The sequence below is a fragment of the Lathamus discolor genome, chromosome 1, assembly GCF_037157495.1.
Source record: "Lathamus discolor isolate bLatDis1 chromosome 1, bLatDis1.hap1, whole genome shotgun sequence".
Classification (NCBI taxonomy): domain Eukaryota; kingdom Metazoa; phylum Chordata; class Aves; order Psittaciformes; family Psittacidae; genus Lathamus; species Lathamus discolor.
In genome coordinates, this window is record NC_088884.1 from 92,015,188 (window position 1) to 92,250,342 (window position 235,155).

Consider the following 235,155-nt stretch of genomic DNA (forward strand, 5'->3'; position numbering starts at 1 on the left):
CTTTACAGCACATTAACTCAAACTCTTAAAATGCCAAAACAAAACAAGAAAACAAAACCCACCACAAAACTCCAAAACCTTAAGCTGAAGAAACCCTTTTAAATTTTTATATACTGAAATGACATTCCCTTTAAAGCATTCTCAATTCAATTTTACTCCTGCTATCCCCCCAACTTTTACAAGACTAAAAGAATGCGTATGGAAACCTAAACCTACAGATGGTAAAATGCAGATTGGGTTAGCAATGCTATTTTGCCTTTACCCCATCTCTTGCAAAATGGCAAACAAAATATGAAGTCCTTTTAACATAAACTAATAGCACCATGGACCCAGACAAATGGAAGAGCATCATACTAAATATCTAATCAAATGTATATATATTTTCCTGTAGTCAAATACAGTTTTCATTATTTATTTCAAAAATACCAACCACCAGCTACAACTGTATGCTCTACATAACCCATGCATTATGCTATCCACATATAGTTATCCATAACTAGCCATATATGATTCTACTTGTATAATCAGAATATTTCCAATATGTCCAAAATACTCAGAATGGTAGAAGGCTGGCTAAAGGGGTTCATTCCCTAATAGATGACCAATGGCAGTGAGCAGAGCTACAGAATCATCTAAATTTGGAGTTTGGAATTCAGATTATTTGAATGGTAGGAAAAAATATCCATCAGTAGGGAGGAAACATCAGAACAGAGCCTTCGATTTTCCCACTGCCCCATTAACCACAGTTAACCCTGGTAGTCACCACCCAACTGCAAATGAAAACATTGGAGAGCAATCTCTGTTAGACATCTATAAACTTGGCCTTCTGTCTTTGTGGGCCTGCCAAAATTTTCCTTTTCTTTTTCCTACTTTTGTAAAAACAGAAGTAAGCTTATGTCAGCAAAATATTCCTTTGACCTTCAAGTAAAGAGGCCTTGAAAGATAACATGCTATTAATATTCCACTTAAGAAAGTATTTGTAGACACTTGGGAGTTGCAAGTGAGATTTATACAGCCCATTCAGGATGCTCAGTCAAAGGCACAAAAGAGTTGTGAAAGCTGGAGGAAGTGTTTTTCCCTTAGGGGAAAAAAAAACGCAACCAAAAAATCCAAAACAGAACAGAACCTTCACAGATATTTAAATTTGAGTGCAGTAAATGCACTAATTTGAATATATGGTAGTTAAAATTGAATTTATTATACCATTAGAAAAGGACACACTTTTAGTACTTGTTATGCAGGCTCTGTGTGTACGAAGACCATCAAATAACCAAATTATACATGTGTGGAGAGGATAACTTTGGTTGAAGATAACTTTTGTTATCTTCAATCAAGGCAGGGGCTTTTCTGGTTGTTTCAGCTCAGGCTGACATGTAACCTTTCTGTTTCCAAGACACACCTATTTGACACATAAATACAAGCCCAAGAAGACAACAGCTTTATAAAGTTAGGCACAGTTGAAAACTGAAGGACACTGTTCCTTCAAAGCCCATCATGACAGAGAGCACAGGGTCAGTACTAGCAGGGGCAGCAAAGCACTACTCTGGGTGAAGGATCTTCTGTCTAAACCTGGGTTCTGAGGAGTAGGGCTGTTTCTGAGGCATGCTCTGCTCCTATGTCGTCCATGCTACCACTTCGCTAGCTGCTGGACTGTCAGGTTCAGGGAATCCAAAGGGTTTGTTGTGGGTTTTTTTGGGGTGGAGGGGAGGCAGGTTTAAACCGAGACACACCTTGGACAACGCAGATAAAAATGCTTTCTGAAAAGGATGGTAACACATGGTCTGTTTTCTTTTTCTGCTCTAACTAGTCCTTTCTTTCAGCTGCCTTGAAAAGAGACCCTCCTGGGATGCATGAGCAGGCTGGCGCACAGCTCCAGCCCCAGCAGTGTGTCCAGGCTGGAAGATGCATCTCACTCCTTGTGCCACTACACATCCCGAGAGGGAATCACGCTCAGATTACAAGAGCAGAGGGAATAATAACGGTAAATAAGGTCTTGGAGAGGGAGCTTGTAGCAAAAAATAGATTCAAGTGCTAAGACTTGCAAGGTAACAATCTGTTTTTCTAATGCTTAGTTCAGTCCTAGAGGTATTTCTTAGTAGTGGGGACTACATGTCTCTTCTTACTCTGGAGTCAAAGCTGTCTGTACAAGAAAGGGTGCCATGCAGGATGTGCATTCCAGTGCTCTTCCTGGTTATGCCTGAGGCCAGAAAACTTAGTCTGCTTAAGGAACAGCTTTTTGAACTGTTATTTTTAGCTTCATAGCTACAAGTATAGTAAGAGCAAAACAGTTGCTGGCCTGCACACACACTCAATATTCTTCATTTTTCCGTGTGCTAGAAATGTAGCTGGGCATTTCCTTTGACCCCAGTGAATCTTTGCATGCCCCTGTCCTCAGCATACCTTCCTACTGGAGAAGGGAAGAAGCAGGACTTCACTGCACTCTGCTTCCCAGGTGGATGCTGTGCTCTTGCCAGGCACTCATCACAGGAAACAGTATATTAGAAACAAGAATAAAATCCCAGTGAGGATTAAAATAATAAATAAAATAAATTAAATAATAATTTAATTATTAATTTTTTTATTTTTTTTATTATTTATTTAATTATAAAAAAAATAATAATTAAAATAAAATCTAAGTGAGGACTTAGATCATTCCCTTTGCTTTTACTGGGGGACGTTGCTAATTAATTTACGGATGTGCTGCTTGTGAATTATCAGATTCTACCCGTGGTTTACTCCCTGATTTATGATGATATAACCAGAACTAGTGGCTGTTAACTTATTCTATATTTAACACAGATTTTTCTCAATTCCCTGCTGTATTTCATAGGCAGAAGCCAGATTCTGATCTCAGCTGCCTGCAGTGACATAAATGTGCAGTCATTCAAGTGCTGGCAATAAAGTCGCTCTGGAAATTTTAGGACTTGACCTTAGAGATACCTCCCCCTTGTCAGTCCCTGCAATGACTGAAAGGACGCAGCTTTAGAGCCGGTGGTTACCTTTCAGAACGACCCTCCCATTTCTTCCCCATTAGGTAAGGTTCATGATCCCAAATGAAACAGAAAAAGTCTTTAAATGTGTATACACTGGTTCTGGAAAGAGCAACTGGATAATATGCTGCCTAATGCAAAAAAAAAAAAAATGCTTAACTATCTTAAAAACACGAAAAATGTCTGGCATTTAAGACCTTATCCAATAAAGGAGGCCTGTGTTTGTAAGTACTGCAGTGCAGCACTTGCGTTTTATGATTATCCTTCCCTTCTACCCTCCAAGAGTAATACCAAACTGAGAACCAAATATTTATCACATAACACACATCAACACAATTAGGTGCCTCAAAGGCATCCATTCCCACTTAAGGCAGCTACATAAAAATATTGAAGAAGGGAAACAGCAAAATTAAAATGGCCCTATTGGAGTAGAATAAGAATTGTCTGGCCAGCGTCCTGTCTCTGAACAGTGATTACAAATATATGCCCAGAGAAAAATAAGAATTACATGACACTTTTCCAGATATTCCACAGCCTCCAACAGTTTTAGCTGAAGAAATTTCGTCAGATGTATATGTGTTCTAATGATTATGAAGATAGGCTAAGAAAGTTGGGGCTGTTCAGCCTGGAGAAGAAAAGGCTGCATGGAGACCTCATAGCAGCCTTCCAGTATCTGAAGGGGGCCTGTAAGGATGCTGGTGATGGACTGTTCATTAGGGACTGTAGTGATAGGACAAGGGGTAATGGGTTCAAACTTAAACAGGGGAAGTTTAGATTGGATATAAGGAAGAAATACTTTACTGTAAGGGTGGTGAGGCACTGGAATGGGTTGCCCAAGGAAGTTGGGAATGCTCCATTCTTGGTAGTGTTCAAGGTCAGGTTGGACAGAACCGTGGGTGGCATGGTCTAGTGTGAGGCATCCCTGCCCATGGCAGGGAGGTGGAACTGGATGATCTTGAGGTCCTTTCCAACCCTAACTATTCTATGATTCTATGATAATGTGCTTCCTTAGGAAAAGTACACATTTTATTAGCAGATGCCAGGGAAAGTCCTTACTGAACAAAGGTTCAAACAGTTTTCAGTGACATTAGAGATGATATAACTCCTCTGAACATGAACTGGCTATGGCACTACATTGTAGTTAGATTTACCTATCATTTATGAAACAGAGGAGCTGCATTTGCTTCATTTATGCACTTAAACATCTTTTCAAAGCTAGGGCTTATCAGTTGTAATGGCAGAATAGAATTTACTGCTCCATGGATGAGAATGGAACAATTTCTTTTTCATGGGACTTAAAGTGAGGAAGCTTTACAGACCCCATTTGATGGTCTGTCACAGCCATGTCTGTGCTTGGCCATGGATCCACATCTTTTGACATTCTCCTCAACATGCATAAGTACACAGAAACCATACCTGGACAGAGACCCTTTGGCTTACCGTGAGCGTAAACACTACTGGTTGGCTTCTGTTGCAACAACACTAGTGCTCACAATTAAGGCCACCCTTAACCTTAGATACAAATGGAGACAAAATCTCCTTTGATTTATTTTCTTTTAAAATGCTACAGCCTGAATGTTTACAAATAAGGGGCATGGACATTTTTCTGGCATTACTCAGTTTCCAAAGAGCCAAATAATCTGAATAGGTTACAGTGCACATGCAGAGGCTGCTGTAGCCATTGGCATATTTCTGCTCTGAAGCTCTGGCATGCTATTGTTAAAATCGATTTCTCAGAAAACAGCCATAATCTCCAGCATGGTTTCCTTGCCACAAACACTACAGAGGAAACAGTCTCATTTTTTCCTAGATCACAGGGTTTTACAATTGTCTTAATATCAGTGCAGTTAAAACAGGACAGAGCAAGAGAACTGGGAAAGGCATGATCTTAGATTGCAATGTAAATCTAGAAAGTTTAAATGGGATGGACCTTTTCAGAACAACTTAAGTTTTACAGTGGAAGAGAAATCTTTCTTGTTGTAAAGAAGAAAACTTTTCTGGTTTATGAGGGATAATGCCACAGCCTGCTGAAGGAGTTTTCCCAACTGCCTGTCCAACACAAAACTACTTTTTTTGTTTTTTTTTGCAGACAACAGTAAAGATGAAAATGCAGATTGGTCAAAAAAGTACAGCTGTAGCAAAATATAATTCCAAGTATTGCTTTTGGCCTTCTAAAGTATTTGAATTCAAGGTTATGGGTGCACAGCTGCAAGAAAGCTGTCCCTTTCTAATGCGAGATTTAAGGGGGAGGATGGTTTTAACTTGGAATGGTGCATGATCTTCAGAACGAAGAATACTAAGTGAAGTGCTTGTAAGGCTCAGGATGTTTTAAATAGTTGTTAAATACTAGAAATAGCATTTGGATGACTCACTGCTATACCAAATACAAGCGCCAGGTCCTGCATAAGAACTTTATGGAATGTAATGTCAGGGATTACTTTGGTAATAACTTTTAATTGTACCTTACAATGATTGGCAGTTAAACCAAAATGAATTTTCAGAAGGTCCCATAGTTCAACCAGCTGGGCCTGACCAAAAGGGAAACTACAACATAATTATAACAAGCACACACATACATGTTTGTATGCACTTAAAGTGCTCCCTATAGTTGCTGTCCTGTATTCACCTCGGAGGCAATGGGAAAGATTTTTCGCAGATATGTCTATCATTGTCTTCATTCTTTGTTCCCATAGTTGAACATTGCACTTGTGCCAGTTGTCCTCATTAGTTCTTTTAGAAATACAGCAAATAATAGTTTCATCCTTTCAGATATTTTAAAAAATGGCAACAAATATTCTGGCACAACCTACATCCACCTTGATATTTACAGTTTTGTCCTGCCCCAGAATGTTTTAGCAGTTGCAAAATTTTGTAGATTCTTTGGTACCTTTGTAGATTCTTTGGTTGTGCAAGGGCTGGATCTCCTCTACATGGCTGTCAATATTATTTGACAGAATTGATGACATTCCTTCCCTCTTTGACAAGTCAGTCATTGAATTCAAAATGAGTGACTGGTCAAAAAGGTTCCAGGAGAGGCATGCACAAATGGAATGATAATGGTTCTTAGTACCTTTGCTTAAGAGAAGGAACATAGTGTAGCTGGTGTTGCTGCAGCCTGAGAAGGCAAATGATGGCCAGAATGTGACAAATCACTGGCTGCAATGTTTTAGCACAGCTAGAGCAGTTGTTGAACAGTATTTCACAGATACAGCTTTTAAAGTTTCACAAATGATGCAGTATGGCAGGATTGCTCAGCTGAATTCTGATATTCAAGCTTATAAACAAATTTATAAATAGAAAACTCTTGGACATCTGTAACAGACTGCCTATTGGACAAGTAGACTTAGAGATAAATATGAACATGTTTAAGATCTGTTTCTCTTATGCCTTTACAACTCCTGCTATCCCTACATCCTTATCTTCTTGGTGCCCAACTGCCCCCCCCAAAGAGCATTTCTAGTCAAGATTTCATTGATTATAATCATGCTGCATCACACAAACGCTCAAGTGCCTCACTTTGTAGTATACAGACTGTTTAAAACATAGGAGTTGAGTTTATTTGCATTTTATTCCTTGATTCTAAGCTGGTACTGAAAAACACATGGACTAACAGAAAATAGTAAACAGCAGACAAAAGCATAACCACTTCCCTATGTTTACATTTACTTTGTGCTAAGAGAATATACAGCCAACAAGTAATACCTGCATGGACTTTAAAGTATGCCATTTTCAACAGCTTAAAGCAATAACTCTTTTTTTCTTAGACTTGTAGTCTTACAATCATCATTCTTCATACCAGTCTGAAATCACCTATTCCATAATAATGATGGAAGTGTTCACAAACAGTGTAGATGAGGCACTCAGTGACATGGTTTAGTGGTAGCCTTGTCAGTGCTGGGGTAATGGTTGGACTTGATGATCTTACAGGTGTTTTCCAGCCCAGGTGGTTCCATGATTCTAAGATTAATTTTTATTTTATCTAAATGGAAGATAAATCAAGAAATTCTCAGGAAGTATGCTAAAAAGGCATGACAGAAGTTACTGGCCTTTTGCTCCCAGGATATATTACTCACATGAACTGTATTTGACCAAGTGCTTCTTTTCATCCACTTCCAATTCTTTCAATAGAGTCAGAGCAAGAAGAGGAAATAAAATGCCAAACACCTTTTTTGCTCTTGGCAGCAGTGTTCCAGAGTGGGATTCACGTGGATTAGTGTCGTGGTTTAAACCCAACCACAAAAGCTCGTTCACTCACTTCCCCCCCCCCTTTTCTTTTTCTCCCTTTCTTTCCTTCCTCCCCCGTCCCCGACCCTCCCTGCTCCCGGAGGGATGGGGAGGAGAATCGAGAGAATGTAATTCCCACGGGTTGAGATAAGAACAGCCCAGTAACTAAGGCATAACACAAACCACTACTGCTACCACCAATGATAATAATGATAAGAGAAAATAATAAGAGAAGAGAATACGATACCACCGCCGAACGAGTTCGACCCCCCCACAGAGAGAGAGACCGTGCCCTTCCGGGTAACTCCCAGTTACCTCCCTGGGCATGACGTGCTGTGGTATGGAATACCTCTTTGGCTAGTTTGGGTCAGGTGTCCTGTCTCTGCTTCCTCCCGGCCTCCCCTCGGCCCCAGCAGAGCATGAGTCCTTGGCCAGAATAAACATTACATAACAACAATTAAAAACAATCAGTGTTATCAGCTCTCTTCCCTGGCTGGAAGTCAAAACACAGAGATTGCACCAGTTACTAAGAAGGAGCAAAACGGCTACTGGTAAACCCAGGACAATTAGCATGACAGTATTATTCAAGATCATTAAAATCTTGCAGGCCTTCATGCTATTATCCTTTGAATACACAAGATTGATGGTGGGCCACAGTGGTTTTTGCAACAAGAACACCTATTCCACGTTTTGACCATCAGTTAAGCGCAAAAAGGTAGGAGGTTAAAAACAATAGGAAGTTACTCACTGAGACTTTTCTGACTTTTCTCCAAGCTGAGAGTGAATGATGCAGTGGAGTTGCATGAAAAGCTTAAATTTCTTGCTACTTACCCCTTTTCTTCAAGAGTAGGTGGGACAATCACCTCACCACACTCTTGAAAAAGAGGTGGGGGGAACTACATTAAGCCACTGAATGAAATTAAGATAGATGGAATGAACAGAACAATTGCTGTTGGTTTCTGAGATTTTGTTTGCTTATTTCAGCATCAAACTGCTGACATCACTAACTATAAATTTAGAGAGGGAAGACAGTAAAGAAGACACAAAGAGATTGTAGGCTTGACAGGAAAATGGTCTTTGCTTCAGTCAGGAAAAAGAGAAGAAAACCCAACCACAGACCCCTCAAACACCCAGTCTTTTCCTCCTTGCCCTGCAGAAAACCCAGACCCACCCCAACAGCTTACTCCTTCAACGCTGACTAGGCTACTTAGTTCAGCTGGTTTCTAGTTCTGAATTATTAACTGCTAGAATGTCATTAATGTACAAAAGCCTTGGTAATAGATGATACTAAATATAATAAATAGATGATAAATACAATAAATAGATTATAATAAATATAATAAATGATAGGTGTCACCTATGTATTTCAGTAATTGGAGCTATTCACCAGCCAAACAACAGGACTAAACTCAAAAGCAGAACTGACTAATCACATCAGATCAATGCTGTGTTCCCTCTGTATGTGTTGGGGAAAGCAATAAAGCTCCATCTGTCATACTCTTTATCTACCTAGAGTTGGAAACTATCGCCTCTTGTCTAAGAAATGGGTTCCTTCCAGCCACCAGCACTTTGGGAATTTCCTGGGTTAGAAGTTGTGTCACAATCATTAATTGAAATGGAAATTATATAGTTTTATATTAAACCTGTTCAGATTTTTGATCTTACAGCCACCATTGGTGTAAGTGTTACAATTTGGCTAATACACTGTGAGAAACAGTGCCTTCTATTTATTTTAAACCCACTACCTGCTGGATTGCTCTGTGTCCTTTTTTTTTTGTACTGCTTGACAGTATGAATGACAGTTCAGTATACATCTTCCCCATAAGATTCAGGACTTTATGAATAACCAGGATATTCTTACAGTTCTTAAGAGAAGACAACTGAAAAGACCAAGTCTAGTCTCTCCTCACTCGGAAATTGTTCCATATTCTAATTAAGTGGTAAAAAAACGTATTAAAAAAAAATCATTTCAGAAAACATATCCCCTTGTTACATTGCTAATACGTATACATATTATTATTGACAGCACAGGAGAACTAGTACATTCTAGCAACGCTGTTCTGCTTTGTGCAACCACTTACCTATAAGAACTTCCATTTGTTTGGGGTTTTTTTTTTGGGTTTTCTTACTCTAAGTGAGTTTAATAGTGAGGTCATCAAAGCTGCCCTTAGTGCAGACAGTAAGAATTACATTTATTTATAGGTTCTAAAGCTGGAAGAGCCCACTGTGATCACCTATGCAGCTCATGCAATATAGACTACAGAACTTCCCTGAATTTATGCTCTTATGAACAACTGAGCAAATATTTTAGAAATAAATCCAGACCTCATTTAAAAGTTATAATTACAGAGTGTCCATCACAGGCTTGATGCCCTATTCCAGCTGTTAATCAGTATCACTCAAACTTCTGTATTTTACGTCTAGTCTGAACATGATATTGTCCAGCTCATGAGGCAACTACTTGTATTATTCCTCACTCATCCATAAACTCTCTGCTTACACACACAACCACAACACATATTAAGAGATAGGACATGATAGAAGAGAAAAAAATCCGTAAGGCTTTTTAGGATAAATAAATATCTTTGATATTTAAATAAAACAGCACTTCATGAAAGTTTAGTAAATTATCTTAGCATGTGTGAACACAGTATATTTCAAAATAAGTGTTATTAATATGAAAATGTGTGTTGCTCTGTGGAGAGAATTTCCTCCATATTCCCATTTTTATGAATTGAGCTCTATCATTCTCTAGAAAGCTCTTTAGTAGAAACACACCTTCATCGATCCACAGCAATGCTGTAGCTGGGATAGTAGCAAGGCCACTAGAAGACTTTCCTGTAAAACTGTTGGAACACTGTGTTCCAGACCGAAACTGGAGGGAATGCCTTCAAGATAACAGACTGCACCAAACCTGTAACTGTCTCTTTTAATCTTCTTCCTGTCACACTTGCCTGACTTGTTCACCACTTGTAGCATTTGAACTGTCACTCTGAGTGACATTTAACCATTTTTACATTTATTGAGAGCCAAGTCTGGAAACCTTCTTAAAAAAACCCGTGCAACACTAAGATCACTTACAGTATTCAGGAGAGCTGCCCTATTTTTTGTGTCATAGAGCATCAGGTAAAGGGATAACTAATTTGGCAGAAAATAAGTGTTGCTTAGTAACCCAAAGGTAGTGAAGAAAAAGAATGCATTTATCAAAATCATACTACAAAAGTTAGCCAAAATGAAATTCAGTGTAACACTGTATCATGCAGAAATTTAAAATCTGTAGATAGCAGCGTGTTGTGAATACCAGGACAAGAAAAAAAAAATAATAAGCTCAATTAGTAATTAAAATCATAAAATGAGACCTCTTGGATTCTACAGAGGGCAATAAGTTCCAGCTGAAATGCTGTGTAAGAGCATGTCCTGCAAATGAAAGTCTCAAGGCACTATGAGACTAAATTTTGCAGGTGGGGGTTTCTATCACTTCTCGGAATTTGTGAGCATTCAGAAAGTTAGCAATATGTTAAACAGGATTTCAGCTGGGCATGGAGGATTGCCAGGATTTCTGCAGACATACCATCCACTACTTTCCCCAGCTGAAAATGTAATAAATTAAGCATTTTCTTAAACTCCTTTATAATGTTCTGCTTTGGTAATATCACACATATTGGTGCTTAGATTAATTAATGACAATGCCAGTATTGTCCCAGGCTTATGGATGAAGCCCCACTGACTCTCTCTTCCAAACAGTGCCACTACCTCCCTCTCCAAATTCCTTCCAGGCGTGTTTAATGACTCGCGTATTTTCAGTTATACACAAGCCTTCTGAAATATCTTCACAAGTAACCAAGTACTGAGGGGAAAGAGGAAACTGAAATCCTCTTTCAGGATGATCACAGAAAGTAAGCTTTCCTTCACTATATAAACAAACTTGAGATTCATCAACATGGTCTGTTATCTTGCCCTCTAACCTCAGCACAGATCAGTTTTTACGTATTCTCATCAATTGCTCATTCCTCCATCCTCTTTCCAAGCAAGCAGCATTGTACAGGACTCATTTATACACTGGCCAGCTCCTGTGAGAGGACTTTGGACAGACAAAGCCCTGCAATAAAATCAAGTTGCTCTCCCAGATGGGTTAGCATTTCCTTCACCACAGAAAGGGAGTAATTGAAATGAAAATCTCATGGCTCTAGCTTTCTCATTTGGGATGAATTACCCATGCAGATACTTCACTGCCAGTTCTGCAGTACTGCCAGTATCATTAAGCTTAGCTCCACCAGGGACAAATTTTTTTAATACACTGAACAGTAATACTTTTATGCTACCTAATGAGTTTTGTGGTGTTGCATGTTATGTAGGGAAGCAAATACCTATTCCTGTGCAGAAAAAGTAATGGGCAGAGCATTCAGAGCATACACTGTTAAAAGCCAGTATGTGTTTCTATAGAACAACCATTTCCTTTTCTTTTAGAAGGTCTCACAACAGGCACCTCCTATTTCTCTGCAGCTTACATAGAGTTCACAATAAGTACCTGGGTGTATGCCTGTCCTGGTTTAAACCCAACCACAAACCTCGTTTGCTCACTTCCCCCCCTTCTTGCCCTCCCCCTGCTCCTGAAGGGACGGAGAGGAGAATCGAAAAGAATGCAACTCCCACGGGTTGAGATAAGAACAGTTTAGTAACTAGGGTATAACACAAATCACCACTGCTACCACCAGTAATAATAATGCTAAAGGAAATAACAAGAGGAAAGAATACAACACCTCAACAGCAGCCGACCAATAACTCTCCCCACTCCCCCCAGCCAAGCACCGACCGATACCTCCGGGTATCTCTCTGTTACCTCCTGGGCATGACGTGCTGTGGTATGGAATACCTCTTTGGCTAGTTTGGGTCAGGTGTCCTGTCTCTGATTCCTCCCGGCCTCCCCTCCTCCCTGGCAGAGCATGAGGCTCAGAAAGTCCTTGGCCAGACCAAATATTTGAGCAGCAACTGAAAACATCGGTGTTATCAGCACTGTTCCCAGGCCAAAAGATCAACGCACAGCACTGCACTAGCTCCTAAGAAGGAGAAAAATGACTGCTACTGCTGACCCCGGACATTATCCACCCCTTATTCCATACCATTCACGTCATGCTCAGATCCCACATCTTCAATATGCCATCACTCTTACATATATATATATATATATATATATATATATATATATACGTCTACATACACACAGGTATGTAGTCCATGCACCCACTGAAGCCGGCTCATGTTCGTTTTCTCATCGACGAACACCCCCAAGTCCTTCTCTGCAGGGCTGATCTGAATCTCTTCTCTGCCCAGCCTGTAGCTGTGCCTGGGATTGCTCTGACCCAGGTGTAGGACCTCGCGCTTGTCATGATTAAACTTCATCAGGTTGGCATCAGCCCACCTCACAAGCGTGTCCAGGTATGTGAATTGGGTCTTCATCTTTCTTCACTGTGTGGCTTGCTCTTTGTGGCTCTCATTTGCTCTTCCCTTTTTTTGTAGGGGCAACCAATATTGGCAGAGATTGGTCCTTTGGTTTAGCTGAAGTGGCTATAACTGTGGTTGAAGTGGCTTCAGTGGCTGCCACTAGCGTTGGAAGAGCTGCAGTGTCTTTCACTGTAGTTGGAGTGGCTGCAGTGTCTGTCACTGGGGTTGGAGAGGTGGCAGTGTCTGTTGTCAGGGTTGGTGCAGCTGGTGTGCTTAGGGGTTGAGTAGCTGCATTGTTTGTTGCTTTGCCATTGGATTCAGAGACATCTTGTTTTTCCTTCTTGTGGGGTCAACCAATGAAAGGAGACATTCTCCAATGTTCTCACTTGGAAGACGACTGAAATCTTTTCCTCCAAGGCAGCAATACCAAAAGCCCATCAGTACCCTTTAGGGTCTTTGAAGTACCCTCTTCTGAGGTAGTCTATGCCGAGAATAGTCCTACCTGGAGCCTCTGGCAGAAAGCTCCAGGGGAGACTCGAGGTCGACCCCTCCATTTTTCAGTCGGTGATACAGAGGAAATTAAGCAGCTGTCCACCTTACCTGGCCTCTCAGACGATCCTTCTGTTGTGGGGTTGCTGAAGGTCAAAGACCAACAAGTGCCAATCGTGACCAGAAATGAGACTGAAAAGTCCTTGATCAGAGTAAGCATTACTTAGCAACAACTAAAAACATCGGTGTTATCAACATTTTTCTAAGGCTAAAGTCAAAAACACAGCACTGCACCAGCTACTAAGAGGGAGAAAAATGACTGCTACAGCTGAACACAGGACAATCCTCAAACTCATCTGTAAAAATCATGGTCCGTACACAAGCAAACCACACGAATTGCTTACTGAAAAGCAGAGTCCAGTGTTTGCTTAATACACCAGTTGCCACTGATTTAAGATTGACTTGGCAACCATAGAAATGTGTCCTGAAAACACAATTGCCTGTTATTTCAGAAACTTGGAGCCAAAATCCTAAGAGGTCTCTTCCAGAATGGCCTTGCTTGTAACCAACTCTTGTTCCTCTCTTGTCTATTTTTAATCATACTGATGAAGACCTTAATTTCAATTTCTTGGTTTACAGTAAACAAGACTAACCTCTTGGTTAGAGCAGATCTCTCATAATATTAACAATAAATATCAAATTCTCAGTTCTGTTCTTAGATGTTCTGTTCTCATTTCACATGCACCATGCCAATATGCCATGGTTGCAGGCCCTAATTCCAAGGATACAGTAACTTCAATATGCTTGGAAGCATGAAATAGGAAACTTGGTTACTTTCCATATTTTCTGACTAATCCTGTGGACGTATGAAGTCTCAAATGGAAGATGTCATGCTGATCAGGCTTTGATCTGGAGATTTGATCCAAGTTTGCTGTTTCCAATGTACAGCATAATAAAAAAAAAAAAAAAAAAGAGCCCCATGGAGAAAATCTTGGGGGTAAAAAGGTTTAAGTGTGCAAGATTGGAACTGATTCATAGTAACAAGTAATATGCTGTCAGTGGAGACTCTTATATCACTTAACATGTAGTTGCTGAAGGTTTGCATGTGTAACTGCTATGATTTACAAATTTCCTCTTCACCTGTTGGCTGCCACAGAGTGTTGAACCACAAAATTCCAATGTATCACACACAGAGAGCTGCCTGCCTAAGGATCCAGAAGAAAATTCAGTCTGAATTAGCTGCTGCTAGGAATGTAAAAATAGATTAAACTTCCCATGAGGTCACCTGCAGTCAAAGTTTAAATCACCTTAATTCGATTTAGATTGTTTAGATGCATACTGACATCTGAAAACTGCCAAGATAGCCCAGTGTAACTCACTTGTAATTGTTTGCACTAGAGAGCTTGTCTCTGCTTTTTCTCTGATGTAGGCAGTCAACATCATTCAAATAGATTATGCTGACTTGGCAAGATTTACTAGTTTAGCAAGAAAACAATTATAGGTAAGTTTTAATTAGAAGTGACAGGATGCCAAACATTTTCTGCCACAAATTCTTGAGTCCTTTCTCTATGTCATAAAGAGCCATTAGTCACCAGTTAAGCTCCCAGAATCCTGTAGTTTTCCCAACACAATTAAGAAATGCAAATCCAAAAAAGCTGTGATCCGGAAAGCTGCACACTGGGTACATGGAGTTCTTGCTTTGACAAAGGGCTTGAGTTGGAAGGGACCCTTGAAGGTTTTCTCTGGCAATACCATAAAATTGAGTTTCCAAAATGTTTTCTTACACATGTTTTTTCTGGGTAACAGCCTTTTACATCTTCTGAATAGTTCTGGACCAATGCACAGGAAAAGCAGTAAGAATGCCTATTTCTGGGGACACCACCCAACCCAATTTATTATTGGCTCTACAATAGTATCAGCTCAAAAGATGACTTTCCCAGTGGGATTTCACCAAAACAGAGGTTATTCCACTGACTTTCATAACAGGGTAGCTACAAAGATCCAGCTTATTTTGCATTTTGGACAACCCAGTAAGGTCATTACCGTAGATGTAAGAAAACCAAGCGTGTTTTATATTTATGATCTTTCTTCCACATTTTGCACTTTAAGTATTGCTATTTGATGAACTTTTTGGGCAGCTGTTCACTTATAAGCAGGGTAAACTATAAAACCAGTTTCAAACTGTAGATGGTTTTGTAATCATACCAAGTTAAGGGCAGCAGCTAGGGACAGCGGCACTCCATAAAACTTAACTGGTTAAAATAAAACTGGCACCAGTATTTTCTCTGTTAATATGATTAGCCCTTTGGAAATTACTGCATGACACATTGTGTTTCAAGCAATCTGTCTCCTTTTTTTTGCTATGGGGCTGTCAGAGGGATTTACTTAAAGACCTATTTATTTGTTTTAGAAGCTCTACAGGAGGAAAATGTAACTCAACACTGATGCAAATTTCTGTAATATCATGAACTGAACTGATTTTAGTCTGTGTATGAATATTGGTGTTTCTATGGTAATTTGAGCACCAGTTTCTGGATACGAAAACTAAGTTCACATGAGCAAAACCCAGGCACAAACACATACACACACACTTGCTGAATGGTTTTGGAATCAATCCATCATGACTTATTTTCCAACAGTAAATGTTCTACACATGTAACATTCACTAAACACTGTAAACACTATCTGCAACACTTTGCAGGCTGAACTACACCCTGGGAAATGTTTTATACCAGGCTAGGAAAATGCCAGCCAAAAGGTAAAATTGGGGGAAAAACCCCAGTCACATTCCTGCTTTTAAGCATTGATATTCCTCTTTGTAAGGGGGGTGGGGGGAGGGGAAGGGGAGGAATAAAACTATCACATATAGGAACAACTGCTTCTTAGTAATAGATAAGCATTTTGAAGTGAAAAAATCCAGGAAATCCACTTCAGCAAGGTCTAAGAGAAATCTGCTTGCAGAACAAGATACCTAACAACAGTCATGTACTTCCTGATGCTTTCTCTAGAGTGACAAAACCTGCACAATAAGTACAATTACGTAGAGAAGAGGTGTGATATTGCTAATACATGTTTTGATGGAACTGTGCAATGTCAAACGGGGATGCACTGGAGGGGCTTCTTTTAGCACACCCAGTGGAAGTTTTAAGGGAAGAACTAGATTTTCCTCGCACTAGAAATGGAAAACAAGTTCCACAAGAACATAAGAAAACAAATGAGTTTGAAGCTGACTCCTCATTGGACTTACACAATTCAGTTTCTGGTTCTGTGTTTGTCAAGCAGCAGGAGTGTTTCAAGTCTATGCCACACATTATGTGGTTTATGATTAAGAAAGAGCATGGATCTATTACCTAATATGAGAAATTAATTATTTGGGAATTACTGTAGCGAGTAACATGAGCAGAATTTGCTTTATTGCCTCAGCATACCTGAGCTGGCAAATCTATTATGGATTATTCCATGAAGACAGACAACTTCATAGTGATCATTAACATAGGTTGTAAATGCTATATATATAATCCTGTAGAAGTTCTTACAGGTATGGAAGAAACCCATTGCACAAATAATAATACACAAATAATACACAAATGCAACCTCTTTATTGTACTGTCTACAAAGAGGGAAGCAGAAGCATTGATGGAATCAGAAAACCCATTCCAGATTTGCAGAAATGCAGCAAGTTCATGTAATTCAGTACATATGTAACCCTAGGGTAAGTCTGTCTGGATAATAAGGATTTTCACAACATATGAGTGCTGCCTCAAGGCATTTGGAAACGCCTTCTCCCTGCTGGCTCCTAACAGTACCTGGGGATGCAATGAAATGGAAGCTGTGTTCTGCATGATCTTCTTTGCCATACACTGACAGTGACCCTGATCCTGCAAATGCTTACATACATGTTCAAAATTTCTATCATAAACAGTTCTGCTGCTTGTGTGAGGCAAGTAAAACGTCACACAAGTTTTGGCAGAAGTGGAAATCATACCTCTTTAGGTACTGTTACTGTTACTGATGGCTTAAATGGGTCAGGTCCTTTGGCATTTTACAATACAGAAGAATATGAGGTGAAAACAAATTGGAGAATCTATATTTGAATCAAAAAATTAAGACCAGCCACAATGCCCTCACTAAGCAATAAAGATTTCTCAGAAAAAGGTTTTATTAAAAGGAAAGCAATTAATAGGAGAGAAGAAAATCCAACTGGCACTACCTAATTAGAACAGATCAGGTCACACTTTTGTCTGCTTCTTTATGGGTGCAAAGCTGTATAACACAGACAGAAGTAAATGCTGGATAATCATTGGCCTTATTTTCAATTCTCTTCTCTGGTAGACCCAAATCATTTCAGCATGATCTATTTCTGCTTTTTGCAACACAGTCTTGGGCTTGGAGATGATATTTGGCAAAGGTGAGAAAGAAAGGAATGTAAAAAAGTACAAAGGGAGTGATTTACTTTATAAAGCAGTCATGTTTGTCCCCTTCCTTTTTTCCTTTTACAGTCTCTCCAGCCCATGTTATTGACAGAAAATTATGTGGCTGAAAAACTGGGGTGGATTTTAGGGGTTCACTTTTGAGCTCTGGAACAGATTTCCTGTATGATGGCAAGTCATTACATATTACAACAGGACAAGCTAGTAAAAATCACAATATGAATAATTTTGTTCACACAGATACCATTAAAAAACCTCCAAACACGTGGAAGAAATCTTTGGTATTTCCTACTTGCAAAATATTTTAAGAATTAAATCATGATCAGAAGTAATTAATAGCATCATGTAAGAAGAAAGCAAATCTGGCACACATTCTGATGCTCAGACGTGATACAAGGCAAACAGGTGTGCAAACCAAAAAGCAAGAAAAAAATGGCAGAGTTTCTCAAGTAATTCTTTTAGTCCACAAATATAACTTCTTTCTAGAGAACCAGACAAAATTAATGGAAAATATGTGGCTAATGAGAGAAAAAAGCAACAAGAATGTTCAGATCCTAAGAAAGTATTATTGCAATTATTAAAAAAAAAAAACCAGGCTTAATGACTACATAAGGAGAAAAAGCAGATGAAATAAAGGCAAGGAAGATTTTAGTTGATGCAATTAGATTTCTGGAAACAGTGAGGGCTTTTTAGTTTGCCAAATGAATTAGTAAATGGATATAGGATCACTGATTTTTCCAGGCCTCTGGAGAAAAATTAGTGGGACTGTCTGGTACTGCCATTTGTTAAAAACTGTTCGGGGATTCTGATAGAAACACAAATAATTGCTCTCCATTTTCAAGGGTAAACAACAGAGTTGGAATAGACAGAACTCATAGAGAAGAGAAGGCTGCGTGGGGACCTAATAGCAGCCTTCCAGTACCTGAAGGGGGCCTATAGGGATGCTGGGGATGGACTCTTTGTCAGGGACTGTAGTGACAGGACAAGGGGAAACGGGTTAAAACTTAAACAGGGGAAGTTTAAATTGGATATAAGGAGGAAATTCTTTCCTGTTAAGGTGGTGAGACACTGGAATCGGTTGCCCAGGGAGGTTGTGAGTGCTCCATCCCTGTCGGTGTTCAAGGCCAGGTTGGATGAAGCCTTGGGTGGGATGGTTTAGTGTGAGATGTCCCTGTCCATGGCAGGGGGGTTGGAACTAGATGATCTTGAGGTCCTTTCCAACCCTAACTATTCTATGATTCTATGATTCTATGTCAAACCTTACCTCCGCTGTGTCACAGGTTTAATGTCTATTTAATAGGCTGTGAGAGACCCAGGGAGTTTCAATGAATCTTACAAACTTGCAATTTGTCATGGATGGGCTACAGCATGGGGATCACTGACAGGGAAGAGGTGTTTTGGAGCAGGATCATTTTTATTTTTTTTTTTCGACTTGCCACAGTGCTCTGGAACAATCCTAGAGTCATGGCATCATTCTGAATCCACAAGATACTTCCCGAGCGGTGCTTTCTGAACCCTCTTCCATTTGGGAAAAGGGGTCTCGAGCAATTGGGACCCAACTGCCTTTCCTTTTAACAAAGTTATTGGTGATCACATCTTTTTTTTGAGGGGAGAGGTAGGGAAATAAAAAGTAAAAAAATAAAAATAAAAATTAGGTTGTTCTGCTATTTGCATTTTGTACTTTTGAAACTACAACTGGGCTCAAATTAAAGTTACAAAACACATGTAAAGGAAGGAGACCGAGGTAACTACCGAAAAGGGAGTCTCAGTTAGAACAGGAAAGAAGAGCTCTCCAGAAATAAGCAGAGAAAGAAACTGGAAGGTTCCTTTAGTGCTGTCCAGAAATTCTCCTTTCAACTGCAATAATTCCCACGTAGTCTGTGGGGCTAGTCCTCTTGACATAATTTCTTTCCATAGACTTCAAATTTCCTTCTTACTTACTTCACTGTGCACAGGCCCGCGTATGTAGCAACTCCATCACCAAGCTGTCAAAAACCTCTCTGCCTCTCTGTAACATCAGCAACCCATATTTCTCTTTAGGAGATATCACAAATCTCCCTTTGCTCCTGAGAGCTCCTTGCTTGCTGAGATAACTATTATCAGTTTCACATTTCCCTGAAAGTTAGGCTGAGTAAAAAAAGGGTCTTCTCTTTTCCTGGTGATAAATTTTGTGAACAGAAAACCACAAGAACTTTGTCTTTTATGCTTGTTCTTTTTACAGCAGTCACTTAATATCAGCACATTGAATTTCCACATGAACAATAAGGAAGTTTGGGCTTATACCTGTTGATATATGAACAAATGAAAATATGAAAGGAAAAGAAACTAAACAGATGACACTCACAAAGTACAGCAATGAATGCCACATGTATTCTGTTATGCAAAACCTTGTAAGGCTGAATACGTGAAGGGTCTCACTTTGCCAAGCAGTATTTGAGGAGTTCCTCCCTGGATTTCTTTCATTCCAGGCAGCCTGGCTAAACATGGGCAAGACAGCGCAGGAGTGAAAATATATATGCAGATACTACATTACTATACTGCTTTAACATGATCTGCAGTTAATGTGAATTGCAATTGCTAAGGAAACATGGTGGTGTTTTTTTACTAGGGACTGATAAAAGAATTGAAAGAATGAAGAAAATCCAAAAGGCAGATCTTGTTGCTTGTCCAAACTGTATGGTGGTTTTGAGGAATATTTATATAACAAATACAATAAGTGACAAGAATTTTGAATAGCTTTTATTCTCTGAGAAGAAAATGAATGAATATAGAAATTACATAAGAAAACAAAGATGCTATTATTTTTAAAATTAATAATTAGGTTGTCTTCGCATCTTCCTATTCCAGAGCAATTTTCAAAACAAGATGCAGAAAACTCCTTATATTATGAATTAATATTTTCAATGAAATACCACAACTGTTAAAAAAAAAGACGACCCACAACTTCCCCAAACAAGAATACAAGACATTAACACAGAGTGGGTAGGGAGAAGAATAAAATAAAGGGTAAAGAAGGTTTAATCTCAAGTACTGTTACCTAGCTTTGCAGCTCCAAGACCTTATTTAAGCTCAAGTCACTGAGATGCTCACAATTCTTTTGCAAAGCAGACACTCAATCTCACAGAAAGGATCTGGAGAAAATGATTGAGACTCTTCCCTCCTGTGCTCTCTTCCCTTTAAATTGCACCACAGGCTGACTACTCATGGAGAAGATGCAATGCAGGTAGCCGATGTCTTGTTCCAGCTCGGAGCTCCTGGATCATGTTAGAATAAATGTACCTCTTCTTCCAGGCGCAACTGAAAAGAAACCGTTTCAGCTGTCATACTGTAAGAAAGGCCATTAGGCCTAACCTACTGGGTTTACTTTACAGCATTATCATGACAACTTATGCCAAGACAACCACAACAGAAGTGTGTATGTTCTTTTTTTCCACCAGTCCTTTACAGTCCACATAACAAATAGACTGACATTTCTTTCACTTCATAGGACAGCCTTTTAATAACTTCCAAAAACCCTGTGTAATCCCTTTTTAAAATTATCACCGTGGACATGAAGAGATAATTTGTCCTCATACTGCCCTGTTCTACCCCAAAAGCTGTATAATATGAAAATATGATTTAAGAACAGTCTCTGAAGCTCCCAGATCTAGGATGACATAAACCTTGTAGAACAGAATTACCATCTCTCCTTCTTGCCTTTCATGTCATAAGACAGTAGCTCATTGCAGCTTTATAAGCCCACAATCCCTGGCTATAGGAGCATCTTGCAAAGGCTATTTCAATCAAGAGGAATTCTGCTAGGATCTGATACTGCTTTAAATTTTGCGGGGGTCCAAACTAGTTTCAGTGCAGAAGTTGTGGTATTAGGTGACATTGCCCAACATCACCTGCCCAGAAGTCTAAACTGGACAGATTTGTGGATTTTGTGAGTTACATTTGACCACAAGTTTGAAAATCTTGAATGATTTCATCTGAATTTACAAATGGCCCAACCTAAAATTGTTGGGTAAAAGCACTATTTTGTCATCAATCACTAGTATCTACCAACAAGAAGCAATGGAAATGAAGCAGTAGATTCAAAGAAAATATTCAGTTACTACACTGAATCAGTACTTTAGTTACTACAAGACAAGCCTTGACACATCTACGATAGAGAATGGTGTTTTTATTGTGGGCTGGTTCTAATATTTTTAAAGGTACAATAACAGCTGAGTTCAATGACAGAACATAGTGTAAAAAATCCTCTGATGAACTTGAAGCAGGCAGCTTAGAGCACAATCCCATTTACAGAGCAAACCAACATGTGTAGCCCTGGGCTGCATTTTCATGTTACAAAGGGTTTAGTGACAAATCCCAGCTTTCCTCCTGGCACTTGCTTTTGACTTTAGGTTCCAGTGCACCTTTCCTGTGACTGTTCAAAAGGTTGTGCTGTGAAGTGTTTTAGAGAAGTTTTTGAGGAACAAAAATGCGGGTTTTAAGCCACATCAGCCCATCTATCAGCCTATCACAAAAAGAGCCTGCAGACAAATTAGATATGTTGGCAAAAGTTCAGAGTAGTGAGCTACAGTGCTGAGGGCACAGTGCCATGGAGTCAGGACTGCTGCCAAACTCTGGGCATTGTGAAACCAGGGCCTCAGCTAATAGAAATCAATGTGTGTAAATTCAGCTGTCAGCCACTGAAATTGCTGCACCTCTTCTCTCACACAGAACCGTAATTTAATTAAGTGTTGATGTGTTTTGGGTGGAAGCCCCTCAGCAGCACTGCTTCTGAATAAGCCATTTCGTTTATAAAGGGTATAGGAACAGAGGCCTCTCCCGTATTAGAGACATGTTTTGGAACTGAATTTGCATTCCACTTATCATTGTTTTCATAGTAGTTGGACTTACTTAAACTCAAAGGAAAAAAAAAAAGATGACATCACAAATTATATTCCTATAACTCATTAAGGTTGATCACAAAATGAGTGCACAAACTATTACTAAATCTCCTAGTACTGTGGGATCACTAATTCTTTTTCCCTCTGCTTTCCAGGTTTATAGAAGGTCAAATGTGCCTCAGTCTTTGCTTTCTATGTATAAGATGGTCTCTGGTTGGCAGAAGGAGAACAGTAAACTGTTGCTATCTGATCTGTCCTTTTTTTTTTTTTTTTTTCCCCTGCTTAAAATTGTTGTATTTTATATCTCAGCAAGCCTCTGGAGCAGATTAAAGCATCACATGTACAAATCAAGATGCAGATTTATAGCTACTTCATTATACGATTCTTCCTCTAAAAAAAAGAAGCCAACCCCTCTTCTCCTTGTATGTGTATTAGAATCTTTATGGTGTCAAACACAGACCAAACGAACATGGCAGTCAGATTTCTTCTGGATAAGGTCATTCTGAAGTGAGGTATTTTTTCTCCCTCTACAGGCATATACATGCTGTCCTCAGAATCTGGCCATGACATTCTAGATAAAATTATCCCTTTACCAGTCTTTAGTGTCTTCTCCATTTTAATTTTTAAGTCAGTGCTGGGATGACAGCCACATCACTGCAGAAGGCCTAACAGATTTCTTGGATTCTAACCAAAATGCTATTTTGTAAGTTTTTTTGCTACGGTTTGGATTTGTTTTACCCCTTCAACTGCCAACATAGTTGGAGTTCTCGTGGTGTTTTCAGGAGTCATTTTTATAAGAGTATAAAATTACTTCTATAGTACAGTTATTCCTAGTTTTGAGAAAATCCAGGCAGCTCTTTCTGGAAAGAAGGATTAAGGTAGCATTTCAGGAATTTGGTTTAAAAAATAAAGGTACTCCCCAACAGTAATAAGAGATAGCATCAACACAGGTTTCTCAGCCTTGCTCAGGCTGGTCTCAAGTAAGAAGATAGGTTGGTCTATATGATCTACAGCAACTGGTGATTAAGTTGCATATTAACATTACTGGCATATGCTTAATGCATATAATACCAAGCATGGCAGACAGGGAACAAAGAATCATAAGAAGCAGGTTTTCAGCAAGCACTAATTGTATAGACTGGATTAGAACTTGAACGGGAAAGCAAAAAGAGATTATCAACAATGATGAAGTTAATCTGATTAAAAAAAGGGTAAAAGAAGAGTAGACCAAACCACTAACAACATACCTTGAAAGATTTCTCTCATTAGAAGACATTGTCTGTACATTTCTATAAACAGAAGTGAACAGTCAATATAAAGAACCTCAAATATTTAACTTAGTTATCATTACTAAATCAATCAATCAAGTAATCATCAATAAAAGACATTATTACTCAAATCCAGCTTAGATTTTTAGACATTTTCTACTGAATTGCACAGTAGCTCACATTCACATGGAAAAAGTTCTCCTCAAGGGCAGAAGGGCTGAAGCCAAGAATGAGTGACTGAGCTCTAAGGGGTGTGGTGGGTGTGAATTTAGATGTCATTTAGCTCTCACTATCACATCAGTCCCACTTCTGGAGCACTAGCCTGCCCCACAGGTGCTGTGAGGCTCCCTCAGTGTTTGGTAGAAATACTGCCATTTTCAGCTGAAAGGCACTACTAAAAATATTTTTGTTTCCATAGCAACAGATTGTGAAATACAATAGTATGGCTCTTTGCAGGATATTGCCAAAAGATCAGAGATGAGAATACTCGTACCTCAACTGCTACAGCTGCAATAGAGCAACAGAACCACAAAAGCCATTGCTATTTATATAATCATATCTTCCTATGTTTTGTACCTTTGTGCAAACGTCCTTATTCTTTCAGTGCAAAATTGCAAACTTTCCATGACCGAAGAATAACAGTAGCAACAGTACCTGCTACAGTATGTAAAAGTCTTCCATAGGTTTCAGACTAGTTACCAAAATGCGAATTCATTCATTTTAATATGACTCCAAGCACCTTTAGAGCCATATCAATATTTAAACTTGAACTATATCAATATCTTAAACTACAGAGAGGCTGCCCTGACTTCAATAACAGTATCGTTGTAATTGCTTGGGGTAAAACATTTCATAAATATGCACCCACAGAAATTCATAACCACCCTCCAAAATAAAAGCTGAATGTTTTAGAACTGAACACTCTGTAGCCCTTAGGGCTGTAGAGTGGGGTTTAGTGGGATTTTCTAGGAGAAAAGCCATTAGTGGAATCTGAGCATTATAATTTGACAGCCTGAATGGAAGTTAGGGCTAACTTTCAATACCATTATTGAAACTCTGCATAAAATCTAGAAATAAACTAGGAAATCTTCTTGGCCTTCATGAAATTTGAGCAAATGTAGATTTTGATATGTCTGAGTGAATAGCCTAGCTAGAAGATAATTTAAGGAAGCTTGCTCTAAGTCATCCAATTTTAATCTTGAAAATGGGTCAATCTGCCAAGGCTTCATGTAAAAACAAAGGCAGAATACTGCTAAATGACGACATTTCATGGGATTAAAAGGATTAAGGATTAAAACAAGAGGTCATTTGAATTCAAGCACATCCACTGTTTATTCTTTGTGTTGAGTAGCTACATGCAGAAAGAGATTCAGTTTACATTATTGCTAGTCTGGGTGGAATTAAACAGCTGTGAACAAGGCCAGTGTGCCTTGTTCAGCTATTCAAGAAATAACATTCAGCAAAATCTTTCTTCAAATTTCTAATTGGTACCTCATGCTAACGTAATTAAATCAACTTCAAATGCTCAGTTGCCAATTTGTTTGAAGTACAGTAGAACACAGAGGTATTGCCAGGGAGAAGATGCAGAGATCATGATCATCAGTGGAGAATAAAGTAATGAGAAAAGCCAACAGCAGCAAAACTGTCCTCAGGTCACCACTGACTGACCCTGACTTCCCTCCGATCATCACCCCAACAAAGAATGAACTTTGATGAAACCAGACAAGCTCAGCAGTGACAAGTTCAGTGGTGTCGCCAGCAGACAAGAATCCAGCACTGCACACCGTCTCTCCTGCCCTGAAGGACTGTTAGAAGAGATGGAGCCCAACATCATGGACTGGATGAACTCAGCAGCTTTATAGGGATTGGTCCATGCACTAAGGAATGATCTCTCTTTATGTGTGTATGTGTGTGTATATAAATATATATGAGACAAAGAGTGATGGTATATTGAAAAATATGGGATCTGAGCATGACATGAATGGCATGAAGTAAGGGGTGGATACTGTTCTGAGTTCAGCTGTAATAGTTATTTTTCTCAGTAGCTGGTGCAGTGCTCTGTTTTGGACTTTAGTCTGAGAACAATGCTGATAACACACCAATGTTTTTAGTTGATGTTAAGTAATGCTTACCCTGACCAAGGACTTTCCAGTCTCATGCTCTGCTGAGACAGGACACCTGACCCAAACTAGCCAAAGGGGTATTCCATACCACAGCATGTAATTCCCAGGATATAAACTGGGGGCAGATCACTGCTTGGGTCAGGCTGGGTATTAGCTGGCAGGTGGTGAGCAATTGTATTGTGCATCACTTGTGTTTATTGTTTTCCTTTCCTTTTCCCCTTTTAGTTTTATATCCTCTCCCCTTGTTATTTCCCTTATCATTATTATTATTGGTGGTAGTAGTAGTGGTTTTGTGTTATACCTTAGTGTCGTGGTTTAAACCCAACCACAAACCTCTTTTGCTCACTCCCCCCCTTCTTGCCCTCCCCCTGCTTCTGGAGGGACGGAGAGGAGAATCAAAAAGAATGCAACTCCCACGGGTTGAGATAAGAACAGCCCAGTAACTAAGGTATAACACAAATCACTACTGCTACCACCAATAATAATAGTGCTAAAGGAAATAACAAGAGGAAAGAATACAACACCTCAACACCAGCCGACCAATAACTCACCCCACTCCCCCCAGCCAAGCACCGACTGATACCTCCTCCAACCCTGCAGTCCCAACCCTTCTGGGTAACTCCCAGTTACATCCTGGTCATGACGTGCTGTGGTATGGAATACCTCTTTGGCTAGTTTGGGTCAGGTGTCCTGTCTCTGCTTCCTCCCAGCCTCCCCTCCTCCCTGGCAGAGCATGAGGCTCAGAAAGTCCTTGGCCAGACCAAACATTCGAGCAGCAACTGAAAACATCGGCGTTATCAGCACTGTTCCCAGGCCAAAAGATCAAAACACAGCACTGTACTAGCTCCTAAGAAGGAGAAAAATGACTGCTGCTGCTCAACCCAGGACACTTAGTTACTAAATTGTTCTTATCTCAACCCATGGGATTTGCATTCTTTTGATTCTCCTCCCTATCCCTCCAGGAGCTGGGGGACGAGGGAAGAAAAAGGGGAGTGAGTAAGTGGCTGCATGGTTCTAAGTTACTGGGTGGGCTTAAACTATGACACTTTATCACTTAACAGCTGATGTTTATAATAACATTAAAACTCTGTCTGTACTGGCATACAGAGAGGTTAATGGTAGTTGGTCCCTGTGAAGAATCCAAGTCCAATTCAATTATTTTGGCTCTTTTGTCAAGTCAAAAGTTCTGGAATTCAGTATCCAAAGCTCAGAGCCAAAGTCCACAGCTGAGTTCTCAAATAAAAATGTGTATCTTCTCAAAATTATGCAATAATTCTGTGATTTCATGGAAAGTTTTCTTTAAAAAACAATTAACAAACAGTACATCCAGCTTTCAAACAGCAAAGCAGATGAGGAAGGAACTGAAATGGATGGGTGCAGGAAGAAGGTAAGATTTTTGTCACTGAAAGCCAGTTACAATATACATGTGTAGATACAAAAGAGGAACTCTATAGGGCCAGTAAATACGTATCTGTAATCTACCATTAGTATACATTTTCTGGTCTTGCAAAACTCTCTCTGTTAGTGTCCCACTATAGCTTTGAGTAATTCACATTTACCAAAGCACTTAATCACATGATTTCAATGGTATGTAAGAACATACTTAGAGTTAAGCCCATATAAGTCCTTTGGTGGAAAGGGATAAACCTACGCACATGCTTAAATGCTTATGGAATTGCAACCTACACTCTTTTGGCTCTTGCCCATTCTGCAGGGTTAATGTCACAGTCTGTTTTCTTCTACAAGTGATTCAGTATACGTGGATATACCAACATCAGGTATACAAAAAAAAAAAAAAAGAGTAAAATATTGAAGTACATGTTTTAAGAATTGTTTTTTCAACTTGGCATCACCTAACGAAGGCAGAAGTCCAATACAGAAGAATATATTGCTTTCCCCTGTAAACAGAGAGCATCAATGACCACATTCTGCTGTGAAGTACACCTTCACCTTTTCTTCTATTTCCTTCCGTGTTAATCACCAGTTATTTTTCTATCTGAGAACAGGGAAGACCTACCTCACCATATGACCTAAACTGATTTCTGACCTCAGAACAAGGCCAACACCTTGAGGAACATTCCTCCTGTCCTTCACATCTTACTGACTGGTGGAGGAATTACTGGGTAACATCAGAGGTAGACCTTGACTGTAAAAACAAAGCAGTCAAATTATTTTTGTCTCACTTGACACAATTACCTGTCATAGCTAGAACTGCATGAGTTATGAATCAACAGAAAGAATCTTGTACTATTTATTTAGACACAGCATAGGAATAGAAGTGACTAAGAAATTAATGTACATTCTGAATGTAAATATGCTACCAAAAAGAAAGAATTTTTTTTTTTTTTAAATTGCTGTAGGAGGATCAATGCAGTAAAAATAATACCCAGAAAAAGAAAATATTTTACAAAAACAATTAAAATCTAAATTTGAGCAATTGCAGCAAATGGAGACCTAAAAGACACTCAGCTTGTCTGAAAATCTATTTTGCAAGCATATAAAGAGCTTTCTAAGTGCACCTTGACAGGTCTTTCAAGGACTTAAAAAACACAAAGGCAACAAAATGCATTTTTTGTGTATTTTTATTAAAAGAAACGCATCCCATGCAAGGACTGATTTTGCCAGTTTCCAACTTGGACTAAATTTTTATAGCTGAATTTGATACTCTTTGAAATAAGGGTTTATATCATGGAAAGGCTGACACAACCTTGACTTCAGTGATGAGAACCATGCCATCATATTTTCCTCTCTTGCTGGAGAAATTAGGAATAGTTTTGTGTAAAATTGTGGCAAAGAAAAGACAAAAATGATCAGTAGCTCTTTAGAGGCATCTTGAAGGAAAAGCCTTTGAGTGGCAAATAAGATCAGATTATAAAACAGGATGCAGAATAGCACATAAAATAGATGTTTGCCAGCATCATGGGAAATAGCAGGAAAGACTTGTGCTTTTCCCTGAGGCAGACTTCTTTGGACATGCACTGTGAAGGAAATTTAACTCAAAACCAGTAAAGCCACCCTGAAGAAAATTAGTAATAGGTGATGGTCATGCCAGAGAAAGAGGAAATGACCTCTTTCAATCATCTTTTGTGCAAGATGCTCCATGATTATCAATCAGAAATCAGTTCCCTGGAAATACTGTAACCTGGCCATCACTCCCAGGATCTCAGCAAACATCTCCAGGTGTCCCTGCAAATGCTTGCAAAAAATAGGAACACTGCAAAACTTCAGCACCTGTTTGTCTGCAATATCATAGGAAATTGGGTATTATGTCTGAGCTTTAATTTTTTACTCTGTGCTTACAAAACCTTAATTTCGTTATGAAATGCACTGTGACAAACATTTTGGAGTGGTTCTCAAAAAACCGCAACAGAACTAACAACCAACGAAACAACACACAAATGTTATGGTTTTGGTTGGTTTGTTTTGTTTTTTTTTTTGTTGTTTTTTTGTTGTGTGTGTGTTTTGTTTTGTTTTTTTTAAACTGTCCCTTTCTGTTCACAATTGTCTTATGTTCCTTGAAGAGACAGGTCATTATAATGTGAGTGAGAAACCTGCTTATTCAAGTGGGCTACCTGAGCATGCTTGGGATGAAAAGGTTCAAGAAGCCACAAGGTAAATGAGGAAGCAAACTGGAAGCAAAGAAGTGATAGAAAAGCTCCTAAAGGACTTGATACTGTGTTAACAGTCAGAAAGTTTCTGAGTCCACTGAAATCAAGGTTACAAGCCGCTCTAGTAAGGCATGGTGGGCAGAGAGAAACTTTAGTATAAAATATTAGTTTCTGTTGAGCTTATATTATCTATTTAAAATCACTTCTATTTTTGTTTCTAATAAATCTTTTTGGTTTTAGACTGCAAATTCATCTTTTCTCTCTTTTTAGGGACTTCACTACAGCAGAGTCTAGGCTGTTCCACTTCAAAATTCTGGGTGATTTTGGATACTCATAGTCTCAGTCTCTGAGATTTACTTGTCACACTGACTTAAGGTGACAATAAGAATAAAAATAAATCCATGCAAACACAGACATTTTCATTGATACCATATTCCCTGAATCCACAATGGTGTTGATTTTCAGAAAAGCAGCTGACTGAGTGGAAATTGAGGGTTTCTTTTGAAAATTTAGGGTATGAGTTAAACAAATAAATAAATACTGTAGACTAGAACATTTAAACTGGTGCCAAAATAAACCCAGACAAATTCTGAAGTCATTCAGGTTCTGGAATTGTATATACAAGAGTGTTCGCAAATGTTTTTACTCTTAAAACAACAGCAACAGAAAGCTACCACAAATATTGCATAACTTATCTTAGAGTCTATTCTTAGTAAGAGTATAAACCATGTCTGTGTTCTGTTAATGAGATAATATGACACACTGACAGCAAATTCTGTAAGTGAATCAGTCACACAGCTAAATGGAAGCTTTCTAAAAAGCCAGCTAGGCACACTTTTGCTTCAAAGACTGGAACTCTGCTTGTTCCATTGTTTAATCTCTTTGGTAACTACAAAGTAATTTAAGAACAAACCCCAACAGTTTAAAACGTGTGTTTCTAAGATTACATAGGACAGTTCTTATAAATGCACTCTAATTTTTAAGTTCTCAAACATAGTACTTTAAAGAAGGCTTCTGTGCAAGCTGCCCAGAAAGGAACAGGTTGCTGAGGGGACTGGCCAGGACAAGAGGTGAACTATTCTGAACTGAAATAAAATGGGTTGGACAAATTTGAAAATTAAAGCTCATGCTGCTATAAGTCTATGTACCTTCACTGAAGTCACTGGACGTGCACCTGGGTTTGCCATCATACAACTGACACTCTTACAAGCCCTCTGTCCTGGGTTCAGCAGTAGCAGTTATTTTTCTCCTTCTTAGTGGCTGGTGCAGTGCTGTGTTTTGACTTTTGGCCTGGGAACAGTGTTGATAACACCGATGTTTTCAGTTCCTGCTCAAATGTTTGGTCTGGCCAATGACTTTCTGAGCCTCATGCTCTGCCAGGGACGAGGGGAAGCCGGGAGGAAGCAGGGACAGGACACCTGACCCAAACTAGCCAAAGAGGTATTCCATACCACAGCACGTCATGCCCAGGATGTAAGGGAGAGTTACCCGGAAGGGCTGGGGACTGCAGGGTTGGACGAGGTATGGGTCGGTGCTTGGCTGAGGCGAGTGGGATGAGTTATTGGTCAGCTGGTGTTGAGGTGTTGTATTCTTTCCCCTTGTTATTTCCTTTATCATTATTGGTGGTAGCAGTAGTGATTTGTGTTATACCTTAGTTACTGGACTGTTCTTATCTCAACTGGTGGGAGTTGCATTCTTTTCGATTCTCCTCTCCATCCCTCCGGGTGTAGGGGGAGGGCAAGAAGAGGGAGAGTGAGAGAGCGACTGCGTGATTTATGGATGACTTTTGTTTAAACCACGACACCCTCCCAGTGAGGGAACTTTTTGTTCTCTTTTCTTTTTGGACGTCAGGCTAGATGTCTATTTCATATTACACCTTGTCTGCTAGTTTGTAGTTAAGTGTGAAGGAGTAGGGTGCGTGGGAATGACATGAGTAAACACACAAGTTGTTGTAGTCTCATACTTTATTCCCAATAAAAAATTACTCAAACTGGCACAAGGTGAAATATAAACCAATCTGAACAATCATGAAAAGCAACAGCATTTTTTAATCTCATTCAAAACCTGTATTGCCCTCTTCCCCCCCCCCCCCCCCCCCTTTTTTTTTCTGCACTTCCGCGTTTTTTTTGGTCTGGAAGTAAAATACTGACTTTTACCAAAAAAACAGGATTTCTAGCACATTTTGGCATAGTTCACTGTATGTCAGTATCTGTCTCTTTATCCAGCTAAAGTGGAAACTCTAAGCCTTTAGAGATTCCTCCACTTCAAGTCAAGAATATGAGCCTGAAGCAATTTCCTACCTTTTATGGAAGAGTCAGGGTCACCTTCAAGTTAAGTAGGATCCAGATGGATTTTCAGTATAGGTTCAGTTCTTGTAATTTCTATTTCCTTACTTCCCTTTCTGTAATTTAAAAATTACAAAAGTAGCTGTAGTTTACCACAGCATAAAAATGCATTAAAACACAGGAACCTACATTAATAATGCTAATAATCCAAATGATCTGATCTTGCTTTTTATTTGAGGTTCCTGAAAGAATCAGTTTTACATACTCTGGTGTTCATTAATCATACTAATGCTTATTTTTCTAAAAACTATACAGCTCATCCTGCTTTTGGATATATGTACTGTTTCCTCAGTTGTTAAGAACAGCACACTGCACTCAATTTTCTGTTCTGTGTTGTTGCTACAGGCTGGATCAGCACCTGCATACAGAAATACTCTTGAAAAAATGCCAAGCTGATTGCAGAAAATAAAGCAGTATACAAAATACATAATTTTCTGGGAAAACCACCAAGCCTACAGATTTCACTTCACTTTAAATCATTTATGAAGGGGATTATCCAGGCCATTATTTACTTTAGGGTTTAGGGCTTTTTAAAATTTTATTTCCAGTGGCAAGGAAATTCTTCAAAAATATGGTGTAAAGCTATGGCAGGTAGTTGTCTTCCTGAAAAAAATGTACATGAAAGATACATTTTTTCAAGTTTCAGGATATCTCTCCTACTTCAAAATGTGCTTCAGCAACCTTTTAAAATGCTCACCAAAGTAATAAATTTGCCGAAATGATCTTATGCTGAAAAACAAATGACTCAATGTTGTTCTTGTTTTCAGTTGCTAAGAAGCTGGATTTTAGATATAAATTGTGGTTACAGGTTTAGTGCTTCACTGACTGCTTAACTCAGAATATATTATTAAGAGAAGAGGTGAAGTGCAAGAAAATTATACATGGTCTATTTGGTTATTAAATAGGGCCTCACCCACCCCCAGGAATATCACAATATTTTTATTATTAGAACTATAGGTATGTTTTTTGTAAAGTCCGTCCACATATGTAGGATGGGTGTATAAAACATTAAGGGAAACAGATTAGTATATTTAAGACTTCGTAAGCAGCAAGTATGTTCGTGCTTACAGTAGCAGAAAATGTTGTTCCACTTCTACTAATACTATGATATAAAAATGACATATATTTTGTGTTTTCACATTACTTCCTTATGTTTAATTCACAACCTGTCCTAGACAGTGCTTATACTAAATGCCAGTTTTCTTGTGAAGTACAATTTCTGCGCACAATAGATTATTTTTCATTTCTGAAAGCAAGTAATAATAAAATGCATTCAAATGAATTTGAAATGTTTTTACTGGCCTTTTTGGGTGGCACCCAGTTACAGCTGTTGACTATATCACGTAGCACTATTTCAAGTACTACTTCCAGTATATGTAAAATCATTAGATAGATGTAAATGCAATTCCTGGAGGGTGCATGACAAAATGTGAGATTATTCTTGTCACTCCAAGCACAGAGGTTATATAAGGAATGAAACTGGGAGCAATAGTAGGCTCTCCCTTTGAATCACAGCTGTAGAAAAGCGAGTAAACCTGAAGAACCATGCTGGTTATTACACTGATTCTGTTCTCTCGATCAAAAAAGCTTTTTAGTCTTCAGGGATGGCAGCTACTGCAGTGCCCAGGAAGTACAGGTTGCTTGGGATAATTTACATGGACTTATATCGCAGGGCAAACAGAATCATTTCACAACATTGAGCAGAGCAAGAAATTAATAGCTTATATGCACCATAACTGTGTAAAAAGCAATGGGAGCTACAGAGCTGAGTGGACATTTCAGAGCAGTCCTGAAAGTGACACACACTTTGCAAGCGTCAAAAATCTCTTGGTGTTCTACAGCATGACATTTTTGTGCATTTCCATCAGGTCATCAGTAATATGCATCTATGCATCCCCCTCAGTGGCAGAAGCACATCTCTTCAAAAAAAAGGCAAGCAAAATGTGTCTTGTAAATTATTAGGGAAGTTTTTAATTGTTCTGAAAGATTCCAGAAGTACCCTGGTAATTAGATGACTGGGATAATGACCTAACAAAAATAACAGGAACCAATATTTGCAATATGATTCTTATTAAAGGCAACAAGAAATTGCTCAGTAAAAGAGCCTCTCATTCTGAGATGCAAGTTCCTAAAAAAACCTGGGTACCAAAATCCAAGTGACAGTAATGTCAGTTAGGTAGCTCTTCCCCTGAAGTTGATTTTCCAGTGAAACATTACATAAAATGCTGGCAGTATTTATTGGCTGTGAGCTGAAACAGATTGTCAGCCCTGCGTCATCATCTGAAAATTACAGCAAACCTGCAAGTAAGTCTAAAACCAGACAGCCCTTGTGGCATCGACTGGTGGGGGCTTTTCTAGTCAGACTTGAGCTTTTCCACTGGGCACCCAGCAGAGCTTTTGTTAAAAGACAAAAAGAAAGGAAGAAAACAAAATGATTGTTACTTTTTTGGGATTTACAATTTGTCTGGTTGGTAAAAAGCTGAGGGCAAAGCTTGAACAGTTGTGAAACAAACAGAAGGCTCAGCCAAGCTGTTCCTCTGCTTAAAGCAGAAGAGGAAACAAAAGAGACAAGTTGATGCTATTGATACAAAGCCAAAGTGCTTGAGGTGTTTTAGGTGTTCTGCTTCAAGCACTTTAGGAAAGGTCTCTGAAATGGCTGAGGTAGCTGGCCACCACAAATAGTGGCTTTCACACTGCTGCAGGGTCTCACCTTTTCCAAGGCCAATGGGACAGTGAAGGTAAAGAGGAAGGGTGTACAGTTGTAATGGTAGGGACTGAGGGGAAATTTCCTTCTCAGCAGCAGTGAATGGTGAGGTGAGTTCACCATCCACCTACAGAATTTTTGACTTAGTTGAAATTATTCAGAGAAATGCCTCCATGCCTCTGAGAATCCAGACTTAGGACCTTTCCTGTTTCCTGAAGAGCCATTTCAAGAACGCATTAAGCACAGCTGAAATCAGAAGAAAATCAGCTTCAGAAACACATCAGACTCTGATCCACATTCAGTCATGGAAACCACCCATAAAAAAGTGAATTGACTTGCAACCCAGTTTAATAAAACATCTCTGGCTCCAGTGTCCAACTTATTTACAATAGCTGCCTGTTTTGTGAGAGAGAGCTACCTAGCCCTACACCTCTTTACTGGTATCCTTCTCTACTATAGGAGGTTCAGAACATCTGTACCTATTGAAAGGAATCTATTTTATTTTAGTAGGACGATGCACAGTTATTCTGGGTAGGAAACTAATGTTAGGCATTCACTTTTGGCCAGGAAACATCAATGCAGTGAGAGGAATTTGCAGTAAGAATGAACAGTGATGTTTAATCTACCTCTTTCTACGTTCTCTTATTCACAAGTTTGAATTTTGCCTTTTGCCTGACTTACACAAAATGGTAAGTTATGGTTGGTGTTATATTTTTGCCAAGTGCAAAGCCTTTAATACTTCCAATGGTAATTAGATTACTGTGAAATTTTGGTAAGTCTAATAGACCAGATACAGACCAGACACTTCGCTAGTCAAAATAACTATTGACTTCAGTAAATAAATTGCAATACCAGAACTAAAAAACCCCAAAGGCTGTTTCTTCAGCAGAGATGTCACATGTTGGTTTAGCTCATATTTGAACAACTGTTTTGAAATTCTCCTTCCCTCAAGAATCTAGGTTATCCTCATTTCCTGGGAGCCCAAGGACTGTTACTCAGCATAAAGTGGTCCTAGCCAGAACAAACTACATGGCTTGTGAGTAAAGCCTTCATGTGGCATGTTTGGAGGAAGTCAGCTTCTAAAATATGTAATGATAAACCACAAGGCATCCTACTTTTGGAGATTTCTACAGCAATTTTTTCACTTTGTAATAATATTCTGGTTCTGGTGTGCCAAAAAAGAAATTGTCCCACGTTTTTATTGAGTAATTTGAGCACAAGACATATTGTCAGGTCTGTAGAGCAAAATACGTAGCAAGACTGTCGAGGGTAAAACTGAGGCTAAAATGTCCAATTTCCATTTTAACAGAATGGCTTGCTGCTACGTGAAATGCAAAAACTTTAATTGTTTCTATATTCAAAAAGAAACACTTAAAATTTAATTAATGTATAGCATTTTCACCACACAGAAAATCCACAGGCATTTAAATACTTGCAGTGGCAAGAATGGGATGTGCTTTGAATAAAGGTTTGAAAAATAGAGAGAGAGAGCACTTGATGGCAGGAATATTTCTTGTATGTTCACAGTGGCAAGACAGTCAAGAACAAACAAACCACACTTTTCACAAGTTATTAAATTTTTGACTTTGTTATAGTAAATTGGATTTGCCTGGATTTGGAGAAACTGGGCCTAACCACTGGGTGATTTTCAAAAGAATAAACAATATGTTTGGTTCAAAATTAACAGCAGGAGCAGGGGGAAGTGATTTTGGCTCAAATACTCGATTCAAAAGGCAGAAGCACTTTGCTGCGACCTCATGAGGGCATTGTTTGCATTAGAAAATATGACAAGCTTCATGTTTCTCTGCTCTGATAAGCAAGTAAGTTCAAGTACAAAAATGTCAGATCCATATATCCAGATTTGTTTTACCAACTACGCATTCATGAGCACAGTATAGTCCTACGTGGAAATATGTCAGAAGATGAGCAAAAGATGTCATTTGCTTGAACCATCTCTGCCAAATAGTGTTGTTACTGTTACTGTGTTACTCAGACCAAGAAACTCTTCTGCAACTTTTGGGAAGATTTTGAATCTCAAACATATTAACAGATTTAAAATATATTTTTCAATAAAAGTATCATTTTTTTCCCTTTCAAATCATCCCTGTTATGTACCCATTCTTAAGTATTTCATCAAACAAAACCAACCTGTTTATGCCTACCTGTTGCCCATGAATGTCTAACTTATCTAATTTATCCCAACTGAAAGTTAAGAATCTTGAGAAAGGCATTGCTAGAAGCAATGAACAATGCAAGAAAAATTTCTGGGTTTACTATGGTGAATATTAATGAAATATTTCTCAAAGGATTTGCACCTTTTTTTACAGTATATCTTTGCTCATATTTTTAAATATGATGGCTTTTGCTGAGATGTTTTTGTTGTTAATATCATGGAACTTGGATGAAATCACATTTCTTACAGCCCTAGCTGTTTTCCAGTTCATGAATCAAGCAGCTGAACTGCTTTTAAAAGACAGACGTTTGAAACATAATCCAGCTTGGGTATTTCTGTAGAGGGAACATTTCACTGGAAAGTTTTTACTTTCCTTTCTGAGACAGCATTCAGTTGACAACATCACTAAAGTTCTGATATTAACCAACCTTTTGTTTATTATCACTAGCAAGAAGCAGCGGCATCTTACATAGATCTGAATACACTGTGAGGAAGCAGGAAGAAAAACTACCATTTGAGTTTTGAACAGTGGCAGGGAAAGAAAAACAAAGAATGGGGCAAACACATAGCAGGAAAAAAAAACATAAGGGGGATTAGAAAGCTTTGTGAGACCTTATAATGCCAGTGACTTTAGAAGAGAATAGCCTTAGATTATAATCCTTTAATTTTAGGTGACTGAATATGTGATAGCAGGATAAATATTCAGTGCTAGAAAACGGTCTCAAAACCTCTTCCATCTGACTCCAATATAGCCTAAAATATGTCATCCTGCAGGGGAAACAGTACAGAGAAAAACAACCAGGAAATGAGCAAGTTCTGGGAATTTCTACATCAGAAATGCAGGTAAGAACACTACGAAGAAATCTAACATGTCTACATGTCTGCTAGAACCAAATGAATATCTACCTTTTTATTTATTTTTTTAGTGAAAATATGCAGCTTGTGGAAACTGAGTCAGAATTAGAATAGGGAATCACACGCTAGTTTGGGTTGTAAGGGACCTTAAAAATCATCTTGTTCCAACCCCCTGCCATGAGCAGGGACACCTTCCACTAGAGCAGGTTGCTCTAAGCCCCATCCAACCTGGCCTTGAGCACTGCCAGTGATGGGCCAGCTGCCAGTGCTCTGGGCAACCTGTACCAGGGCCTCACCACTCCCACAGAGAAGAAACGGATGTTAAGGACGTAAGGGAACTGTGGAGAGCAATGCTAGCTTCTCACAGATTCAAATATGTGTTTATTGTGTGGCAAAATGCCAAACCCTGGGAAACAGTAAGACATTGGAAGTATTCTATAACAAAATTGTACAGGGAAAAAGAATTATAAACTAAAACTTCAGCTCTGACCAGCAATACTCAATAGGTCCTCTCAGAATCAATTTAGCACAGAATTTAGCACAGATGCATGTTTCACCTCATCTCCTGAGTTGGGAGACTTACATATATAATTTTTAGCTAGATGAAAATGGTCATGATTACGATGCTGGACTGTGCACGCAGTGGACTGGCAAGCAGAAGAACAGACCTTGGTTAAGACTGCTGGGGAAGTTGGTCTCCCCACATCAGAATTAAGGAAATTGGCAAACCACTGACAGGAAGCTAATAGTTGTGGCTGCCCACACTTGGCTGAAATGCTGTGGAGCTTTTGGGTTTACTTCCTTAGTCTTTTCATGTCTTTGCTAAACTGTGCCAGGTCTGTGACCACTGAGGAGAGTTAGTGAATTCATGTATTCCTAATTCCAGAGGCAGAGCACAAAAAGTCAATGTAAAGTCAATTCACCTAGTACTGATTAGCACTCTCAACTCTCTAACTTCCAATCCGCTATACACAGGGAAGACAAAGTTTTGACAATGTAAGCTTTCAGGATCGTATCACATATTCACCATCAAATATCATTAGGATAGAAAGATTACCTGACAGTGAGGAAGAAGATAAATCTGCACATCATTCAGATTGTATGCATTTTTTTTTAATTTCTTATCTTTTATGAAGAATCTTCAAAATACAGTGTTTTTCCATTTTTAGAGTTCGAGAACCTAAAGCACAGGTTGGGTCCAGGTAGCACAGCAAACTTCCAGAGAAGTCCAGTCCTTATACTCCTTTTTTTTTAAATGGCATCATCACTGAAACATGGTATCTGCTATATGAAGTTGCTGTATTTGGCCTTTTGATAGTAGGGATGCCACATATAATCAGACATTTTATACTATGGGCTATTTAGCTGATTTCTGAAAGCTACAGCAAATGCTTTTGTACTTTGTGACTTCATTTGATTAAGATAAAAGCACACAGAAAATTGATTTCAAATTTACAATCTCATTACTAAACGCTAAACCACTTAATACCAGACAAAGAATACATTATTTTTACTGAGTTAAGTCTAAGTATATATGCATGGCTTACTGTTATCTGCTAATTAATTAGGATTGTGTCTTATACCACCCACTGATACTGCCTGACATACAATATTAAGTCATTAAATTTTTTTAACTCAAGTCCTATAAATGACTCAACAGTAGGTCTGTTCTGGGTTCAGCTGTAACAGTTATTTTTCTCCTTCTTAGTAGCTGGTGCAGTGCTGTGTTTCAGGTTTAGTCCAACAACAATGCTGATAATACACCAGTGTTTTAGTTATTGCTCAGTAGCGCTTACCCTGATCAAGGACTTCTCAGTTTCATGCTCTGCCAATGAGGAGGGGTACAAGAAGCTGGGAGGAAGCAGAGACAGGACACCTGACCCAAACTAACCAAAGGGGTATTCCATACCACAGCACGTAGTGCCCAGAATAGAAACTGGGGGGAATTACCTGGAATGCCCTGGTTGCTGCTCAGGTAGGTCTGGGTATCGGTTGGCAGGTGGTGAGCAATTGTATTGTGCATCACTTGTGTTTACTGTTTGTTTCTTTTTCCCCTTTTAGCTTTAGATTCTGTTCCCTTGGTATTTCCCTTATTATTATTACTGGTGGTAGCAGTAGTGGTTTTGTGTTATACCTTAATTACTATACTGTTCTTATCTCAACCCATGGGATTTACATTCTTTTGATTCTCCTCCCCATCCCTCTGGGAGTGGTGTGGAGAAGAAGAAAGGAAGTGAGCGAGTGGCTGCGTGGTTCTGAGTTATCAGCTGGGCTTAAACTATGACAAAAGATCTTAAACAACTTGCAATTTATTTAGTGTGTTCCATGTGTACCTGCATAAGCAGTATGCATAAATAATTTGCATATTGTGTCCCTATGTGTGAAAGCTGTAAAAAGCAGGTTTTGTTTCAACACCAGACTACTGTAAGGACCCAAGCTTACAGACTCAGGCATTACAGCTAAAAAATTTGGACATGACCATTTTAAGTATACTGTGGCTGAGGCATATTAGGAACTCAAAAATACAGATCAGGACACATGTACCTCCTCACAGAGTATATGTACAATCATGGAATACATGGTACAACATGTTCAACAAATTGAAATAAAGGTAAATGAGAACTGTGGCAACAGCTAGGAGGTAAAGTTACTTCTAAACTTATATCTACTACTTTTAGAAAAAAAATAGGATAATCCCTTATTCTTTCAAAATTAAAATGACTGATTTTTTTCTTTTTTTGTTGCTAAATGAGTAGCCTTGTATCTGTCTGCATTTAATCATCTTTTACATACGCAGATCCAGCTTCCCAAAGTTCTGTGTTACACCATATGACTGTCCTGTCCCTATTGTTCTTTTCCATTCCACAAGTCTTCCTATCACCGGCCTCTTATATCAGCAATGACACAATATTTGCTTCAAATCATTGCTGAGAACGTCACTTTTTCATAATCCAAACTTTGCATCTTGCACTTACACAAAGAATTGCTTTTCTTGAGTAGTTGAGCTGGGAGCTCTTTCTTGTCATTGTATTTGTTTAGTGGAATCAGGTTTCATTAGAATTTCTGTTAGCAAACTGTATCGACATATTTAAAGGCTGCTAAAAATACAAAGTCCAGTGAAGAAAGTAACCCTAAGGGATAAAATGATTCAGTGCCTATAAAAGTACCAAGTTATGTTACCTACCTGGATTTCTTTTATAGAATGCTGTTCTATAAAGCCACATATAGCGTAATAATGGAGCTAATGGGTGAGACCTCATTATCTAGGATATAACTGGACTGTTTTACAAGGAGAGGGAGAGATTGGGGGCCACTGGATATGTTAGAGTGTTTCATTTGAGAACTGTCAGGTCAAATTGCTTCTACTTCTTATGTTATCCAACTGAAAAGAGCTAGGAAGAGCAACAGACTCAATTAATAATAATATTAAGTTATTTTTCAAGCTTAGGGGTTTTATCTAGTATGTGTGCTTAGCAGTTAGACAAGATACTTACTAGGAGAACCTTTCTCTTTAAAAGCTAATACTGAAAGCAAAGCTTGACCGCAGGGAGTAAACAATATGCATAACTGTTGCCAGCCACTCTATGCAATACAATGTGTTTGCAAGGTATTGACACAGAAGGGAAAAGAAAGGGAGTATTAATAGTATTCTAAATATTGATGTTACATCAAAGTATCCTCAGCAGCTTAGGCAGAGCTTCCTAAAAGATGAAGATCAGAAAGTCCTACCTTCTGCCAGATCAGTTTGGCAGAACATGACCAAGTGATTTACAGATTATATAAAGAGATTACCTCACTCATCCTTGAAATACAATCTCTGGACTGAATAGAGGCAGCCCTTCATACTATGAAGTTTGTTAGGAAGGAAAGAAAGATTCACTCAGGGGGAAAAATCACTGTTTAGCTACTCTGCTCTTCTGTACAAAATTTGTTTTGAGCTCTATTATTTCAGTAGACCTCTGCAGATCACAGAGGAGGAAGATTCCAGGTAAATATAGAATCATAGACTCATAGAATAGTTAGGGTTGGAAAGGACCTCAAGATCATCTAGTTCCAACCCCCCTGCCATGGGCAGGGACACCACACACTAAACCATCCCACATAAGGCTTCATCCAACCTGGCCTTGAACATCACCAGGGATGGAGCACTCACAACCTCCCTGGGCAACCGATTCCAGTGCCTCACCACCCTAATAGGAAAGAATTTCCTCCTTATATCCAATCTAAACTTCCCCTGTTTAAGTTTGAACCCATTACCGCTTGTCCTGTCACTACAGTCCCTACTGAAGGTCTCCACACAGCCTTCTCTTTTCCAGGCTGAACAGCCCCAACTTTCTCAGGCTATTATAACTATATTATTATAACTGAAATAGTTCCACATACCTATTTTATGTGTGCTGCACAGTGTCTAGGGTACATATTAAAAATGAAAGGCTTAGCAAGAGATCAGAGATGGAAAGTAGCTACAGAATAAGGGGGCACATATCCTCTACTACTCTCCACACGTATGTTATCTCTGCTTGGGTAAGTGTGAAGACGTAAGGAAAGTATGTGCAAAAATATTACTGATCCATGTGGAAAACTGTATTAGGGTCTTGCTGAGTGCATATATTTTCACACTGAAATATGGTGAACTGGTAGAAATCCTGAACTACTGAAAGCAGGCCTTGGCCAGATAAGGCTTTTCATCTTGTAGCTCAGGACTGTTGGATCTCCCTCTCCCTAATTCCCTCTATCAAGTGAGAATTAGTTGTCACTGTTCAGTATATTTTGCCATTCTTAAAGGTCAACATGTAATGATGATAACTGTAGTGTCTAGATTGTGTATCTTGCTTGCAAGGATGCCTTATGTAAGACCATATCACCCAAGGCTCTGTCCAACCTGGCCTCGAACACTTCCAGGGATGGAGCATTTACCACTTCTCTGGGCAACCTATGCCAGTGCCTCACCACCCTCACAGTAAAGAACTTCTTGTATCTAACCTGAACTTCCCCTGTTTCTGTTGAAACCTGTCACCCTTTGTCCTATCACTACAGTCCCTAATGAGTAGCCCCTCTCTGGCACCCCTGTAGACCCCCTTTCAGACATTAGAAGGCTGCTCTGAAGTCTCCACACAGCTTCTCTTCATCAGGCTGAACAGCCTGAATTTACTCAGCCTGTCTTCTTATGGGAGTTGCTCCAGGCCCTGATCATCTTCTGGACTTGCTCCAACAGCTCCATGTCCTTCTTAAATTGAGGACATCAACGTAACAGTGAGTGATGGGAAGAGAGCGTTAGCTCAAGCATCACACTGCACTAATGTAGCCATAGATTTATTCACAGTCAGCCAGGTTACAGCATGCCCTGAGTTTTAAAGCCTGTTTGCACATGCTTACATAGGAAAAAGCACAGGAACTGACCTGAACCAAGTCAGCCAAAACAGAGACAGAATCAAGAGTGGGGGCTCACTCCAGGGCAGGGGCTGAGCGTGGTGGAAGGAGAGTTCAGTCTGACAGCCTTGTTTCAGTTTGAACCCATTACCCCTTGTCCTGTCACTACAGTCCCTAATGAAGAGTCCCTCCCCAGCATCCCTATAGGCCCCCTTCAGGTACTGGAAGGCTGCTATGAGGTTTCCATGCAGCCTTCTCTTCTCCAGGCTGAACAGCCCCAACTTTCTCAGCCTGTCTTCATACGGGAGGTGCTCCAGCCCCCTGATCAGGCACATGGCCTGATCTGAACAACTGTTCACATTCTCTTTTCGGATTGAAGTCACTGAGACATTATTCAGAATATTTAAACTTATGTATCTTGTACCTGCATGTTAAATATTTCAAAAAGTTCTGATTTCTCATTATTTTTATCTCCTGGGTGGGTTTTAAGTCCTTATTTTTTCCTTTGGCACAACTGTGGGAGATTGCCAAAATGATAAATTTTGACAGGTTTTGACTCTTTTTATTTCTATGTATGAAAGCTCACTATGCAAAACAGGAATCTTTTTCATTTTGTAAATTATAATGAATATCTAGGAATACCAATGAGCATGTGGGTAATGTACCACTGGAGCAGAATGAACAAAATGTTCTTTCATTTAGAATTGAGAAGAAATTGCCTACCTGGCAATAGGAATAGGCACATAAACAAGTAGCAGTTTCCTGTGTGATTACGGAGGCCATAAAATAAGCAAATTCTGAATCTTTATAATTTCAAAACTAAGCTCATGGCGCAGGCACAACACAACATCTCACTGAAAAGCTATTTGATTTTGTGTTTCTCTTTTATACTTCAGGAAGCAATACTCTAATAACATGCCTTGTTATCCTTATAAACCAACTGGTATATTTGAGGAATATCTTCAGATCTTTTTATGAGCATAACACATCGAACTGCACAGATTTGAGAGATATGATAACACACATTTCAATATCTCATTTCCATAAAAGAAAAACCCACATTGTTTTATTGCCTGAAGTTGGATCAGCCATCAGCAGCATGTCTGCAACAGCAAAATCATGCTCAAGGGAATCATGATACCAACAACAGTTCTGCCAGGCACAAAGACCACAGAACAAAAAGCAATAAAAATAAGTAAAGCCAATGTAACATAAGAAGGAAAATAACAGTATTTAGCTGGTTGTGCTAGCAAATAAGAACGCTCTGTTAAAGGGCTGTTAGATCTCAGCTGTACCATCTCTGATATGTACATGAATGTGGAGGTTATCCTTCAGAAACTGGAAATGTGAGGAAAAATCCTATTCAGGCTTGATATGCTTGTCATGTGCCTGCAAGGCTCTACCTTGTACATGAGATTCCAGCCTTCTTTAAATTCTGTAGTGTGCCACTGGACAGAAGATGCATTTTCTCCTTTAAAAATCCTTAAATTCTACATCATATCAGACTCCAGTCTTAATTCTGTTACTCCTTCTTTTACATTTAAAAGCCTTGGATGGCCACCTAGCACTTTTGTCAGAGTACATAAAGAGATCTACATTTTCTTTTTCCTCTACACTGATTCAAAGAAAAAGCGGTGCTATTTAGGACAGGCATCAATAAGAGGAGAAACAAACAGGACTTTCAAATAAAAATGAATTCTATGCTTTATTAGGAATCACCACTGGCTCTGGTGCTATTCATGACTGTGAGACGACATCAAACTGGGGTGACTGAAGTATGCTGAGAAGACAGAATCAGAATACAAGTGAAAGGGCCTAACCTCCTCTGTACTGTGATTCCGTACTGACTGTACTGACTTGACTTGTTTAGCAATTTTTAGCCTAAAAATATAGGATGGAGAAATTAAAAAGATCTGGCATCATGAAGAGGACACAAGTTATGCTTTAATTTCAAGATGGTGTCAGAGTATTTATGAGAAATATCAAAAATCTCTTTGAACCTAACACTGATTAGACCTCCACTAGAGCACTGTAGTCAGCTTGGATTCTGCATTTTTAGTAAAAACATGTAATGACTGGAAAAAGTTCAGAAGAAACCAGCAGAAACTGTAAAGGGTCTGGAAGACATGCCCCACAAGGAAAGAATAAGTTCTGTATTAGTTTATGCAAGTGCTACTGGATTCCTGTACTCCTCATACAAAAAAGTGCTGTAATCACAGAATCACAGAATCCCAAGGGTTGGAAGGGACCTCAAAAGATCATCTAGTCCAACCCCCCTGCAAGAGCAGGGTAACCTACAGTACATCACACAGGAACTTGTCTGGAAGAGAGTGATTCTCTTTCTTCACATATATGTTGGATAAGGCAAAGAAAAGAAAAAAAGATTGAATTGGATCAAGGAAGATTTATTAAGATCATATTATAAAAAGCATTGCAATGACAAGATGGGTTCAGAAGGTTTTGGAATATCTCCATCAGAAAACTAAGAAAGCGTTAGATAGCTATGCTAGGAATGACAAATACATTTGGTACATCCTTGGTGGGGAAAGGGAATGGACTAAATCATCTGTTGAAGTTGCTTCCAGCCTTTTGATTCTCTGATTTCATGGCACATTCCTTTATACCATAATGCTACCTACATGTTTAACTTTTTATGGTTTAGAGCAGTTATCTCACGAATTATATGTTTCTTTATTTACTCTTATTATAGTCCATTCACTTCATATTTGGTAAAATATTGTAATATTGCACTCTCCTACTTGAGATTTTTGCTTTTATTTAAACTTTTCCCTGTTCAAAATACCCTTTTCAATACAGCATGGCAGCAATAATAAATGACCCACAGAAAGAGGCAAACGGGAATGGGAATCATGTAACAGGAGGAATTCTCCTATTTCACAGACATTCAATTAATTTATTTCCAACAGGAGAAATCCATTTCCCTCTCACTAGCGCAAACCCTGGGCCTGTCCCTACAGCTGTGGCTCAGGAAACATTCTTTATAGCACAGACTCAAATAAATACTTCACAATTTCCCAATGACACTTCCTCTATAGTTAAAGTGTTTGCTCTGCCAAATGGATAAAGTCACAGAGTTAAGATTAAATTCCACTATATCCATCAGCAACCAAAAGTGGAGTTTCAGTATTGTGGGGCATTTATGGAAACCAGAAAAAACCCTTACAGAAACATAGTGGCTGCAAGCCTAAGAGGTGACACCACTTTTCTAAATCTGAGGCACCACCCACTGCTGATTCACCCACAGCCACAGCTATTACTATTTCTTTATAGCCTGTGTATGATTCATAACACAAAATCCATCTCTTCCAAATGTTCTTGGCATTTAGCTCTGCACCTCAGTTCTGAGGTGCTTCCTGTTCCCTCTTTTCCCCATGCAACTCCACGGCCCAACCCAAAATCTCTTGGTTAGCATTCTCTCAAAACTTACATCACATAAGGACTGATTTTTGAAACATTTGTACACGGCATAATTTTTGCCACATCTTAAATACGTTGAATTATGTTAAATACTTTGAATCATTCTTTTAACAGTGGAACACTGCACACTAAAAAAGAGAAAGTCCTCTAATCTTCGTCTTTTTAATTATAACATCTTTAGTTCAGGAAATGGAAAGTGCTTTACTAGTATTTCTGAATGAAGATTCATAAAGGTTTTGCATTTTCCCCATGCACAGATCACTGACAAGGGAAAAATAAAAAACAACAAGAGGGAAGTGATTTCTCAGAGTTACAGAATGAACTTGTGGGAACACTCAATTTTAACTGCTCTTTGCCCAGACTCTCTTATTGCTGCTGCAGCCCTCACTAAACATATCCCTGGGATTCTCAAAGTATCTTTTGCATATAAATCCTTTTACATTTACCACTTTTTATGTGGGGGTCATTCACTTTCACTGTAATATCACATATACTGGGTCACTTTACATACCTTTAAACTTTAACAGTCCTCATGGGAAAGTACCTCTTCCTAAGGAGCAGAAATACTGGTTTTCCACTGTCTTTCTAAACAAGTTTTTTACTTCCAAATTCAATTTGGCTTCTTGCTTCTTAAAAAAAAGAAACAACAGAAAAAAATACCACTTTTATTCCAGTGATGCCAACAGTTGCAAACAAACTTGTAATTTTATTTTTTTCTGTTGTAAGAGGGCTTAGAGGGAAGAATGGGTTTTCTTATGGTCTCAGATAGGAGATCCACCTGTAATCATCTACCCTTTTGGTCTGTTTTGATTCCTTAACATAAAGGAATGTTAGGGGTTTAGGTAATTTGAGTCCCATTGCTACAACACCTGAATTTTAGAAAAGCTCAGAACTCAGTTCAGAGTCCTTAACTTCTATTGGCAATACATAGAGGTATGGGCTACCACCACATCAGCTAACAAAATAAAAAAGGTAGTAACTAAAGGGCTTTTACCTTGGGAAAAAAAAAAATAGGAGTCTCATGACAGGAGGAGAAGTGATTGGTTTTATCTTTTATAACAGTTGTCAGAGTGTTTTGTCAGATGCTGGAAAGATAACTTGCATTTTATGATAAACCCTTTATCACATAACTAGGCTAAGAACTCATCAGTAGGTTCCTGTTGAAGTCCCCTTTTGAGACCATAGGATTTCACTTGGGAGTGGCAAGACTTGATGTCAGTCCTTCCAGGGCATATGTAATGTCCAGCAGGCAATCTAACATGAAGTATGGAGGCAGCCTTATGCAGCCTAAATCTACTGGATTGAACCAGTCATTTAAACATGCAGATCACATAGAGGTTCGGGTAATTTACTGTCAAGATAGAGCCATTTACAGACCTGTTTTGAAATGCAATGTTAATGTACAAAATATCCATTAAGGATTCAGGTGCTTTTAGAGCACTGTAGCAGAAAAGCAGAAGTATTTTAGTGTATTTTAGGACTAGATGCCTTATGTGGGGATTGGACACATCTCAGGTGCACAGGTCCTTTTTAGATCTTTTTTCTCTAAATCTTCTCCTTACAGGAATGAGTCCTTCTGCATTTTCAAACAAAGATCCTCTCAATTCCAAAATTGGATGATCTCAAAACCAGATGAAATAAGCATATGAAAAGTGATAAATAAGTGTCTATTCTGGAGAATGAACTCAGACAGACAAGTACTGAGGAGGTTTGTCTGTTTCCTCTGTAAGGGGAGGTCTGTGAGCCTGTCATTTCGCCATCCACAGGGAGAAAGACCAAGATCTCTGGGTAAGCTTAAATCTTGTGATTTTCATCAAATAAATCTATGGTGCTTCTCTGATGCATTAATAGAGAATGTCAGCTTTGGTATATTTTTAAAAATCAGTGAAGTGGTAAGTTCAAAGAAGCTTCCGACCACACTGTGCTTTGGAGCATTTAAGAAAACCTAATAGTCCGTTGAGTCATTATTCTGATATTTATAACATTAAGAGTAATAACATCCTGTGGGATGAGAGGCTATAGAGAGCATGTACAGTCATCCTCTAACCAACACAGCTTCAGCAGAAGAAGATGCTGTTAAAATAATCTTCATGATTACATTCAAGAAAGGACATCTATCACAGAACACATCATGTACTTCACTCAGCCTTTTGGGAAACTGCTGATAAATTTCATGACAAAAAAAGAATCCACAATAAGAGAAAGAGTTCAAATGAAAATCCCAATTAGGCACAAACATGTATTCAGTGCTGAAATCTCAGAATGATCATGTTCACAAAGAACTAAGGAGAAAGCAAGAGCAGGAAGTGGAAAACCTGTGTAGGTTTATTTAGATAGCCTGTGGTAATGGAGTTTCTAATGTATTTGTGACAAACTGTTTTCCAGGGCAGTCAGTATTGTCTTACCAGCTCTTCATACTCAACTTCATATTTAAGTATTTCCTAACTGGATCGTAAAACTTTTTGTAAAGGTCTTTCTCTCTGAAGTCTCCACACTGTGTAACATAACTGGTCCTGATCTGTAACTAGAGCTCCTAGGAGGTAGTAACACAAATTTCTATTACCAGAAAACTGTCTCAATCAGATATAGGAAATGCCTATTATTTCAATATTCAGTAGCTTCCATCACTAGAGCTCATAATAGCTCTCATAATAATCCTGCGTGTTCTTTTCTTTTTAATTATATCCAGTCACTTACCTAGTACCTCATTAGCCCCATACCTGCCACATCTTTGCTCAGAGACTGCAGTTCAGTTCCTGACCCTTTTTCTTAAAAGATGTGGCAGGAAAGGACTTTTCACTGCAGTTTCCCAGGCATTGTGTGAGGCACTGAAGTAGAAGCCCCAGGAATTCCTGCCACGCAGCTCTGTTCTTGTGCTGTGTCTGTGCAGATCCTCCTGCCAGTATCAAATACAAAGACTCATTAAGTACCCCGACTTGGAAAGAGGAGCTCAGCCAAAACTTCTTGAAAATCCTCTGCTCCAAGCGTTTTACTTCATATTCCATTTCCAAAATATTGAACTTAATGTCACTTTGTAAATACCTTTGTATATTGTTATTAATTAGAGGCAAGGAATCCGTTCTAGTCTTTGTTGGTAAACAAATGGAAAAATGTATTCAGGGCTGACTGGTTGTATGACAACATAGGCTGCACAAACCAGATGCCTTTCTGAAGGCAGCCTGCATGCAATCTTCAGAGCAGTGAGGTAGCAAAGCTGATGGCGATGCTTAAGTTCTCAGCATGGGGAAGGATTGGAGCTAGAATGGGTCATTAGATCTTTAATTCACTTTATTATTTTATTTTTTAATAACATTAGAGTTGAAGAAAGAAGGAGAAGAACAGGAATTCTGTTTTTAAAAGCTAAATTTCCATTGCAGGTAGAGGAAGTGTTAACACGACTGAGCTAGAGTACTCTTTTTTTTTTTTTTTTTGCTGTTTGTTCTACACAATAGGAGACAGTTTCACTTTTACTGTCAGCTCTGTTTGAAAGCTATCCTCTGAACCAGGAGCCCGGGCAAAAAGCACATCCAGCCTCCAACCAGCCTCCAAACAACAAGAGCCCTCCAGTGGCCAGAAACTGCTTTAAACCATGACACAGTTAATGTTCACTTGGTTTATCAGCCATGTACAGAGCTTTGGAAAGATGCACTGATTTTATCTGTTTTAACTCTGTTTGTGGATGGAGTCCCTGGCAGGAGTCAAAGGCTGCTATTTTACTGGGACTTCTCCTTGGCTTTGAAAGTCTCATCCTGCCTTCAAATAACCAAAATCTTTTTACTAACTGTGCATGCTGGAATGTATTGCTTTAGGTGGGTTTTTGCCAAATGAGAAAAGTGAATTATTCTCTGATATTTTTTTATTAAAAAAAAAGTAAATTACACTGGCAGAAAGCTTGAGTATGCTTAGTAGAATTTTACGTTTGCAAGCTAAGTATTGCATGAGGTTAACATGTACCATCATAGTCACCAAACTACTCCCTGGTGACTCAGAATTTACTGTGTACTCTCTTTTTCATGATACAAATTCAATTCTGTTTTCACTGGAATGTGAAGAATACTTTTATTCTATATGTTAAGGGAATGGGCCTATAAAGAAAACTGAATACTTCAGTGTAATCAGGAGTCACCATCCCACTGACCTTTAGTAACACATAGCCATTATCTCAAGGAGGATTAATGATGTCTTTCAACATTCTTTTGCACATTGAATTGTGCTTTCCTCTGCAATACCCTCACTTACTTCACCCGGTTACTTATGAAGCAAGGCCCTACACTTTACAAGATTATACTCGCGGAGACAACACACCCATAGCATGGAGATGAAAAGAACCAGACTTCATCAGGTCTTATCAAGACACAACATAATCTTAGGCACGATGAAATGAAGGGGAAGCTGTCACTTGTCTCTATAGAACTGAAACTGGTTCCCCTTTCTAGAGCTTCAAGGAAGGAAAAAAAAAAAAGCTGTATTAAGAGAAAGCAAATTTTACTCCTGCCAATCAGCCCTTTATTTAATGTTATTTTTGGCAACTGTATGCCTAATAGGGAGGGACATAATTGCTGCCCAGGGTTTTGGTATGCCAGTAATGGAACTCTGAAGTTGCTGCATTGCTTTGTAGAAGACATGAAGATCAAAGGTAAGGCATTGTATTTCAGAAAACCTTCAACTGGCAATGATTTACTTTATTTTGTTGTAGACTTACGGAAAAGCAGAAGGCAATGTTACGTTCTTTACCAACATTTCACTGCTGTATTACTTAAACCACCCCACAAATAGTTTACAGGTAATATAGGCAATAATATCTCTGTTCTTACCAGAACTGTATCTAAATGACTGACTTAGACCACTTTATATGTGACTAAAAGGATGCAATTATACCTTTCGGCCTAACTACACATTACAACTACAGTATCCCAGCTGTCTGTGCTACCCTTAGATCTCTTCAGCAGACTTTGGGCCATATTCTCAGCTGATACTGATTTTTCCCTGCTTTACAAATTTGTAGACCAAAATCGATGTCTTCCATTTCATAGAATCATAGAATCATAGAACAGTTAGGGTTGGAAAGGACCTCAGAATCATCTAGTTCCAACCCCCCTGCCATGGGCAGGGACACCTCACACTAAACCATCCCACCCAAGGCTTCATCCAACCTGGCCTTGAATACTGCCAGGGATGGAGCACTCACAACCTCCCTGGGCAACCGATTCCAGTGCCTCACCACCCTAACAGGAAAGAATTTCCTCCTTATATCCAATCTAAACTTCCCCTGTTTAAGTTTTAAACCATTACCCCTTGTCCTCTCACTACAGTCCCTGACGAAGAGTCCCTCCCCAGCATCCCTATAGGCCCCCTTCAGGTACTGGAAGGCTGCTATGAGGTCTCCACGCAGCCTTCTCTTCTCCAGGCTGAAAAGCCCCAACTTCCTCAGCCTATCTTCATACGGGAGGTGCTCCAGTCCCCTGATCATCCTCGTGGCCCTCCTCTGGACTTGTTCCAACAGTTCCATGTCCTTTTTATGTTGAGGACCCCAGAACTGCACACAATACTCCAGGTGAGGTCTCACAAGAGCAGAGTAGAGGGGCAGGATCACCTCTTTTGCCCTGCTGGTCACACTCCTTTTGATGCAGCCCAGGATACGGTTGGCTTTCTGGGCTGCGAGCGCACACTGAAGCAGGCTCATGTTCATTTTCTCATCGACCAGCACCCGAAGGCCTCCACAGGGCTGCTCTGAATCTCTTCTTTGCCCAACCTGTAGCTGTGCCTGGGATTGCTCCGACCCAGCTGTAGGACCTTGCACTTGTCATGGTTGAACTTCATAAGGTTGGCATCAGCCCACCTCACAAGTGTGTCGAGGTCCCTCTGGATGGCATCCCTTCCCTCCAGCATATCAACCGGACCACACAGCTTGGTGTCATCGGCAAACTTGCTGAGGGCACACTCAATCCCACTGTCCATGTCAGCGATGAAGATGGTAAACAAGACTGGTCCCACCCCCGATCCCTGAGGGACTCCACTTGTTACTGGTCTCCAGCCAGATATTGAGCCATTGACCACAACTCTTTGTGTGCGGCCATCCAGCCAGTTCTTTATCCACTGAGTGGTCCATCCATCAAATTGATACCTCTTCAATGTAGAGACAAGGATGTTGTGTGGGTGTCCTGGGTTGAGCAGCAGCAGTCATTTTTCTCCTTCTTAGGAGCTAGTACAGTGCTGTGTTTGATCTTTTGGCCTTGGAACAGTGTTGATAACGCCGATGTTTTCAGTTGCTGCTCGAATGTTTGGTCTGGCCAAGGACTTTCTGAGCCTCATGCTCTGCCAGGGAGGAGGGGAGGCTGGGAGGAAACAGAGACAGGACACCTGACCCAAACTAGCCAAAGAGGTATTCCATACCACAGCACGTCATGCCCAGGATGTAACTTGGAGTGACCCGGAAGGGGTAGAGGGACTGCAGGGTTGGAGGAGGTATCGGTCAGTGCTTGGCTGGGGGGAGTGGGGCGAGTTATCGGTCGGCTGGTGTTGAGGTGTTGTATTCTTTCCTCTTGTTATTTCCTTTAGCACTATTATTATTAGTGGTAGCAGCAGTGATTTGTGTTATACCTTAGTTACTGGGCTGTTCTTATCTCAACCCGTGGGAGTTGCATTTTTTTTGATTCTCCTCTTCGTCCCTCCAGAAGCAGGGGGAGGGCAAGAAGGGGGGGAGTGAGCAAACGAGGTTTGTGGTTGGGTTTAAACCACGACAGTGGGACAGTGTTGAATGCTTTGCACAAGTCCAGGTAGATGACATCAACTGCTTTACCCTTGTCCCTCAGCTCTGTAGCCCCATCATAGAAGGCCACCAAATCAGGAGATAAATAATAACATACTGTTCCCTAGATTAACATCAGACCACATCAAATTCTATTCCTGGTTATGGTCCTCTGATGTCACCAAGCTCAGATGGGGTTTATGGAGCTTCACCATGTACACTTAGTGTCAAATTCCACCCACAGCTAGGAGCTGCCCTGACAATCCAATGGAATTTGCAATCTGTAACATCTGTGTGAGCCTTATCTGGCTGTTTTCTGTTACCCAACTAGCTCGGTAATTGTTACACAGGGCAAGAGTACATCATTCAAATGATAGATATTCACCTACATACAGTCACCCATAGGAGTTCATGTCAGTATTTTTGAAGAGTTTTAGTAATTACAGTGCTAAGTAAATACATTTTAAACACTGACAATTATTTCTGTACTTTTGGTACATCATTTATCAGTTTATTTTAGTGGACAAAGACTAACATATCATTTTCATTCTCCTGAGTTCAAATCTTAATTCAGCCTTATGAAAATCACTGATTTTACACTAAGGATGAATTTGCTCTTTCATAATTTGAGGCTGCAGAAGAAGGCCAGAAAGACATAAAAGGTATTCTTGCTCACAACAGTCCAGACATTCTGATCTCTTTTTCTTGTTAATTATTATTTTATGAGATACTAATTTGTTATTCTTGGTCCAAAGTACATGTTGATATAACTGCAAAGACTGGGAAGAACTGACCTTGCTATAAAAGGACTGATTTAAATAATTTTAATCTTTGAAGTAATTTTCAAGTCCTTATTTCACAAAACCAAGGAAATTCTATTCCTATTTCAATAATATATCATTTAGCTCTGCAGAAGAGTAAGACTTTATAAATAAATGTTAGAAATAAGCTATGGCTCTTTTCTATTTTAGAGGTCTCAAGGATCACCTTTTTCCAGAGGTTACTTGCTATGAAATAAATATCCTGGTGCCCTGCTGATAAATGCATTATTTCTTTATTACTGCAAATAAAGCATATTCCCCCCTCTGTAGATACCTTTGACAAGCTCTTGAAAATATGCTTCACACAGACACTGCCACTGAGTCACTTAATATTGCCCTAACTACATTTGTAATATCTCTACTTTTAAAAAGTATTCCCAGCATTTCAGATAATCTCTGTTCTTTGCAGCCTGTAGACTAGGAATAAAAATATGCTGGAGGGCTAATAACCTTGGCTAGCTGTTTCCCAACAAGGGGAATTGAGTTTCAAAGGTGTGTGGCCCTTTCCAAGAGAGCCTTTTCCAACAATCAAACTCTAAATAAAACATCTCTGTGGATCCGAGATATGACAGCAGTTCATGCTGCCTATCGCTGGTCTGTAACCCTGGGTAATGGCTGGTTCTTCTCCAGGGTTATGGACTATGACATGGACCTGAGGAATTTGATTCCATTGCTGTAGGTGGAATTCCATCTTCCCAGGTGGAAAGAGACAGACAAAGTCTGCCAGGAGACCACGAAATGGCAAGACAGCATGTACTGCGGGTGGCTCTTGACAGCAATTCAGAAGGGGCATCCTGTTTTATACAGGACCAGATCTGCTATATCCAGAATTTGTCAGTAGACAGCAGGTACACTGTGAAAGAAAAGCAGGATATATCTGTTTAAAGGTGCAATAATTTTCATTTCACTTAATCAAGTGCAGCAAAAGCATTAAGCTTACTGTTTCTACTAGAGCTGATGTAAGGCGTGTCCAGTCTTCAAGGACAGCTGTCTGTAGGTCTTAAATATTATCATTCATTAACTGCTATATTCTACATTACAAAATCCGAAATCATGCATTGAAAAGGCCAGGTGGAATACTGAAGGAGGGCTGCTACCTGCTGACACTGAGATTTCCAAGTGGTAAAAATCCCTCTGTAATCATTGCTGCTGCAGAATTAGGTCTGAAATATGGTCTGCGTCCTTCAGAATAACTAACTGGAGCTCATACATAGAGATGTGAGACTAAGGACGGCAGCAAAAGCAATAGGTCAGTGCTTCTGACAATGGTAAAGCACACACTTGGAGGTAAAGAGGCTGATCTTCTCTCAGTCTCCATTCCCTTATAACTACCTCTACCATATGGTGCCTAAAAGCACTGGGAAAAACCAAAGGGACTGCTGAAGTTACATGGCCCATGGACAGCTTGTGATCTGACTGACCATCTTGGACAAGCCTGTATCATTCTGCAAGAGAAAGGTTTGGCTATCAGGGCATGCTGTCCTGGATTCCTTCATTCAGATGTCTCTCAGGAGTATGAAACACACAGCTGAATGTGTTCTGATACCTGAAGATGTTAGCAGAGTCAACAGTTTAGCCATCCTAGATATGGGAGTCTTCATTTGAAAGGCAGCCATTAACTACATCTCCCAAACACATCAGCTCCCTCCCTCCACCCCAGATGTTCCTCAGTACCTCCAAAAATGGGATTTTTGGTTTCCAGGTCTTTGAGTAGTGTCCATATGCTGAGAGGGAGGGGGAGGGTGTAAGTAAATGCAGTGATTTTTCATTTTTTTAACATGGAAAGGCATTGCATGGCAAGAAATGTCCTCTTTGCATTTGTTCTGTCAAGTTGCTAATGTCTATATGGAAAGATTGAAGATATAGTCTTTATGTGTGCACATATTGGAAGGAAAAGGCCTAGCATGTAGATTTTGACTCTGTTGAAAGCACAGCCCTGTGGGAATAACTTCCTAACATGCTAAGCTGCAATGAGGAAGCACTGCTTGAGAGAAGAAACATGAGGATCTTTGTGAATGCTGCCTTTTCCCACTGTGCCTTTTGATATTTAGCAAGTACTTTCCCACATTCTTATTGGCCAAGTTGTAGTGATCTGCTCTCCAAAGGGGTGGGAGAGGACGACTCTTTATTTTAAACATATTGCGAAAAAGCTGAATACAACGTTGAGAATTTGCAGCTGGGAATTGGAGAGCAAAAGGGATATGAATTTTTAACACACCCCCAAAATTAAATCATGGCTCAAAAAGGGGTAAACAAAAGGGGAAATCTTTGCAGCTAGAACAGGCCAGAAAGAGAGAACGGATTTGCACATTCAGTTTATTTATTACTCCAAAAGAAACTGCAAACAAGGTTCAGAGGCGCAAATGCACTGCTGAGAAGTGGAAGGGTGGGCAGTGCTTGAACAGAACATTTTTTAAAGATTAGTCACTTTAATATGCCCATATATTAAAAAAATTGGACCAGATTCTAAGTGGGTGTAAAATATGGCAGCTCATAGAACTAAATGATTTACACTAGCGGAGAATCTAGCTAATGTTTCTACTCCCAGCAAACACCAAAACATAAAACTTCACAAATAGACACAGAGCAGCTAAGTGGGGAAGAGCAGACCTTGAAAAAAGGGCTTCTCTTACTGCTAAAAATGCATAGTATGTTTTCTTTTTAGTTTAAAAAGATTTTGCTCTAGAGGTCTGCTTTTCCCCAAGTTGTGTAACTAATTTTAGTGGCTCCCACGTGTCCCAACACTTAATACTTGCGCTAGTCTTCCCATTCTTAATAGGGGGTATTTTTTGCTTGTTTTCAAAGCAGTCTCCAACATGAAACTTACCCAGCAATATTTAGCAGTATAGAGAAAAGGAAACTAGCTCCAATACTGGGTATATATGCTCTGTTTGACTTTTGGAGACTAACCAACTTAGCCAGCTCCTATTAAGAATGTCTCTGTGAGTAGTTAATGTATATTTTCCACTGCAGAGTGGAGACACCCTCACAGCAACCCCAGCTACTAAACTTACCTGTCAGGCTGTCCTTCCTTCTGCAGTGGTTCTGGCCTTTTCTCTGTTATGTGACCTCCCCCTTCTCTAAATGCACTATTATAAATTATCATCATGTGAAAAAAGACCGAAGTCTAGGTTGCATTAAATGCAAAAAAAAAAAAAAAAAAAAAACAAAACCAAAACAAACAAACAAAAAACAACAAAAAAACCACCATGGACAGCAATCATCCCTTTCATTTTCTCTACCAGTAGGCACGTCAAATAATTCTGGGGAAGGGTTGACGTTCAAACTGACAATCATTAATGCAGAGGTGCACTGACGCCCTGTAGAAAGGGTAAGATATTCTTTTAAAACACTCTGGCATGCCAAGAAGTTTGTAGACATTTTATAAACCAGATGCTGTAACTTTAGCTTAGAACAGATTACTTTCTTAGCAACTGAAAGGAAGACAAAACAAAGGAGGCTAGTATTCTGGTACACAGGAGAAACGGTAGCAATTCACATCACAGGGTGTGGCGTTCAGGAGAGAAAGCTTGAAATACCTGAGGCCACAACTGCTGTGACAGTTGGCACTGCTGAGGTGTACAGACTGAATCCAGCCCCAGCTCTAATAATTCTGTGATCTCCTGTGGGCTCGGTCTGTGGCACACATACCAGACAACTTCAATTAGAATTAAAAGGCAGTGTCATATTTTGTTAAAAGGATTCAACTTCGAATGTTTTCCAGCAACCACTTTTTTCTTCTTCTTCTGGGAAACAGAACACTGAGAGGCATAACTGGTGGGTAATGTTTTGATGTATTCTTTGCCTTTTTGAAATTCACATTCCTACTTTTAACTTTCCTGTTTAAATATAGCTATATATGTGAAACTAAATATAATTAATTTGTCTAGGACTTTCACTGACTTATTTAGCAACAACCCCAGATGACAATTTGCTTTAAATACAATTAACTAATCTGTTCTGGCATGAGTTTTCTTAAAAGGTAAAATAGGCATGTTATGTTTGACACACAACCTGTGACTAGAGTCTGACCTCTTGTTCTTTTTTTGTGTCTTCTCAGAGGGACAGCAGCTAGGGAAACTTTTATCAGTAACTGAATCAAATGCAAAACCACTCACTTTTTCTTGTATATAGCAGACGAATACAAAACTGGACTCATACAAACATCCATTTCCCAGACTAGTCCATGCCATTACACACCTTGCCCTAAAGAGGCCTGAAACTACCAAGTTTTATGTCAATTAGCAGTGACTTTCAGAACTGAAATGTATTACATATAAATGGTACAAGAAAGGAAGGTAAAAGACAGGTAGAAGAGGGACCTCAGGGTCACGATCAGAGGACAGATCAGTAATGCTGATGTTACAGAGGAAGTTTGTTACAGACATCTAACCAGGGTGAGGACCTGGGCTTGAGGAAGTCTCAGTACTGCAGGCCATAGTTCTTATGGGGAAACATAACTTCCCTGAGATCTCCTGGAAGGGCAGAACCAGTTGACACTCCTGGAAGGTGTCAGGAATAACTTCCTGATACAGTTACAGTATGGTCTACCAAGAAGTGATGTACTCTTCACTGCTAAGGACAAACTGGAAATCGAGAAAGGCTGCCTGGAGCATGTAGGGTTGTTTTTCGGAAAGCCAAAACTCATCTGCATTTTGGACTTGCAAGGGACATCAAAGGCAGCAAACTGAGATTCTACTGTTACATTTCCTGTGCTGAAGAGAGCAGGGGATTTAGTGACAGTGGATACAGACAAGCATTACATGCCACGTAATGACCCAAATACGCTTTCTACTTACAGCCATGCAACAGCCAACCCAGCTCCTTCTCATATATAAAGAATTAAATATAATTTCAAAATAAATCCACTTTTAAATGAAGATGTGAGATTATGAAGCCGCTTGAAAATCTGCATTATAACCTGAGAGAAAGAATTCTTCTAAATAGCTGTTAAATGGTATTTGGACAGCTGCTTAATAACAACATAAAAATCTTGCTAGTTGAGTTCTGTTAGTTTCTACTTGTGCTTCCAGCTGGCTGATGCCTGGTCTAAGGGGAATGGAGACAAGAGCCAAAGATACACATTGCTTTGTGCAAGAATCAGAAAAAGGAAAGGCTGAGAGCCAAATCATCACCTCTGCTTCTAGGTGCCTTTGTGGAATTCTCACAAAGTAAGAATGACAGAATGGGCCTGGAATTCTATAAAGAAACGTAGACATAGATGCAAACTTCTATGTATGTGGTCAAGACCACTGCAATTTCTTTACGGTTCTTAGGTCTTACACACCAATGGATGGCCAACCTATCTCTGGGAATGAGGCCCTTCATCAGAGGGATTTTGACCTTTCTGTGGAAAATCCAGCTATGCAAACTTGCCATGCCTCCACAAGTGAAAACTGACTTCCTCATAGGCAATCTGGACCCTGAGTCTGTAATAGGAAAATGCTGTATTATATAAAAGTTCATTTATATTTTGATATGCATAAAGGAAAAATATGTAACATCACAAGGCTGGATTAAACCATCTGAAAAGGAAAGTTCAATTCTTGCAGCTTCTTGGAAAAAACAGCACTGGAAGCATATTTTATTTGAATATGCAGATCTAGTGAAGTCAAAACTTTATGACAACAAGTGGATTTCAACTTTTTATTTCAGAAGGATGCGTCAAAAAAGTTCAAAAGTCTGTCACTGAAAAAAAATTGTTTATAAGATTAAACATTTTTTTCTTAATGAAGAATTCTGAGATGCTAGCATTTTCCACCCTCAAATGAAGACATACTTCAAAACTTCTAAGTCATATTCTAAAAGAAACTATCTCCACAATTCCAAAATCGAGGTTGCCAGTTCCTTAAGTGTTTTATAGTCTATGTCCTACAACTTAAATGGAGGAGAAACTAGATAGATTATAAGAATGCCTCTTGCCTTATTTCTTGGTTCAGTCTTGTATCACTCAGTGGCTTTCATTTCTAATAATAGTGCTACCATGTGACAGAATTCAATATCAGTTCCATCCCTCAGCTTCCTTTACACATAATCCTTGCAGTATTGAGGATGCACAGAGACAGAGAACAGAATCAGCACAGGGAAAAACATTTATTTGACTCAACCAGACTATGAATATGTTTTAATGATGTGTTAACAGTAATGGTATATTAAACCTCAAAATTATTTTGTCCTAACTATGAATAAGGGTTTGTGTAGAGATTAAGGACGTCTGGCAGCTGATATCTCGATGGAGTGGCTCTGCACATTAAATTTTTCTTTCCCCTTCGCTCACCATACTTATTTATTTAGAACACTGTCTGAATGCATTTGCCTAATGTTGAATGATGTCTTCATCTTTAATGAATGTTCTAGGGAACCTGCTTTCCTGTCTTGTTATCTCCTAGAATACAGGATATGGTAGGAGACCATATGTTTTCTCATTGGTAAAATGTGAAAACATATCACATAAGCATTTAATGTAAATCAGGTATGATTTTTTTATGCTTCATACGGAAAGTTGCCCATTGATCTGAATATGCATCAGGTGTCTTGGTTTTGGCTGGGATAGAGTTAATTTTCTTCTTAGTAACTGATACAGTACTGTGTTCTGGCTTTAGTCTGAGAACAATGTTGATAACACACTAATCTTTTAGTTATCGCTAAGTAATGCTTACCCTGATTAAGAACTTTTCAGTCTCTCATGCTCTGCCAGAGAGGAGGGGCACACGAAGCCAGACGGGAGGAAGCAGAGACAGGACATCCAACCCAAACTAGCCAAAGAAGTATTCCATACCACAGCACGTCATGCCCAGTATAGAAACTGCTTGGAGTCACCCGGAATGCCCAGATTGCTGCTTGGGTCAGGCTGGGTACCAGTCAGTGAGTGGCGAGCAATTGTATTGTGCATCACTTGTGTTTATTGTTTTTTTCTTTTCCTTTCCCCTTTTAATTTTATATTCTCTCCCCTTGTTATTTCCCTTATTATTATTATTAATAGTAGTAGTAGTTTTGTATTATACTTCAGGTAGTGGACTGTTGTTATCTCAACACGTGGGGTTTACATTCCTTTTATTCTCCTCCCCATCCTGCCTGGGAGGAATGGGGTGTGTGAGTGGCTGCGTGGTGCTTGGTTGGGCTAAACACTGCAGTCAGGTCAGGCCTTTTGAATATTTTGCTTCAGAAGCCACATACCTGGCTATGAGTCACTTAATGTACTGCACAAACTGCAATGCATACTTGTCATAACTGCGTGCGCACTTTGCCAGTTTAGCATTCTGTCTAGAATTATCTGCTCGTTTGTAGACAACTTCTAACTAACATGTTACTGGAGCACTTACTAGATTCACCACAGTTTAGAAAAGAGTCATGTTTTCTTATCTAATATTTTGTTCCTTCAATTTTTATTTTTTTTAACTCAAGTGGTCCTACAGCAATTTTTACCTACATAAACAGCTTCTAAGTATTGACATTTCAAAGTCCTTTCTGCGTATTAGTTTCAAGGGAGTACAGACTAGTTTTATCTCCGAAAAGACTGAACAGAACTGAAAGTGCAAGGCACCCACAGGAATGGCACATTGATTTGAGGATATTAATACATGCTTAATTTTTACAATCTACATCATGCTCTGTAGAAAAGGCAGTAAGAAATACTCCAGGCTAGAATGCAGCCAATATGCAAATCCTTATCTAGCAATCAGTCCTGTCATTTATATATAGGCATGGGACAATTCAATTCACAATGGCTTCAAAGGTTACTCCTGAATTTACACTGATATGAAAGTCTCTGGAGAGTAGCTGTATGATTATTTACTATAATTCATCTTACCCTGTTAGCAAAACCAACAACAAAATCACTGAAATGCCACCTTGCCAAATAAAGAAACTAAAAATTTCTTTTCATTTCCTTCACAAAATCAAATTGTTCTCATAGTTTTTCCATGATGTAGGGTCTGTGAGTATCCATGGTTTGCACAGACCTCTATCACACTGCAGCATAGTTCCCTGCTGTTATGTAATTGGTGGTATATATATGAAGCCATATCTATAATTTTCTACATTTAGAACATCTACTTCCTACATTTATCAGCCCCTGAAGAAATACACTTCTTTCTCCTATGTATGCAAAAAAAAAAAAAAAAAAATAGAAGTTAGGTCATAGCTATAAGATGATACCATAAGTATTTAAAATGAGACTGTTGACAATTGCTAGCTTCCTTAACCAGCAGAAAGCATTACTTATGCCAGGAACCACTGGGCAAAATTCTATGCCTAGTTAAATAAGACAACACTTTAGAATAACAAAGTGACCTCTTCTACCTTTAAAATCTGCAACTCTATCTAAACCCCCCATTTTCTGCTCACGCTCTACACTTTGAGTAATGGTAGCTGAGGCAGCATGTCATGTGAGACCCAGTGGCTATAATGATGACTACAACAACTGTGGTAGTTTTGAAGTTTCACAGTATACAGGAAAAAACCCCCACAACAAAACAGTACAGGTCTACCTAGTAACTGGCTTTCAGAGCACTTTAATAAGATGAAGCTTGGTTTGTGTTTTCCTACGGATTAAGGTGGCATCTTTAAGAATGATCTTTCGATCCCCAGACATCTTGTGCAACTCAGTATGCTCCATTTCTGTTCAGAACAGCAGAAAGGAGTTGAGCATAAAACCAAAATAAAGTGCTTGAGCTTAGTCAGATCTGCAAGATCAGCTGAACCCTTCAGCTTGCCAAAAAGCATCTGCATATTTCATCAGTCTCTAAAGTCTATTTTTACACCATTTGAAACAACAGGGGAGTAAGTAATACAGTTGATGTTAAAATTTCAAAAGCAAGTCTGATTGCAAGCTTGGCGTTAATTGTCACACTATTTCTGGCTGCTGCTGCTGAAGGGAGCTACACCAGGCGTTGTATGTCCACAGTCTGCTACCAAATGACCAAATCACAGTAAATGAAACAGGAATGCAAAGATATGCATGGGACAGTGGCTGAGCTTTGCAATTCTAGCCTCCACTAGAGAGTGAATAAATGTATATTTTAAGGAGTGAGTTCTGTGTTCGAACTTTGGGATTTGAAGACACTGTACTATTGTACAAAAATCCCATGAGTCCAGTGAGGGTCAGTGTCTGGCTGCAGGAAGGAAAGACATAAGACAGGGCCCTACTCTTCAGTTCAGCAAAAGACTGATAAGCTTATTTTTTATTAACCAAAGTAATCTAAACTATTTTGCTTCCAAATTTATTTTGGAAGTATTTAAATTGAAGGTATTTAAATTGAAGGCCACTTTTTAAACAAGCAACTGAGTTTGTTTAATGAAATAGGAAAGTAAAGCATCGGCCTAAAATAACGGGACTTAGGTGTACTCTTGAACCCCTTGGCCCAAATTCACACATGGTCTGCATCCTAGTGCCATGCAGTTTCCTTCCCTTGCCAGTCTAAACACAATTTAGTTTCCATGGAAAGGAAATGTGACCCTCCAGGGCTGAAGCTAGCCATGATATGCCTTAGCTACATCCTTAGCATGAGAGGATAAAGCAAGCACAACCTTGGGTAAAAATACTGGAGTAGTCTTGGCCAACAGTTCAGACCTACCAGCTTATCACAGATGCCTAAGCTTTAAACACCTGAAAAGATAAAAAATTCCATAGATACAGTTGATGTGGAAAGGACAATTTTACATGTCTTCATTGGAGGAGCGTTCTGACATTGTGACAAAGTTGAGGTCTCCTACTTAAATAATGTCCTTTTTTTTCTGATGGAGTTTTATTGTTTTAGAGGAACTGAACTTTTGGTTGACATATGTAATAAATTTTGCTATTTCATAATGGTTCATTTTAATTCAAAGCACACTAGTACCCCAGTCACTTTTATTTAGCAAACATCCTCTATATGCTCTTGCAGAGACTTTACTGGCTCCATCCTTCTGTCAATGCTATTATTCTAAGCATGGCTTAAATGGATGCTTTATATTGTTTATCCTAACTTCTCTATTTATTAATTTAAAAATCTGAATATATTTGGTTTTATATTCTTTGAGTTGCATTCTGGCTTTGAAAAGTATCTGAAGATCTACTTCGAAGCTATTCTGCCTTCAACAGAGAGAATAAGTTTATGTGGAACAGAAAGTGCTTGAATGTGGGTGTATTTGACTACTATAGACATTGGCAGATAATAATGACTTTCATGAAAGATTTGTCAAATTCAAAGTAGTACTTGTTGAAGTTTGTTATTCCTGTGAACCTTCTAGAATAACAGAATACCTAGCTGTCAAAAAACCCCACACATCATATCTTTCCATCTACTTTGCCCTTCGTATTCAAGGGAAAAAGTATTCAACACATGTATCACTCTTGTGGTCAGAATTTTTTTCTTTCATACTTCTAACACATAAGTATTTTTCCTCTCTAAGTCAAGAAACCATAGGAGGTAATAATGAAGACTTCTAAGTTATTTATATGAAATAGTAACCCATTACTCTAATTCAAGGATAAAGTTTAACTTACCTTATTTCATTACAAGCTCCCAAAAAATCCTGCCTTACAATGCTAATATGATATCTAATATCTAATTCTCTTTATGTCAGTAGAGAAAATTTAACCCATGACTGTATTCCGATGAGGATTTCACTTAATGTTTTTTAATCAGTCCAAACAAGGAAAACAAAATTGTGCAAAGAAAAATTGATCCTGGCCAGGTCATATTCACTGTATTCTGGTGCTTATTTACACTGGATTTAAAGCTGAAGCATTGACTATATAGTATGAAAATAGCTATGCTGATGCAGTGGGGGAAAAAAAGTAATTTGTTATGTCTGTAGCTCTGGAAAGAACTGACAGCTGTCAGTATGAATATTTCTTGTAATTTATAAAACAATTAAAAGATTGGTTTCTCTGGTGGAAAGCAAAAGAAAGGTTTCAGTCTAGAAAAAGCTCTGATTCATATCTATCTGGGGAGAGAAGCAGAGGGGAAGCTCTTTTTTAACCCCTATGCCCTCAGGATTAGCAGTTTCTGGTCTATCCTTGTGTATGTAGTTACCTATCTTCAATTCTCCCCTTTCTTTCCTTATTCAAATTCTGAAGAGTTAGATGGTTTTCTGTTTGAAAGACAACCCCTGTGCATGTAAAGGAAAGCTTTTAGGGACAGAGCACTTGAAACAAGTACTCAGGTCTGTAACATGACTCAGAGAAGACGGTTTTGCCTTTTCTCTAGTGATGGTTTCATAGTCATAAGCCAGTCTCCTTAAGTCAGAAAGCAAGTGCCCCTACAGAACAGGGAAAAGCTTCTCTTTTAGCTCCTACAACAGAGTTCTGACCTCCAGTGAAAAAGACCAGAGGCCATGAAACCTAAAATGTTCCTATACAGATGTAACCCAGAGAGATCAAGGGCACTGCCCATGTACCATGGTTATTTTAAGGATTTAGCTGAATCGAAGTGGTAACTTGAGCTGAAAAACCTCGTAGCTAACATTTTCAACTAAATATACCCTAAGTAACTATAATAAAGAGGAACATTAGTGTTTAAGAATGAGTTAGCTTGTTGCTGTCAACCTCAAGCTTGACTAGATTAAATGCTCTCTGTTCATCTACATGTACCTTAGTGCCAGAGCCTGCTGGAACAACAAAACTTTTACTGAGTAAAGAGTTCCTTTAAGGAGCTGTTTGCACCAACTGTTAGCACAAGCCATCCTTATCTGCTCAATTTATGAGCCTGTTTGAAAAGCATCTGCAAAACCCTGTGCATTCTCCATGTTTGATTTGAAATGCTCATAACTCAGCCCAGGGAAAACCAATTTTCTCTGGAGAATTCAAGAGCCTTTCTTCTTGGTAAGAGCCATTTCCAAACTGTATTTCAAGTTTCAAATCCCAGTGGACTGGCTGCAAAAGTGTTTAAAAAGTCACTCTATCAATATAAATGCATATAAATTATATACATACATATTTTACTTTGGTATAGAGATTTTTTTCCCCGTTAGTTTTATCAGATTCAGGAACAGCTGAATTGCCTTCACTCAACAAGCAATTAAACCTGAGACACAGAAATGGAAATTCTGTCTAGATTTTTGCCCAAACTCACCTAACAAGCTTATGTATGAACTGAAGTAACAGTGCTGCCAAGTAACTGCAAGGTAGAATTAAAGACACTTCAGCAGATGAGGAATGATTTAAATAAGCCTAGGGAAAAGGATAATGGAAAGAATACAACAGTAAGAGGTACAAGAGTAAGAAGGAAAGAGAAACAATATGATATGAAAGAGATGACAAATGTAGAAAGAGTTGGAAAAATCTCAGAACTTCAAGAGTTAAATTTCCTTCAACAGGAAAGTAGGAACAAATGTTGTCCTTGCAAAGCCATTGCCTTCCCCAGATATAAGATCCCCTGTTTAGGACCTCTTTTTTTTACTTAATTTTTGCAAGCTGAATGCATATGTGAAGTTTGTTATCTATAATGCTCACCACTGAATGGCTTATTAATTACAATTCCTACATCATTCAGCACCTACAGAGGAACAGGACAGTGTGGTGTTACACATGCCTCTCCCTGCTAATAGGCAGAAAGTGAGGAGGAAGTGACAGAACTGCAGTGTGTTAGTGCAACACAGATATGCAGATCTGTAACAAAGCCTGTTACTTCCCACCCCATCTTCCTCTTAGGATTTAGAGAGACATTTTGATGGACAGAGAACAAGGCAAGGAATGAAGTTCAGCTCCTGAGAATCCCCACAGAACTAAACCTCTGGCCTGCTCCATATCCAAAAGTACCAAAGTGAAATACAGCAAATCTATGAAATTCTACCTATCCAGTTGTGTGCAGCCCATGTTTCTTCTTGGCAAATATGGGACTCTGTCTTCTGATTGCTACAACAGCATGTCGTGGCAAGAACCCCATGTGTTAATTTTACCTCACTCTTCTCTGGGAATAAACCAATAATTCCATTCATTTACTGACAGGAAAAAAAAAAAAAAAAAAGTCACACTGAGTTCAGGATTGTAAAAATTACTGTTAATAAATTATGTTAATAAATGTCCACCCAAAGTATCGCAATTTAACCCTGATAGTTTCCTAATTCTTAATAAACAGACAAACAGTCATCTACATATATATACTGAGAGTAATACAGCTTTGTCTTCTAGGCTCAAACCAGCCATTTGATCAACTGAAAAATGAATGAATACACTCGAAAGTGTGCACTCATAATCAGTTGCCAATGAGAGCCCCAGGTAATGGATGTGCAGATGGAACTAGAACTGTTATTTTCCCTGCCTTCAGGAGCAGATTGCTCAGCAGTTGAGAATGGCTGCTGGGTCACACTCACAAGCATCAACATAGAGCAGCTGATATGTAAAACCAGGGGTTTACTTACTATCATATGACAGGTTCCCTAAAAATCCTACACTGAGCTCCAGACTCAGTTGTACTAGTCACGCTGCAGGAAAACATGTATTAAGAAATAATTATTCCACATTGAAAGTCTAAATATACACAGCTAATGGTGAGAGAAGAAACAGAATCAGGATTGAAATACAAATAAATCATCAACCTCAATGTAATTCAACAGTTCAGCCACAAATACAATTCAAGCCTCCAGACTAATTTTCCTATATTCTAAAGCAGCATAATACTATTTCTCCCTTGTTATCTGTTTGCATACCAAACTTTCAGTTACTCCTTAGATGATGTACTTTTTGTGGACTGAATATCAAATGCTTTCATGTCTTACACTTCTGTTTTTTGCCTCCTTTCATTTCCAATGTCCACGTTTATTTGTCCACTATCTAGTAGTAATGGGTACAAACACAGCCAGCCAACTGATTTAAAAAAATATGTTGCTTCATTTTTGAAAGGTTAGAGAGCTCAATGCAGTTGAGTATTTTAAAGAATGTATTTTTCACATCCAGCCTGAATCCTCCCTCTTTTAGTTTAAAGTCATCATCCTTTGTTCTAACACAACAGGTCCTATGAAAAAGTCTCTCCCCATCTTTCTTATAAGCCTCTTTTGGGAACTGAAAGGCCATAATAAGGTCTTCCTGGAGTATTCTCTTCTCCAGGCTGAAATACATGTTTCATGTAAGAAATAAACAGAAATCACTACCGCATGTAGGGCTAAGTGTAACTTTATGTTAAAAAAAAATACACAGAAGCTGAACAAAGCAAAGGGTGTACTTCTGACCACTGAATATTCAGAAAGGGTTCTGAACTAGGAAATACTAATCAGTTTATGCATGGTCTTTCAATATGGCTAAATGCCTGCCTCCAGACCTTCATCTCTGCTGTACAGAGAACTCTGCATAGATGATAATATGCGTGGAAATAGCCCCAACATCTCTGGTGATGCTACAAGATCTGTTTGCCTCTGGCACTTACAGCCTTATTTTTGAAGTGGCCAGGAATTTTCTAGGTATTTTTTGATAACAAATATAAATGTGTTGAAACTAAAACCATGGGAAAGGAAGGGAAAAAAAAAAAAAAAAAAAAGGAAGGGAAAGAAAGGTTTTGTAATCAGAAGATTTTAAATTTGTCAGAACAAAGTGTTTGCAATCTCCAGTAAGAAAGACAATGTGGGGCAGTTTGTTTTGTTTTTTTTTTTTATATTTAATTTGCCTAAGTTCTTGCTTTGAATGTTAGGGTATTTTAACACAAACAATTTTCAAATTACTCAAAAGTGTATGAGAGCTTGTCTTGCAACAGCTTTTGAGCTTTTTTGAAAGTGGAAAGGACAGTATATCTCAAAAATGTTCAGTGACAATAACATCATTATTTTTCTTCCTACCCTAATGCAGTATCTAAATGTCAGGAATCATCTCTGTGGGGTCTGATCTCTCCATCAGGTGTTGTTTAATACAGTAGATAAGAAAGATGGGGAGAGACATTTTAGCTGGGCTCAATGCGATAGGACGAAGGATGATGGTTTTATACTAAAAGAGGGAAGATTCAGGCTGGATGTGAGGAAAAAATTCCTTACGGTGAGGGTGGTAAAATAGTGGCACAGGTTGCCCGGAGAGGTGGTCAATGCATCATCCCTGGAGACATTCAAGGCCAGGCTGGATGTGATTCTCAGCAACTGGATCATACTGAAGATGCCCCTGCTCATTGCAGGGGGGTTGGACTAGATGACTTCTTAAGGTTCCTTCCAACCCAAACAATTCTACAATTCTATGATTGTCAGACAAGACCCTGTATCCTATTTTAAAGAGTCTTCAGATGTTTTCTTACTAGTGGAAACCACTCTTCCAATAAAACCAGAGAAAAAAATAAAAGGCTAATAATGTTTTTTAATTAACATTGAGCCAGTGGTAACATATGAAAAAGTTGTTGATGAAGCCCTGAAATGAAACAATCAATTAAAATATATTCCAATCAAGGTGGAGCAACAATGGCAAAATGTCAATAGCAACCACATTAATCAAATACCTTATTACATTACTTGAAAGGTTCTGTTAGACAACCCAGTTTACTTGTTAAAAGGTGTCATGAAGGAGCCAATGCTGCACTCATTTTACTCAAAGCATAAATTGAAAAGCCAGTGATGTTGTAGTCCTAATAAAATTAAGCACATATATACAAGACAATTGGGCAATGCCATCCTCAAATCCAACAGTTGTGCCCCTATGTCAGTCACTTCATAGGGATTCTGTGACACTGGTGATCATCCTGCAGGTAGTTTTTGATGCATGGGCATGGAGTCCTCCTGTCGATCTGTCTCTGACAATTTAACAGATTCTTCACACTATTTCATTGTGTTTTGCATATAATAACAACTGCCACAGGCAAATACTAGGTTAATGACTAATTCATGATCTTACATCTGAAAATCAATGGCAAGCGCTCTGGAGCTAAGCCCCATAAAGTGTAATAAAGTATAAAAAAGGTTGGGACAATATCAGAACTAACAGCTTGGTTTACTTACTTATTCTTCTAACCTCCTACGGAGTCCATGATCACTTTGACAGTTTGTGAAATCTTACTCTAAGCAAAACACATCACCAGTCATGTATGTTTGAGAAAAGTAATTTATCTGACATGCAATAAGCCCCAGATGGGAATAAGAAGGATGTAATTCTCTCACAGGTCATTATAATTTGAAAGGTAAAATCTAGGTTTTTAGAACATGTAGAATTTACATTGGATAGAATTATTTTTGGTTTGAATAAACATGAATCACTTTGAATGGAATATAATCAATTTACATCAACAAATGATTTATGCCATTGGCACTTCAGCCCTCATAGGCTTCAAAATTGCTTCTATTTGAAAGCAAGTGTTGGAATAATTACTTTGTTTATCATATCATTTTGGAAGCATGCACTGTGTCTTGGTCTCTTTGATACAAAGCCATGCAAGCAGCAATTGCATGCAGTAGCATTTCAGCAGACAGAAGACTAGGCTAAAGACCAGCTTTACTGAGAAATACATCACAGCTGTAAAATCTTGCATTACAGCTGACAATGAGTATTTCTCAAAGACCTAACTTGAGCATGACAAAATGAACAGAATTAATGCTCATGTCTGTAATGGTATCAAAGGATCCACTCCACTTTCTTACTGACTAGAATAAAACTTCTCATTTCTTACTGACTAGAATAAAAAACTTCTGCATTTAAACTGACAGCATTTTACAGATACTAACTTTCTAGGAAAAAGACTTACATATCCTTTTCAGGTCTGCTTTTCTTTTATTGTTCTGATTATCAAGTTTTCTGATGTTTTCCATTTCAAAACTTCTTCAGAATGTACTCAATCAGAATACATTAGAATGCACATGTAAATCAGTATAAAAATTTTATACAGATATGAAAACACTTTCTGTACTCTACAGACAGTCAATTATGTATGATTCAGCTTCAGTTAAAAAGAAAAGGGATACTGTATGTAGCTGATGTTGTATTTCTTGTCAAAGCTAAGGCTTGGTCATGTTTTCCCCTACAAAGTGCCAGGCAGTGGCTGTGGGATTACATAGGCAATGCAGCCTGACACAGAGCTACTTCACTCCAGTGCAATTTTTTGCCCCAGAAGGATACTACTGAAAGATACTACAGTGTGATTATTTAATCTAGAGATAAACATGTTGAATAGTGCCGCTGCACTTAAATAAAGATGGAGAAAAGGATCTTTAAAACAGCACAAGAGATAGAAATAAGGATATCAGGCAAATGAAAAAATAGGTGGGTTAAAACTAATAAAATCAAATTAAGTCACTGCTTCAGAGACACATGCTTCTCTTGCCAAAGAATGTGCTGGAAAACTGTTCTTCTCCCAAATACTGTTGTACACTATATTTGACAAATAATCACTTTTTTTTAGATTGCAACAATTATATACACAGGTAAGCTGGAAAACTATTGCTTCCAAACCTGTGAAGCATCTACATCTACAGATAAGCATCAGTGAAAGTAAATGCTCAAGTGAGTGAGGACTCCAGGTCTCAACATTTTTGGCTTGTTTTTTGTTGTTGTTGTTGTTGTTGCTTGTTTTTTGTTTTTGTTTTGTTAGGGGTTTTTTTTTAAGAAAAAAAAATAAAAATCCTACACATAAACCAGGAAGATCTTGCAAACTTTATCTCATTTAAAACATAAAACTGGCATTTAAGTATAACCATAAATCCATCTGAACAAACAGAAATCCACAGAAAAATTAAGAAGTATCTTGACCTATTCTGGACATGTGTCTCTTGAAAATGTTTTCTAAGACTGGTAAACAAGCCTTATATATCCAACAGTGTCACTGCTGATACCCTAGCTTTGCGAATGGTATTTGCTAGTGTAAGTCTTGTCTACTTTCTGAGTGGCATTCTCTCTGCAACAAATACTGAACCAGACTGAGCTTTCATATCTTGATAACTTATAATGATTTACAGTAAATAATTCACCATGAATTACAGAAGGCACACAGGGCTTATTCCAAACTGATTTTGATGGCTTGTTAAAACTGATGGGTGAATGTGTCAAGTATTTTCTGCAATACTTGACAATAAGATGAGATTGGCACCACTGAAAATGATACCCCTTTATATACTTTGGATTGTATGTCTCACCAAACAGTATTTTTAGCTCTCAGTCTAGCCAGCTGACTAGTGCAAATTGTAGAGGAGTTCTTACTGACCTCATGATACATTTTTAAACAAGTAAGCCATGTCTCAAAAAGCATTCTCTTAGTTCACTTGTCAAAGGGAGATTAATAGAACTGACATTTGTGAAAGCAAAGATAAAGCTGAAAGACAAGAGAAACAGACCAAAACATGCATCAGCAAACTCGAGCATGGCAAATGTATTTCTTCTTCCACACTGCATCTTTTATGTTCAGAACTACAGATTTATGTAAGATTTTGTCTGTAACCTCATAAACATGGGGACCTCTGACAAATCCTTTAATTTTATGTGCTTGGAGTTTGGACTTTCTGCTGGAAGAGACAGGATATGAGAAAGAATTGTCCAGAAACAGCAACTGAATTTCTCAGAATGAGTTTTGATACTCAAAGCTGCTACTAACTTGTAGGTGAGTGATAGCAAAGTAGGAAGAGAGAATTATCAGCATTTTCTTTAAAGAAGTTACTGCATAGCCTAGTAATATATTAATCTAGCATATTAGTTTGATTATTTTAAAACAGGATTGACAAATCTAAGTAGTCTGTAGCAGTACAAATCAATCAACAGAAAAGACTGAAGTTCAAGTTTAGCAGAAAATATAAATGCTATTTCTACCCTGAATAAATTTTTAAGCGTTTCCACTTGTCGCTGTGAAGTGGAAACTTCAGCATCAGGGTGCTTGCTGATGAATAAAATAAAGAAGTCATGGCCCCTGACAATAAGGAATGTGTAATTTAAAGGCCAGCTCTTCTAAGTAGAATTGAAGTATATTTTATAGGCTAAATATAAAACTGGGTTTGAGTTCTATTTTGATCATAAATAGGACTATTCACTTGCATAAAGTCATCATTGTATGGATGCTTTACAATGAATACCTGTTCCCACTGAAGTCAGCAATATTAGGTCTGGCACTTAAAATTTTCACTGCAACACATGTACCTGCTCTTTCCCCATCTTTGAGGTACCTAGCTTAAATATTACTGCTCTTGAAAGACACAAGAGCATTTTGAAAACCTCTTATTTTTAAATTGATATCCTTGAATGAACAAAGTATTTTGTATCCCTTATGTTTATAAAATCACTAAACAGAGATGTTTTCATAAATAAGATTTTTTTTCTATTTCATTAACAGATTAAATAAATTAATTAAAAACCCCAATAGCTTTTACAAATGCATACATATTTTGCATAATCTCCTTGGATGTGTTTTAGCAAATTAATAAATGAACATTTATGGTTTCCTTTCCCCTGTACTTCACAATTAATATGCTTATCTATAAAATGCAGCAGTGGGAATGTATAATTATCCCTTATACAGAAAAAAAACTACATGGGGAAGCTAAGTGTCTGCTTACAAATTCTACTGCAGATGAATCTGAGTTCAGTTGTTCTGAGTTATAAGTTAGCCAGACATAAACCACTTCCAGACTGTGAATTACATGTTTCTCCACAATTACATCATTGGAGAGTGCACAGTATCTGGAGTGGAATACCAGTTTAGTACACTTCCATATAGGGATCATGACCATGATCATGCTTCTGGGCTAAGCATGAAGTGCGTAAGCTTGGGTCTCTGCGGAAGACCACAAAAATACAGCCCAGGTTTATGGCAATTTAGAGCAAACAGGTGATGCAGGGCTCTCAGTTCCCAAACTCATAGCACAATTCTCAGAACAGCCTTACTTATCAATAATTTTATAGGGAGTTTAAAGATCTTAATCTCATTTGATTTGGGCTATATAAGAGTGATTCATCTTGGAACTTGGAAATTTTGTTTAGTGACACTTAGGAAATTGGCATTGACCCATGCTATTAAAAGGTGTGATCCAGCAGGGAACACTTTGACACTGATTTCTTTTTCTTTTAAATATTATTTATTTTAAATTGATGTCTTTTAAACATCACACCATCAATCATATTTTTAATATATTCAATACAAATATAAACTATTGGAGTTGTATCTTGAGAGATCTAACCTCACGTACAGAGTTTTTAAGAACAATTTTTCTGCTTAATGAGATCTCTACTGAGAAATAAGCTGAGGAGCTCCTAATGTACCATTTTACCAAATGGTCTTTTTTTTTTTTTTTTTTTTTAATACTGCAAGAAGAAACAGAAGAGATTTCAATTTCCTTTGGCAAGCTTTGAGCATCTACCCTTTCATCATTCTTTTTTCTTGATCTTTCTAGCTCTCTCCTCTACTGCGCCACAAAAACCTTTCATGTCCCAGAGCTGTTCCTTATCAGACACCATATAATTCATACTACTAGTACCTGAATTCGATGGGCAAACTGCACTGCAGTGCCATGTAAAAATAGATTATCAGATTTTTTTTTTGTAAAGCATTGCCAGAAAGATTCTAAAAAGGTGATTAGAAATTGTGATAGACATCTTAAAGTTCATTTTTAGTAAACATGGATCCCTTTGGTTATCTTATTGATATGCGTTAGATGTACTTATTTTTCCTCCTTTGTAAACTTCTCCATAGTCGTTTCTACAGAGAGGAAAATCCTCATATTGATAATGAAACCTACTGTTGAACTGTGACAATAAAAGTCAATGCTTCACAGAGACAAAGAACAGGCACACGTTTTATATGTGTTCACTTATAAAAGACTATGCATTTACTTGCATACCTCCTGGGTAACCCTGCAGCTTCTAAATTCATCAGTTAGCTAAAAATGCTGTGTGGCTGGTCTAATCCTGCTTGCATTGTCCTAGAGATGGAGAAAGTCCCAACCAATTGAGAAAAGATTTCAGGACAGGCACTGTTATTTCAACCTTAAATATATACATACGAGCAAGACTGTCATCTCCTGGGAGATGTCAGTCCTGGTTGGACACTTCCTGATTGCCTAAGCAGCATTTTTTCCAAACTGATTTGCCTATCCCTCATGCCCTAGGTCATCGTGCTTGTAGTAAGCATAGTTAAAACCCTTCCCAAATCTTCATGTGCGAAGCCAAGCCATCAATCAATCATATACATATGAATAAAAGCTGTGTCATACAGGTTTCATTTGAGGTGTTTCTTCTTTATTCTAGACATAGTGTACAGGCAGAGGGATAAACACCCTTAAAACAAACTGTATTATAGTCTCTCTATTAAAATAGATCCTTCTGTGCTTCACATCCTTAATTATCAGCAATTTCCTACTAGGTAAATGTCCTTCTCATTGACAACAAATCTCCCTGTTCTTTAGAAAAAGCCAAAATGAGCAGATATATCTTATTCTGTATCCTGAAACTAGTTGAACTTTGACAAATCATGACAGTGGGGTGGGGTGGGGAATCTAAATCACAGGCCCAATGACAGTATCTAGACATTCACCAATGCCAAGAATACAGCTCAGGGGAGTGACCACAGCAAAAGTATCTGCATATCATTTATTGCTAATAAGACATAATAGGACAAATATTTTCAAAGATAAACTACCGGCAGGCATGCTTGCATTATTGTAGGCTAGAAATGCCTGACATTTCCCTCAAGATAAGAAAGGGTAATTTCTATCTCTGCTGATCATGAATCACTTTTGCATTCCAGCCTTTCAAGATAACTGTTTTCTGCTAGTTAGATCTTCCAAAACCTTTCCAGAAAACCTCATAGTCTGATCTGGCAATGGCAAAACTTATCTAGCAGAAGGTGTTCCTTCCTACTGTTTAAAGTACTTGAAATTCTCTTTGAGAGACCTATGTGTGTGTTTCTGTCTTTGGATTCATCCAACTTAATTGCCAGTTTGGCAGCAGTGAACAACCAAGTATCCTTTTCTGTGACCCAATAAATGGCTGACCATTTTTATTTGCCTTGAGAAAGCTCTATATAGCTTTTAGTTAAACCTTTCCCTTTATTAGAAACTGCTACTTATCATTTGAAAGTAAAAAGCTGCTGTGATGTTTTTGTGTAGACATGATTATACAATCAGCGTAGGTATGAACAAACACACTAAGAAACACTGGATATTTTTTCCTTCAGAACAAGCTGAGCCAGTTAGATGCTTCTGTAGAGTTCCTGTGAATTTTCCATGAAGCAGACAAATGATTCAAAATTAAAAATTACTGTTTGAGAACTTATATTGAACATGGGACCACCATAATAAACAATGATCAGTACTACTCCCCATGTGGCTCAGAAAAGTAGAAACACTATAAAACTCATTTGTGAAATGACCTGAGTACTCAGAACAGTTACTTTAAACCATCAGATTAAGTATTTTACCACATCTTTATTAAAAAACTTCAACAGTCTGTGTGTTTATATATATGCATATAGTTTTTGTGACAATTTCCATTTTTTAGCTGAAACTTCCTATACTTCATGTGGAATATCACATCTTAAAAATAATTCTGCAGCATTCCACAGATTATCAGAAACCACTTTACAGTTCGCACAGCACAAATTTAGCTCTGTCAATACAGCACAGAATTTATTTCACACAGATGTTTTATATTGTTTGATATGCAAAAAAAAAAAAAAAAATACTTCCAAGATTATAGATTACATTTTTAGCAAGATATTTGTGAAAACTTCTGAATGTAATGTCAGAACACTCTTGGCAGTGACCTGTACATCTGGTTGTACTTAGTATGAACTAATGCCTCTTTAGCTGAAGAAAATAAACCAGGCCTTTTTAGAGAACCAAGTCTCTTCTCAGAAAGGCATCACATGCTCTTACTAAAAGATACTATAATCAAACAATTAAGAAATCATAAATTTGTTTTTTACATTTACGGACAGCCCCTAATACATCCAAAACATGACATAATTTGTTAGATTACTTTACCTGTGACTGACAGATCACAGCATTAACATTTGATGGCAGCAGCTGGCTGATGCCAATAAATCCCATATGAATTCTTGTCATTCTCCTGGGAATGTCAGCATTAGAAGCCTCAGAAGGAGATTAGGCAAAAGAACTGACCCAAAGAACTGAAGATTGAACAATTAACTTGAAGATGCATATTTGCTTATAAGTCCACTACAGTTGAATTGTCCCACTTTATCCCATGATTAATAAAAATCTGAAGAGCTTTAAAGGCAATGCTGAAAAATAATTCACTGTTAAACAGTGGTATAAAAAGTCATACGCTGGCAAAAGTATTCACTGAAGAAAAGAGAGCAAGCATGCTGGCACCAAATAAAAAAAAAATTAAGAAAAAAAGAGAACAAAACAATACTTTCAAATTAGTTTTTAAAGAAAGAAGAATATTTTATGCGAATTTAGTCTTCTAGAAAACCTGCAAATAATTTCAAATAACGGATTCTTCTAAGAATACCATCTGTCCTGGCAGGACCAGCAGGCATTTTTGTATCTAACTTTCTTACTATGACGCTCTTTCCGTCCTTCCTGCTGCTCCCATTTTTTTGCATTGTACCCAATTTCAGGATACAAATAAGCTAATTTGGTCATTGAAACAGAGTTTGTGCGTTGTATAATGATGACCATTTGAGAAAGTAGTCCAAAAATCTGGCGTAAAGCAATTGACAGTAGGACATGGACATTAAATTCTCTTTTATGGCTTTACACTTGAAAAGCACAGCTTTTTTACCTTTGTGGCTGTACTTCAATGGATGATAACCTGGAAAAGTCATGTTTCAAGATTATGAGAGATAAAGATTGCTAGGAATGTAGACAGTCATGAAGAGCGAGACATTAAAACACGACCTTCTCTGGTGTGTGGCATGAATGTGACCACTGCTGGCACAGTGGTTTGAAAACCCTGCAGTGTCCTCAAGAACAGAGTGGACTTTCTCCAGTCTATATATACATAGACCAACTATAGCTGTCTATATGAGCATGTAGAAAACTTTCCATTAGCTACAACAGCTGTGCCAGTGACATGGGCACTATTGAAAATGTCTCCATTGTCAGGAATGACTTCTGAAGTATGTTATGGTAGCACTACCCTACCCTAAACATATTATTTTAATTACATTTTTTGCATTTTCCTGTCTTTTTTTCATAATCCCTGCCATAATACAGCTTGTAATGTCATTCGCCTTTTCTAAGAAGCAGTTTTAGTACATTCAACCTAAAATTTCCAGAATAGCTTCCCATTTTGGGGCTGTAGTATGAATTCCTACCTTTGGATCTAGAGAAACATAAAGAGTAGGACATTTTTGCTATTCAACAGCTGGAAAAGACACTAAATTCTTGGCTGAACAATCACCTAACCCTTTGTCAAATCATATACCCAGTGAACCATATGTTATCCTATCTGTTAAGCAGTAAGGTCTCTGTGACAGTCATTCTGTTCAGATATGACATGGTCACTCTATGTTGGATGATAGTAAAAGCAGAATAACACATCCCCAAGAAGAAGATTTGACCCTTTGTAATACCATGTATGAGTAGTCTGTGTGAGCAGTGTGAGTCATGCACATTTCTGAACACAATTACTATTTGTACTGAAACTGATGACACAGTTGCCCTGGATTTCAGTGCATCTAAAATGGGAATCTCAAACTGCCATTCCTCCTGTCTTTAAAATTTTTGGGCTTAAATAAAGAGAACCCTATGTATTAATGGACTTTTGAATGCTCTTACTATTATATACACATACTACTACTGGGGAGTAAAGCTGTCTAAAATGCTCTGCTTCAAAACACTTCCCTGCTTTGTTGGTTTTGCAGATTTTGCCAGCTTAAAATGCCACCTTAAATTTCTGACCTTCAATATGCATTTAATATTTAGTGATTTAAGTAGCTTATAAGTATTTAAGAACTAGGAAAGAGTATTTCAACTACTATCTTGCACTAACATTTTCTTTCTCACTTTTTTCTTCTGAGTTGGAAATGGACTGTTTATTTTGCTTTGAAGAACAAGACATAACTTTGTAAGTCTCATAAATCAATAAGATAGCAAATTTGATATTTTTAAAATCTTATTTGAAATTGTTGCTCCTGAAGAGAACAAAAATATTATTTTCTTCTTTTATACTGGAGGAAGTCCCCTGAAGGAAGTCTCTATTAAAAATATATTTTTTTTTAACTTATATATTTTGGTAGGATTTTTAAAGTAAGAAATTCTGTGGAGAATATTATCTAGGTAATAAAGGAGTCTGAGAAGACTGAGAAGTGAAAGTATCTTTTAAAATAACACAACTGAAGTGTTAGGTGATTTTAAATTCCAATTTATTGTTTAAAATGTCCTCAGTTAATGGAAAGCCTTGAAAAGAAACAGAATGCTTATGATTCTATGCTAAATTACTGGTGCTATCAACATATTTGTGCCTTTAAAGATCTTGTCATAAAACTTTACTGCATTTTTACCATGAATCTTATTTTGTTCAGATTCTTCCCTTTCAGTATCCCCCAGTAAAACAATTTTCATGATGGATCTCAAATAAAGGGAGTTAGAGTATGTAGCAGTGGAGTTGAAAGTACAAGAATTTGTAATTCTGAGGAATTTTACACTATTGAATTGCCTTTACTTCAATAAGAACTGCACTTTTACAACAAATTCTGCCTCCAGAAAAATGTGAAAGTAAAGAAAAAAATCCATACTCATTTTAAAGCCAAATTTTGAGCTTGCTTATCTTTTGTAAGGGCTATGACTTCATCTCTTCCCATCATATGTTTTATAATTGTATTTGCAAAATATAGCATAAGCCCTTGGTGCTACATAAAAAATAGTAAAAGAATACACTTACTCATATCCAACACTTCTATTATGATTTCAGTAGTTACTTGGAAACCACCCTAGAAAAAATCTGTGCAGAAACACAGTGGAGAAGGCACACAGAAATTATATTTCTCTTTCTCCTAATTAGGCCCTATCAGAGGCTCATCTCTTTTTCAGTCCATAATAAAGTATCATTAGCAGAAGCGTAATCCTGCTTGACAGAACTGTTGAATTTCTTTGATTTACAACATAGGTTGCATGTCTTTATAGTGGGTCTCTTGTGAGCCTGCCTGGTTTTCTTGTGCCTGACTTCAGACTCAGCCCACAGCTGTGTGCTGTCTGCTGGGAGCGACTTAAGCCAGGCTGAGCCTCCTGAGCAGGGCTTAGGGTGCAGGCAGAATTGGTTTACATTCACCAGCAAAATGCTGTACTGGTGCATTGCCTCTTGAGGAATACCTGGAAGATAGCTTATATGTCATTCACAGCTTTGGTTTACAGAGTGTTATTTTGAAATGGTGTTTCACAAGGCCAGTTCTAACCTTACAACTGGTGAAAAGGCTGAGCTCAATAAAAGCTTAACTCAGATGAAACAGCCTGAGCTCACTTAAGACTCAATCTGAAAACTGGGAGAAGCACGGTGGTGCTACGCTCCCTTTTCAGGGAACCACACACTCAGGATAAAAGCAGTGAAGCAGTGTGCTAAGCCATACAGGTGCATGAATATCAATGTGATCAAATACTTGTCCATAGATCTGTCTTCCTGATTACTTCTAAAATACTACAGTCAGGCAAGAAGTGTCAAACGTTTCCTCAGGGACATTGAGGTCCTGAAGACAGAACTGAAACATTCATGCATGTGGATATTTCTGCCACTATATCCTGTTTGCTGCCATAATAATCACTCTCTCCAATTCGAGATTTCAGCATATTTCTCAAAAGTTAGTAAGCATTCCAATGCATTTCAGTGGTTCAGGGTTATTTCCTTTGCAAGTGATTCAAGTTGCTTGGGACCAAACATTCAGGCCTCACCCAAGCCCAAATGAAATGAGCAACTGCAAATGATTGTAAGCAACAGCACAAACCTGGCTTCACCTTCAAGGGCTAAAAGCAGCTCAGCTAGTATAGCAAAGCAGTAAGAGAAATAAGAGGCTAATATTTGACTTCATGCATGTAAACCTGAGGCTATGCTTATGACAAATTACTTCTTCCTGGAGTAATTTGAAAGAAATCACACAGGACACAAAATGTTCTTTGCTCCCCAAGCATAGTTCTCATACCATGAGGACGGGGTGGGGATGGGAAGAGCAGCTCTTGTAGCATGTCTGGAACGGTTTAGGGCCATTCAAAATGCGCAAAATGCAAGTCTATCACCCTTATGAAGGCAGAATAAAATTCAGGGGACCATATTAGGTCGCTTCTTATGCACTCTGTACTTTACTTTGTTTCAAGTGTCACCAGAGAGTCCATGCCTCAGCCTGTGACAGCACCTGGCACTGGGGAAACAACTACAGTCATGTATAGCTCATGTCTAAAGCAGACACAACTCCATTCTGCTCTCCTACAAAGGACTGATGTTGGGAAAAGGCTAAATTTAAATTTGAGCTGTTTTAACTGGCGACACCAAAATGTAGAGGTTTTAGGGAGAGATTTTGGGTGGTGGTGGTGTTTGGAATTTCTTTGGTTGATGGGAATTCATCAATATTGATGTACTGTAGAAACGAGTGCTGAAATATTATGGGGAGTACAAAACACATGTAAAAATTATATAACCTACTCATACTTTATACCATTAAAACGATATAACCTACTCATAATGGTGATAACCTACCCATTAAACAATGATGTAGGGGGAAAAAAAATTACCAAAGTGGTGAGAGACATCTCTGTAGGATTTGTAAAATAGACTTAAATGAGTTTTGAAGCTACTGTTCCCATTACAATAAAATATTTGGAGAATGAATGAAGAATGAAGAAAGGGCTCTAAGGTGCATAATCATTCCTCTGTCTTCAGTCAATCCTTCAATCCAGCTGCCTCATAAAACCAAGGGCAATTATTTCCCAAACTGTTAATGGTGTTGCATTCACAAATGTTTGGTTTTTTAGGCAGCTCAGCACCTTCCACCCAGAAACAGGTATTGACAAAAGGCTAGGAGTTTAAAGCTCAGTGTCAAAATTCCAGGTCGTAAAAACTTAATTCTCAACTGACTTATTATGTTGGTGACACATATGAAAACAGCCTTAGGAGACAAGGATGATAAAAGCACCCAGGATTTCTGCTGTGGTCTTTGAGAGTTGACAACTGAACTACATATTTAGTAGTAATGATTTAATGATTTAGTAGTAATAATTTAATGCTGCTCTCTGTTGCCCTTGAGGAATACAGGACCCAATGCATGAATCATTACTGTTTTCCTTACTAGTCCTGTTGGCTTTTGGGATCTTTTCAGATTGCTTTTGCTTTAGAAGGGAAAACATGCTTAATGGTGAATGATGGCCTGAGAAATGTGCTCACATCTATAAAAATTTAACTGGGGACAACATCAGTGGAGCAAAGGTTTATTTACAGCTCTGGGTGCATGCCTTCATACCCCGTATGCACACTCGTGTGTACAGTCAAAGTTCTTTATAGTCAAGCCTTTTACATATTCATGGGATTTTCAGAAAGACAAATCTCACCTCCCAATGGCTGATGCAATCTTCATTCTTTCTTTTGTGCATATCCAGGAGGGTCTTTTAAGAGCTAGTTCATAAAGGCTAGCAGTCTTTGATATGAACTTTATACCTACTTAACCCAGTGCATGTGCCTAAAGCCCTATATCATAATTTGTCCTGTTACTTCCAGATTAGATGCTGGGTCGATCAAGCATGACTGTCATATGTCCAATGGCCGCAAAAGTCTCTTGTTCTTGTTTGTTTCATAGTTTCAGGAATTTACATTCTTCCCATCTGCCTACGTGACTGTGCTCAAGAAGGATACAATGCAAAAACAATGACAAAGCAACCTTTTGCTGAAGCAACTATTTATGTTGTTAATCACAAAGGCTTATACCATTCACCTTCTACACGCCTGCTTCAAGTCAAATTGTTACTACATATCAAGCTCACAATACAGAATTTACAGTGTAAATAAATACATGAAAAAACAGAAGAGCACAAAACATGCAAGCAAAACAATGGAATTGCATTCTTAGGTTTTATTTGTTGCACATGCTTCTATTTCCCTCCTCCTAATTTGCTGGGTTTTCTTGGTTTTTTTATTTTATTTTTTCTTTTGTGTTGGTTTTTTGTTTGTTTTTTTTCCCCTAATTCAGGCCTTTGCTCTTCCCTTTTTAGAAACAATGGGCTCAATTTCAGATGTAAAAAATCAGAAAAATAAGGTTATTAATCACTTGCGATATGTCCTGAAAGGCATCTCTCTATCTGCCTATCCAAAAAGCTGCATCTCAGACTGTTGGGGATGCATCCTCCCATTTATCTTCCCCACCTTTACAGAGAATATTAAGTAAATCCAATATATTCAGAGTAATCATTACGATTGTGGCACCAGCATTCTCATGAACAAGAAAAGGTAGGTTATGTTACACAGCTTGGTTTTTTTCCATGTATATAGGAGCTCATTGGCTCTGAATGCAGAATAATAACTCTGCCACTCTCCAGCAACTACTACAGCACAAAAGCACCTTAACAGTTTTTCTCTTCCTGGAAGACAGATCTCTTTTGTTTCTATGGAAAATGGAAGTACCTCTCAATTTTGTATAATCACTCTCATACCGCAAGTGAACAGAAATAACACTTCTTTTTGTGGTCTACTGTTACTGCTGCATTACATCTCTGAGACTAATCAGGCTAATAAGAATGTTTTGGGGAGTACATATACTTTTATTACTCATTCTCCAGCTCCACGGCAAAGTGAACTGAATAGCTTGCAGTCTGCGCAGGCTTCAGGCACACAGTATAAGCTCTAAGCCTGAGAAAATGGCTGATGTAGCACAGCACAACAGCATCTCTGAGGCTTTTAGTAGCAACTTCTATATAATGCCAAACAGTGTAAAATACAGTGTAATGGCCCTTTGGCAGAGTCCTCTTGATACGAATGAGGTTGGCTGTGTTCTTCCATAATAATTACTTGCATTAATTATTCCTTCTACTGTCAAACTCTTTGCATTTGTGGTAAAACTTAACTTCAAGGCCATTTTGCAGTCCCTTTGTGTGAGCAGTGTGAAGGGCATAAGAATAAATACAAGATGAGAAAACCTGAAATATAATTTTAATGAGAGGCGTTAGACATTTTTAGGTACATTAAGCTTTATATTAAGCATGAAAACCCTAAAGAAGCTCTGAAATTTTGTTCTGGTTTGATTACTATGTAAACCTGTTTCTCAGGAAAGGACTCCAAATAGTTGATGCTGAAGCTACTGAGGATTTGTCTGTCCATAAGATAATGAAAACTATTTCATCAAGTTTCAATCTTTTAGAACTGTATAATCAAAGTGAGTTAACGTAGTAATCCTGCTCTGTGTGAGAAAATGTGTGAGACATCTGCTGGCAGCACATTAAAACAAAAATACAGCTTCCTTTTTTCCTACTGGCAAATATAAGAGCAGATACTGAAGTCTAGTTCAAAACCCAGTGAGATTAGCAGAGTCAGTCCTATTTTTTTTATTTATTTATTTTTTTTTTTTTTAATTGGACCACTAATACTTAATAGGTTCAAAAGACTTAAGTTCTTTACTGTGAGGATGGTGAGGCACTGGCACAGGTTGCCCAAAGAAGTGGTGAATCACAGAATCACAGAATCCCAAGGGTTGGAAGGGACCTAAAAAGATCATCTAGTCCAACCCCCCTGCAAGAGCAGGGTAACCTACAGTACATCACACAGGAACTTGTCCAGGCGGGCCTTGAATATCTCCAGTGTAGGAGACTCCACAACCCCCCTGGGCAACCTGTTCCAGTGCTCTGTCACTCTTACAGTAAAGAAGTTCTTCCTGATGTTAACGTGGAACTTCCTATGTTCCAGTTTACACCCATTGCCCCTTGTCCTATCACTGGATATCACTGAAAAAAGCCTAGCTCCATCATCCTGACACCTACCCTTCACATATTTGTAAACATTGATGAGGTCACCCCTCAGTCTCCTCTTTTGCAAGCTAAAGAGACCCAGCTCCCTCAGCCTCTCCTCATAAGGGAGATGTTCCACTCCCTTAATCATCTTTGTGGCTCTGCGCTGGACTCCTTCAAGCAATTCCCTGTCCTTCTTGAACAGAGGGGCCCAGAACTGGACGCAATATTCCAGATGCGGCCTCACCAAGGCTGAGTAGAGGGGGAGGAGAACCTCTCTTGACCTACTAACCACTCCCTTTCTAATGCACCCTAAGATGCCATTTGCCTTCTTGGCCACAAGAGCACATTGCTGGCTCATGGTCATCCTCCTATCCACCAGGACCCCCAGGTCCCTTTCCCCTTCACTACTTTCCAGCAGGTCAACCCCCAACCTGTACTGATACATGGGGTTGTTCTTCCCCAGATGCAAGACTCTACACTTGCCCTTGTTAAATTTCATCAAGTTTCTCCCCGCCCAACTCTCCAGCCTGTCCAGGTCTCGCTGAATGGCAGCACAGTCCTCTGGTGTGTCAGCCACTCCTCCCAGTTTTGTGTCATCAGCAAACTTGCTGAGGGTGCACTCAGTTCCCTCATCCAGGTCATTGATGAAAATATTAAACAGCACCGGTCCCAGTACCGACCCCTGAGGAACTCCACTAGTCACAGACCTCCAGCTAGATTCTGCGCCATTGACCACAACTCTCTGCCTTCTTCCTTTCAACCAGTTCTCGATCCACCTCACTACTTGATCGTCAAGCCCACACTTCCTTAGCTTATCTATGAAGATGCTGTGGGAGACAGTATCAAATGCCTTACTGAAATCAAGAAAAACCACATCTACCGCTCTACCATCATCCCTCCACCTAGTCACTTCCTCATAGAAGGCTATAAGGTTGGTCATACATGACTTCCCCCTCATAAAACCATGTTGGCTGTTCTTAATGACCCCCTCATCCTTGATATGCCTAGTGATGGAGTCAAGAATAAGTTGTTCCATCATCTTTCCAGGGACGGAGGTAAGGCTGACCGGTCTATAATTACCCGGGTCCTCCTTCTTGCCCTTCTTATAGATTGGTGTGACCTTTGCCATCCGCCAATCCTCAGGCACCTCGCCCATTTCCCACGACTTACCAAAGATGATGGAAAGTGGCCTAGCAATGACCTCCGCCAGCTCCCTCAGCACCCGTGGGTGCATTCCATCCGGACCCATCGATTTACAGATGTCCAGTTTGCATAGCTGATCCCTAACCCAATCCTCATTTACCAAAGCAAACTCCTCCTTTGTCCTGACTCCTTCTGGGGCTATAGAAATCCGGGGCCCTCGGGGAGAGTCTGCAGGAGTAAAGACAGAGGCAAAGAAGGCATTCAGCACCTCTGCCTTCTTTATATCCTCTGTCTCCAGGGTACCCACTTCGTTCAGCAGTGGGCCTATATTGCCTCTTGTGTTAGTTTTATTTGCTATGTATTTGAAGAAGCCCTTTCTATTGTCTTTAACCCGACTAGCAAGATTAAGTTCCAAGGAGGCCTTAGCTGTCCTAATTGCCTCCCTACATCCTCTAACAACTGTCCTATATTCCTCCCAAGCGGCCAGCCCCTCCTTCCATAATCCATAGATTCTCCTTTTCCACTTGAGTTTGCCCAGCAGCTCCTTGTTTAACCACGCCGGTCTCCTAGATCCCTTACTTGACTTCCTACTCATTGGGACGCTCCGATCCTGAGCTTGGAAGAAGCGGTCCTTGAATGCTAACCAACTATCTTGAGCCCCTTTACCGCCTAGTACACTTTCCCATGAGACTTCCCTTAGCAGTTGACTGAAGAGGCCAAAGTTGGCCCTTCGGAAATCCAGAACTGTGGCTTTGCTAGGTATTCTATTCCTCCCACACAGGATCCTAAACTCCACCATCTCATGGTCACTGCAGCCAAGGCTGCCATTGACCGTCACCACTTCGACCAAACCCTCCTTGTTGGCGAGTACTAAATCTAGCAGCGCTGCTCCCCTAGTTGGTACGTCCACCATTTGCATTAAGAAATTATCATCAATGCACTCGAGGAACCTCCTAGACTGTGAATGACTGGCTGTGTGAGTCTTCCAGCAAATATCGGGGTAATTAAAGTCCCCCACGACGACTAAGGCATGTAGTCGCGAGGCTACTTCCAGTTGCCTGTAGAAAGCCTCATCAACTCCTTCGTCCTGATCAGGAGGTCTGTAATAGACCCCCACAACTGTATCACCCGTGCCAGTCAGCCCCTTGATTCGTACCCACAGACATTCCACTTGCTCCTCATCCGACCCCGGACAGAACTCAATACATTCTAGTTGCTCTCTCACGTAAAGAGCAACTCCACCGTGAATGCTCCATCCCTGGCAGTGTTCAAGGCCAGGTTGGACAGAGCCTTGGGTGATGTGGTCTAGCATGAGGGTTGGAACTAGATGTTCTTAAGGTCCTTTCCAACCCAAACCATTCAAAGATTCTATGTTTCTAAGACAGCTAATAATCTTAAGTCTATTTTGAATTTTTACTTTTTTTTTTTTTTTTTTTTGTGTGGTTAAATATACCAGCTGCCTTCCTTTCTCTGCAGTGATCAAATGCAAAATGAACACTTTCAGGAAGAGACAGAGGAACAGCTGAAGAATACAGAAGCAAACAGAAAATTTTCAAAAGCCAAACACAAGAACTTTGGAAATAACTTTCAAATACATATCGTAAATCTCCTATTCTGCAACTCACAGAAGATGCACATTTGGCCAAGGTATACTGGTGGAATTGGCCTTTATGGATCACATAATTCATCTTTGGGCTTCACCTGACAATCCTCAAATTCTGGTGGTTTTCAAGTTCGTTTTTCTCTAACCCTCAGAAGTTATTACAGTCAAAACCAGAGCTGAGTTCCTGCTATTGTGGATGGGAATGCAACTTGAAATAAAAAATGCGCCAATTTATATCTGCTCTCTACATTAATGAAGTGGGATGATATTGACATATATGCACAGAGGCAGAGAAGAATTACAACCAAATTCCCATCTCTCTCCACACATTTCAATTTTCTGGCCTACTAATTTTAAACTATCATTTGCATAACAGCAAGTGAAAGGTTTAACTAATTCTTTCAAAACCACATAAAATTAAGTGTCTTGTGCACATTCTATTGACTGGTATTCTAGGTGTGTTAGACTGATAAACTGGGTACAGAAACTGAACAATGTGAAATCATCACCTAAGTTATGAGCTTATGTTTTACTGTAGTTGCTAGGTAAAATGTTCATAACAAGAGGTGTTTCTCTGCTGGCAGACACAAGAAAAACTAGTATGCACCCACCTAGAATTATCTGCCAGAAGACTTCACCCTGAAGTATTTTCTTTTATGCTTTCTTCCTCCTCTTCCTCCATCCTTGAGTGGAATGTTTGGGGTGTACCTTCTCCTACTTATTAATAGTACCGCAAATATATTTGCCAAGGCAGACGTAAGTGTTCTTGATCTAATACCGGCATCTATGTCAACGTTAAGTGCACAGAGTTTCTTTCAAAATTTCATGCCATTTCTTCTCAGATCAAGTGTCCCAAGCTGTCCTCTAAAATTTTCTGTTTACTGAATTGTTCCAAAAAGATTTCTTTGAGCAAGTGAAAGAGAAGCTATGTATTTACAAGTGGCATGTCTACACTGAAGAATTAAAAGAACCAGAAACCCACATACTTGGGAAATGACCTTCCACTAAATCCAGTAGTTTCTTGTCTTCCACACCTTTCCTTCTACAGAGGTCCATGTAGGATCAAAATCCCTTAGCAGCAGAAGATAAAACAAGAGTTTAACATCTTATTATTACAAGACAGCATTTCTTCAGGTGTATGAACTGCTTTGGATCATGCTCACTTCACAGTAGTGAGTAGTATATGGTATATTGCACCTCTGACTATTGTGTTAGTTCTCTTCATAATGAGTACTTCAAAAGACCACCTCAATTTCACACATCACAAGGAGGAAATAACACATACCATCTGAAGGAGAATTTTAAATAGCTCTGCTGTATAAGGTAGAATGTTTCTATTAAAAAAAGTAAATTTGTTTGCCCACAAACTCTGTGAAGAAAAAAAAACCACATTTCAGTAGACTGCTGACCAGACTAACTTAGCTTTGACTGACAGGAAAGTGTTCAGTTCTTCTAGATGCTGTTTTACCTCCGGACTGCAAATAGTGACAGGAACATTCATGGACCTTCAACTCTTGGCAGTCTTATTCCTGCCTGCAAACAGGCCTAAAATTATAATATGCACAACTGTTGGTTGTGCCTTCCTGCAAGGACTCATTTAAAAGCATTATGTCCAGATGTTCCAAACAGTGCTTTCAATTTATTTCTGTTCATAAACCAAATGTGTCTTGGAGATGCCTTGTACATCCTTGTATATGCTACTACATATGACCTACTCCATACAGATTTCTATTCCATGAAGAATGCCCTGCCAAGAGGGTTACTTTACAATTAAAAATCATAATTTCAGGCTAATTTTTTACAATTTCTATCATTGAAAAACAAAAATCATTTTCTTAATTATTTATACTCCGAGTACTGAGAAAGTAGAGCTTGGTGCAAAGAAAGCTTTCCAGATCAACTACTTATCTTTTCCATTTCAGCCTATGAGTGAGCAGAATCTATTTTACACAGGTCCGTTTCTTTTGCAAAATTAGTATTTGTAGGTTTAAAGTAAGAATGTAAAACTTCATGTGAGGCATTATAAAACTCATGACCAGCAGTGAAGGAGATCCTGAAAGTAGGAGTTGAGAAGCAAAAAGTAAAAGAGGAATTTAACTTTTCCTGAATTTGACAGCATCTTGACTGTTTGAGGATGAATCCTTGCTCTCATTAAGGTTTGGGCATATTCCGGAAAGAAGCATTTTCACAGAATCTTTGCTGACTAACTGAGACTAAGCTCATCCCTCGGTTTTGACAAGACAGAAGATTTTGATGAGCTCTTCTAGTCATACTGTGACTTATGCCAGACACATTTGAATGTATAAGTGACACTCTCTACAGACTTACTGCTTTTTTGGTATTGCTTCTTAGGTAGGAGGGGAAGGGAGTCAGGGGAAGCTCGAAGACTATGTGCCACTGGCATTTAAAAAATAACTTCCAAACCAGGAAAACAAAAGGAGATTTCCAGGCCAGCTGGGGAGCACAGAGAAAACACATTCACTGTTTGAGAAATAATTATTTTCAGAAGCAGATCCTGTGTGTTAGGATCAAAGGGGCTCATAAATTTAGGCCATTCCACAGCAATGAAATATTAGTAGTGTCATATAATCCAATGACATTTATGAAGTTCTGTTTAGCCAGCAGATCTCTCTGCATCCCAAAACTCAATACAAACTAAAAATAGCAAAAAAAGAAAAAAAAATTCTTTAGAGATACTGTCATATTTGCGTAATATCCTGGCATACATATATGAATAGCCATATTTAATCTATATGACCACAGACCTCTTCCTTTCTCTGAAAAATACCTGATGTTTTGGGGTCTATTTTATAGCCTTAAATAATGTCCATACAGTCTTCTCTGATTTCAGTTTTGAGCTTTCCGTAGCTTAGATAGGAGGCACACTTACTTTTGTGGTAAGCCCCTCTGATATTTTCCTAGGCTTTAAAGCTGTCAGTTTTTCAGGCTCAGAAGCCATGCTTAGCTTATAAAGGCTCCTTCTTTTAGGAATAGATGGAACATTCCTCCCTGATATGAAGTGAATTCAGAAGTGAGCTATCTTTCTAAAACTCTCATTTCCCACTGTTATTCTGGCTGGTACAGTAACAAAGTGAGGGGGTGAAGCCGCACTCCATACAATTAATACATAAGAATACAACTACAGTGGACAAAACCATATTGCTAGGTGGCAACCACAGCAAAGGGAAAATTTAGAATGCTCTATGACTTGCAGAGAGTACAATTTTGCCATTGATTATGGATGAAAATCTGTCTGAAAGCTGCCAGGTAGCTTGTGCAAACTGGGTTTGGCTACACTAAAAGAGGGAAGTTCAGCCAACTAGTATAAGCTAAATCTCTACTTTTACAACTACGTCATGAGGAGTAGGTTTTTTTAACGTTGTGCACATAAAAGCTAAGCTTTCCTGCCCGGATAATAAAGCTTAAAAGAAAAATAATCCAAAAAAGCAACAACCAGTGATCTTCATTAAAGTTGCTACTATCTTCTACATAATAGGACATTAATCTCTGACCTTCACATTTTGCAACCTAAGTTAAGGAAATAATTTATATCGCAACACTACCTAGCCCTAAAACACGGAATCTGTGCAGCCTGATTAACTGCTCAGATTCCCAAGGATTTAATAAAGTGAATAAAAATGCTGTGAGGGATTTAAGTGCTACAGGAAAGCTATCCCTTTTGGCTTTCCATCTGGATTTGGGATCTCCTTCTCTTTCAAACTGTAACAGTTCCACACCACGTATTCAGGTTTTCTAGTCAACTCTATATGCAGAAGGCCATGCTTTCATTATTATGAACAGGTAAAGAAATCGAACCCACCATCTAAACCCAGGAAGCAGCTGTCAGGTATTTTAATTGCTATTCAGGTCTTTTCACTCGTTTCCTTAAAAGGTTTTCTCTCAAAGCATAGTCTAAAAATAACAGGCATGAAGAACTCAGGGTAATCAGGGATCTGAACACTGACCAAGAGAAGAATGTGATAAAACGTTTACCCAGCTCATGAGCTTTACATGACTTAATTTCATTGGCATTTGTCCCATATTCTCCTCATTTAAAGGATGAATCTTATTCACTGTCTCTTACTACCATTACTTAATGTATATTGAAGAAGAAGAAAAGATGCTGAATAAAAATCTTATTATAATAGCCTTTGAACTGAATGTGGAAAAAATAGAATCATGCTTCCTTTAATGTGCCTGAATCAGGTTTTAAATCAAGGCATGCAGATATTAGCAAACTTGTGTATTGTTTTATTCCATCAACTCCAACAACAGCAGACACACATATTCTGGACAACTTCGTTCACTACTTTATTGGTGTAAATCTAGAGTTATACAAATGTTAAAGTACAAGTAAAATCAGGTCTCTGAGACCAGAGCAGCAAAGCTTTATTAAGCCCATTTCTTCTGCTTAGCAAAACAGCAGCTAAGTGTCCTTACTTCCATAGTCCTATCACATGCATTTATGAGATCTGGTAGGAAAACATCAAGTAGAAAACCAAATAGGTCTACTCCTGACAGAGGATCTTTCAGCTCTGGCATGTTCCAACTGCCTTTGGAAGCAAGCATAACATATATGGTATTATCTTGGAAAACTCCACCTAAATCATAGGGATCAAAACCTCTGCATGTGTAAGGTAACTGAAGAATGGGATGCTTTACTTCTTCTCATTTCAACCCTGCACTTTTTATTCCTGTTAGACAGCTGCAACCCTTCATTTATTTCTTGTATCTAACAGAGCTTTTCTGGTGTCAGTGGTACATTAAGTATAGTTTTGCAAACACTTCCAGCAGTGAGACATGAACTAGCCATGCATTTTTCCTGTAATGGGAAACTAAAAGAGAGGGAAGACTAAATGGGATGCAGTTGAGGATGATTTTCAAAATGAAGCTGAGAAGAAATAACGCTGCTTTCTGTGAACAACTCACTGTGCAGAGTGTATAAAACCATGCAGACACAAGAAGAAATAGTTATAAACTGATCAGTGTTACAACTAGAAAATTTGAAATTATTCAAGACACAAAATTCTATATTAGGCTTTCACAAAGATTCATAGGAGTTTTGGGGACAAAGCAGCCACATAGTTTAGGTATGGATCTTGACAAATAGCACAGACAGGATCATGTAGCTATGGTGCAAAGGATATGATAGCATTAACTCAATGATCTCTGTTGGCTCTCTGTCTCACATTTAATATGTGGCATTTGCTTCCATGATTGACTCAACTATTTGATGAACCTCTGTAATTTAAGACTTGCTATGAGACCTTATTTTGGTAAACAAATATTATCTTTTACTATGAGTATGCTTAAAGTCATCCACAAAGTTTAACATTTTTTTTAAACACCCAGCCAGTACAGTGAGTAGTGGCAAGCATATTTTTATAATGTTTATCATGACAAGAATTGATTTATTTAACAGAAAATAGTTTTGCATGATAAAACTATAATTTGGTGAATAATAAGTAAAACAAACCTATATTTTATTAAAATATTAATTTCCAATTTAAAAGCACTACAATTCTATAATACAGCAACATAAACCAATTATGATGTAACTAGTCTGTGTTGCTGGAGTGTCACCTACTGGACACTGCTGGTACCCTGGGATCAGCCACACAACTGAAAAAACGGGGCCAGTAAGGGAAAACAAAAAAATCACAGCTAATTCATTTTATCTTAATGATAACAAAAGAGCTCTGACGAATTTTGAAGCAGAATGGGGGAATCTATCTGAGCTCTCATACCAACTCCTACACCAGCTACTTTATCTTTAATTTTCAGTTCTCATATTGATGAAATGAAAATGATCATTGCTTGATCTCCTTATGAGAATGCTGCAGCTAAGTGGATATAAAAATATAGATGACATACTTGCTAACAACGAGCTGACACCATCTGTTTAGAAACATCACTGTTTGCAAAAGAGGGAGCTTGCACCCAAAAGCAAAGAACTAAACTCTCTTCTTCAGTTTAGCAGGACTGAGGACTTGATCATGATTATTCTACCTTTGCCTTTTCTGTGAATCTGAACAGCCATGATGTCTATGTACAATGCCAAATTATACAGATTTGTCTTTTAAAAGACTGGCTGTCCAAGAATGGAAATTAAATTATTTGTACCCTGCACCACAGAAATGTCCAGATTATTAGATGAAAAAAAATTGAAACAGATCTTAAATGAAAGAAATGTAGATTGTCTTTTCCCTTTGGTTTCTACCTCAAGATGTCTGCACCATCTTACCATGAGATGACTTAGAAAAGAGACAAGCTACTTGGTACCTGAACCTGCTGGCTTTCACAGAATATTTGCTAGCATCCTTCCAGATTATCTTCTCTTCCTCTAGTTTCTTTAGCTTTTAAATAATTTTTGGATTATCAAAGATATTTGGCAGATGCTAAATAAACCTTATTTCTGCTTTTTGAAGATGAACACAAAAATGTTTTTCTACAGCAAATGAAATAAGAAAATTAGACAAAGAGTATAAGAAGCACAGTCAAAGAGAAATCACTTAAACAGTGTTAGATTTCTCTCAAGAGCACAATAAAATGAAAGTATTAGGCATTTATTTTGACAAGAATAACTTTCAGGGCTTTAATAATTTACATATAATCTATTTCATTGGGATTTAGTTCAACTGCTGTAAAATGCTGACATCTTCAGGTGGAAGAGCTATTGAAGTACATAAATAACAGGGTAGGCTGAATATAAAAGATTCAAATCAGAAATAGTTCTTCAATATAGCTCTTTTCTCTTTGAATGAATTATGCACATATACGTTTTCAAAATGTTAACATAGGTATGAAAACGTCTGCAGCCTTTTCAAAACTTGATTTGAGTAACATTTCAAATAGGTGTAATAAGATATGAATGTTCTGCACAAAATATCCTACAAAGTGTCAATAAAATCAACAGGTCTTTATGAATACGCTTTTCAAAGGATTTGCTTTCTATGGGGAAACCAGCTTTTTAAACCAACTTATAATTCTGGTAGAATTGAACAAAGTATAGTTTTCATTTAACTTATTTCTAGCAGTTTCAATGAAATTGTTTCTATTTCTTCAACATATACACTCTCAATATTTGGATTAATATGACTGAAGTAAAGTAAAAGGACTAATTCTGGATTTACAACCATGACAAATTAAAATACGGCTTGTGGTCCTGTTCTTCTTTTCAGTTTGACAGCCCTCAGTGGAGTTCAAGGCCAGAAGGAATCGCTACTCCCTTAGAGTAGCGATTCATAGATCCTCTAAACTACTGCCTACTTTTCACTGAAATACTCACAGGCTACTCATCATTTAGGAGTGCTGAAAGATATCAAACTCCTATAGAAAAAAATCGACCTGCGCTAATTAGACCGTAAGAGGAACTACAATAGAATGTGAATAAAGCCTGAAATCTTTGCCTGCTTGGGGAAAATGTATCTTTCTTCTCCAAATTTGTATCTGTCCAGTAGCGCTAATTTCAGTATATCCAAGGAACTGTTAATATAGACTTCTGGCATTTGTTCTCAGTACTGAGATGCTTTTCTGACGCTTCAGGAAGGTGTTATCAGGGAGAATAATTAGTTTTTTTTCCTAATAAGGATTTTTGGTGAATTTTATTCTGGATTTGAAGGCCATGATTATATTGGAAGGCAAATATGTAATGGTTCTCTGATGTCTCAGTAATAGGTGGTTTAAAAAAAGATAAACTATTTGAGAAATGCAAGACAAGTTAGCCTCCAATGTTAAAGCCTTTTGTAAAAGCCTTAAAGTTTATACATTTTAGTATTTAATCCTTCTATCTAAAGTGAAAATGTTAGCACAATTTTTATTAAACCACAACAAGAAAGCTCTCATCTGAGCAAAACTACTGTAAACCAAATACAGGAGCATATGGACACAGATATTGCTGATGTCTGATTAAACTAGAATACTATTAGTATTACTAAAATAGAATAGTATTAGTGAGGAACTGTGTTAAATATTCTCCGTGTCTGGAATCAGTTCAATCAAAAGTATACTTCTGACTCCTTACTAAGAATGACAGAAAGGAATAAAATGGTCAGAATAATATCAAAAAGCAAGGAAATGCAGAATATTGGCTCTTCCCAGCAGAGGGTGTGAGCTGGCAGCACCAAGCAGACTGGCAAGGCCTACCTGCTGGAGGAGGTCACCTTTCCTGAGCACCAGCATTATCTGTGGGCCACAGGAGCTGCAGTGGCACAGTGGGCTGGCTGGAACAAACACATTCAGACGAATAAACCTCTTCAAACAGTCATTGTTTTCTCTTTGCTGAGGAATCAAGCAGCCTCTTGGCTTTCTTGTTTAGATGATGTGATTCCTCTCAGTGAGCTGTGGGGTCAGTGAACCACAGGCTTGGACCATCCTGCAACACCTTGCAGGGCAAGTGAAGGCTCGCTGCTGACAACTGCCTTCAGTTTAGTGTTGACAGCTTCTAATCACAGACTGCAGGTGTCCAGGAAAGTGTTCCAGGAAAGTTCTCATCTCACACGCTAAAGCTGAACGATTGTCACATATGAACTGTCTGCTTATTTTTCAAAAGAAAACTACATCTTAGTTACTAATCATATGCAACCAGTGCCCCTACTTTTGTTCTCTGTCATCTTTTCCCAAAGGCTTTACTTCTAGTTTTAAATGTGCAAGAGAAGGAAAAGAAAAAAAAACACACTTTCACATCTGGAGTTGGTTGTACACAAACATTTTAGAGCTCAGATATGCTCTTTGTTAGTTAATTGTTCAGCCAACTTACTGCAAGTTTACTTCTATTACACAGGACACTGCAGAAGTTAAGACAAAGAAAGTCAAGCGTAAATTGCAACTGCTTGCAAAGTTCATTTCTACAGCATTTTGATTGCTTTTTAGTCATTAACATTATTAACCTCATTTTTATAAAAACATATGGATTAGAAGGTTTGGCATATCATTCAATTTACCAAATTACAAAGAATTAATGATGAAGGAGTTGAAATAGGTATGTTAAAGACCAAGAAGAAACTTAGAACATTCTTGGTCATGCGTGCAACACAGAAGATATCATTCCTGGGCATTCTGCAAAGACGCATCCTTCCTAAACTCCATGGCTGAAACAACAATGAAGACTGATAGATTATTAAATGCCAACTACACTAAGATGATAATGGTTAATGAAAGCTGTAATTTCACTGAAAACCTTGGACATTTACTTGTGAGACTGTATATTTTAGCCACACATGAAGATAAATGTCAAATACCAGCACAGGTCATCTAGCATCCAAACTCCTGGACAATCACAATACAAAATCAAGGAAAAAGGTTATTTTAATAATTTGAATATTTTAAAAATTTAAAGTAATTTGAAAATAAAAGTGTGCACCAACATGAACTGTAAAAATGGGGTTTAACCAAGGAGGCTTAACTATTATATAAATAAAAACCCCTTCAATGCTTAATGGCTTTCTTACATGATAGTACTGTGCATCCTGACTCACAGCTCTATGTACTGTACAAACACAGGACAGCAAGACATGACTCACTTCCTCTTTCTAGCAGAATGACAACATACTACTTTTGCTCTTTAGAGGTCCTCCATGAGTTGTGATTGCCTTAAGTTTAAGGTTCTGTAAGGATTTATGCTGATGAGCAGCATCAGAAGACCTGCAACTCCATGCTTCTATATCCCTAACATAGCATCTTTCTTTCTGCATTCGCCCAATTACTCCTCACACTTGCATTTTAATCAGTGACCAAAAGTAAGAATATGGTGGCAATGACTGGCACAGGCCATCACAGGTATGTCCTAGCAGTTATCCCTAATACAGAAGACAGTGTATTCAACTCCATTTCAATAGGGGAGGGTGCTTTCTGGTCCTGCCTCACAACTTCAATTATCAGCCTGAAAGCATGACTCTCTATCTGAGAAGTGAGGGGGCCTATGGAAAACACCAAATAAAGATTGTGATGCCATGATAAATCTTTTGGGGGGAAGGGGGAGATATCACTTAATAATGGAAATTTCTTTGAATGAATTTCAACAGAAGCACTCAAGGGTACATACAAGAATGAGAAGGAAAGAGTACAGTACAGAAGTATTTCTCTCAATAAAGACTGTAAAGCAAGATGTGGGAAATGCTACAAAGACAACAGCCTCCATGGACGGCTGCAGTCATTTGGTCATCAGCAGATGACAAATAAACAAAATCCCCTCTTTGCCTTTTGTATTTCATAGAATGATTTCCTTTCATATTCACTGCAGTGTTATCTAAACAGAGTATAATTGCAAGTTCAGTTGCAAATTCCTTTCTTACTTTTGGATATTAGTCATGTGCATTTCTTGTGTACTTCCCACTCTAATTCTCTGGAGTTTGAATTTCTAATCTCATATTCTCTGAAGTACTCTTCCTTCCTCATGGATAGAGCTGCTTTGTTCATAGCTGCAGAGCAGGAGTCCCACTTCAAATCTACGAGGACCAGGTCTGACAAGGCATTAGAGTTACTGTTCAGCAGCATAACATTTCTGCCCTAGAGTAATAATATGGGATCTCTTCCTTGCCATCATCTGGAAAAACAGGAATCTTGGAAGAGCAGTAACTTCTGCCTTGGTCAGCTGGCAGACTTTACATACAGCCCTGCTTCTTGGGTAGTGGAACGGACGTTCCTTGGGCCTGTGTTTGCTAATAGCTATGATAATTACAGCCTTGTGCCCTGTGCTCAAGGGTAGCCTAACTTGATCGGACTGTCAATTACTCTTGTCCTCAATCATATCTTTCCCACCTAGAATGTGTCATGCTCATATATCACTTCTAATTAGATGGGAGGTACTTTAAGGAAGGGACCATGTCTCCTCATGCACAGAAGCCTGCATGCTAGGGTCTCAGTTCTGATTTCTGGGTGTCACTGCAATACAAATGATAACCTAGGCTTCTAATTACACTACCAAACACAACCTCAATTTAAAAGATATGTTAATGAAACGTTTACTGGGTTTCACATGATCTTAGTGCAAAGAGCGCTATTGTGTTTTTTAAGCAGATAACTATCAGATTCTCGTGACTTTTCATTCTCAAGTGGTACATAAAATATTTAATGCAGGACTTAAAAAGTGCTAAAAGATTATCAGACAATGGAAACTATATCTAAATCTTGATCCCTTTTTTCAGCTGTTACAGTGGGAGATTCTATATATAAGAAGGATTGCTACAAGAGAGCTCAGTACAGTATAAATTACCAGTTTTGTATCAAATAACTTAATGAGAATTTCAGCATAAGGACTCGATTGGGCATTGCATCCTCACTATGACCCTTCTGAAAGAGGATTTTATCAGTACAGCTTTATTGGCAGCTCTTCTCTCCCTATTCACATATACCAACTAAATCAAACAAACAAAAAAATGAACAACAGAATATCAAAACAATTCCACAAAAAAAGTTCAGGATCATTTTCATATCATTCATTCAGGATTTCTTTCCCCTTTTTCCATCAAGTTAACTTTCAGATCAATCAGGAAAATAAGCTGATCTGGCTTTTTCTGAAGCTGTTGTATTCATAAAAGCACCAATGTATATTCATATGAAATTATGGATCTACAAATAGAAAAAAATATACATGGAGTACAAATATACAAAAGGCTGGCTAAGGCCTGCAGAAACTTGTTTGGACTCTTCAGTGTTAATGTTAGCCTTGACAGGTTGAAACATTACCCCCTGCAGTCTGAACTCCTGCAGTCTGGGAAGGCCATGTTCAGACTACAGCAGGTTTGTCAAACTGCTCCGAGCCATCACTTGCAGTGTGGCTGTCGTGAGGAAACGTGCAAAGGAAGATGAAGTGCAGAAAGCACCATGTGAAAATAGCCCCAGAGTGCCAGACTGGCTGTCTCAGAAATGTATTGATACTGAAAGGACATCTTCATTGTCACTTAGTTCCTGTGTGCTTACTAGGTTATCAAAACAAGACATTGCAAGTTTGAAATGCCAGCCTCAGAAGAGAGCACAAAGCAAACCATTAGGATATACAAACTTGTATACTACACCAATAATGATTCTTGGCTTATTTTTCTTCCTCTTACAGAAATTACATACTGACAAGATCTCTAAGTTGATCTAAAAGCAAAAAAGCTGTCTCTTGCTACCTCACATGACTGGAATGACATTAAAGTTCATTTTGAAATGTAGAGGATTTTGATAAGGCTCTCTTCAGAGGCTGGCCCATGCTGTTATGTTAACAGTATTCTGTGACAAGAGGTCATTGAGAGTTATCCTAAATAAATAAACTTATTCTAACAACTACTCAAAGTATGTAGCAACCTATGTAAAAGCAACCATGGCAAACATCTGCAATTCATTTTTCTCATGTGCTTTTGATAGCTTCACATATCACTTGAATTTTAAAGACACACCTACCTTAGCTAATCCTCATTCTATATTCCTTTCAAGTTAATCACCCTTACTACTCAGCAGAACAAAAGTTTACTCTACTAGAAGACTTTGGCTACTCTCAAGTATTTTGACTTTCTCCATTATTTCTGAATTACAGAATAGCTAAAACATTCCAAGAAAAAGACTGTAAGATAGAATCAGTTATTCTCACAAAGAAGCTTTCTTTTATAGTGTGGGGGAATGGAATATTTGTGATGTTGACATTTGTGATTTTGTAAAATCCAAACCGTATACTTTGTACCATGCTGGCTTACTCAGTGAGAATTCTCTGCACACACTTCGCTATTCACAAGGAGGTATAAAAGAAGCAGCTGGATATCAAAACTGAACATTTAAAGCAGGGCAGGGCAGCTAAATTCATATCTTCTACATGAGTAGCTTGAGTATTGTAATTGTACAACAGCTCTTTAGAAATAATAGTTGATGTAGGATAATTTGAAGTGTTTTTCTATTAATTACATATGAAGACCAGGCTGAACTTATAATAAAAGTTTTAATTAGGCTTATTTTTATAATCCGGTCAAGGAGCAGACAAGGACCTGATGAAACTACAAAGAAGTCCAACATGGCTTTCAATTTTGCTGATATTTTATGCGTGAATTTTAATAATTTTAATATGGATGGATTGTTGGTTTTGAAGAAAACAATGAAGTGCTCTGAAATGCTAGCTTACGTTACTCCTTGCCGTGCCGGAGAAAGTAGTACAGCCACAATTCTGTGTGCCTCAACCCTGCCTAACACGAGGGTAGTGGAGGGGAGCAAAGGAAACAGCACATGTCTCAATGCAATGCAAGGAAGCCTCTGCACTGGAGACAAACATGCACATGCTCTCTTATATATAAGCTAGGAGTGGTAGCCCGTATTTTAAAAAGCTAATTCCTAAATGTTTGATGTTTCTGTTCAAACCTGATCTTAAATACTGTACAAACTTGCATATACTCAGCAATGTTACTAGAGACTAATGGCAGCCATACATTCTTCTTTGTTCTGGAAATACAGGAAAATAGATATAAAAGAAGCAAAGAAGCAGATGGAATCAGTGCACAAAAATAGCTTCCCCGTGTTTTCATGATTTTCATGAACAGTTTAGGATCTAATATCTGCCTTCACCGGTGGTAGCTTCAGGAATAATGAACGCCTGTTCCCTGGGGTATTGCTGCAGGTCAAAATTTTCATTCCTACGAAGCAGTGCTTTTGGATAGCTTGTTACACGTTATGTAGCACTGATGTTGATCCTGTCACTGTATGAGCTCCTTTTATCATTCTCCCACACATACATAAAACAATCTTCATTTTTGGTGGTCAGAGATTTGTCCTTATTCTCTGAGGTTGTTTTATGACACATTGCCTTCTGCTCTGACATCTGCAGACGTCAACAGTGTTTCTGATACTCCACCCATTACTTGTTGCTCTACATCCCAGCCTGCTGTGCAGCTGAGCACACCCACAGAGCACATACAAATTCCTGGCACTTCCAGCATCGTTCTTCCAAAAGGAAAAAACATCCAAGTTAAATTTTCATTGGAAAATCTCTTAGCCAATAACATATGCTGCATTAAACATATAGTAATTTTTTAGGTGAGTTGTGACATGTTGAGGCATGTCATTCATTTTCCATACCATCAAAATTAGGGAATTTGGGAGTGCTTGAAGATTCCAGAAGCTGGATGCACACCCTGAGAGCATCCCAACTTTGTGTTGTCATCTGACCTCATGCATATTCTCTGATGTGACCTCTGCGCAAAACAAAGGCACACCTCTCTGTAAGATGATAGATGGAACAGCAATCTCAGGCAAGCATTGGATCTGGATGATGTAGGAACCAGAGCACAGGGGTTTGCCAGACAGTGCCCAGCAGGTAAAGGCTGACACACCTTAATCTCTTCCAAGAGCCAATGGTAGTACTGCAGGTTGCAGTGAAAATATAAAAGACTGAGAGAACGAATACTGATACATAGTGATTTTAATTCTTACTTGGATGGGTGATAGTTGGGTTGTGCTTCAGCCACTCCCTACCTACATCTAAAGTTATTGTTTGGCCATTTCAAAAGCATTTGCCTTCCCAACATAAAGAGATAGCATGCTGAATTATAAACTGTTCAGCAGAACCACTGTGGTGTTTCACTGCAACTGACTGATCTGGTGTCAGCACACTTGTATTTCCTTACTGGGCATTTTAATATTGAGTTTGCTATTACAAGTTGCATTGTTTCTGTCATGAAGCAGCAAAACCAGCTGATGATATTACTGACTGATGAGCAAGGCAGTACAAAACTCTAAAGATAAGAGCAAATGCCCGATTTCCATAATGCATTTGCCCCCATCAAAATCAGTTTAACAATGGAACTGTGTTTGAACCCAGAACAAATCACTGCTAGTTAAGCCTTGCTCTGTGTTTAAAAATGCAGTAGAGTATCAGAATATAAGTAATACAACAGAAGCCAGAATTTAGTATATGGCACTGCTGGGTCCTCGTGTCACTATTCAGGTGTCTCATAGTAATATATTTGGTAAGTGGGTTAATAAAAGAAAGAAGAGGACAGGCACTAGCAGCCCCATGAGACAAGAACTACTAGGGTGACAGCAAAGGTTATTTCCACCAGTATAGTAACTATGCAGCTGCAGAAACAAGCTGCTCTACCTCACCACAGGAAAGCATGCGGATAGGCAGATGTCCTAATAGACCTTTCAACTTGTTACAAGATAGGCATGTACGTATTGCTGATAAGGTTCTGCGTAAGGTTCTTCCTTTCCATCTCTTCCCCCCACTATTTATCCATTTCAGCTCTCTTGCTGTGTTTATCACCATGGTGTCCTAATTCTCCAGTCTTCTAGAAGCAAATGCAATCTAATAAATGCATGATTAAATCAGCTATTCAGAATATTCCATCTTACTGACAGAAGAATGATTTATCACGATCTAGACAACAGAGAAACATAGAAGGACTAAGAACAAATAAAAAGAAAATCCTCAGATGACCATGTGGCCTACACACATTTTTTTGAGTTCACTTGCTCAGGTCTGGCCATTGGCATAAAGTTGTTTTCCAGGACACCTACTCCTTCACTGTACAGTGGAACAAAACAATTAGCTCAAACTCCACAATATGTAACATTTGTTTTAGTAAACAGAAGAAACCTTTCATAATAGTTAGTACTGAATAGCACAAAGCTTCACTCCTACAACTACAGTCAATACTTTTTCTCTCTTTCCCCCATTTTTATTTTAGAGTTCCAAAAAATGCCTCCAGCCCATGTTCTGCAGTGGGCAGCAGTTTCTGGCAACTAAAGCTACTAAAAGCCATTTTAAACTTCATTAAAGAATACTGTTGCAAGTACTTATGATGGATCTCCTAAGCCTGCCAAAATATCAAATGGCATATATGTTCATGGTCTTGAGAGACACTACCAAGTCTTGAAGATAGAATCACTCCCTTGATAAAAGGCAAACTGTGGCTAATTACTCGAGTTATCTCCAACACAGACATTGTGTATTCTTTGGAAGATAAAGCGGCTGGGGAGGTCTGCATACATTCCTGTACAAACCTACTCTGTCTGAGAAGGAATGCATGTTGCTATGACATTCTTTTGGCTTCTGAGAGTCAGCAGCATCCACAGCCCACTGCAATAAACTGCACAAGAATGACAAGCATCTTAGGAGAAACCTCTGTGTGTGGATGCATATGCGCACACATGCGTGTAGAAATGCAAATGCAGTCAGCCTGGAGATCCCCAAATGTTCAAGACTGATTTCTTTTTCCTAGGGATAGAATCATATACTGTGCAGACGCAGAAAGGTGGCCATACACAGTGGGCTGGTTAAAGCCTCTAACAAGTTATGGGAGCCTAAACTATCGTTTTCTGAGGGAATATAAACCCACTCCTCAGGACAAGAATTATTTCGACACCTCTCCCAGAAGTATTTAGTTTAACAATGATATTATGAAGATCACTGACTATTGTAATTAGAACCCCACTTGACTGTTTTGACTCTGTGGCAATCGCTGGATTCATACTCTCCATGTAACTGAATATGCCACGGGACCTTGAAGCTGTTCATAACATGCACCCAGCACAGGCAATTCTTGTCATTTCACATTAAGTGCAAGCACTGGTTTGTGCTCAAGGAAGTAGCTTCTACATAACAAGGGCAGTGGTGCAATGTGAATGCCAAGGAGTTTTATCCTTTTCTCGGGAACATAAGATCATTTTGAAATGAGATTCTGAAGCCACAATAAGCCATCTCTAATATGCATGGAAATACATAACACCCAGAAAGAAAATCAGTACTTCCTCACAAGCATTTAATTTAGATCCCAATAGGATTTGCTTACTCTTGAGAAGTTAGTGCCAATGCACAGGCTACCTTACTTATAAACACTCAGTAAAAACAAACCAAGAAAGTGCTATCTGAGTTCAGTGAAGGGTCTCTTTGGCATTGCAGCTGCTCAGTGAACCAAGCAGATAAATGCCCCTTAGGTAAGAGCAAGGGAGGTTGCTGAAATCAGCAACCTTTGTCACAAGCCTAGGAAACCTCTCGGCACAGCAGACTGGATGACTGTTGCAAAGGACAGTATCTGATCTGTGCAGAGCGTTATGTTCATGATACCTGTTTGTGCACAATTCCCCTGATCTCACTGTTTTTGGCTAACCACTGAAGTGGGTGTAAATCACCAAACTTTTGCATTTGTTGACAATAACTAATGAGCTGGGAGGAAAAGAACTTGCAACAAATTTATTTGCTGCACACAACATCTTGTTCATGACCTAAGATAGCTCTGAAAGGTTCAGACTGAGAACACAATTGTAGGATACCGAAAATGGTCCTATGCTGTTTGGTGCAAGAATACGAATATGATTTAGCTATGTCCTTGCCAACAGATTTCTAAGTGTTTATCCCTTTTCAACATCACCTTCACATTTGCTTTGACATACAATTTAGAGTTTCATAATCATAAATTCTGGCACTGTACTTTCGTATTTTGTAAAACATCAGAAAAACAAGACATTCTGTCCTGGAAAGGTAAGAGGGACTTCAAGCTGAGTGATGAATAAGGTCATCAGGAAGTATACCCTCCCTACAAATGTCTTAGGAATACGCCCTACCCCAGCCATACAACCTGTGGCTTGTATTTCTGCTAAATAGCTTAGTTAGTTAACAAACCCAAGATTCGTCTTTTTTAATCAGTGCTGGTTAGGGCCTAACTAGTGTCCCACAGTGAAGAAAAAGAAATGAGCACATGATGCACAAGGTCTAAGGAGTATACAGCCAACTCGTTTTCAACACAACTTGCTCCTGCATCTGGGGGGCTTTTAATCATCTTTTCAGTGCATGTGGTAGCCAAGAAATCACCCCGAAAAACTCAGCAAGGATCTCAAATTGTCATTTAGGGTTTTTTGAGAATCCTGAATTAATTCTTTGAGTCATCTCAAACTTTATCACCATGAGACAGAAATAACCTTTTTTGAGATGTGGCTCTTTCAGCCTCATCAAGCCCACAGAGGATGCCATTTGTAGTGGCCTTGAGAATGCTGGTTTTTCTCAGACTTATTGCTCAGCCTGAAATGAGATGTCTTGTGTTTTTGTCATGCATAAGTGATTCTGCCATTTCTCTCCTATCTGCAGGTGTGTGGAGTATGTATAAGGACAGGATGCATATGGGATAGATGCTTATGGGAGAGAAAGAATTCAGACTGTAAGAACAGCAGTAGGGCAAAGGATGGTTCAGTTGTAAGACAAAAGTGATGCCTTCAGAGCACTGAATCTCTGTAGCAGTCTCAGCAGCCATGGCTGACGTGGTATCAGTGACACATCCTATAGTGCTGATCTCCCAGTTGTCCTTGAGTTACAACAGAGTACATGGAGCTTTGATCACTGCAGGGGAGCAGGAAAGGATGTATGCAAGTCTCATTGCCATTCCAGGTCAGGGAATATATACAGACCTCAGTACTGGGATGTGATTTTACACCCCCCACATAACAGGCATGTAGGTGCGTGAAGAAGAACTTTGCAAACTATCTCACCATGACATCAGCAAGGGTAGCAACTGCAAGACTGTGACAGAGTGTTTGATTACAATCAAGTGTAAATACTGATGTGTTATAGCTACAGCAACCACAGTGTTTTACTTTCCCTAGCCAGATCAGAGAATTCAGACATAACTTGAATAGCTGGCAAAGACAGTATCTGACTGTGGCACCGCATGATAAGCACACCAGCTTGGGTGAAGAATTACAAACAGAAGAATTATGATTTGCCTATCTGTAAGTGAAAAGTACTGACTTATTTCCCCTTCATCACATACCCCCAGTGATGGCCCCCACAGACAGCTCAAACTGAGTTTCAGGCAAGCTCAGCTGTGCATGTGTTCTGTCCTGTCTTCTCCCTTGAGGCACTGTTCAGCTGAAATCAAGTAGGCCTGTCCTTCCCAGTACGATTATTTTGGCTCTAAGGCATTACACAACCTTAGCTTTGTCTCTCTCATTTTCCCATGATAACTTTTTTCCTCTGCTGCAGTCCAGTGGAGGACTTGCTGCCATCTCCCCTCTGACTCCCCCTCCCTGGACTTGCAGTTTTATGATTCTCTGCCTAATAACATCAATCCTTACTTTTTATCCTTGTCCAGTGACAGAAAGCAGAACACAGAATCAAGGTGTGGTATGGTTTTACCTGCTTCCCTAACATACCATTTTCCCAGAAGTCTTGGACTGTCCCACCCACCTCAGTACTATGATGTATGTATTACAGTATTCCCTCAAACATTCCCACTCTCAGAGAACATTACCTATTTTAATCACTGAAAACTGCTGATTAGATCATTAGAACTAGCAAATTTTAATTGCTTTGCATTATTAAGGATAAGTTAGCAGTTAAGGCTCCATACTACCGACAACACCCCTTCCTCTCACAAAGAGTGGACTGTGCTAGTGCTTGACTGCATCTGACTTTCATCAGCAGCTCTGCAGTAGCACTTAGGTTTCAGAGATCTCTCTTGCTGATACACAAGAAGCCGTCACAGATTTGCATAATGTATTCCACCAAGTTCAACTGGATACAATAGTGTAACAGACTACAATGTAGAGTAGTAATACAGGGATACAAAAGGTAGCCATGCACCACTCACAGAAACAATTTCAATTATTTTGGTAGCTAAAAAAAAAAAAATCAAAAAAAAAAAATCTATGTCTGGTTTCAGATTATGATTGTATAAAACTGACAACATGAGTCACAATTTAACTATGTAATAAACACTAGGTAGCCATGTAGAATCTGAATAAAACCTGTGTCTCACAAATACTTATGAAGCTCAGGTTGATGCAAGTGGTATTTGTTGTCTCAGAATTACGAAACAGGACATGCTTAGGGATGAGAGCAATCTTTCAGCATGATAAGTGTATTAAATACTTGAATATGAGAGGAAGGAAGCACAATGATTTCCAGTGATTAGTATGCACAAAAAGAGCTCTGTTTGCCTCTGCCAACGTGATTCTACCCTAACACAGGTTTTACCTGTGTCATTTGGCTGATTGAGGTATCCAAAGGTTTCTCCATTCACTCTTTCTTTGTGACACCGCAAGGAAGTAGCCTGAGCTAGCGAAGACACTCCTTTCCCTGTGTGATTCCCAGTTCAAAGCAGCACAGGATAGAGTTTGTTGAGTCCAGCTCCATGTTATTCTAACAGCAAGATAAGGTTGCCAGAGCAACAGATTCAGCTTCTAGGCTGAAGCTCGCTTGTATCTGGCTGGCATGCAAGCCAGCAGGAGAGAAAGGAACAGTGTAACCTCCCATATAGCACAAGCTACAGAATCTCATACAGTAACAAACTATGTAGTTCACTGTAAATGACACTGATAATAAGAGGGAAAGATCTCAGCTCCCTTCAAGTTTTTTCTTCTAATTTTTGACTTCCTGCTGGTTTTCCATGAACTCCTTCATTTCCTTGCAATCACTTTCTTTAGCATTCTAATGATAGAGCAGAACAGGTACATACCTGAGAATAGACACACATTACTGCCAGAAAGTAGTTAAAGAAATGTTACAAACTCAAAGATGAACTATAGGGCACTGAAGTTAATTTTGCTCACTCATATGCACACACTACAGTAATCTTCATTCACTTACAAGGCAGAAATTGATTTCCGGGGTTCTCAGTTCCAGAAACAATCAGAGCCACAATTGCCTGTAACTATTAGGGGATTAAGTTTCTTGAATTCAGCCTTAGGCTGTGGTATATAGAGCACACAATATTAGCAGAATTTAGCTTCCAAAGTCTAATGAGTCTCTACAAAGCATGCAGGCTTCTTAAATACGTTTCTTTCCAATTCCATAAAGCTATTCCTCTATCACATGCCAAACTCCTGCTTTTCAGAACAGAGGAAGTAAAGCTTTACTGATCCTTAGAATTTTGTTCTTTAACACTGGCAAAGTAGTCTATCCTTCCTGGTCTCTCTTTTCAAATGGCCTACATATCATAGCCAAAATCATAACATCATTAGCCACAGGCAGGCAAAAATACAGGGAAAATTGCAGACCAAGCTGTTGAAAAGAGGAAACAGTCATGTGCTGCAAGACAGGATTTTAGGATACAAAGAACCAAGCAGTTATAACAACAGATGGCACTATCACTTATTTCTGTAATTAATATTTATGATCTAGGTACATTTACGATTACACTACACAAGACAAAGATCTAGATTTTTCATACACTCAGCATTATTTCTGGCTACACAGAATGACTGCACTATCTTTACTAAAGGATTACACCATGTTTACTTAAACATAAAAGGAGGAAAATAAATTTTCTGAAATAAAATACGTTTTGGTTTTGGTTTTGAAACCAAATCTGTACTGAACAGTATAAACCAGAAGTCGACGGAAAACACAACCGACCATTTTCAACAGCAAACCATCCAAGCCAAAAAAATAGTGAAAGTATTTAAGATTCGACTGATGTTGAACTGAGAAGGAGCTTTTCTTGAGTTACATCATTCACCTCAGTTATTAAGCAACCTCATGGCACAAGCCCAAACTGAAGGAAGAACCACTTGACATGAAGGTGGAAGGTTGTGCCTCTCCTCATTCAAGACTCATGTTTCCTGTTCTACTGAAAGCAGCACACAGAAGTGCATTCCTGGGTGCTGAAGTTATAGATAAGAGTTGGTAATGCTTTGGTGAACATACCGTAAAATATAAATCCAACAGGCCCATTAAAGAAGTAAGGAAGAATTGCAAGTTACACAAGCTTTTGGTAAATAAGCTACTAAGCACTGGACAGCACTTCATGGTGGTTATACAGAATGACACGGTACTGAGTAGATCCAGTATTTGTAATTGCCTTGCAATGGGTATCATTAATACAAGTGCTAGTAGTCAAAAAAGGTTTAATTTCACAACAATTTCATAAAAATAATCAAGATTTCCAAAATACCTTGAATGACATTTCATTTTCCATTGGTCCTTCACAAAAAAATAACTGCACACTCCTCATCCCCTAAAAGGCCCCCATCTTGATACTCTCAGATTTGACTGATACTCTTTCACAGGATAATAACTTGCATTCCTCCTGCTCGTGTTTTTTAAACATACCTGCTGTGTCCTGTCACTAGGTGGATTTTTGTTTTGCTTTGTTTGATTTTTCTCCAAAAATGAGGACTGTATATTAATTGGAATTTGGGAAAAAAGACATAGTCAGGATATACATGCTTCCAAGCACTTTTTTCTACATTATTTTAAAACGTACCATATATTTCTCCATTACTACATATTTTACCTTGACAGGCATGTTGCATTTTATGAACTAGTTCGCAAGTCTGAAAGTAGACCCTACCACAACATAAACATTCTTTGAAACCAGTGACAAGACAGCACACAGGGAAGAAAGTAATGCTCATTACAAGAAGAGTCTTGGATTCATAGAGATACTTTGCTTTACAACTGATGGGAAAGTGCCTGTAACTACTTATTCAATCAGAGTTTGATAAGTAAAATGATCAGCCTTTTTATATTTATACTCCCTGATGCTTTGGGATCATCAGAACCAGGTATTATCTCTCCTGTGATGGGAGGCAATGGTCATTTTGTCTGCCTACCAAAGTCACCCCTATTCTCCTGTTCTTCCCATTCTGTAATGAAAGCTGCTCCTGGACTTGGCTGCTCTTGATGGAGTCCTGCCAGTTGAACTCCAGGCAGAGAGGGCTCTCCGTATGCAGGCAGCTCCAATGCAGTGCTCAGCAGATCAAAAGAAGGCACCCCTAAGCTGCTGCTAATAAGTCAATGAAAGGAGCTCTAACAGCAGTAGCAGGGGTCAAGATATTAAGAGGATCCCTAGCATCATTGTAGTGTTGTGATCAGTGGAGCACAAGAAAGATGCAAGGGTCAGTTATTCACATAGCTGTCAAAGTAACAGCAGAAATCTGTGTTATTCAGAAACCCTTTAGTGCCATTGTGTCTAAACAGAAGATTTCAAAGGGGGCTTCAAGCACTGTGTTTTGATAGTTGTACAAATTGCTATGAAGTAAGGTCACAGAATCACAGAATCACAGAATCCCAAGGGTTGGAAGGGACCTCAAAAGATCATCTAGTCCAACCCCCCTGCAAGAGCAGGGTAACCTACAGTACATCACACAGGAACTTGTCCAGGCGAGCCTTGAATAGCTCCAGTGTAGGAGACTCCACAACCCCCCTGGGCAACCTGTTCCAGTGCTCTGTCACTCTTACAGTAAAGAAGTTCTTCCTGATGTTAACGTGGAACTTCCTATGCTCCAGTTTACACCCATTGCCCCTTGTCCTATCACTGAAAAAAGCCTAGCTCCATCATCCTGACACCTACCCTTTACATATTTGTAAACATTGATGAGGTCACCCCTCAGTCTCCTCTTTTGCAAGCTAAAGAGACCCAGCTCCCTCAACCTCTCCCCATAAGGGAGATGTTCCACTCCCTTAATCATCTTTGTGGCTCTGCGCTGGACTCCTTCAAGCAATTCCCTGTCCTTCTTGAACAGAGGGGCCCAGAACTGGACGCAAAATTCCAGATGCGGCCTCACCAAGGCTGAGTAGAGGGGGAGGAGAACCTCTCTTGACCTACTAACCACTCCCTTTCTAATGCACCCTAAGATGCCATTTGCCTTCTTGGCCACAAGAGCACATTGCTGGCTCATGGTCATCCTCCTATCCACCAGGACCCCCAGGTCCCTTTCCCCTTCGCTACTTTCCAGCAGGTCAACCCCCAACCTGTACTGGTACATGGGGTTGTTCTTCCCCAGATGCAAGACTCTACACTTGCCCTTGTTAAATTTCATCAAGTTTCTCCCCGCCCAACTCTCCAGCCTGTCCAGGTCTCGCTGAATGGCAGCACAGTCTTCTGATGTGTCAGCCACTCCTCCCAGTTTTGTGTCATCAGCAAACTTGCTGATGGTGCACTCAGTTCCCTCATCCAGGTCATTGATGAAAATATTAAACAGCACTGGTCCCAGCACCGACCCCTGAGGAACTCCACTAGTCACAGACCTCCAGCTAGATTCTGCGCCACTGACCACAACTCTCTGCCTTCTTCCTTTCAACCAGTTCTCGATCCACCTCACTACTTGATCGTCAAGCCCACACTTCCTTAGCTTATCTATGAGGATGCTGTGGGAGACAGTATCAAATGCCTTACTGAAATCAAGAAAAACTACATCTACCGCTCTACCACCATCCCTCCACCTAGTCACTTCCTCATAGAAGGCTATATGGTTGGTCATACATGACTTCCCCCTCATAAAACCATGTTGGCTGTTCTTAATGACCCCCTCATCCTTGATATGCCTAGTGATGGAGTCAAGAATAAGTTGTTCCATCACCTTTCCAGGGATGGAGGTAAGGCTGACCGGTCTATAATTACCCGGGTCCTCCTTCTTGCCCTTCTTATAGATTGGTGTGACATTTGCCATCCGCCAATCCTCAGGCACCTCGCCCGTTTCCCACGACTTACCAAAGATGATGGAAAGTGGCCTAGCAATGACCTCCGCCAGCTCCCTCAGCACCCGTGGGTGCATTCCATCCGGACCCATCGATTTACAGATGTCCAGATTGCATAGCTGATCCCTAACCCAATCCTCATTTACCAAAGCAAACTCCTCCTTTGTCCTGACTCCTTCTGGGGCTATAGAAATCCGGGGCCCCCGGGGAGAGTCTGCAGGAGTAAAGACAGAGGCAAAGAAGGCATTCAGCACCTCTGCCTTCTTTATATCCTCTGTCTCCAGGGCACCCACTTCGTTCAGCAGTGGGCCTATATTGCCTCTTGTGTTAGTTTTATTTGCTATGTATTTGAAGAAGCCCTTTCTATTGTCCTTAACCCGACTAGCAAGATTAAGTTCCAAGGAGGCCTTAGCTGTCCTAATTGCCTCCCTACATCCTCTAACAACTGTCCTATATTCCTCCCAAGCGGCCAGCCCCTCCTTACATAATCCATAGATTCTCCTTTTCCACTTGAGTTTGTCCAGCAGCTCCTTGTTTAACCACGCCGGTCTCCTAGATCCCTTACTTGATTTCCTACTCATTGGGACGCTCCGATCCTGAGCTTGGAAGAAGCGGTCCTTGAATGCTAACCAATTATCTTGAGCCCCTTTACCGCCTAGTACACTTTCCCATGAGACTGTCAGTGGGCAGCTTGGCAATCCTGCTACAAGGAGGTGTGCCAGTTAGCAGTGTGTGCTCTGTGTGCAACTACACAGAGAAAGGAGTTCAAAGTACTGTACCCCTCTTCTGTTTCAATAGTCTGTGTGCTACCAGACTGTATGGATCAAGGAGACTCCAACTGTCTCCTTACCACTTAACCCTCTTTCTTCTCATCACTGCACTTAAAACAGGTTCTAGAAACTCACAGCTTAAAAATTTGTTTGCTCTATCAAATCACCAACCAGCAGTGACCTTTAACGTCTCCAGCCACTTTCATTCTCTAAGCTGAATTTTGTTCATTCTTCTGCTCTGTGCCTCTTCAAGCCCTTCCCCCAAAACTAGCATTATGAATATGGCAGAAATCAATGATGTTATATGATGCACATGCCTATGGCATTATCCAGTGCAGATGAGCATTAGGAATCCTACTCTGATTTATAGTTTCATCTTCAGCTAAATGTCAACAAGATTAATGAAAATTAACCCTGTAAGAACAAAAGAACCAGCCAGGACAGATAAATGAATCTTCACTCCAAAATTACATCATTAGGCAGGGTTACTACATTTCTCATTGTTGTGGTTTAAACAAAGTCAGCCATAAATCACGCAATAGCTCTCTCACTCCCCCCCTAATTCTTGCCTTCCCCCTACTCCTGGAGGGACGGAGAGGAGGATCGAAAAGAATGCAATTCCCACAGGTTGAGATATGAACAGTTTATTAACTAAGGTATAACTCAAATCACTACTGCTACCACCAATAATAATAATAATAATAATAATAATAATAATAATAATGATAATAATAATAATATAATAATGGAAATAACAAGGGAAGAGAATACAACACCTCACCACCAGCTGACCAACAACTCACCCCACCCCACCCAACCGAGCACCGACCGATACCTCATCCAACCCTGCAGTGCCCTGGCCCTTCCAGGTCACTCTCCCTTACCTCCTGGGCATGATGTGCTGTGGTATGGAATACCTCTTTGGTCAGTTTGGGTCAGGTGTCCTGCCTCTGCTTCCTCCCAGCTTTCCCTCCTCCCTGGCAGAGCATGAGGATCAGAAAGTCCTTGGTCAGACTAAAACATTTGTGTTATCAGCTCTGTTCCCAGGCCGAAAGTCAAAACACAGTGCTGCACCAGCTACTAAGAAGGAGAAAAATGACTGCTACTGCTGAACCCAGGACACTCATCCACTTACACCAAAGTAATGGCAAAAGGCACAGCCAGCATTTCATGGAAATTACTCTGCAAACAGAACTAGCAAGTTACCATCACCTTGAGTCTTCTTTTTTCGTATTAGTAGGTATCAAAAGCTCTAAGAAATGGCAGCACCATGCCTACTTGCTGCAGCTTCAAATGTGCAGACTCTTTGTCTGCATTCACAGCTGGAAAAAAGCATCTGTTATGAATTTTCACCTATGCCAAAGCTTTGTTTGAAAATAACTCAGATAGATAAAGTGCAAGACAAAGAACAGTGGGAGTCTAGAAGCTTATTACTGGATCCAAACTTTTGCTGTGTCCCACTGCAAAGGAAAAAAGAAAAATGAAAACCAAACAAATGACAGAGTCATATGGGAAAACACTGTGGCTTAGAATTTGAAAAGTTATTTATGGGATGCACAGAAAGGTATGGGTATGTAACAACATAAATGTCTCAAGGCAGCATAACAAAATTGAAGGGATAAACGTCAATGTAATCTCATAGTTCTGACAGAAGAAAAATCTAAATTACCTAGAATTTGAACTCAGATACAACCTAAGATGAAACACTGCCCACTATTTAAGAAAGCAAATAGCAGTTATTGGCTTGGAAATTTAAAAGATATTCTGTTATCAGATAGAGCAGAACAGCAATAATGAATACTAGCATTTCATTTGTTCCACTGGATCACTGTATAACAGAAACTTCAGACAATTTCAGTCAAGCCAACTATACACACCTCATTTACAACTTAGAACATATCAGGAACATCATACAGTGTACATACATACAGTGTAAAATAATATTTTAATTTTAGTTCACAGTTGTCTCTGCCCCTCTCTTACACATACTTGCTAAAATATATATGAAAGCAATATGTACTGAAGTAAGTCATAACTTGTGTGACTGATGCCTAGAGCAAGCAACACTATTCTCATTCTCACCTCAGTTTCACTGACTTAAGTCTTATTTATAGACTGAATCCTATTAGGAAAAGAGTAACAAATACAAATGCACACTGTTGTATGAAAAAGAAAGTTACCCAAGTGCCACACTCTTTAAGTTGCCCATGCTGGAAGGGATGTATAAGCCCCACTAGAGATATGCTGGCTGCCCCACAGAATGGGAAATGTCAAATTACTTCAGATTGTTTAGGTAAATAGTACCAATATATAAATCTTTTTTAATGACAGTATCCTATGTATTCCATATTTTTTTAGTGCATTAAAGGATAGATAAGAAATGGGCTATAAGAAGAGTTCAGGTCCTGCATCTGAGCCACCACAACCCCATGCAATGCTCCAGTTTTCAGGAAGTCTGGCTGGAAAGCTGCTCATGGGAAGGACCTGGGGTTGCTGACTGACAGCTGCTGAACATAAGCCAGCTTGTGCCCAGGCAGCCAAGAAGGCCAACGACATCCTGGCCTGTATCAGAAATAGTGTAGCCAGCAGAGCTAGGGCTGTGATTATCCCCCTGTACTGGGCACTGGTGAGGCTGCACCTTGAATCCTGTGTTCAGTTCTGGGCCCCTCACTACAAGAAAGACACTGAGGGTCCAGAGAAAGGGCAATGGAGCTGGGAATGGGCCTGAAGTCTGATGGGGAATAGCTGAGGGAACTGGTGGGGTTAGTCTAGAAAAGAGAAGGCTCAGGGGGGACCTTATCACTCTCTACAACTACCTGAAAGGAGTTGTTGTGGGGGTCGGTCTCTTCTCCCAAGTAACAAGCAATAAGACAAGAGGTAAAGGCCTCAAGCTGTGTCAGGGGAGGTTTGGACTGGATATCAGGAACAATTTCTTCACTGAGAGGTGTGCCCAAGCATTGGAACAGGCTGCCCAGAGCGGTGGTGGAGTCATCATCCTTGGAAGTTGGTCCTTATAAGAAATGTCAAACTGAGAAACCTGATTTTAAACAATAAACTGTTAATTGGCACTGCTGAAGTGTTCCTTACAACGTATAATATGGATTTCATACAAGAATCTCATTGCTACTTATCACTCAGCAATACCCACTTAATGGAAACTATTACTGTACTTGCTAACCATAGCATATTAAAAGGCAGATAATTATTTACAAAGGAAGTTGCACCCAATTTTGCTCTGCTGCGTGTGGAACATTCATTGCCCATCACTCAGCAATTGTGCAAAACAAATGTTTACCTGTCAAACCTGCATTCCCTGTTTCTAGAGAAGATATCATGTAGCAGCATTACCCCTCATTGCAAAACATTGCAAAACATTTATCCCATAATTACCTTTCACCTATAAGAAGGTGCGTTCATGAAAGATTTTCTTAGGTTCTGCTTTTCTGCCTCCCCTATTTAAGTTGGCATTTATAATTTAGGATTTGCAGTAAGTTATTTCAAACTTAGCTGGAAATCAGCTGTAGATGAAATTCAACAGAGGCTTGGACCAGACAGGGATGTAACGGGATCAGCTTCCGAGATGCAAGCTGTCATACTTTTATTTGCAATCACTGCTGACATCTGAACTGAATTGTGCATTTTTGCCATTGCAGTAGGGAAGGGACTTGTGCACACATAGATTTTTATTTTATATACAACACACAAAGCAGAGCATGAGGAGTTAAACACAACGATGCAGCCAAAGAAGGAATAGCCTTATCAACTAGGAAATAAAAAAAAAGTCGGAAATGAAAGACAAAAGGATAAAAGAAGAAAACAATGCTATGTCATTTTATGTTAAAGCTGTATTTTTCCCCTTCTCGAAAGGGCTTGTATGTTTTGTGCTATTTTAATGCTCAGACTATTGTCTTCCAAAAGCACATGAATGAACACTGAAAGACAAAGGTATCATTCCGAAGGGCGTAGCTGTTTGCAGTGAGGTAGACCCAAGACCGTGATTCTGTTGATTCAGTGTCTCTTCAGATCAGATGAATGACTGGAAGTGCATCTGTCAGCAACTTCACAACTTCATCTTTATTGCATGTTCCTATGCCAAAGCAGGGAGGTCACCCGTATCTTAGTGGAACCCATCGATGGCCCATATCCTCACCACCAATGGTACCACCAGAACAGCATTTAAGGAGCTACAGAATCTCTCATACCCATCCAAATATACATGAAGTCTGCTCTAACTTCTGAAATACTGCCTATAGAAAGAAAACTGAAAGCTGACATTGAGCTGCTTTATTGTTTAGATGACCCAGATTTTGTTTTTAAACACGTTTGCTCAGCTGAGATATGAACTGGCTTCTTTGGGGAAAAAGAATTATGCAGAGCGTTAAGAGCGAAGATGCCTCCTTTCATTTCTGAATTCAGAAGAGCCCTTCGATGTTCAGAAAAACTGGTCTGAGAGATCAAAGGAGAAGGGAAGGCAATTAGCAGATTGGCACTTATCCCTCTTCAAAAGAAACAGTTTTGCAGCTTTTGTTGATAAGAACAAACTACTACCATATTTTAAGGGGCTTTTAGCAAACTATCTTAGTCACAGGGGCACAATTTTATGGCTTGTGAAAGATGTCTGCTTATTTTAAAATCTGAATTGATGAGGAATATTTGCCCACTACAGTGATGTAGGAAACTCAATAATCTAAAGAGCAGCTAGAGGTAAAGAAAAAACTAAAACAAAAGACAGCACAGACTGTATAAAGGAAAAGTCTGGAAGGTTGTCACCCTAGATATTAACTGCTACCTTTCAATAAAGCCCAAGAAACAGGGAACCCTACATCCAGTAGAATTCCCTTTGCAGTACAGATTAGTTTCATACTGAAGGTCCCACTTCTAACTGAAGATACAGATGGTTCCGAGTCAGACAAGAACTTACCTGATTATACAAATTCTATCACGAAGCAAAAGCCCTCCAGTCATCATTTAAAGAGAGAAGGTTGCAAAGACATGCACTGACTAAACACAGGTGTTACAGAATGATAAACCAGGAGCAGATACATAAGCAGTAACATTCAATGAAAAAAATCTTATTTGGGACATGAAGCACCAAATCGTGGACAACACTTACGAAGTTGTAGAGCAAACCAAGACACTACTGTGTGCCCTGCAAAGGAAGCTTTCTGTGGATGCATGTAATCAGGAGCAGGATGTTATTGCTTGTGTTCGTGTTGAGCTTTCTTCCCAATACAGTTACATGAATAATGATACCAGAGTTTTGGTTTCTCTTCAAAGGATTCAAGATTGTCTTTAGCCAAGCTATAATATAGCTGATTCACTAAGACAAAACATGCAAACTGAAGCAGAAATGCAACTATCCCTTACTAGTTGAATGGGGTCTCATCTCAAAAGATATGCAAAGAAATTAAGTCCATAGTTATTCTGTTGAGGTTTGTCTCCGAAATGGGACTGGATGTACTGGATCAAAGAATAATAAGGAAATAGGTGAGACTGCTGCAGTTCCATTATGCAAGACTGAAAAAGACAACATGGAAGACAGATGAGGCTGGCATTTTCAATCTCAGACACTGAAAAACATCATGTATTACAGAAGGTTGCTTCGGTTTTCTCCTGAACACAGAATTACACTTTGAAATAGAAAAATAGGCAATGGAGTTTATGATACTAGGTGGAATAGAGAAAACAGTAATTATTTTGTATGTTATCGTACTGAATACTGAAAGTGCCATCTGAGACTTTTAAAGAACAATAGGCAGGTGGTTCAAGTGAGACATGGAGAGAAGTCTGAGTAGCACAGAGGCCCTTCCCATGGTAACTACACATAAGGTTTTGTACTAGGCTACCCTAGGGGAAATGTATTTGACAAAGGAAATGCAAAACCAAATATATTTATGGACAACTATTCCATATGCAGCTGTTAATGCAGTTTCAATTCAAGTGTTATCTTTAGCTATGGGTAAACTTAGAACAGAATTGGGTTTGGAGGCCCTCATGAGGGGGACTGCCTCGATATGAAAGCTCAAATAGGCAATAAAAAATTTAGTATCCCACTTATATTGTAGGGCCTGCACACCTACAGGATCCATATAATTTGCATCTGCTGCTGATAGTGGTCTTTTCAGTTTAGGTATCTAGTTTAAGGATCAGTAGACAATTAACAATTGATAAGGAGATCAAATAGCTCACTTGATATCTCTGTCTCTGAAGCACACTCCTGCACTGTCAGTGTCTTGGTTCACTCTCTCAGCTACACTGAACAATAACTCTAAATCAAAACAGAGGCTGCTGCACTAACAATGTCAGTAAGAAAAAGGCTTCAGTACTGCCTTAAATTCAAATGAAAGAAATAAATCAACATTTATTGGCTACATTTTTTTAACATTGAAGTCTCATGGCATGCTTTTTAGAAACATATTATTACAAGTAGATAATAGTGTTCCACAATGCTTATGAATTGCTGCTTAAGTGGACTTTAATAATTGAGAACGGAAAATTTTATCACTGTGTACTAGAACCTTGTCAGGATGAAATGCTGGGGAGCTGTAATTTCCTTCACTTTGGTATCTTATTCTTATTTCAGCAGGATTAGAGGGAGTTCTGCCCCTTTAGTTTCTTCTAATTCAATTATTTAAACTATCTAAGAGGCTTTTTAATTTTTCAAGGGAAATACACAAAGTAAAAACCAACTTGGTAAAGAAAAAAAAAAAAAGGACAGGCTGATTGCTACATATATTAGATCAGACACAAATCAAAAAGCAATATGTGCATCCGTCAGAGTCACAGTCCAGGAAATGGCAGACTGCAGTGTGTGCCAAGCAGCTCGTAGCTCATGGCAGCTACTATATATACCTCTTTCTTCCTCCTCGATGGAATTGGTGTTCCCTGGTCATTAAAATGATGCAGATAATGCCTGTGTATCCTTAGGGTCATGTTTCTAGAGAAGAACTTTGAGAACCAGCTCTCCCTATTATCAATGGTAAAGCATGTGAATTGTGCCATGGTGTATAATTTTTTCCCTCTTGACAAGTCAGATAAGTCTCACTGTTTTTTACATCTTTTGGGGATTTTACCAGATCCTATGCCCCAGAAGACTCAAATTACATGCTTCTGTCTCTGGACCCAGCGCTACCAACTGCAAAAAAACCCTTAAATCTGAAATAACTGGTAGAACAAGAGGCCAGTTACAATATAGAAAATAAAAGAAATAAAAATAAATCAATACATTTAAAATGCAAGTGATATTGGTGCCTGTGATCATGAAGAACAAAAATGCAACTGAACAAAAATGCAACAGAAAAGTACAACCTGGCCTGATTTAAAATTCCTCTAACACTTTGCACCACCCATTGATTTTCCCTTCTGCAAGACACACACATTTTCTTATGAATTTTTCTATTTCATAAGACAAGAATCATCCCTTTTAGGAAAGAAGCTAAAAAGAAGAAATGCTTGGATTAGCCAGGCTTTCCTGACCTTCCTTCATGAATAAACAATGAGCTTTTCCAGAACTGTGAGAGAAATTCATTATATACAATGAATGCATTTCTTTGTTGTCAGACACACACACACAAAAAAAAAAAAAAAAAAAAAAAAAAATCAGTGCAGAATCAAAGCACTTTGTCTATGCTACTTTCACTTACTACAGTTTCAAAATCTTGAACTTCCGAAGGGAGGAATTAACCCTCCCAGCAAAGGACTTGTAACACTCATCACATACAAGTCTCCAAAATTGCAGTGAAATATAAAGACTACACATAGGTCATTTGCCTTGCTGATGCTCTAGACACTGGGGTGGATTTAATTAAAACGGAAGTATTGTTTTTCCTCTCCTAGCTTGGGAGCTTTAAAAGAAAACTTAGATCCTTCCTGCCTTCTTCTTTCCTCTAACTGAATAAAAATGGGGTGGCATGAAAACTGCAGTAAATCCAGCCACCAAAATGGGAGAAATCATACCTTTCTTTTTTCTTTTTTTTTTTTCCCCTAGACATCTAATATCTCTTTAGGCAATACGAAATTTCCACTTCACTGTCTCCATGAATATCTACAGAATTGTCAAACGTAACACAACAAACATGTCAGGTGATATATGTTATTTCCCAATGTCTTCAGAAATCATTTGTGGTTTAGGACACTGGATAAGGAAAAAGCAAAATAAAGCAGAAAGCAAACACAATAGTGTTGAGGCTGCTTCCGTCTCTATTGAGTTTTATGATATTTCCTAATATAAGCAAACTTAATTAATTCTCTCCCTCCTCCCCTGCCCTGAGTCTTCAGAAAGATTTATTTGTTGAACAAACTTTTCACACTATTGCAAGCAAAACTTTCACTGCAAATATTTCTCAGTTTCAAAGTAGAACTGTGATTGATAGAGAGAGCCCCTTCTCTAAACCAACCAACAGGTTCAGAGAAAGACATTTTTTTCACAAAGCAATGAAAAAGAAAGGAGTGCTCTGCTCTTGACATACAAGGTTACATGGCAATAGGCCAGCAGTTATTCATGGTAAAATACATACTTCCAGTGAGCATTCATTCTTAAAGGAAACAAGGCCCACCCTATTACATACGGCCAACAGAATATATAAGAACATCTTCCAAGACAGCCTTCTTCCAGTAGCTACCTCTATAGCCTCACCCTGTAACTCCACACTTGACATTTATTTTGAAGAGATATATTTGCTTTTGGGGGGAGGAATAGTTGGAGGGTGACAGGGAGAAAGAATGAAGAAATATACCATCCTGTTCTACCAGAACATCTTGTTGACATTTTCTCCCCCCTGCATCTAAGCACCAGAAACCAAAATCCTAGTCTATACTTAGTGCTGGAATTACAAGTGTCAGTCACATAATTAGACAGTAATCCAGCTGCACTGGTGAGTATCGTGATGGACCAGATTCTCACAGAATTGATCTCCTATTCCATTCGTATTCTTCAGTGCTTTTTATTACTAATAAGTTAGCACTACTGACACATGATCATGACAGGCAACAGGGAAAAAACCCAACTGATTTAGTGTTGGTAAAGTAATTTGAAATGTATTTATAACAAATGCTGTGATAAGAAGTGATTCTCCAAGTCACGGGGACAAAATACAATATTATATATGTAACAGTTCTTCACCTAATGAGCTGACTATACAGTTCAAAATTACAGTATAGATGAGGGGGAAACCAAAGACAATCTACTGAAATAAAAATGAATAGAAATCAATCAATCAATCAATTAATCAAATCAGATTAGAATTACAGACAGCATGTATTTACCAGAAAAGCCACACATACAGAAAACCTAGCTCTCTGTTACTCCCAAAGAATAGCAACTCTTACAGGGAAAAACATGTAGCTTTGTTTTACCATTTTTATCTGCAGGCCTCCTCTTTTCAGGGCCATTCACTATCCACACTTCTTCTTGGGAACCCCTTTTCTCCTTTTATAAAAAGAAAAAACCTGAAGTTTGTGAGTATTGACTTCCCAGGTCCATTACTTGTGTTACTGAGCGTGCCTCCATAAGGAAGGCAAGCACTTTAACATGGAATCAAGCCCTTTTCCAAGAACTAGAGAAATACATTAATTATGAGTGTGGTTGTCCTATTAATTGTGCAACTGTCACAGCTTTAAAGCTCCTTGTAAGGAAGTTATTAAAGCTCTTCAGGTGACACTTGTGCCAGTAACATAAATCATTTCCAAATGCACTTCTTTTCTTTAAGATGTAACAATACAACCAAGAAACGCATTTAGCAAACATGCCTTTCAGGCACCTTAGAAGTTAAAGCTGCTCACTTCTACTGAAAGAAGACAACCATCAACTAAAGACAGAGTGAACTGATTGCTACTCCTTTCTGTGCATTTTTCTGTGCACAGTTAGCTTTCGTATTTAGCATAGCTATTCTGAGCTACAGAAGTCTCACTGCTGGTTCTAATGACAATGGTCCATGAAGAACAAATCTTGAGGTTTGGCCACTGGCTGTTTTTACTGAGTTGACACTTAAAAACAGCATTGGCAAATCATCTCTAACTCTGGACACATCTGAACACTATTCAATTCTCCCTACACAGCAGCAGCTATATCAGCAATAGGCTGAGTATTAGTAGAGATTCTGGCTAGGAATTCTGGGCCCATATGATGTGAGCACACCTGAGCTGGATTCAGTTCACACTTACGGTATAACAGCATTGTTGCTAGAAAACATTTCCATATTTGTTTATTGTTGAGAATAGTCTCTATGTAATCAGTAAAAGAGTATAAATTATCTTGGAATATGAATCAGAAGAATGCAAGTGAGCTTGCATTACAGCTCTAGCAATTCAAGGACTCAAGATGATAAAAGCCAACCCTATCTTAAACTGATGCAACAAGAAGATTCAACACAATCTCCGATCCAACCCATGCCTCTGCATAAGTTGATATCACTGTATCATGTAAGTCCCTGACCAAATATTAGGGCAAATTATATATAAAAAAACCCAAACAACACACACACACAAAACCCCAAACCTAAGCCAAAATCTATACATCTATTTAGGGTGGCATATTAAATACTGTAAGGCTGTATTTTTGTTTAATAACCTATGCCTTAAAAATAATAATATTGCATTCTTCTATCTATGGTTGCTTGTTTTTTAAATGTGTGCTGCCAAGTGGATTATACTTTTACTTACAGAACTATAAACCACCTTAATTGCCTTCTTAGTTTTCTTTTTTAGAACCTGCATGCCATTTTCATTATACATAAATACTTGTGTATAGAATGCCACCTATATATAGCCTTTTCTGAATGACAGTAATTTAACCTATGAAAGGAGCAGAAGTAGTAAAAAATGACAAGATGTTATTTTTAACCTCAATTAGAGTTGAGTTAGGCTGGAACAGATTGGACTTTAGAAATGTAGCTGCTGTCTAATAACACCAATGCATGTTTTCCGTGGATCGCTGGCAGCACAGCTAGTTCTTTGGGTCTTACTTATTTGCTTCTTCCACGGCTTGAAAAGATAATGTACACATAATACAAGGACATCCATGGTTATCTGCATGTTAGGGCTCTACTTGCTTAGGAGAAAGAAAACCTGAGAGGATGACACATTTTTCCACTTTCCCTGGCTACATAACTTTCAGCTTTACACTCTTTATAAGGATTAAGAGTTATGGAAATATAGTATTTCCAGAGGAGGGTATAGGAATGTCAGCTCTGCAATTAAAGCTTTTTTTTTTTTTTTTTTTTGAGAGACAGAAAGAACTGCATCTGCTATTACTTCAATGAGAGCATTAACAAGATGCAAACATACGAAACATACTACAGGAAAAAAACAAACCACCCAAAAAGCTATCAAAAAAAAGAAATTTTAGAAAAATTTACATCAAAGTATTCTATATACTTAAAACTTGTTCAGACTGCCTCAATCCTCTGTCTTATAAACAAAGCCAGCTAATTCCTAGAATAACATGGTTAAAAACTGAAATGAAGACATGTATTGGACCTTTGCTTTTCTAAGACTATGTGGGTATGCATAATTTGCTGTTTCAGACATCCAAAACCAAATTAATAATGCTTAGTTAAGATACATAATCACAATAGTGAAGAAATGCTTCTGATCATTTTAGAGTTCAAATTTTACTTCTTAAGAAGTAATACTGACTATTTAATTACAGGAAAACCCATTTCCCTTTAATTGTTGCCTTGTGACTTCACACATCCTTAATACTACATAATTGTGATTAATGCCTAAGTTACTTCTATCAGCAGTAATCACTGACGTAGTTGCATTTAATTATTTCTATCCCAGGTACCTGGTATCAGGCCACAGCAAGATTTGTAATTAAAACAGAGAAAATCCTATTTCAGAAAGGCAGCCCATAGGCTCGATGGAATAAACTTAATGATGCTTGCAATCACTGAAAGGTTTGAAAGGGACCTCAAAGTTCCAACCCCCAGCCACAGGCAGGGACACTTTTCACTAGACCAGGTTGCTCCAAGCCCCATCCAAACCAGCTTTGACCACTTCCACTGATAGGGCATCCACAAATTCTCAGGGCAACCCATCTCACCACCTTCACTGTAAAGAAGTTTCTTCCTTATAACCAGTCTAAGTCTTTCAGTTAAAAACTGTTGCCCCTTGTCCAGTCACTACATGCTCTGGTGAAAAGTCTTAGGGGTTTTTTGCATATTTTTCTATATTTAAAAGCAGTGATAAGGGCCCTACTTAAGTCTGATATTCTGCCTTAGACCCCATCTATTATTATTCACATTATTACTTAAGATTCCTGCAGGCACAGCCAGACTCTATATGCACTGGAAAGGCTGGTGTACATTCACCACCGAGAAAAGAAGAAGGAAGGATTCTATTTGTATGCAAACATGACTCTGCATTGTAACACTTTACTGTAAATTAGCTAATGTAACTATAGCTGTCAAAAGCTAATACAAACTCATTTTGTCTGACATTCACATTCTCTATTGAGCCTAGCAATGTTTTTAGCATTTCTGATGTACAAATATTACACCCTACACTGCCTAATGAGCACCACTGCGTGCAGAAAGGAGACTAGTTTTGATCTAGGCAGAAACAGCTTTTGCAGAGAAGTGCTGTGTAGTCAGAAATGATTTAGCTGGAAAAAAAGGTGACTGCTTTAATAAATTCTTGGTTTCTTTCATTATTTTCAAAGTATTCTCACATTACTGTTACTGAGCCTTGCAAGATTCAGTTGCATTATTTTTAAAAGGATTTTAAGACATCAGACTTTTTTTTTTTTTTTAAAGTTTTCCAAATACTATTGATATAGACAATCTATAAAATCTTGCCTATATGTAATTCCCTGGAAGAAAAAGCAACTAAACAAAATGCTGCTGTGAGACCTTGAGAGGACTGACCTTCACTCTGCTGCAATGCTGTGAGCAATAGTGCTACTCAAGCTGTTCGAATTAGGCTCTTCCTGCTGTAACAGCAGTTCCAGGGCGCACGCATGACTGAGCTTTCAGAATGAATGTTTTTACAGGTTTTAATGTGGACCATTTGGGAACAACTAGGACTTAGGTATTCAGGATGCATCTTTTTCTTTTTTTTTTTTTCCCACTGTCCTACACAAGACAGTGCTTGGAAAAAGAGTGCAGCTGTAAGTACAATTTTCTATTAACTTGACTAATGCTGTTTTTACAATACCTGTGCAATATTAAGGAATCTTTATGGACCTTAAGTTAAGGTGAAGAGCTCTGAAGTTGACCAGCTCATGCTGGAGGAAAAGGCATCTTTTAACAGTCCTGTCCTGTCTGGGATTGTATAGCAATTTCTCACCCATGATTATTTAATATATTACACCCAAGCCCAGGCTCTCTTTCCTCCAACTAATCAGTAATAAAATACACCACCTCAGATAGGGCCCAAACTTACCCCAATGGAAGCAAATTATGAAACAGTGACATTTATACAGGTTGGGTTTGTAGGACCATAATGTAACATATTGTAGATGCACCCCACAGCTGGAACAAAACTGTGAAAGAACACAATTCTGACCAGAATAGGAAACAACAGGAATCAAAGCCTAATTCTCCCAAATGTTTGGATATCCAGCGCTCTGAAGCCAGTACTTAGTACAGCTATGATTTAAATTAGCTACCGCCTAAAGCTATTTTGGGAGTTCCTGCCCAACTTCCAGATTTCACTGTAGAAGAGTACACACCTTTTCTAGGTCTTGTGTCATCTGCCAGCCCTACCTGAACGATTTCAAAGATTTGAGGCAACCTCAAATTACAAATCTCAAATCAATCTTAAAAATACCTGTTTTTAAGCACTGAGACACATCATTGATAACTCTCTCAATATTCTTAATTAATTTGTGAATCTAGTGCTGTCTCTACTGCTCCCTCCCTGTAACAGTAATTTTTAGTCTGTGTAGCAGCATGACTGATTTGTGAGGATGGCTTGTACTTCCTTTACCTCTGCAGTAGCCTTCCCCTTCAGACAAACCTCCCAGAATTTCTCACAAATGTCCTTCCTTTTTCGGATCAGTCAAAAATACAAAGGTTATCCTCAACCACTCCAGACCTACAAGCTACATATATCAATAAAGCATGGTCTATAAATTTGGTTTACATCCTTACATCAAACCTTCTCTGCCAAAACAAAAGTTCTGGCATTCAAACCCGAAATCTACCATGTGATTTGTCACAAGGACAAGATAGTGCACTATTACATGAATTAGTTTCATGCTAGAATCCTCAGAGCAAACACAGGCAGAAAAGCTGTGTTGTGCTAAGAGTCATGGCTCCTGCTGATACAACCAATGGCATCTGTGATTTTCACCAGGCTACTCATCCAAACGACTACTAACATTCAAAAGAAGCAGAGGCATGGCAAAGCTCTCAGTCACTAATTTTAGAGGAATGCCAGAATTTGAAACACTGAATACAACATCAATGTTTTACTACCAATATCTATTTTTTCATCTTTAAAGTAGATTTCCAAATAGTGCTCTCTCAAAAACTCCCAGAAGTAGACCAGAAAAGGGAAAGCCACACAACAGAGAACTGAAATGCTGTTTGTTACATGTGATATGTGAGAGAACACCCCCTAGGGACTTATTCAGCTCTACAGGGGCAAGATCTATCAAAGTACAGTTTGTGAATAGCCAAATTTAGTCTACATCTTTGAAGCTATAGTTTTACTTGCTTAGTTTCAACAGCTGAAAATCTTGAATGGGGCAGGGTAACTGAGGTATTTAGAGGTTTGCATTAAAAACAAGTCTCCTAAAACCGCTGTAGCCTCTACAGATAGAGCTTTAGAAGCCTTGCTGAGGTAAACAGAGATCGCTTTTCTTTACCACCTCTTATCTTCCTCTGCTTACCTACCTGTCTCTAGTGTTAAGGATTCATCTAAGTCTTAGCTTCATCTAAGTCTTAGCTTAAACCACAGACACCAAACTGGCCCTCAGACTTCTCAGCAGCAGCAGCAGTTAAGGAACACGGTGGCCAGAAGGCACAGATGTCCCCTCTCTGCTGGCCAACCCAGCAGCAGAGTAACAGACTCTGACGCTGGACATGCAGGGGCTCTGGAAGAAAGTAGAATTATTCCAGCGGCAATTCTGACCATGCAGAGAATGTGCTCAGTCTTGCCAAGGATATTGCACAGCAGTAGCAGAGTAATTATGTTTTGGTTTTTTTTCTAAGTGACATTTTGGTGGCTTTTAAATAAGATTTTTTAATGACTTTCAGGAATTCGCACCAGATCTATACCTATTCCCAGACTGGTAATATACTTCAAACTTAATTTCCAAGTCTGTTACTCTTTTAAGAGATATACGGGCAAGTTACCAAACTTGACCCTAAAGATACGTAATACCTTAATTACAAAGGGACCTGGTCATAAAGAACTCAGATAAGAATCTATTTTTGGGGGGGAGAACTAGCACATGTTAAGGTTTTTTTTTGTTTCTATTTTTTAAACTCATCTGACATGAAAGTTATCTTAAAATTTTAACACTTTGTTTCACAAATAATTTTTATTGTGCATACATTCCTTTAATGCATCCAGAGTATTGAGACTATAGAACTAGAATCTGTTCTTAGAAAACTGTGTGACATGTATAACAGCCATGGTAAAGTAAATGTTGGGAGGGAGGTTCGAGAGGTGGCTGCAGATGTGATACGCTGTTCTCTGGTGCTGCATTACCATGGACTTGTGGAAAGTTTCTCACAGCAGAATATGAAGAACTAGCTGCACTCTGTGCCCTTAAGAAGGGAAGAAGGAGTGGGGCAGTGTGAGACCCTTGAGTTCTCTTTATTACTTTGGAGCACAGAGGACCATATGGACTTGCTTGCCCATGAATCTCCCAGTCCAAATATTTCAAGAGATGGACTTTTGTCCGTCTCTTGAAATATTTGTATAGACAGATATACAAGATACAATACTGTGTTAACACACTGTTAACTTCTATAACTCTCTATTCTTTCCAAGAAAAGACAAGCACCATCGGTTTGGGGTCTGTGCAAGTGTGAAGTCCTTCCTTTACTGAATGTGCAAAATCGGTTCTTTGAACTTTGCAAATTTGTTGTATGTGGCAGAGAAGTCTACTACATAAGAAGCAATGTGAGCATGAAATCATGAAACCAGGCACCTGAGGCAGCAGTACCACAATACTCTTTATACAAAGAGCTTCACTAATGAAAACTAAACAACAATCTTCATTATCTACCACCAGCCTGGCTAAATAGTGCTTTCTGGGTTTTTCCTTGTCCTAATAATACCTATTATTTCCTATGGGCGTGAATGGTCACCTTTCCTTGACAATTTATATAACAGAGTTTTCATATTTAATATTAGGCAATAACCATAAAACAGATTTAGAACAATAAATATAAAAAAAATTATTTAAAAAAATGGGCAAAAGCAACACAGAACCCCACCTCCAATTCTCTGCATGACCCTTTTAATAAAATGGTAAGATCTATGCAAGCCAAAGCTGCAAAAGATAAATTTGAAACACCAGAAATCTGGCTAAACCATAAAAGGCTGAGAGCATTCTCTTGAAAGGTAAGAAATTGGTACAGACTCTAACTTTAAAGGAAAGGATGAAGACATCATAGGAGTGTATGCCTGTAAGTGGCATTAAAACCCAGTATGTTCCCTATTATGTATGCTCTTTGAATGCTGTCACAAATCAGAGTAGCAAGTATATACCTAATACCATACCAAGGGATTATGGTTTCATATAATGAATTTTTTGTTATTTCAAAGCATTATTACTTACCAACTTTATAGCCACATCTCTAAGACATCAATGATAGAAAAAAACTAACCTTTAAAGGTCCCTTCCAGCTCAAACTATTCTATGATTCTGTGAAATGTTAATAGGTATATTTATGTTCATAAATATAGTTGTGTTCTTTGCTTAATAACCTTTCATTGAACAGGTATAAACACTACATAATCTATACAGCCATAGCTAGTGTGAAATCAAGGGTTCTCAAAGTCCTGCTTGGGAGGAGCAGTACTGTGTAAATGTAAAGCAGGCTTTTAACAGCTCACATGACTGGTTAATGAGTGACATTACACAATGTCTGCTGTTTGTAAAACCTTGAAAAGTGTAACTTCCTGGTATCCAGTATGGAATGAACAGCATTTAATGGCATAGTGAACTCGGAGACAAGGAAGGGATACAACAAAAGGGTTTAAAACTAATCTAAAAAAAAAAAACATAAAAAAAATCCCATTCAAATAGAAAAATATTAAAAAATTGTACAAAATGGGCAGGGTTTTAAATTTCAACTGCATGTTGGATTATTAGATTATCATGATTATTCTTTAGACTCCTAGACAATGTATACACTTTATATTAACAGGAAGCACAGGTAGAATTAATGAAAGAGAAAGCTTACAGAGCTCCACAGACAAAAGCAAGTAAAGGAGTTATTGGCATTGCCCTGACATCAGCCCTCTTCCTGAAAGGAGCAATTTCATTTGTTCATGTGATAAGCATCACAAAAAAAAGTGTTTCTCTGTAAATATACAAAGTAACTTTGAAAGAGACTTTGGAACAATTAAAATACAAAACATACCAAAAAGTGAAACAAAGCTGTATCTTGATTTTGAAGTAGATTAGAATGATATCTTCTAAACGGCACTTTAAAGGCTTCATGTAGTCAACAGAATCAATGGCCAAGTTTTCCACACATCTCGTCTGTCTTGGGATGCATCTGAGCTGTGGAGCGGGTTGATGACTGCTCTTAAACTCTGCAGTTCTGCTCTCCTTGCTGTTCAGCTGTCTCCTCTAGAACTGTGTCCATGTTCCTTGTTCTTCTTTCAGCAGTGAGTTACACACTCCTGGTGTACCCTCTGGGCCTGTCCTGAGGTACACACGGATATGACCAAAGGATGCCCCCACAGTCAGACTGCCTGAATACTGTTCCAGGTTTCCCCACTGTCTTTCCCATCTTCTCAGAAACTCAGGATTCTGCCCTTTAAAGATTAAGAGGTCAAACTATTGACTTAGAGATTCAGAAAGGTGAAATAATTTAACTGGAAGTTCCTGGCTCTAGTACTATTTTAACTATGCATAATGGTTAAGTCACATTTACCTGTGCTAATGCATCTATTTATTATAGCTATGTCAGACAGCCAGACCTTAAAGCATTAAAGCCTAACTAATTTGGTCCTTCCATGTCACAGGTCATGAATCATTAACAGAATCACAGAACAGCTGAAGTTGGAAAGGACCTCTGGAAGTTATACTCTGACACCTTCTGAGGGTACTTTGCCTCACTCTCTCCAGTATGCCCACGCCGCTCTAGACACAGTACTGCAGGTGTGGCCTCACCAGTTCTTAACACATTGGAAAAAGCTGCTACAAAGGCAGTAGTGGCCCTGCACAGGAAATGTGTAAAACAAAGTCAACTTTTCTTGAAGCATTCCAGGACAGAGAGGTTTTTCTAATACCACAGAAGGTTACCATTGTCTGACTTAAGTTAATAGCTGATTCTTGGACATTCTCCTGACCCAGATTTTAAATACAGTGAAAACCAAATTGTTCCTTATCTGTACAGTTCAAGAGTCTGAAGCAAAACTGTCACATAAAGTATTTTCCTAATAAAAGAACTTTTAAACCTCTTGATTTTTTTCATTTGGTCACTTTATGCTTTAAATAAACAAATGCCACTTAGTAGTCAGAATATGAAGTACTTGCATTACCTAGAACAATTTGATGCACTATCACTTTTTTGGGGGGAGGCAGGAGGAGGAGAGTAAGTGCCATTCTTATGTGAAATACTCTCAGAAAATAAATTCCTGCAGCAGTTTCTAAAATTATTTTATAGACTACAGTTTTGCAGAGAGGTGAACCAAAAAGTCAATATAAAACCAGTGAGGCTAATTCAGCACTGTGAACAAGGCACTTATGACACAGAATTTCAGTCTCACCTGAAAAACCTGATACGGATCATATACTTCTCTTACAAAAGATTGGATGACTAAGCTAGTGGTGGCACACTGGGAAGACAGTCTCTCCCACAGCTAGCCTGATTTATCACATTACTCCAATTACCTTGACTTACTCATTGTTAGGATCACTTTTCTGTTGTGGAAACTTCAGGCAGCCTCAAGTTTGGCAGACTTTAATGAGTAAGAGAGTACTAACTCAATACATAATTAAACTTCCAAGTCCAGTGCTTTTCAAAAACATCTGTAGCAAAGCACAATGGATATACACTGGGAATATGTAATGCCAGTGATTCTCACACATCATCAGGTTAATTTCTTATGAATCAAAGCACTTTGCCTTACAGAAGTTCTTTAGCATTCTCACAAACCACCATTTTCAGATTTTACTTAAGTCAGTGAAAGTAAAAATTTGTACATACTGAATTCTACAATAACCCCAGTAACTAAAACCTTTGTTCCTTAACTTCCTTGTAGCCCAATAATTTGAAGGTTATGCCCACCTACTGTTTTACTTCTACTGACAGGACCACGTTCTCCCAGCTGTTTTATTCTCTTGTGGCAAGGCAAAGCAGCCTTTTACCTGCCTTCTCTACCAGATGAAGGTCTATCTGTAAAAACTTTGCTTCACAAAAATGAAAGACAGGTAGAGAGAATGGGTTGATTTGTCCTGACCTTGTCACATCAGGTTAAGAATATTACATTTCCCAATGTGATTTAAAGTGCCACCCATGCAATATTTTGTTCTGTAACACTTTTATTCTATACGTATGTTCAACATAGAGCATTTTTTGAGATACACTCATATATTAACAGCCAGCTCAGCTTTTCAGAGCTATGGGCTTGCTCAAGGTGCACATCTTGCAAATATTAAGCAAAACCAGTTTCAAGGGTTTTTTGCATAGGAAAAATTCTTCCTTCTGTGAAATCCATCCATGGGTCCTGAAGGAGCTGGCAAATCAAGTTGCTAAGCCACTGGTCATCATATTTGAAAAATCATGGCAGTCAGGTGAAGTTCCCGATGACTGGAAAAAGGGAAATATAACCCCCATTTTCAAGAAAGGGAAAATGGAAGACCTGGGGAATTACAGACCAGTCAGTCTCACCTCTGTGCCTGGCAAAATCTTGGAGCACATTCTCCTGGAAGGCATGCTAAGGCACATGAAAAACAACAAGGTGCTTGGTGACAGCCAGCATGGCTTCACTAAGGGGAAATCCTGCCTGACCAATTTGGTGGCCTTCTATGATGGGGCTACAGAATTGATGTCATCTACCTGGACTTGTGCAAAGCATTCAACACTGTCCCACACAACATCCTTCTCTCTAAATGGGAGAGATATCAATTTGATGGATGGACCACTCGGTGGATAAAGAACTGGCTGGATGGCTGCACACAGAGTTGTGGTCAATGGTTCAATGTCCGGCTGGAGACCAGTAACAAGTGGTGTGCCACAGGGATCAGTGTTGGGACTGGTCTTGTTCAACATCTTCATCGCTGACATGGACAGTGGGATTGAGTGCGCCCTCAGCAAGTTTGCCGATGACACCAGGCTGTGTGGTCCGGTTGATACGCTGGACGGAAGGGATGACATCCAGAGGGATCTTGACACACTTGTGAGGTGGGCTGATGCCAACCTTATGAAGTTCAACCATGCCAAGTGCAAGGTCCTACACCTGGGTTGGAGCAGTCCCAGGCACAGCTACAGGTTGGGCAGAGAAGAGATTCAGAGCAGCTCTGTGGAGAAGGACTTGGGGGTGCTGGTCAATGAGAAAATGAACATGAGCCTGCTTCAGTGTGCGCTCACAGCCCAGAAAGCCAGCCGTATCCTGGGCTGCATCAAGAGGAGCATGACCAGGAGGTCGAAGCAGGTGATCCTGCCCCTCTACTCTGCTCTCGTGAGACCTCACTTGGAGTGTTGTGTGCAGTTCTGGTGTCCTCAACATAAAAAGGACATGGAACTGCTGGAGCAAGTCCAGAGGAGGGCCACGAGGATGATCAGGGGACTGGAGCACCTCCCGCATGAAGATAGGCTGAGAAAGTTGGGGTTGTTCAGCCTGGAGAAGAGAAGGCTGCATGGAGCCCGCATAGCAGCCTTCCAGTACCTGAAGGGGGCCTAAAGAATGCTGGGGAGGGACTCTTCGTCAGGGACTGTAGTGACAGGGCAAGGGGTAACGGGTTCAAACTTAAACAGGGGAAGTTTAGATTGGATATAAGGAAGAAATTCTTTCCTGTTAGGGTGGTGAGGCACTGGAATGGGTTGCCCAGGGAAGTTGTGAATGCTCCATCCCCAGCAGTGTTCAAGGCCAGGCTGCACAGACCCTTGGGTGGGATGGTTTAGTGTGAGGTGTCCCTACCCATGGCAGGGGGGGTGGAACTGGATGATCTTGAGGTCCTTTCCAACCCTAACTATTCTATGATTCTAAAATATGATGATTCATACTCATCCCATGGTAAGACTTAGCATGCATCTAAGCTTCACTCAGTATTTGCAGGCATTCAGTAAGTAGGAAGGTCCCTTAGATCATCAGTGGAACAGCAGAGATTTAAAAGTTGGACATAGCACACCCATTAAAATAAAGTTCAAGTGTTATTCTATCATACTCAGTGTTTGTGAAGTAGTAATATAAAAGGACAGTGCACTCACATTCTGAGCCAAAATTCAGAGAATACCCTCTTCTAAGATGTTACTTTTGGAATACCCTGCTTTATCAGAGGTCCTCAGCTCAATTCTACTATCTTTTCAGGATGTATCTCAAAAAACAGACAGCAGTCAGCCTCCTGTGCCAAGGAAGGTAAGAAAGGTGCTATTTTTTCCCAGGGAAAAAGCTTCCTGTAACTTCTTATAGATGACTTAAATAACTGTGATGGAGCTGAGATGGTCTGTGGCATTTGTATTCTCATTTTGATGCATAATCTACATCTATACACCCCTTGCACTCCCAGAAAACCATTCTCTCCTGGAAAGAAATTATGCATATGTTACAAAGCTTCTCCCCATCCCTGCTGAAGTACTCACACAAAGAATAAATAGTTAATCTTTGACTTCTGCTCTTCAAGTTCTCACAATGCTTTGTCACATACACAAATGGCTTCCAAAGTATACTTGGGAATCAGTGATCCACATGTAGGCAAAACCTAATGCCTCTTAAACTGATGATGCTCTAGCTAAATATGCATCTAGCATAAATGTGTATCAGCGTGCTGACATTTACAGACCTGTCTGGGGGAGAATCTATCCCAGCCACTGTAAAGAGATTATGATGGCATTGATTGCTAAAGGAAATATCATGCTATGACATAATGCAGTGATTTTTGCCTAAAAGTAAGCATGTCAAACATGGAGATCAAAAAGAGAATTGCCTTTACAAAGCATTTGTTGTTATACCATTAATAAAGAGAATTGCAATATTTGTTCAGATCCCTTCTTGGGATTTGAACTGAGTTTTTCTATACAGATGACTGGCAGACTAAATGACTTGGAGGGTTATTTAAAACCCGGAGAAAGTTATGTGGTACCCAGAGCCTGATATCCTTGAATATTATACATGAAATCTGAATGCTCAGCATGGGTCACATCACATGAGCTTGTTACTGTAAGATTCCTTATGCAGTATCACATAACAACTCTTTCCTTCCTCTGTCAAAGTCGAAGAGCTAATGTCTAAAACTATGGATGATAAGTGATTTTGTCCTTGTGCAGAGAGTCAGAGTTAAGCCTGTATTTAAGGCATACTGAAGTCATTTGGGTATCTCACAAAGAAAAATTCCCCATCAGTTTCATGGTTCTGTGCTTAAATTGTCACCCTAATTTCACCATAATGTTTCAGAATGAAGGGGGGAGAAAGACTATACATTTGGATCACCTCTCAGTTAAGAATTCCTTCTTAAATATATATACATGTATCATAATACTTACATATATGAATTAGCTATAATTTGCATCTGACAGAGGAAACGTGAGTAGAAAAGTTAAAATAGAATCAAGTAAAAGCAAAATGGGTAGAACTGCAAGAATAGTAAAGAAAAAAGCAAAACAAATAAAGAGCAAGTGGCACAGATATCTTGAGTATAACAGAAAGAGAAAATAGCACAGGAATGGAACCCCCCCCACACACCCCCCCGGACAATGCTTAGCATTTGAGAGTTCTACTTAATAGGTTTCTGTAAATGTATTTATAGAATCATAGAATAGTTAGGGTTGGAAAGGACCTCAAGATCATCTAGTTCCAACCCCCCTGCCATGACACCTGCTTGGTGTCATCAGCAAACTTGCTGAGGGCACACTCAATCCCACTGTCCATGTCAGCGACGAAGTTTTTGAACAAGACCGGTCCCAACACCGATCCCTGAGGGACACCACTTGTTACTGGTCTCCAGCCAGACATCGAGCCATTGACCACAACTCTTTGTGTGCGGCCATCCAGCCAGCTCTTTATCCACCGAGTGGTCCATCCATCAAATTGATATCTCTCCCATTTAGAGAGAAGGATGTGGTGTGGGACAGTGTCAAACGCTTTGCACAAGTCCAGGTAGATGACATCAACTGCTTTACCCTTATCCATCAATTCTGTAGCCCCATCATAGAAGGCCACCAAATTGGTCAGGCAGGATTTCCCCTTAGCGAAGCCATGCTGGCTGTCACCAAGCACCTTGTTGTTTTTCATGTGCCTTAGCATGCCTTCCAGGAGAATGTGCTCCAAGATTTTACCAGGCACAGAGGTGAGACTGACTGGTCTGTAATTCCCCAGGTCTTCCATTTTCCCCTTCTTGAAAATGAGGGTTATATTTCCCTTTTTCCAGTTGTCGGGAACTTCACCTGACTGCCATGATTTTTCAAATATGATGGCCAGTGGCTTAGCAACTTCATTCGCCAGCTCCTTCATGACCCGTGGATGGATTCCATCAGGTCCCATGGACTTGTGTGCGTTCAGATTTTTAAGATGGTCTCGAACCAGATCCTCTCCTACAGTGGGCCCAAGGTCTTCATTCTCACAGGCCCTGCGTCTACCTTCTAAGAACTGGGTGGTGCAGTCAGAGCATTTTCCAGTGAAGACCGAGGCAAAGAAGTCATTCAGAACCTCAGACTTCTCCAAATCCTGTGTAGCCAGTTCTCCCGAAAGCTTCCTCAGGGGGCCTATTTTGTCCCTAGTCTGTTTTTTGTTTGCTACGTACCTGTAGAATCCCTTCCTGTTATCCTTAACATCCCTGGCTAGGTTTAATTCTAACTGGGCCTTAGCCTTCCTAACCTGGTCCCTAGCTTCCCGGACAACATCCCTGTACTCTACCCAGGTTGCCTGTCCTTGCTTCCATTTTTTATAAGCCTCTTTTTTCCTTTGAATTTTCCTCAGCATCTCCTTATCCATCCAAGGTCTCCTGGCCCTTCTGCCGCACTTCCTTCTAGTTGGGATGCAGCACTCCTGAGCTTGTAGCAGGTGATCCTTGAATATCAACCAACAGTCTTGGGCCCCCCTGCCCTCGAGGGCTATATCCCATGGAACTTTACTAAGCAGGTTCCTGAAGAGGCCAAAGTTTTCACAGTGTTGCCCTCCCATCTTATCTTTCTTAAGCAGAAGAATAGGTGAAGATATTTTCCTTATTTATACCATGATATGACCAACAACTCTAACTAAAGTGAGTCTGAAAAACAATGTGAAAAATTATAAAAAACTTGTAAATGTCTATATACATATATAAACACATGCAAGCATGAAATCTCATGCCAAAGGCATAATGACCACAGACCCCAAACTTAACTGGAGAATGACATGCTGAAAACACTGTATAATGTATAGTCTTACACCCATAAATCAATTTCAGAGTTCTCTTTCTAAAATTACTGCAAGGAAGGAAGTGTCTACAATACACACAATAAACATACAGTATTAATTTGCCAAATTTCAACAGACTTTGTGGCCACTATTTTTTCTACAGAGCTACACCAGGAGTGAAAGGCTTTTTAATACCCTTCTTGTGTTGTTTCACAAGAAGGTTGATGCTACTGTCAGTCCATAACTGGAAGTGACAAACCTTCTGTACTAGACAGAGGACACACATTTCAGGTTCATAATGAAGCCGCCTTCTGTCCATTCCATTCCTATCCAGCAAAGACCTGATAGATTGGATAGATGCCAAACTGCAATGAATATATATATGTATTCTTGTCACCACTGCTTTAAAGGTTGCTTAGAACTGTAGTGAAACTACACAGTAGAACTTTGAAGTCAGTATCAGAATACAGCATAGAACCATAGAATCTACGATTCTATGAATTACAATTTATCTGACTGTCAGAGGGCAAACTGAGCACATACATTCATTCACGTTACAACTACAGCCTAGGCCCAGACAATTTACAGGTTTTTCCTCTGTGGTAAGGAGCTTTAAAGATCTTAGTCCAAGAGTCTTTGTCTGTTTTGATACATAGCCTTTTAAAAAAAATAATAAATTAGACAAACCACGTTAATGATCAATGATGCAAGAGTTAAATTTCCATTTCCTGCACTTAGAAAGTTTAGTGTCCTAGCAAAACTTGCAACATCATTTTAAAGGGCAGTAAACTACTATTATGGAGAGACTTGTTTGGGTGCCCCTAACTCTGTATTTAATTGTGCTGGGCACCATATCCGACTCGCTAGGCACAGGAGAGAAAGGAATAGTACTGTCTGTAAATGTTTCCAGCTAAGAAGAAGCAGGACGCTTGGTGTGCAACAGTCTCATCATCGACACTTGAGAGACAGCAATGCTTTCTTATTGTTTACACTACTTGCTCAACTCTACACAGATGGTTTGATCACCATAAACTATAACCACGTATTATAAATTAGAAGTCGCAGGTGGCAGAAGTTCAATTTCATGTGTGCTTAGTACGCAACTTAACAGCATTTCAGCAACTCTACAATTCACAGCTGTAGTTCACTACGCAATCACCACATTAATCATTACACTCACACACTGTCACACAGATACCTTAAAGCTTGTGTGCTAATTCACACCTAATTATAATTTGGAACCAATTTTTTGAGGGTTATTTCTAATCAACACAAGTGCATCATGGATTACAAAAGACTTTGAGTCACTATGAGTATCATGTCCTTACTCCTCACACATTGTAAAGACACTGTTTCATTATCTGCTTTGCTGACTTGACCTTACTTATTCAAGGACCTTTTGCCTCTGTCCCATCTGTTCCAGCAAGAAAGGGGTGATCTTTTCTGATGGCTAAACCAAGAATTAAGATCTGGTGATAGCTCAAAGTTTCATGCTGTGAGGATACACCCTCTTTTATGACTTAAGGAAACATTTATGAGATTTTTGTCCCACAGCAGATAGAAACTGGGCTGTTAGTAATGTTACATAACTTGAAAATAGATAGCAAGAGAAAGCGTACTACTGCGCCTTACTCAAACCAAAGGAGGTACCTACAGCTGTGCCTCACATCTGTGCCTGCCTAATCTATGCCTAAAACATAACCTTAAAGTATTATGGCAGAACTCAGTGAAATCTTTACGCTAATAATGAATCCTATGTATAAGTTAACATATATATATATGTATCTTCATGTCATACCATGTTGTAACGAAGAGCAGCGATACTTAAGCATTAAACTGAGGAGTGTTGGCTCCCTACATTTTAAACGTACTGTGTGCAGAGTACAAAACCAAAATAGACAGGATTTCAAACCCCTTTCTATTTCAAGAAGCTCAAGCTCGTATTTTCCTCTCCAAATGCTAAAATAAGCAGCTCATACCATACAGCAGGACAAGCCTGTCATGATTTATCTGTTAAGATGTTGGCTTATGTATTGCGATACTTGCTGATCATCAGAAAACACTTTTTCCTTGATATTTTTAACAAACCTCTGGTACTCCATAATATGGTGACAATGAGAAGGTAGTGTTATCCTGGGAGGGAGAGAGAGAGATTTTCAACCACCCGTTAGTCAGAGGAAGTACTTGATCCAGGCAAGACAGCAAGACGTAACCCCATCTGTTCATCATTGTGGTTGTTAATGACAATGAAATTTAACTGTTCATAAACATTTCTTTTTTTTTTTTTTTTTTGTATTTAAGTAGGCAAAAAATAATATTGCTCATTTCATTGGGCTGCATGTTTTTGAGTTTTGTTCAGTAACCAGAATAAATAAATTATTTGTGCAGACATAATGATGTCAATACTGTTGAAACCAGGCTGTCATATGGATACAATATGACAAACTATTTGATGGCTTGTCCTGGCTTCTCTATGAACTCTCCACATATAAGCACCCTCCCATTCATCTGTTTTTAATGCCCTTACTTCACATTCATATATTCCATAATTTATTATTCACATAGTTCCTTACTTCCTGGTTCTCGGTCATTTCTGTCTTTCTATCCTATAGAACTTGCTGCTTTCACGATAGGCGGCAGAAGCCATCTCTCCCAAACTTTCATGCTTGTCCTTGTTTCACATCCTGCTTCTTGACTGTGCACACATTGTTCCTTGAAAGCCATCCTTCTGAGATGTGTCTTTTTACAGAGGAGATCAGAATATCCTTGTGTCCTATTTACTATTTCATTGTACCAAAAATAAACCTAAATCACTCAAAAAATCCAAACAGTTGACAAAACAGAAGCTCTCCTCTGTCTAGCCTTACTGCAGATTACCCTGCCTCTAGAGCAGACACATGGTTCCATTGGTACAGAGCCACCTGCTTATCTGACTATAATACAGCAATCATTTTATATAGAATCATAGATCACTTCTTAGTGTTCATTATATTTGACAAAAAAATCCAAATCAAAAAGGCAACACAGGGATGCAGCCAGTTAGTTTCCAAGTGTGAACTAGGCTGGAGAGCAATCTGAGGAAATGCTCCTGAGCATTATTTTCAGCAAAGGAAAACCAGAACAGACACATTTACCACAAAAAGCAAGTACTGAAGCAGACACAGAACCCTAACTCCTTTATCTCCTTGCGAGTTTTTACCACTAGATGGTGCTTTCAAAAAGAATCAAACAGCAAAAGTCTAAACACCAGACAAGGTCAACATGCCCCTATGGAGAGAAAAAAGTACAACAAATCAAACTAGATGCACATCCCACACACCATTAAACTATTAAACCTAAGTTTCTGCTATGACGAGGCCACAATGCGGCCACAATGGGGTTCTGTGACAGAGAAAGGAAGCCTTAACACACACTGTCATCATAACAGGGACCTGAACAACCACGAAGTATTAATAAGTATTCCTAGTCCTTAATTGCTTCCAACAAACAATACCAGGGCATGGAGAGAAGAAAATAAACTAGTGCAGTCTCTCAGCAAGCGCATGTATTCCACTGAAAGTGACCTGAAGCCATCAAAGTTACCACCTGTCATATTCTGTCTAACACTGGATCATCATGCTGAGCAGTCTTGGAAAACAGAGGAAAAAGCTGACATTTGTCCTTGTGAACAGTTAAGAGAGATTTGCTGGTTATTTTCATCATTTAGAACCTCATAAAACCAACAGTATGAAAAGCTTGGCAGCTGCTTTTGGAATGATGTGGCAATGACATTTTTAAAAGCCATCTAATATTGCTGTGCAGATATAGAACTCAGCTGGTTGGAAGCTTCAAGTCGTACTGCTTCATCTAGTGCTTTAATCAGGTAATGAATAGAACATGGCACAGAAAAAATATACACATTTTAATTTCAGCCTTTGCACAGTCTTATTGTTTGTTTAAGCCTGTTCAACTGAGACTCCTTGCACTATACGCCCCGGATGCATTCCATTTGAAACAATGGCATATTTGAGGGAAGTACCCCTCACAAAGAGGTACTGATGAACCAGAAATCAGAGTCTGGACAAATGACCATTCTTCTATAAACACAGCTCTATTGTCTCAGCTTTTCTTCTCTGATGGGATAAATATTTCATTATTCAAACCACTGGCTGAAAAGCAAACGACACATCCCCCTTCTGCCAACAATCTTCCCCCTCTACTCTATAGAAATGCAACTCAATGGTTTACATGACTCCACCCTTGCAATATTTGTAATTATTTTTTTTTTACTCGTATCTTGTTCACAAATAAATTACTGTGGAGTTAAAAAAAAAAAAAACAACCAGCCCCAAAATAGTTACCTGCTTCTCTGTGACTTAGATCCATGAAAGCCCAAGCCTGTTAACGTGTATACAGTAATTTCTGTGACCATTTGCCCACCACACAATAATTCCAGTTTGCTCTTTCCGTCTGCCTCACCCCTACTTCACTTCTGGTCATGCTCTGCTACTAGCAATGCCTAATCCTAATCAATCAATGCCTAGCAATCACCAGTTCTGTCTTTTGTCCTCTTTTTCTTTTTTTTTTTTTTTTTTTTAATTCCATCCCTCAAACCACCTCCTCTGCGATAAGACTTCCAAATACTCAAATCCAGATCTGACAGTTCTGTAATGGATTTTGGTACATTTCTCCATTCACAGAACACAAACCCCAAAATCTCAGTTCATAATCATGTATGGGGCTAAAGTGATCCAGCTTTGCTGCACCTTACCAATAAAAGAACCAGCCTTTCAAAATTGCTGGTAGAACTACAGGGTAAAAGGAGAGATTACTCGTTGAATGGCAGATTGTTCTTCCCTAAACATACACTTTTGATTGGCTACTGTTCAGTCATTCATACTAGATTAGTAAGGTAATGGGACAAATGAAAGTGTAACAGGTCACTGCTCCAGTCATGATCCTCTTGCATATATTTAACAAAGTCTTGGAATGAAACTAAGTAGATTCAATTTCCCTTAGCAAAACATTCAGTATATCATTCAAGGTTCCCAAGAGGGCTTTAATATAAATTCACACTGTGAGAGACACTTAATAGCTTCAATTATATCACTGAAGATTTACCCAAGGACAAGGTCCTGCAAAATAAGAGCATTTCTATGAGGGCAAAACCACAGGAAACATAGCATTATATAGCATCAACACAGGGCAGAGGAGCTAGAAGATTTCTGTACTGAGAAATGGTGTGGCTGCTCTCCCCTGCACCACGAGTTAGGGCCAACACATCTCTCTTGGCAAGTACCTATCCATGCTACTATTCCTGTCCAATTTTGGTTTCCCTGCTAGCTCATAAGCACAGAAGGGGTTACATAATAAGACTATTTCTAAGCAGAGATGCCTGTAAGGGGTGGAAAATGAATTCTTCCCTTGTTCCTTTTTTCATTCCAAGCAAAACAAAATAGTGGTCAGATCTGGGTTATAGATCTTGAAAGACTTCATGTTGAAAATCTAAGCCTTCAGTGCATTCAAATTAATACATCTAGACCATCTTACTCTCTAAGAAAGGAACAGAGAATGTATGCTTGTGACTTCTTGAAATGACAAAAAAAAAAAAAAAAAAAAGAAAAAAAGATATAGACTGCATTGTTCTAGCAGTTTACCAAAAGAAAAAAATTAGGTAATCTAGCCACAGCATTGACTACGATTGTTGATTATGTGATTACAACAGCGCTTAAATGTAAAGTTATAGGGAAATAACTGCCATTTGAAGAAAAACCTTAACTATTAATCAGTGCAGGAAATGTAGAGTCTTGCTTATTAAGTGATTTATGAAATTCTCCATAGGTCATAGGTACAAAGTATACTGCTCCAAATCTAGACAACAACATTTGGGAATGTACTAATGGAAAGACAATTGAAAGAAAATAAACTGAGAGGGTTAATACAAGACAGATTTTCCTTCCAGAAGGACAAAGGAAGGTAAGATACATGTAAAATAAAAGCAGACAAAACACTTATTTTAAAAGGAGAAATAGCACATGCCAAAAATGCAAAATACTATTTTCTGCAATTGTTTAAAATAAATGTTCTACAGTTAGTTTGTATAAAACATCAGCATCAATGATATACTTGTTTAAAAATTACTACCTTGTTCTACTTAATAGTCTTAATTAAAATAAGAGTATTTTATTGCCTTTAGACATGCTGTTCAGAATTACATCAACAAGATTAAATGCATGAAAAGTTCAAAGGTTAGTGCATGTGATATTCATTAAAAATCTGTGGACAAATATATGTGCAATTACTCATTTGAGACCTTTGGCCTGAAATAAAAATAGTAAGTCTGCCACCGGTGCAGAAAAGGAAAACACCAACTGATTTCTAGTACCTACAGTGGTCTCCAGAACAGTTTTTGATGGTGGAATTGCAAAGTATGGATGCATTTCTTAGATGTGAGTGGAAGAAGAGTCACACGCTATGATGCCTTGAACACAAAGAAACTGATGCTTGGTGAAAGATTTTAAAAAAAGGCTTCTGCAGCATTAAGAAGGGAGTTTAACAGCATGTTGCTATTACCAGGGCTATTTAAAAGCAAGAAAGACAGCAAATAGTTCTCAAGGCATGCATACAGATGAAATAAGGACAAGGAAATGTTTGGTCAGCATTCAAGAACCGCTTCTTCCAAGCTCAGGATCAGAGCGTCCCAATGAGTAGGAAATCAAGTAAGGGATCTAGGAGACCGGCATGGTTAAACAAGGAGCTGCTGGACAAACTCAAGTGGAAAAGGAGAATCTATGGATTATGGAAGGAGGGGCTGGCCACTTGGGAGGAATATAGGACAGTTGTTAGAGGATGTAGGGAGGCAATTAGGACAGCTAAGGCCTCCTTGGAACTTAATCTTGCTAGTCGGGTTAAGGACAATAGAAAGGGCTTCTTCAAATACATAGCAAATAAAACTAACACAAGAGGCAATATAGGCCCACTGCTGAACGAGGAGGGTGCCCTGGAGACAGAGGATATAAAGAAGGCAGAGGTGCTGAATGCCTTCTTTGCCTCTGTCTTTACTCCTGCAGACTCTCCCCAGGGGCCCCGGATTCCTATAGCCCCAGAAGGAGTCAGGACAAAGGAGGAGTTTGCTTTGGTAGATGAGGATTGGGTTAGGGATCAGCTATGCAATCTGGACATCTGTAAATCGATGGGTCCGGATGGAATGCACCCACGGGTGCTGAGGGAGCTGGCGGAGGTCATTGCTAGGCCACTCTCCATCATCTTTGGTAAGTTGTGGGAAATGGGAGAGGTGCCTGAGGATTGGCAGATGGCAAATGTCACACCAGTCTATAAGAAGGGCAAGAAGGAGGACCCGGGTAATTATAGACCGGTCAGCCTTACCTCCATCCCTGGAAAGGTGATGGAACAACTTATTCTTGACTCCATCTCTAGGCATATCAAGGATGAGGGGGTCATTAAGAACAGCCAACATGGTTTTATGAGGGGGAAGTCATGTTTGACCAACCTTATAGCCTTCTATGAGGAAGTGACTAGGTGGAGGAATGATGGTAGAGCGGTAGATGTGGTTTTTCTTGATTTCAGTAAGGCATTTGATACTGTCTCTCACAGCATCCGCATAGATAAGCTAAGGAAGTGTGGGCTTGACGATCAAGTAGTGAGGTGGATCGAGAACTGGTTGAAAGGAAGAAGGCAAAGAGTTGTGGTCAATGGGGCAGAATCTAGCTGGAGGTCTGTGACTAGTGGAGTTCCTCAGGGGTCGGTGCTGGGACCAGTGCTGTTTAATATTTTCATCAACGACCTGGATGAGGGAACTGAGTGCACCCTCAGCAAGTTTGCTGATGACACAAAACTGGGAGGAGTGGCTGACACACCAGAGGACTGTGCTGCCATTCAGCGAGACCTGGACAGGCTGGAGAGTTGGGCGGGGAGAAACTTGATGAAATTCAGCAAGGGCAAGTGTAGAGTCTTGCATCTGGGGAAGAACAACCCCATGTACCAGTACAGGTTGGGGGTTGACCTGCTGGAAAGTAGTGAAGGGGAAAGGGACCTGGGGATTCTGGTGGATAGGAGATTGACCATGAGCCAGCAATGTGCTCTTGTGGCCAAGAAGGCAAATGGCATCTTAGGGTGCATTAGAAAGGGTGTGGTTAGTAGGTCAAGAGAGGTTCTCCTCCCCCTCTACTCAGCCTTGGTGAGGCCGCATCTGGAATATTGCATCTAGTTCTGGGCCCCTCTGTTCAAGAAGGACAGGGAATTGCTTGAAAGAGTCCAGTGCAGAGCCACAAAGATGATTAAGGGAGTGGAACATCTCCCTTATGAGGAGAGGCTGAGGGAGCTGGGTCTCTTTAGCTTGGAGAAGAGGAGACTGAGGGATGACCTCATCAGTGTTAACAAATATGTAAAGGGTGGGTGCCAGGATGATGGACCTAGGCTTTTTTCAGTGATATCCAGTGATAGGACAAGGGGCAATGGGTGTAAACTGGAGCATAGGAAGTTCCACGTTAACATCAGGAAGAACTTCTTTACTGTAAGAGTGACAGGGCACTGGAACAGGTTGCCCAGGGGGGTTGTGGAGTCTCCTACATTGGAGATATTCAAGGCCCGCCTGGACAAGTTCCTGTGTGATGTACTGTAGGTTACCCTGCTCTTGCAGGGGGGTTGGGCTAGATGATCTTTTGAGGTCCCTTCCAACCCTTGGGATTCTGGGATTCTGTGAAATTCTGTGAAGATACCAATCACTGTAGAAGCTGAAGAACAAAAGGAAATAACTTGCTGGAAAGATCACTTCCCCAAATGAAACATGAACATGTCCTCCCATTTTTAAAATGGTGGATGGTGGTGATTTCAGTACTACATTTTAAAAGTGTATCATCATGTTTGCAGAATGAAACACAAAGATACACAAATGAGGAACTTGTCTGGAGTATCTGGCATGAGGATGTAGCGGTGGCTACCCGAACAGAGGGAAACAACTCCTTGGTATGTGGTAGGTACACAGAGCAATTTTGGCATGCTTCCCATCACACCCAGCGCACGAGTTGTAACAAGATTCACAGGCATTGCTAGTGAAGGCCACAGCTGTCAAAAGGAATTTAATACTAGAATTTGCTGATGTACCAAAGTACTGCAGAGTTGTTGAGATAGGCTCAACACCTCTGAAACACCATATTCTCTCCATGCTCTATGGACTTGCATCAGCGGCCATACTTTTATTAGTTTACCAGTTTTGATTAATCATGCTGTTGGGCTGCTGTTTCATATCAGTTGCTGGAGATTACCTCCCCTACCTTTCTTAGCTCTGTATACAAGCAAAGCAGTGTGTTTACATTAAACAGTCACCTAGCACTGGAGCTTGAATTCAGGATCTTTGCCCTGTATCCCTTACAAATGTCCTAAAAAGAAGGCTAAAGAGCCCTGTGGGGTTTGTTTTGGGGTTTGGGGGTTTTCTGGGTGTGGATTTGTTTTTCTTTCTTCCCCTCTCCTCCTCTCTCAGGAGCCTTCTCCTACAAGCCTCTAATCAGCAATTTATGATTCAAAGGGACCTCCTTTGGGGTTGAATCTGCTATCCTACTATTACAGGAACTCTGTCTTACAATGTCTTTCATAGACTTACCAAGATCATCTTAAAATCAGAGTACTTTAATGACAAATGGAAAACTCACAAAAGATTATAGAAATTATTAGTTTACCAAGTAAAGCCTATAAACATGCATCTAGAGCACCACCCAAGGAGACAGAAAACACATCTTCAGACATCGAAGGAAGGATGGACATGAATTGTTTTCTGCAGACTCTTAATGCTGCTTAGCAAATGTTTTCAGATTACTGCTTAGTGTCCTCTTGACTACAAAGACACAACAACACTGATCCTAAATGGCTTATTCATCTTACCTTACCTCTGACAAGAGGAGGAGAGGAAAAAAAAAAAGCCAAAACCCCACCAAAAAGAAAGAAGGAGAAAAGAAAACTATCCACCTACATGAAACAGGAAACGAGGAACTCCCTTTAAAAGAGATTAGTAACTGTTTTGTCAAGCTTTTGCCACTCTACAATTAAGGTTATGGATACTCTTTTAAAAACCATTTGTAAAACAGAGAACTGAACACACACAGACATATATACTCACCACACCCCTGTCAATGATCTCGGTATCTAATGGCCAGCTAGATCTCAGTTCAATTAACTACTTCCTTGAGTCCCTATTGAGGTTGTGTGCTAGCTCTATTCATTACTCTTGCCTTTCAGATGAGGTAAGAAGAACAAACACGATGCACAGAGCTTTCTTGGTTTGGTTTTCGTTTTTTTTTAAGGTGTGGTTAAGACCTCACTTATTAATGAGAAATGTTGCAAGAACCAAATATAATAAGATACTGTTGGAGTAATACATTTGTTTGCTTTGTTGTTCCCCCCCACTCCGCCTTCAGTCAAACAGCAATGTGTTTTAGTAGAGCATCCAAGCACTATTAATGACCTTATTTACAATCATACACTACTAACCTTTCTGCTTATACAGGAAAATTGCATAAACCACAGTTTACCATCATGTATGATTTAAGTTATAACTGTATCTGCAAGGCTAATCAGTAATCCCTAATGTCACTTATCAAGGAAATATAAAACCAAAGTACATTCAGGCATCTTGTTGGATTTACTCTCTGCAGTCAGATTTTGAACTCAGTATTTGTTACAACATGCAGATAAAATGGACCAGAAGAGTGTTGGTTGCTTCTCATAAAGAATCTTGCACTGGTTAGGTATAAAACTAGTACTAGCCCCAAGCTTTGCTAAGTATTTAAAAGATGTTTCTTTTTTCCTTCTTAAATAAGACTGTAATTACTGTAGTCGCATTTTGTAATTGCTTCGTCATGTCTAACAAACTAACCAAATTAAGCAAGCTATATCAAGTAATTGATTTTTGATACTTTAAAATGACAAAAGACTGTCACCAATATCTGTTACACGTTGTTTTCTTCAATCTTGAGGAGATAGAACTGTAGCCCTTATCTTCTTTTACAAGGGATAAGGATAGCTATGAGTGGCATTATTTGTACACTATTTAGAAACTGGCAAAAATTACATTACATTTGTAGATGAAAAAAAAAATAATTGTAACTAAACTCATAATCTTTTAATCAAGTTAAATCCACACAGGTGGTTCGTGAGTTTATACAACTCAGGTTGGTCAGAGATGTAATCTTGTGGCAGTTGAACCTCCATCTGAATTATAGCAGTGTCTTTTCAGTTCTAATTTCAACCCCCAAAGTATTAAAGAAAACATAACTGAAAAGAGCGGTTTATGGGTGGAAACAATAATAATAAATACAACCTTGTGCATGGGTTTTCATGCGCAGATTTTTTATATACTTAATGACCTTTCCACTGAAATTGAAAACGTTTTTGTCAAAATGTGAACAGAAATATACACCTTGCTATTTCTACATTTATTGTCAACAGCATGACAAGGAAGTGGTTATTACACAATTCAAGAAGTGATCAAATGTGCAATGCCAGAAGAATAGTATTAGAACTTGAGAACAATACAGAGACTTGCACAGGTTTGGAACTGACTTCAGGGAATCATAGCTAAGATAGAACAAACAAATTAACAAAAAGCCACCAGTAAAGGTAACAAACCCTTACTCAATGAATAAATATCTACATCACACCTAGCACTTCTTGCATGCTTATTACAGTCAACCTAACATCTGTACTATCTTAAGACTTTAAAATGCTCAAACACAGATTAATTTTCAAGAGCCGGATTTTCCAAGCTCCTCTGGAAAAGCAGCTGACCGTTATTTCTTTTATTACCACAGAAATTACAGAGGCAGGCTTTTTCATCAGCAGAGTCAAAAGGGAGTAAGCAGCTTTGTGGGCAACAAGTCATCGCTAAAGGTAGGGCTTTATCCTGTAACTACCCAAATACAGTAACTATACGTCTTGGGTGAGTATGGGGGAACAGATTACAGGAAGTGGCTGCATTGTCTCTGAATGGTATTTTCTTTTCCCATTGTCAGGTGAATAGTGGCCTAGGGGAACTTTGTTTGTCCATATGGTATTTCTTGTGCTGAGAGCTCACTACTACAGAGCATACAAACTCATAAATTGAGGGATTTGTTGTCAGTTTTGTACCAATTTAAACACAGTCCTGTAAATGAGACTGTAGCTGCAAAATCTAAAGACTCTTTTTTGTTTTTTTATTGTTAATAATATGGAGGTACACCTTTCTTGTGTTTATGGGGATCTGTGAACAAGGTTCCAAGACATGGCAAGCAGATCCAGAAGAGACGGCCATCTGGTAACCCTACAGTTAAATTAGGGAATACATTGCAGATCATTAGTTCCAACTGGCATGTTGGTAAGGTAACAGAACTAAAAACCTTATTTAAATTAGTTAGTTTGGCTGCTTACGATCTCATACCAATTAACAAGCAAAAGGAGCCAACACCATCTTAGATAAGTTACAAGGAAGGTTATGCATCTAGTCTTGAAGTATAGTCAAAACAGTCAAGGCAGTAGGAAAAAAAAACTCTTTAGGAACTGTATGTGAATCATGATGATATAGAAATTTACTGGAGAAATTTCGCTCTCTTTTGCCAACAGACCCAAACAAACAAGGAGTAAAGCACAAGGGACAGAAATGTTAATTTAACTTACATACACTGTTCAGTCCAATTAACCAAGGAACATAAATCTGTAATTAACAATGTAATATTTCTAGATTCTTATGAGTATGATAAAAACTCCAGTGGGAAGAAAGCACAAAAGGAAACAGTGCTCTGCAGCTGCTGCAATTTTGCCTTTATCCAACAGAATCAAGTTCTAAATCCCTCAGAGAAACAATTCATGTCAAGATGCATTTCTTGTTCCTTAGTAAAAATAACTTCAATGACATTGGCATCCAACTTAAAAGCAAATGAAATAAATTCCTCTCTAGAAAAATAATATGAAGGTGCCCCTTTGGACAATAGTAACAGGTTATTAAAAAACACTTCTGAAGTGTTCATTAGCCCTGTAAAATGTCAATAAAATTTAAAAATGCATCATATTTATAGCATTTTGTGACTTTTCATTATTTTATTTTAATCTAATCTCCATATCACAATTTTGAATTCCAAGATTCTGGAATTTCTGCAATGCAGAATTCTGTTTTTATGTTTTGCTACCACCAATAATAATAATGATAAGGGAAATAACAAGAGAAGAGAATACAACCGCTCACCACCTGCCGACCAATACCCAGCCCGACCTGAGCAGCAATCTAGCCCTTCCGGGTAACTGCCCCCAGTTTATATAGTGGGCATGACGAGCTGTGGTAGGGAATACCTCTTTGTCTACTTTGGGTCAGGTGTCCTGTCTCTGCTTCCTCCTGGCTTTCCTTCCTCCCTGGCAGAGCATGAGACTCAGAAAGTCCTTGGTCAGACTAAACATTACTGAGCAGCAACTGAAAACATTGGTGTTACCAGCGCTGTTCCCAGGCTGAAAGTCAAAAACACAGCTCTGCATCAGCTACCAAGAAGGAGAAAAGTGATGGCTACTGCTGAACCCAGGACAGCACAGTAACAACATGTATGGTCTACACTTACACTAGCACAGCTGTCATAAATTAAAAACATAAATTGTATTTGGTGCAATAAAACTGCGCGAAATATAAGAATCAAGAAGAAATGTCTAAGCCATTTTTTCTGACATACAGAAATGTATACTTACAAGTCTATTAAAACTGTATTCCTCTTTCGGATTTGGGAAGAGACATATCAAGATATAGAGTCTCTTTCTACCACTCGGGAAGATACCATATAATATTGTTGCCAGTAGCTATAATAACTGCTTGGAGCAATGTAGAGATATTCCAGCCAATCCAGCTAATGAGCCGGCTTCATTTGGAGCTTGGCTCAGATACCTCTATACAAAAGCCCGTAGCATGGGGAACAAACAAGAGGAATTACAGCTGTGTGCACGTCTAAGGGGGTATGATATAACAGGCATCACAGAAACATGGTGGGATGGCTCCTATGATTGGAGTGTTGGAATGGAAGCTTACAGGCTCTTTAGAAAAGACAGGCCTGGCAGGCGGGGGCGAGGGGTTGCCATTTATATTAGGGAAAGGGTGGAGAGTATGGAACTCTGTCTGGGAACAGGTGAGCAGTTTACAGAGAGTTTGTGGGTCAGGGTTAAAGGGAAAACAGCCATGGGAGACATTACTGTGGGGATCTGTTACAGGCCGCCTGATCAAGAGGCACCTGTGGATGAAGCACTCTACAGACAGATAGGAACAGCCTCATGCTTGCAGGCCCTTGTTCTCACGGGAGAACTTCAACCACCCTGACATCTGTTGGAGTGACATTATGGCCCGGCACAAGCAACCCAGGAGGTTCCTCGATTGTGTGGAAGACAACTTCCTTCTGCAAGTAATAGAGGAGCTGACAAGGAGAGGTGCCATGCTTGACCTTGTGCTCACCAACAGGGAAAGGCTCGTTGGAAATGCGATGCTTCAGGGCAGCCTTGGTTGTAGCGATCATGAGATGGTCGAATTCGAGATCCTCAGGACAGTGAAAAGAGGGTGTAGCAAGCTCACTGCCCTGGACTTCAAGAGAGCAGGTTTTGGCCTCTTCAGGAACCTGCTTAGTAAGGTTCCATGGGATACAGCCCCGGAGGGCAGGGGGGCCCAAGACTGTTGGTTGATATTCAAGGATCACCTGCTACAAGCTCAGGAGTGCTGCATCCCAAGTAGAAGGAAGTGCAGCAGGAGGGCCAGGAGACCTCCTTGGATAGATAACAAGCTGCTGAGGAAAATTCAAAGGAAAAAAGAAGCTTATAAAAGGTGCAAGCAAGGACAGGCAGCCTGGGAAGAATACAGGGATGTTTTCTGGGAAGCTAGGGACCAGGTTAGGAAAGCTAAGGCCCAGTTAGAATTAAATTTGGCTAGGGATGTTAAGGATAACAGGATAAATTCTATAGGTATGTAGTGAATAAAAGAAAGACTAGGGACAACTCAGGCCACCTCCAGAAGCTATCGGGAGAACTGGCTACCCTGGATTTGGAGAAGTCTGAGTTTCTTAATGACTTCTTTGCCTCGGTCTTCACTGGCAAATACTCTGACCGCACCACCCGAGCCTTGGAAGGCAGACAGAGGGACTGTGAGAATGAAGACCCTAGGCCCACTGTAGGAGAGGATCTGGTTTGACACCATCTTAAGAACCTGAATGTGCACAAGTCCATGGGACCTGATGAAATCCATCTGCGGGTCCTGAAGGAGCTGGCGAATGAAGTTGCTAAGCCACTGGCCATCGTATTTGAAAAATCATGGCAGTCAGGTGAAGTTCCCGATGACTGGAAAAAGGGAAATATAACCCCCATTTTCAAGAAGGGGAAAATGGAAGACCCGGGGAATTACAGACCAGTCAGTCTCACCTCTGTGCCTGGCAAAATCTTGGAAGAGATTCTCCTGGAAGGCATGCTAAGACACATGAAAAACAACAAGGTGCTTGGTGACAGCCAGCATGGCTTTACTAAGGGGAAATCCTGCCTGACCAATTTGGTGGCCTTCTATGACGGGGCTACGGAACTGATGGACAGGGGTGGAGCAGTTGATGTCATCTCCCTGGACTTGTGCAAAGCATTCAACACTGCCCCACAGAACATCCTTGTCTCTAAATTGGTGAGATATCAATTTGATGGATGGACCACTCGGTGGATAAAGAACTGGCTGGATGGCCGCACACAATGAGTTGTGGTCAATGGCTCGATGTCCGGCTGGAGACCAGTAACGAGTGGTGTCCCTCAGGGATCAGTGTTGGGACTGGTCTTGTTCAACATCTTTGTTGGTGACATGGACAGTGGGATTGAGTGTGCCCTCAGCAAGTTTGCCGATGACACCAAGCTGTGTGGTTCGGTTGATACGTTGGAAGGGATGTCATCCAGAGGGACCCTGACACGGTTGTGGTGTGGGCTGATGCCAACCATATGAAGTTTAACCATGACAAGTGCAAGGTCCTACAGCTGGGTTGGAGCAATCCCAGGCACAGCTATAGGTTGGGCAGAGAAGAGATTCAGAGCGGCCCTGTGGAGAAGGACTTGGCAGTGCTGGTCAATGAGAAAACAAACAGGAGCCAGCAGTGTGCGCTTGCAGCCCAGAAAGCCAACCGTATCCTGGGCTGCATCAAAAGGAGCGTGACCAGCAGGTTGGAGGTGATCTTCCCCTTTTACTCTGCTCCTGTGAGACCTCACCTGGAGTATTGTGTGCAGTTCTGGTGTCTTCAACATAAAAAGGACATGGAACTGGTGGAACAAGTCCAGAGGAGGACCATGAGGATGATCAGGGGGCTGGAGCACCTCCCGTATGAAGACAGGCTGAGAAAGTTGGGGTTGTTCAGCCTGGAGAAGTGAAGGCTGCATGGAGACTGCATAGCAGCCTTCCAGTATCTGAAAGGGAGCTATAGGGATGCTGGGGAGGGACTCTTCGTCAGGGACTGTAGTGACAGGACAAGGGGTAACGGGTTCAAACTTAAACAGGGGAAGTTTAGATTGGATATAAGGAAGAAATTCTTTCCTGTTAGGGTGGTGAGGCACTGGAATGGGTTGCCCAGGGAAGTTGTGAGTGCTCCATCCCCGGCAGTGTTTAAGGCCAGACTGGACAGACCCTTGGGTGGGATGGTTTAGTGTGAGGTGTCCCTGCCCACGGCAAGGGAGTTGGAACTAGATGATCTTAAGGTCCTTTCCAACCCTAACTATTCTATGATTATATGATTCTATGATTAAAATCTACACTGAAGGAAAGACAATCAACATTTAGGATATCTGGGAGTCTTCTATACCAGGAAACCACTGAAGAGATATCCAAGTACAGTCACTATTTGAAGTTGCTTTTCCTGGACTAGTCAAAGAAAAGAAAATCATTACAGGATTAGCTCAGGAAACAGTAAACGGAGATTATACTAAGTGTTCATGTGTGAAGATTCTCTTCCAATCCAAAAGTCAGTCACCCAGAGAACAGGTGATATGGTAACATTAGATACCATATATATCAGTATTACCCTCAAATGAAAAAAAGATCATCTTTGAAAGAAAACCAGAATTTTTAAATACAAATTTATATGCATATCCGGAGCGGAGTTTGAAATACAATTTTGCAATAGCATGTAACCATAACAGGCAAAGACAGTACAATACCATGTACTTTGAGTTGAAATATATCCACCAAAGAAAGATCACTGCATCACGCTGCAATGCAACCACTAACTTTGAATACACTAATTTTCAATAAAATGATTTGACCCATGCCAGCCTGCTGAAGAGAGAAAAATGGGAAAGCAGAACGTTAATAAAATCCGTCAACTTTCACTTGCTGACTAGAGAGGTAGAAGGTGTGGGGATGAATAAGAAAGCTCCTGGAAGTAAAAATCTCTCCTGCATTGCTATTAAATAGTATACAGTAATTAAATTCAAAATACTACCACCGTATGAAAATGTCTCACCATGAGACATTTTTCAGTACAACATCCCATGAAAACTCTCAAACCAATTTTTTACCAAGGTCTTCTAAGTAATTTTAATAAAATTCCCCAGGTCATTGCACCAGTTGCTACCTTTCAGCACTGCTACTTCCACAGTAAGAGCAGCTTTACTAAAGCTGCTACCCAAGAAACAAAAACAATCCTCATAAATAAGGAGGGGATTCCAACATATGTCAGAAAAACGTGAACAAAATCTGCATTTGGTTCAAATTAGACTTAAGCCCCCTGTGAACCTACAAATGGCTCTGGTTTAATTGGAATTTACTAAAAGTTACCAGCAGGTACTTTAGATATGCAAAAGAGCCAAATTTTTCCAACTTATTGTCTTCAATTGGCATTACAGTTTAAAATTTCTTTTGCCTGGAAGTAACTAAAACTTTCAACACAACAGTGGTTCTGTATGCTTGATTCTGGGACATTTAAGTTCAGAACCTCATTTTTAGAAGCTCAATACTTACCTCAAAGCCAGAGGCCACTATTACTTTGTGGAATTTGAGTATCACTCACTAACCCCTAACACCTCATTTAATGTTAACTAGATCTCATACAGGTCACATGATTTGAGGAACTTTAATGATTTGTTTTATATGCAAGAAACAAAAGAGCTTTTAAAAAGCTTTATAATGAATATCATGAGAAGTTCTATATTCCAAATAAATTTTATTAGCTTGAATGAAAGTTTAATATTTTTTCAAGCCATCTTTACTAGAATGGAGATTAATTTAAAGCTTACGTTCAGTTTTCTTATCATGCATTTCATTAACTTTCTTGTTTTGTCTGATGAAACCTAAACCTTCACTTTTATTGAAGGAGTAACACTATCTGTTGAATCAGTAAGGCTGTCCAAAACTTTTTACTTAAAGTTCAATGAAAAAATAATTTACCTTGGTAGGTCCATAAACCACTTTTGAACTTATAACTTAAGCAGAACAAGTGTTTCGATTTTAAAAAGTGTGTGACAGACAGCGGAACGTATCTTGTTCTTTCAAATAACTTCATTAATAATGCCAGTTACGAAATTACACTTTTATTATATAACAAGGTGTGTGTGTGTGTGTGTGTGTGTGTGTGTAACAAAACAAAAAAACAAACCCACCCCACATCCAAACCACACACACAAATCTAATTGAAGAATTACTGTTAGTATCTGAGTTTCCTCAGCGAATGGCTTAGAAAGCTACTGTAGGTCTTTCCCAAGACCACAGAGGTCTGGAAATACAGGAGCATTACATCCCTTTAAGTCAACCGTCCCCAAGCACCGTTTCCTGCAGAAGAAGGAAATAAACGATGGGGTACCACTCAAGTACCCAGCACTAATTAGACAACTGCACTTAGGTCTAAGGAAGGGGATGTGGGGGAGAAAAGGCTTAGGAAGCTTTTATCGTATGTTTTCTTTTTAACCAAAACCAACTGAAAATGAAAAAAAGACGACCAACATTAGGGCACAGTTCTGTCGAGATACTCCTCGTGGTTACGACAAACTATGATTACGATCTACCCAGGGTGCCGGCTTGCCCCTCGTTAATCCTCCGCGCTTTTCAGGGCGCACTGCAAGGCACGAATGACAGCGTACCCAGCTGCGGTAGAGCACGGAAGCAGTCCGCGAAGCCCGGGGGGAAGCAGGCGAGAGGGAGCGGCCGCACCTAACACGGCCACGGCCGCTCCCTCGGAGGCAGGGCCTGCCCTTCTGGCGGAGCCTCCCGCGGCCGGGCCCGGGCTAATTGGCGGAGCGCGTACAGAGGCGGGCACAGGGAACCTGCCCCGCTGGGAACCCCTCACCGTCCTGGGAGCTGAGGCGGTGTATGGGGCTGGAGGGCGCCTGGGGACCAGGACGGCAGTAATCCGCGCCGGCAAGGGGGAAGGGGCCAGGGGAGCATTTCCTCATCTAGCCGAGGGACCCTAGGGCAGCATCGCTGCTGAGGGGGAACGACAGCAGTGCCGGTGTATGCGGGCGGCGGGGTGCCAGGCGGCAGCGCAGCGGAGAGGGGCGGGGGCAAAGTGATGAGAAGTTGAGGGAGGACGGAGCGAAGGTGCCCTCTCCTCGGCCCAGCCCCGCAGCAGGTGAAGCAGAGCCCGGGCGTTGGCGACAGGCGGGCCCGGCGCCGCAGCGGAGGGGCTTCGGCAGAAGCAGGGCCTCGGGCCGGGCCAGACGGAGCCACGCAGCCCCCGCGCCCACTCGACTGAAGGAAAAGCGCGGCAAGCGGAGCTCCGAGCACCGGCGAGCGGCTCGCTCCGGTCTTCGGCTCGTTACCAAAGGCAGAGGCGCGGAGAAACGGCGCAGAAGGGAGAGCGGTGAGGGAGGCGGGGAGTATCCCTCGGGGGCAGCGGGAGGACGGTCAGGAAGGAGGGCTAGAGGGTGCCGGCTCCGGCGCCACGCTCTGAAGTGGCGGCGCTGGCGGGGGACGGAGGGTCCCTGTCCGGGCGGGATGGGGGTCGGCTCTCGTTTCACCTTGATGCTTTGTTGAGTTGCCCCTTTCCTCCTGCCTTCTTTTCTTCCTCCTTTCCTCCCTCCCGTAACGCAAGAGGAAGCCCGGGGCGCCTTGCATCACCCCGTCGCGGAGGGTCTGGAGGAAAGGGGGTGCGTGTGTGTGTGGGAGGAGGGAGAGCAATAGCAGGGAGGAGGAGGGGAGCGGGAAGAGCTGTAAACTGATCAGAAAGGAGCCGCAGGGGAGCGAGAGGCCGCGGCGATGCGGTGTCCCTGAGCAAGGGGACGGCGCGAACTGAGAGTGCGGGAGAGGGAGATCCGTGTCCTTGCGGGGGTGCTGGGGGGCGCCAGAAAAAGCGCCTTCCCCTGAGGTGAGCTTGGGCTGCTGCTGGGGGGGGGGGGGAGGGGGCGGGGTCGGGGCTGGCGGGGGGCGCGACAGCCCCTTGTAGAGGGTTTCATCGTACCGGCACGGCACCTGTGTGGGGTGAGCGGCAGTCAGGCGGTCTCTTTGGCCGGCCGCCCTCCGGTGCCGCAGCGGGGAGAGACGCCGGGTGGGGTGCAGGGTGCCCGCTCTGCGGCTTGAGGAAGTTGATGGCAGTGAGGGGAGCCGTTGGCGCGCGCGCGTTACCTGGCGGTCTCAAGGAGCCGGCGGGGGCGGTGTGTGGGGACACCGGCTGCGGCTTTACCTCAGCCGGGAGATGCGCCGCGCCCCGGCTGCGTGGTCACTTGGCCCTTGGTATCGCCATGAGGGGCTGTCGCCGACAGTCGCCCCGAAGTGATGTTAAGTCGAGCAGCCACACTTGGTTGTGGGTCCTTAGTAGACGTTTTATCACCCGGGTGCGAACTTGAAGGCGTTGGTGTGAGGGACCTCCCCGTGAGTATTTTGTCTGGGGCCGCCTCTGGGGTGTGCTGTGCTGTGAATGTTACCTTAGTTTTGATCAAAACTTACTTGCCTTTGAAGGAAGGGCATGGCATAACTGGTGCCGTGCCTCCCCTGAGGGTTTAAAAAGATGTAAACCAGTTAAGCACAAACTTTTCTAGAATATGTTAATAAAGTCGTGGTATTTAGAAGATACCGTTTAATATCTATCTCTTTTATGACTTGTTAGTACTAAAACGAGTATGTAAGCTCTGGAATGATAAGAAATCATTACAAAATAGCCTGTTTAGCTTACTTATCAGAGTTGCCAGTGTGAGCAGCAGTGGGTAACTTTAATAGTAGGCATCCTTGAAGGTCCCCCCCTCCCCAAAGCAAACACCTTGAAAGTATTTTTGTTTTGGGAATAATTCCCATACTTTTACCAGTTTCTATATTTGTTCTAAAATTTGGTTGAGTCGCCCATCTGAAGCTTCCTGCTTCTCCAAGCAATTCTCACACAAGGTCACTTACAAATTTTAGCTGAGCTAGTTTTATAGCACCAACACAACATAGTGTACAATTAACCTTTACTTCACACTTTCTTTTTTTTTGTTCTTTTGTTTCAGTCATCAGTCTAGGCTGAGCACCACTGTAGTGGGTGCTCTTCCAAAGCTACTAATCAGTTCATGCCGAAGTCTTAGACTCTTTCAGGCAGCTTTCATGCCATTGTGAAAATATTTTTGTTGAAATACCAGGAAATGTGTACTTGGCCTGAAATGCTTGCATTTTTTTTTTTTTTGACTTTTGCACTATATTTGCCATCAACAGCAGCTCTTTGCCAGAAGCAAGAAAAGAAAATGATGTACTTCTTTAGTCATGTATGTCTTAAGTGTATAGGTGAGAGTCATGGTAGAGCACTTTGTAAACACCTCTTTTATTTTATATTCTTAGAGTGCTCTAAGCAGTGGGTTTTTTTTGGAAGCAGGATCTGGATGGAAAAACCTATGCAACTAATCAGAGGGTGTCAGACAGTCTGTACATCCTTGTTCTGTGCAGGGTAGTGTCACCTGGGCTTTGTAAGAGTCCTCTCCTTACCTGTTCGAGTGGACTTGCTAAGGAAGTGGTAATGGAGCAGTGGGTTGGTTTTATACTCTGGTGTGACAGCTTCAGCTTCGCAAATGGCTACTAGCTCTTATAGTTTGTTGGCAGTCATAATTTGGGCTTTTGAGAAGTAGTGATGGTAAATGGAAAAAATACCACCAAATTTTGCATTTTTATGAACTGTAGGTGACACATATGATTTAAAGATGTTGGAAGACAATGTAGATAACTTTTCTAAATTATCAAATTCAGAGTTGCAAAAAGTAGTTATAATGTGATTTGTTTCTCTGAAGTAGCACAATTGTCATGAACATAATTTTGTGTAAGGGAGCAGGTATAGCATTCTTCCTTGCTCTGTGCTGTTTACTCCTCTGAATTGATGGTTTAGCTTCATGGAAAATAAGTGACATGAGTAGTAAGTTAAAATCATTTTAATTGCTGAAGGGAGAGTTAATGGGCAGTCTTGGGTCATGTTCTGAACTGAGTTGAAAATGAGCCGTTACGCTCTGGTGAAACAATTTCCTTTTTAAAAAAAGAAACAGAAAATTATGAAGGTTCCTTCTGTGTATTTAGGAGGAGCTGGTAGAGTAATAGAATCATAGAATCAACTAGATTGGAAAAGGTCATCAAGTCCAGCTTTTGCCCCAGCACTGCTAGGGCCATCACTAAACCACATCACTGAGGGCCTCATCTACACAGTCTGTGAACACTTCCAGGGATGGTGACTCCACCGCTGCCCTGGGCAGCCTGTTCCAATGCCTGATCACACTCTTGGGGAAGAAATTGTTCCTAATATCCAGCCTAAACCTCCCCTGGTGCAGCTTGTGGCCATTTTCTCTTGTCTTGTTGCTTGTTACTTGGAAGAAGAGACTGACCCCCACCTCATGACAACCTCCTTTCAGGTAGTTACAGAGTGCGATAAGGTCCCCCCTTAGCCTTTTCTTCTCCAGACTAAACCCTCCCAGTTTCCTCAGCCGTTCCCCATCAGACTTGTGCTCCAGACCCATTCTCAGCTCCATTGCCCTTCTCTGGACCCTCTCTGGCACCAAAATGTCTTTCTTGTAGTGAGGTGCCCAGAACTGAACACAGTAGTGTGAACATAAAAGGTGGAGGACTGAGTTAAATTAAGACTCTATTCCAGCATAGAAATTTTTCCATGCATGCGTCAACACCAGTCTCTAAGAAGTTATTTTATATATTTCTTACACATAAGAATTGAGTGTGTAGCTGTCCTACAAACTTCAAACATTAAAATATGCCATTCAGGGTTTCAGTTGAAGAGTTTTATTCATATGCAGTTACATATGGTAAATTTGATTTGGCTCTGAGCCCCCCTCCACCTCCTTTGTAAGTTACTTGATATAAGTAAAATGAAAAAGGCTTTATAATTTAATGGCAAGAGCACCAATTAATAAATAAAGGATTATGAAAGGAATTGTAAAAACTTTCAACAGAAGTGCTACCATTAAAAAAACCCATGGCAGGTACTCGCGTATTGTTACTTATGTGCCCTTAATTTTCTTCTCAGGACATCATTGTTGTCCTCCCAATTTCACATTTAAAATGAGAAGCTTCCTGATTCAGAGCAAAGTCGTGTATTTCCTAGCATATGCTATTAATGGGAACAAAGAAGCACATCTCTCTGAATGAAACCTATCTTAGGAACAGGACTCCTGCCCAGAATATTGCTCTAAACATTAGAATAATTTAAATGGCATGTAGATGTGCAGCTTTGAGATGAAGTGGGAAGTACAGCTGAGGGGCCCACTGCAGCTGACAAACTCAGCAGCATACTGGGATGTGCTTTCTGCAACATGCAGTGCTTGGAGAGGGAATCTACTCATCTGAATGCAGTTGTACTTCTCTTTGCTACACCTGACCATGAACCGATTGAGAATGCAGATTTAGTTAACATTAATTTGTTTTGTTTCGTGGAAAATGTTTTCTCTTGTCCCAGCAGGTTGAAGGAGGTGATCCTGCCCCACTATTCTGCTCTCGTGAGACCCCACTTTGACTATATGCTGCAGTTCTGGTGTCCTCAGCGTAAGAAGGACATGGAGCTGTTGGAGCAAGTCCAGAGGAAGCCATGAGGATGATCAGGGGCTGGACCACTTCTCATATGAAGATAGGCTGAGAAAATTTGGGCTGTTTAGCCAGGAGAAGAGAAGCTGTGTGGAGACCTCAGCCTCTACTGAGTCCTCTACAACCTTCCAGTATCTGAAGGAGGCCTACAAGGATACCAGAGAGAGGTTCTTCATCAGGGACTGTAGTGATAGGACAAAGGGTGATGGGTTTAAACTGAAACAGGGGAAATTCAGGTTAAATATAAGAAGGAAGTTCCTTATTGTGAGGGTGGTGAGGCACTGGCATAGGTTGCCCAGAGAAGTGGTGAATGCTTCATCCCTGGCAGTGATTAAGGCCAGGCTGGACAGAGCCTAGGGTGACATGGTCTAGTGTGAGGTGGGTGGGGGGGTTGGAACTAGGTGGTCTTAAGGTCCTTTCCAACCCTGACCATTCTAATATTCTATGATATATTTCTATGATTAAATGTTTTTATTTAAGATGAAATGTGAAATATGCGTAGGAATAAGAATGCAACATCAGAGTTATTGTGCCAAATACATAAAACTCCTCATACTCTTGGTTTTTCAGTAATTATTTTTTTCAAGTGAGCACTTAACTTGGTTTCTCCCTTCTCACTTTAATAGCTGTTAGGAAGCTGTCATAGTAGTTTCCTAGGTATTTGTTTCAGATAAGATGCAGTGCTTTTGTGCTTTTAAAATGGAGTAGTTAGAGAATGTAGACACTGTACTTGAGTAGTTAGATGTTTATTTTGTGAGTTTGCTTGGCAAGCCAGTTCTGCCAATTTATCATAATGCAAACAAGTGCTGAAAAATACTTTTTTTTTTTTTTTTTTTAATAGCACGAATGTGCTGGATGTTAAGCTTGGACATTGGTAGCAGTATGTTGACTGCAGCATTCTTGACTAGAAACTTGCTGCCTGTGATGAGCTTGCAGATGAGGTCTGGCATTGGCAGTACTCAGGACAGAGCATGTGCTGCAGGCAGCGCTGCCTCTGCAGAGGTCACCCTTGGCAGAATGAAAGGGTTAACTGACTCAGAAATGTTGGCTTGAAGGGTCTCTGGAAGGTCTTGTACAAATTTCTACTCAATACAGAATTCTTCGCAGCATAAGAGCAGGTTATCTGTGGCAAATTTCTACTCAATACAGAATTTTTCGCAGCATAAGAGCAGGTTATCTGTGGCTCCTTTCCATCCACTTCGTGAACAGAGGTTCCCCATCCGCTCTGGTAACCTCTTCTAGTGCCACACAGCTCTTCCAAAGGAAAAGATTTTTATAATGCCAATCCAAACTTTTTAAGCTGCTGTTACCATTGCCTCCAGTAATGGCACACTGGTAACCAGGGAATTTAGCTTTTATGTGAAGATCTGACAAGGTGTATTGGCTAAACTGGAAACAAATACTTTTTTTATAAACTGTTGATCAGCTTGCTGCCTGGTTGCCAAGTCAGGTTTGCGTCTGTTCTTGATGGTCCTCAGGCCACTAGCTGAAAAGGTGTTTATTGTTTGCAAGCCATAGGTTGTGTTGGCTGCAGATGCTTTTGTGGTGTAAGAGGTGGGTCAGTTTTTCATACAGGGAGCCTGTTGTGCTGATACTCCTTGAAGTGAGCTACAGGCCATGGGAATCTTGCTGCTGCTCCATACCTTGCAGGCAAAAAAGATCTCAATCTCTTCTGCTTTCTTCTAGGGTTCTCTTCCACTAAGCCTCTTAAACCTGAGTAAGCTTGGAGAAGATTGTCATGGTAGTCTAAATAAAACTTTTATGCCAGTGTACTGTAAATACTGAGAAAGACTTGTTTGTGACTTAGACCCTTGATTAAGTCTTGCTAGTCTGTGGAAGAATGTTATGTTCTGTCCCTGGGTTCAAAGAAGCTGACCTTCAAGAGGTGTGTTTTGGTATGTATGGTGTTTGTTCTGTGGGCACAGAAGTCTCACAAGAAATGGAGCATGAAATGCTTGTGGGAAGCTTTGTTTACATGTTTTTATTCCCAGAATGCTAAAGTGGAAAATTTCAGCTGTGTTTTTGTAAGATTACTAGATAGGTCATTCTAATGATTGGGGCATCCATTGCTTGTGGGGCCTGGAAGTTTGCAAATGTGAATTCTTGGGGTAAATCTTGTGAAGACTTGCATGGAAACCCACCCAAGGATAGCTGATGACTATGCAAATTTTTCTTTCAGGAGCTGAGAATCTTGTGTACAGCATGTCTGTTTTAAGAGTGTAACTGCAATATTTCTTTAACCATACATAGTGATGAATCTTTAAGTAATCTGCTTTGGTAATTTTTTTATTATCAGCTTATTTTCGTGGAAGTATATTCAAGAAGATTAGAGTACTTCAAATTAATCTCAGAGACTGCAGTTGTTATTAAACAGGCAATCTTGCATTAAACTATTCAGTAGTGAAATAACTTGTTAGCCTGTAGCAGGGCTGTAGTTGAGAGAACATGTTTCTGTTATAAAACCCCATCAGATATTTGTTATTATGTAGTGATAGTGTTCAAAAAGTTTTAGTTGCTTTCCAGAAGTGGGGGAAGATCTCATTTCTTAGGAAGTGCTGTTTCGGTCAGTAGGAACAGACACAGTGTGCACATGTAGAACCAGCGCCTGATGTGCATCTGAGTGTTTTATTGTGGATTTGTTTTGATATTACACCCAGATCATCCTCTATGAATTGTATTTTTGAGCTGTGAATCATCTTTATCTTGACCTTCTGCAACTCTGGATTTATGTCTCTCTTTTAATATTTGTAAATTAACAGATAGTACCTGAGTCTCAGATTGTCTTTGAAAACCTCCAGACCTATCTTTACACCCTTTCTGAAGTTGTAATCCAGTCATAGTCAACTCCTGATTGTGGAAACTGTCAGGAAGTTTCTGTGTATTTCAAAATCTTTATACAGGTACTGGAAACCCTGTCTTTCTTACCCCTTACTGGAGAGCAGTCTGCAACTTCTAGAAGGTTTGTGAGTTGATTTCTGTCCCCTCTGACTCTTATATGGTTTTGCTCTTAAAATCAGTGCCTGAGGAATAAACTATGTGGTAAAGTTGCTACATACATTAGTCTTACCCTTAATCTAACAATTGAATTCTTCTAGAAGGTAGTTCGAAGCAGATGCTATGAAACACATCTGAAAGCCAAAGACAATAATTAGCTTTAAAAAAACTCTACCTGTAAATTTCAAAACCAGCCTGAAGAAGCAGAATGTTGTTGGTGAGTGTTGTTGCTGCATACGGTCTTGAGCAATTCAGTTATTTTAATTGAGCTGAGTAAGAGCAAAACACTATTAAATCAAGTATTTTAACTTTATTTAAAGTTGTGTTTTCCGTTGCAGAAGCAAACCTCTTATAGTTTCCCTTGTGATTCTGTTTGTGTGGCTTGTAGTTATTTGCTATAAGATGAAGTCAGAAACAGAACAAAGAAATTTATTCAGTGCTTGTAGGTGTCATGTGATGGTGTGACCAGGGAGAGCTTGTACCAAGCTGAAGCTAGTAGTGGAAAATGAAGCATCCCTCCAAACAATTACCAAAGTTCAAATAAAATCCCACTAAAATGTGTTTAAGCTTAAAACTCATGTCATTTAACATCCTGGGGCTTGTTCATAAGGCAAAATTCATGCTTGTGTGATGGTAGCATAGAACTATTATGCTGCATTTGTTGCACCAGCAAATTAAGACTACAACAAAGCTCTTCCAGCCCCTTCTTTGGAGTCATTTTATCAAAGGAGAATCTGTCACTGATGTTTAAAAATTGGTTTAAAGTCAGGCAGAGTCAGGTTGGGTTTTTTTCCTTTTTTCCTCTTTGGTTCTTCATTTAGTCAGTATTTCAACCTGTTTTTTGATGCCACTTTGAAAGAGGATTCCTGGGCAGCTTTGACCCCTCAGTGAAGACATCTTTGTCTCCATCAGTTGCTGTGGTACTCATGCCCCCCTCTTTCTGCAGGTAAAGTTTTTCTTCTTTCTGCACTTCTGTTGTTCCTGACCCTGCAGCATGAAACACATTGCAGGAAGTTACTCTGTTACTGCACTCTTACTCTGTTACTGCACTCTTCTGCGCAGTGCAGTGTCACACAGCAAGAGCAGCACTGCAGTTTGTGAGCCAGTGAATGACATGTTAAATAATGTTGATGTCTCTAGGGAATGTGGTGTGTAGGCTTATGGGCTTTTCTGTGTTAATACCCTGACCCCTTGATGCCACAACAATATTTCTGGTTGCTTTCTTTCTGGTGCAGCATGGCTGCAGCAGGTTGAGAAACATTGCTTTTAGCTCTTGGTACTTGGAGGAAAGGTCTCCAGAAGTTGAGGGGACTCTCTCAAGGGGTTTGTATGTTGGTGCCAAAATACTGCATCTTCTCTGAAATCACAGTAGCTGTGAAGAGGCTGCGTAATTAGAAACAAAAAAAATTGCATTATTTTGGATGAAGCAGACAAATCTCTCCACAGGTAATATACGTATCATGCTTTCAAATAGATGGCTTTTTCGCTATATGTAGTCAGCATTTATTTTTCCAACATGCTGGGGGTGGAGTAACCATGGGCAGCAAGGAAGAAATTGCATAATAGCACCAATGCAGAGGAACATGAGTCGCTTGCACACTGAGTCAAGTTGCATTTGGTTGAAGGCCACATAGGTTTTGGAGAAGGCTTTTTGTTTCTCAGGTTGCTGCATTGTGCTTCCTGAGGTCCAGGACAGCACATCAGCTCAGTCGCAGCACCACTTACATACATGGTGAACTTTGCCCTGGTGCAGGGCCTGAAGTAGTAAGCACAGCCGAATTTGAGCTGCCCTGCTGAAGTATCTCTCTGCCTTCATCCCTCCTGGTTCTGGGGATGCAGTGCAGCTGCAGAGGTGCTAGGGCTAGGAGCCTGCTCTGGTCTTGCTGTACTGCTTTGGACCTAGGCCAGTAGCAGAAAGGATAGTGTTTTTCTTCACGCAGTGCTTCTGGCTAAGCCTCACAGAAGAATTTGCAGTAGCACTCAGTTTTAACAGAACATTGACAGGTGGATACAGTATTTGCAAATGCTTATCTCAGCTATGTAAAGTAAAAGGTTTATAGATTATAAGGATTTTAAAAAACCACAACACCTGTTTAAATTGCCTAATGCACAGCAGGATAGAAGAGAACTTGCTCTTCTTGCTCTCTTGGTTTGCGTTATGAAAACGTATTCTTGAGGCATTCTGAATTGTTTTCACGTGCCTATCTGGTGGGTCTGTGAACCTCAATGTTTCATATGGCGTAAAATCTTAATGAAATTCAATTTCATGCAGTTAGTTGGACTGAGTTTTGAAAATGGATACTAGTATAATAGTGTTGTTCAGTGAAGTATTCATTGAATTTTCAACTGAATAATGTTTGCTTAGTTCTAGGGCGTAAAGTATCTAGAAATGCAAGTCCTGTGAAGGGGGATGTGCCTTGGCCCTGTTATAACATACTTCACATTATGAAAACATTTAATTAGACTTTCATCCCTTATTCTCAGGTAAATATCTTCTTGACTGATGCTGTTAGTACTGCATTACTATACTCTCAAAGTATGTGGACCTTGCTATGGCTTATAAGTGACCTTTGTTTAAAAGGTTGAATGTATTAATGTTATAACTGTAGAATCTATTCATAGACTAATACAGATAACTTTTGTAGATCTTTAATCTTTCTAGATATGATCAATCTTTTCATACTTATGGGAAACAATCCAAAACTTCTGAGGACTCATTTAAAGCTGTTCTTTCAGAAAGCCAGGGGCAAAGTGCCATAGAGAATGTTATAACTTGGTCATTTGCTATAAATTCATCTTAATAGGACATTATTCCTTGCACAAGAGTTCTGTTCCCATGTAACCTCTTAAAGATTTGTCTGCTAGCTTGTCGTGTACTAACTGTAAAACCTGTACTTTGAAAGAGAAGTACCTTCTCTTTCTACCTTGCTACCTTTTGAGTGAGGACTTTGAAAATAATTTTTCTGCAACTCTCAAGTACAAAGGCTTAGGTAAAATCCATCAGTGTGTGATAAAACCTGTTACACACATAAGAGGTTTTTACTAGAAGGGGTTTAATAAATTGCATATCCTTTTGATTCCCTCTTAACTCTTTTGATGTTTGAATAACTGACACAATAAGTCTCACAGATGACATGGCAACGCCTGTAAATCTTGCTCTCTCTTTTATCTGTAGATGGGATATTCTTGTACTCACTGAAATTTTTTAGTCATTGAATAGAATGATGTAGTTGTAGTTCAAGAAACTGTATGAAATAAATGCAAAACCAGAACTTGCTTAAGCACATGTGACTGATCATTTCTACTAATTTCTTAATTTATTCATTTGAATGAAATGAGAGCCTGTGATTAGAAGCCAAATCTTACAACTTATCTAAAACATTGCAGCACAACAATCACAGCATGCACTACCTCAGAATCAGTAACAAGACATGTGATAGGAAAAACTTAGATAAATCCAAAGGTTGTGCAATACCTGCTATCACAGACTTTTCCTAGATAATATAATGGTTTGCCGCTACAAGGCTCTGTGTGTTCACACATTTCTGATGCTTTCCTCTGCTTTACAGCACAAGGGTTGTTTAGTAGCAATTGCTTCTTAATCTTAAACTGCAGTTTGCTGCCTGAAGTCAGCTTATGCCCTGATTAACTTTAATGCTCCTAAAGGATTATGGGGTAATATTTCTTACTACCTACAGAATATGCACAGTACAGTAAGTGGTACTATAAGTTAAGAACATATTTTACAGTTGCCAGATTAAAGGGTTTAGGAGTCAAGTTGTACTTCCAGCTTGAAGAACATGCTCTTACTGTTTGTTAAGCCACTAATTAAAATCTTCCTGTGTCTATCATAATTTGATCATCTTCTGAGACTTGCTGTTACACATAATTTGGTCAGTGCATTTCCTCATATGGGTAGCATTCCTTACTCTGGTGCTTGGCAAAAAACCCTAAATTGATGTGGCTTTATACTGTTCCAGGAGATGTCTTGGAGGATGTCACAGATAGAAAGAAAGACCTCTTCTTTTCTCTGTTCACTCTTCCCCGGTTTTGAATCAATGCAATGCATTCATGCTTGTGTGTACGTATATATTTTTGTCTTTAATATCAGCTACTTGCATGTAGCTGATGCATGCACTGAAACCAAATCTTAGCTGTTTTTTTTAAGAACTCAGTCTCCCTGTAACTAGTGTTAGAGGACCTTTTATTTGTCTTGGAATATTTTCTTCCTCTTTTAGCTTTATACTTAGCTGTAAGTGCTCTTTGTTAGTCACTCCTTGCTATCTTAGGCTTGATAAAATACTTTGCTTACAGGGCAAACTATCATGCAACTAGCATTGTAGGGCTTGGTTCTGTATTTGTTTAACTGAAATGTTTACAGGCCTGTGAAGTCTGGATACCATGATTTATCTGTAAAACTGTTTAATAACAGCTAAAGCAAACAGATTTGCATGTAAAATAAGTTAATGGGATTCTGAATATGCAGGGTGGAACTGGAGCTTCAGTAAATCAGGTAACCCATCAGGTAACAATCAGAGATATGTGTTCTTTTCTTTCTCCTCATCAATGTTTCCTTTTTTAAATTAAAAGCAGTAGTAAACCACAGCCAGCAGGTGCTTATGTGCTTACCTGCTCTTCACCTAGCAGTGTTCAAGGCCAGGCTGGACAGAGCCTTGGGTGGCATGGTTTAGTGGGAGGTGACCCTGCCCAAGGCAGGGGGGTTGGAACTAGATGATCTTAAGGTCCTTTCCAACCATAACTGTTCTATGATTCTATGTCTCTTAGGGCTACAATACATACTATTTTAAAAGAAATAAATGTGCTATATATGTTTACCAGTGGTAAATGCTGCTTTTGGGCATGGTAAGGTGGGATTGGCTGTTGAGGTGACTCTGCACTACTTACAGTTCTGGATTTTGGCCTCCCACAAAGATAGGAGTGGCTGGGATTATTACTGTTGTGGAGTTGGATTTAGAGAAAGAGGAGACTGTGCAGCAGCCTGGCCTGGAGCGTGCCGTGGGCAGTGTGGTATGTAACTGGTGGAGATTCACTCTCCCTATGCGGAAACTGCATCAGATTTGCAACTTGTATTAATAGTTTCATTGATAGTAAAATACACCTCCTCTCTCTCCTTCCTTCTCCTTCCTCCTCCCCCACTCCCTCAATTTTCTATTTTTTTGCCTTTTATTGCAATTCATTTGGATCACATGAAATGTTGGAGAGTTTGAAGCTCTTAAAAGCAGGGTTTGCCTTCTCCCTTCTAAAATACTGAGTTTTGTGTAATGAGCTGACAATAAAGAGAGGCTAATACTATGAGCAAGGTTAAGTAATAAATCTGCATGTTACCCAAACGCGGGTAGGCAGGATTTGCTGAAATGTGCACAAATCTCAAATATTCCCGCTTTCTGAATAATTGTACTCATGTGATATACATCATTATCTTTCTGTTTGAACATTCAGTGCATCCACTCTTGGGGTTGCAGAGGTAGAAGTCTAATTGGTAAGCCTGCTCTTTTCAATGCCTAGTGGCATCTGTTAAACTGTAATAAGTAATTTGAGCTCCTTGTGTAAGGTGAGAGTGAGCAGCAGCTAGAAAGATTGCTTTTTTGCTGTCAGTACAGCCTGCTGTTCAGTATGAAGGGCACCTTTCTAGGCAGAGGTCGTGGTCTTCTGACCAAGCTGCCCAGGTTAACTCAATCAGCAGTAGCAAATCTTAAGAAAGGCTGGAAGGAAGGGAAGAATCTGAAAAAAGCTAATAGCAGCATTGGACTTGGTCTCTGTGAAACTTTATTTGCTGTTTTGGAAGTCAGGAGCATTGTGTTGCTAATGAATAAAAAGGACTCTTTGTATTGTTGTGGTATGTGTAAGTGCATAAGACCTGTTTACTTTTTTTGAGTAGTGATAAATATTTGTGCAGTTTGTATTTAAGATGTGCTGTGTACAGAGATGCATAAGAGCTTTTGCTTCTAGATCTTGCTACAGTAGAGGAAAACACTGATGGTGGTACTACTGGCTTGAAAATGATTATTTCTGTGAGAATCAAAAATAGTAGGTAGGCAGCCAGTGGTATAAAGTATGGCATGAAGTACAAAAGAAACCCCGAAATATGCCTGTAAGTTTTAATTACAGGGTGATTAGCCAATTATTAAGGATTGGCAGTAAATGTAATCTTCAGTATGTGTTCCAGTACTGTAGCTGACCATTACATAAATTATAATGATTTTAAAACTATTTTTAAGATTGAAATATTACTGTACTATTAGTATTGTAATAATTAAATATTAAGTTTATATATAATTTCTATTAATCTCATTCAGTTTCTTCCCACATTGCCCAGTTTTCAAATATCAGGCTTTGTGAATAAGGGGAGGATCCTTTGCATTATATTTTCCTCTGGAAGTCACCAGTTTCTGTATAGTCACACTTCTGGTTCTAGATCCTGCTTAGTCTTTCTGGGTGAATGGAAAAATACTTCTTTAAAATTAAAAAATAAAATCGGGATTTTAGAACTGTCCTGGTCAGCTGAAAAAATCCCTCCAGCCATTTGCTGTGGGTGTGCTTAGTTTTTTGTAATGCACTTTCAAACTTGGAGTTTCTTTCATTTGAGTAAAACCCACATGTAGGTCATTAACTTTAGGAGAAGCTGTTGGAATAGGTTTAATGTTTAACCTCTTGGTATTTCTTTAATATTTAACTCTTTCTCGCTGCACTCCAGTACGTGAGCTGTTTACATTTGGCGGTTGGTTTCCTTCATATAAAGTCACTCTGCATCACTTTTTGTCCCTCCATACCATTCCTTATAGGGCTTTGGCTGAAAGTAGTAATGCTTTCAAATTGGTGATATTTTTGTCGGGTGTTGGTGGGTTGTCTTTGGTTTTGGATTTTTAATAAACTTTGGAAAATTTGGATTTTTCTTTTCACCTTGTCTTATAAAAGGATGTTGTATACCACGTCAGACACCAAAATAATCTGTCTTAATCTCCATTAAATCCTAAGTAGAAGGACTTAAAATAGAGGTAAGAAACTGTTTTATGCTGTCAGCTATCTTGGAGAAATGCACCATTTTCTGGCTTTGGGTTTTCTTTCTTGTTTTCTGTCAGGATGCTTGACAATTTTTCATGCTCCTGGTATTCAGAAACAGCAAGCAGTTGCATTGCATGTTAATAGTTTATTTTGGTGAGTGATTCTAGGAGTTCAGTGCTGTAGTATGACTGGAAGTTAGTGGGAAGAGTCCCTGTGCTCTGGCTGTGATTATCTGACTTACAGCTGAGCCCCACCTCAGTTCTCCTGACCCCTGTATAGCTCCCTCTGCCTAGGCACTGCTTATTGTTTTTGGAGGTAAGCTGAATCAGAAATTCCCACTGAAACAGGCAAGCCTCTGCAGCAGTCCCTGTCTTGGTGGAAATATCTAATGTGCTGGAGGAGCTCATTGCTGAGGACCCTTAGAGTGAAGGAGTGTCTGGGATGGAGCCTGAGGCTGAGCTTGCATTGTTGCATGTTGTCACCCTGCTGATGACATTAAGCACCTACCTCTTTCCCACTCCCAGTGGGAATTATGCTTGAGATTATTTGGTTTACAAAGTGCTGTTACGTATCACCCTCATTCCTGCTAAACGCAAACCTTCCAAGCTCCCTGCTTCTGTTGGGCCAGGGGATGAAGTGATGAGGCTGCAGGTTTCTGCCAAAAGTTCAGTATAAGGCCAACGCTATTTTTCCAGTAAAAATGTTACTTAAGTGGCATTTCTCTAAATGCACTATGTGTTTAGTATCTCTATGGCTTGTCAGATCCTGTACATATGTTTTCCTGTCTCTGTTTAAGATGCTTGCATTGAAAAGGGAATTTGAATGATATGTTTTTGAGACATGATTATTTTTTCTATCAATTCTGAAGATAATGAAAGCTACAGACTGTTGGGGCAGCATGATGGGTCATCTCTTGATGCTGATAGCTAAGAGTGGGAGAAAAACTAATGTTTGGTAAATTGCTTGTAGCTTTAGTGACAGATTTTCATGTTGGGTAGTGCTTGATATCACCTTCATAAAAACTAAAATGTCCGATGCTATTCCCACTTAAAATGTTGCTGCTTTGGGAGGGAGTGGATAGAAAACAGTAGAGCAGTAGTGTCATAATTACATGGCAGTACAGCTGTAGTTCCCATGGCTTTTGGTGGTATGTGCATAACCCCGGCTGTGCAATATAATGCCTTAGGGCTGAGGACCGTATCTTCCTGTGCTGTGCTCCAGGCCTGTGTTGGGTCAGGAGACCAAAGTACAGCATGCCTGCATCTGGCAACGTGCTGGATCATGACTAGCCCTTAGGCTCCTGGTACCTTTGATTTATGCTGCTGGTAGAAACAGTTAATGTTTCTGAGTTTCCCAATCCTACACCTCCAGTCATGGTCTTGTAATATTGCTATTGTTGACAAGAGCAGTAACTTAATACCGTGGGAATGCTTATAGCATGGGGAATGTAATCAGTAAGGGTTTTTTTCCAGGTGTGATGAATCATTTTTCTTGGATATCTCACTGATGAACCATTACTTAGTTATTTTAAGACCACACTTCTCTTTTGAGTGTTACCCTCCACTGGGGCCCTGTTGAAGACAGCTGAGCATGGCTTGTTGGGACATTGAACGTTCTGCCAAGCCTGTGTACTTCTGCACTTGCACAGCCCTTTGCTGTGGCTTGAAGCCTGCGAGTTGCATGGAAGGGAATGAAGTGGGATGGTGAGCAGGGTTCAGTGCTGGCACATCCTTCAAACAGGAGCTCTTGGAAGGGCAGCTGAGCTCTGTGGGATATTGTGGTTTTCAAGAAAGCCTCCAGTGAAATCCAAGGCTGAAACTAAAAAGGCAATTTTTAATACCTTAAGCTCTATGGCAGGTCAGGCCTTCATGCTGGGAGATAAGCTGTTTCTCATGTAGTAAGAATGCTTTTTCCAACTTCACTGGAGAGTGAATAAGATTGCTGTTTAGTTTGAATTTACTACTGTTTGCCAAGGAGGAGATGCTTTAGGGTAAGCTCCAACACCATAATTGAAGCAACTTAAAACCCCTCAAATATATCTCTCCTGATGTCAATGGCAATGGTGCAGTATAGAGAATATCTCAAATATCTGCAGCAGGTAATTACCTCCCTCTTTCCTTGAAGTGTTATCTCTGTAAAATAGAGCTTTGTGCCTAGAAACGATAAAACCTCTGAGTACTTCCCAGAATGCTATGTCAGCCTGTGAATGTGGCGGTGGTGTGGAGATCTCAATACATTCTGTGTTTCAGTTCCTCACTACTTACCCATGGGTACCGGGAGGTTTTCTTGTGCATCTTCATGCTGTGGGCTTTGTCTTGTTAAAGTGAAAAACCAAAACCGGTGCATCTGCCTAAATGAATTTTTTTATGTGTACATATGCTTGTCTGTACACACTGCTGACAGTGATAATCAATTTAAAATTGGTAGAGTTCTCTATATGATGGTTGGTAGTCTCCTAGGCAGTGGCTAATGCTTCTGAAGGCAAGTGTGAAGCAGGCTTAAGGAAACTTTCCACATGGGAAACTTGTTTTAAATAGTCAATGTATCTTGTGGTGATGTTTCAGCTTTAAGCATGCACCAAATGCAAGTATAAGTGTTTCCAAGTCAAACCACTTCCAGATGCTGAGGCATCTTTCAGAAAGCTCAATATTACGTGGTAACAGTAAAAATATGAGATGTTCTGTCCGTGAGCTGGTAACCCACATAACATTAAAAAAAATAAACTCCTGACCAATCTGTTGAATGAGGATTATAAGACTACACTGTAAGGAGATAACAAGCACTGAGTAGCAATGTTACCTGTTTCTGTTTTGCTTACTTAAAAAGGACAGTGCAACAGACTCGAGTTTCTACATTGATAGTTTTGGTATGAGAAAAGAGCAGATTGTTTCCGTCTTCTGCTTGCTTATCTGTCCTAGGAGGGTTAAAGTGCGGAGCTTTTTGCCACCCCTTCTTCATGCTTCTTATGCACTTTCATCTGGTGCATACAGTGTTTTATAGGCTTTACTCACTAAAACACAGGAATGGGCGGGGAAGTATCCTCCCTTTCTGCAGCAGCCTGCTACTGTCAGGAGCCATGTATATTTAGGATGGCAGTGAGGTTTTCAGCGTAGATTAGAGTTCGTGCTAGAGTACTGATGTAAGTAAATACTTCTAAAAGTGCTCCAGTAGAAGTTGTGATGTTCATGTATGTAGTTCTAACTCCTGTTATTTCACTTGTTCTCATACACAAAGTGTAGCTATTGAAAGCTCAAAGTAGCATCTTCCTGCCAGACTGACTTTCTACCCCATGTATCTGATAAGTGTTGATACTAAAGAAAAATATTGCATGAATTTGTGTTTTTCTATTGCCATTGGCTTCTGTGAAAACAAAACGGGAAAATGTTACTCTTAGAGTTGAGAGTTACAGCTTGAAGGAGTCACCCACGGCTCAAAAGCTGAGGGTGACTATCAGACAAGACTTTGTGATAGAAACAGTCATAGCCATGTTAACAGTAGTGTGAAGTGTGGTACTCCCAAACTACAAAATCAGAATGGATGTATTAGAAGTTCCAGTTAGGGGAGCAAGACTGAATTGTTTTTCTAAGAGAGTCATCTTATATCCTATGCACTGAAAATCACCAGTACATCCTTTGGCTCTGTATGTGAATACAGGATTTCAGCCTTTGCATTGGTGAACTTAGCAACTTTCTTAATTGCTTAATAAATTGCAACAGTAATGCACTTGTGCTTTTAAATATATCCTGAATGAAGCAGGATCTAACTTTGAGAACTGCCTTAAAAAACTTACAGCTGTTGGATGGCATATATTATCCTGAAGCGGTACGTGTAGTGTCACCATGGAGAGTACCAACTTCATTGTCTCAGTTGCTTTTCCTGCCTTGTAATGCAGGTACCATATTGGTATCTGTGCTGGAAGAAGTCTCTTCTTTACTTTTAATGCCAGATGGAAAGGGAGAGGAGGGGAAAACACAGATCTTGCTGGAAACTGAGAACTACCAGTTGCGTTCTGAAGCACAATGGCTCTGTTGCTCCCCATGACCACTTTGAAATGTGGAGATGTGATTAGCTTTCATGGGACAGCCACATAATAACTTGTTTGAAATTCCCAGGTAGCAAACAGACCTGGTTTCTGTTGATGTAATGCTTTGATTTCTCGTTTCAGCTATGAAGCCATACGCTCCAGCTTTCGTTCTCCTGTGGAGCGCTGTTGGGATGGCAAGGGCTGCCAAAATTGTTGTTGTGCCGCCAATTATGTTTGAAAGCCATCTTTATATTTTCAAGACTCTGGCCTCAGCCTTGCATGACCAAGGTCACCAGACAGTGTTTCTCCTCTCTGAGGGCAGAGAGATTCCTCCATCTAATCACTATAGACTTCAGCGCTATCCAGGGATCTTTAACAGCAGCACCTCAGATGATTTTCTCCAGTCCAAGATGAGGAGTATCTTCTCTGGCAGACTGACAGCCCTCGAACTCTTTGACATCCTGGACCACTATTCCAAGAACTGTGACATGATCGTTGGCAACCAAAACCTCATGCATGCTCTGAAACAGGAAAAATTTGACCTGCTCTTGGTAGATCCCAATGAGATGTGTGGATTTGTTATAGCTCATCTTTTAGGAGTTAAATATGCTGTTTTTTCCACTGGCCTCTGGTATCCAGCAGAAGTGGGTGCTCCAGCTCCCCTGTCGTACGTCCCAGAATTTAACTCGCTGCTTACAGATCACATGAACCTGTTTGAGAGGATTAAAAATACTGTCGTTTATCTTATTTCAAGATTTGGAGTCAGTTTTTTGGTTCTGCCAAAATATGAAAGGATAATGCAGAAATACAGGGTTCTGCCAGAACGGTCCATGTATGACTTGGTTCATGGATCCAGCCTGTGGATGCTTTGCACTGATGTAGCACTGGAGTTTCCAAGACCTACGCTACCCAATGTTGTTTATGTGGGAGGAATCCTAACCAAACCAGCCAGCCCTCTGCCAGAAGTAAGGTTTGCTGAGCTTTACAGTAATTTCTGTGGTATCTGATTAATCTCATATGATGAGTGGCAGTTTTTAAACAGTGAATTTCAAATGGGATCTAGTTTTTCTTACTGTTGCTGGGTGAAATATCCCCTTGAAGTCATTGGAGGGATCTTAGGGTGGTGGTGAAGGGAGCTATCAGACGCACTCATCATAATGAATGATGTCATCAAAAAGATCACCATGTGATCTTTTTGTGGTTGCAGGAAATATTTTGCTCATAAGTAAGGTGCTTAATGGTACAGTAGAGGAAAACAAGTGCATGCTGTCTTAAAAATTACATCTGTAGCCTCTAACCAAGTGTGGGTTCAAATGGGAAGAAGGGAGAACGGATGAATACTGCTTATGCTTAAAGAAGCCTGCAGATATGTTATACTGTCTAATTTGTTGCTATTAGTATTTTTATAGAGTTTGCTTCCCTTGGTTTGATAATGTAAAAATGTCTTTTAAACTAGGTGTACATAAGCAGGAAAAAACTGTATAGGCCAGGAAATGGAGATTACGTGAGTTGGCACAAATGACACCACTTCTGTACTTGATTATGAGTTTTACTGTGCACTTACTGGCATCAGGTACCAAACTTCAGACTGAAATAGTGATAGTGACTGGATTGATTCCAGAAATTCTTGATGCATATTAATAATTGAGTTTGATTACTTCAGTATACCATGTGATGTTTGATACCTGATATGCAAGAATGTCTCTGTACAGCAGCACAGTGGTGAGTGACAGGCAGAACAAAATTTCACAGAAACCATGTCACACTTCTGTTGATGTACACATACACAAATCTTGAGATTATTATTAAAGGACACTTCTGGCTGGGCGATAAATAGATAGATAGACCTGCAGTGCTCAACAATTTGCTTCTAAAAATGCATTGTTCAGCCTTTGCTTTTTGTATGGGAGCTGCCAGGCCTACTTTTTATCTGGTTTGGCTTCAAATTTGGTCATAGAAGGTTGGTTTTTTTGGTGGTTTGATTTTATGTTGTTTGGGCTGTGTTTTCTTGGCGGTTGATGTTTTTTGTTTGTTGGTTTTTGTGGTTTTTTTCCTTTGTGTTCTTGTGGGTGGGTGGTTTTTTTTATGTGTTTTTGTTGTTGTTGTTATTGTTTTTTCTTCTTTGCACTGTTGGTAGTCTTGACTTAGCAGTATCTTTTGTCACCAGTTCAGCACACATCAGACAATTCTCTGATTCAGGCTGCAGGATATGGAGGACTGAGCCAATTCCCTCATCTTTTCTCCTCAACTTGAAATGCATCTGAGCTGAGTGGGACCAGGCGCTTGCATCGCACTCTGAACATGCGAGTGGCTTATATCCCAATACACACTATTGTCGGTTCTCCAAGGTGCCATCAGAGATGACCATAACAGTATTGCTTGTAACATGTTCTTCCTGTGTGTCTGTTAATGTGATTGTGTTTAGAAAGTGTCAGGCTGCACAGATATCCTAAGAAAACAGGCTAAAGATAGCCTTGTGCTGTCTAAACAAAATACAACCCTGTTCTCTTTAGCAAAACCTTGTAGGTTGGATTCAATTTCAGCTCTTTGTTTTCCAAAACGATATTTTGTTGAGTGAGAAGAAAAATGTCTTTGTTACCTGATAAATTTGGTCACTCTATTGATACTGGGTATGATTCTCTCTGTAGACAGGCTAAAAAATTACCTGTCCTCAAAGTAGGTACTTTCTTCTTATAAAATGGAGTGGACAAAACAAAAGGAGCAGTTTTCTTTCAGTGTTGTGCTATAGGGATGTGTGTGTATAGATAGATATTTGTACACACATATGTATATTTGGAGCCTTTTAAGAATATACTTCTGTGTACTTTCTAAATTTACTCTGGAACCACAGATGTTAACCTCTTAAAATATCTTACTATTTAAGGTTGAAGTGTTAGTAAAATGTTTAATGTAACCAGACTGACAGTGACCTTGAAATAGACCTGTAGGTAGAATACATGCTGGCAAATACTTTTTACAGTGGGGGGAGGAACCCAACCTGCAATTTTTTGTGAACTAAGACATTATTTACCTTCTCTTCAGTTTTATTGGGCAGTTCATTCTTGCATTGTTCCAAGTATGGGGTTTGATTGAATGCAGGAGACACGAAGTGAGTGTGTTCATCTTTTATCACGGAATTCATGCATGCTGAAACTGTTATGCATAATCTACTACAATATATATTGTAGGTAATTTGTTAGGCAATCAGTTTGCTTTTACTGAACAGTTAGATAAAATTCCTAACTGTCGCTTTATTCTGGCAGATTAAAATTAGACAGCTAGTGCTGCATCTTTAAGGCAGGAGCCTTTGCTAATTTATTTTTGCAGCTTTTAGCCTGGAAACTGTGGGTCTTCAGGAGCTTGGTCTTGTAAACAAGTGTTGTTTCTGTCCAGAGATGATCATCAGAGAAGAAGGGCGTGTGGCTGGAAATAACCACTTTAGTAGGTGAATTTAAGCTACTAGTACAAGCCCTTCAGGTCTCTTACATTCTGTAAAACTGCTTCTGAGTAGCCGAGTCTGCTTTTTTTGGTAGAGAAGTATTAGGAGAAAAATCTGTGTGGGGTTTTTTTTTTTTTTTCAAGTCAAAGTACTTGCTGAACACAAACCACCCAGGCACTTCAGCAGTGCCACTGATGCCTCATCAGCAGAGGAAGTTTGTTATTTTCCAGTTGAGGAGTGAAAAATGAGGTAGTTTAACCAAATCAAGAGTTCTGACACATAACTGTAAAGCTTTAGTTTCCTGCTAATAAGCTACATTTTAGAAAGAAAAGGCAGAGACAAGAAATTAAACAATCAAAGAGGAGACCAAGGTCAAGGCCTTTTAATCTGTTACAGGATGGCTGTTCCTTAATTCTAGGGGATGTGGTAACTGTTCTATGATTGCTCAGGGTTTGAAGCTGTTTTCCTTAAACTTTCTTTGAAGAAAAGTTAGAAAACCATGGCTTTAAAGGTAGCATGTGGCAGAGGATGGTGACTATCCATGTCATGTAATAGTGTGCGTGTGATGGGTAAAAAAGCCTGACTCTTGCTTTGCTTTGTCCCTGTTCCCATCTACATGAATATTTGGTTCAGGGCAGTGGAAGGGTTTTGTAAATCCTTTAGTCATCCCCACTTACTGCATGTGGCTTCCTGTTGGTAGAGTATTTTTGCTTCAGGTAAACTAGATTTATTTTGGAGGATGCTCAAAGCTTTATTTCACCTGCAAGCCAAAACCTTGCTGGTCTGAAAGGAGATGTAAGGGTCTGTAGCAGCATTTGGCTTTTAGGATGGCTTAAGTGATGTGTTTGCCGGGGGGGGGGGGGGGGGGGGGGTGCTGTGAGAAAGGCTCCAGGGTTTGTACAGTTAACTCCAAAAAGAGTAGGTTTTGAATTGCATAGAGGACAGCGTGAGCAGAATTAGCCTTAAAGATCAAAAGTTAGAGGCAGGCTGAATATCAAGTCATTAAGGTCATCACTGATTTACGTATGTGATGCTGCCTGGCATATTTCCCAGAGAACTGGCAGTGACCATTAGGAAATAAAAGGCTCCTCTGCCTTCCTTACTATATTTCTTCACAGGGATCTTGCAAAGCTGAACAAAGCTGGCTTTTTCAAGTAACATACATCTTAAACAATGGGGAAACCCTCTGCTATGGTATTTATATCTTGCGTCTTAGTTGATAAGTAATTGGGCAATAATCAGTCTGATAAGATATGTCCTTGAATTGGGTTAGAAACCCAACGGGTACTATGAGCAGCTGCCTTGGGAAATACCTGGCCCCTGGTGAGAAGGGGACAGAGGGCACTGGAAATTATCTTTGCTGCAAAATGCAACTGTAGTATTTCATAAGGACTTATTTTCATCAGCTAGTTGATGATGTAGACATATTTGGACATAAGTTGGATCCTGCATTTTGGATATGGTTTTACTTGAACTAATCTGTGCCAGTCTAAAAAAAAAACCCAATTAATCACAAACTAAAATGCCCCATACCCTGTAGTTTAAGTTGGGCTGCTCCTTTTACACATCTGCACAGTTTGTAAAGATTTTTTATAACTACCTCTGTGTAACACTGCACTTTTCCTTGCTGATTTTGAGGTGGTATTCATTTAGGACTGAATACCCTTTGTCATTCATAGGAAGAGAGAAGCAAATGACAGCTTTATTTTTTAAAATTCTTTCATCCTTGAGTAAACTAACTGTATGCCTCCAAGGAGGGTGTTCATGTTGCAGAATTAGAAGCTGTCCTTTTAGCCATAGCTGTCAACAAATAGTAATTACAGTAACTTAGTCTCTCCTCCCTGTAGCATTCTTACCTAACCTTGTTACTACATAGGTCTGGATCTGTGTAAGAAATCGTTGGCTTTGAAATATCTTCACTAAGAAGCTGGGTTTTTTTTTCTGAGTCTTGCAAACATTTGTGTTTACTAGGAGTATGTTAGCTGATAGCTGTTTATTCTTTAAAATTAAGTGGAAGAATGTAGTGATGTTTTACTCCCTAGATCAGATTTTTCTCCTTCAGTCCAATTCAAGGATGCTGTCTCTAAGCTCTTGCAGGCTGTAGCAGTATGTTTTTTGTGTGTGTCATAATGCCATCATTTTACTATTTTTTTTTTCCGAAGTCTGGGAAATAGGTATTATAGAGCTACTTCTGACAGGAAATTTCTGGTGACGTGAAGCAATTCTAGAGCTGTTTTAAAGTGCATGTGATCATAGGCTGGGGAGGCAAAAAGTTCTTTAAGGATGAAAAGAGATTATTGAGTACTGTGTAAGTTCTGTGCTGAACCATATGATTATGTACTTTGGTTTAAATTATTCCCACATAAAGCTTCTTCCCCTCAAAAATTGATCTTTTATTCATAAAATCATAAAATGGTTCAGGTTGGAAAGGACCTTATCATCTAGTTCCAAACCCCTGCCTGTGGGCAGGGACACCCTACAGTAGACCATGTTGCCCTAGGCTCTGTCCAGCCTGGTCTTGAACACTGCCAGGGATGGAGCATTCACCACTTCTTTGGGCAGCCTGTGCCAGTGCCTCACCACTCTCACAGTAAAAAACTTCTTATATCTAACCTAGACTTCCCCTGTTTCAGTTTGAACCCATCACCCCTTGTCCTGTCGCTATAGTCTGTGATGAAGAGTGCCTCTCCAGAATCCTTGTAGGCCCACTTCAGATATTGGAAGGCTGCTATAAGGTCTCCACACAGCTTCACTTCTCCAGGCTGAACAGTTTTCTCATCTTGCCTTCATATGGGAGGTGCTCCAGCACCTGGTAATCCTTGTGGCCTGCTCTGGACTTGCTCCAACAACTTCATGTCCTTCTTACGCTGAGGACACCCAGAACTGTACACAATACTCCCAAGTGGGGTCTCACAAGAGCAGAGTAGCAGGGCAGGATCACCTCCTTCAACTTGAGCTGGTCACGCTCCTTTTGATGCAGCCCGGGACACAGGTGGCTTCTGGGCTGTGAGTGCACACGGAAGCAGCTCATGTTAGGTTTCTCATCAACCAACACCCCCAGGTCCTTCTCCACAGGGCTGCTCTGAATCTCTTCTCTGCCCAGCCTGTAGCTGTGCCTGGGATTGTCCTGACCCAGAGGCAGGACCTTGCACTTCACATTGTTGAACTTCATGAGGTTGGCACTGGCCATCTCAAGCATGTCAGAGTCCTGCTGGATGACATCTCTTCCCTCAGTTACCTTCCTTCATCCAGACCTAGCAGGAACAGAGGCCCTGTAAGAGGTGGAAACAGGGAATTGCTCAGCAGGTGCTAGTGTGGTGTTTGATACTTCTTCATGCTTTTTGCACAAAGATGAGGGGAGACATACGTAGGTGTGGCCCTCCCCTTAGAGTTTGAGTGCAGTTTTGGCCACCCTGACTACGTGGAGAAGCAGAAGAGATCAGGGCAGTCTGACTGAATTATGTGAGATCATCTTGCTTAAACACAGGCTTAGAAGCCAACTAAGTTTGTTAAAGAAGGGGTGGTGACTGGCAGACTGTTTAAAATATATAAATATTAAATAAAATATAAATATTAGAATAAAATATATGTATATTGTGTCTACTTGTGTGTATACACTTGCATTGGCATATATATGTATGTGTGCATATATATATATATTAATAAATACTTAAGAGAGAAAGGGGGAGGTAAACTCCAGGGAGAAAGAGAAGCTATTTAATCTGAAGAGGAAATGAAGGAAACTTGCTGTTACTGAATCCAAGCTTCAGGTAAGAGCTACCTACTATTTCTCCTACAATCCACAGAGTACAGGCATTGTACTGTAACAATCAAAGATACAATTTCCCACCTAAATTAGTTTATAATGGGTATTTATGGGTGGGAGTGTATGTTGGTATCTGTAATGTTGAGGTTTGAATGTAAAATTCAACTTCTTTGCAGTTTCCTTTCTGCTGTATTTGCTGAAATTTAATTTGACCCAATGTTCTATAGAAGGAGTAAGTAAAAGCAGCCTCCATACTTAAAACTGTCTTTTCCTTACTGTTACTTGCACAGCTTTTCTACTACATACGCAGCTATTGATACTGTGGGAAGATTGGCAAAACCTTTATTTGCATTTACATGTAATAATTGGAAACTTGTTCTGTGTATGCTTGCAAATTACATGACAGGGCTTTATGTTTAGGAAAACGAATGGGTTTTAGATATTTTTAACGGAATATTGCCTCTTGGGTATCGCCAACATTTTTATTAAATCCTGGTTTTGAGGGTACCTCTGCTGCACTTGCTCCTCAATGCAGTAATTTTAATAACTTCTCTGGAAGGGCAAACTTCTTTATTTTGAGTACCTTCCATTCATTTGGAAGGCAAAGTTGCTTTCCCAGGGTGCTTGCCAAAGGTCCAGTGAATAATGAATTTTTTGATGGAGTGTGTTGGATCAGGGAAATACTTGCATGACAGCTTTCTGGTTGAGCTCTAGTTTTAGGTAGTCCGTGTTCTCAGAGGCATCATTGGTTACACCTGCAACTCTAGAGAGGCCTGAGATACAGGAGAAAAGACAAAGGCATGTGGTACTGTTTCTTACCTGTGTTTTTGAGTCTGAATTTCATTTTTCTTTAAACTTAAATGCAGTTAAATTCTGTCGGTGTTGGATCTTAAATAGGAAGAGGCAGCAGAGTTCAGGCATGAGAAAATGCATTTTAAACATTGAAAAAAGCTTAAAAGACACCTTCCCCACCACTGCATTTTGATAAAGCCTAATATGCAGTATCAATATAATAAATAATCAGTGAGTAACATAAAAGGAAAAAGTCTGTATTTCAGCAGGGCTGAATCTGTGGGTAATATTATTGAAGAAGGACTTTTAAGAACAGCATCGGGAGATGAATATGTGTTGACAGGGCAGGGCTTGGGATCCAGGCAGAAAACAACTCAGATTTTAGTTTGTTTCCCAGCTAAGACTGTTAGCATGACTTTATCTGTCAAGAATATAAAGAAATTTAGTCTAATGCCATAATCTGAGTATGCTTTTTTAATGTCTATAAAGTATTGGTTTTGGAATTATCTCACTCTGTTAATATGAACAACAAAATATGAAGTAATAATATCAATATTATGGTTGGACTTGATCTTAAAGGTCTTTTCCACCCTAGTTGATCCTATGATTCTATATTAACTGTGTGGACTTTGCATATGGTAGATCTTACTAAAACAGTGAGATTTATCAGCATCTTAATAGTATATGGCTCCTTCACGAACACCCCCTTGTTGTGGGGAAAGAGCTTGCGTGCCCTTGTGAGGTTGGGAGCTATGCTGGTGGTGGCCTCCAGTAGGGTCTGCCATGCCAGACAGGTCTCAACTGAAGGGTCAGACAAAGTGTGTCCATGGGCAGGATAGACTCACCAGCCTTTGGGCAACCATCCTAGGAGAAGGACAACTGTAACTTCAGACCCAGGCAGATGGAGCTCATTTAGCTCTGTAAGGCCATCCATCTAAGAGAAGGATACTCTAATCAAACCTATGACCTGAGGACTTTGCTGTCACTGTCCAATCTCGCTAGGCCCTGGCAGATAAACCTGAGGTGTAAAGGGTGGGGCCAGTTCCGCGTACGCTGTGCCTCACCTAAAAATCCACTGCGCAGGCCGGAAGGGTTTACCCACACTTGCAAAGCCCTGTAGCGACAGCCGAGGGACGAAATGGCAGGTGATAAGGTGCACTGGAAGTCGCAGACCCAACCCTGCATGCAGGCGGTTCAGGACATTGGTCGCTCCATAATGCTGTTGTCTCCTTTCGAGAACTCACGTGGAATTAGTCTCAAGGAGAAGACAATGTAGAAAGAATTGCACCCCACCTATACCACCCAAGGAGACCTTTCACTGTGCTTTTTGCAACTGGATTTGCCTATCCCACATTGGCCTTTTTAGTCATCAGCGCATTTGTAGTAAGCATGAGTAAAGCCCTTCCCAAATCTTCATTCGCGAAGTCAAGCCATGATGATGAATAGTATATGGTGCAGCTCAGCCAACATCAGTGTATCCAGGGAAGACAAGATATAAACTTACTGGGACTTTACAAATATCCCACCTTTTCCGTTTCATCTTTAGAAGTTTCAGTTTGACTTAAGACAGCAGAATAAATGGAGAGGAGAAGGAGAGAAACTGGAAGAAAGTACCTTTAGTTACAAGCTTGCAAAAGAAAGGAGGCTGGTGTGTGACAGCAACTTATACTTGGGGAAAGAGGAAAATTAACTTGCCGTTCCTCCAGAGAGAAATGGTAGGGTGGGGAAGGTTCTTGTCCTGGTTGGGGGCAGTATGACTGCTCTTAATTGAACTGACTGAGCCTGATGTTACGAAAAGGAACAAACCCTGAGAAAATGGGCTAAATACATTAGCCTTATGGCCATTGCTTTTAAAAGGCAGGACTTAGTGGAAAAACAACCTTCAGAGTGTGACATATGCACTGGCTGATGCGGAGATGTTGCGCTGAGCCAGCAGAAGGCAGCTGGATGTATTGAGTCAGGAGAGGTGAGTCATCTTCTCCGTGCAGTCGGGTGTTTGTTGTGGTGTAGTATGTCCTGTGCTCCTTAGAGCATGTTAAAACACCCCTGTCTTTGGTTGTACACTGATTTACAAATTCATGGCAAGTAAATATAGACAGCATACTTTGCCTTGAGTAATGGAGTTTCTCTGGTTTATAAACTGATACTTTATAACTTTCAGATTGTACGATAGGACTCTGTTCAGTGATAGTAAAGGTATAATGGCATCTATGTGACCTTCAACCGCCTGTGCTGAAAGATTGTTTTTAAGTACAAATTGAAATGAGGTTAAAAATATGTTAATATAGTGTTTAAGTATTTCACATGAGAGAAGTACTGTTTAGAAGATGCCAGAAAAGTTAGGACCTTAATACAAATGGTCTGTGTACCTTTCAGTTTATTTATCAGTGGATATCTTCTTTGTGTAGATCACTTCATGTGGCTTCTAATTTCTTTATTTTGAAATTGGTCTGGTCTTGTCTACTCTAAGTAGCATTTTGTAAATGTTGCATAGTATGCCTGTGCTGTCCATCAGGGAACGGCGGTTTGAAACCACAGTCAAAGAACAGACACTTGTGCGCATTTGAATCCAGCAGCTGAACAGGGAAAGCTTCGGATATTAAACCAAGTTATGTTTGTATTTGTATACTTTGTTTATCTGAAACAAAGCTCAGTATTAGGCACCACTGGTTACTGCCAGCTGGGTCCTCACTCTATAGTCACAGCTGTGCATTTAGCATCTAAGCCTGCTAAGAATAGCTAATTAGAAAATCAAACAGAACAAAGCTCGCATAGTAGGGTTAACACAATAGCATTCCTGTCTGAGAATGGTCAAAAGAGTTATTTTACTTTATTTTTTTATTCCTTCTGCTCCCCCCTCGCACCTGTAGTACAGCATAGATCAGTAAGTGCTTATTCTTCCTATACAAGCCTCTGTAAGAGGACAGTACATACTGAAAAACCTTCACTTCTCAGCAACACTGTTGAACAGAAATCATTACTTCTACCAATCAAACTCAGAGAAGAGAAGGCAAGGTTGTAGTGTCTGTTCTTGTGCAAGGGCAAAGCTCTGACTGCAATAAATATTACCCAGATCGAAAAAGGAGAAGCTTGCTTAGGCAGTCTGTAGACAGTGTATGTGACAGACCTGAGGCGGTGCTTTAAAGGCAAGCATGCAACTTCTGAGAGGGGCGAAATGGTCACAAAGCCAGTCTTCTACCATATGAAAGCTTCCTGCTTAGGGAAGGAATAGGAGCTGCTGAATGCCTTTGTCTGGTCTGTGCAAGTCCCATACCTCGCTGTGAGACCTGTATGTGTGTTTAATTATCACTTATTAAAAGGGCTTGGAAAGCACATCTATTGTGGAATATTGTCAAAGAAGAATCGGTACTTTCTTTGGGACTCTGTGCTGAGATCAGTCAGTCAGCATAAGTGAAACTGGGTATCTGAATGGGCAGGTAGGGAGCTTCAAAAAAAAGCTTACCATTTCAGTCTTACTTTGCCCAAGAACATTCATTTGCACAGAAGTTAACATGAATTGCTGATGTGAGTAGCTCGAGAGAGGACGCCTTCAACACCGGAGTGGGGGAGAGATCAGCGTCCAGGAGCCTCAGCTCAGAGCAGCCAGAGCTACCAAGGGAGCCTCAAGTCCTCGACAGGACCTGCCGAGGAGCCGGCAGCTCAGCTGACGGGAGCAGGGACTCACAGGGGGCGGAGCCAGGAGCAGCGGCACCAGCCCTGAGTGGGTAAAAACCTGCCCTAGGGAGCGCGGCGCGGCAGTTTGCGCGGGCAGGTGAGCGGGATGGTGAGCACCCGTCGTATGACCAGGGCCCGCTCTGGGAGCTCTGCTATGGCTGCCCCGGCGGTGGCCAGCGTAGGCACCCAGACAGAGCTGATGGCAGGGGAGGCTGCAGTGCAGAGCTCAGAGTGTAGAGAGTGCCTGCGCTGGTCTCATGAGGGAAAGGTGCACGACGGGCAGGGCTGCACTTGGTGCTCACTGGTGGAGGTCCTCCTGCAGCAGGTGGCTGAGCTGCAGAATGCTACTAACGGGCTGCAAGATGTCAGGGTAGCTGAGAGGAATCAGGGCTGCTTGCTCCAGACCCAAATTGTGCAGGGGCCTCAAGCTTCCCCTCCAGCTCATGAAGGAAAGAAGGAGGCCGTTATCCCGGGAAGCTGGAAATTAGTGACAAAGAAAAATAACAAAAGAAGGAGGAAAAGGACAATTAAAAGCAAGGGGCTTCCTCCTAAATCTGTTGTCCCCACGCAGAACCGCTTTGCTGTCCTGCAGGAGGCTAACAAGGAAACGCACTTGCACAGGTAAAGATCTCTACTGGCGCCGCCAAGAAAAAGCAGCGGGTTGGAGTAATAGGGGAAACTACTTTGAAAGGGACAGAAGCAGTCGTCTGTCGGCCTGACCCTGTCTCAAGGGAGGTGTGCTGCCAACCAGGAGCACAAATCAGGGATGTTACAGAGAGGCTGCCTGCTCTAGTAAGTTCCACGGACTATTACCCACTCCTGGTGATCCATGTGGGTGCTAGGGATATAGATAGTAGTAGATGGAGGACCATAAAGAAAGACTACATAGCCCTGGGAGAGGTGGTTAGGGGCTCTGGAGCTCAGATAGTCTTTTCATCAATTCTCCAGGACACAGGGGAGGACAAAAAAAATAAACTAGGAGGATTAGCCAGGTTAATAAATGGTTAAAAGGGTGGTGTCATAGTCAGGGGTTTGGGTGTCTTGAACACGGGACTGAAGTTTGTAGGCCAGGTCTACTGGGGGCTGGTGGAGCTGGTCTGATAAAGAAGGGGAAGAACAGTTTTGGTAGGAGGCTTGCTAGACTGGTCAAGGAGGCTTTAAACTAGATGTGTTGGGGGAGGGGAGCATCATTCCATCCCAACACACCCAGTCAGTTGCCAACACCTATAATAAATGCTCGGAACAATATTCCAGCTGCTCCAGCCAACGAGCCGGCTTCATTTGGAGCTCGGCTCAGATGCCTCTATACAAACGCCCGTAGCATGGGGAACAAACGAGGAATTAGAGATGTGTGCACATCTGCGGGGCTATAATAGGCATCACAGAAACATGGTGGGATGGCTCCTATGACTGGAGTGTTGGAATGGAAGGTTACAGGCTCTTTAGAAAAGACAGGCCTGGCAGGCGGGGAGGGGGAGTTGCCCTTTATGTTAGGGAAAGGCTGGAGAGTATGGAACTCTGTCTGGGAACAGGTGAGCAGTTTACAGAGTTTGTGGGTCAGGGTTAAAGGGAAAACAGCTATGGGAGACATTACTGTGGGGATCTGTTACAGACCGCCTGATCAAGGAGAACCTGTGGATGAAGCACTCTACAGACAGATAGGAAAAGCCTCACGCTCGCAGGCCCTTGTTCTCCTGGAGGACTTCAACCACCCTGATATCTGTTGGAGTGACGGTATGGCCTGGCACAAGCAATCCAGGAGGTTCCTCGATTGTGTGGAAGACAACTTCCTTCTGCAAGTAATAGAGGAGCTGACAAGGAGAGGTGCCATGCTTGACCTTGTGCTCACCAACAGGGAAGGGCTCATTGAGAATGTGGTGCTCCAGGGCAGCCTTGGATGCAACAATCATGAGATGGTCGAATTTGAGATCCCCAGGACAGTGAGAAGAGGATGTAGCAAGCTCACTGCCCTGGACTTCAAGAGAGCAGGTTTTGGCCTCTTCAGGAACCTGCTTAGTAAGGTTCCATGGGATATAGCCCTGGAGGGCAGGGGGGCCCAAGACTGTTGGTTGATATTCAAGGATAACCTGCTACAAGCTCAGGAGTGCTGCATCCCAACTAGAAGGAAGTAAGGCAGAAGGGCCAGGAGACCTCCTTGGATGGATAAGGAGCTGCTGAGGAAACTTCGAAGGAAAAAAGAGGCTTATAAAAGGTGGAAGCAAGGACAGGCAGCCTGGGAAGAATACAGGGATGTTTTCTGGGAAGCTAGGGACCAGATTAAGAAGGCTAAGGCCCAGTTAGAATTAAATTTGGCTAGGGATGTTAAGGATAACAGGAAGGGATTCTATAGGTATGTAGTGAATAAAAGAAAGACTAGGGACAACTCAGGCCACCTCCAGAAGCTATCGGGAGAACTGGCTACCCTGGATTTGGAGAAGTCTGAGTTTCTTAATGACTTCTTTGCCTCGGTCTTCACTGGCAAAGGCTCTGACTGCACCACCCAAGTCTCAGAAGGTAGATGCAGGGACTGTGAGAATGAAGACCCTAGGCCCACTGTAGGAGAGGATCTGGTTCGAGACCATCTTAAAAATCTGAATGCACACAAGTCCATGGGACCTGATGAAATCCATCTGCGGGTCCTGAAGGAGCTGGCGAATGAAGTTGCTAAGCCACTGGCCATCATATTTGAAAAATCATGGCAGTCAGGTGAAGTTCCCGATGACTGGAAAAAGGGAAATATAACCCCCATTTTCAAGAAGGGGAAAATGGAAGACCTGGGGAATTACAGACCAGTCAGTCTCACCTCTGTGCCTGGCAAAATCTTGGAGCACATTCTCCTGGAAGGCATGCTAAGGCACATGAAGAACAACAAGGTACTTGGTGACAGCCAGCATGGCTTCACTAAGGGGAAATCCTGCCTGACCAATTTGGTGGCCTTCTATGATGGGGCTACGGAACTGATGGACAGGGGTGGAGCAGTTGATGTCATCTCCCTGGACTTGTGCAAAGCATTCAACACTGTACCACACAACATCCTTCTCTCTAAATTGGAGAGATATCAATTTGATGGATGGACCACTCGGTGGATAAAGAACTGGCTGGATGGCCGCACACAATGAGTTGTGGTCAATGGCTTGATGTCCGGCTGGAGACCAGTAACGAGTGGTGTCCCTCAGGGATCAGTTTTGGGACCGGTCTTGTTTAACATCTTCATCGCTGACATGGACAGTGGGATTGAGTGCACCCTCAGCAAGTTTGCTGATGACACCAAGCTGTGTGGTCCGGTTGATATGCTGGAGGGAAGGGATGCCATCCAGAGGGACCTGGACATGCTTGTAAGGTGGGCTGATGCCAACTTTATGAAGTTCAACCATGCCAAATGCAAGGTCCTACACCTGGGTTGGAGCAATCCCAGGCACAGCTACAGACTGGGCAAAGAAGAGATTCAGAGCAGCCCTGCAGAGAAGGACTTGGGGGTGCTGGTCAGTGAGAAAATGAACATGAGCCGGCAGTGTGCGCTCGCAGCCCAGAAAGCCAACCGTATCCTGGGCTGCATCAAAAGGAGTGTGACCAGCAGGTCGAAGGAGGTGATCCCGCCCCTCTGCTTTGCTCTTGTGAGACCTCACCTGGAGTATTGTGTGCAGTTCTGGTGTCTTCAACATAAAAAGGACATGGAACTGTTGGAGCAAGTCCAGAGGAGGGCCACGAGGATGATCAGGGGACTCAGCACCTCCCGTATGAAGACAGGCTGAGAAAGTTGGGGCTGTTCAGCCTGGAGAAGGCTGCGTGGGGACCTAATAGCAGCCTTCCAGTACCTGAAGGGGGCCTATAGGGATGCTGGGGAGGGACTCTTCGTCAGGGACTGTAGTGATAGGACAAGGGGTAACGGGTTCAAACTTAAACAGGGGAAGTTTAGATTGGATATAAGGAAGAAATTTTTTCCTGTTAGGGTGGTGAGACACTGGAATGGGTTGCCCAGGGAAGCTGTGAGTGCTCCATCCCTGGGAGTGTTCAAGGCCAGGTTGGATGAAGCTTTCGGTGTGATGGTTTAGTGTGAGGTGTCCCTGCCCATGGCAGGGGAGTTGGAACTAGATGATCTTCAGGTCCTTTCCAACCCTAACTATTCTATGATTCTATGAAAATGGTTTTGGCACAATGCTGTAATTGGGGCTCCTTTTAAGTATTTTATACCTTAGCATGCATAACTTGAAAATAATTTCAGTGAAAATGGTAATTAATTAGTGTATGTATTAGATGATATTCAGTTAGCAAATGTGGTTCACAGTTCTGCCAGTTTTCATCTGGCTATGCTAGGACCTCAAGTAAATGAGGCAAGAGTATTTCTTTCTACACCCCAAAACCTGAAAATACTTATATTGGGGTGGGGTTAAGTGATCAGGTGCTTCGTTACAGTCATTGAAAGAGATATTGCAAAGTCAAGGACTTTTTTAAATGGTTGTATATGTTAAAGTTGAATTAACTGCAAAAGTCAGTGCTGTTTCCATCTCACTTCTGTGTTCAATTGAAATTTGAGAAAGGCTCAGTAATGCAGCTTGTCATGTAACAGACCTTTATTGTAGGTTTAGAGTTTAGAAGGTATAATTTCAACTAATAAACATCGTCTTGCATTTAAAAAAGTCACTGAATTTACAGTGAACCTGGACATCATTTAAAGTGGAGAAAAGGATGTCACTTTACTGTTGCGAGCAAGGAGCTGTAAAATGCTGACTGAACAGGCAACTCCGCTTCTAATGCAGGCAGCTCTATGGTGTGTCCTTAGAAGGGGAAGACAGAATGCCGGAGGTCAAAAGTGTAAGTGGAATTAAAGAAAATCAAGGGGTGAATTTACAGGGGATGAGGCCAAGGTGTCTGAAACTTTTTAGTGTATGGTGTTGTAGTGGTGGTTTCATTTAGACTGGTACTCAGGGTGTTGGACCTAATACAGCCTTAATGAAGGTAGGAAGGTGACTAAAGGCTACAGTGGCTAGATACGCTAAAATTGTAGGCAAGCAAAATTGTCCTGTAGCATCAGTGTGTTCGCTGACACAATTCAGGTGTTCAGAATCACTCAGAACTTGTATTTTTTCATAGCTGGTCTTGTGTCACAGTTTCTGTGGTGCACTTCCTAAATATTAGGAATGTATATGCATGAATGGGGTGATGTACATAGCCACAGTAATAATACAGATGGAATATTTAGTCTCTTTCATGTGCAAGATCATGGCCTGCTTTTTTTTTACACTACATATCACTTCTATACCTTGCATGCCATATAAAGGACAGAAAAAGTACAAAAACGTAGAGCTGTTTTGCTGTGGCCCAGCTAACTGTACCAGGACCTTGAGATCTGTCTTGCAAACAAAGACCTTGGATTTGGTTTCACTAGGTCTTAAGTTTAAAAAGTCTGTACTAAAAAGCTGTCGGAAGAAATGATTATTCTCAGGTTCCCTTAACATTTTAAAATGGACTCCTCCAGGTCATGAACTCGGGGAGCTCTACAGGGAGGCACCCCATTCTTCGCTTCCTGATTTTTGCCCAACTCCTGAGCTGTTAGCCTTGCTTAGTGATCCCATTTAATTAAGGCTGTGTTATGCCAGGAATTACACAGTTGTATGCAAGAACCCTTGTTCTGACAAGTCTGTAGTTCATTTTCTGAAGCACATGAATGGGACTGGTGTCTACCTCCCCTCTGGGAAAGCAGATTGGAAAGGGGCTGCACATCAGAAGGCAGGCAAGCAATTCCTCTTAATAACAAACATGATGTAAAGCTCGAGTAAATTAGGACAAATTTGAGGGGGAGGGGAAGGAGGAGGACCTTTCAGGTGATGTCGAAATGCAAGCTGAGTTGAAGCTTCTGGATCTTCTTGAAGTTGGTAGAGGACAGTTTTCACCATGATTGTGAGAGGAATTAAAATCATATCCTTTCTAATTTAACAATCTAAAAGAAACTATCAGGACAACTTCAGGTACATTTTCATCTGACTTGGATTGGCCAAGCATCACCCAGCTCTGGTCTACTAGCCGTGTAGGCTGTTGTTCCATCTGAGCCAAGTCCCTGCCTGTTGCGGTTTGTTTTAATGACAATGTACCTGTTGGATCAGAGTTGATTTGCACCTAACCAGCTCAGAGCATAGTGAACCTCATTTCACTTGTCTCTTCCTCATGTGGACCTGTCTGTGGGGGAAGAATGCCTGATTTCTGAAGTTCATTCAGATCTTTCCATGCAAACATCTGGCAGGTGGATTCCAGTTTCAAGTTTGTGAGTGTGCATTTGTGTGTTGCCACACTTGGGAAGTGGGCCAGGGGAGGGAACACTCGGATAATAAGCTTCAGTTGATACAAAATAAAATAATTTTCATTCTGTTGTTTTTTTTTTTTTTTCTATTTGTTTTCTTTTTTTTGGTAATCTAACACCACTTAATATGGAAAAAAAAAAAAAACAAAAAACATCTTTTGAACCCGTGGGCAGGATTTTATGCTCCCCTTTGTGTATGTGCTATGTTCCAGTGAAGCAGTGGGATTAGGGTTACAAAGGTTTGGGTGTGAAATCAGCTATAAAAACACAAAGCAGGTCGCTTTGCTGTTGCACAACAATAAAATTCAAAAGCCTGTTTCTAGGGTGATTCTTAATTCTATGGTATATAGTAAAGTTCCTTTCTTTCCACTCACCCCCACCTCCCCAAAAGAAAAATTAAATTTCTAAGTGCTCAATAGCTATTTGTTATTATTCATGGCAGTTCCACTGGTAGGAAATATTTTATGCCTCCTCTATGTTTACCTAATGATGTATAATTCTTACGACATTGAATCATAGAATCAACTAGGTTGGAAAAGACATTTAAGATCATTAATCCCAACTGTGACCCCAGTGCTGCCAAGGCCACCACTAAACCATGTCACTGAGGGCCTCATCTACATGGTTTGTGAACAGTTCCAGGGATGCTGATTCCACCACTGCCCTGGGCAGCCTGTTACAATGCCTCATCACCCTCTTAGTGAAGAAATTGTTCCTAATATCCAATCTAAACCTCTCCTGGTGCAGCTTGAGGCCATTTTCTCTTGTCCTATCACTTGTTTTTTGGGAGAAGAAACCGACCTCACCTCATGACAGCCTCCTTTCAGTTAGCTGTAGACAGCGATAAGGTCTCCCTTGAGCCTTCTCTTCTCCAGTCTAAACCCCCACAGTTCCCTCATCTGTTCCCCACCAGACTTGTGCTCCAGGCCCTTTACCAGCTCTGTTGCCCTTCTCTGGACCCTCAGTGTCTTTCTTGTAGTGAGGGGCCCAGAATTGAACACATGATTTGAGGTGTGGCCTCACCAGTGCCCAGTACAGGGGGACAGTCACTGCCAGTGGCTGCCACACCGGTGCTGATACAACCCAGGATGCCATTTGCCTTCTTAGCTGCCTGGGCACATGCTGCTCATGTTCAGCCATTAGTCAGCACCCCCAGGTGCTTTTCCCCTCAGAATCTTTCCAGGCATGCTTCCCCATGACAGGAGCATTGCATGGGATTGTTGTGGCCCAAGTGCAGGGCCCATAATTAATACATTAGATTTGTGGAGTTTTACCGAATCTCTAATGAAGCACAGAGGAAGAGCAGTAGCCTTGGGAGGTGTTCCACAGCTAGAACAGTATGATCTCTAGCAGCAGAAACCACATGTCTGACCAAATATAAGTAGTCGCAGGTAGAGCTGCCTGATGCTGAATAAGATAATTTGAGCAGTAGTGCCAGCTTTCCTGTTTTCTTTCTTATTGAAAAGCAAACATGCCTCCACTGAACTTTGTGCCACTGATCACAACCGTTGGGGCCCCACAGTTTTACTAGTTATCAGTGCTATCTCACTGCCCATTTGTGTAGCTAGTACCTCATCAATGTTTCTGTATAACAACCCGTCCCCTGTTTCTACTTCTTATATGCTTCCTTTTTACATGTGAGCCTTTACAGGAGTCCTTTATTCATCCTCCTGCCACCTTTGCTTAACTTCCTGCTCATCAGCATGTACTGTGCCCGAGCTTGGAGGAGGTGATTCAGTGAGTATTGGCTGGCTCTCCTGAACCCCTCTTCTCTCCGGGGATGTATCCCAAGGGAATCTTCTAAGTGGGTATCTGAAGAGGCCAGACTTAGTTCTCTGTAAGTCCAAGAGATGCTGCTGTTGTCTTTCTTATACTCTTAGTATCTTGAACTCCTCATGGTCACTGTAGTCAAAGCTGCCCTTGACATTGGCATTCCAGACAAGGTCTTCCTTGTTTGTACATTTGAGGTCCAGCAGAGTCTCTTGGTGGCTTCTTGAGCACCTCTATCATGGAGTTATCATCAAGAAGACACTCCAGAAACATCCAGATTACTGCAGTTGGGATGGACGACTGCCCTATGAAGACCAGAGCCTGTGAATGCTGGGGTGCTTCTAGTTGTCAGAAGAAAACCACATTGTAATGGGTGATTGCAGCTTTCAGAATCTGACTTGATCAAATGTCACAAATGGGCAGAGAGCTGTCTTTTACAGCATGGCACTTGATTGCTTTCCAGAATGGTTTGTCCTAGAAACCACAAAAGTTTATTTTCTGGTTAGCTTTAAATAACATGTAAAAAATAGTTCAAGATGTAACTAGCTGAACCACTAAGTAAAAGTGACTATAATATGATTCCACTTGCAGCACGCCTTAGGTCCTTAAGTAAAATTCAAGGACAAGATTTAAATAAATCAATCACGAAACCACTTGGAAACTTTTAGGTCAGAAGCTCAGCCCATAATAAATGATTTGGCTTTGAGGCATATTGCAGGCACTTCCCCTCTTTATCTTTCTTCCCTCTCCCATGGGTGTTGGAGGGAAAATAAAGAGTGAGAAAGTGTGCTGGAAAAGGCTGAAGAAAAATGAGAAAGTGTGGATTCTAGAGAAAATGGAAATCCCTTTTTCACTGTGTAACAGAGACTAGCATACAACCTCAAGTCTAATATGCAGGTCTGTGTTACACCTGCTGGGTTTTGTGGTAATTTGGGGTTTTGTGCTCAGACAGGATAGCACAACATTATTCTGAGGCTGTCTGCCTGTTTATTACCAGGACAAGATGCACACTGTGAACAGGGCTCTGAATTTTCCTTTTACTCATTTTGTATTGCTGTACTGGTGTTGAGCAGGCTTACACTTAAGTTTGGTGAGACCTGAATTAAGCCATATCCTGGGAAACAAGATATTCTTTGGCAGACTGATATACCTGTATTTCAGTGGTACAGTTTTTTAGTCCCCACTGCCAACAGTTGCTTTGGAAAAAATAGAATTTACATATGTATTTCCAAAAGCAGAGGGTACATTGCAGCTTTTTCCTTTTTCCATCGCTTTCCCAACCTCCTTCCATCTCCAAGTCAATGAACATCATGTGGTGACGGGTAGTGGTATCTGCTGGCTTGCCTTGTCGTCAGTGATACAGACCCCACTTACACCAAGTCAGCCCCAGCCTTTGGATGATGTAGTCATCTTTACAACTTCAAAGTGACTTGCTTGAAGCATCAACTGGGAAGGAAACACCTGCATCACAGGGTGTCCTGCTGTAAAAACTGCTACCTCTGAACTTGAATCTCATGGTGTGGTCCTCATGTTGACTGATGTTGGTTCTGCTTTTGGAGTGCTTCTGAGCAGTGCAGTACTGTGGACCTCTGCTTTCTGCGCTTCCTTGTGTAAGTTGAGGCAGCCCTTGAATCAAGAGAGTCGTCAAAAAATGGGTTGCAAGAAACTCAATTTCAGAATAATTACAGGAGTTGGATGAACTTAAGGGTATAAAGGGCTGTGTTATACTTCTGTGTATTTAATATAATACTGGTAACTTGCTGTGGAAGAGGCATGCAGGTCCAAGTAAGATAAAGGATCTAGGTCCAAGAAAGAGGGACATCCACCCTGTACTCATCTTAAGGTCCTTTCCAACCCTAACTATTCTATGATTGTATGATTCTGTGTGATACTGTTTCTTACTCCATAAAATACTAGAGGAGTGGGAACTGACAGTGTTTATTAAAGCTCTGACTTTTTTCAGGTTGCATTTATTATTTTTATATAAATGAAAAAATAAACCAAAACCCCTACAAAGCCCCAGAACCAACTCTTTGGAAGTACTTTCACTTTCTTTAAACCACAGTCCCAGGCTTCATTCATGTATTTCCTGTGTTGTAATTCTTCCACGCTGATACTACAAGATCTAGTTACATTTTGCTGAGTTAAAATATAATGTGTTAACTTGTGACTCTGTGTCAGCTGATCAGTTAGGAAAGGAAAACTTGTCTTGTGAAACTGCTTGTTAATACAGAAGCTAAAACAAACCTGGAATAATTTGGCTGTTCATAACCTGTACCGTTTCTAAACCTGTATGATTTCTAAAACGTGTATGACTTTGGAAATGTGGCTTGTGATATAACATAGGGATCAACAACTGTTCTTTCTAAGCAATGTTTATTTAACCTGTTGTGGCTTACCTGTGCTGTGTTGCTCAGTATAAATTTTTACTTTAACAGGATCTCCAGACATGGGTGAATGGTGCTAGTGAAAATGGCTTTGTCCTTGTCTCCTTTGGAGCTGGAGTGAAATATCTGTCTGAAGATATAGCGAATAAGTTGGCACATGCTCTGGCAAGACTGCCTCAGAGAGTTATTTGGAGGTAAGTGCGATGGTAGATGTACTCTTATTGCCTGTTGTGCCATCTTGATCTTGAGTTGTAAAAGCTGAAATGGAGATCATCTGGGTGGCACAGGGAACCTGATGCTTTTGAAAGTTACTCTTTGTGGAAATGTTGCAGTCCCCTGGTAATAAGAAGGAGCAATGATTTTGTGGCAGAATAAGTCTTAGGTTATGTTTCTGTGAATTCATATCCTAGAAGGATTGGGGACAGTGAAAAGAGAGTCTGAGGTTATAACATCTGTGGCATACTGTCGTATTTCTGATAAAGAAGCCACCCAAGGAAGCAAGAATGACATCCTGCTGATTTAATTCTTAATTTTCTTTCTTCTTTCTGTTCTCTTTTCTCACTTTTTTTGGGGACCCTTCTCTTTATCTGTAAACATTGACTTTCATAGTTGCTCTTCTCACTTGTCTTTTTTTTGTGAGAAATTAGAAGAAGAAAAGTCTGCAAGAGTATAAAAAACAGTAATAAACTCTCTGCTCTAAAAACATCTTGAGTAGCATAGGCAACTTACTGTAAAAATTCAAGAACTGTTTAGTCAGCTGTGCTTCACCTGGTGTGTTGCTCTGGAATATAATTCAGAGGAATTCATATGAACCATTGGTTTCCAAATAATAACTACTGTCTTACAATTTATGACTGCTGTCCTTGCTGCACTCAGAGTTGGATTAGCAGTTCGTTTAGCTGCCTAGCGCTTGCCATCTCTTAGGGGCCATTTTCACTGCTGTGTGTAATTGAAAAAGTGAATCCCACTAAAGAACAGGAAAATGGAAATTCTTCATGGCACAGAACCTTTGGTAGTCGTAGTAAAGATCTCATCAGTTTTTCTCTGGGGTAAAGGCGAGGCTTTATATTTGTTTTTAATGAAACCTGCAGTGCTGCTTGGCTTGCAATTAGCTATTAATCCCTGTTGATTTTACTGTTTGGCTTTTGTTTTACCCTTCTAAATGTTCTTCCTGAAATGTTTTTTCTGTAGGAAGTATCTATTTTTCTGTAATCAATAAATCAGTTTTACTTGGGATAGCTAATTAATGCAAAAGCAACAATTTCAGTTGAAGACCTTCCTCACTAGTATTTCCTTACTGATTTTTTTTGTAATTTTTTTTTTTGTTGGTTTGTTCGGATTTTATCTGCAATGCTGAATAGCTTTTTGGATAAGGGAACTCACCTGCTGATTTTTTCCATCATTATTTGTGGAATGGGAAGATGTTGGTGTTATGAGCTGTATGACATTGTCTTTGGGAGGGCTGAGCAAGTGGCTTGAAGTCAAGTGGGAATGTGAGATCTGTAATTAAATCCTAAATATGAAATTATAAGTCCAACTTTGTTTTTTCTTTTTGTTGTTGATGTTCTTCAGACCTGTGTCCTATGTTGGACACAGGTGGTTTTTTATGCTAGACTATTCTGAAAATGAGAAAGGTGGTAGGACTGCTTGGCAGTCTTATGTTAGAATGTCAAATCAAGGAAATCCTTATAGTTCTTTTTACACTTCTGATGATGGAATAGTAGTTAGAGCCAAAACCAGTAACATAGTTTATTTTATGTAACTGAGCCTAAATAACAGGCTTTTTTCAACATGCAGATTGTATAAGCCAGTTGTAAAGGTCTAGGCTTGTTTAATTGGGAATACGCAGGTGTATTTTTATGAAGATACAGTTCTAAAGCTCTCTTACTAATGAGAGTATTTTTAAGTTGTTTAATGGAGCTGTCACAAACCAGCTTTATCTTCTAGTACTCAGTGGTAGTTTTTTCTCTTTTCTGTTTAGAATATGTTTAACTTTCTATATTAATTGTACATAAGATTAATATGTAAGTCAGTTTGTACTTTGAGCCCATATTTTATGGGTTAAACTTTTCCAGCAACTTCAAGTGAGCAGAATGTTGCCATTGGGTTTCAGGCATTTGAGAAAGTAAGAAAACCACACTTTTCTCATAGCTTGATCACAAACTTTTAATTCCAAACTTGTAAGATGAGATATCATAGAATCATAGAATCATAGAATAGTTAGGGTTGGAAAGGACCTCAAGATCATCTAGTTCCAACCCCCCTGACATGGACAGGGACACCTCACACTAAACCATCCCACACAAGGCTTCATCCAACCTGGCCTTGAACACCGCCAGGGATGGAGCACTCACAACCTCCCTGGGCAACTGATTCCAGTGTCTCACCACCCTAACAGGAAAGAATTTCCTCCGTATATCCAATTTAAACTTCCCCTGTTTAAGTTTTAACCCGTTACCCCTTGTCCTATCAGCCTTTCCCTTCCTGGTATTAGTAACTCCTTTTAAAATAACACTGTGTCAATTATCAGAAGCTACAGGAAACTGGCAGGTTGTGTTGATGGTAAGGGATTACTATTTGTGCGCTGATGGAATGTTCTCAGCTACTACCAGCTACAGTTTTTAGTAAAGCAGTGAACTTAAAACCATAGAGAGGTTATAAAACCTCCTCGTGGTTGCCGTAATGAAAGTTTTATATGCTTTGAGAAGGAACTACAGTGTCATTATGTTAATAGAAAACATTGCATTTCAAGCCAGAGCTTAAGGAAACTGAAGGATGAAAACGTAAAGTTGGAAGTTACTAGCTATTTATGGCATTTTATTTGAGCCTATTTTGTTTTCTTGTAATAGTGAGTAAAGACTATCCCCATGTAAGTCTGCTTAGGGCTCATGGATCGTTTGGTTTAATTCTCTGGTTTATTGCTTTTGGAGGTTTTTAATTCAGCATTTATTTGATTTATTTTTTTAGGTTTTCAGGAAACAAGCCAAGGAATTTAGGCAACAATACGAAGCTTATAGAATGGTTACCACAAAACGATCTCCTTGGTGGGTATCTATTTTGATCATATGTTGCTTATTCTCGCTCCTGTTCAGGTTGCTTTTCCAACTATATTCTACTGAATACTGGCTGTCTATATACACATTTATTCTTCTCCAAAGAAAGCTCCAACAGAACTTTGGCATGTATTGCAAGCTGATAATAACCTTTCTGTTTAACTAACCTGAGGTACTCCAGGTTCTCAGGTGCAGAGACAAAATTTTATGTTCTTCCATCTTTTGGTAAAGGCAGTATTAAGAGTCTATGAATTTTATTTTCCTTCCTTCAATGTTAGAGGCTAGTTGAACACACTGCAGATCTGAGGAGCCAGAGAATATATATGGTTGTCTCTGGGATATCTGGATGTTTGTGTGTTCACAAACCGGTTCCAGCGCTACAGTGGGTGCTGTTGGATGTGTTAAGCATGCATATGCATCACTGTGGATGCATGTCAGCTGGAGTATTTGTCACCGTGTAGTTATTAGGCAAATGACTTTTAGAGCAGGTAGATTTGTTTTGGTTACTGAATTGCTCTGAGGCAGTCTCATTTTTCCATTACATAAGGTTTTATCATTATTGTCAGATCTTGCTAGCCTGAAGTAAAGCATGTGAAGCTTTAGAGAATGTAACATCAGTTCTCCTGTTGTTAAATGGCATGTATTTCATATAAATAATGAGGAAAAATGCTCTCACCCTGCCTCATTTGTACTGTTACACTGGTTGTAGTCACCACCTGCAGCTACTCAGGAATAAACAATGTAAATTAATTACCCCATTGATGAAATCACCTAATGCATGTGATAGGTCAGTGGAGTGGGTTTAAGGAGGAGAACTTTAGAACAAGTTGCGTTCATTTTTTCCTTCCTCAATTGCAGCCATAGAAACGTGGTGACGAATGTGTTGTACACAGTTCAAGCAACCTTTAATAACTTTAAGGAGATGTAAAGCTTTTCTTTAATCTTCATGCCTTTTCTGTTTTCAGGTCACTCTAACATTAAAGCCTTTCTTAGTCATGGAGGTTTGAACAGCATTTTTGAAACCATGTACCATGGGGTTCCAGTGGTGGGGATTCCGCTTTTTGGAGACCATTATGATACTATGACTCGTGTGCAGGCCAAAGGCATGGGAATATTATTGAACTGGAAGACTGTCACTGAGAACCAATTGTATGAAGCTCTAGTAAAAGTTATTAATGATCCCAGGTATGGAATGAGTGCTTGTTTCATGCTTTTGTTATTGCTATGGGCTAAATATGCATGTACAGAGCCTTCATGCAAGGGGAAAAAAATGCATGTTGAGATCTACTTGTCTGTATAGTGGGGGCAAGTCTTTGGATGATTGTGCCACTTCACAATTTCACTCACTTGATCAGGTTTCTGTGTAGGTGCTAAGCTCACAGTTCAGTGTACCAAAACCCAATTGTCTCATTTGCTGTTTGTGCAGTTGCCCTGTTAAGGGCAGAAAGGTTACAGAAACAAACCTATCCTGCTTTATTCCGTGTTGCAGACTAAAGTTTCTCCATATCTAGCAGTCTAATGTGCTGCCTATGGGGGCTGGAGCAAAATAGACTTACATGATGGTAGGGTGGCATGTTTGCAATGTAACTGAAAATACAGAGGTATTCAAAAAGAGTGACTCTTCCAAAGTCCCATTTAAAAAAGTATTTCGTGTTCTGGCCAGTAATGCCTCTCCTAAGGTCAAGAAGGTCATCTGTCGCAATGACCGTATTTTAATAAATCATTATGACTATGAAAAGTCCAGTCTGTTTTTTGTAAAATTATTTTTGTTACTCAGGTGGAATAAGTAAAAGCCTATGAGGTGGCTTTCGTAACTCCTAATTCCAACCAACAAATTTGCTCAGGGATATTAAAGTGTAAGGAGAGTAATTTCAAGTTTGTTCCAAGCTCTGTTTTAAGCATCTGTGATGTTCAGACCACCTCCAGATTAAAAATAATGACCTCTTAGCTGGTGATTTATTGCGCCTAGCTAGCCGTAGATTTGGAGTATGGTGCTGACAGTGCCTCTTGCTTTCATGGGAGCAAAGTCTTGGAAGTGGTGTTTGCCTTGGGAAAAGAGAAACCTGTAAGGAGCAAGCAGCAAAACCGCAGCAAGAGGGCATGTCGTTAAAGAGATCTCGATAACAGCAGTTGCATCATCTTTCCCTTGTGCAATTACCCTTGGTTTAAAGGCAAGTTCTGCATAAATAACCTGTCGACCCTGCAGCTGCAGTGAGGGAAAAGAGAAGGAGTTTGACATGATCAGCTGCTGGGTCTGCCAGTTTAGAAGAACAAGCAGTTTTAGGCTGAGCTCTAGCCCCAAGTGGAAGTAGTCTGTTGCAGTCAAAACCAAGTTTCTTGCTTTGTGCTGCATTTCTGTAGTAATTCAGTTGCACAATAACATAAATGAGTGGTGTATTAGGCAGGGTATGTTGCCAGTTTATAGTGGTAAGGACAAATGTGTCTCACTTGACAGGATTCATTTTGGATTAGATAAAGAGTTCCCTCTGGCAGCAGGTCAGCTTGGCTCTTCATCGCTTTGCTGGAGGGTGGATTTCTGCCTTTCATCACACATGGGTCTGCTTTTCTAGTCTTTCTTCATCAACAAGCTGCAAGGACTGATTTAAAGACAGTTTATCTGCTGTGTCTAGCCTTCTGTATGCTGGTGGTTGCGAGAGTCCCGTGGTAATGTGCTGTTTGATCTGAAGAGGCTTTAAGTATCTTCAAGTGTTCCCAGGCTTGCATTGCTCGACGCGCTGACAATGATTTCTCCTTTCTTTCGTTGCCTGTCTTTTTTTTTCCCTGCAGCTACCGACAGCGGGCCCAGAGGCTGTCTGAGATTCACAAAGACCAACCTGGTCATCCTGTTAACCGGACTGTGTACTGGATTAATTACATCCTCCGTCACAACGGAGCCCAGCATCTACGTGCCGCTGTTTACAGCATCTCTTTCTATCAGTATTTCTTACTGGATATTGCCTTTGTTGTACTAGTGAGTGCTGCCTTACTTTATTACATTTTGGCCAGGATAACAAAATTTATCTGCAAACAAAGCAAACTTCTTTGGTCAAATGGTGAACATAGCGCTGTTAATGGACATTACCAAAACGGGATACCAAATGGCAAGTATAGAAGAAATGGCCACATTAGGCATGAAAAAAAGGTGAAATGAGCCAACTGCCCATGTCAAGTAGTAATGAATCAGATCAGTAATCAAATTTTATCGCTGTAACTTAGTCTAACAACTACTTAAAACCTCAGTAAGCAGTTCTAACACTCCCCTTTGGTATGTAATGCTATGTGACAAAATTCAGTGGAACTAAGAAAAGGCTTTAAAAAGAACAACAAAGGCAAGCACAACTTAAAATGGAAAATATTCTTAATACTGATGCAGAGAAGTTATTTTGGCACTGAAGTTTTTAGAAGCCTTAATTCTCTACAGTTATATGGTGACCATATTTATGAATTTTCAGTTTTTAAAAGCTAAATGTGTGTGTCCAAAATGAGGAGAGGTTTCTTTTTATTTACAGAGGTGTTTTCTGTTTATTTTTTTTATTATTCTAAGATATCCATCTTTTAGTTGAGAGAACTTTAGTGCTAGTTCTGTGTTTCCTTTGTTGAAGGCTCAACGTGTTGTGTAAAAATGCTGTTTAAAAAACCCATTTTTTCCCAGTCTTTGTGCAAGAAATAGCAAGTTCTGGACTGAAAACACAGACATTAAAAAGAACCCAACCACCAACCAATAAACAACAAACTTAAAATGAGCACTGAAGAAAAATGGCAAAAATAGGTACTCTTTTTACTGATAAACTGCATGACTCTTCTGCTTACTACTAGTACTTTGGAGAAAAGGGTCTTGAGTGAGTCTACAATATGCCCTAATTTTAAATTTATAAAAAAAAAATTTGTTGCCTTTTTCTGCTTATAATTTATGCCATAAAAATATTAGGGAGTTTTATTTCAGTTTAAAATATGGCTGTATGAGAAGTAGATTTGCATAATTAAGACAAATAAATGAAACAACAACAACAACAACAACAAACAAAAAGAAAACTAGCCCTGTGCTTAATGCAGATGGTTTTGTAATGGCCCAGAGCTGTGAAGAATCAAACTGATACTTGGGGTTTGTTTAAAAAACCAACAAACATCCCCCCACCCAAGAGCTGAATCTTTCTTCTTGTTAATTCTCATTATTAAGTTCTTTCTAAATCACAGTGTTGTAGATGTTCTCTTTCAATGGTTGTATCTGGAAAAATATTACCTTCTATTAGTCTGGGCCACGCAATCCATGTTTCACATAGTTGCCAATCCACATTCTTTGATGTGGGGCTGCTTGCTGGGTGGTTGACTAGCCTGCCTCCTTGCCTTCCTTCCGAGGGCTGGTGGAACACGTGGGGTGAAGCCTGGCTGCCCCAGAACAAGGTTTGCAGAAGTGGTCATCTCCCCCTTCCCCTGCAACAATCTCTTTCAACCACTGTTGCCGACACAGGATGCTGGTGGTGGTGTGCACCAAGGGTGGGGATGCAAGGCACTGGGCGTAAAATCATCACTGCCCTGCTGTACTAAAGTTGGCAACTATGAGTTTATTTCCATGTCATTCTGTTTACTTGGAATTTGCACTACACGTGTTGTGAGTGTATGCTTTATTTATTTGTAGTTTGAAATCCCATGCCTGAAGGAGAAAGGAAAGAAACCCATCTATTTAGTGTTGTTCACTAACATGGGAGGAGTTGTGATGACTACAGGATGCTGAGATCATTTTCATACACAGTGATGCAGTATTTCACTATCATTCCATCAGGAGCCTCTATCCTATAGCAATAAATAACAGTACAGATATGTTTCTTATATACAGTACAGCTACTTGTACTGTTTTTTGAATACTTGAAGAAAAGGGTATTATAAATAAGCCTATTAGCTATACCTTTTTACAATCTTGAAGTCTGTGGCAACTAAAGGAGCACACAGAGGCAATGAATGGTGGGATGGTAATAAGACTTAAGAGTGTATGAATGACTTGGTTTAAATGTGTTTTTTTGGCATTGAAGAAGGTAAAAAAGCACTGACCGGATGATTAAGCATAATTTAATCTCCACTGTGATAAAATTTAAGCAATAAAAATGGATTTAATAGAGAAATTCTGTTGTTGGAAGTATATTTTTGTTCAAATGAATGCTGTTTATTTTCAGGTGCCCAGTGCGTGTGAGTGTATGTAAATGTGGATACTTACTAGGATATACAGATTCTTTCTTCTCCGTATGTAACATGGTGCACAATACGTACTTGAAATTAAAATGACTATATTTTGTGAATGGAGATCTGTTTCCCATATCAGTTGAATCAATTGAAAGATGGAATGCTTAACCTGAGTTCTCTCTTATGTCACTTTAAATATTGGGAAGTTTACGTGAACGTGCCTGGTAAAGTGTGTTTTATCTCTTAGGTGTTAATTTATACGTGTTTCTCTGAAAGCAAAACTTAAAAGACTTTTCACAGTGCTATTAGATGGGATGATTGATTTCTCAGTAGTCTCTGTAGATATAAACATGCTGCAATTCAGTTGCAAAAAGAGGAAGTTGCTGTTATTTAATTGTATTACCAAACTTCCAGATGGGTCTGATCCACTAAATCTATAGAAATGCCTGTTGTGTTCAAAGTTTCTTTCTTGTAAGTTCAGATATGATCTGATAATGTAGTCACTTTTCATTTTACCCCCCTGCAGTAATAAAGAAACCTGTATTAGATGAAGTGGGTGGATAATGTGTGTGGGGGAACATTTCCACAAAACATGTCTGACAGGAGGAGACCAAAACTGGTACAAAATTAGTCACTTCTTAGCTGTTCCTGGGCAGGTGTGCACAACTCCCTTGGCAGCACAGCCCAGCTGTGGAACCTGCAGCCCTCACACAGCTTTCTGAATGGGCTTCACCACTGTCCCAGCTATAAAAGGGAAGGTAATGGGAGCAACTTTGATCAAACACTCTCTGGGCAAAATTAGCAGACAGGAAATACCCACAGGAGAAAACAACTGCCACTTGCATTAAGATTTTCAGGGAGTTGAGACAGTTGGGCACTTGCCATAGGTTTTGGTGTTCTGATTTCCTTTGAATAGCTCAATGATTCAAGAAGAAAGCAGTTTAATTATCACCTACAAAAATAAGTTCTGGAAATGGTTATCAAGAGTTCAGAGTTTAAGGAAATCAGTAAATGCGCTAGCAGGTTTTTTTTTTTATTCCCCAGATCACTTGCAAAATCAGATTTTTAGTACTATTCTGTGTAAATCTTTTTGATGTTCTTGAAAGATACCACTTTTCATCAAGCTGATTATGTTTCAATTTTATTCTATGGCATGGCAAATATGTGATATTTCCTGCAGTTCTGTACACCTGTAGCAAAGAGACACAGAATAGTGTATGCATGCATACATTTACAAAAATATTACGTCTGATTTGTGTGGGTACCTGTAAGTGGGTGTACTTGTCTGTGAAATCTCATACATGGGCATATCTGTACTGATAACAAACAGAAAAAAGGCATTTGATTCCTTCTGAAGCTCAGCCATTCTTTCAGGTTGAGTTATGTAAATATGAGAGAAGTGTCTCTGAAGTCATATTGCTACTCTTTATATTAAAAGTGTAGATGTTACTAAATGTTTAGGGTGTATCTAGAACAAAGGGGAAAGCTACCCTATGCAGTTTGGTTTTGAACAACAGTGTAGGGTTGTTTGTTTTTTAACAGTTCACAAGTAGGGTAAGGATTAGGATAATCTTGAGGGGAAAGGAAGGGGAGGAAGAATTTTCCTCAGAGAAATCTGTAGAAGCCTTCTGTGAATTGTTTTATTACAGAGCTCTGAAGAAAACCAAATAACAACTTTTTGTTTGGTTGGTTTTATTTCAGTCTGGTAGCACTGGTGGGTGACAGTAAACCATATTCAGGAAGACAGTAACTCCTTCCATTCATTTGAATAATTATGGCATTTTACTAAGTAAATGCAGAAAATATCATAAACCAATGAAACTCACCCCCCTAATGCCCTCCCCCTGGGTATGTTTCAGTACATATTACAAATCTGCACTGTGGATAACAATAGGGAAACTTCCCTCTTTGCCATAGCAAGCAATTCAAGACAAAGAATCTGGCAGTGATTGGCCTTGGTGCTCAGCCAGCCCTGAAATCAGCCAGATTGCTGCAGGAATGTTAAAAAGGCATATTTAAAAGTACATGTGTAACTTCAGACTGCATATTGAATCATGCACCTCAAGTCTGAGGTTTAACTCACCTGCTTGTTCAATACTGTTTATTATGCATTGAACAGAGAAGATGGTCTTAAACTGAATTAATCTGCCAAGACAGGCTTCTGCCATTGTTTGGTAAATATTGCAGACCAGTTGAGGCTTATTTATCCTAACAAAATGTATACCTTTCAGTAATTTTTCCAAGGGTGTGGGTGTGTTTGCTTTCTTAAACAAAACACAAGGAATGCTAAATTGTATTTCATTAGAAAATAACAAAAATCTGAGCGTGTCGGTCTTCTCAGTTACTCTAGTGAAACAAAATTGGTTACAAAAGACTGTATTTTGCACATGTTGAGGAGATGATGGAAGCTTGAAAAATAGATCGGGATATCTCAAAGTATTTGCTGGAAATTACTCGTCTTCACGTGTTCCTTGTGGCTAAGAGGATACATTAGGTTTATGTTATTTAGGTATTACGTAGGAGTTAGGAAAATGAAGAGATGGGGAGTACCAAAACTTCCTTGGGAAGTCATTGTGAGACAGTTCAGGAATTGCTCTTTTACAGGAAAAGTGTTGTGCACTTCAGCATGAATTGTAGAGATATGAATTGAAGGATCTCTTGATTAAAGTGTGCTAAATTGGTGTTTGAACCACAAACAACAGTCTTCAGTGAGATTAGAAGTGCTGTCATGGAAGTACCAGTCTATGAAAATGCAGACAAAAGCATCAGTTTACAAACAGAGCATAATTGTGCTGCATGGGGCATTACTTGGCTTTTTAATGCTAGTATGATTATATGTTAATGAAATAATTGCATGTCTAGGTGTTTAGAACTGAGGCTTGTGAGGAGTGCTAAAGCAAACAACACAGACTAACTTTCTGCAGTTGAGCGTGAAGATTGTTGTCAGTCAAACAGTGTAATGAACATCTGGTGGTATTTTCAAAGGCGATGTTTGTCACAAGTCTACCGAGGTGCTCAGGGCTGCCTTCTTTGTAATACTCCATTTATAATTATGTAGTCAACTCATCATAAAATGAGTGTTCATGTAGTGTCTTCATCTCACTAGCAGTTGTCTGATTCATAGAATCATAGAATGGTTTGGGTTGGAAAGGACCCTAAGATTATCCAGTTCCACCCCCCTGCCATGGGCAGGGATGCCTCACACTAGATCATGTCTCCCAAGGCTCTGTCCAACCTGGCCTTGAACACTGCCAGGGATGGAGCATTCACCACTTCTTTGGGCAGCCTGTGCCAGTGCCTCACCACCCTCACAGTAAAGAACTTCTTCCTTCTATCTAACCTGAACTTCTCCTGTTTCAGTTTAAACCCATTACCCCTTGTCCTATCACTACAGCCCCTGATGAAGAACCTCTTTCTGGCATCCTTGTAGGACCCCTTCACATTTTTCACTGAGTATGTCCTGTTGTCTCTTGAGCCTGCTGCAGAATCCCCACTTTAATTTTTTACGATTAGCCTCAGACTTTGCAGTGGGTATATCTCATTTATATAGGATATGTTCAACATTCATCAGGCCAAAGTGCTGAATAACTGGTTAGTCCTTGTTCCAGTACTACTCCATCTCACCATATTGGAAAAATAACGTAAAAAAACCCTCTTACCAAAGTTCTGCCTTCTTCAGGGCAGTTCTCTAGAGAAATTTTGAGACCTTTCATAACAATACTTGATAAAGAAGTAATTTGGATGCTGGTCTATGAGAAGGCTTTTTACATAAGGGTACTCACAGCAGTCAACATATGCAGATGCTTGATCATCTACTTTGGCAAGCCTAGATTCTCTTGCAGTTCTCCGTGAAAGTTACCAAAGCAGTTTTGAATGCCAAGGTATTTATACAGGCAAACCCTTGGGAGTGAATGTCCCTGCAACTACACTGGAGTTGTAGTTGCAGGCACGAGATTCCTTGTCTTCTTGTTTCTTTTCTGCATGGGAAAAGAGAACTTTTGCAATTAATTACAAATCAAAATAAATCTGCATATAGACATTTTTATTCCAGACTAAGAGACTGGAATACATCTCAGAATTAGTACATCTCTGTACCAATAATGACAACAAAGGAGATGGAGACGGGGTTGCTTTTATGTGCACCCATTTGTCTTGATTTGCTTGTCACTGATTACTGCAGGACAAAATCAGATTTTATTAGAGATTTATATAATTCATTATCTGAGTTCCATGGAAATAAACATTTTCCTACGTTCCTGCATATTTAAGAATCACCTAGGACAAATGATGAGAGGTTTAATTTGTTATCTATGCTTCTAGTCTCTGTCATGAAAAAATAATCTTGCCACATCATATAAAACTGTGAGGTTGCTTACAAGGACTGTAGAATAATGTGGGTAAATACGTGGGTATAGACAGTTTCCTCCTTTGTAGAGAAATCTTTCATCATGGAAAACAAATTGGTAAAGCTGAGATTAGGAAACCATGCAGGAATGGGTGTTTGTCCCACTTTGCCTGACACAGCGTTGCACTGACTTGGCTGTGCAGTGTAATAATTAACTTGGGAGAGATATAAGCAGAGTTTTATATTTTTATCTGTGCTGGAGTTCTAAGAACATGGAGAATTGCACCAGTTATTCAAAACCAGAAGGGGCAAAGGTGAAGTAGGAGAGAGGATGCTTTGAGTAAGTGGCTGTTTGACATGCACTGTGAGCATTCAGTATAAAAATGCTCAGCATCCTCTGGGATGTCTTGATGCATGTATCAGCTCAGTGCTTTGGGATAAACCAACACAAGTAAATTGATGGGAAGTCTTCTCTGATTCCTTAGGCTTCAGCTACTCTCCACAGATAAAATGGACAAAAGATAGTTCCACAAATGGACAAAGAGAGGAAAGGAAACTGTTTGGCCTGAGGAAAAACAAAAGGAAAAAAAAGAGATGTTGTACCAGTATGAGGCTGGAGTAACCACTCCCTCAACTGGAGTGGTTACTGGAACCTCATAAACCTGACGTAATGAAAGAATCTAATAGTACATGAAAGCAAAACATAACTCATCCATGTGCCTTTCCCAATGAAAAAGGAACTCAGAAGAAAATCAGAGACCAGCACATTTTAAGCTGATTCATGAAAATAAAAGACTGTATTGCATAATATGCCATTAATCTAAGTTGTTGTCATGAGTCCAGCTCTGGAGCCCTCAGCACACGGATGACATGGAGCTGCTGGAGCGAGTTCAGGGGAGGCCACAGAGATGCTGCAAGGGCTGGAGCATCTCTGCTCTGGAGATAGGCTGAGAGAGCTGGGCTTCTTCAGCCTGGAGAAGAGAAGGCTCTCCATGGAGATCTTAGAGCAGCTCCCAGTGCCTAAAGAAGCTACAAGAAACCTGGAAAGGGGCTTTGGACAAAGGCCTGCAGTGACAGGACAAATTTAATTGAATTTTTTTTATGCTGAGGGTGGTGAGGCACTGGCACAGGTTGTGCAGAGAGGTGGTAGATGCCCTATCCGTGGAAACATTCATGGTCAGGTTGATCGGGGCTCTGAGCAACATGGTCCAGTGGAAGGTGTCCCTGCCCATGGCAGTGAGGTTGGACTAGGTGACCTTTAAAGGTTCCTTCCAACCCTAACCATTCTATGATTTAATATAAGGCTTCAGCAAGAGTCAAGAATCATAGAATGGTTTGGGTTGGGAGGGGGAACCCTTTGGTTTAGATGCCTGAATGTTGCAAGTACATGATGAATCTGCAAGATTATATTCTGTCTCAGTTTAAAAGGTTGCAGACCTTCCTATCTCCTCAAAACATGAGAAAAGAAATAGCTAAGCAGAACTGTGAAGCAAGTTCCCCTTTTGTTACATCAAAGCTTTGTCCTTTTCCTTGGTATCTTCTACCTCTTCCTTGGTATTGCTTGCTTGGAGACAGATTGCTAGGCTTGGTTTTTAAGTTTCAGTTACAGGCTGAATCTGCAGTGGTATTGAGCTTTAAAGATCACTAATCAGAATTTTCATGGCAAGTTTGGACTAAATATTAAACCCCCATAAAGGGAGGAAAGAGGTGCTAGATCTCCATTTTGGATGCTTCTGTAGTATTTTTTTCTTGGCATTTTGTACTTCTCATAGGGTGGCTAAATTTACATGGTAGTTTTCAGAGTTCATTGTGGAAAGATGCATTGAATTTCTTTGGCAGCTTCATAGGAAGAAAATGTTCTCATTCTAAATGTAGACACCTTAGTTTCAAGAAGTAAACAAGCAGGATATATGTGATAATCTCAGGTACAGGCTTTGAATAAATTCCCTTCTTCTAACTCCTGTGAGATTTAGAGGAAGGAAAATATTTTTCAGCTCCAGGAGACAGCTGCTCCCAGAGCTGAAAAATTCTTCATAAGGACAGCAAATACGTATATATTAGAAATAAAGCCCTATAAGGAATTAAAGTATTTGCGTATATTCACAAGAGGATCTTCTCTGTTGTGCCCACTTTTCCAGTCTTAACTTCATGTCTCTGTCTGCAGCAACCTTTGTCACTAGAGCTTTAGTGTGTATAGTTTTTGTGCATATCAAATGTTGATTTGCTACTTTGCTGAAGGTCCTTGGTATCTACCAGTCCTCCTGGAACTGCTTTCCTTGATGGTACCATCACTATGCCAGAAGCTATACCAATAACTCCTCACAATTCTGTTTGTATGCAAAGCTTAGGTATCTCCTGTGTATCCCTTCTGTCCTAGCTGTGCTCTGCTGGCTTTCTGGTGTAGAGGGGTTGTCATTCCAGGGAATGCTTCCAATCTCAGATCTAAGACTGTAAGTTGGGTCGTTTGATTTCATTGCACATGATGCCTTTCAACCATGCAAGCCTCCTGGTGAAAGAAATGTTTATTTTCTTTTTCCTTATTGTTGGTTTTGGCTCTATAACTTCTGTCTAATGAACCAAAAGAAGGTGCAATATTGGGTTTTTTGGTGATGAAAAAGTATGCATGAATTAAAAATCTGCATTACTTTCCTGGAAAAAGAAAACCAAATGTTAGGAGATTATTTTTTTTTTTTAGATGAAATCATATGGACTTTGTAGTGTGAGTGGTTGCGAGATTATTTTTTTCAGATGAAATCATATGGACTTTGTAGTGTGACTGGTTGCAGGATGCAACAAAGGCAACAATTTCTTTTATTGGATCCTAGTTAGGTGCAAGAGCTTTTTGTGTTCTCTTTTAAGGACTCCTTGCTGCTGGCCACTCATTCTGCCATCAACTGCAGCTCACTGCCTCCTCATTTGTGAGGAAGAGCATCTTAAGCAAGTAACACGAAGCATTCCATCCTATCCATGGGACCACTGATAGGATTGCACTACAAAGTTTTTAACTGCATGAAGAAATAAAGCTTTCAGTTAAGATTAAAGTAACAACATGGGTAAGACAACTTTCTTTAAGTCATAAACAAATTGTCATCCTTGATCAGATTGTATAAAAGCAACTTCCTTTAGCACAGGTAATTCCTAGACCTGTGACCAAGTTCCTTGCCAGTAGCTTCTTTCATCATTACTGAATCCTCAGGAAATAGCCCATTCTTGACTACATCATCCTCAGAAAACGTGGTGAGTGTTTGCACAGATGACAGACCAGTACTCTTCCTCCTCCACCACATGCTGGGGTCCTTTGGATGGGGAAGGGGCACAGGCAGCTCCTGCCAGCAGCCCTTAGGATGCCCTGCCCTCCAGCCAGCATCTTCTCAGATCACACCAGAGGTAGGGCGATGCCTTCTGCTTTCGTGGGTGTATGCTGGCAGAGCTGACAGCCTGCTGATGACCTCTCACTCCAAGGCAAGAAGCAGCTGTTTAGCCATAGCTGGTGCTGCTTTCCTGCTTGCCTTTCATCATCATGCCCAGCCAGGCCAGAATGGCCATACATCAACATTTTGCCAGTGGGTACGTCAAATGAGCACTTGTTTTCCTCTGTTTGTTTTCACTGTTGATCAGTGTTCTTCCTGGTTTCTTCCATCATTGTGTTGTGAGGGAAAGGGAAAGAACAGACAACCCAGGTCTGTTCTGTGCTGGTAACATCAGTGAGAGCTGCTAGAGGGTAGCTCCAGGGAGATGGTTTAGTCCTACCATGCTGGGCTTGGCCAGCAGCTTCTCCTCGGAAATAGTGCTCTTTTATCAGCGTGAAAACCAAAGCACCTCATGTGGGAAATGGACCCAGGAGCTGTAATCCAGGAAGAGGGATGATCCACTGAGATCCTGCCTGTAGTTTACATTCTCCACCTTTGCCCATCAGGAAACTTATTTGGGTGGATGTAGCCTGTGTAACTTTCTCTTCTGGAAGCTACTCTGAAGGGGCTTTGGAGCTCGGACAGAGGAGTGGTGGTGGCAGGAAACAGCTGAGGCTCCCGAGCAAGCATGTCCTCTCAGGAGTAAGATGAAAGGCAGAGGCTGTCTGATGGATCTTCTGGAGGAAAACCTGTCTCTCTCTTTTGGGTCTAGACTCAATTTCACCACATGCATTCTTACGGACAGCTTCTGGGCAGTCCTGATTTCCTGGGTGTGGGAGGAAAGGACTGTGCTGTTATGAAAGTTTGACACTTTCGGTTGTGTAATGTAAGACAACACATGTCCAGCTATGTGGCTTCCCATGTGGAGGGCACACCTTGATACATTCAAGATGTTGCTGCTGTTTTAAGAGAAAATTCTTGAGGGGTGAGGGAGGAAGAGCAAGCATGTGGAAGCAAGCAAGCTCCTTTCTCTGATTTTTCGTCATATGGTGTGAGGAGCATGTTCGTGAAAGCTCACAGCAGTTCAAGTCTAGGGCTGTCTCACCATTCTATTGTCCTTCTACTCTGCTTCCTACTTCCCTATGTCCTTGAGTCTTCAGGTCTTTTGTCTTCCCCCAAAAAACGCACGTTGTGGCCCTCCTGTGGCCAAGCTATTTCAGGACACAATCTTCAGCAATGCGCAGGTTTTCCCATTTGCTCCAGGACAAAGGGACTATTTCCACCACACACTGGTTGATCTTGGGTAATGTTATGCTGTGTGTAGCCAGCCCTCATGTCTTCCCATGCTCATCCATATCACTCCCTTGTTCTCTTGGCTGTGATAAAATATTGCCACAGATGTTTCTGGCTGTCATTTTTTGAACAATTAGTGAGTTTTAGACCTGTACCATTCTGTGCAACATTTATATTTTTTTTAATAGGTACCTACAACTTAGCAGCTTGCTGTCCCACCTCTGTTAAAATGTGATCTTTCTTTCTGTGCAGGGGGAATTTTTGGGGATTGCCAGTTTACTTACGTCTTTATGTAAGAAAGAAATATGCTAACAATACAATAGTGTTGTTCCATCTTTCCCCCAATGTCATTAAAAGCCAGGTCTTCGGTTGCGGGTGATGCAGGAGAAGGCATCTGCCTTCTCTGCCGTTCCCTCTGCTATGTGGGAGCCCTCAAGGATGGAGTGCTGGGATGGCTGTGCTGCAGATTCCTGCTGGAAGAAAACACTCCTTTTCTCATACCAATGGCCAGGAATATTGGCAAAATCCCAGTATAGGGATAGGGAATAAAGGAATAAAGGAGCTGTGAGTGTGAGCATGACTGGAAACTGTCCAGTTATTAGGTCAAATTAAAAGGAATATACTCTTGTTCAGTCTGAAGGGCTTCAGGAGAGTACCTACTTAAGCAACATATAATTTCTGACACTCTTTTTAAGATAAATTTCCTAAGCTTTTAGCTCTCTGACTGTGAACTATTAGTTTTAACTATATTTTAGGCCAACTTCCCTGAATCACCATGATCTTTGTGAAGTGAAGGCAAAACTGTAGGTCCACCTTTAGCATCCATTGGCAATCTGGATTTCAAGAGATAGGTCCCCCATATCTGTATGGTTCAGAAATTTCTATGTACAGAACAATTAATTCTCAGGCTAGGAGATCTGCAAGAACACTGTGTCCAGTCCCTGCCAAATACAGGGTCACAAACACGTGTGGTGTGTGAGAGAGATTATTATCCATTTCAAGATACCAGTCATGCAGAACGAAACTGTATAGCTCTTATTCACAGTTTTTTTTGGTGTGTCAGCTCTATTCAGTTCAGTTGAGCTGAATACCAACATTCCTACAAATACTGAAGCACTGCTGCCCTCTCCTCATTGCCTTTATTTGTATTGTCTTCCTCATGCTTGGGCTTGCCCTGTAAGAAACCTGGAGCCACAACAACCTCCCACAAAAGTCCCTGCTCAACAGGAGTTCATCTCCACTTCCCCAGCACCACTGCCATGAAATGCCAATGTGGGAAGAAAGCATGCAGAGAAATTATACTTGTGGGAAAGAGGGAAAAGGGCTTTTGTCTGTTAGGTTGTGAAATGAGGTGTGGGATACTGAGTATGCGTGTTGTGCTGCTTGGGTTTTGTGGTTAGATTGCTACAACGTATGCTTGGCAAACGTAAGGCCAGGTCAGTAGCCAAGGAAGGCTTGGTGAATATCCAGCTCCCTGAGAAGGGCTGTTAACAGAGATGCATAAAATAAAATCTTCAGATTTGCTGGAACTACAGGAGGAAGGAGCCATCAGGAAACAAGCTCTGAAATCCTCAGCAAACAGAGGTGGAGGGTGTCGTGTGGTCCAAGGGTGATGGCTGGGGAGTATTTGAGGTAATTATAGGAGCTGATCACAGAATCACAGAATCACAGAATCCCAAGGGTTGGAAGGGACCTAAAAAGATCATCTAGTCCAACCCCCCTGCAAGAGCAGGGTAACCTACAGTACATCACACAGGAACTTGTCCAGGCGGGCCTTGAATATCTCCAGTGTAGGAGACTCCACAACCCCCCTGGGCAGCCTGTTCCAGTGCTCTGTCACTCTTACTGAGGTCTCAAGAATACTCTTCTGCAGAGGTCAGATTGTTCGTTTTAAACCTGATGGGCCATCTGGGGGCAAAGTTGCCTTGTTTTGCACAATTGCTGCATGTTGCCTGCATGGCATTTGAATGCTGCTCTTGGCATTGCCAAAACCCTTGATCTGAAGGGTGGTGACGACCACACATCCATTCTGTCCCTCTAAGCAGCTCAAGCAGGGCCAGGACAAGCTGCAGGAGAAGCTGGGCTGTCCCCAGCCCTGGGAGCACCTGAGGCAGGAGCTGCTGGGAACTTGCAGCTAACCCTTATGTGGAAGGGAAAAGGTGAATTTGTTGACATTGAAGGTATCAGTTTCAGGAGAGGAAAGGCCAGTTCCCAGCTTGCTCAGTCTAGCCGAAAGACACAGGCTAGGAGGAACTAAGATTATACAGCAGCTTTAACAGAAAAAAAAAAAAAACCCACGTGGGAATGTGTTATAGAGACCAATATTGAGGCAAAACCAGATGGGTATGAGTTGGCAAGGAGAATATATATGTTGGTAATTTTCTGATTTTATTGTGTGGGACCAGAACAGTCTTTGAAATGGAGCTACAGGAGGCAAATGCTTCTTGGTTTCACCCTGGAATTTGATGATCTTGCAGTCTGCACCTCCTCCTGCACACAAAGTGACCCCTTCCACTTGATTTCTAGGCTTTTCTTGGTTTGGAAATAAGTTGGCAAAAAGTTGTAAGCGTGAAATGGCCCATTCCTGTATTTCCCAAGCATAACCTTTACGTCTCACTGCTATCTGTTTTGAAAGATAGCTTTTCTCTGAAATATGCATTGCTTGTTTTATTAGCAATAAGCTTTTTTGGGGGTGAGAAGGAACAAATAATCTATGCATTTGTGTCCATGTGTCTGCATCTGTGCCCATGTCTGTACTTCCATTGTCCTCCATGCCAGACCCTCCACGCGGCAGCTGGAGCTGTTCTTTGCTAGAGCTGGGAACACCAGCATCGCACGGGCGTTCTTCCCGCAGCAGGGCTGATTTCCCCGCAGGCAGCCTGCTAGAAACCCGCTGCCCTTTCGCCTCCATCTTCCGTTTCCCTCCCTCCTCCTTCGTCTATTTCCTACTTTCCTCCTTCCTCTTTTCCTTTCTCATGCCCGGGGCTGCGCTGCCACCTGGCGTCGCAGCCGCGGGAGGGAGCTGCGAAGGGGCTCCCTGGCAAAAGTGCTTTGCTTCTGCCTCTCGGGGCGATGTTACCAACAAACATATACCCAAATGTTCCAAAACCGAAAGAGCATGATCTTATCCCCCCAGCTGTGGGATGGACTTAAAAGCAGTTATAAATGCTAACGTGATCTTTGGCCAAAATGTGTTCTTAACCATCCTCAATTAAAGCCAGACATGATGGAAAAGCATATTTACATCAGCTGGATTGTGCAAGTCTCTGAGGGCAGAGTTAGGCCTTCGTTGTCAGAAGCAAAATACACAGCTGTTAATGTTCCTGACTTTGGAGTTGAGGGCTGGTGAAAGATAAGGATAATTTATTTTGCCTTAGCAGAACATGAAATATGACCCTCTCATACAAGAAATCCTGCTGTTTTCTGGGATGATGCCATGTCTGCAAAGAGTGAATGAGCTTTTTCCTTTGTGTGAAATCGTGGAAGACCCTTGTTCCTGAGTAATCAATGCTCAGGGTGAACTTCCAGGACAGAGGGATGAATCACAACCATCTTTCTGACTTGTAAACTAGCAGGATCACTCCAGTTTCTAATGTGCTTCATGCGAAATAATCAGCCTGCATCATCTCACAGCACCTTGTGACAGCCACCATTGACATGCACTGTACCTGTTAGTGGTTTTGCATGACTGCTACTTCTGCTGAAGTGGGTGTCTGGGGACTAAGTGCACTCACTCTAGCTCTGTAGAATAAAAAGAAAGCATTGCTTGCTCCTCCAGCCCTGTCCAGGTGTTTCTCCCCAGTGCACTGGGGATATGTTCAGAGATGCTGTTTTGCAAAAAGCCAATTAATAGTGAGTGTTATCTGTAACTGAATGCAAGGCATGGTTCAGAGATGTTTCTGCTGATGTCATAAAACACAAAAGCAGAATTCAAGTGGAGCAGCTGAATCTTGGGGATGAAATTTCAGCCGTGTATTGTGCTGAGGATGGGGCCTTGTTTTGCTAATATGCAGTTTTACAGCATTTTCAGTTTTAGCTGTGAAGAGAAAGAAAATCTGGTTGTAAATGCAGCTGTGAAAGGAATTACTGATAGCAAAGAAATGTGATTACAAAAATATAGCCAGGATGTGCAGCAGAGATTTATCTTGGATGGGGGAATCAGGTCCATGCATGCAAGCACAAATGCTAGCTACCAGTTTCTCTGATCGACCAGGGAAATCAGCCTTAAGAAATCAGGGCAAGGAGTGATGCTGTGTCCTTTGGCAGGGTTGATTTTAAGGTATGCAGGATTGTGTCTTACCACTTAGTTATGCTGCATCTTCGCTCTCAAGGAAGGTGTGCATGCTTCTAAACTGTATTGACATCCTCTTTTTCTTAGTTGAGGAAATCCGCACCTTTCTTGGTGAGAAATGAGCATGTTTTTTCAGTGTATTTTCTCTTGTTGGGTGCAAAAATAGCATAGATTTTATTGAGCAGACTGTATAATCATGTACTAAGTACTGTAGGATGGCTGCCATTTCAAGACTTTGGTGTATCCCTTTCCTCTGCCCTTGGGAAAGCTGCAAATGAGTTGGAGTTGCTGCCTATTGTAAATAATACTTTGTCCCTGATAAATTAACAGACCGACATTCTCAAGGTGAAGGTTGAAGGTTGTTTAAAGCATGGGTGGCATTGCTGAATTGCTTTTCTTTGACATTCATCTTCAACCCAAACAGGTTCTGCAGTAGTTTAAAAAAAGTGAATCAGTATTTTAAAGGCTCAAGAGGAAATCTACTTGGCTGTACCTTGCTCATTACAAAGTACCTGGGAATGTTTTGTTTCTCACAGAAGTTACTTTACACTAAGACAAAAGAGCTGCAATAGTTTAGTTAATCTAGTGTGAAATTAAAGCTGGTAATATAGAGGCAGAGTTTGCTCTTTCTCTGAAGGCTGGACCCTGAGTGCTGCTGCAGAGCTTAGCAGAACCAGGCTGCAGGGTCGGGGTGCTCCTCAGCACTTGAGGACAGCAGCCTGCTTCCAAGACTGCATCTTACCAGCCAGGATTTTGTGAGATCCTCTTTTTAAGACAGAACGGTGAAAATCTGCCACAATTAACCATTCTGCTGGGATTTTGGATGTATTTAAATCCATAAAGCAAGGGGAAAGTAACCCCAGGTTTTGTAGCTTAAGTGGCATCTCAGGTCTTTTATCAGAAGAGAGAAATCAGACCATCACAGAAGTGAAGGGTTGTAATTTTATCTTGTTATTTTGATTTAACCTGTATGCAAACCATTGTGGCATATCAGTGCAGTTTATTGTGAGATGATTCATGTGGCAGATGATTCCCCCAGGACATGTTTCCTCCTGATTTTGCTTGTAAATACTTGGTTTTGCTCTAGCAATCCTTTTTGCTTCAAGCTTCATTAGTACAGTAGGGTATTTACCTGTACAGGACTGTGCTACTTGACTGCTTATGTATAGGAAAAATTATTGCAAAGTTAATGAAGACACATCCTAGGTATAGCCTGAAGCTCCAGGGGCTGGCTTCTACTCAAACCTTTTCCCCCTCCACTTTAGCCTGTTAGAAAAACTGCAGTGCAAAGACAAACGCTGCAAATGTGCAAGCACATTGCTACAGCTGGGAGAGGATAGTAAGGTTTGGAAAAATATAGGGCCTAATTCTGCTGCCACAGTGTTGTTCTGCTGACCTCGGTGGAGGTATTCCTGAGTGACACAAGTGAAATCCTCACCCTTCTGAAGTGAATTCAAACCTCAGAAGTTTTTGGGTATGGGTACTCTCAGTGTGTGTTAAACCACAGCTGCCAAGTGTTTGTAATCTGCAGTGAAATGGCTTGGGGACAGGTAATTGGTGATATAGGCATTTTTTTAAACTTTTAATAAATTTTGCATTGTCAGGTGGCATTTTAATAGTCTCTGGTATGACAGTTTAATCTATAAGAGTGTGTGTTCAGTAGCTGATGAGTGTAATTTGCTGAACAGTGTAGGCCTATGAGGCTGGAGGATGCATGAGAGACATTTCTGTCTTCCATATTTGGGAACTGGACTGTGAAATTAAGCACATGGTTTTGAAACCTTGTTGTTTTGCTTTTCATTTCCTGGAGTTCCATTGCTGTGAATATTCTCAATTTATGAAGACACCCAAAGAGATAAGAAATCCCCTGTGATAGAGCCAAAAGCAAACAAACAATCAGACAAGCTGTAGGAAGGAGCTTAAAGAGTGCAGGAGTCTGGTATGGCTTCAGAAAAGCCCTCAAGAAATCTAGGTGTTACTGAAATGACATATAGGAGCACTTGAGCAGATGTGCAAGGACAGAAGCTGTCCCCGACACTGTCTATTCCTGCCAGAGTTAAATTGTACCTTCTCAGATGACCAAAATTTGCTTTCCCTTTGTAAGAAAATGTGACTTTCACAGGCTTTGAACTTTGGTTTAGTTATTAGAATTAAATGGAAGTAAATGAGGTGTGTAATAAACAGTGATGCATAGAGGCTTTTCTGGTCATTAAACTAGGAAAATAGCCTTTCTTGCACTGCTTGAGTGAAGTCTTGATGGCTTAAATAATTTTACTGGCCAAAGGCTTTGAGAAAAATATTTTGTCAAATTCCTGATTATAACAAAGAAGTAGAATAGACTGCCTTCCTCAATTACAGAAGTAATTTCAATCACTATTCTCCTACAAAAGCAGTACTTAGAAAGACAGTTGGCGTATAACTAAGTCCAACTGTAAAGCAGAGATTTCATGATGCTCATGAAATGGGAGCCTGTGGCATTTGCGGCTGAGGCACATGAGGTAATACAAAAGTTTCGATATGGAAGATGTTTTCAGTAACATCCCCATTTACAAAGTGTTCTGCCACATTTTGAAGATAGATCGAATGGATTATAAAGAAAAAGGTTCATTTACTCTGGATGGATGGTGCTTTCTAAAATGAAATGATGTCAGATAGATTTTTATCTGACACAGAAACTACCTTGTGGACAAGGTCTTCATGATGAATGAATCTGGAGCTCCAAGCCTGAGCAATTTGGCGGGTCTCCCAGGATGACCAGTGTTTCACGCATTGCCTCTATGTTCTCAGTGCTTTAGCAAGTCCCACAGCTTCTGCGTGAGTATCTGTGCAATACAAGTGTGCTCCAGGGTCTGTCTGGGGCAGTTTGCCTGATGTTTTTAGTAAGGATAAATAAAAACATGGGGAGGTGCATATTCTTGTAGGATCAAGCCCTGATTTAAGGAAGCTGTCACTACAGCTAGCTTAGTGTATTTTAACTGTTCAGCAGTGAGAAAACACGCAGGATGTTTTCCTTTGTGAGGGTCACCAGAGTTATGATTGTGTTAGCCCAGTTCTTGCTGATACTCTGGAAAGGGATCAGTTGGATGTCATTCACTTCAAACCATTTTTTATTTATGTATTTTTTCCTTCACTCTTCCAGAGGTACTTCCTTAATAATCCCCTCCTCAGTCATGTTTTGGAGGAAGACATGAGGATAGCACAGAGGATATGTGTGCCAGCGAGCCTGTTAGGTGCCAGCGAGCCTGTTAGGTACCAGCGATCAAATGATGAGGGAAGATAGGATGGAAATAGGTAGGGATTTGAATGCTGTGGTGAAGAATAAACTTCAGTATGGTGTGGTAGGGGAAAGCTTCCTCTTGACTGAAAGTTCTGTGAGTTTTTAATTTGTCTTTCTCAGAAGCCTGTAGCATTGGTTGCTGCTGGGGTTTATACTGTGGAGTAGCTGATTGCAGTAGGGATCGACATCTGGAGAGTGAGTTCAGTCAGTGGCTTTATCACAGAGAAAATAAATGTACAAAAACATGAGTCAAAATTTATGTATAAACGAAGACATATATGCTAAGTGCATTGACCCAAACTTCATGGTTCATTCCCCAGCCTGCCACCGCCTTCTGGAGTGTCACTGCATGTGTCCCGCTCCCCTGAATCATTCCCTGCAAAATGGAGGTGCTCCTGATATGGATAATAAACCCATATGGAAGATCTGGGGATTTTCTGTCAGACAGAAGGAGGGCAGTGCCAATCCTGGCTTGTGAAAAGCTGTACTTTTTGTCTGATTCTTGATTCCCCAGAGTCAGCTGACAGAATAGTGATAGAAAGACGACAGTCTTAATTATTGCAAAGGGCTACCACTACGCAGCATGCCAGGGAAATGAAAAATGCAATGTGAACAGGAGATACAGTCTGCAGGATGCATCCTGCTGTTTTCACTTTATAGTATGTTTACTTGTCAAGAGCCCTACAGGTGGTATAATGAAACCCTGTCAAATTATTATTCTGCAGTAAACTGGGGATGTGGAAGCAAGACTGCCCTAATTGAAAAAATTACTTCACATGGCAAAAGCTTCTGTTATACTTGCAGAGGTGTTCAGAACAACTTGGTGAACACCAGACACTCACAAGGCTACTATGTCTCCTGAGCAAATCCTTGATGAGAGCTTAGAGTAAACAGAGATTCCTTTACTTACAAATGTGTTATGCTCATTAACCAGGGGCCTTCTATCTGGACTAGGTAAGGACACTCACAACCAGCTCGTGGTCTAAATTCTTGACATCTTTCTTGAAGCTACCCAAAAGAGAACAAATGACTACAAAAGCAAATGTTAGGCTTTTAACTTCCATGTTTCTGAGAGAAGTGGGAATTGTGTAGTGAACCTATGAATTCGTCAACTGGAGGGTGCTATCTCATTTGAACTGAGCATATAGGGACCTGGCCTGACCAGCCCCAGGGCTGAGACTTCTGACAGAAAAAGGGGAAGCAGCTGCCTTCATTGTTCCGGCTCTGAAGGGAGATACCATCATCTTTTTAGTGAGTGGCTGCACAAATAGAGAAAAGTGACTTCTTTTTTTTGTTGCTGTTGTTTCCTAATGGATAGCCAAATTGCTAGCTGCCTTCACCAATAAATATTTACAGAAATTGTTAGTTTACAAAGAAGTACAAAACATAAAGTAAATGCAAAATAAAATGTATAAATATTTGCAAAATTAATTGCTGTTGGTTCCCAGTGTAGCAGATGCAAAACCTTCTGTTGAAACGTTCCTTCACTGCTCACTAGATGCTTAAAGAACATATTGAAATCTATTGGTAATAAGATCTCAACATAGATTACTCTTTTTTCCTGTTTACTTTGCCTGTGTGCCACAAAGATTCAATCAGAATCAATTTTTACATTTGAATGCCATCATAAAGAAGCACAATACTACCAATAGGTTTGCATAGAAAATATACTGGAAACCGTGCATTTTGACCAAATTGTCTAACTTTGCTGGTGGAAACAGGGAATAACTTGTTTACTTGTTGTCTGAAGCACATTCTCATAACAGAGGCCTCTGTAATAAATCACACTAGTAGCTATACAGTATTTAAATTCTCCATGTAAATACAAAGTTACATTAATTTGTTTTGTTAATCTTTGAACAAAAAAACAGAGCAACTGAGGAGAAAATGTGTGGGGCAAGCTGAGATGGCCAGCAGCACATGTGGGTGCCTGCAGAAATCTTTGCCTTAACAGGTGTGCCTAGGGAAACCAATCCCCTTATCATCAAATAATTTGTGGGAATTAGGGAATGAAACCCTCTTTCAAAAGAAAAACACTATAACCGTAAATAAGAGAAATTATTTGCCAAAAGCCTAAATGACCCAGCTTTGGCACAGAGTGGTGCTTGCCCTCCAGCTGTTATTTGCCTTGTTTCAAAATAGCACAGCTGGTACATCTCTTAAGAACATGGACTTGAGTTCCCCTCCCATCACAGTCCCAAGTTTGTCTCCTCTAGAACAGGACTTCTTTTCCCATGGATGCAGGAGAAGTCTTGTCTTTTTTTCATTTTTTTGGGTAATAGGATTGAAATTACCTCTTTACTAATGACTGAAGCATAGCAATGCTTTGGCTGCTTGGGGATTCTCATGCTTTGTTCCAGCTGAAGCTCATACAATCCTCAGGATGCCTGTGACCTGGCAAGGCCATGGGTTTTGTACCTGCAGGGATGTTCTCTAGAAGCATAGTGAAGGAACAAAGCATGTTAAACCTGCTGGCCTGTAATTCTGTTCCCCTTGGCATTTCATGGACCTGTAAAGCCTTCAGTTATCCTGCCGATAGTCTCAGTTTAGTTCCAGTTCATCCCTTTCTATGAATCATCATAATGAAGATAGAAAACAAAAACAAGCTATGGGAGCAAAGCAGGCAAAGGACAGCGTGCTTCTCATAAAAGAAGTTGAAGATATATCTTAAATTGATGGAGGAGGGTTGAGTGTCTCATCTGATCATCCAGCATGCACTAATACTGGTGGCAGACCACTATCTGTTGGGAGAGTAATTTTATCAGTGCAGTCACTAAAGCCCCGTACATCTGATAGCTCATATTTCTCATGCACTTCTATCTATTGCAGAAGTCCTCATTCTATGAAAATATTGTAGCATGCAAAAATCATCTCCTTGTCTTCACCTGTGAACTTTTTTCAAAATCTTTTTAAAATTTTTTAAGTTTGTCTCCATGTCCTGGGTTCAGCAGTAGCAGTCATTTTTCTCCTTCTTAGTAGCTGGTGCAGTGCTGTGCTTTTTGACTTTCAGCCTGGGAACAATGCTGATAACACTGATGTTTTTAGTTGTTGCTAAGTAATGATTACTCTGACCAAGGACTTTCTGTGTCTCATGCTCCGCCAGGGAGGAGGGGAAGTCAGGAGGAGACAGAGACGGGATACCTGACCCAAACTAGCCAAAGGGGTATTCCATACCACAGCACGTCATGCCCAGTATATAAACTGGGGGCAGTTACCCAGGAGGGCTAGATCACTGCTTGAGTTGGGCTGGGTATTGGCCGGTGGGTGGTAGCGGTTGTATTCTCTTCCCTTGTTATTTCTCTTATCATTATTATTACTGGTGGTAGCAGTAGTGATTTTATGTTATACCTTAATTACTGTACTCTTCTTATCTCAACCTGTGGGAGTTGCATTCTTTTGATTCTCCTCCCCATCCCTTGGGAGCTGGGGGAGGAAGAAAGGGGGAGAGAGTGAGTGCTGCGTGTTTCTGAGTTACCGGCTGGGCTTAAACCATGACACTCCCTCACTTACTATTTATTACCATGTCCTCCTGGAGGGGCTGTTTTATCTGTAAAGAAAATTATTCAGCGTGTTTTGAATAGCCTTCATCAAATTAGAAGATGAGTAGGAAATGTTTCCACAAGTATCCCTTGGAATTCATAAAAGCTGGTCATCAAAAATTATGACATTATTTAAGGTTTTATTTTCTGCAGCTAGAACAACACAAGATAAATCAGAGAAATGACATAATGTCTTCCAAGTGTCTGGATCAAAAGCTTTTGCAGTTTTGTGTGCATCTGTATACCAGAGACCATTTCTATTTCCCATTCATTCATATGCAGATTTCTCTTTCAGTATGCTGGGAAGCTAATGCATCTGATATTTAGCAGGTAAACATTTACGGAACAAAGTATTGTAGTTCCCAAAATAATTTAAAAATTGGCCTAGCTGTAAAATGCATTGAATGATGATCATCTGTGGGCCCAGTAGGATGCAATCAGCATACACCTGAGTCAGCAGAGCTGCAGGTGAGGGCGCTGGGAGTCTGGGAAGGGACACCCATCCCCACAAAATGGGAAAGAGGATATTTATCATCAGCTTCCAGCTGAAAGTTCCTGTCATTTCTGCCAGTGCCTCTCTGGCTCAGGGGGAGGGATGAGGTGGGGTGCTCCCTTGAGCCCCTTACAAGCTCTTTGAACCACTTTCTTGTGGTTGGATCTGGTGGTAGAGACTTCTGGGGAAAAGGGAACTCTGAATAATTTAAATCAGGGTTATGAAATCCCCAAAATAAGGAAACCCAGTTAGAAATTCAGAAACCACCTTTTTGAGGAAGTGTTTTATGAGGTGGCAGAATATTGATGAATGTAGCTCATGCTAAGCCACTCAAGCAGTGGCAAAGGCAGATGGTGTTTGAATCAGGATGGAAAAAAGGAGCCCCAGGGCTGTGTGGACAGTTCTGTTTCAGCTACAAATCTCTCAGTGCTTGTCTTTATACTATCGTTCTTATAATTCAAATATATTGCTAAACTGTCAGCATATTTCTTCCTCTTAATAAGAAGTCTAAAATGCATTTTATTTTTCATTTCTGAGAGTGGAAGATTTCAGACAATGCTAAAAAAAAACAGGTCATGACATTTTTCTTAAGGGAGAATGCCAGACATTGTAATTTTGTTTCACAAAGATATATAAAGGAAGAGAGAGAATTAATTGCAAGGAAAATAAATGAGCAAATTCCAATTCTTTTGCAGAAAATAGTCTTTATTTTTCATAATAGGTCAGGATTGAGGTAGATGTTTAACCATCTGCCCAAAATTTAAGGTCAGGAATGTTCCACTGTCAGATATTCTCTTGCTTTAAGCTAAGCACATCCTAAAAAACCTAAGTGCCTTGCTTTGGAAAATGGAGATAAAACTTATATGGCTGGCTGCATAGAAAAAAAGGGCAGCGTGAGAATGTATGACCACAAACTGCTCAGGTTAAAGACCCAGCAACTCTCAAGAGAAAATGTGCTGATTTTAAGCTTTTCTCCCCATGAAGTGTTGAGGGGAGGAAGCTCTGATGGAGTCTTGTGAACAGAAGACAATCAGCTCACAGCAGCTGTGGTTGCAGCAGGGGATGAAGGAGACATGGCATCTCCCCAGAACCCTTACGTTTGGTCTGTAGGCACCATTGCCACAGATGGGAGTTAATACAGGGTGTTGAGAGGGATGTGAGACTAATCCTTTGGCTGCAGAGGAGAGGGAAAAAGGGAACAATAAGAGTTTTTTGCTCATGGCAATTTTGTTGACCATTTATTAAGTTACATCCATTGTATGATTTGAAGGAACTCCTCCTTTTATCTAGACAGCCATCAGGACTGAAACAGTAATAAAATTCTGTTGACAAGTGCCATAAAGGTGACTTTGTTTTCAGAGCCCCTCTTAAATTTCTGCTTGATCAGAGAGCTAATAAACCCAATGAATTTCTCACTGGGCAATTTCAAGAAGAGGAGGAGTGCTGTAAATGCTCATTTTAGTTTTGGCTAACTCTACCGGAAGACAAAATAAGTGCTGTAATAGCAGATCGTGTATATATGCTACACCTGCAAAAGCCAGAAGTTGAGGCGGGGAGGGAGATGTACTAATGATGACAGTTTCATACAAAAGACTCAAAGACTCAGTCTGTTTAACCAATGCTGCTGAAAGTTCAGCCCCTTTTATTTATGCTGCTTTGTACAAACTTCCTAGCCGGACAAGATACGGGGCTGCAGCAGGGTTCTATCCTGATGACTCCTCTGCTTGAGGTGTGTAAGGGCTGTCCGAGGCTCGCAGCAGGAGATGCAGGAACAACCAACTCACAGTAAAGAGCAATGGCATCATGCAATCCCTTCTGATAGCAGAAGGCATTGCAATGTTACTAAGAAACGCAGTCTTCACAGATGTTTGGGGGCAAGTGTTAGCAGGATTTTAGCGGGCCATATATGGTGGTCTTCTTTTCCTCCTACCTCGATCCACTGATCTCAATAGGCCTGCTGTTCCTGAGGAGGGAAGGAGCAATGGGCTTACCTCAAAGCCTGGGGGGCTTGCCCAGCTGCAGGAGCCTGTATTGCAGAAATGCTACTGTCTATATAGCACTCTCTAGTTTATCACATTTTTTCACTCAGTACAAGACATTTTATAATGAGACTAGCAGGTGGTCCTACAAGAACAAAGCTTCCTACCTGCAGGACATAATACATAAAAAGTAAAGTCAGGCTCTCTGTTTGGCAGCTTGCGAGTATTCTAGGCATTGCAATGTCATGCCTTTTAGGACAGCTTTCTCTTAGGGAATAAAAAAATTAAAATCTATATTCAAGAATTTAATTCTAAACATTTAGAGATGATAAACTACAAGGGTGAGATTTTCTGCTGCCTTGTGTCTTTTGCGGTGTCTGTGGAATGTAGGTCTCAGTCTCTGTCTGTCTGGCTCAACAGTGCTTGCTATCTCTTGGGGGAGAAATGCTGAACTGCAAAACGAGACCTGATTCTGATTTCAAACTAATCGATGTAACTGCAAAGTAGCTTCTACAAAGTTGATAGAGACACATCAGAAGGAGACCAGAAGGACCCAGTTCTGGGGCTTTATGCGACACAATGGGATGCTGCTGCAGGAAGAGCCTGCTGTCTGGCTCTGGAAGTGGCTCATCAGTATTCTGCTCCCAGCAATGATCTAAACACCAGCAGGTTTCCTCGTTCAGTGACTTCCTGAACCGCTGCTGGAAAGCTCTCAGGAGAAGCCCCAGTGTAACCTTGTGCAATCTTTTTTTTTTTTTGCCAGGGAAAATGGTCTGCCAGTTGCCTGTTCTTACAGCACATCAGCGACAGGACAGGGATCAAGGCTCACACACACAGGAGTCTGTAGTGAGTCAGCAGATAAGAATGGCTTAAATTTAGCTTATATTTATGCCTCAAAGAGTGAATGACTATTTTTTCCATTTCCTTCATTCTCAGACAGCAATTTGGCAGAGGGTTTGGAGTGGGTGCAGAGAGTCTGTCTCTTCCCTGCCCTTGGCTGTGTACTAGCAGCTGGCCTCTTGCTGCTGCAAACACTAACTTTCGGTAGTGTGGTTTTGTGCTGATCATTTAGCATACATGCCCCTTAAAGTCTCTTGCACAAACAGAGGGGAGAGAGAGGTTACAGTAGGCCCCTCAGTGCCCTTTACCACAGATCCTTCTGGCAGATTGGTGACTTTGGCTTGCCTACCTGCCAGCATTTTTAGGCTGGCTAATTAGAGATATAAATTGTTTACAGCTGAGCACAGAGAAGGGTTTACAGATTTTGGAAACCTCATTAGGTGCTGTGGCTCCTCAATGCCTCTGAGAAATGGGGCTCCTTGAGCACAGAGTATATTGTGCAATGCTGCCAGGTCCCCACATTCACAACTGCCAGTAGTAATCATGGCACCTTTGCCAAATCATCAGACAAATTAATCCAGTGAGTAGAGGACAGAGGGGTAAAATCTTGCAGTTATGTCGCACAGCCACCCGGTGCCATGGGCATGGATTTTTTTTTTCTTTTATATTTATTCTTTATATTGCTTTTAGGTATCAACCAATAACGTCAGAACCATGTTCTGAGATATGAGAGTGCTCCTTTCCCTCTGGCCAGCCCTGTCCAGGGGGTCTTCCAGCACCTATTTAATCTCTCTCCTCCCATGTAAAATCCAGCAAATGTAAATCCTGTATTTCCATGCGTGTGCCTTCCACATCAGCCAGCCTGTGTGCAGCTAGAAGTACTGTGAAGAATGGCCGTTTTCACAGTTTTTCCTGAAATGTTCACTATCCTTGGCACTGTAAGGTGTGTGGGGAGGAGAGGAGAGTCCATGCTGCGTATTATCTAAGTCTTATCTTTAGACTGAGGCTCATATCCACAATAATTATGTGAATTTCTCCCAGAAATAATTTTCCAATCACTTTGAAGCCATATATCCATTTTTGGACAAAAAAGCTGCAGCCTAAGAAGCATCGCTCAGTGGTAAAGGTAAGAAAGAAGACCCCAGGGTCTGCTGCCCATTTCCTCTGTATTTCCCCTCTGCAGGGCAAAGGGCAACACCTAAACAAATGAGCCCACTGCAAAAAGTGCTTTAAAAGCTGGGGTTTCTTACTACTGGATGCAGTCCTCCACATAAACCAAGTGCAAGCTTGTGGTAAATCAGTATTAAACATGAAGAAATCGTGTATGATACCAATTGTGAATGCTTGAAATGATCAAGAATATTTAGATGCAATGCTTTAGGAACTCAAGATACGTAATCTTCAGTGCAAATGTTTTGAGATAAGAGGTAGGAAGTGCTCTGAGATACATATTCATTTATTAACCATGAACCCCCAGTGAAACAAGGCAAGATTTTGCTGCTTTATTTGTGGGTAGATAATGAGTACATAGATACATTTGTAGTCCTCAGGATGTATATTAAGATTCATTAACTATCTTGAAGTTCACCAATTTAATGCCATGTCATGCAGGAATAGCCTTTAGTTAAGTAAGTTTCAAGATTTTATGGCCTTCCTACTTGTGGAATTTTTTTAAAGGGCATGGAAAAATACAGCTATATGCTCTAGCATTGCCCCAGAGAATTGACCTTCCTACTAAAAGAGCAGTTTTTCAGTAGGAAATGTTTGGCCACATTTTTCCTGCCCTTCAAGTTAATTTTGCTGAGCACATCTACACAGTCTCAAAGCAAGAACAGATTGTTGCTATTAACCTAATGATGAAACTTGGTATTAACGTATGTATAAAGATTGCGTAAATGATTAACAGATGTTTTAAGTATGTAGCAGCTATATAGACTGGAGTATATGTATATTTTAGGTGAGTAGGTGCTTTTGAATGGTAGGTATCATGAAGTGCCAGCAGCCCTTCTGTCACCTTTTTGACCTTGTTTGACTCTCCAGGCTATTTATTAGTCATTTAACACCCATTGATTGGATGCTGAATCTTTCTATGCTGTACAGTATAGATAGCATAGTGGGACAATGCTTGTCTGTTTGTACTGGTTTTGATGGAGAAGAAAGAAAGGCAGTGAGAGCCGTGAAGGTGTGGCTGCAAAGTCACCTCCCGCACCTCTGAAGGATTCTGTTCTGAGCCATTCCTTTGTGCCCAGGATGCCTCTTCCAGCAGTTTTCTAAGCAGAAGTGCTAGATGACCTCCACCATGTGTCACGCCACTGGCTGAGCTGTAATAAAGAATATAGCAGATACTATAGCTGGTGTGGTAGGGTAAGGAATGATATCCTCACAGTAACAGTGACTGAGGCAATAGGCATTTCTGGTTTGATTATACCCTACCCTGTAAAGCCAGTGTTCGCATTGTTGTCAGGGACATTTTGCCAAAGTGTTGTATGTAAGAAGGATTCTAAGAATTCAGTCATCTCATTAATAGTTAATCTACCTTGGGTGATGGGCTCTGTGACCCTGTTATTTTGACTCTCTAAAACTCATATCAGAGACCGAGGCGGATGTGCAACAAGGGGAAAGAGGACCAAAATATGACATGACTTGGAACTTAGTCCTGGGGCTGATTTTTTTCTCTTCTTCGTAGCACCTGTTCACTAGAATGACTTCTACAGGGTATCATGCTCTGCTTAACCTGATAGCCAGTGATAAATTTTTTCCATCTTTAATTCAATGTCTTGGCTGCCTGTTGGCACTGATTTGCATTAAGAATGGCGACAAAAAAACATTGCTGTCACGGGATGTGGCAGGAATCCGGAGTCCAGGCAGGATCACAAATGCGTACAGCCTGTAGTGTGAAGTTCACTGTCTTGACAAGTGAAGCCTGAGTCTGGTATTCAGGCAGGCTGGACCTAAATCTTGTTTCCTTCTTGTGTGACACACTGGAAAAATTTCTTTTTTCTATATTCTTGACAAGAAGAAATAACACAGCGTGACTTGTAATTGCTTCTCTGCCTTGTGCTACTATGCTGGGATTGAGTGTTAAACTAGTCTATGTTTTCAGCTTCCCAGGTTTGCATACCAGTGATCTACAGCTTCATGGCAGTGGCTTTCAGGGAGGGTGGTGGGGGAGGTTTTAGAGGATGGAGGGAGGTGAACTCTGAAGTGAAAGTCTATAAACCATGATATTTCACACCTGGAAAATACATGGAACCTGCCCATAATAAGATTTTAGGTCATAAACTGTGCACATGGCTGCCCTCCCATGATCCTCTGTTTATATATATAGAATGGAAGTGTAAAAATGCCATATTCAGTACCTCCCAGAGAGTCCCTTTGGTCCTTTCTAACCCCACTTCTCACAAGTCACCATAGGTTATCATGTGCTTATAATAGAAACAAGCTAGCTGATAGCAGCACCTGAAAGCTTTCATAATCCTGGGAACAGCACCCAGGTAATTAATTTCCTGGGCTGAAGGGGGAAAGTCTGTTGTCTGCACCAGGGCTGGTTGGTGGAAAAGTGCCTCCTATTTTTCTTTTTGTGGATGGGGGGAGATTTTGAGGGGTTGTTTTTTTTCCATTTGGGGTTTTAAAACTTTATTCCTGTGTATAGTATGGGGAGTGGAATGTGTGTGTAATATACGGCTCTTAATTGAAAGAGATGGCTGTTTCTGAAGGGCATGGTGACTACTTTTAGGAGAGCAAATCTGCTGAAGTTAGGAGCCTGGACCTGCCTACCAAGGGTGCTCATGGGAAACTGAGGCAGTCCACCTGGAAAAAGGCATAGCAGGGGTTTAACAAAAATAATACGAAGAGGCTCATAAATAAGACCAAGTTTGTGTAAGTATAGTGGCTTTAGTGCTATGAGTAAGGTTTCTGCATGTGGCTCCTGGTGTGTTTGAGTGGCCTCCTGAGCTACTGCTGATGGCTTTCCTGTGGTTTAACTCCCTGCTGGAAGAAGGAGTAATCATTAGCATCTCTAGGCAGGAATGGGAGCAGGAAAATGCATATGTGAATTTAGACCATATGGATTAATTTCTATCTGAACCCAAGTGGGTTTAGGTTAAGCTATCACTGCCAACAGTTTTCCCCTTCTTTTGATGAAGTACCCAGAAGATATAACAGTGCTAAGCTCTTGTCCCAGGGACGTGCCTGCTGCCTTGGGGGAGGAAGGCTTCATGTTTGTGCCCTGGTTGCAACACCAGACTGTTTGGTGAGGAAACCAGTCCAATTCTCTGGTGCCTCTTGCTGCTGCAAACTAAATGGGCAAGGTGGCACTGTGGAGCTTCCTACCCTGAATGCCTGATAGAGTAGAAGGTATATGTTGCGTTTTAGCTTTGCTTTACTTACTGCTGCCTCTCTTATCTTACTTGAAATATAGCTAAAATACTCAGTTCATTAAAAAAAAAAAAAAAAAGGGGCGGGGGGGGGGGGGGGGGAGGAAATGCATTTAAACCTGAATAAATTAACTTAGAAGCACAGTTCTTTGCTACTGAAAGTATTTGAGGTTTTAAAGGTGGAGAAAAAAGCCATTCTGTTTAAAAAGGTGGCCACCCTATAAGCTGAACTAGCCTTGATAGGATGTAAGCTCAGGAAAGGGGAGTTGAGGAAAAATCCTCTTTTGAAGGCACTTTTTCCCTACGTTTTTCCTTACAGTCATGGGTAAATTCCTGCTGATCCCTTCTGTCGTGGGAAAGGGCTCTGCCCTGCCCTGTGTGAGGAGCAGCTTTAAATATCTGAATTCATAGAGTGATCCCTTCCTTTCTGCCCACATCTGTATGTCGATGCAGCCACTGGATTGTCTCCCCGTTTATTTTCATAGGGCTTCATCAGGAGAAACTTTCACCCCCTGTTATCCCTGTGCTTTTTCTGATGTATTGTGATAAAGCTGTGGCTTCTATGGTTTGCTGCAGACAGTTTCTCAGGTGATGAGGGTTTAGCAACCTGAATTGTCATCCTGTAGTTCTGGAAAGGAGCAAAGCGTTTTGATCAGTATTGCGTTCAGAGTTAAATTGTTTGTGCCACTTGGGTAGATGTTTATTGTTAGGATAGTGGTATTGCTGAGTAGAAGCAATACTTGGTGATGCAGGTAACCACATGGATTTTCACTGACCGGTGCATGCTGCACTGGTGCTGTGACTGTAGTCTTCTGAGGCCCAGGAGCTGACCCCTTACAAATATTCTGGTGTGGGTGTGGTCTCATACATTTGAAGGAAAAACTAGAACCCCAGTGCACATCTATAGTCACAGATCAGCCAAGTACTTCAGTGCAAACCTGTCAGTATTATTTTGTGGTGAGAAGATATTTTCCACAGTCGGAGACAGACTATATCTCACGTTCCAAACAAAGCTGCTGGAGAAAAATCTGTTCAGTAGTTAGTCAGGTAAAATGAGACATAGTATTTATTCCCAGAGATCGTATCTCTGTAAGTATCAAAGGTGCTTTCACCCAAAGCACTGGGCCTTTGACATCAATAAAAGACAGGCAGTTATGGATAACTCTCCCAAAATGGTTTTATAGCTAGTTAATCGATTTACCACAACAGACATACTGCCTTTTATTTTCAGTTTATACGCCACCCAGGATCCCTGTATATAGTATTGGGGCCAGCCAAAGGATACAAGAGCTTAGAGATCAATATGAAATGCTTCTTCAGTTATATTGATTACTAGCTGCTAAGAAAGGGATGACAATAAATTTTTGTATATTGTTGTACTGTCTGTGAGCCTGTTAAAAGAAAAGAAATGCCCAATTTTTCTTTTCTGTTTCCCTCTTCTGAGAAAATGAAAAAAGGTGGCAAAAGCTAAGGGATTTGGGATTGGGTTTGTTGGTTTTTTTCTTTTGAGAATGGGCCAATCAAATGCATTTCTTATTTGACATTTTTCTCTCTTTTTCTGTCTTGGGAAGAGAGGGAAATGAGGATGGCAACTAGAAGAGAGAGAATTCAAAAGAGAAAACAACAACGCCAAACCTGAAAAGGAAACTCCTGAAATTGTTTTATTAATCCAACAGTATTTGTTTTATTATTGAATTACTAAAAAAAAGAATTAAATTACTTTTCATTGCTATGAAAAGTGGGAGCTGTGTACCTCAGGTTTCTGGCACCAGGAGCTAAC

At 40.2% G+C, this 235,155-nt stretch overlaps 1 protein-coding gene and 1 long non-coding RNA gene across 4 annotated transcripts; one reads left to right on the forward strand and one right to left on the reverse strand.

Moving 5' to 3' along the window:
- Nucleotides 1–20,292: 20,292 nt before the first annotated feature.
- On the reverse strand, nt 20,293–157,979 carry LOC136017772 (uncharacterized). 2 transcript variants are annotated; one of them, XR_010614075.1, is made up of 4 exons: nt 157,786–157,979; nt 31,752–31,852; nt 23,700–23,741; nt 20,293–20,872 (listed from the first exon to the last, which is right to left on the reverse strand). It is a non-coding gene; the product is annotated as an uncharacterized LOC136017772 (long non-coding RNA). The 2 variants fall into 2 exon arrangements; XR_010614076.1 differs by lacking the exon at nt 157,786–157,979 and adding an exon at nt 130,088–130,471.
- UGT8 (UDP glycosyltransferase 8) lies at nt 156,520–205,534 on the forward strand. Of its 2 annotated transcripts, none has more exons than XM_065686343.1 (6): nt 156,520–157,024; nt 175,382–176,205; nt 197,416–197,558; nt 200,332–200,408; nt 201,383–201,602; nt 203,205–205,534. In XM_065686343.1, the coding sequence occupies exons 2-6, from the start codon at nt 175,384–175,386 to the stop codon at nt 203,566–203,568; spliced, it is 1,626 nt and encodes a 541-aa protein (XP_065542415.1). In that variant the 5' UTR covers nt 156,520–157,024; nt 175,382–175,383; the 3' UTR covers nt 203,569–205,534. The 2 variants fall into 2 exon arrangements, with proteins under 2 accessions (XP_065542415.1, XP_065542425.1); XM_065686353.1 differs by lacking the exon at nt 156,520–157,024 and adding an exon at nt 171,120–171,209.
- The last annotated feature ends 29,621 nt before the right edge of the window (nt 205,535–235,155 follow it).

Coding starts and splice junctions, on each gene's coding strand:
- UGT8 (XM_065686343.1), top strand. CDS start 175,384: ATGAAGCCATACGCTCCAGCTTTCGTTCTCCTGTGGAGCGCTGTTGGG. Junction 176,206..197,415: donor CAGCCAGCCCTCTGCCAGAA/GTAAGGTTTGCT, acceptor TTACTTTAACAG/GATCTCCAGACATGGGTGAA. Junction 197,559..200,331: donor CCTCAGAGAGTTATTTGGAG/GTAAGTGCGATG, acceptor TTATTTTTTTAG/GTTTTCAGGAAACAAGCCAA.